Raw genomic sequence first — 288,358 nt, 5'->3', positions numbered from 1 at the left:
CCCACGTCCAGCTCATGAAATTCCGGGGTCTTGGACCGAGTGAATCGTCCGGACGTCCTGTCGACACGTGTACAGAGATCGACATTCACCAGGCTGGCACGTGAGGAGGGAGACATCACGGGCCTCAGACTGATCAGGGACCGTTTTGAAGCCCCTGCTGACCGAGCTGTGCCAGACAGTGAGTTCCAGACCCAGACCCAGACCCTGCGCCAAAGTACGAGGTCGGCTCGGTGTGCCCACTCACATCACGTAGCCCCTTACTGCATGCGGTGGGCCGGCCAGCCACCACGCTTGAGCTTGACGATTAAGCAGCCGTGGGGAGTGGTCTCGGGTTGGCTGATTGGATCTCGGTTCCGAAAAGCAAATCTAATAAAAAAGATCCAAAATTCGACTCTCAGCTTGCCTGTTTTAACGTCCTGCGCAATTGCATTTCACAAACGGAAAAAACACAAAAAAAGATGATGCAGTTCCTGACTGCAATATAAGTGGTTGATAGATCCCACAGTCAGTTTGGGAAACATGTGGGGTCAGGCATAGACCTGACTTTCTTTCTTCTAAACTGAGTCAAAGTAGCCAAGGCCATTTCACCTGGGTTTGGTTTCAATCTATTTACAGTGAGTCAAGTGTCAATGGCCACACTGAAGTAGGGGTGGCAATCGGGTCGGGTTGGCGGGTCAGCATACCTCAACCCGAACCCGACCCTTTTATTAAACGGGTAACCCGACACGACCCGCCAACCCGCTTAATAAACTGGTTGGGTCGGGTAAACGGGTTGGCAGGTTAGCGGGTCAGGTTGGCAGGTTGGTGGATGGGTTGGCAGGTTGGAGGGTTGACCCGCGCGCCTAACCCATTTATTAAACGGGTCAGCCGGGTTGGCATACCCCTAACACGAACCCGACTCGTTTAATAAACGGGTTAGGCGGGTCGACCCATTTATTAAATGGGTTCGTTTTTGCCCAACCCGAACCCGCCTAAGAGGCGGGTTGGCGGGTCGTGTCAGGTTTTGCCACCCCTACACTGAAGTCTTGCTTGTTCATGTCCAAGATGTCTTTCGTAGGAAATCCAGAGAAGAGATCGGTGATACACCATATAGCCAAAAATTGGTGATATTGAGTATGCACCATGCACATTTCTCTTATTGTGGTCCCCACATGAAGAGAAGGGCACAGTTTTGTCAAGGGCTATGGAACAAAATATGCCGTATTGTGTACTTTCCATCATGTGGATATCAACCCTATTAGTATCCGATATCATTATTTTTTTTTTTTGAAAAATGTTCAGATACCCCCAAATGTTTTGGCTTAGTTCATGCACTTACCAAATGTTTCAGAGTTTGCAAATGCCCACCAAAGGTTTTTTCTAGGTTAATCAAATAATCCCAATTTAATTATCCCTAATCGGTTATAAAATTTTTAAAATGACCGTGCTACCCATAGGTTTTTCCATATGAAAATGCTTAGTTTTCAAGAACTTTCTTCTTTTCTTCACTAAGCATTTTTAAAACGACCGTGAGTCATGACATCTCTCTCTCTCTCTCTCTCTTCCTCTTCCTGATTCATGCGCAGATGTAAAGATAACGTGTGTGCCCATCATGGCATCGAAGCCCCATTGTCATCGTCTCCTTCTCTCCTTCATTCTTTTTTGCTGAGGTAACTTTTTTTTTCCTGCAGCATCGCTCTTCCATTCTTCGATTTTGCCCTAGTTTTTCACACGAATGATCTTTCACTACTCGCCCTAATCGCGATCTTTTGCTTGTTTGATCCAAGTGTCATTTCCTAACAAATCGACCATGTTGAATACATATGCAATGTGAGATTTACAAAAAACAACCTGAAATTATCTATTTAGTGGTGATAGGCTCAAAAAGTGGTAGACAACTACCACTTTTCCCAAATCTATATTAGGCTTAAAATTAAGTAGATTAAGTTGTCAGATCTAAATGAAAATATTAAAACTCACAGTCACCATGACAATAGCTAATTGATTTTGATTTTTGAATTAGTAAAACTTTTGTCAACTATAACAATATTGGCTTTTGGGTCAAATGAAAATACATTGAGTCTGAGTTCAAATATTTATCATCTATTGAGAAACTAAATGGACCCCATTGTGCTATTAGTAAGACAAATAATTGTTGGGTTGATTGGCTTATTTCAATTTAAGCTTATATATATATATATATATATATATTAAATAACCAACAACTTTCATGATGTAGTGGTTATAGATTTGTTTCTTGTTAAAAAAGTAAGAGTTCATGTAACATCTCAAAGTTTCAACTCAAAAAATTTGAGATTTTTTTCTTTTAAAAACAATGAAAACAATATTTTTCTTTGGGTTAAACATTCTGGCCGGGTTATAGTATAATCAATCATCTTAATTGAATTAAAATGCGAATAACATTCACTATAAAAATTTAATTCAGTTTCAATAATTTAAAATTTATATCAGAGTATTTTCAAACTAAAATAACAATAATTGACTTTTTGAAACTATCTCTAAAAAAACAAAAGACAGGCGCTCGATGCTGCCCTAGCATCCCGCATTCGCTCTGCAGCTATATATCATATTTCACTTGAAACCCCATAAAACAGGTCAGACTCGTGAAAGCCTGGTAGAGATTATCAATACAGGTAACCAGAACCAGTATACATGACAATAACCTACACAATGATACCGACAATTATTAATTCAAATATGAAAATCATCACAGTGTATCATAACATTAATCATTCATAAACGGCTAAAATTTTATGCATGAACAGATAAGCATGCATGCACTTACCATTACAGAATAGGAGATCATTATGCATGAGTGACTTAATTTATCTTTAATTATTTTTTTTACATGATGCATGTCATGTCTATCTAAATGAATAACAAGTTTAGGTTTCTACTTCTTATTTTTGTGGGTACTACACATACAACACCTTATTCAGAGCTATGGCGTAGGAGGCATATTCATTAATTTATGACTTTATCCAAGCCAAACACCTTTTACCAGTCCGGTGAGAGACGACCTTAATTAAGAGAGAGCTCCTAATACCACCAACCTGATGCATTAGACTTTCACTCATGAGTTTCGTAACCATCTACCTTGCGGCTAATGTGGAGGCTTCTCCTATCTTCGTTGATGGGAATAAGCAACCTTCCGTATTCAAAACAATGTTCACGAAGCCATAAGTACTACTTGCCTTCTCATTGTAAGCCTAATAGATTTAATGTCACTTGATTATCTTTTTAATTTGTTGATTTCATTGTCCATCCATGCACAAAATTAATCTAATATAAGATTCAAGTCTATCATTCGGGCTCATGAATGCAGAATTCAATGTTAGTGAAATTATTATGCCACATATGCAGTTGTAACATGTCCAACTTATTCATGTATTTACCAATCGACATTTATCATAATTAACTAGATGTATCCATGCACAATCACGTAACACATAATGCATAATACATTCATTCCAATAGCAATGTGCAATAAGGCATACAAATGCAGAAAAAACCCTTTTCAGTTCATGCCCCTTTAAGCACTTAACACCTGCATAAATACAACATTAGAAAGTGCATTTATAGGTTCAGTTAATATTTCCAAACATGATTCAAAACATTTATTCATTGCATGCATTGTTGATCCGGTCCATAGTTAGTTCAGGACTCGCTTGGACTCCAAACTGATCTGTTGTATCAACTATTATAGTTATATATACATTTTGAGAATAAAGCTCAAATTTTTACAGAATGTGAGAAATTTTATCAGCTTTCTAATGTCGCAAACCACTCGTAAAAACTTCTCCAGACGAGGGAGATAAGACCAATTTGGGCTCACATGTGATTTTTTATTCTGACTATCATTGTTCTCTACATAGTCTGAGAATAGAACTCAAAATTTTATAAATATGTAAAATTTTATTAGCTTTTCAACACCGTAAACCTTTTCTAAAAACTCCTTCGGATGAGGAAGATATGATCAATTTATCAGACATATGTCGAATCTTTCATATAGAACTCAAAATTCTACAGAATATATGAAATTTTGTTAGCTTTCTAATGTCGTAAACCATTTATAAAAACTCCTTCAAATAAGGGAGATACGATCGATTTACTAGACATATGTTAGATCTTTCACACATAGTCGAGAATACACATTCGGGTGAAATGACTTACATATGTTTCAATATTTTCTTTTCATTGATTCATCAAAACAAAAATCTATAAATTACTTATTTCCATTTCTTTTTATGGGCTGAGTTTAAACAAAACCCCAATTTTGGTTTATTCGAGGTCACCAATGGTTTTGAAATGAAAATCACCCATATGTTCTTTCGAAAACCGGTTTGGTTTTTAGAAACAAACATCATGAAGTATTCTTTCTCGTACACACACACACACACACACACATATATATATATATATATATATATATATATATATATTGATCAGTCATGATGGACTAAATGCATGTGTACTCGTAAGCATATCAATTTCATGATGTCAATGTGGATGACAAGGATGGATCCGATACGCCTAAGGGCGAAGGTTTGCAAAACTATGTTCATGATTTCAAAACATTTTTTAAAGAAATCATTTTTAAAATACTTTTCTAACTTCACATTATTATCATGGTCTGTCTCCATGGTCGACTATACATATCCGCACATATAATAAATCCACACATCATCTGCATGTGATCACGACTATGATAGTCACACATACACATAGCCACATAGACGAACAAGTGATTTGTTAACCCAAAAATGATTTTTCCAGAAATATTTTTGGTAAATCTACAAAACACATAGACTTTAACATATATATGTTTTTAGCAACGAACCGACCCAGTCCCATGAAGGGCTGGTTCAGTTCAAGCCTAAAACCCATTGGGTCTGATCCTCAGATGGATTAGTGCCTAAATACAAAGCAACTCATTTTATTTATTTATTTATTTATATATTTTTGTTGTTAGGACTATAGCTGTGAGGCACCATCAAGGTCTCACCTTGCTGGTTGCGCACTGCACATTAGCACACTGAGGTCAGCTGGTTGCAACTTTCTGCAACCAAAGAAGTGCAGTAGCTGCTGCCCATCAACCAACATAGTTGCATTGATCTATTGTGTTGTCACAACAGCAATGGACTACGGCATCACGAGGTCAGCCAATTCCTATATATATAAACAAGTTAGGCAATCTGGGTTCGTGATGCATGGGGGTCTTGATGCAGATATGTTGGGTATAACATAAAATTTCTAAAAGTAAATTTTGATCGCTATATTAAAACATTGAAAACTAAGTTACGCCTACAACACAAATACCATATGAATGGCAAATTTTTTTTAAGAGAAGAACCTCAAGTCAACCACCCAATAAGTATTCAGAACCATAGGAGGAAGTAAATAACTTTAATGGCATACTATTAATTGTGCTAGGCACTGATTTGATGACCATGTCTCTTAGCGTGTCCAAATAGTGTGTGGGTCATCTTGAGATATGCATGCTCAATGATGAGTTTATGTGACATAAACCGAGGTTATCCATCCATCATTACACTACCATATATACAAAAATCATGAACTTCCTTGGAGAAAATAAACTTAAGACATCCATGGGGAGACACTATATACACACATCACAAAAGGGCAACAATGTAGGACCTGATACCATTTTTTTATAAGCATTACCGATCAGTCCCGGCATAACCAGGGACTGATTCGAAAGTGGTTTCTCTCTCGTATGCATGGCTGATCCAGGTATGGATCAATCCATGGATTTGGGTAGCAATTTTGCAATCATTTAAGCACCTAATGGGTTTGAACCGATACCTAGCCCATCATAAGGTGAGTCCGATAGAAGGGTTCATAATTGAACACACTCCAAGTATGCTCATGCATACGAGCATTAGCCTATGAGTATTGGAATAGAACCCCCTACCTTGTAAATCGTTGTGATTAGGAACACCAAAAAATGTTGGAGCGTTGGATCGAAACACCCTCAAAATCGTTGTCTGTCCCTTGAATGATCACCTCCTCCAACCAATGGCTGCACCAAGGTTCAACAACTCTACCAGTCTTCCTTGGTGTCTCCTTACTAAGGTGTTGAGGAAGGAAGAAGAATAGAGATGAAGGGAGAAAGAGAGAAGAGGTAAAAATGTTGGGAGATAGGGATGGTGTATGGGTGGTCTCATATTTATAATATTTTGACCATGTGTAAGTTAAATAGTAAACTTTATTGATTAGAGTCCTTCCAAAAATGTATGAGAGGATGAAATATATTTTCAACCTCTTCCAAGTTGATTTCTCTCCAAAATGTGTGAGAGGGAGGGAGAGAGTCTCAACCTTATAAAACTTATAACCTCTTATCTAAATAGGTTTCTAATTAAATATGTTATTACTTAAGTAGATTTTTCCCAAACCTTGTGGGAGGGACATTCCTTTCCTTCCTTAGCATTGTCCTAAACTAAGTAAGTTTCTCAACATATATTCTAATTGAACACCACCTTCTTTTAGAAATTCCTATTACTTGTTGCTTTTCATATTTGAAAGTTATACATGTTTATGCTTGCCCCATCATTTTATGAGTGCCTTAGCCAACAAGTAGTATCATAATTATTTAATGATTATTAGCAACTCACACACTTATTGCTTTATCATTGTTTTCTTTATTTATTATTATTATTATTTGTAGAACCCAATTTTTTTCTTTGATAATTAAAATAAATAAATAGTGAATTATTGATGCATTATGACTATAATTATGAATTGTTGATTTTCTTGATTTTAATTAATTATGAACCTTTGTCTCAAGTTATGAATAATATTCTAAGAATAAGTGAAAAAGACTAAAGTATGAAGGCTATGCGAGTTTGTGTGGTTTTGGATCTTAGACTTCGGTTCTGGATCTAAAATCGCCATTTGGATCCAATATGGATCTGAGGTATTGTTCAGATTGGATCTAATTTAAAATATTAATTGAATCCAATGGTTATGGATTGGAACCTCATAGGGGACGTCCTATGTGGACCCCCATTTGGATCCAAGAGTTCATATGAAATAAAATGTCATCCAGTTTTAAATTCAGACCAATAAATTAAATAAAGATAAAAGTGATAATTAAGATTTTTAATATTAAAATTTATTTAAAACAATAATAAAAAGATTTAAGAGGGTGGGGACATCCCACACCTCTATAAAAGCCCATGATTTGTTTAACTTACTAGAGTTAGTTGTTGAATAGTCAAACCTAATAGTCTTACTTAAATAAAATTAGAAAAAAATCAAATAACTAGAAAAATTAGAGTCTAGAAGATAATTAAAATTTTGTAGAAAGGGCTCCTCCCCTCCTCACTATTTTGGAGAAGAGAGTCCCATATGAATAGACTAGTGTTATGTGAAGAGGGCTATATAAACCCCTTATCACACGCCCTCCCACTTTTTCATTAAAATCTCTCTCTCTCTCTCTCTCTTCTATTTTTTTTTTTTTGCTTTTTCTCTTCCCCTAAAACGTCTAGGAGGTTGTGGTGGTGTAGAGATTGGATTGCCCGATTTCTCCTTTTTGTCTTAGAGATTTATCAATTTTCAGGTAAGATTTACGTAATAGATGCTTTTTGGATACATTAAGCATGCATATCTGGGTTATTTTTATTTTCAGAAACATATTTGCATGTCTTGATCTATTATACATGTTTTCTTTTTTGAAGAAATTGTTATTTGGATTCGAAGAAGATGAACCATGAGTTTTTCATAAAAATGATTTTGAGAAACATGTTTAAATAGAGTTTTTTCGTTGGTTCATATTAGATTTAGTTATAACTTGATTATTAATGGTGTTATTCATGACTTAATCCATATTGACTCTGATGAAATCTAAAACAATGAGATTTCAAAGGTTTTATGGTCTAAAGATGAGTTTTTACAAAAATGCTTTTTGAGAAACCTAAATTTGTGATAACTGATATGGTATTCCCGACCAGTTTTGAAAATAAATTGATATATCTTCTAATATCAGTCTGAAAAATCTAAATAAAATCACTAGGATGATCTTGTTTTACTTGATTTGGATTCTTATTGAGGGAGAAACATCCATTTTAACAGAGCACTAGTTTCTGGCTCTGGATTCAGGATTGTTTCGACCTATCTCTGATAAAAGATATAAATGCCCAGGAAAAATGACTCCAAATAATTTATAAAAAATTTGGGTAAAGATTAACATATAATAACAGACTGTGTAAAATTGGTGTTGTAAAAAAATATTTTATATAAATTCCAAGAAATACATTAATTTGATGAAAATCTTACAGTTTGTAGATTATGGATCAAAACTCTATTAGAATAGGGTTTCGTAAAAGATTTTTAATTATTTTTGTATTTATTATTTTTATGATCGATTTATTGGATTGTATTCTTGATAGGTACAAGCAGCCACGATAAAAATATCATGATTTTATATGTGATTTGTTATTCTTGATAGATTTTATAAAAAACAGGTCATCAGGGATCTGAATTTTTTCTGATGACTTGTGCTTGTGATTAATTTATAACTTGTTTGGATCTTGTGATTTTAATATTTTTTCTGATATATACTGCATGTATCAATGTTTATAAACCTTATTAAATCATAAAGGAATGGGCTAAACATTTAGAAAGATCTGAATGATAATTTATGCAAGTTGTAATTGAAAGATATGTTTAAATCTTGATTGTCTTGTAACTTAATTGTTTTGATTGTTTCCAAAAGAGAGAACCGTTATTCATATGGTTATGCTCAACATGTTTAGTTGGTTTAATATTTGAATTTATACTTGGCTTAATAAAGATTTAATAAGTTGTGGTTGAGAGAATAAAAAACCCTAATCTTTCATAAATTGTTTTAGGGTTTTGAGCGCTTTATTGGATTTTGATCCTTCCAAAAACACGTGTTGTTGAAATATGATGTTTCTAAGCTATATGCAGTGTGAACTGAATTAAGTTATGTGTATTTCCATTGTTTTAGCATGGTTACAACTGAACATAATTAAAAATATGTAAGTCTTTCTGATTTGGGCTTATGGGGGCCTGGATCGGAGAAATCGACTTATGTATTTTTGGTTATGGATTGGTTGTAGTGGATTCAGTGATTGATCTGGTATCATGGATATTTTAATTAGGTCGGATATGATTTGAGTACTGAAAAGTCAATATATTAGTTGAGTCATGTTGATTTGTTCGATGAAAGTTTATGGGAGCTCTTATGAGGAAAGCCGGATTTATGGCTTTAATTATGTTTTGATATTTTTCTTAAACTTCTCATAAATTCAGTTTTGAATCATATAAGATCTGATATAAATGTTTATGATAGAGATAAATGTGAGTTTGATTGCTATGGTTGTGGTGTATGGATATCATGTTTCTGAGGAAAAGCCTCTTACACATATTATAATTGAGATGCATGAATAAATTCAATTATGGTGGATTAAGTGTCTTTATTTCGATGAAAATTGAGCATGAGCATGATTGTATTTCAAAGAATGTGAAAGGATGAACATAGACATATTGATTATATTATGAATTGGCAACAAGTTTCAATTGTGCGGGTTTGGGCTACTCTAGCCACGAGACCTAAATAAATTGATAGTGGTGTTAGAACTGTAGTTCTCAGTTTGATTCATAATTATAAAATTGATGCATGCTTATTCTGAATATTGAAATTATGTGATATTACATGAATAAATTGTTAAATAGCATGTTGATATGATTCCTTGTTATGAGAATGCATGTTATGCTTTGAGATACAATATTTGTGAAATACATGCAGGATGATATAAATCCCATAGGATTGCATGGGCACTTGGAGTGCTTGATAAAATAATAAATTATAATTCTGAAGAGGGAACAGTGAGATGGCAATGCACTAGGCTAAATGGTAGTTGCATTTACCTATGACCTAATTAATAAAGATAACTCTGTGATTTATTTTTTAGTATGCCTTTACCAAGGTATGCTAAACCAAAAAGACTGGTTTGGTTTACCTTAGAGAGGGTAGGCGGCATGAACTCTCTGAGCTCTATTCTGTTTATGCTGCGAGGGGTAATGCCTCGACGGTTCCCTAGCCCAGAGACTTTAGGGGAGACTAGGATTGCTTCTTATATCTTAGGCATGCATATCCATAAAGTACTTATGCAGAAGTGAGTGATCATGATCATTGTTGTGGTAGATTATACATCGCCAAATAGATCTTTCCTAGAGCATACCTGTGAACACCCCAAATTTTTCAAAGGTTTTCAAAATGACCCTTTTGCCCCTAATTCCATCTTCTGAGAAAATCAAAGCAATTTTAAAACTGAATTTCAGTCGTTCTTCAGATTTTCCGAATTAAATTCCATATTGATGTATTCAAATTCAATTCCGGATCCGAATCCAGTGTTTTGAATCCATATTTCCTAAAAAACTCGGATCCTAATGCATTTTCTGAAGAAATTTTCTCAAAATAGCTTTTAAATTCTTAGAAAAATTCCCTTTTTATAAATATTTTGCAAAAATACAAAAAAATCAGTTTAATCTTTGTTTTCTCATAAAATTTAGGATTTTATTCCAAAAATACAAAAAATTGAAAAATAACATAAAAAAACCAAAAATTTGAGAAAAAGCTACAAGAAAACGAGTGATTTTCAAACTTTTGAAATCTTTTTAAGACAATTTTTCTGAAAACCTCATTTCATAACCATTTTTCAAAAAATCCCCCCCAAAAAAGGAAACTTCCTTTTGGAAAAAACGGAGAATTCCTAACAAACCCCTCCCGCGTATTTCCTCCTCTGGAAGCTTCGTTCGCAGGAGGGCTGCCCACCTTCCATCCTCAACAGATCCCTTTCATCTCCACCTTCAATCTTCAACAAACTTCCTCTCCCGAACCCTCCATTCCCCTTTAAGAATGAGCCTCCATCGCTTCGGTAAGGAAAGAAACAAAAAGAAAAACCATCATCATCGTTTATCTGAAAGTCGCAAACCAACCTTCCCCTTTCCTTCTTCTTTTACACTATCTTCTTCCATTCTGGGTATAATCAACTGAAGGAAACCGAGATTGCAACCTCTTCCATCTTCGATCCATCCAGCGGATCATCCATTTTCTTCTCCGATCCACCTTTTTCGTCAGTATTCTCCCCTTGAATCGACTGAGAGGAGTAACCACTATCCATCATCAACATCATCCAGTGCCGACTCCACTTTCCATTCAGTTTCTCTCTTAAGAAAGAGACCAACCTCCGTTCCAGTGAAAGGCAGCCAACAGATTCAGATTCGCACAGTATAAAGGAGGAATTCCATTCGGCCCATAATCTCCAAGGAAATCACATCGCGAAGGGGTCTTTTCTCCCTCATCTTCTCTCAGAGTCTTCGCAACTACTGGTAGGTGATCGACTTCTCTCTTTCCTTTTAATAAAATCCCCATCTATAGGCCTCTCGGTTCATTTACCCCCTTTAGATTGTTCATCTTGAGCGTAATTCATAGGGTCGACCTGCATATAGCAAAGTCGCCCTACGTAACGCCATAACAATGGAATGCCCACATTCCGACACTTCTCTCTTTTCTGTTTTATTGGTAATATTCAGTCCATGTTATCCTTCTGATTTTCATTTTTTTTTAGCTGATATCTTTTTTTTCTCTTTTCTTTTTTTTCTCTCTCTCATGTTTGGCTCTAAGCAAATTTTGTATGTGTAATTATGATCATACTCTCAATCTATTTTGATCTTTGTATGTCATTGTTTGTTTTACCCTGTGTAATTCTCGTTCTTATTAAGTTTGAAGTCCATTATTGTGTTTGTTGTTTTATCTCTAATTTCGGTTTCAATCTACGAACATTATCCACATAATTTGACATTGCATCCTAATTTGCAGATCATGACTTCCGGTATGTAATTCCTCCTTCTCGTTTATTGTCATCCTGGGTAGTCATATTGTCAATTTTGTTTCCTGATCAATTTGCAATTATAACAGCATGAGAGTGCATCTTGTTTACTTTTACTGCATTCTACCCCATCAAAACATTTATTATGGTTTCAATTCGCCTATAGTGATGTCAATCCATAGATATGTAATAAAAAAAAAGAGAGAAAACATTTGATTCCAGTATATATTTGATGTTTCGTTTCTTTCCTCCTGTGTCATTAGCATCTCTGAAATTCTATTTCATCCTGTCATCAGTTCTCATTTCCTGGTATCATCAAACGTATCAGTTACTTGGCATAGTAATGATATTGTCATTCTGGAGTATGTTTTGATATTGAGTATAACCATCGAATACCCCAGGCCTAGTCTGGTGATCTCAAACTATATTGAGTCTGATTCATGTTTTGAATCAGGTTCAGCCCATAAAGCCACCAATATCTCCACAGAATTTTGTGCTTCGCAGGGATAGATTCCTCTGTGTTGTCATAAGATGCATTACCCCTCTGGTCTAGAATCAAATATTCTCATTAATTTCCCCTCCTCAGCACTTTGTTTCCCCTTTTTCTTTACTATTCATAGTGCCTTCCTTCATATTATCTCACATTGTCATCTTTGCAGCAAAAAAAAAAAGGGACCCAATTACAGGTGACCTAAATGATTGCTTGATGACAATTAAGGGATGGTCTTTTGGGATAATCGTGTCAGGTCGTTACATCCGAAATTTGAGTTTGGCAAGCTGCAGGGGAGCTGTCCGTTATGAAAGCCAAGTAAATCTTCCAGAAAATGTTTCTTTTTTTTTTTTGACAGATCTCTGTCAATAAGACACATTCAGGAATTTAATTTTAAAGAGGCCTGGGCTCTCTGATATCATTAAGAAAGGCAATATCAAGCAATTTCGGCATTGGCATATTTGTAACCATGGTGATTCATGTACAATATGTTTCTATTCTTCCCCTTAGTGGATAAGTTATCTTTTCCATGTGTCTATTTACACTTATATATTACACTCATTGATCCCACATTACAAATTCCATCACATTCCTGTGCAATACCCTCACTCTGTACCTCACACACATAGTAGCCATCCACAGTACCTGTGTATCTGTTTCGTTTTTCATGCATGCATTCTCGTGTCCCATCACCCATCGTCACTACCACCATCGCACTCCTTCCTTCATCTATAGAAGCATCTCACGTGTGCTGTCTTCACAGCAATATCCAGATCTTCCATCTGTAATACCAGTTTAGCATACTGTGTAAAAAAAAAACAAAATGTTTGATTAGCATTAAATTCGTCTTTATTTCTCATAAAATATAAAAAAATTCCCTTTATTCTTTATAAAAATGTCAAAAATTCATGGGTTTACATCATTCCCTCCTTAAAGAAATTTCATCTTCGAAATTTAATTGGGTAACTTATTGAATAAATTCTCGGATCGATCACGAAACCCGAATCATCATCACCAAATGTTGCCATGTGGGAGCGATGTAACACTATGATGTTATACTGGTTGCTCAATTCCATTCATAAAGAGTGTCATTTAAGCTCAAACCGCAGCTAAGGTCTAGGCAGAGCTCCGTGAAAGGTTTTTCCAATCGAACCCTCCTAGGATATATCAAATCTAATAGGAGATAATCAATCTCAAGTAAGAACAATCTTCAATAACCATCTATTTTACCAAGCTAAAGGGTTTTTGGAATAAAATGTCCACATATATTGGGATTCCACCTTGCTCGTGCGAGGTTATGAAGGTCATTCAAGACCTCCAACAACAAGAAAGGCTCATTCAATTTTTGATGAGCCTTGATGACAATTTTACTACCATTTAGAGTCAGTTGCTCTTCATGACACCTTTACCAAGCATATCCAAGGCATACTCGTTGATTATCCAAGAAGAACGACAACACGACTTTTGCCTCACGCCATCTCATGAACCAACTGCAGCAACAATCAATCGAGGCAATATGCATGTCAAGGCTGACACATCAAAGATAGGACAAACGCGCTTAAGACCAAAATGTAAACATTGTGAGCATCTTGGACACATTAAGTCAAAATGCTATTATCTTCATGGTTTTCCTAACTGACCAAGGGGTTCTTCCAATGATTGATTCACCAGCCAGGCTAATGCACGTGCTTCCATTACTAAACCCAAAAGATCGACTTCCAGTTCTCCTCCTCCAAAACTTACCCAAGAACAATATGATAAGATTATGGACATTGTCGATCTAGGTAACCCAAATAGTTCACCTATGGCCAACCTTTCAGGTAATATACCCAAATCATTATTTTGTCTATTTGCATTCCAAGGATGGATTATAGATTCAAGGGCTACAAACCATATCACAAATTTCATATCCAACCTTTGCTCCCTAGTGCCGATTTCTTTCCCACCCATCGGTCTCCTTAATGGGATATCTGCCCCTATCACTCATACTGGTAGTGTCACATTGACTTCTATCATCACTTTACACATTGTTCTCTATGTTGCTCATTTTAAATTCAATCTTATTTTTGTTAGTAAATTAATTCATGACTTGAAATGTGACATGTATTTAAATAACACCATTGTGCTTTTCAGGACCCATATTCGAAGATGACGATTGGAACAAGTAGGCTGTAAGAAAACCTTTACATTCTTGAGGGTGGTGGTAACCCCGCTTTGACTACTTCATATCTTTCTATTTGGCACCTTCGACTTGAACATTTATCAAATTCCCATCTTCAAGTTTTTATTAATTCTAATAAAGTTAATGATACAATTTTTCATGAACATTAATCTGTTTGTCATAAAGCTAAACAAACCAGGTTGCCGATTTCTCATGGGACCATATCCTCTTCTAAGCTTTTTGAGTTATTGCATTGTGACATATGGGGTGCATATCAAACTCCCTCTATGTCAGGGGCTCATTTTTTCTTGACCATAGTAGATGACTACAACCGATACACGTGGGTCTATCTCATGAGGTATAAGTATGAGACATTCAATGTTATCAAAGATTTTCTTGTGCTAATTTGCAATCAATTTCAAACTAACATTTTAAACATTCGATCTGATAATGGAACCAAATTCTTTTCAAATGACATGCAAACTTTTTTTCAAGAAAATGGAATCAATCATCAGCATAGTTGCGTCACAACACCGCAACAAAATGATGTTGTTGAACACAAACATTGAGATTTGTTGAATATTGCTCGGGCTCTCTGTTTTCAATCCAATTTATCACTCAAGTTTTGGAGAGAATGTGTTTTTACTACCACATACCTTATTAATTGCCTCCCCTCCAAACCCTTGATGGGTAAAACTCCCTATGAGATGTTATACAACAAAACACCCAATTATGCTCATTTACACATATTTGGTTGTTTATGTTATGCTTTCAACATCAACCATACCCACAAATTTGACACACATGCCAAACATGCATATTTGTAGGCTATCCATATGGTAAAGTTGGATATAAAGTTTATGATCTTGAATCTCAAAAGATTTTTGTCAATAGAGATGTTAATTTTTATGAAAATATTTTTTTTCTTTTCAATATCAAAAAGCTCCTACCCTTAATGCCAATAATGTCATACCCATCACCATTTTTCAACCCCAAGAATCTTATCCACAACCTCATGAAGTAGAGCCTTCGTCCACCCTCCCAATTTCCCCCACCTCACCTTCTATTTCACCCGACCCACCCAATCCACTTGACACCCACAACACTCCAAACTTGCCTCCTCTTCACCGATCTGATCATCCTCGCCAACTACCTTCTTACCTCAAAGATTTCAAGTGTTACTCTACAACCCCCGTACTCCAATCAGATGCTTCATGTGATGTGTCTCCAAGTACTCATCATCCTCTCCACCATTATCTTGCATATCTATGTTTTTCTTCTTCTCATCTAACCTTCTTAGCCACCATCACTCAAGCCTTTAAGTCAAAGACTTTTTCTCAAGCCATGAAATATCAGCATTGATGTGACGCTATGGGATATCTAGGTTCGAAGCCCTGTTCCTTTTCAATGGAGCAACATTCCAAGTTCAATGCTACATATGGTTCCCTTTTAGAAGACCTGAGCCTTTTTTTACTGTTGATTGGTCGATTAATTTACCTCACCATCATGCGCCCCAACATCTCATATGGTGTTCACCTTTTAAGTCAATTATCTAGCCAACCACACACTCCTCACATGGACACGGCTCTCCGCGTATTGCGCTATCTTAAAGGCACCTCGGGCCAAGGGATTTTAATGAATGCATCCAACCAATTAACTATTCTCGGCTATTCAGACTCTGATTGGGATTCTTGCCCTATCACTCGCAGGTCCACCTTTGGATATTTCATAATGCTCGGCTTGAGTCCAATTTTCTAAAGATCCAAGAAATAGTTCACTGTATCTTGCTCTTTTGTAAAAGCCGAGTATTGTTCCATGACATTAGCTACTTGTCAGCTTATTTGGATCAAAACTTTGTTGACCGACTTTGGGATTTCTCATCCTCAGCCCATGACTCTATTTTATGACAATTAAGCTGCCATACATATGGCTGATAACCCTATCTACCATGGTGGGGCTTTTCATGGACTTAGGATCATACTGATCATAACCACCTAAATCGACTGCACTCTTTTATGTTGGATTTATTAATCCACCGAAAACTAAAACAGGATTAAATACATGTTCTTGCTAAACCGTTGAAATCAAAACAAAATAAAACTAAAAGCGGAAGCAATACCTGAATCGATAGCGCTTCGGTTGATCGTTGATGGGTATAATCTTCCCAAACATGTATATTTGGCCATTTTCCTTTCTCTAAACTTAATGAGAGGGATTGAATCTCTTTTTGACTTGTGAGGAATCTGAAGAGGAAGGGCCTATATATAAGGTTTAGGGACCATAACTTAATGTATTTAGGAGTTTGTCTCCAACTACACCCATTATAGAGTTGTAGATAGGGCAGGTCTCTCTACATAGTGTACCATACCATATGAGATACCACATGACCCATCCTAATTAGATCACTTGAACCTAGCCTGAACTTAGGACAACCTTACAATGTGTGGTTCAACGTATGTAGGCCCACACAATTTTCTAACAATCTTCCACTTGGGCCACATATGTAACCTTATAATCACACATTGTAACCTTATGAGCTCAAAAATATTATCTTATCAATTGATATATCTACCAATCTGGTCCATTGATTATGTCAACATAGAACCAAAGCAGTCTTCATTACAAATAATGTAATTAGACCCATCAATGATCACGTATATTGACATAACCAAATGACATGGATCTGTAAAGCATGAAAATTACATGCAATGTGATCAAACATGCCTATTTCCAACTGGTCCTTCTTGAAAACTTTAGTGAGATCACAACATAATGAGTACAAAATGAATCTGAAACTTTAATTTTATACTAAAGTGGCAAAAGTAAACTTTATTGTATCATAGAACGCCCAAATACAAACTCCCACTAAACCAACATATTATAAAATGATAAAATACCCATGCGAGCAGTATGCTCGTGAAAGAGCTTGGGTGGTAAACCTTTAGTAAGTGGATCCGCAATCATGAAGTTTGTGCCAATATGTTCTATTGATATCTGATCATTCTACATTCTTTCTTTAATAACAAGAAACTTAATGTCAATATGCTTTGACTTTGATGAGCTCCTGTTATTATTGAAATACAACACTGCTGAATTATTGTCACAAAATAACTTTAGCGGTCTCTCAACATTATCCAAAATCCGTAGCCCTGTGACAAAATTACGTAGCCATATTTCAGGGTTGGATGCCTCATAACAAGCCACGAATTTTGCTGCCATGGTGAAAAAAGCAATGAGTGTCTGCTTAGCACTCTTCCAGAAAATAGCTCCCCTGACCAACAAAAACACATAGCCTGATATGGATTTACGACTGTCTTGGCATCCTGCAAAGTCAAAATCAAAATACCCAATGATCTCTAACTGATCCGACTTCCTGTATGTGAGCATGTAACCTTTTGTTCTTTGTAAATACCGCATAATCTGTTTGGCTGCTTTTCAATGATCCTTACCTAGGTTACTAAGATATCTGCCTAATATCCTAACAATGTACGCTAAATTCGGACGCGTATAAACCTAAGTATACATTAGACTCCCTACAACAGATGCATAGGAAATCTGTTCCATAGCCTTAATTTCTGACTGATGTTTGGGGCACTGAGCAAGACTAAACTTATCTTTTTTAGCAATTGGAGTATCCCCTGGTTTGTAATCCTTTATGCCATACCTTTTCAGAATCCTTTCGATATAGCTCTTTTGTGATAATCCAAGAATACCCTAATAAGAGTCTCGATGTATCTGGATCCCTAATACAAAAGAAGTGTTTCCAAGATCTTTTATTTCAAATTTCTTTATCAGAAATCTCTTGGTTTCGTGCAGTATGCATATCATTACTGGCAAGTAATATGTCATCCACATATAAAACTAGGAAAATAAATTTACTCCCACTGAACTTATGGTATATGCATTCATCAATTACATTCATCTCAAAACCAAATGAGAGGACCACTTAATGAACATTATGATACACTAACGGGAAGTTTGCTTAAGTCCATAGATGGATTTCTTTAGTTTGCAAACCAGCTTCTTGGCATCGCCCAAGGAAAAATATTCTGGTTGGACCATGTATATTATCCCATCGATGTCCCCATTAAGGAATGCAGTCTTAACATCTATCTGATGTAGCTCTAAGTCATAATGAGCCACAAGTGTCATCATAATTTTAAAAGAGTCTTTCATAGAAACCAGAGAGAAAGTCTTTGTATAGTCAATGCCTTCCCTTTGAGTAAACCCTTTTGCAACAAGATAAACCTTATATCTTTCCATATTACCTTTTGAATCCCTTTTGCTTTTAAATATCCATTTGCAACCAATGGATTTCACACCTTCAGGTAATGGGACAAGATCCCGCACATCATTGTCACTCATGCATTGCTTTAATCTACTTTTGAGAGTTAGAACTTTATGTGGCTTGATAAAGGTTGATTAGATCATCTTTTTTAGGTCAGTATCACTCTCATGTTCTTGTGGAAAGACAATATAATCATCTGAAATTGCCCTTCTTTTCTCTCTAGTGGATTTCCTTAATGGCACTGGTTCTTGAGATGTTTCTTGAGGTTGTTGAGTTTGAACTCTAGGAATAAAAGTTTGATTTTGGATAGGGAGATCTAAAGCATTACTTTGATCCGAATTTATGAGAACAATGTCAGGAATGAAAATCTGATTATTGTCATCCACAACTGTAGGAAAAGAAGAAGACTCTTCTTCAAAAGCAATGTTTTTTACTTTATTACTCTCCCCAAACTCAGTACCCTCAAAGAAACAAGCGTTTTCCATTTCGAAAAGGACTTATTCGCAGGGTCATAAAACTTATAGCCCCTGGACCTTTTAGAATACCCAACAAAATAGCATTTAACAGTTCTGGAATCCAAGTTTCTTTTCATATGGCCTGTACGGCCTAGCCTCAGCTGGATATCCCAAAATATGAAAATATTTCAAACTAGGCATTTGGCTTGTCCACAATTCATATGGGTCTTGGTTACTGCTTTAGAGGGTACCCTGTTCAAAACATAGGCTACAGTCTTTAATGCTTCTCCCCAGAGAGACTCTGGTAAGGCAGAATGAGAAATCATACTCCTTACCATATCCTTAAGAGTCATGTTTCGTCTTTCAGCAACACCATTCATGCTAGGAGTGCCCAACATGGTATACTGAGGGATGATGCCACATTTCTCTTGGAATTTAGCAAAAAACCCTAGACGTTCACCTGATTCATCATATCTTTCATAGTACTCACCACCACGGTCAGATCTGACGGCCTTAATTCATTTGCCAAGTTAGTTTTCTACTTTGACCTTATATGATTTGAACATGTCTAGGGACTGTGACTTTTCATAAATTAAATATAGGTACTCATAACGAGAATAGTTATCTATGAACAAAATAAAATATTGTTGATCATTCCAAGAAGTCGTAGGGAAGGGTCCACAAATATCTGTATGAATTAGTTCTAAGACGTATGTTCTTCTTTCGGTACCCAATTTCCTTATGTTTGTTCATTTTCTTTTTATACACTCAACACACACCTGAAAGTCAGTGAAATCAAGAAAACCAAGAATCTCATTTGACACAAGCCTTTCAATTTTTTGTTTAGAAATGTGACCTAAGCGCTTATGTCATAACAAAGCATAATTCTCATTTGTTAATTTTCATTTTGTACCACAAGAACTTATTTGCAAGGATTCATTAAATGATGCAATAATATCAAGCAAATAAAGGTTATCGACTGTAGATAAAGAACCGGTCCTAATAAGATTTGAATCAAGAAACAATTTAAATTCATTATTTCTAAATAAACAAGAATAACCATATTTGTCCAAAATGAAAATAGAAACCAAATTTTGCCTAAAAGATGGCACAATAAATATTTCTTTTAGATCTAAATAATTTCAAGTCTTTAATAACAACCTAAATATCCCTATTGCCTCGACTTCAACTATTTTGCCATCGCTCACATAGTGAATCTTTCGGCATCAATTGGCGGTCAACAACTTAAGCAACCCTGCATAGATATACTTATGTGAGTGGTAGCACCAAAATCCATCCACTAAGTGTGTTCGGGTGCAAAAGTTAAATTAACTTCAGAACAAACCAAAGTAAGGTACATACCTTTCTTTTCAAGCCTGACATGATACTCAGTACAGTTCTTTTTCATGTGGCCCTCCCCTTTACAAAAGAAACTAGACTTTAGATCATGATGTCTTTTCTATTTCTTCTATGATTGAGGGTCAACTGCAGCTTCCTTAGTTCTTTTCTTTTTCTTAAACCTGTCCTTAGAGGTTATTGTCAAATGAGTACTTTCAGTCTTTTCTTGCTTCATCATATCCTCTTCTTGCACACAGTAAGAAATGAGCTCATTTAGAGTCTATTTTCCTTTCTATCAGTTATAAATGACCTTTAACTGACTGTACTGTGCAGAAAGGGATATCAAAACCAAGTGCACGAGTAAGTCCTCAGACAACTCTAACCTTAGTGCCTTGAGTTTTGAAGCAAGATGAGACATATTCATGATGTACTCCCGAATGTTTTCTTTACTCTTATACCTCATTGAGACAATACTCGAAAGAAAAGTACTTGTCTCAGCCTTTTCATTTTTCGCAAAATATTTTTTAATTTCTTCAAAGAAACATTTGGCATTGGCCTCTTCAAACATGGTGTCCCTGAAGGATTCTAGAATTGCACGTTTCATGATCACGAGACTCATGCAATTAGATTGATCCCACCGCTCAAAGTTCTTTTTATCTTCATAAGAACTCTTATATGTAAGAGTAGGTGGTTGATCTTCTCGTAGTGCAAGATCCAGATCCGTGCAACCAAGCACAATCATAACATTTTCTTTCCAGTTCTTGAAATTGGAATCGCTCAAAATAGAGATAGAATTAATGTTTGCAGATATCATAGAAGCAAATGTATTAACTGAATAAAGAAGAAACAAGCTTACGATTAACATTCATATTCACATGCAATAACATAAAACAACATATTTAAACAATGGTGAATCACATTAGAAGATATCCAGCACAACATTGACACTTAGTCTTTGGACAAAAGTATCAACTTGTAAATGATACTCTCAATACAGTGATCAAAACATGGATAATTAGTCTTATCAAACAATGAGCCTTTCTTTGGACCAACTTGTAATTCATATGGAAAACTGAATGATTGTCCCATATTTATTACTGAAAGTATACATTTGGGCTCGGTCAAATAGTAATCTTCATTTGGCCGATCACTATTCACATGAACCGCAATCATATAAACATCATAATATTTTAAAATGAACTAACCTACATATCAAAGGTTACTTTGGCAACATATTGATTTAATTAATTCAATTTAAAATATCGAACCCAAAATCAGAAATAATACCAACGTTCAAATATGTCAATGGATGCACATGAACATAAAGAAAATATAATTATAATATGTATGGGGCCCGAAAGATTACCAAAAATAGCCCACCAAAATGACCCATGAAGCATATCAAATAGCCCTATAAAATCCTTAATTTTTTTATAAGACTTGTGCATGAGTCTGGCTAAAACTCGAGTATGAGCCTGCACCACCGGGTCGAGTCCAACCAGACCCGACCCGAACAATGGTGCAACTGACCCAGCTCAGTCCCCTAAAACCAAATGGGAAGTAAACTGGTCAACAACTCAATCACCGAACGGGACCTGAGCTGGTTCGGCTGGTTACCGAACTCGGTTCAGGTCACCAAAGGGCGGCCTATACCTAGTAATAAATAAGACCAAATTGGCCGTAGACCAACTAAAGAGGATGTTGAATCAACCCTGAATCGACTAAGTTGGTGGAAGAGGGCGTTGAACCAGCCCTAACCTGATTGAGTCGGCTGAAGAGGGCGTTGAATCGGCCCTGACCCGACTGAGCCAGCTAAAGAGAGCGTTGAACCGACACTAATCCGACTGAGCTGGCTGAAGAGGGTGCTGATTCATCCCTGGCCTGGCTGAGCCGACTGAAGAGAGCGTTGAATCGACTTTGACAGTCTGAGTCAGCTAATAGGCATCAAACTGGCCTGAAGGTCGTTATGCCTGGTTTGACCCTCATGCCTCATCCTAGGTGGACAATAACATGACTCATCATAATCCAATGATGCCCTAACGAATGGCCAAAAACTCACTGACGAAGGGCCGTGTCTCACCGACGGGATGCCAAATCTGATCACAATGGTTGCTGACCTGCAAAGATTGTTGGTGTTGGCCAAATTTAGCCCGAATGTCGACAAACCCAAAAGATTGGATGGCATCCAACCTCTATCGTCCGATAAATAAAAGAAAAGAGGGGGGACCTCCATCGCCCGTCGTTCGACGACCAGAAGGTAAGAGGTGACTCTCCCATCCTTAGACGATGGAAACAACAGGGCACTCCATCATCGGACATCCTGATAAGGGTCATCATTTGTCGCTCGATGAATCGAGTAATCGATGATGCTTCCTATGATCTGGCGACCAAAAAAAAAGTAATAGCCCTTAAAACAACCAACAACAATGGCTGGGGTGATCTAAATGCCACATTGTCATCGTTGATTGTAGCCAACCTAGGGTCACCGATCGGCGAGTAGGGCGAACCGAATGCCCTACTTGCTAGGTCCCAAATTTTGGTCACCCACTGGTGACATGGGCAAGCTGAAGGTTTAAGTCACCGTTGTCGAGAGCCGTTGAGCATCCAACGTGGATGAACAGTCGGGGCCTATCAGTAACCCTGCTTTGATCAATAAAATAATAGAAGAGCCAAAAAAGCCCTTCTCCCGATTGGCAGCCAAACAAAGGGCCCAATGGTTTTTTTTGTCCGACAATCCAAATGGGGACAAAACCTCATGCCGCCTAGCGGCAATCCGCAATCATAATGGATCATTGTCGAAAAAAAAAGTGTAAAATATGAAATCATATATTTTTTCAACGATTTAACGAAAACATGATCGCTCTGATACCAATTGTTGGATTTATTACTCCACCAAAAATTAAAACAGGATTGAATACATGTTCTCGCTAAACCATTGAAATCAAAACAGAATAAAACTAAAAACGGAAGCGATACCTGAATCTATAACGCTTTGGTTGATCGTTGACAGGTATGATCTTCCTGAACCTATATTTAGGGAAACCTGTATTTGGCCATTTTTCTTTCTCTAAACCTAATGAGAGGGACTGAATTTTCTTTTTAACTTATGGGGAATCTGAAGAGGGAGGGCCTATATATAAGATTTGGGGACCGTAACCTAATGTATTTAGGAGTCTGTTGCCAACTCAACCCATTAAAGAGTTGTAGACAAGGCAGTTCTCTCCACATAATGTACTATACCATATGAAGTACCACAGGGCCCATCCTGATTGGATCACTTGAATTGGGCCTAAACCTATGACAACCTTATAATGTGTGGTTCAACGTATGTAGGCCCACATGATTTTCTAACATTTTATTCATCTCATTTCTTGTGATTTTGTGTTTGTGTGGAGCATGTTTATGGTATCAGAGCTCAAGCCTAGACAACATGGAGCACTCAATATCTGTATCACAATCTAGCAACTTTTCATAGCTAAGTTCCTCTCTTCTTCCATTATTACCTGCTCCTACCACTCTTCAACACTGCTTGAACACCAAATTGTCATTAGACAACTATTTATTCAATTCTTCTCACTGCTAATATCTTATGATTTATGTGGGTTTATTGATGGTTCATAACTATCTCCAGCTATGTATATAACCCAAGAAGGAAAATAGGTGCTTAATTAGGAATTTTTCACATGGCAATGCCAAGACCAGATTTTACTAAGCTGGTTTATCTCGTCATTAATCGAATCTGTGCACACACAGTATTTCAGTTTAAGAACCTCATATGAAGTTTAGGCATGGTTGACAAATGTTTATGTTGTTCATTCACACTTACGTGTATTGCAATCGAAGGATTTGCACATGATGAAGAAAGGTGAGAAGAGCATCAATGATCTACATAAAAAAGCAAATTCTATTTCAAACCAACTTTCCATGGCCAGTAAATTGATTTCAAATAAGGGTTTTGTTCTATATGTTTTTCATGCATTGCCCCTTGAATTTGTTGCATTTAGAGTCTCTATGTGCACTCATTCAAACCCAATCACCATCAACCAATTAAATTGTCTCCTCCTTACTAAAGAGGATCATCTTGATGAAACTGTTGAAGCCAAACATGACGTAGCCCTTGAAGCCAATTACAATCAATGATTCACTAATAATTCAGGTCTTGGCAAAGGCAGGTTCAATAGAGGCGGTTTTATAGGTCGTGGACATCAATGGCATGGTAACTGGTTCTATAATCAATAAGACAATAACAATAATCAATTGGTGACCTGTCAATATTGTGATAAGATAGGTTACACAACTCGGCAATGTCACCTCTTACAAAAAGAGAACCCTTCGGTCGATCAGGGTCCTCTCACATATCATGCAGCAGCCCAAAATTATTCTGATGTTGGTTTCGCGACTCTGGTGCATCACATGATATGACACCAGATTTGTTCATTCTGATTATCAAGGCAACCACACAACTCTATCCTATGTTGGTGATTCCAATTATTTTATTAGTGATAAAACTAAATTTATTTTGAAATATACTGCATGTGCCACAAATTATAAATCAATTATTTTTGTTCAAAAGTTTACTTAAGGCAATAATGTTATATTGTGTTATGGATCTATTAATAGGGAAAGTGGTTCTATGAGGAACGAGTAAGCATGGCCTCCATCATGTCAACCTTAATAAGAACAGCAATAAGGAGACTCAATCAAACTTATGTATATCCAAAAACTTGACTACCTATTCCTTTAAGTACTATGGTATTCTCGTTATACCTACCTTTGACAATATCGACAACATAAATTGGACTACAAGTCTTCTCATTATGTTTTACTAGGTTATAGTTACAATCACCATGGTTATTTGTGTCTTAATCCTACCTCTCACAATCTATTCCTATACCCATACTTTTGCCAATCGTAAGTAATCTACCAATCTTAAGGAATCTCCTTCTTCGTTATCCTTCCCATCCTTGATCAATGAATCTGAGTCATCCTCACCTTCATCAGATATTAATCTCATTGTTGATTTAGGCTATCCACCGTCCTTAACTCCAATCTCTTCCTCAATCACTCTTCCTCCTCCTCCCCCTTCCCAACCTCAATACACTCACCCTATGATCACCCACACCCAAGATGGTGTAAAACCCACAAAATTTTGATATTTTATGATAAATAACATTGAATTAAGGCTAAAATATTATTTGAGATTAAGATGAGAATTAATTTATAATTCAAACATTTATTAGGATTCAAAATAAAATTTCAGTGGAGAATTTATTCTAAATCAGGGCTTTGATTTTCAATCGGATTTGAATTTAAATTCGGATTTAATAAATGTCTTGAATATTATAATTAGATTTGAATTTGATTCAAATCTAAATTAACACTTAATTGAATATTAATTCAAGTTTGAAATATACAAAAAATTATATTATTATTGAAATTGAATTTAGAATTTTAAAATGAATCAAGGAGTACTCACGGATTCTACAGGGTAATTTTAATTAATAAAAAAATATTAATGATAAATTTTAGGATAAATAATTTTAAAAATATAAATTAGCCTAAGATGAATTATAAGAAATATCTTATAAAAAATTAAAGTTGATTTAAGTGAAATTTGCCTTCAGAATTGAATTTATGAAAAAGATAGAATTTAAATAAAATATCTGATAAATTTCATCGAAATAAAGTCGAAAGGGATTTTAGACGAATTTAGGATAAATTGATATGTATGTAAGGTGAATTTAATAAATTTAAATTTAGTTTGAAATCTACTATACAAAATCAAAATAAAATCAAATATTCAAAATGATAATGGGTCCTGTTGACCTTGATAGAAATCACTTTTGAAGTTTATTTATGAGAAACACAACATTTTTTGAAAATAAATTAAATAGTCTGGATAAATTAAAAATAATAATGTGAACCAAGTGTCATGCTATAAAAAATAGAAAACATAGAAAAATTTGTTTAAGTGTATAAAATACACCCACACGCCCAAGGCTCTCATCGACCCTAGTGAATTTTTTTTCTTCAAAAATTATTTCTGAATTTTTTGAATTATCCTTAGAAAGAATGTATTTAATGAATAATTAAAAACACATGGATATTCGAGTTTCAATAGGTGAAATGCATTTACATTGATCTTAATTTAATTTTATTTAGAGTCATTTCATTAATTTTATATTTTTATTGAATTTGAATTTCAAGACAATTAATTTGGAATTTGTTAAGTGGAATGGGAAATTGGACTTAACTGAATTTAATAAGTGAGTCGGAGTCCATAGGTGGGGTGTCCCATCTCATGTGGCACTCCATTTTAACTTTAAAAAGCTAAAGTAAAAATAAAACTTTAAAAAAATCAAAGACCTGTAAAACTTACTAAAAACCAAGGTATGAAATAAAAAGTCAAAGTTGCCTTATTTCTTAGAGCCTCCCAAGAGACGAGGCGTCCTCTCCTAGATGATTCTATGAGGGAGGATGGATGGAGTAACGTAAGAAAAATAGAAATAGGCTTGGAAATAAAGAAAGAAAGGAAAGAACAAAAAGAAGAAGAAGAAAAAGAAACAAAAGGGGAAAAAAGGAAAGCTTGTCATAGTCAACACAACTTGGAGTATGGAAAGGTAGAGTCCCTATTCACATAAGGTATATTATATAGTATAGATATATATGATTTACTTTAACCAAGGTTTAGAATATATATATATATATATATATATATATATATATATATATATATATATATATATATATATATATATATATATATAACTTGACCTAGTCAAGGTTGTCAAACTTGCCAAGCAAGCAAGTTTGACAACCTTGTAATATGGAAAGGTTGAAACCCCAAGGGGGGTGTCGACCAGCTCATATTGCCTATAATTAGGTATAGTAGGTTATATATAATATAATATATAACATATGTTATAACCTAAGCTAAATAAATTGAACGAAATACCAAAAAAAAGAGACATGGAAAAAAGAAATCAAGAAGGAAGAAACATGTAAATTTTGAATTTGGAAAAGGAGTCAACTCCATGGGGGTCAACCAGCCCATGTGGGCTGATGCAACTTTTCTTGGAAGTATTTTTAAAAGATATTTTTTAATGAAAATCATTTGTGTAACCCGTGCATCAAATCTTAATTTTTTGGCTCATACTAGTGGTGATGTTTGGGTCGAACACAAGGAACACGTTTAAAAATTGTTGTACTCCACACAATAACAAAATTTTATTGCCTTAAAAGAAAATAAAGCATTCTATCCTATTATAAGCGTCAAACATAGATTAAATTATTACAACCCAATTAAATGCCTAGTGGCCCAAAAAATAATAAAATAAAAAAAAATCAAAATCAATAAGGCTTTGTTCCTCGTGATCTAGCTTCCTTCGTGCACATGGGCACGACCCTTGCTATCGTACTTTCTTCAACATATACGAACCCACCTGCAAAATACACTAAACACGCAAAACAAAATGCTCGTACCTACTAGATTTTCAATATAATTAAGGTTAGTTTGCACAATTAAAGACAATCAAATCCATAAAAAAATTTGCAGGAAGAATTTAATTAAGCTTACTGCTTAATGGGATCAAAGCCTGTGATCGTTGCAAAATTTTTTTTTTTTCTTTTTAGGAAGGGAAAACTCTCGCAAGGTCCACTTGACTTTTTGAAAAGATTTTAAAATATTACTCACCTCCATTTTTAGAAAAATGCAAAAAAATGGAGAGGCCGAGCTCGCTCATCGGTATGAGGTTCAATCGTTCCTGGCGCCTTTACCAAGGGTAATCAAACCAAGGATCGAATTTATGCTTTTGCTTTGCCTAAATTTGTCTAAAAAAATATTCTAAGTTCTAGAAATGCACATAGAATCATGCTTGTGAATTTCAAAAAAATATGTATGCTTTTAAAAATGCTTCAGAAATTTGTATTTTTTAAGTGTTTTTTAAATGGATTTGAAGATATATTTGGAAAAATTATTTTGAAATGACTCGAAATGATTTAGAAATCAATCTAAAATCACTTAGAATGATTTTGTAATTACAACTTGAAATTGATTTTAAAATCAAAATTGAAAGTTTTTAAAATTGCAAATGAAGTGGAAAGTTGAACTCGAAATTGAATCTGAACTTTGAACTTGGAACTGAAATAAAGTTTTGTTTGAATAAAAAAGGTTGAAGTTTGAACTTTGAAATTGAAGTTGAATTTGGAATTTGAAAATTAAGTTTGATTCTGAAATGGAATTTGAAATTGACTTTTGAAATGGAAATCAGAGTTTGAAATTGAAATTTTGAACTGACTTTAAAATTGGAATTGATTCTTGAAATCAGAATTGAACTTAGAAATAGATTTTTAAAATTCAATTTGGAATTTTAAATTAAAATTGAAAATTAGGATTTAGAATTGAAATTGGAAATTTAGAATTGAACTTTGAATTTGGAATTGATTCTTGAAATTAGAATTGAAGTTAGAAATCGATTTTTAAAATTGAATTTGGAATTTAAAATTGAAATTGAAAATCAGGATTTAGAATTGAAATTTGAAATTGAACTTCGAATTTAAAATTGAAGATTTGAAATTGAAAATGTATTTGAATTTGAAAGCTTAAAGAAATCGAAATTGAAAATTTGAAATGAAATTGTAATTTAGAATTGGAAATTCAAAATGAAATTTGAAAAAAATTGAGAATCGAAATGCAATTAAGGTTTAAAATTTGAAAATGGAAATTTTGAAATTGACATTTGAATTTGAAATGAAAATGAAATTCGAAATATGAAAGAAATAGAAAATTGAAATTGATATTTGAAATTGAAATGAAATTCAAAGTTGACATTTGAAATTTGAAAATAGAAATAGAAATTGAAATTGAAATAAAAAAACAAAATTTGGAATTTGAAAGAAATAGAAAACTAAATTTGATATTAGAAATTGATATTTGAAATTAAAATAAAATTCAAAGTTGAAATTTGAAATTCAAAAATAGAAAGTTTGAAATTGAAATTGAAATTGAAATTGAAATTGAAATTGAAATTGAAATTGAAATTGAAATTTGGAATTTGAAAGAAATAGAAATTTGAAATTGATATTTGAAATAGAATTTTAAAAAGTTTTAAGAATTGAAAAATGTTTTGAAAATAGTTAGAATTATTTAGAATTTGAAAATGATTTCAAAAATATCTTGAATTTATAAATGGTTTTGAATTTCAAAGTATTCGGAAAAACAACTTTGAATTCAGAATAGAAATCGAAAATGACTTTGAATTTTTAAATGAAAACTGTTTTTGAAAAATCATTTCGAAAAACACTTGAAAATAGGAAAATAACTTGAATAAAAAAATAATGCAATTCTATCTTAAATGATGAATATGCTATTTTAGGCAGAATTTTATACTTTATAGAATCAAAACAAGATTAATTTTCATATATTCATGACTAGGGCCACAAATATACTTTAAATTAATTTTTATTTAAAATTCTAAAAAAGAAAAAGAAATTTTATGCCTTTATAGAATTAAAACAAAAATTATTTTTAATATATTCATGACTAGGGACACAAATATATTTTGAATTAATCTTTATTTTAATTCAAATAAACATACAAAATAAAATTAATTTTGAAAGAAATGATGATTTTTGAAAATGACCAAAAAGTATAGGTTGGATTTTTATATAATAAAGAATAATAACTCTAAGTATTATTTATATTCTGACTAGGATCGTAAATACAAACTTACTTAGTTTTATTTATTCTTTATTAAATGGTGTATGTTCATATTTTCATGGTGTATTTAAGAAAAATAGAAAAAAAAATGCAACAAGTTAAAATGAAATTAAAAATTAAACTAATATGCTCATTCATTCTAAACTAAACATAAAATAAAATTTTTATTAATGAAATTATTACAACCCTTGAATTAATTGCAATAATTGAAAAAAAATAATAAGAAAGAAAATCATGCAAAATGAACAAACATGTTAGAAATGTACGCATTTATGGATTTTCTTCAATTATTGAAAAATTAAAGAAAATCCAAAGTTAGCCTTTTATGCCACAAAAAAATAAGGAAAAATTAGAAATAAATGCATGAGATGCATGATTTTTGCAAAATTATATATAAAATATGTTTTGGAGTTTTAAATTTTTGAAATTGAGGTTTTAAAAATGGAAATTTATTTTAAAACTTGAGTTTAAAATAAATTTAACTTTGAAATTAAGAATGTTGTGAAAATATATTGAAAATGATTGCGATAAAAAGCAAGTAAAGTCCAAACTTTTGTTTGAAATGAAGTTAAGGCATTCTAAGTTGATAAATCATATTTTCAATTCATGAAATACATGAATTATGTTTGAAAATTAAATTTAAAAGTGTTAAAATACCCAATTTAACTTCATTTTAACAAAGAAGGTGTCTTTTATAAAATCAATTTTGAAAAATACAATAAATAAAGGGTCAAATTACCATAGAAATTTATGAAATTTGATATGGATAAAGTAGACTCAAAAGGGAAGAAAAACCTTTTTACATATTTCAAAAATGAGTTTTCATTAGAGAGGACGCATCTAAACAAGTTGAGATAAAGTTTGAGAAATGCCTAATGAGGCTAAATGACAGAGTTTTGATTTTTATTCAGAATCAAATATGTAAAGTCTATAAAAATTGCTAAAAAAATTCATATATAAACTATACATTCAGAGAAGAAATTTACAATTTACAGATCTAGAAAATAATCTTCCATTTGGGATATCTAATCCAATCAAATTGACCAAAAACCTGTAAAAGCCTATGAAAGAAAATTGACATGGTTCTGGTTTCTTATTCAAATGATAGTTAAAAATGAAATAAAATTCTATGAAAATTGACATGCATAAACTAGACATTCTAAGAAAAAAATGCCTTTTTATAGATTTAAAAAATGATCTTTCATTAGGGAGATATGAATGCAACAAGTTGATCTTGAGCCTGAGCAATGCCTGGGATTGTAAACAAGAAGGGTTCTGACTTAAAATATATATAAAAAAAAATCCTCTATAGAAATAAATGAAAATGTGTAGAGATAAAATAAACATTCAGATGAATAAAATACTTTTTACATATTTCAAAAATGATCTCTCATTAGGGAGATATGACTCTGACAAAATAGGCTAAAAATCAGACCATAAAAGTGACACAGTATAATAGGGTTGCAGTTTTTAACTAAAATTGGGTATAAAAACACCATATAAATTAATAAAAAATTACATTAACAAACTAGATTCAATTATGAAGATATCCCATTTTACAAATTTGAAATAATTTCTTTGGTTAGGGAGAAATCATTCAAACAAGTTGGTCCAATTTCATGAAAAATTTGGATGAGGCCAAATGACAGATTCTGAATCTTGATTTTTTGAGGGGCCAATCAACTCAGATTGATCTGATTTTTTGTGGAGATTCTGAAAACATATGCATTAAAATGCCAAAAAAAATTCAGATAAAAATGATGCCTACTTTTATGTGAATTGATGAAATAAAAAATGGACTAGAATGGAAAATATCATCTAATCATGATTGAATGTAATAGAATCTCATAAATGAATTGATCAAATGATCAACAATGAAATCTATTATTTCAAACCATAGAAGATGATAAAAATGATGCAAAAATAGAATTACGACGTCTAAAAATCAAATTGAAAACATTGGGGTATAAATTGAAATTGATTTTGCCCATTGAATATGGATTTGATCTATTAAAGATCAAATCCCAATTCTAAATGGCTAGAATGAAAATGCACAAAGTAAATAGGAAATTGAATGGATCAAAAGCATAAAATAGAAATTAACATGGAACTAAGATAGATCTATATTAAAATTAAAAGAAAAAGATCTACTTTAAAAATAAATAAAAAATGGCAAAAAAAAAGAAAAAAAAAAGAAATAAAAAATCAAAGAAAGGGGGAAGAAGGACTTACCTTTGGATAAAGAGGGGGTATTCTTCTCCTTATTTGGTGCCAATCCCAAGAAGGTAGGAGAGAGAGGAGAAGAGAAAGAGAGAATTCTTTTGACTATCTTAATTTCTCAAAATTTCAACTTATGAAAGAAGAGACCCCAAGGGGTCTATTTATAGCTTGAAAAGAGGGCATTTTAGGCATCAAAATTTAAAATATTTTCTCAAGTTTGGTGCCAACCCATGTGTGTATTTCCTCTTTTTACAAATGGGCAAAAGAGTGATTTTGGCAAAAAATGCACATGTGACACCCCTTTTGCAAGTGGGTGCCCATGTGGGTCTTTTTGAGGTTTTGTAAATGGGTAGAAGGGGGATTTTATTGAAATTTTGACACATGGAATCACCTTGCAAGTGATGCTCATGTGGGTTTTTAAAGGTATAAAAATGATTTTGATTTTCGAAAATACCAAGTGGTGCCCTTCTTTGAAAATGCATTTTTAAGTTTTTTATTTTAAAAATCAGTATAAAAGTGAAATAAAATATGAGAAATTAAAAGAGAAATTTGGAATTAATTGGATTCAAAAAATCCAATTTTGATTTACGAAATCTAAATTGGGTAAAAACTGGATCCAGATTGAATTTTGAGAATTTTTGCAAAATACTGATTTTGGATTTTGAAATTCAAAGATTATTTTTTAAATTTGGGATAAAATTTAAATTTTGATTTTGAATTTGAAATCCCCAAATTAATTTTGAATAAAAATTGGATTTTGAAACTGGATCTGGATCCATTTTGATATTTCAAAATCCAAATTGAATTATGAATTAGATCCAGGGTATTTTTCAAAAGATTTTTGAAAAATGATGGATTTTGAATTTGAAATTCAAAAATTGATTTTGAAATTAGAATAAAACTTGAATTTTGAAAAGGATCTGGATCCGAGGTTTTGAAAAAGATTGGATCTGGATCTTGATTTTGAAGGAAATTGGTTCGAAAAAGGGAATCGAACCCTAATTATGGGTTTTTAAAGAATTGAAAATGGAAAAACCATAAATTTATAATAAAAAATGAGATTTTGGATTTGGATCTTGGATCCAGCTTAGAGAATGGAATTGAATCTTGGATCTGGATCAGAATCGAAGAAGTGAAATTGAATTTGAGTTCAGAAATCGACTCAATTAACATTCTGAATGGATCAGAAGGTGGATCCAGACTAAAATAGACCTGAAATGGTTAATTGAATCTTGGATATCTGATGGAATATTCCAGGTTCAAAGAATAAATTTGGACTCTGGATATAGATTTTTGGATGAATTAGATGAAAAATCCAGGTCTGGGATAAGAATTGGACACCAGATCCAGTGTTGGATCCAATATCTGATTTGAAATGGATTGAATCTTGGATATTGATGAAATATCAGATGAAGGAATTGATCCAAGTCTGAATTGGGACTTGTCCCAGTTTAGAAATTTGTCAGAAACTGTGTCCTGAAGAAATTTGTATTTTTTTTTTGCCCTGCAAGGGTAGAAACACAATACTGGACTGGTCTGAACTAATTTATACTGGACTGGATTGGATTGGAATGAACTGAATCAGAAGTCAGTTATACTCAGGTGAACTAAATTCGGAGCTAAGACAATTTCTCAACCAGCTGGGGTTAGCTCAATTTGGACTGAATTGAGCTTAAATGAGCTGAAACAAAGATCTGAGTGACTTTGAACTGGAACTGAGCTATTCAAACTCCTAATGAGCTTATATTAGATTCACGGGGATGGGATCTAAGGGATTTGACTGACGTAGAGACAGTTTGGTTAAAATTCAAGCTAAAATGAGCTCAATTCGCCTGAAATGAGTTAAATTAGCTCAAATGGCCAGAAATGATCAAGATTCGCTCATCTTAAGCCCAAAGGAGCTAGAAATGACAGGTATTCTAACTGTTCTGAACTTAAAATGAGCTTGGCTAGGTCTAATTGACAAAAAAAAAGGTTGAGGGTGACTTAGGGGTAAAATGGTAATTTTATTATCAAAATGGGGGTATATTGACCTCTAGATTAGGGTAAATCTAGAGGTGAGACTCGATACTACCCTACGGAGATTTGGCATTTGTGAAATGAGGGTGTCCATAATGAACCTAAAAGATTTGGGGTGTTTACATAGCCTAACTAACATATAATGAAGTGTTAAAACAATAAGACTAAAGAAAATGAACTAAAATAGAGGATGCAAAAATAATGCAGCCTACAAGAACATGCAAGCTTGATGCAGAGGCCGAGATCAATAGGTATCAAATACATAGATGTATTTGTGCGTGAATGAGGTATATGATGCCCAAAAAGAATTGATGCAACGCTGGTCACGCTAATCACGATAGAATGCATGATTTGTTGACGGGCATGATCAAGTGTAGCGACATGATCTGCAAATCATGATCGAGCGAACCAATACACCCACGTCTAATCTGCATGGACTGCTGTGAACACCCCAAAATTTTCAAAGGTTTTTAAAATGACCCTTTTTGCCCCTAATTCCATCTTCTGAGAAAACCAAAGCGATTTCAAAGCTAAATTTCAGTCTTTCTTCAGATTTTTGGATTGAATTCCACATTGATATATTTAAATTCAACTTCGGGTCTGAACCCAGTGTTTTAAACCCAAATCTGAGTCCCGTTGTTCGATTTCCAAATTAAAATTATAAAAATACCAAAAATGGTTCTAAATGGCTCGGGCAATTCATCTGGCACTTTGTTGAATCCTCAATCTTATATTTCTCAGTTCGAGGCTGTAAAACCTTGAATATTTCCTAAAGATCCAGACATAAGTCCACTTTTTGAAGAAATTTTCTCAAAAATCACCTTGAGTTCTCAGAAAAATTCCCTTTTATAAATATTTTACAAAAACACCAAAAAATTAGTTTTGATCTTTGGTTTCTCGTAAAACTTTAGGATGTTATTCTAAAAATGCAAAAAAATGCAAAAATAACATAAAAAACCAAAAAATTGGGAAAATATGAGAAAAATGAATGAGTTTAAACCTTTTAAGTCAATTTTGCTAAAAAAATCATTTTAAAAACACTTTTTATGAAAAACTTTTGAAGGATCCTCTTTTTGGAAAATCGAATTGTTTTTATAAACCAAAGCTTCACGCATAAGCTTTGTTTTTCAGAAAACCCTCTCGAAACCCTTTCTCCAACCTTCTCCCCTTCTCGCCCAAACCATCCATGGCAAACCCCATGTGTGATCCTTCCCAACGGCCTCCACCTTCTCTTCATTCTCATCCTTCATCGCCCTCCATCGCGTACCCTACATCCACCGTTGATGCCTAACAACCTCCCCTTCTGGAGGCTTCTCGTTTTCCTTTAAAAAGGCAACCAGGGGTCCCTTCTCAAGCATCCGTTACCACCCCTCCATCTCACGCTCTTTCTTTGATTTCTCCTTCTCTTCCTCCCCTTTCCTCTTTATGAGCCTCTCTTTTCTTAATCCACTGGAGAAAATCGACCCTCCCGGCAACAAAAACCTTCTTCATCCTTCTCTTTCTCTGGTTCTCATGAGCATCAGCGGAAGGATATCTGCAACACCCGATTCTCCATCGAATCACAGTCGGGCTCCCCTTCCATCCAAAACCATTGCAGAGTTACAAGATCTTCAGCTCCGACAATACAAGCTGAACAGGGTAAGGACTCCTTTCCCTTCTGATCCTAAATTTATTTTTTGATTTCTTGTTTTCGTCCCAATAAACGCACGCCCTGTAAATCTGATTTACATATAGTAAATCGGTTTACACAGTGCTATAGCAACGGAACTTGCATGTTCTAATATTTTCTCTCTTTTCCTTATAATTTAACTCTGAATTTTTCTGTTTTAAGCCCTCGTTGTATCATCTCATGCTTTCTCATTTTCTCCTGATTTATAATGTATTTTATCATCTGATGGCCGATGCTAGCAGCCGTTCTTTCTTTGATTTTGTTCATATTTAAAAGCTTTGTAATTCTATATGTTCTTCTCACTGGTTAGTTTCTTTCTCGACAGTTTCCTTTTTAGCAGTATCTCTTAGTTTTCATGATTTTCTTTTATGTCATTTTTCTTGTTCCTTTTTTTTATTTCCTCTATCGTCTACAAAATTTTTTTTACTGACTCGTCTGTGGTTTCCACCAGTTGGTTTGCTGGTTGTTTGGTCCAACCATATAACTCTTCTACTGTTTACCTGATTCAGCCGATTGATATGTTGGTTACTTGCCCAAGTCACCGATCCTCTGTAAGATCACTTGGCGTTTTAATTGAGCCACTGGTTATTATGTGTACCACAGAAATTCACAGCTCAAGTTGTAAAGTTAGCTTCATAGGCCTCTAAGGTATGTTATGTGTCTCATTCATTTCCAGCATTATCTTATTCCTCTTTTTTTTGCATCTACGCCATTTGGCCCAAAGAAAGAAGTGAAGAGACTTTCAATAAGGAAGTGAGCTAGAGGATGACTTTCAAGCCACCCAGAGGATGTGTCTTGATGTTACTACTGTGATCTCTCACCATCCACAGATTTAACTTCATAGTTGAAATTGAGCAACACTGATGCAATAAGTTGTATAGAATTCACAGGAAAAGCTTCCGTGTATGATGAGTTAAATATCAATTGTAATCAAAATGACATTTGCTTATGAAATCTAGAGTTAACTTACAGACATATCTGCTCCTATTCTAAGCATCAGAATGGCCAATTGACCATTGATATGAACATCTGTTTAAGAGGGAAATGATAGAATCTATGTGCTGATTACCCGAGTTCGCTCAGGAACAATGAGGCTCTGCTGTATGTCGTCCCCTCAGGTAAGGAAATTGCTTTGTGCAAAAACCATGTTTGGTCCCTTGAATATCAATACATATTATTCCTTGCTTTAGCACAACGAAGGTTTTTTTCTTTCTTTCAATCAGCTGTAATATAAGTACAGAGATCGGATGGGGATTATGAGGATTATAAAAGGGTTGGCCGAGTCTTAGCCTGACATGGCAATGAAGGTTACCTCGTTGGCAAATGGGATTCATGGCCCGCCTTGTCATTAGCTAACTATTTTATTTGGGCCTAAATTTTAATAGGTCTTATAAAAAGCGAGAAGCAAAAAGCTAAACTCTCAAGGTTGACTGAAATCAGCTTGCTATGACGGCTGGAGGAATCCTGACAAATTGATTGAAGCTATATTACATGCGTGTCATATTGGAGTGGTGTTCCCTATACTGACATCTTCGCATCTAATACCTCTACCATTTGGGGAATCAGTAGCAGGATATCTGGAGCCTCATAATTAGCATTCAAAGTCTTTGAGTTCATCGTAATTTCAATTGTTTCCCCACAGAAATTCACGTTTCACAGGTATTCTTCACATCTCGTTTCCTATGATTTCTGCTGGTATTCATTAATATCCTGTTCATTCACTCCTTTATATCTCACTAGCCATTTATTTTCAGTATTTTATTTGGTATGCTACTACATCTGACATGTTTAGATCATTAACTTAGGCATCATTGACTATACTGTTTACTCCCCATTGTATCTGGTATGTTATTGCACCTTGCATTTTGCAACATAAAATGGTTAGTATGTGATAATCTTAAACCTGTCATTGGCATTAATTAACTCAGAGCATGAAAAGTATTATTTAGAGAATCGCCCATAGGTGACATTGGGTTACTTCATTCTGTAAGAACCGATTGTTAAAACTAACCTAAGGGCTAGAACCACCTTTGCGAAACCCATTAGATTCAGAAAATCGACCTACTGCGAGAGGTGGATTTAGAACATTATGCCAAGAGCATTCAGTTTGCCGAAAGGGACTGCCAAAATCTTGTCACAATTTGTGTTGAGCAAAATTTCGATGGAAATCATTTGACATCAAAACCCTGTTGAACTCCAGCTGCCATTTGAATGATATTGTTATTTGAGAATCTGTGAATGTTCCATCCGGTGAATGTCAGCTATGAATCTGATGCGAAGGTTAAGCGACCTGATTTTTGAATCAGTGATGGGATATTTATATATGATTCTTGCCACTTTTTCTGTTGACAGCGGAGCTCAAACAATTGAGCTATTTACCTTTCGATGAACCGCTGAGTTATGGACCAGACTGAATTTCAAGTTTACTATTGATTAAGTGTTTATCTTTTCAATGTCTGAAATTCATCTGTTAAAATTTCCTTCTGATCCACTAAACAACAAAGTTGGATCTGTTACATTGGACCTTGATCATAAGCATGTTAAGCAAATTATCGTAAGCACTGAGTATTGTCTGGTGCTTTTATTAATACTTGCCCTGTTTAAACCGTTGATGAGTTTCACCAGGGGAGTTTCATTTGTGAGTGCAACAAGGAATGCAGATGTATTAGATTTCCTGTAATATGTATATGGATTTCAAAGAAGACAATGTAAGCAATGGATGTGAATATGTTATTCTCTTACTGGCAAATGTACAACCCCACTGTTATTTCTCTATACTAATCCTCTGCATCTTCTATGCAACCTGCTGATGATTCCTACCCAAACATTCATAGAAATGCTTTGTATGGCTGTACACTATTTCGGCAATATGTTGCAGACACTTGTGGTAAGGCTCGATATTACTGTGTTGTTACTTACAGCCTGACCCTTGTGATTCATAATAATATCACCATAACAGCTTCACTCTACTGTAAAGCAAATGCCCTCCCAGCATGATGTCATTAACACTACCACACAACTTCACTTGTTATTTTTATCACCTCTCACTTGTATATCAATTCAATATATATGACTGCATTACATTAAATAATACATATATGTGTTGTTTAGGTATATACATTCCATCATGTCGTCTTAAGCTTCCATTAGGATATCTCTTGTGATGTATTGTCTCTTGTTTAGGCTAACTCTTGTTTTGCAGGATTTCTTCTTTGATTTAGAAAGCCTTGATATTTTCAGATTCAGTTCAAATAATGTAATAGATAGATATAATTTTTTACATTTCCGGTCTTAGATAGAATGAATGAGCATTGTAAAATATCATGAATTGCTTGTTTTCATGCATTTTTGCCTTTATTTCTCAAATTCTCACAAATGAAAACACGAATGGCACGTGCACCATTTCGTAAGAGGTAATAAATCCTAAGTTGATGATTTATATCAATGGCCATAGTCAGGATGTAAACAAGACTTAGTATTTTTATCTTTTATAAAATAACACTGGATCCACACTAGATCCTTTTTCAAAAAAATATCATATTTTCTTTAACTATTTTCCTCTTTTATCAGAATTTAATCTAAAATTAATTCAATATATATACCAATGACCATAGTCAGGGTATATTGAGAGTTCATTTCATTTTAAATTCTATAAAAGCACCAAAAATGTATTTCATTCTTCACTTGAATTTAAATGTGGTTGTTATATAATATATTCAATGACCATAGTCAGGGATATATTGTGTCTTCAACCTCATTTTTAATTCATTTAAAGAATGAAATAGATTTTCAAAATCCAATTTCAAAATTATTCAAACTCATTCATCATTTAGGATAGAATTGCATCATATTTTCAAAATTCATTTTTCAAAATCCAAGTGATTGTGAATATCTCTTCTTCTATTTCAAATTATCAATTCTATCCCATTTTCAAAGTCCAATTTGACTTTGAAATTCATTTATATATTCAAAGTTTAAATTCTCAAATCAATTTTAAAATTCAAAGATAGATCCTAATCCCAACTTGGATCCAGATTTCCAAATTCAATTTCCACTTTAGATCTTAGACTTCAGATCCAATTCTATTTTAGGATCCAGAATCCAACTTCACTTTGGATCTTAGACTTTAGATCCAATTCTATTTTAGGATCCAGAACCCAATCCTAATTCAGATCTCAGACCTCAAGATCCAATTCTATTTTAGGATCCAGAACCCAATCCTACTTCGGATCTCAGACTTCAGATCCAAAATCCATTCTAGGATCCAGAACCCAATTCTACTTTAGATCTCAGATTCAGATCCGAAATCCATTCTAGGATCCACATTCCAATTCTACTTTGGATCTCAGACTTCAGATTCAAATCCATCTTAGGATCCAGAACCCAATTCTACTTTGGATCTCAGACTTCATATCCAAATCCATCTTAGGATCCAGAACCCAATTCTACTTCGGATCTCAGACTTCAGATCTAAATCCATCTTAGGATCCAAAACCCAATTCTACTTTAGATCTCAGACTTCAGATCAAATTCCATTTTAGGATCCAGAATCCAACTTCATCTTAGATCTCAAATTGCAGATCCGAATTCCATTTAGGATCCAGAATCCAACTTTACTTTGGATCTCAGACTTCAGATCCCAATTTCATCTTGGATTCCAAATCTTGAATCCAATTCCATTCAAAACTTCAGATCCCAATCTCATCTTGGATTCCAAATCTTGAATCCAATTTCATTCAAAATTTCAGATCCAAATTCCATCTTGATTCCAATTCTTAAAACCAATTCCATTTCATTCCAGATTTCAAATCTAGTTCCCATTTCGGATCCTAAATCCAGAATTCAATTTTGATCTCAATTTAAAATCTAGGCTTCGAAATTCAAATTCCATCTTGAATTCCAACTTTCAAATCAATTCTATTTCTCAACTCTATTTTAGATTTCCCACATTTTATTTCAAATTTCAAAAGTTAGAATTAAATTCCAATTCATCTCTGTTCTGATTCAAAGTCCATTTATGACTTTGAAATTTTCTTTCTTCTCCTTTTATTTCAAACTTCAGAATCATTCCTTTCAAAGTCAAGATTTATTCTCAAACTCTGATTATTCCAAAAACTTAGAACTTTAAAATCTCAAGTTCTAAGTTAGAAACCATTTCTTCATTCTATCATCAGATTCAAGAAACACTTGGAAAATTTCAAATCATTTTTCAAAAAGAGCATACATCTCTGCATTGCACAAACATGAGTTTTTGTGCATTTAGACTTAGGATAAATTCTTAGATAATTTCTTAGCAAAGCAAAAGGCATGAATTTGACCCTTGGTTCAATTACCCCTGGTAATGGTGCCAGGAACAGTCGAACCTCGTACCGACGAGCGGATCCCGTCTCCCAGTTTTCCCGCAAATATTTCAAAACGGAGGCGAGTCATTTTCTCAAATATTTTCAAAGTTAAGGTCAAGTGAGACCCCGCAAAAGAGTTCCTCTTTCTCTTCTTTTCTTTTCTTTTCTCTTCTCTCTTTCTTTTCTGTCTTTTATTTTCTCCCTTCAAAAAGGAGGAAATAGAGGTTGGAAAGTGAAAAGAGAAGAAAGAGAGAGAATATTACGAGAGGAAAATTTTTGCGATGATCACAGTTTTGGCGATTGTGATGGGACTCGTCTCCGTTCGATCGAATTATGCCTTTTCTTCTTGCTTTGATATTATATAAGTCTTTATTCTTCAAATGTCAGCTATATTTTCCATGCAAACCTTAGGAGCCTTGATTTTGTCCTAAGCTGACATCATTGCATATAGGATTTAAGTATGGTTTGGTAGGACCTTATTGAGGAGATTATTCCATTCTCACATTAGACTTAGGTCTGAAATATAATTCTCCTCAATTCTAGGGATTGAATGTAGACAATGCATGCAAGTGTATGCTTCTATTCATTTAAATTCTATCTCTTTAGGACTTGCATTAGGGCCTTCTGATTTTATTGCATGTTGATTATATTTTTGAAAACATCCCTACCTATATTGTCCCGGTCTTCACGTTGCTGGGCTGTCTCACTGAACCATAGTTCGGAAGAGAGCCTCACAACTGAACCACTTATTTGGGTTCGCGCTCCCCTACCACGTACCTAAGGGCCATAGTCCGAGGTATATCGGTAGGTGCTCAAGGATGTTGGAAATCCATTACCTTAAAACCGGAGGAATATTTTTATGCCACGTACTTCGAGCTTCGGCTTGGGTATATCGGCATATCTTGATTGAACCATAGATTGATCCCGCGATATACCAATTATTCAAAAGGATTATGGTTGAAATATTGTCTGAACAAGCTGAAGCCAATTGCGGAAAAGCTCCCACAGAAGGAAAGGCACCTGTCACTTTCCCCATGAATGAACACGGCAATATCAGTGTAGGAAATTCCAAAGCCAGCAGGGGCAGCAACCAGGGCAACAACCTGGGAGAATATAAAGGCCAGATTGGGAAATATTGTGAAAACCATGATAAACCTCATCAATACAGTCCTCAGCAAAAAGGCAAGAAGCAAGAAGAACCAAAGCGCAAGGATTGGAGCAAGGATCGAGATTTCACTCCTTTAAATGAGCTGCTCGATAAAGTTCTCAAATACATGTTATCCAGCGGATTAATCAGGCTCCCAAAAGTTGCCAACCCTTCCACAATCATGGGAAAATATATAGACCAATTCTGCAGGTACCATCGAGCAACAGGGCATGACACTGAGCATTGCTTCATCTTCAAGAATATCGTTCAGGATTGCCTTGATAAGAATCTCTTCGTCAAAAACGAAGAAGAAAGGCATCTAGATCTCCTAAACATGCAAGCCCAGTCCAGTTACCAGACAGGGGTCAGTGCTCAACAGAAGCCAAACAAGCCAAAGAAAGCAAAGCATGAGGGTTGGGGTTATGATCGTCAGCTTACCCCTCTAGGTCAGCCGATCAAAGAAGTTCTCCAATATCTGCTCGAGAAAGAAATGATCAAACTCCCAAAGCAGGATGATCCCTCTGTCACCAAAGGGAAATGGAAGAATCGCTTTTGCATGTTTCATCGAGCAAGGGGGCATGACACGGAGCGCTGCTTCGTCCTCGAAAACATTGTGCAGGACTACATTCATAAAGAGCTTCTGGTACCAGAGGGAGGAGAAGAGCAACCTGCAGTTTCAACCGGACCTTTTCCAGACCAATCAGAGAATTGAGAATGCCAAGAGTTTTTCGCTTTCATCCCTTTCTGTCAGTCGCTTTGTAGGGGCAAGTCTTTGTGACTTCTTTTAGTTAAAATACTTGTAAATATTCAGTTTTGTTATCAACTTTTGCTTATCAATGAAATGTCAATTTTCTTTATATCTTTGATATTCAATACTTTCTTATTTTTGCTATATTGGGGCATTAAATTTCTTTTTTGTGGGACAATCCTGACATCATTCATGAGAGAAATGATATTACCTATGAGGGTCTTTTAAAAATCATGAAAATTTTAGTTCAAATATTTTATTACAACCTTTTTCAAAGATCAACCCTTGTGTTGATCATATTTTTCTACAAATTGATTTCAAATCATTGCATTTCAAAGATCAACCCTTGTGTTGATCATATTTTCCAAAAATTGACTTCGAATCATTACATTCAAAGATCAACCCTTGTGTTGATCATATTTTCTAAAAATTAGTTTCGAACCATTACATTCAAAGATCAACCCTTGTGTTGATCTCATTTTTCAAAATTTGATTTCATTACATTCAAAGATCAACCCTTGTGTTGATCATATTTTCTAAAAATTAGTTTTGAACCATTACATTCAAAGATCAACCCTTGTGTTGATCTCATTTTCCAAAATTTGATTTCATTACATTCAAACATCAACCCTTGTGTTGATCATATTTTCTAAAAAATTGATTTCGAATCATCGCATTCAAAGATCAACCCTTGTGTTGATCATATTTTCTAAAAAGTGGGTTTCAAATCATTACATTCAAAGATCAACCCTTGTGTTGATCACATTTTCTAAAAAGATGGTTTTGAATCATTATATTCAAAGATCAACCCTTGTGTTGACCACATTTTCTAAAAAGTTGATTTTGAGTCATTACATTCAAAGATCAACCCTTGTGTTGATCATATTTTCTAAAAATTGATTTTGAATCATTGCATTTAAATATCAACCCTCGTGTTGATCATATTTTCTGAAAAATTGGTTTTCGAATCATTGCTTCAAAAAATTAACCCTCATGATGATCTCTTGTGAATGATCCCTTTTTAAAAGATCAGCTCTCACACTTAATCCTCTTTTCAAAAAAAAATGAATCTTCTCATATTCTTTAAAAGATCCCACATGCAGGCAGGATCAAACTCTTTTTCCTAAAAACTTTTTCATTTATCAAATCTTCTTTCAGTCTTATCAGTTTTATTCATCTTTATCAAATTTTATTAAATTTTATTCATCCATTTTTATTAATTTTTCTTGTCAATTCTTATTTCAAAAATTACCCTTTCAAGTTAAGGGATAAACCTGATGCCTCTTTCCCATGAGGTATTTTCTTTTTCCTTCTTTTCCTTTCTTTCTCCTCCTCTTCAGGTTAAGGGATAAACCTGAAACCTCATCCTACGGGGTCCTTCTTTCTTTAGGATAAGGGATAGTCCTGAATGTCTTTCTCTTTTAAAGCTTCATTAATCTCTGCCAAATCTTTTTCTTCATCCAATTTTATCAAATTTATTTCTTAATTAAATTTTAATTCTTCCAATTCTTTATCAAAGCTTTTCATCAACTTTTGCCTAAATTTTATTCCTTTCCCATTCAGGATAAGGGATAATCCTGAAACCCCTCATAGGAGCAACAATGCTACCTGTGAGAATTCTTTTACAAAAATAAAATTCCATAAAATTTTCTTGATTCTTCTCTTTTGTCAAAACTTCCATCAATTTCTATCTCTTCTCATCAGTTCCTTCTCAGATTTTATTTCCTCCCCAGTCAAGATAAGGGGGCAATCAGATCACATGCAAATAAATTCAGTCCTCTAAATGGTCATTCTCAATCCCAGGTCCGGTCCTCGCACTGGCAAATTTTCAAAAGTCAATCTTTTGATTAAAAACTTTCTGTCAAAAACCCAAATTCTCACTTGGGCTTCTTCCCTTTATTCTTTCATTTGAAGTTCTGAGTTCCGACCAGGACTTCCTTTTGAATCCAATCCTCGCATTGGAAATCAATCATTTCTTTAGAAATCCGAGTTCCAGCTCAAGTTTTTCCTCTATTATTTTTCGTTCAAAGTTCTGAGTTCCGACCAGGACTTCTTTTTTAATCCAATCCTCGCATTATAAATCAGTCATTTCTTTAGAAATTCGAGTTTTCAAAACTCGGGTTTCTCTTTATCTTTTATCGGAGTTCCAGCTCGGGTTTTTCCTCTATTATTTTCGTTCGAAGTTCTGAGTTCCGACCAGGACTTCTTTTTGAATCCAATCCTCGCATTGGAAATCAGTCATTTCTTTAGAAATTCGAGTTTTCAAAACTCGATTTTCTCTTTATCTTTTATCCGAGTTCCAGCTCAGGTTTTTCCTCTATTATTTTCGTTCGAAGTTCTGAGTTTCGACCAGGACTTCCTTTTGAATCCAATCCTCACATTGGAAATCAATCATTTCTTTAGAAATCTGAGTTCCAGCTCGGGTTTTTCCTCTATTATTTTTCGTTCGAAGTTCTGAGTTTCGACCAAGACTTTCTTTTGAATCCAATCCCCGCATTGGAAATCAATCATTTCTTTAGAAATCCGAGTTCCAGCTCGGGTTTTTCCTCTATTATTTTTCGTTTGAAGTTCTGAGTTCCGACCAAGACTTCCTTTTGAATCCAATCCTCGCATTGGAAATCAGTCATTTCTTTAGAAATTCGAGTTTTCAAAACTCGAGTTTCTTTTTATCTTTTATCCGAGTTTCAGCTCAGGTTTTTCCTCTATTATTTTCGTTTGAAGTTCGGAGTTCCGACTCAGACTTCCTTTTGAATCCAATCATCACATTGGAAAACAATCATTTCTTTAAAAATTCAAGTTTTCAAAACTCAGGTTTCTCTTTATCTTTTATTTTCTGAAGATTCGAGTCCCAACATGGACTCCCTTCTTTTTCAAAAAACCCCAATTGTCAGGCGGGACTTTCTTCCAAAATCCAGCCTTCCGGCTAGTCTGTTTCAAAATTCAAAAATTCAAGTTTATTCTCTTTGAAAATTTTTCCTTGCCCTTCAGGTTAAGGGATAAACCTGATGCCTCCTGCTAACGAGGTATTTCTTTCCTTCCTTCCCCTTCAGGTTAAGGGATAAACATGATGCCTCCTGCTAACAAGGTATTTCTTTCCTTCCTTCTCCATTCAGGATAAGGGTTAAATCCTGAAAAACCAGGCCACATACATTTAACTATGATGGTCTATTAAAATTCAGAAATTCCATCAATCTTTCCTTAAATTTTGTCACTCTCTATCAATCTTTCATCGATTTCTATCATTCTTCAATTCTCATCAATTTTCCTATGCCCTTTCAGGATAAGGGATAAAACCTGATGCCTCCTACTAACGAGGTATTTCTTCCCTTTCCCCTTCAGGTTAAGGGATAAACCTGATGCCTCCTGCTAACGAGGTATTTCTTTCCTTCCTTCCCAGTTCAGGATAAGGAGATGAATCCTGAAAACAGACCACACATAGTTAGGATGTGACGGTCCATTGAATTCAGAATTTCTCATCAAATTTTACTTTCCAAATCTAGCTCATGTTCACAACCCAGTCCTCGCACTGGTTATTTCTCAAATTTTTCAATCATATGTTGAGCTCATTTAGAAAATCCGATTCTCGCACCGTTAACCTTCTAAATTCAGTGTTCTGATCAAATTCTTTCCTTTTACAAAATTCAAGATCTGACTTAAATCTGATGTATTTCCAAAAGATCCAGCAGCTCGCTGGTCATGTATTTTCAAAGGATCCAACTTTCATTGGTCATGTATTTCCAAAAGACCCAGCTTTTGCTGATCATGTATTTCAAACGTTCCAGCTTTTTGCTGGTCAGGTATTCCAAACGTTCCAGCTTTCGCTGGTCAGGTATTTCAAAAGATCCAACACTCGTTGGTCATGTATTTCAAACATTCCAGTTTTGCTGGTTAGGTATTTCAAATGTTCCAGCTTTTGTTGGTCAGGTATTTCAAACGTTCCAGCTTTCGCTGGTAAGGTATTTCCAAAAGATCAACACTCGTTGGTCATGTATTTCAAACGTTCCAGTTTTTGCTGGTCAGGTATTTCAAACGTTCCAGCTTTTGTTGGTCAGGTATTTCAAACATTCCAGCTTTCGCTGGTCAGGTATTTCCAAAAGATCAACACTCGTTGGTCATGTATTTCAAACGTTCCAGTTTTTGCTGGTCAGGTATTTCAAACGTTCCAGCTTTTGCTCGTCAGGTATTTCAAACATTCTAGCTTTCGCTGGTCAGGTATTTCAAAAGATCCAACACTCGTTGGTCATGTATTTCCAAATGTTCCAGCATTTTGCTGGTCAAGTATTTCAAACGTTTCAGCTCTTGCTGGTCAGGTATTTCAAACGTTCCAGCTTTCGTTGGTCAGGTATTTCCAAAAGATCAACGCTCGTTGGTCATGTATTTCAAACGTTTCAGCTTTTGCTGGTCATGTATTTCAAATGTTCCAACTTTCGCTGGTCAGGTATTTCAAATGTTCCAGTTTTTGTTGGTCAGGTATTTCAAATGTTCCAGCTTCTGCTGGTCATGTATTTCAAAGGTCCCAGCTTTTACTGGTCATGTATTTCCAGAATAAAAAATTGCAAATAAATGTCTCATCAAAATCTATATCGAGTGATTATTTCACAAAGAATTCATGAAAACTTTGCCAATTTGCTAAAAGCATTTGTTGATTCTAAATATTCTTACTGCACAAAAAGAATTTTCTCAGATTACCTCCAGTATTTCCTTCTAAAAAGGTGAAACTTTTTGCGAAAAAGAGGTAAAATTCAAATCTTCTCCTGTTGGATGTAAGAAATGTCCTCAATATGATTTGTGAAAGAAATATTCAATGATGTTGAAAAGCCAGAAGTGATTTGTTATTGATCATCGCTATAACGCATGTTTTAAAATGACTTTCTAGCAATCAGGCAGTGGAAATATCTCGAGCTATAGAAAGAATCCACTCAACCCATATCTTCTCATTCATTTAAAGTTGCAATCAAATATCCGCAAAAGGGATCTCTCAACTGTCGTCAAGATGAAGACAAATATGCGAGCAGACCCCCGAGGCCAAAGAAGATTTGGATCATCTCCGAGATGAAGGAGTTTGTGAAGGATCCTTCCAGGGAAAGTTCAGATCACCGTCGAGATGAAGGCGAGTGCGATGAACCTACCGACAAACCCTAAAAGATATTTGATTTCCGCTATCACCTAAAGACCTTTTGAGCCAATATCATCAATATAATCCCTGAGAAAAAGAAGGATCAGAGCATCTCCAAGATGAAGGAGTTTGTAATGTACCCTTCCCTGAAAAAGAGAGAAAAGTCAGGACATCTCCAAAATGAAGGACGATGTAAAAAGCCCGGAAAGCCCAATGACTCAAAAAGAGTGTAAAAAGATCATCGTGGAAAAACACCCAGATATCAAACTGCCAAAGTTGCCAGAAGTCATCTTTTCTCATGCAAAATTCTTTTATTAATATATTTTCATTACTTGCTTTTATGAAATTAAGAATACTTCTTCTATTCTCATATCAGGGAAATGGATAGCTTCCTTGAAGAAAATCATCAGCGCTAAAATTTTTTAATTTGACTCTTAGAATCGAGGAGTTAACCCCATTGAAGGAAATACCCTAGGTAAAAAAGAGAATATCTTTTGTACATACGTGCACATTTCCAAGCGTTTGAATCTACTACGATTTTATCTTATTGGCAAAATTTTCTAACTATTCTAAAAATGAAATAAACATTCAATATCAATTTTTGATGCAACCTAGCGTTGTTTATATCTTCCAGAAGAGTTGCCTCATTCAGTTGAAGTATCTCTTCCTGTCTCATCACGGTTTTCTCATTAAAAGAATTCTGTATAGACGACCCACTCAGGATAAGGGTCAAAAACCTGAAATTTCTTGCGAAAGATCATTTGATTTCAAAAGCTATTTCAGTCTCAAGCAATGAGACGCCCAATTTCTTCCCCTTTTCAAAGCTTTAGGAAACCCTATATTTCTCCTTTCGCAAAAACCCCTTACGGATTTGTTCGTCCAAATTTCGAAGGTCCCATTGTGCTTTCTCCATTTAAGAAATCCATATGGTAGATTTCCCACTCAGGTTAGGATCAAACCTGAACCTTCTACGAAAGATCATTTGATTTCAAAAGCTATTTCAATCTCAAGCAATGAGACGCCCAATTTCTTCCCCTTTTCAAAGCTTTAAGGAACCCTATATTTCCCCTTTCGCAAAAACCCCTTTCGGATTTGTTCGTCCAAATTCCGAAGGTCCCATTGTGCTTTCTCCATTTAAAAAATCCGTATGGTAGATTTCCCACTCAGGTTAGGATCAAACCTGAACCTTCTGCAAAAGATCATTTGATTTCAAAAGCTATTTCAGTCTCCAGCAATGAGATGCCCAATTTCTTTCTCTTTTTAAAGCTTTAGGGAACCCTATATTTCTCCTTTCGCAAAAACCCCTTTCGGATTTGTTCGTCCAAGTTCCGAAGGTCCCATTATGGTTTCTCCATTTGAGAAATCCGTATGGTAGATTTCCTATTCAGGCTAAGAGTTAACCCGGAACCTCGCTTTGCGAGGTATCTTCCTTTCAGGTTTGGGTTAAACTTGAGTCTCGTTTCGACGAGATTCCTCATTTTGACAAGATATTTTCCTCCAGTCCCATCATAGCTCTTCCCATCGAGGAATTCATGCTTCATATATCCATCCAGGATAGGATCCTATTTGAGCTTCATTTCATGAGACATTTTTCAAAAATGTCCCATCAAGGTCTTCACATAATTCTTTCCTCATTCAGTTCATTTTGATATATCTTTGTCCCATCCAAGTTAAGGGCTAAACCTGAATCATTCCCAAAAAGAGTATCTGGTCTCACTCATGAGACTTGATCAAAATTTTTATTTCCACCATTTCGGGATTTTCACCCAAAGTCCCATCACGATTTCCTCATTTTCTACTCAATCATATCATTTTCGAGGATTTCGTCTCCCCAAAACCATTCAGGACAAGGTGTTGAGTCTGAGAAGCCATATTTTCAAAATAATTCTTCCACACCAAGTTCAGATCTGCTGACTGAGGCATTTTCAAAATTTGGAGTGTTGTCTTTGCCACTAAGCTCTACTTTCAACCGGCTTAGTAGAAAAGAGGGGCATCTGTGAACACCCGAAATTTTTCAAAGGTTTTCAAAATGACCCTTTTTGCCCCTAATTCCATCTTCTGAGAAAACCAAAGCGATTTCAAAGCTAAATTTCAGTCTTTCTTCAGATTTTTGGATTGAATTCCATATTGATATATTCAAATTCAACTTCGGGTCCGAACCCAGTGTTTTAAACCCAAATCTGAGTCCCGTTGTCCGATTTCCAAATTAAAATTATAAAAATACCAAAAATAGTCCTAAATGGCTCAGGCAATTCACCTGGCACTCTGTTGAATCCTCAATCTTATATTTCTCAGTTCGAGGCTATAAAACCTTGAATATTTCCTAAAGATCCGGACATAAGTCCACTTTTTGAAGAACTTTTCTCAAAAATCACCTTGAGTTCTCAGAAAAATTCCCATTTATAAATATTTTACAAAAACACCAAAAAATTAGTTTTGATCTTTGGTTTCTCGTAAAACTTTAGGATGTTATTCTAAAAATGCAAAAAAATGGAAAAATAACATAAAAAACCAAAAAATTGGGAAAAATATGAGAAAAATGAATGAGTTTAAACCTTTTAAGTCAATTTTGCTAAAAAAATAATTTTAAAATCACTTTTTATGAAAAACTTTTGAAGGATCCTCTTTTTGGAAAATCGAAATTTTTTTATAAACCAAAGCTTCACGCATAAGCTTTGTTTTCCAGAAAACCCTCTTGAAACCCTTTCTCCAACCTTCTCCCCTTCTCGCCCAAACCATCCATGGCAAACCCCATGTGTGATCCTTCCCAACGGCCTCCACCTTCTCTTCATTCTCATCCTCCATCGCCCTCCATCGCGTACCCTACATCCACCGTTGATGCCTAACAACCTCCCCTTCCGGAGGCTTCTCGTTTTCCTTTAAAAAGGCAACCAGGGGTCCCTTCTCAAGCATCCGTTACCACCCCTCCATCTCACGCTCTTTCTTTGATTTCTCCTTCTCTTCCTCCCCTTTCCTCTTTATGAGCCTCTCTTTTCTTAATCCACTGGAGAAAATCGACCCTCTCGGCAACAAAAACCTTCTTCATCCTTCTCTTTCTCTAGTTCTCATGAGCATCAGCGGAAGGATATCTGCAACACACGATTCTCCATCGAATCATAGTCGGGCTCCCCTTCCATCCAAAACCCCTGCAGAGTTACAAGATCTTCAGCTCCGACAATACAAGCTGAACAGGGTAAGGACTCCTTTCCCTTCTGATCCTAAATTTATTTTTTGATTTCTTGTTTTCGTCCCAATAAACGCACACCCTGTAAATCCGATTTACATATAGTAAATCAGTTTACATAGTGCTATAGCAACGAAACTTGCATGTTCTAATATTTTCTCTCTTTTCCTTATAATTTAACTCTGAATTTTTCTGTTTTAAGCCCTCGTTGTATCATCTCATGCTTTCTCATTTTCTCCTGATTTATAATGTATTTTATCATCTGATGGCCGATGCTAGCAGCCGTTCTTTCTTTGATTTTGTTCATATTTAAAAGCTTTGTAATTCTATATGCTCTTCTCACTGGTTAGTTTCTTTCTCGACAGTTTCCTTTTTAGCAGTATCTCTTAGTTTTCATGATTTTCTTTTATGTCATTTTTCTTGTTCCTTTTTTTTATTTCCTTTATCGTTTACAAAATTTTTTTTACTGACTTGTCTGTGGTTTCCACCAGTTGGTTTGCTGATTGTTTGGTCCAACCATATAACCCTTCTACTGTTTACCTGATTCAGCCGATTGATATGTTGGTTACTTGCCCAAGTCACCGATCCTCTGTAGGATCACTTGGCGTTTTAATTGAGCCACTGGTTATTATGTGTACCATAGAAATTCACAGCTCAAGTTGTAAAGTTAGCTTCATAGGCCTCTAAGGTATGTTATGTGTCTCATTCATTTCCAGCATTATCTTATCCCTCTTTTTTTTGCATCTACGCCATTTGGCCCAAAGAAAGAAGTGAAGAGACTTTCAATAAGGAAGTGAGCAAGAGGATGACTTTCAAGCCACCCAGAGGATGTGTCTTGATGTTATTACTGTGATCTCTCACCATCCACAGATTTAACTTCATAGTTGAAATTGAGCAACACTGATGCAATAAGTTGTATAGAATTCGCAGAGAAAGGTTCCCTGTATGATGAGTTAAATATCAATTGTAATCAAAATGACATTTGCTTATGAAATATGGAGTTAACTTACAGACATATCTGCTCCTATTCTAAGCATTAGAATGGCCAATTGACCATTGATATGAACATCTGTTTAAGAGGGAAATGATAGAATCTATGTGCTGATTACCCGAGTTCGCTCAGGAACAATGAGGCAATGCTGTATGTCGTCCCCTCAGGTAAGGAAATTGCTTTGTGCAAAAACCATGTTTGGTCCCTTGAATATCAATACATATTATTCCTTGCTTTAGCACAACGAAGGTTTTTTTCTTTCTTTCAATCAGCTGTAATATAAGTACAGAGATCGGATGGGGATTATGAGGATTATAAAAGGGTTGGCCGAGTCTTAGCCTGACATGGCAATGAAGGTTACCTCGTTGGCAAATGGGATTCATGGCCCGCCTTGTCATTAGCTAACTATTTTATTTGTGCCTAAATTCTAATAGGTCTTGTAACAGGTGAGAAGCAAAAAGCTAAACTCTCAAGTTTGACTGAAATCAGCTTGCTATGACGGCTGGAGGAATCCTGACAAATTGATCAAAGCTATAATAAATGCGTGTCATATTGGAGTGGTGTTCCTTATACTGACATCTTCGCATCTAATACCTCTACCATTTGGGGAATCAGCAGCAGGATATCTGGAGCCTCATAATTAGCATTCAAAGTCTTTGAGTTCATCGTAATTTCAATTGTTTCCCCACAGAAATTCACGTTTCACAGGTATTCTTCACATCTCGTTTCCTATGATCTCTGCTGGTATTCATTAATATCCTGTTCATTCACTCCTTTATATCTCACTAGCCATTTATTTTCAGTATTTTATTTGGTATGCTACTACATCTGACATGTTTAGATCATTAACTTAGGCATCATTGTACTATACTGTTTACTCCCCATTGTATCTGGTATGTTATTGCACCATGCATTTTGCAACATAAAATGGTTAGTATGTGATAATCTTAAACCTGTCATTGGCATCAATTAACTCAGAGCATGAAAAGTATTATTTGGAGAATCGCCCATAGGTGACATTGGGTTACTTCATTCTGTAAGAACCGATTGTTAAAACTAACCTAAGGGCTGGAACCACCTTTGCGAAACCCATTAGATTCAGAAAATCGACCTACTGCGAGAGGTGGATTTAGAACATTATGCCAAGAGCATTCAGTTTGCCAAAAGGGACTGCCAAAATCTTGTCACAATTTGTGTTGAGCAAAATTTCGATGGAAATCATTTGACATCAAAACCCTGTTGAACCCCGGCTGCCATTTGAATGATATTGTTATTTGAGAATCTGTTGAATGTTCCATCCGGTGAATGTCAGCTTTGAATCTGATGCGAAGGTTAAGTGACCTGATTTTTGAATCAGTGATGGGATATCTATATCCGATTCTTGCCACTTTTTCTGTTGACAGCGCAGCTCAAGCAGTTGAGCTATTTACCTTTCGATGAACCGCTGAGTTATGGACCAGACTGAATTTCAAGTTTACTATTGATTAAGTGTTGATCTTTTCAATGTCTGAAATTCATCTGTTAAAATTTCCTTCTGATCCACTAAACAATAGAGTTGGATCTGTTACATTGGACCTTGATCATAAGCATGTTAAGCAAGTTATCGTAAGCACTGAGTATTGTCTAGTGCTTTTATTAATACTTGCTCTGTTTGAACCGTTGCTGAGTTTCACCAAGGGAGTTTCATTTGTGCCTGAAACAAGGAATGCAGATGTATTAGATTTCAAAGAAGACAATGTAAGCAATGGATGTGAATATGTTATTCTCATACTGGCAAATGTACAATCCCACTGTTATTTCTTTGTACTAATCCTCTGCATCTTCTCTGCAACCTGCTGATGATTCCTACCCAAACATTCATAGAAATGCTTTGTATGGCTGTACACTATTTCGGCAATATGCTGCAGCCACTTGTGGTAAGGCTCGATATTACTGTGTTGTTACTTACAGCCTGACCCTTGTGATTCATAATAATATCACCATAACAGCTTCACTCTACTGTAAAGCAAATGCCCTCCCAGCATGATGCCATTAACACTACCACACAGCTTCACTTGTTATTTTTATCCCCTCTCACTTGTATATCAATTCAATATATATGACTGCATTACATTAAATAATACATATATGTGTTGTTTAGGTATATACATTCCATCATGCCGTCTTAAGCTTCCATTAGGATATCTCTTGTGATGTATTGTCTCTTGTTTAGGCTAACTCTTGTTTTGCAGGATTTCTTCTTTGATTTAGAAAGCCTTGATATTTTCAGATTCAGTTCAAATAATGTAATAGATAGATATAATTCTTTACATTTCCGGTCTTAGATAGAATGAATGAGCATTGTAAAATATCATGAATTGCTTGTTTTCATGCATTTTTGCCTTATTTCTCAAATTCTCACAAATGAAAACACGAATGACACGTGCACCATTTCGTAAGAGGTAATAAATCCTAAGTTGATGATTTATATCAATGGCCATAGTGAGGATGTAAACAAGACTTGGTATTTTTATCTTTTATAAAATAACATTGGATCCACACTGGATCCTTTTTCAAAAAAATATCATATTTTCTTTAACTATTTTCCTTTTTTATCAAAATTTAATCTAAAATTAATTCAATATATATACCAATGACCATAGTCAGGGTATATTGAGAGTTCATTTCATTTTAAATTCTATAAAAGCACCAAAAATGTATTTCATTCTTTACTTGAATTTAAATGTGGTTGTTATATAATATATTCAATGACCATAGTCAGGGATATATTGTGTCTTCAACCTCATTTTTAATTCATTTAAAGAATGGAATAGATTTTCAAAATCAAATTTCAAAATTATTCAAACTCATTCATCATTTAGGATAGAATTGCATCATATTTTCAAAATTCCTTTTTCAAAATCCAAGTGATTGTGAATATCTCTTCTTCTATTTCAAATTATCAATTCTATCCCATTTTCAAAGTCCAATTTGACTTTGAAATTCATTTATATATTCAAAGTTTAAATTCTCAAATCAATTTTAAAATTCAAAGTTAGATCATAATCCCAACTTGGATCCAGATTTCCAAATTCAATTTCCACTTTGGATCTTAGACTTCAGATCCAATTCTATTTTAGGATCCAGAATCCAACTTCACTTTGGATCTCAGACTTTAGATCCAATTCTATTTTAGGATCCAGAACCCAATCCTACTTTGGATCTCAGACCTCAAGATCCATTTATATTTTAGGATCCAAAACCCAATCCTACTTCGGATCTCAGACTTCAGATCCAAAATCCATTCTAGGATCCAGAACCCATTTCTACTTTGGATCTCAGATTCAGATCTGAAATCCATTCTAGGATCCACATTCCAATTCTACTTTGGATCTCAGACTTCAGATTCAAATCCATCTTAGGATCCAGAACCCAATTCTACTTTGGATCTCAGACTTCAGATCCAAATCCATCTTAGGATCCAGAACCCAATTCTACTTCGGATCTCAGACTTCATATCCAAATCCATCTTAGGATCCAGAACCCAATTCTACTTTGGATCTCAGACTTCAGTTCCAATTCCATTTTAGGATCCAGAATCCAACTTCATCTTGGATCTCAAATTGCAGATCCGAATTCCATTTAGGATCCAGAATCCAACTTTACTTTGGATCTCAGACTTCATATCCCAATTTCATTTTTTATTCCAAATCTTGAATCCAATTCCATTCAAAACTTCATATCCCAATCTCATCTGGGATTCCAAATCTTGAATCCAATTCCATTCAAAATTTCAGATCCAAATTCCATCTTGATTCCAATTCTTAAAACCAATTCCATTTCATTCCAGATTTCAAATCCAGTTCCCATTTCAGATCCTAAATCCAGAATTCAATTTTGATCTCAAATTAAAATCTAGGCTTCGAAATTCAAATTCCATCTTGAATTCCAACTTTCAAATCAATTCTATTTCTCATCTCTATTTTAGATTTCCCACATTTTATTTCAAATTTCAAAAGTTAGAATTCAATTCCAATTCATCTCTGTTCTGATTCAAAGTCCATTTATGACTTTGAAATTTCCTTTCTTCTCCTTTTATTTCAAACTTCAGAATCATTCCTTTCAAAGTCAAGATTTATTCTCAAACTCTGATTATTCCAAAAACTTAGAACTTTAAAATCTCAAGTTCTAAGTTAGAAACCATTTCTTCATTCTATCATCAGATTCAAGAAACACTTGGAAAATTTCAAATCATTTTTCAAAAAGAGCATACATCTCTGCATTGCACAAACATGATTTTTTGTGCATTTAGACTTAGGATAAATTCTTAGATAATTTCTTAGCAAAGCAAAAGGCATGAATTTGACCCTTGGTTCGATTACCCCTGGTAATGGTGCCAGGAACAGTCGAACCTCGTACCGACGAGCGGATCCCGTCTCCCAGTTTTCCCGCAAATATTTCAAAACGGAGACGAGTCATTTTCTCAAATATTTTCAAAATTAAGGTCAAGTGAGACCCCGCAAAAGAGTTCCTCTTTCTCTTCTTTTCTTTTCTTTTCTTTTCTCTTCTTTCTTTCTTTTCTGTCTTTTATTTTCTCCCTTCAAAAAGGAGGAAATAGAGGTTGGAAAGGGAAAAGAGAAGAAAGAGCGAGAATATTACGAGAGGAAAAATTTTGCGATGATCACAACTGTTGAGCACACAAGTCAGTCTGATTAGTCTGAAACACATGATCTACTAATCACGCAAATATGCATGATTTGTTGATCACATTGATTAGTAGTATCGACGTGATCTGATCTAGTTGGTTTTGATGACAGAACAAATCACTGAATCAATCCATAAAAAAAATATCACGTAGAGCGGTCTGCACCAATTCAACACAGATCAGACTGTTTACTGGCCCTGTTCTGATTTTATCAAGATTCAATCAGGCTGGATCAGGGACTGCCTATAAGAACCTGGTCAGACCTGTCAGTGATGATAGGTCTGGTATGGATTTCACGCGAACCAATCTCCGATTGAAAGTCCTCTTTAAAAAAAATAATAGAATAAACTAATAAACATAAACTAAATATATGATATGCTAAAATAAATTTTATGCTATTCTAAGTGCAAAGAAGCTATAAAAATTATACTATGCTATATGCAATGCTGAAACAACTTTCAATGCATTCGAAGAATAGAAAAAAATATTCTAATCTAGATGCCTAAACGTAAAGAAAAGAGGGAGAAGAAGCGTATCTGGGAGTCGCTTCCAACAAAGGGGTTAGAGAAGAGCGGTCATCCTCTAAGATCATGCACGCACCACGATGCTCTTTGACAAATCAAGAAGAAGAAGCTAGTGACAAATGAAGGAAAGAAGAGAAGAAGTGAGAGGAAGAATGGAGGAAGGACCGGTTGAGAGAGAGAGAGAGAGGCTGACGTAAATCCCAATAAGAGAATTCCCTCTCTTCTTGATTGATGCTATTTAAAGCTAAAACTAGGGTTATAAAAAATATTTTCTAACAACTCCACCTATATTTAATAAATTCAAAGAACCACATTTTCTAAAAAATATTTTTAAAAGAAAGGTTGTTAAAAGAAATTAAATTCTCAAAAACCACTCAGATGGGTTCACTTTGTGTGATTTTTCTATTTTTCTCCAAACTAAGTAATGTCCTGCCAAAAGTTGATAAACACGTATTAATCTCTTTTCGCAATTAATCATGCACATAAAATGTATATAATATGCATAAAATTATGCATGATCAAATTCTCACATGCTTATCGTTTTCTAGTCCTTGAGCAAACTAACCTTTAACAAAAATAGAATAATCATGCAAATAAAAAACCTAACTCACTTTCGTAAGAATCACGGTTACATTTAGCATATGCAATAACCCCTTTAAACCCCTGGGTTACCCTAGTGGATGAGTAAGGTCTCATGAGGGTTTGTAGTGATGCTACCCACAAACATCACTGTCATGTATACATCAGAATTCAAATTCAAAAAGCATTAGGCAGTTAAGGAAATCGTCTAAACAAATATTTCATGCCATTACATTTTCATACATATTTAGAGTTTTCACATGCTACCATAGACGAAAAACTTTTTCCTTTGTTTTTCTAAAAGTTGCAATTATCTATGATTTATTCTTAGAAAATCAAGTACGCTCATGTCATTGCTAATTTATCCTCACTTATATGTTTTCTGCATAATTTTTTATGATTCTTTCTAAGCACTGATTTTTTTGTTTTTAATAAGCTCTTGTGATTATTTTCTTTTTCTTTTTCACACTTTCATTTTTTTTTTCAATTGAGCACTATAACAATTTTCAGGTTTTGGTGACCCATGTAATGAGCTTTGGGTCAGTGACTCTCAAGCCAGACGACCTTACGGCACTAGATACAGAGTATTCCTCAAACTTAATTGCTCGAGTCACTAAACCTTATATTTTTATAATTCTATATATAGTTTTCTTCTTAGCATGTACAATGTCAACATCTCTAAAGCTCTCTATAAAGTCCATGTAATGGGATTTCGGGCTAGTGGCTCCCAAACAAGATGACTTTAAGGCACTAGGAGTAAACACCCTTCAGACTCTACTTGCTTTGAACCAAATAGGTCACATATATCAACTAGACAAAGAAGCGATATCCTTCATTGTCCTTTTCAATGTGGGAATCAAATACTTCAACTTGTGAAGTAGCTTCATTATCGAATCTTCAAGAAGTCCTGAATAAATCTTCGGTAGTATCCCACAAGTCCAAGAAAACTATGAATGTTTGATACGCTCTTCGAATGTTTTCAGTCTAAGATCAATTTCACCTAATTTCAAACACAAGATTCACATAGATTAAAATGGAGATCCAAGATAAGTTTCCTCAAAACATGATCATCGAGGTGCATTACCTTAGTAGGGTCCACTAACACCCCCCATCTTTGAAGATTACATGTCCCAAAAACATGACCTGCTCCAACCAGAATTTGTACTTTGAGAACTTCGCATAGAACTGATGCTATCTAAGTGTCTCAAGGACAATCTTCAAGTGCTCTATGTGGTCTTTCTTGCTCTCTGAGTATATTAATATGTCATCAATGAATACGATCATGAACAGATCTAGATAAGGCTAAAAGATCTGATTCATCAGATCCATGAATGTTATTGGAATGGCCATACCGTATCCTGAAAGTTGTCTTCTACACATCTGAGTCCTTGTTCCTCAATTGGTGATAACCCATCGAAGATCAATCTTAGAGAAGACCTTAGCATCATAAAGTTGATCAAACAAGTCATCGATCCATGGAAGAGGTTACTTATTTTTTATCGTCACCTGATTCAGCATGCGATAGTCAATGCACAAGCACATTGACTTATCTTTCTTCTTGACGAACAATACAGTTGCACCCCATGGTGAAACGCTCGGCCAAATAAAACCCTTATCCATCAATTCTCGTAGTTGCTTCTTCAGTTCCTCCAACTCCGCAGGGGCCATGCGATAAGGAACTCTAGATATTGGGGTTGTATCAGGCACCAACTCTATGGCAAAATCAACCTCTCTTGCAGACAATATGCCTAGCAAGTCATATGGGAAGACATCCACGAACTCATTTACCATGTCCAAGTCCTTCATCGGGATTGTGCTGGGGTCTATCAAAGATACACTAGCCAAGAAGGCCTCACAAACCTTTTTCATGCATCGTTGTGCCTTTAATGCTGAAATCATTCGTCCTTTGCTTTCCTTTTTACTCGCTACTCCAGTACAGGCTGATCAGGGTGAGTAAATCAGATATGCCGCTCATGATATATCATACAAGCATAGTGCTCATACATCCAGTATATGCTGAGAATTACATCATAGCCCACCATGTCCAATAAGATTAGATTGGCAGAGAAGTTTTGCCCTAAGATAATTACTTCTACATCTAGTAAATGGGTACGAGCGATATATCTACTCCTCGATGTGATAATCTCTAGAATATAGCCCAAGGTGATTTGTGTAATATCAAGTAACTTCGCAAATCGTGTAGACACAAAAGAGTATGTAGTGCCCATATCAAACAAAACTTTAGCATCATATTTGGCGATGGGGATAGTACCTTCAATGGCGTTCACATCCTCTTACAACTCCTCTACATAAGTCACATAAACTTGACTGGTCACTCTCCTCTGTCTCTGAGCCTAGGATTACTACTGGGGTCGCTACTACTGCCCTCGAGGTGCGACGTTTGCTCTTGCCTCGGCTAGTCGCTTGGGATAGTTTCAAACAATATGTCCCATCTCCCCACAATGCAGGCACACTCTTGTGAGTTTGTAGCAGACTCCTGTATGTGCCTTCTTGCAGACAAGGAACACCATGGTAGTCTGTTGTGGTCGGCTAGTTCCACCCTATTGCACCTTAGCCTTCTTCGCAGGTGGTGCTCTGCTCGTCTTAGCTGTGGATCTAGGGGCTTTGTTTACATTGCCCTTCAACCTGTCAAATCTCTTAGGTTGTGTCTTCCTAGAATACTGTCAATCATTCTGTGACACAAGAACCGTTGTTACTAATTGTTTGGGAAAATATTAGGGTTATAAAAAAATTTTATTTTATTTTCTCACCTAAAGCACAGTGGCCATATCGATGGCTTGGTTGAGGTTTTGAGGTCGGCTAGTAAGCACTCGGGTCTTCAACCCATCTTGCAGTTTGTGGACATACTTCTTTGCTTGTGCCTCATCAATTGTCTAGGTATGCAGGCAATGCTTCTCCAGGTGTCAGAATCAGGTAGTGTACTCTGCCACCTTTATGTCACCCTGTTGGAGATCCAAGAATTCTTGTATATTGCATTCATGGGCATGCTAAGGAAAGTAGGTGTCGAGAAACACCTCAGAAAACTCCTCCTAAGTAAGTGCTTGTCGCTTCTCTGGTGCGTATTGTAGCTCTTGTATAGTCTCCCTCTAACTCTTGGTGTTGTCTTGAAGCCGATAGGTAGCAAAGGTGACTTACCTCTCAGCGAAAACCTCAAAGATCTCGAAGATCTCATCGATAGCATGGACCTACTCCTCTGCTACGTCTAGGTCCTCCTTCTCAGCGAAGGCTAGGGGACTTAGTTCCATAAAGCGTTTGTAAGATACTCCATGGCTCGTAGAGCTAGTCGCCCCATTGCCATCAGGGTGATGGCTGCTACCATTGTCATTACCTCTGTTATTCATGAAGTTCTATCACCTGGCAGTAAGAGTGACATGGGCTTTCAAGAGGAAGTCCAACCAAAAGGCTATCGTGAAGACATCTATAATAAAATTTAATTTGAATTAACTCCTACGTTTGACATAAATAAAATCTTTATTTTGATGACCCTACTAGGCATCTATGTTCTGATTTTTGCACAATTCATAAAATCTATATAATTTAAGCAATCATTTTCATATCAAAGTATAAAAACACATAAAGTAGAATATACTCATAGTGATGTCGGTTAGTTGGACAAGATTTAAGTCAAACTTTCCCTCTACTTTGATACCAAATTGTAACACCCCAAATTTTGTATCTTGAAAATTATGAAAAAAATTCTTTTTTGAAATGATTTTAGAAAAACTGTAGCGGAAAACTAATTAGGACAAAAAACTTGGAGCGTTACTTCTCAATCACATTCACATCCATACATGCCATAAATTGAAAATTTAAACATTCAGGAATTAAGTAAATGTCCATACATCTCCAAATTAATAATAAAAGTCTATTTAACAAATTAAATCAAATGATCAGAGTCTGGAGCATTTAAAAATGCTCATAATCCAAAACACATAGAGGTTGGGAAAGGCTTGGCTCGGTCCCCGTCGCAATCTCCCACCATCGCACGTGAGATCACTCGCTACTTGAAAAAACTATTAAAATCCATAGGGTCAGACAAACATGTCTCAGTAGAGTAGAACTATTCAGAACACATAAACTAGAACTAATAAGCATGAATTACATTGATTTTTCATTCATCAATACAATTAAATTCAACACAAATATAAACATGAATTTTAATATCTCATACAAGCATATAATTATGTAAATGACATTAATCAATCATCCACTCAAACATGAATAATTAAATATGCATGAACAATTAAAAATACATGCACTTACCCTTGAAAAAGTCGATGTTATGCATGAGCCATTTCTTATCTTTAATTAATTTTTTTTTCTTATATAATGTATGTTATGCCTATCTAATGCACACTTATTTAAGTTACTCATGAGATTCTGTACCTCTACGCTGCAGTCTAAAGTAAAAGGTTTTCCTATCTTCGTGGTTAGAGAGGAGCAACCCTCCGTGTTCAAATTGATACCCATGAAGCCAAACTAGTACCACTTACCTTCTCTTAGTAAGTATCAATCTTTTCATGTTATATGTTTAGCTTTTAATTATTTGTTTTACATGCAACATTCACATAATAGTCTCATTAAGAGAATTCGGCCACTTCAGGGCCTATCAATGCATATTTGAAACATTTAGTTTGATATCATTGTATATGCTTGATTCCTTTCAAAATCATGCGTGATTGCATAAACAAGGCAATGAATTTTCTTAAACAATTGATGCATCCATTCGTTCACATCATCATTATCATGTACATGGCAGTCATATGCAAGAAATTGCAGCATGCTCAGTTCATTAAAAAATTGCATTTAGCATTGGGCTCGGTAACATTACACATGCTTAGTTTATCTCAAAATTGAAGCCCACATGCACTAAGGAAACAATGAGTTCTTTTGCAGCTAAATGCATCCAAACAATCTTGTATTTAACAGCATGTACATGTCAATATTATATCAGAAAAATACAGTATGCAAAATCCCTTAACATTCGCATCAATTTGCACAACAGACACTTCAGTCCATTTATTTGATAGAGGCCACAGGGCATGCTTGTGCCTTAGCACACCAATCCACTCATGTCTCAGTAGTGGACACTTAAATTTCTTACAACAAACTCATTCTTAACAATCCATAAAATCACAACATAAATTCACAAAGGCATGCATACAAACACACAAGGTACACAATCATTCGGTTGTCAGTTCTTAAACCAGTTTTAAACTTGCAAAAATCCAACTCTGTCTGACTGTTATAGAGGTTGTAAAAAAATTTACATTCGTCGGTCATAGCTAAATTTTTCACAATTTGTGGAGAATTTTGTCTGTTTTCCAATTTCATAAATCATTCATAAAAATTCATTTGAATGAGGGAGTTACAAATATTTTGGTGCAGACTTATACTTTTATGTTCTGATTGTCACAAAACAGTGCTCAGTTCATAAACAGAACTCAAAATTTCATAGTAGTTATAAAATTTTATTGCTCATAAAAACTCCTCTGAATGAGAGAGATACAAGTAATTTTTCGGTAAGGTGTCAGGATAAAAATACATATTAACAGGTATATGCATTCGGGTAGGCCAAAACAAGCCACCCAAATTCATAATTCTGAAATATTTTTACATTGACAGATAAAGAAAATTCATAAAAACCACACATCACTATTTTTATTTAATCTACCTTAGACAGATCTTGTTTTTGCATCTGTTAGGCCAGAAAACAGACCTGTCACACCGAAGCCTATTTCCTCATAAATAGTTTCGATAAAATTTGCAATAAGGCATGTGAAAACATAAATTTTACCGTAACAAAAATAAAGAAAATCATGACAGTACACTCACATGAATATTAACCACAATTTCTAACCAAAATTTGCAAGAAAATAATTTGACAACACACATATTTTCCAAAAATTATAGATTTTAGTTTTGAGAAAATCGATAGCATGAAACACGTATTTTTTCTAAGACAAAAATAAGAAAAATCATGCTAACATTTACAATATATCCACATGATCATTAATTACTATTTCTAACTAAAATTTGAAGGAAAACAATTAGGTATTATACATATTTTTTAAAAAAATTATAGAATTTCTTTCTAACAAAATCGATGGCATGAAACAGTCATTTTTCATTTTTTATTTGATATTTTGGCTTCCTTTCGGGGTGAACCAATTCTTTCTGAAAAATTCGAGATCAACCCCTTGTTGCTAAGTCTAATATGATTTTTTACATTAATTCAACCTTTATTAACAACAGTTTGAATCGGGTCCTCAAACCAGATTTTAGAGAAATCAGTTTTTAGAGGGGGTTTTCTTTCGAAAACTCCTAAGCCAAACCCATGTGTGGGAGGCATGGTTTAGGGTCTGTTTTTTCAAAAAATTGAAAGAACTCATGCCTACAAGTTCTGATTTATGTGTAGAGAGTAAAACCCCTACCTTTTTGCGAAATTGACTCCTATGCTTGCGAAATCAGACTTCAAGCACAAACCAGCTAGCCAACAAGTGTGATGGTCATGACAACAAACTTCTTTCGCTCCTCACATGTACGTGGGTATTCTCCTTGATGGGACAAGGGAGGATGCACTAGAATTTTATAGAAGAGAGAGAGAGAGAGAGAGAGAGAAGAAGAAGAAGAAGGAAAATAAAGGAGCATGGGAAGAAGAAAGAGCAAAGAAGGAAAAAGAGCTAAATGGGCAAATTTGGGGGCGTGAGCCCCTCCCATGTTTAAATAGGAGTTAGGGAAGGTCAAGGGTTGGAGGAAATCCCAGCCCTTGATATAAATCAAGATATATTTCCTAATTTTAAAACTCTCTACCTTTCTTTTTCCTTTTATTTACTTTCTCTTTTTTTTTGTATTTTATTTTAGCTAGCTTAGGTTACATTAATTATTTATTTCATATATAAGATATAGTATATACATAACATATAAAACATGATGTGGGGCTACATGGGCTGCTCGACCCCTAGGGTCCAAGCTCTTTCTAAGTTGAAAATGTCAACTTGCTTGCTTGGCAAGAAAGTTGACTAGTCAAGGCTTATTTATATTTTTTTTTCTTTCCTTTTTTCCATTGGTTGCTATTTCTCTTTTTAATCCAGCCATTCCCCCATCCTAGAATCATCTATGAGGGAACACCCCTCTCATAGAAGGCCTAAACTTGCAAAAAGGCAAGTTTTGACTTTAAGGGCCTTGTATTGTAATTTGGTAAGTTTGATTCTAACTTATTTTTAAAGCCTTATTTTGTTTTTTTTTTATTTTAAATGTTTAAAATGAAGTGCCACATAGGATGGGATGGCCCACCTATGGACTCCTACACACTCATTAAATCTAATTAAATTACAAGTTCCATTCCGCTAAATAAATTTCTAATTAATTCACTTGAAATTGAAATTCAATTTTTTTCAAAACTAAAATGTAAAATTAAGTGAAATGACACTAGATGCAATTTTAAATTAGGTTTAATGTAAGGCGTGTCTTCTTATTAAAATTTTGGATATATATATATTATATTTTTTCTTTTTAAAGACAATTCAAATACTTCAAAAATAATTTCTAAAGAAGAAGAATCAAATAGGGTCAATGAGACCCTTGGGCGTGTAGCTGCATTTCATACACTTAAGAATTTTTTTTCTAAGTCCTATATAGCCTATAGCATAGTACCTAACTCCAATTATCAATTTTAATTTATCACATAATAAGAGGATTGCAAAAATTTATGAAAATTTCTCAAAAAATTAAAAGTATTACAATAGTCATATATGAAAATTATCGCATGCACAATCCATTACATTCACATCTTGATTCGCAAGATGGACACTTCGGTCCATTCATTAGCGAGAGGCCATGAAGGCATGCTAGTGCATTAACACATCTTACTCAATTCATGCCCCATAAATGGGCAGTTAATTCCCTGCAACAAACTTACTTTTTGCAGTACATGACCAATCTGATATTCATTTGAAAAGGCATACATAAAAAGGTATAAAATTCACAAGTATTCGACAGTCGGGTCTCAAACCGGTTCCAAACTTGCAAAAACTTAATTTTATCTGACTGTTACAAAGGTTACAAAGCATTTTATAGTCATCGGATAGAGCTAAAATTTTTAAAGTTTGCAAAGAATTTTATCAACTTTCTGATGCCACAAATTGTTTGTAAAAATTCATTTGAATGAGGGAGTTACAAATGATTTAGTAGAGACTTATACTTTTTTGTTTTGATTGTCATATAATAGTGCTCAGTCTATGAATATATCTCAAAACTTTTAAAAAGTTGTGAAATTTTATTATATTTCCAATGAAATAAACTATTTATAAAAACTCCTTTGAACAAGGGAGATACAAATGATTTATCAGTCAGGTGTCAAGCCAAAAATACGTATTAACAGAAAATATGCATTCAAGTGGGCCAAAACAGGCCACCCGAATTCATATTTTTTAAATTTTTTTACTTAAACAAGTTAAGTAAAATCATAAAAACATAACTTCACTACTTTGAACTAATCTACCATGGACAAATCTCATTTTTACAGTTGTTAGACTGAAAAATAGACCTGTCTTCCTGAACCCTATTTTCTCAAAAATAGTTTAAGTAATTTTTGCAATAAGGCATATAAAAACATGTATTTTTCCATGCCAAAAATAAGGAAAATCATGCTAATCATTACAGTACAATCCCATGAATACTAACTATAATTTCTAACTAAAAATTGTAGGAAAAAATAGATATTACATGTATTTTTTAAATAATATAGATTTTATTTCTGACAAAATAGATAGCATGCATACATAGTTTTCTTTTTTATTTTAATTAAAAAGTTCAACTACTTTTAGGGGTGAATCAGTCACTTCTAGGAAAAATCAAAGTCAACCCTTTTTATTAAGTCCAATACGATTTTTTATATAATTCTTTTTTTTTATAATAATTCAATTCAGATTTTTTTAAAACCGATTTTTACAAGAAACGATTTTGAGATGGTTTTCATAGGGGGTTCTATTCTCTACACATAAATCGAAACTGGTAGGCATGAGTTCATCTGATTTTTCATAAGGACAGACCCTATACCACGCCCCCAAACATGGAATTGGCGTGGGGTTTGTCAAAAACTTCAATAGACTCCTATGCTTGCAAAATCAAACTTTAGTCACTAACTGGCCACCCAACACGTACAGTGGTCTTGCCAACGGACTCCTTACGCTCCTCATATGCACGTGAATGTCCTCCTTGTTGGACCAAGAGAGGATCAAGATACATAGGGAAGAAGAGGAGGAAGGAGGGGAACTAAGGGAGCAAAGGAGAGAAAAGACGGCAAAGGAGTGGGAATTCTCAAAAGTGCAAATAGAGGGAGGGGGTGAACCCCTCCCATGCTTTTATAAAGTAAGGTGGAGGTCATGGGCTGGATGAATCTCTGCCCCTGATCTCAATCAAGGTTTTTCTTTCCAATCTTCTTTTCTTTCTACCCTCCTTTTCTATTTTATTTATTTATTTTTTCTTTATATCTCATTTTAGCCAATTTAGGGTATAATATTTATTTCATACATGCATACCATAATATATTATATCTAATGTGGGGCCACAAGGGCTGGTCGACCCCTTTCCAAGTTTGACTAATATTTATCTTTCTTTCTTTTTTTTCTTTCCTTTTTCCATATCCCCTTTCTATTTCCTTTATATTTCAGCCATCCCCCTCATAGAATCATCTAGGAGGGGACGCCCCTCTCTTGGAAGCTACTAATTAAAAAATAGTACCTTTTGACTTCTTGTTTCATGTTTTGCTTTTTGGCAAGTTTTAAAATAACTTAGATTTTAAACTTTGCTTTTCATTTTTTCTTTTTAAAATTGAAAAGGAGTGCCACATAGGATGAGATGGCCCACCTATAGACTGCTATACATTTATAAAATTTAGCTTAGTTAAAATTTGTATTTCACTTAATTATTTTCTAATTAATTAAATTGGTAATTTGGAATTCACTTCTTTCAAAACTAAAATTTAGAATTAAGTGAAATGAAACTCAAATTAGGTTTTCATGTAGGTGAGTGCCTTCTAGAATTTTGGCTAATTCATCATTTTTTATTTACACCTTTATTTATTTCTAACCTAATTTGGATTCTTCAAAAATAATTTTTGAAAAACAAGAGTTTCACTAGGGTCGATAGGACCCTTGGGCGTGTGAGTGTATTTGCTTTTTTTTAAGTCTTTTGCAACACATAGTATAATACTTAGTACATATTAGCATTATTAATTTATCTAGATTATTTAAGTTTTTTTTAATATTATTTTCTCAAAAATGAACTTCAAAAGTGATTTCCACCAGGGTCGGCAGAACTCAATGTCATTTTGAGTATTTTATTTTATTTTATTTAAATTAGATTTCAAACTCATGAAACTAAATTCAAGTTTATTGAATTTACATTACATACATATCAAATTATCATAAATTCATCTAAAATCCTATTCAACTTTATTTCAATGAAATTTACCAGTTATTTCATTAGAATCTATCTTTTTCATAAATTCGATTCTAAATGTGAATTTTGCTAAAATTAACTCAAATCAACATTAATTTTTCATAAGATATTTCTTAAAATTCATCTTACGCTAATTTACATTTTTATACTTCTTTTTCATAAATTCATCATTAATATTATTTTATTCATTAAAAATACCCTGAAAAAATTGTAGGTATTACCTTTAAATTCAATTTAAGATTCCAACTTCAATTTTAACAAAATCCAAATTATTATATAATTCAAACTTGAATTAACATTCAATCAAGTCTTGATTTAGATTCGAATCAAACTCAAATCTAATTACAATATTCGAGACATATTTATTAAATTCGAGTTCAAATCCAAATCCAATCTAAATTCAAATTTCCAAATCGAAATCCAAATTAATAAAACTTCAAAAATTGAAATTGAAATCCAATAAGACTTCAAATTCAAATGCATACTAAATTTGAATCCTAACTAATATTGAAACTCAAATTTTATTTAAGTTTAACTTAAATCCAGATTAAATCTGATTACAAATCAAAAATCTGATTCAAAATAAATTTCTCAGCTTGAAATGTATTTTGAATCCTAATTAATGCTTGAATTACAAATTAATTTTCATCTTAATTTCAAATAATATTTTAGCCATAAATTCACCTTTCTTTCTCGTAAAAATATCAAAAATGTATGGGTTTTACAGAATATCATTATGTGTGTGATATATAACTTGTATTTTGTTATGTTCACTCATGTGCATGATATATGTATTTGCCTTTATAGAAAAAGTGCTCGAAAAGAAGCTAATGATGCCATAGCAATTCTGAATGATGAACAAGGCATGCATACACACACACTTAAAGTGATGTGCCTTTGCAGGCTAAGTGCTCGTAAATGTCAGAGAAATTACTGAATTGGTGGGTACATATCATAAATCATTGGGCTACCCAGAAAAGGGTACATAGGTTATTAAGCCCTAAAATGCCTGAGAGGCACATGCATTAATTAAAGAGAAAACCTGGTTACCCATTCAACTTTTCACTTACCTTGGAGAGGGTAAGTAGTACAACTCTGATCGACATTGTTGTCAATGAAAACATGCTCCTCAAGTGACAATAACTCGACGTCCCTTGTCATCGGAGGTAGGGGACAATATCTACACTTCTGCAGAAGGTTAGGGTGCATCCTTACTAAAACATGCTCTGCGAAAATCTTTCTTGGTCATTATATTATCACATGTGGCTTTTGTGGCAGGTTAGTCATATGGGTTACTAAAATACATAGAATAATGAACCCCCTTATGGTCTCGGTCCTGACCCGAAACTACCCTTATGAGTACCCACAGGGGGTTAAATATCGAAACAAATACTTTCATGCTCACACTAATTATTATTGTGAATACTTGCTTGATGAAATGTAATTCCTGACCTGCATTATATTCATGCTTTAATTGTATTCATGTTTTAATAAACTCATGCTTTAGTTGTACTCATACTTTTTTTGAAATCCTGCTTTATTTGAAATTTTATGTGATTTTACCTAGAATTGGTATAATTACCTACCATGCTTTCACCAGTCTAACCCTTTAATGAGAATTTTTAGGTGATTAGCTCATGGACAGTGGATAGTGAGAGAGAGTGGCAACATCATGAACTAGACTTCCAGAGGATCACAGGCCAACTCAGGTTTCGTTCTTTATATATTATTTTGACCCTACATTTTTGTAAAATAAACTCTTACATAAATATAACGGTTTGGACTCTTTGACTTATCTATTTTTTTTTTCATGAATGATTCTCACATGTGACCCGCCCAAAGTTTGCTTAACCTCAAGGTTAAAATAATCATTTTTTATTGCTTAAAGGTTAAAAAGAAAACTTTTAAAATTTTTTATAAATTTTTTGGGTTAGAAATTTTGGGGTGTCACACAGGTACCTACATGGATAGATCTGGGACTCTTTTGGGGATGCACACCGAACCAAGCCAACTCAGGTTCAACTCAGTCTTGTCTCGGTTAAGGCTCGGCTCAGGCTAGCCCATTTTATAATTGAGCAAAGCTTGAATAGGCATATGAAGCTCGAACAAGCTATCAAGCCCAGCTTGAACAACCTATCAAGCCTGATAAGGCTTGGTTAATTATGGACCTGATATATATAATATGTTTACAAATAAAATCATAAAGGTCATTATTATCAGAATGGATAGGGCAGGGCGGTAGACTTTTTTTCAAAAGGTGATGGGTTTGAATCTTGTCTTTTACCTTTTTTTGTTTTACACTAATCTAGAGAATTTTTAGTATGCATATATATTTTTTAGTCACAATAGTCAAAATACATGCTCTGGCTTAGTGGTAGGTCACTTGGTTAACGTTATAGAAGTTGGGGATCGAATCTTACCTTTGCAAAAAAAATTTACAAAGACTCTTTTATGGAATACCAGTGAAGCTCAACTCTGATCTCGAGCTGAGCTTGGACAAAGATATTTTGAAACAAGTCGAGTTTGAACAGACCAAGCTTGGCTCGTGTGCTATGTAAACTTTTGTCATATTACAAATAAAATGATATTTTGCATATGTGTGCAACTTCTCTATGCCTTGGATTGGGTTTTTGTGACCGAAATAACTTGTTATGGGAGTTTTCTATTTATATGATTTGAAATCCTTCTGTTGTGTTTCAAAGGAAAGTGATATTTAAAAAAAAATCAAGGGTTTACACTTCTTGGTATCAGAGCATCCCATAATTGTTCAGATCTGATCCAGAAATCTATGATATGTGTCTTGCTAAGGTCTGCCATCTGTAAGTTTTGGTATTACGATTAATACTCGAGACTTGTTATCTTCCTTTGTTTGAACATTTCGAGTCATGGCTAGGAAAATTTATATGTTTTGAGTAGTAATTATAAATTTGTTCATTTTAGATATTGCATCAATCAGGAGACTCAGCTAGCTAGAGGGACTTCATCATGGAAGCCCTCCATTCGTTCATGCATCAATTTAGGTGCATTAGGTGTCGCATCAAGGGATCCCATATAATAGATTATTAGATTTGGATCCACCATCATTTTTTGAGACTTTGGATCCAAGAAAGTGAAAGACTGGATTAGAGAAATTGAACGTATATTTGAGATTTTGGAGGTACCAGAGAAGAAAAAGGCATTCTTAGGGGTGTATCATCTGAAGAGTGATGTAGAGAGGTGGTGGGAAACCACCAAGGTGGTGAAATTTGGATCAACTTCCATTATTGGTTGGAAGGACTTTAAAGCAGTCTTCCTACATGCATACTTCTCAATTCATGCGAGAAAAAGAAAAATGCAAGAGTTTCTTAAACTAAAGCAGGGAGGGATGTCTTTGATGGACTATACAAGTTGATTCTACCATCTTGAGCAATATTGCCCAAGTGTGCACTCGATAGAGAGAGCCCGAGCAATGAAGTTTTGTTTTAATATTGAGGCATCATTTTAAAAATGGAAGAGTCATAATTAATATGGTTGGGTGAAATTCACATGCCAAAAGTTTTTGTCGATCGCTATGTATTTGCGGATCTTCTAGAAGGATATTCACATATTTGGGAGGACTTCACATGTTTGTAAGGAACTTTGCATATTTGTGAAGAAATATGCATATTTAGGAGGAACTTCACATATTTAGGAGGATACATATGTGAACTTAGTCTGAGTATTTGAGAAGTTTCGATGTTTGAATTTAACAGAATGTTCATAAATATATTTATGCAAACTTCATGATATTCGAAGAAAAAAAATATGCAAACCTCCTTTGGGATACCCGACGAGCAGAGGAATATATCATGTGAACTTCATGAGTTTCGCACATACGAAGGTTAAAAAAGTGCATTTATAGTTTGCTATTTGTGATTTTAGACATTGGCGGATTTTGAAAAATTATAGCATTTTTTATAAAACACGTGATTTTGTTGTACAATATTGTTATTTTTCGTATATTTTAGCCCTTTCAGAGGACATCATTAATTACTTACACCAACCACACAACATATCATTTATCTTCAGAAACTAGCATGTGAGAAAAGGCTATCCATATACACTTCATGCATTCAAGTAACAAAACTACTTACAACAACCACTCTGAAAACCAACTATCCCTTATTCAATGTTTTTGCGCAGTAAATCCTAGACCCATTACACCAACACAAAAACAACGAATATTAACCAAAAGATAATCAAACAAATATAAATCATTTGCAATACAAACAAATATATATCGATGAAAAAAAACCCTAAACGATAAATCTGATGACAAATATTAAATAAAACACAAGGAAACATACAAAAAACATCTACAATGACAACCAAACCCAAATATGCATGGGGCTATTAAATTATCATATCTACAAAAAAATGGAGTGAAATAAAATAGTATGCATATATATTATTTGTATGGAACTCAGCTTTCGACCTAACTAGGGAAGTTGATGAGAAGGATGATACCACAACCTCGTCAAAATGCAGCACCAAAAAGCACACTAGCTTTATTGCAAGGGGAGAGAAACAATGATGAGGGTTTTACAGGAAAAAATGATTCTTTCTAGACTCATGAAAAAAATGAACAAAAATGGGTTTATGTATATTTGGCAGGCAGGCGAAGTTACACAAGTTTCCATGTCAAATATTTGTGCAGACAACCACATATTTGTAGATCTCCTTGTTACTGAAAGGAGGTTCACATTGTATCTCATGGATTTAGTATCATATATGAGGCTTTAGTCAAATATTTACAAAGTTATGAGGTTCGGTGTAATAGGAGGTTCACAAATATTTTTATGCAAATTTCGTGAGGCAGATGAGGATTAAGTAAGGATATTTGTGAGGTTACCAGGTTCAGTTTAACATGAGGTTCAAACATTTTTTATGCAAATTTTGTATTATATATATACATTTAGTCAAGTATTTATGATGTTTCGATGTTTGAGTTTAATAGGATGTTCACAAGTATATTATGCGAACTTCGTGATGTTCATAAAAAATATGCAGTCCTTTTAAGTGGGTTTGTGATACCCAATGAGTGGAGCGAAATATCTTGCAAACTTCATGAGTTTCGCACATGCAAAGGGTAAAAAGGTTCTAACAAAGTTGGTTATTTGTGATTTTCGATATGGGGCTGATTTCAAAATTTGTGAAGCATTTCGAGAAATGTCAATTTTATCATACAATACAGTCATTTTCTGTTTTCAAATTATTATTGACTATGAAAATATTGCATTTTATTGCAGTATCATCATGATGAGACACTTTTGCAAACTTTTAAATTATCATATCTTTATTAATCTTTTTATATATTTTAAATATTTTGTATTTTATACATATTGATATATATTTTAAATATTTTGCAAACTAAGAAGAACTAGGTTTTCCAAAATATCACTAGATTTTTCCTTGCTGGTATTTTCTCGAGAATGAGATTTGTAACTATGCTTGGAGCCCAACTATGACATTTTTATATCACTGTCCATCTTGTTCTTTTTTTCTCATAATATAGACTATATCTGTTGTTCTCCATGTCTTGTGGCACATTGCGAAAAATAAATAAAAAACAGCATGTGAAGGTCAATAACATCTATATATTATTTTAGATGCAAGAAGGAACAGTGTCAGGATAGAATAAACGTCCATGTTATTGCACATGGAAGTAAAAGGTGCTCCTTTTGCCCCTTCATTTATTTAGTTGGTAGTTGTTATCATGCTTCACCGAAGCTTCATTCGTTATCAAACTGTTCGTGAACAGTTGCACCATAAAAATAATCAAAATGTGAGATCAGTATCACGTTTACATGTAGTGGAAATGAGTGGTCCTCATGATGATGTCTTAACATTAAGGGCAAAGCGGCTGGTTGTTGGCCAGACATGTGCCACCATTCTAATTAGTTGTGTAACTTAAATCACTTAAATTAGCTGGGGTTAATGTAGGGCACGTTCACATGCTTTCACAAAAGCAAGAGGGCATCTTTTTTTTAAGTTAAAAACCTTCACGTAAAATCTTCAAAGAAGAGGAGAAAGAAGAACAAAGAACAGTAAGAAAAAGAAAGGATATAACCACACAAACAAACAAAAAAGAAAAGAAAAGAAGAGTAGACATCCTATTCAGCATTGAATTGGTGTTTTTTTAATATATGCATGGGGAAACCGCCCCCAAGAACACAGACCTAACCATGCTGACTTTGCCTCTCATACTTACGATCATTGTCCTGGCAGCATAAAACTCAGTGGGCTTACCACTTACCCTCAGGAAGTCGCCACACTTTGGCTTGCACAAAGGGTGATGCCCATAAGCAAGGGCATGATTAGGATTCAATTTGGTGTGATAGTCTGGGGTTCGGGGGCAGCGCCCCCGAAAAAAAATTTGAGATCAAATAAAAAAATGGCTACAATTATTAATAAAAATCTATTTCATATGGACAAATCAAACTATTTGCTGCAGTCAGGGCTGGGCTAGGACTGGGCTTTTAAAAAAAAAAAATTAACTGGGCCGAGTTCTGCCTCCTCCCAGCTCCGCGTATGCCCATAAGATTTGAACCTCAACCGCTTGCCTAGTAGCCTAAACCCCATCCCACTTTGCCAAACCCCTTTAGGAACCATTGAATTGGTTGATAAGAGTAAAAAACATTGAACAAAGGTTTCATCTCTCTCTCTCTTTCTCTCTCTTTTACAGTCTTCCTTGATGCTTATACTCTTTGAAAACCTATTGGACGATTTTGTGGCCGTTCTCACTGACTACATTGTCCAAAGCTTACGCTTACCTACATGTGAATGACAAAACGGTCCTGACAACTTATGCCTAACTACTAATAATGTGCCTGTTTGTTTTTTTATTGTTTGTACTATTATAGTATAAAACGACCTAAAATTCTGTAAATTTATGGACGTTTCCGGCAGCAGTAAAACATGCATAAATCATCTTAATCCCGTGAGATTGGAGAACTTCCCAGTTTTCCAGCACACTAGCAGGAACTTAAAATAATACTACTATTCTGTGTTCATCAATGATTGAGCGTTACCACTATGCAGGTTGTAAGTTTTGAGAAATTAATATGATACCCCTCATTTAGCAACACTATTATTGGTCATCACCTGTTAAATTAACGACAGAACGGTTCGTCAATATCACCGTTTCCAAGGCACATTAAATGAAGACGACATATTTTATGTTTCATCCACCTTGCGCTTGTTGACTTTTCTATAAAATAATATGGTAATCAACCAATCAATTGATTTGCTTAGAATAATCCATGATCGCCAATTGGCACAACTTGTGAAGAACATTCACCAAATTTGAGGTCGAAAATCTTTTTTTTTTCTTTTTTATGGGCTAACTGGGGTTAGGCAACCCCATCAATTCTACAACTATACCATTGGGATTTGAACTTGCAACTTCTCAAGACAAGGTAACATGCACTAACTGCTCCTACCAGACAAGCAAAGTCCCTAATGGGTGGTTATATCCATCGTACCGTCCTTCAAACGTAGAAATTGTCTGAAACAAATGGCAACAACAAACGTCAAAATTTTTTGTATCACTTCATCATCGGTAAAACCGGCCTCTAGGGCCCTTCTTGTAATCCTGAAAGTGGGCTGGATTGGGGTGTGCCCAAAAGAGAAATGTCACTTCTTGCATCTTTTGGATTCATAGTTATTTTCTAAGAGTCATATAACCATTTGAGGTGTCCCTTCCCAATGTTTACCTTTGTTCATATATTCTCAACATCTCTCACTTGGTCATAAAAGGTAATTATACCACCAAGCTTACTTTCACTTTTGGGTTTTACTTTGGTACGCTAGTCACGCATTTTGTAAATTTTTCATACATACCTCATAAAAATTTTATTACTTGTATGCTAGTCGTGCATTCTGTTATTTTTCATACTTTCCTTGTAAGACTTTTATTCATAAACATACTAGTCTTCTCCAACTCTCATGCCTTAAAAATCATTTTCTTTCAGTCTTAATCAACTTTCATATCACATGGAGGTAAATAATGCACTTGATATCTTTTTTTCATTTTCATAACATGCACCAAACAAAGGGCTAATTATCTATTTATAAAACATAATTCATATGCCATTAAATTATCTATGATATTAGTTGTTACATTAATCATCATTAATGTACTTATCATGAATATGTAAAATTTTATACTCATCTCAAACTTGTCATATATATTTTTCATAATATCACGAGAATAACTATCTTAAAGATACATGAATTTGCATGTCAATATGTGTATTAAATATTGAAACTTATTCACATGTACTATAGATTTTTTATGACATCATGAGGTCTTTTTGCTAGCATTTGATCATCATGATCTAAGTCATGTCTATCTCACATAGATATATGAAAATTTCAATAAGCTCATATGTGTAAATTAAACAATCGAGGTCTCTTATGACTCATTCATGACCTTAAGACATCTTGTGCCAATATTGCACATAGTTTATCCTAAGTCATATCTTAACTTACAGATAGCAGTTACATGTACATTAATTAGAAACATACATCACTTGCATGGATTTATGATAAATACACAAACCATTTCCCTGATAAACCAATCTCCCACATTTCAAAACAAAAAAGAAAATCAAAGTTGTGTACATTTTCAAACATGTACTTTTATTTATCACATATTTATAAAATATGTTCTAATCAGGGCTATTACTTTCTGATCACTTTAGATCGATATATATCCATATCTAAATCATCATGAATTGGACTCTCTCATCTATGTTGCACATAATGCATTAGCCTTATGATATTCAATTAGTTTTTTATACAACAAACCATTTTGATCAGGTGTTGCGATACACTAAAAGTGTTCAATCACATTGCACATGATCTCTTTTCCTAACAGAAACCTTGTGGTGTCTTGTGTTATGAACCGACCTAGATCTGTTCGAAAGAGGATCTGGTTCGTACAATCTTGATCTGTCCAGAAGAGAACCTCAGATAAAAAGATTTGCTCCATTGATGTGATACTTAACACCCCTGAATTTTTGCAAGCCCAGTAATATTTCAATGTAATTAATGTATATAAAATACTTTCTGGAGTATTGAGGTGGTCATTCAAGAATTTTGGGTTGTTAGATTGATGTTCCAATTGAAATTGGGTTTGGATTCAATTTATTTTATTTTCGAACAAAATTATCATTGTCGCTTCTTCCTCTTGTTCTCTTCCCTTGCAACAAAGCTACCACCCGGTGTGAGGTCTCACCCTACATTGGTTCTTCTTCTTTTTCTTTGAGATTGAGGCTTAGAAGAGGTCATGAGTCGTATGAATCAGCCAACCATGGGAGATTATTTGGGATTTTGTGGGACTGCAACAACGATTTGGGGTTTCTTCATATTTTGGGCAAATCTTTGAGGTAGGTTCTTGAATTCCACCTCCATGGTTAGTAAAAGCATGTGTAGGTTAGTGTTCTTGGTGGGATTTACGATTTCTCTCTATATGTATCTCAAGAAAGGGGTTGCAAAAATTTTGTTGTGGCTATTTAGAGTTCATATTAGTATGCATACCTATGTGTTTTTGGCTCCTCTATTGCGTAGATCATGAAAGCCTATATTAAGATGATTTGGGGTTTTTAGAAAATCGGTTTGGGGTGTTTGATTCTAATTACAACTGAAAATATGTTTTGGGTGTTTAATTCTAATTACAACAAAGAAAATTTATTTTTGGTGTTTGATTCTAATTACAATATAAAATGTGTTTTGGGTGTTTGATTATAATTACAATAGAAAATTTGTTTTGGGTGTTTGATTCTAATTATAGCAACAAATTTTATTTCGGGTGTTTGATTCTAACTATAGTAAAGAAAATTTATTTTGGGTGTTTGATTATAATTACAGTAGAAAATTTGTTTCGCATGTTTAATTTTAATTATAGCAAAAAAATTTGTTTTTGGTGTTTGATTCTCATTACAACAAAGAAAATTTGTTTTGGGTGTTTGTTTCTAATTACAGTAGAAAATTTATTTTGGGAGTTTGATTCTAATTACAACAAAAAATCTGTTTTGGGTGTATGATTCTAATTACAACAAAAAAATATGTTTTGGATGTTTGATTCTAATTACAACAAAGAAAAATTATTCTGGGTGTTTGATTCTTATTACAGCAGAAATTTTGTTTTGGACGTTTGATTCTAATTACAACAAAACATTTGTTTTAGATATTTGATTCTAATTTCAGCAAAGAAAATCTACTTTGAGTGTTTGATTCCAACTACAACAAAGAAAATTTGTTTTGGATGTTTGGTTTTAATTATAGCAAAAAAGAAAAAAATTGTAATGAGTTTTGGAATTTTGATTTCAGTATATATGTTGTTTGGGTTTTTTTATTATAATCAATATGTAAAAATTAGCTTTGGGGTTTGATTTTGAACCCCAACAGATTTTAAGTTCTCAATATAAAATTTGTTTTAGTGTTTGAATAATATAATCACAACGTAAAAATCAAATTTTGGGGTTGGATTTTCAATCCCATCATATTTTAAGTTTTTAACAGAAGATTTGTTTTAGTGTTTAAATGAATTCCAGCATGTCTAGGTTCTGAAATTTTAATCATTACATGATTAGCATGATTGGTTTGAATGAATTCCAGCATGTCTAGTTTCTGAAATTTTAATTAGTATGTGTTAGCATGTGTGGTTTGCATTGAATGGAGTTGCAGTAGGTGCATAGAGAATTTTGGAGTTGAGCTTATTTTTCTTTAAGATACATGCATGGAATTCAACTTTAAGAGAATTTTGGAGTTGACCTTTTATGGGACCTAGCACTGTCATGATTTATGTCAAATAGTATCTTGATTTCATATCTGGTTGCTTTGAAATTGTAATTATAGGAGGAGGGTGTTTTAATGAATCAATGGCCCTGAGGTTTGGCATTTAACTAAGTGAATCTGTGTTGATTTGAAAACAATGTCCTGGAAATAAATCTTTTATAACCCTAAAATGACTTTTAATAGTATTTGCATATGAATGCACAGGTTTGCCTGCATACTATGTAATTGTTGATGCATTAGTCCCTAGGATGTCAGTGTTTCTCTAGTTGTCTATACTGCATGAGTAGCCATAGAGATTGATGTGTATGATTATTGGAACTTTAAATTTGCATTGGTGTGGCTTTATAAAAGTTTGTAGACTATGACTTTTGAACCATTGAGACTGCCCTGTGAATTTGCATAACACATAACACATGATAAATGAAATTTAATAAAAAAGATACACTAAAATTTGTACAATGATGACAAGATCTTTGGGCCTGTCATGTGAGCTAAAGGACTCTGTCTCTCACCATGGGAGCCTAGGAGACAACTGCATGGATATGAGATGATGGTGTGCTGTCAGATAGTCTAAAAGGATCCCATCCCCGCCACGTGGATTAGGGGATTTCATTATTTGTTGTGGTGTGTAACACTACATCCAAACTCAGTTTTTAGTGCTTGCCACTTTGTGGAGAGGGTGGTGTATGTTCCTCCTGGAACACGGGGCCGCGTGTTTAGGGGTCCGAATGAGTGCCATGTGGCACTTATTCGGCTGGTTATGTACGGAGGAAGATCTTGGGTTTTGCAATATTCTTTCCTCCGTACACAACCAGCCGAATGAGTGCCACATGGCACTCATTCAGACCCCTGAACACGCGGCCCGTGTTTAGGGGGTAACATACAACCTGCTCGGCACTTTGTGTCTTCTTGGAGTTTAAAATATATTCAAGTACTTATTTGAATTTACACCCCCTTTTGTGCCCTCGATAACGTAATTAATAGGATCGAAGCAATAACTGTGTGTAGGTATATTATGTAAATGCAAAAAAAAATTAAAATATAAAGAAATAAGATATGTGCATGCATTTAGGAGAATATTTTATTTTTAGTGTGTTGGTCCCATCGACACCTTGGTGAGTGTCCCCCCAGACTTGACCGACTTGGTTGGGCCTTGTTTATGAGCACTCGGTTTAGACCTTGGAAATGAAATAGAAGACAAACCGTGGTCCGGTCATGGAAGCGTTGGATGCGATCTTTTTTACATACAAAAGTAGCCGAGAAGCTTAACAAAAGTACTGCTGACATAGACCTGATTAGTATTACTAATCCGATCTTTATCTGATGGTGACTGCTGAAAATTGATTTGGATCTGGTTCGACCCAAATTTTCTTTTTCAGAACCCATTCCACGTCAATAACCCAGAGTTTCACCCATTTCCAGTCCTACAGTGTGACGAGTATGAGAAAATGCATGATATTTTGTCAGCAGTTTAAAGCATTCAAAATATCATGATATTTTTAAATTATCGCAATTTTTATCATGATATTTGCATTCGTATCAGCTATATCTCGGGAAAACCATGTCTTTTTTTTTGTATTGTTACTTTTTATTCTGAAAATCGTGAAAAAAAATAAATCCTTTTTTCTCACCAGAAATTGACTGTCATTATTTTACTATTTTAACCTTTTGTCACTGTGTTACTAAGTAGGCATCTTCCGAAAGCCACCACCACTTCATGCCTTGCCTTGGTCATCTTTTTTCTCATTAATATTTAAAATTAATGGCAAATTTCACATAAAAGGAGTTTAACTGCTAGAAAAAGCACAAGCTAATAAGTTATGTTTAGGGTGTGGAGTCCACAGTTAGGGCTGGTAAACCAACCTAGCAGCTCGTGACTCAGCTCAGTTTGGCTCATCACTAACTCGTTCGCGATTGGTTTTTATAGCTGGTGAGCTGAACCATATGCAGCTCCTTTAGGTTAAACGAGTCGAGCCTAGCTCGAACTTTTCATGAGCTCAAGCTCGGCTTGGCTCAACATAAGAAACGAGCCGAACTTAAACACCTTATGCTCGGTTTGCTCGGCTCATTTTTACCAGACATACTTAAAATCTAGTTGTTTTTCGACATACCTTGCATCGTCTTCCTTTAAAAAACATTTAAAGAACCATAAAAGCCTTTCAACTTAGTGCATGTTATCCACTAAAAAGACTGAAATTCGTATCTGTGTAACCAAATCTACAAGACATTTTAAGATCAATCTGAAATACGAGACGGTATGGTACTCTCGAGGGTGCCAATCATAAAACCTGTGGAGGAGGGCATGATAATTAAAGGTGGAAATAATTCAACGACCATAGCTTTGCCTGGTTGGCCTGGGTTGGTAGGTGGAATCTCCATCCAAGCATTAGGGCCTTGAAGCCACGTGACGTGAAGCAGGTATGATCCACAAAAAAGTCGTCGTCACCATCTGCCATTACACATCATATGAAAGCCAAAGAATCCCACCGACTTTACCGACGCTTTTACTTTAACGCTGTAACCCGGAGGGAGTTTTCCATAGTGGGTGGGGGTTTAATTCCTGCGAGCTTTACTTCCTTCAGTATACGTCTTTGGGGTAAGGTTCTCTAGCCTTTGAGTTTTACGTCTCTGAGTCGACGACAGTATGACACGATAAGCCAGCGGGATGAGGTCTTCATGTCCAAACGTGGTATTTTAAGTGTAAAATCATGTGTATATATATATATATATAGTAAAAAGGCAAGGTGCCTAACCAAACGGACACGCACTGAGCGTCCATTGCGTGCACGTGATGGACGTTCAGCGCATGTTCAGGTTAAAATTAGCTTTTAGCGCTTTTGAAGTGCCGCTAAAACCTAATTTTCTGCCTAGACTTTTAGCGGTGCTTTCAAGCGCCGCTAAAGGCCTTTTAAAAACATGTGCAAATCAGTTTTTATCGGTGCTTTTGAAGCGCCACTAAAAAACTGATTTTCCGCCAGACTTTTAGTGGTGTTTAAAAGCGCCGTTAAAAGCTCTTTTAAGCATGAACGCTTGCAACGTGATGGATGCTCAATGTGCGTCCATTCTGGTTAAGCATATACATTGTTAGACACCTATCCCTCACTTTATATGTATATATAGGGAAGAGAGAAACACTGGACACTCTTCCCCTCGAACCTTTTTAAAACTTTCTCGAACCCAAAATTTTGAAAAAAAAACTAAAACTTTTTATTCATTACAAAATTTTGCATGATTCTTGAAAGTAATATGTCAACAAGTTCATTTATGACCACATTCTGACTGTTTCAAACACTAAAAAGCCCACCTAAGCACAAGTGTGAGTGTATATTAGACTCCCAATATTAGATTTAGTATGAAATCATCTATAAACACAACTCGATTAAGATTATTACTCTAACGACCTTCACACATAGAAAAATGCATAAGACAATTTATTTAAGGCATAATGCCCCAATTTTTTAAACTGAAATTTTAAAGAAATTTTTTTAAACCTTTTTTACATGATTTTCAAGAACACTGCGGAAACTACTTTTTAAATATGATTTAAATGTTAGGTGGGTTACAAATACAACATACAAACAAGTAAGACTAGAATAACTAAATCAAACCATAGTTTGCATTAAAATAAATTAAGTGTTAGTCTCAACCATTATTAGAGTTTACAGGACTTAACAAATCAAATAACAAAATGTATCAAGTCATCTCAAAAGCCTTAAAGAACTGTGACCCTCTTGGCACCACCTCAATCCTATTGTCATCACCCTTTGGCCTACATATTACTTAAAATATTATAAGTAGAGGCATAAGTCCACAGCCTCAGTAAGTAATCACCAAAACACGTAAACACAATTATTCCAATCACAAAAATAAGCATTAACATTTTTTCAAATAACATTTAAATCATGCAACATAACATATCAAAATTAAACAAAATTCACATTTATACAACTAATCATGCTTGCATTCATATTACACGATAAACATGCTACAATGTATCATGCCAATGAAATAATAATTTATGCACAAACTAAAATATTTCAATAATTTCATTCTGATTTTTTATGTTTCACTTTTCCTCCCTCTTGAAGGTAACTCCTGAGTTCTTAACTTTGATTCAACCAATCCAATAAGGGGTTTATTATGCCATATATTTTATTGACCCCATTGAATTGAAGAATCTACAACCTGACACTGAGGTTTCACTGGAGCGGTCTGTGACCGAGATAAATTCCAAGTGGTCCAATGCAAAATTGATTCATAAACTAGGGTTTTAACACATTCTTTACCACCACTAAAGTCTCGTCAGTTATAATGTGTTATAACTGAGGGGCTTTAGTGGAGGTAAAGAACACCGCTAAAGCCCCCCTTTTTGTAAATTTTTTTTTGCATGGCACAAATGCATTTGCTATTGTCAGACAAGAAGGGAGTTCAACAATATACCCTTCCTTGTATATATATATATATATATATATATATATATATATATATATATATATATATATATATATAAGCTCTCTTGAGAAAAGTTGGTCTGGGCCGAAACCAAATTCTTTTTTTATCTCCTTTCATCAGGGATTGAAGACAACATACCATTCACACTTAAATATAATTAATCTCATGTCTCTACTATATTTAACTTCAATGATGTCATTGACGTATCAATAATAGTTGACATCACCAACTCTCTAGTTTATATCTCTTGCATTTGAATAACTTGAAGTTTGGGGATTGATAACGACACTACTATTTTAAGACTTTTTCTTTCTTCATGTCATTTTGTATGAAACTGAAACTCATTTATAACAAAACCCATGTATCTCTTGCAACCTTTTGAGGATATTGTGCAAGTCATACTAACTCTTGTTGAAGCTCATTGTTGGTACCTCCTTCACGTAGTTGATGATTCTATTATATTACAAAAGTGATTAAACATGTTATTACATGAACGTAATAACAAAAAATGCACTAGAGAACAAGACAATAGTTTCTTACATGGTCCCGAAACCATGTTTGAAAGTTAGCCTTATGAATGAGCTCAATTTCACACTGACCCCAAGAAAGTTGGCTCTGAAGCGATATTTAGTGTTGCCTACACATCCAAAATTTTGTCCAAATGTTAGAAAGCTATTTAAAAAAATTGTTGCCTTGGAATCAAAGGAAAGTGACAACCTCATGTGGGAAGCAGTCTTAATTGACACAAACAACCTCTAGAGCCTTGAAATCAAAAGAAAATATCGTACAGTCTTTGCAGGCACATTGGTAACTTTCTTGCAACAAGTCTCGTCACCTTCACTCTGTTTTCATCTCAAAGTTTCACAATGTACACATTTATCTTTTTATTTGTTTCAATCCCAATTTTCTAATGTTTATCTTTTTATTTGTTTCAATCTCAGTTTCCTAATGTTTATGTTCGTCTCTCAATAATTCTTAGGTAGTTGTATACCAGCAGGAAAATCTTCATATAATAGCTCCAGCAACATATCAAATGACTTATTACTCCATCCGTTTAGGCATTTTAGATAGAACAAACGCACAATAAAAGATAGTTTTGTAAATTTTGAGTATCCAAGGCATAATTCTTAGGTGTTATCATCTAGCAACTTAAAATATGCATCACCTTCTGAACTTTCGCCAGTGGCTATGTCATCTTCATGATCATCAGTTGTCGGATTTGGATATACTTCAAATGCATCTGTTATCAATGTGTCCATATCATCTGATGTTTCAGCTAGCGAATCGCATGCTCATGGTCCCATAGGTTCACCATAAAAACGCGAGTTCACATAGCATTTTAAACATTTATTGCATATTATATGATAAAAAACATTTTGCGTTGACTGCCATAAGAGGTTGACACATGTTTGACATAGGCACTTGATATTTTCTTCCTACACTACATTATTGTGTTTGAGCAACTTCTAAGAATTTTTTAACTTCTTTCAAATAGTGATTAAGGTCGCTCATATGAAATGAAGGTTACCGTTGCATCCAACTTCAATCTTAAATTGTATGTAAGGCAGCTCAAAAAAATTATTTTAAATTACCTTTCAATCTGGATCCAACTTCTGTCATTCATAATGTCTGAACACTTCTTCAAATATGTGCAAGTTCAAAGATTATTACCTAACTGAATATTGTGTATGAAATATTAAACTACTATATACATGTATTCACTATATTTGGATCCAACTTTTGTCATTCATATATGAAGCATTTAGCATGCATTCAATAAAACCACTAAAATCTAAATTATATAAAAAAACATATTTAGCATGCATTCAATAAATAAAGCATAAAATAGTCAATTAAAATGTAAAACCCTATAATCTAAATTATATATGAAAAAATATATTTAGTATGCATTCAATAAATAAATCATAAAATAGGTAATTAAAATGTAAAATCCTTAAAATCTAAATCATATATGACAAAAAAATACATTTAACATGCATTCAATAAATAAATCATAAAATAGACAATTAAAATATAAAACCCCTAAATTCTAAATCATATATGAAGACAAATATATTTAGCATGCATTCAATAAATAAATCATAAAATAGGTAATTAAAATATAAAACTCTTAAAATCAATATCATATATGAGAAAAAATACATTTAGCATGTGTTCAATAAATAAATTATAAAATAGGCATTTAAAATGTAAAACTCCTCATATATGAGAACAAAAATATATTTAGCATGCATTCAATAAATAAATTATAAAATAAGCAATTAAAATATAAACCCCCTAAAATCTAAATCATATATAAAAAATGTATTTAGCATATATTTAATAAATAAATCATAAAATAAAAAATTAAAATATAAAACTCTTAAAATCTAAATCATATATGAGAAAAAAAATACATTTAGCATGTATTCAATAAATAAATCACAAAATAGATAATTAAAATATAAAACCCTAAAATATAAATCATATATGAGAAAAATATATTTAGCATGAATTCAATGAATAAATCATGAAATAGATAATTAAAATATAAAACCTCTAAAATCTAAATCATTTATAAAAAAATACATTTAGCACTAATCATAAAATAGGCAATTAAAATGTAAAGCCTCTAAAATCTAAATCATATATGAGAAAATAAATACATTCAACATGCATTCAGTAAATAAATCACATGTGCAAGTTCACATACCTTGCCGATAAATGCAATATGAGGGAGACCGAGGGCAAGAGAGGAGGTGAGAAAGAGGGGGTGGGGGCGAGAGCGATGACGCGATAGAGAGTGGGGTGGGGCGACAGAGAGAGGGGGGCAGGGGAGATGGGTCAAGGCCGATAGATAGGGAGAAGGGGTGGGGCCGACAGAGAGGGAGAGGGTCGTGGGTGTAATGCCCTAAAATTTATAACATGAAAATAGGTAATTTTTTTTTAAACATAACGCTTAACTTAATTTGGGTGAAAACTTTGAGCAGGTTATAAGTATTCAAACACATCACCATTCATCTATAAATTAATTTAAAATATTCATCAAAAAAATGAATTATTCATACAATCAGTCTTAAATTTGATAATCAATTAATCAAAATAAAGTTTCTGAGATTCAAATAGTTGGTTCACATAGCACCACCGCAGTATCCTGCAATTGCTCTATCTCCTTCACTCCTTATCTGTATGTTTATAAAATATAAGGGTCAGACTTCAACGAGTCTCAGTAACATTAACAGAGCATGTGTTATATTATTAAGCATACATGTATTTAACATTAATTCAGAACAGTTACATGAATGATTACAATAGTTAAACTCAAGTAACAAATTGTCTGAACATATTAATTAAACATCAACATCATCAAGAGCATACTTTCAACACAGATATAACATGAAAGCAACTACATAATAGAAAAGTGTACTTACTCAACTAATGCATTGTTTCTCTTGCTTACCAATTATATCAAATACTCAAATGTATCTTACAAACACAAATGAAACCACTCAAGTGTTTATGATGTCATGTATCTTAGTTTTCCTTGAGTGGCTGACTGAGTTAGAACCCACTGGGAGTGGTCCACAATCGAGAGAAACTCCCTCAATAGCAGTAAAAAGGATCGATCCTAACACTTATACAGAATACATGGGCATACCACCTAGGACAAAATTGGTAGTTTGACCCCTAACTCTAAGGACTAGAAACCAACTGAGTCATTTTCACTCAAAGTATAATAATATCTCAACGATCTATGAGAATTTTGTACCATCTATACTTTCCAAGATAGGCCTAAGATTTTTTATAATATATACCCTTTCGAAGTATACCCAGAAATTCTAGTTAAGGTTATGTTTATTTGGAGCATAGGTCAATGTGGCTATTTCAAATGGATAACTCATTACATTCAGTATGTCCTGGTTCTCTTTTCAAGCAATACTCAACATGCACTCATGAGCATAAATGTACATAGATATGGTTTTCACAGTCTCATGCACAACCACAACACATGTAACACTTTTATTTGATATTAAAATTACATGCCACACATACATTCATTTGTGCACACATGACACATTGTTTCCTTGAACCTTAAATTTATTTATCAATGTGTGCATGCATGTATTTTCATGTCTTACAACACATCAATCATAAGCATATGCAGCATATCAATTTTGTATTTTTATGTCTTCAAACTATAGGCTAATTCATGAGCATCTACATGTGAAAGCATGCATATCATGTCTCATAGTACATAACAACAGTATATATATCATCATGATATCATATTGCATATCATAAGCTCATGTTACATGTCATATCATCATGTTTCATATCATGTTATTACACAAGCATATTAATTATGCAAGCAATTCATTTTAACATTGTACAAAAAAATTATAACATATGAATTAATACATGATCCTAAGTAAAGGTACAATTGTATAGCCTTATTAGGCCCACACATTATACTCTAATAATGTATGTTTCATTTGATCTAACTTTGAGATCCATACCTGTCTAACTGGTTCACTTTCTAAACCATGACATGTATGCAAATATGAGTTCCAAACTTGAAACTGTATGAACAGAATTAGGGAGTCGATTTAAATTCTTTCATGGCCTGTGTACAATGAATTTAAATCTAGGATTTTTACTATAAATGTATAGGTGTATTAGTTGTTTACAGGCAAAAACCTATATCCAATCATTTTAAATTAGTGAAAAATAAATTTTATACTGAAACATGTTTTCTTCTTATAGAAGAGACCTATCTAGTTTGGTTTTTCCAAAGAACCATTAGCCAACAAATTACAGAATAAAATAAATACTGTAATTTTTATTATTATCTTATACAAGTTCAAAAAAATCAGATATAAACTCCATCTTAATTGATAATTAAAATTCACGTACTACAGTCTATTTATACTCTTGGACAAATTGTGTTTCCAAAAATTTTAGGTTTTAGAACAAACTTTCATGATTTTTAATTCTCAAACCTTAATAAATTTGTGCACAAGATTTTTATTGTATGTTTATCAATATATAAAATAACATACGTAAAAATATTGACCAAAAAAAATAAATAATTTGAGAGAAATAAAATAAAAAAAATCAAGCAGCCATTACAAAATTTATGTCAAGATAAAAAATTTGTTCTAAATTGCAGAGGTCGTGTCTCCCAATCCAAACCTCAAACAAACCCAATTTTTTTTTTTGACTGATCCTACATGTTTGAAACATTCCTCTAAAATTTGAGAAGTTTTTAGTTTACCGATTTTAAAAACAATGAATTTATTTTAGACTGGTTAGAATAGAAATAACATGACAAAATATATTTTTCAATAAACACAAATAATTTCATGTTTTTTATAAAAAAAATATCATAATCATGCATTTCATAATTTTGATTTAATATAAACGCATCATATATATATATATATATATATATATATATATATATATATCCAAGCATGCTGAAATCACAAAGATCAAGTTTACAATATGAATGAAATGCAAGATCCAATATATTTATATAAGACAACACAATTTTCTAAAAATTAATCGGTTTCACATAGATGGATCTTATTCTTGTTTTTTAAATCAGTTATAAATAACCAATATTAGATCTAACATAAACATAATCTAATACATGTCATACATGAATAAATCTAACACAAAACTTAGATCAAGATTCATGTAAAATAAATTTTCGGTGCTAAAGGCCTTTTAAAAACATGTGCAAATCAGTTTTTATCGGTGCTTTTGAAGCGCCACTAAAAAACTGATTTTCCGCCAGACTTTTAGTGGTGTTTAAAAGTGCCGTTAAAAGCTCTTTTAAGCATGAACGCTTGCAACGTGATGGATGCTCAATGTGCGTCCATTCTGGTTAAGCATATACATTGTTAGACACCTATCCCTCACTTTATATGTATATATAGGGAAGAGAGAAACACTGGACACTCTTCTCCTCGAACCTTTTTAAAACTTTCTCGAACCCAAAATTTTGAAAAAAAAACTAAAACTTTTTATTCATTACAAAATTTTGCATGATTCTTGAAAGTAATATGTCAACAAGTTCATTTATGACCACATTCTGACTGTTTCAAACACTAAAAAGCCCACCTAAGCACAAGTGTGAGTGTATATTAGACTCCCAATATTAGATTTAGTATGAAATCATCTATAAACACAACTCAATTAAGATTATTACTCTAACGACCTTCACACATAGAAAAATGCATAAGACAATTTATTTAAGGCATAATGCCCCAATTTTTTAAACTGAAATTTTAAAGAAATTTTTTTAAACCTTTTTTACATGATTTTCAAGAACACAGCGGAAACTACTTTTTAAATATGATTTAAATGTTAGGTGGGTTACAAATACAACATACAAACAAGTAAGACTAGAATAACTAAATCAAACCATAGTTTGCATTAAAATAAATTAAGTGTTAGTCTCAACCATTATTAGAGTTTACAGGACTTAACAAATCAAATAACAAAATGTATCAAGTCATCTCAAAAGCCTTAAAGAACTGTGACCCTCTTGGCACCACCTCAATCCTATTGTCATCACCCTTTGGCCTACATATTACTTAAAATATTATAAGTAGAGGCATAAGTCCACAGCCTCAGTAAGTAATCACCAAAACACGTAAACACAATTATTCCAATCACAAAAATAAGCATTAACATTTTTTCAAATAACATTTAAATCATGCAACATAACATATCAAAATTAAGCAAAATTCACATTTATACAACTAATCATGCTTGCATTCATATTACATGATAAACATGCTACAATGTATCATGCCAATGAAATAATAATTTATGCACAAACTAAAATATTTCAATAATTTCATTCTGATTTTTTATGTTTCACTTTTCCTCCCTCTTGAAGGTAACTTCTGAGTTCTTAACTTTGATTCAACCAATCCAATAAGGGGTTTATTATGCCATATATTTTATTGACCCCATTGAATTGAAGAATCTACAACCTGACACTAAGGTTTCACTGGAGCGGTTTGTGATCGAGATAAATTCCAAGTGGTCCAATGCAAAATTGATTCATAAACTAGGGTTTTAACACATTCTTTACCACCACTAAAGTCTCGTTAGTTATAATGTGTTATAACTGAGGGGCTTTAGTGGAGGTAAAGAACACCGCTAAAGCCCCCCTTTTTGTAAATTTTTTTTTGCATGGCACAAATGCATTTGCTATTGTCAGACAAGAAGGGAGTTCAACAATATACCCTTCCTTGTATATATATATATATATATATATATATATATATATATATATATAAGCTCTCTTGAGAAAAGTTGGTCTGGGCCGAAACCAAATTCTTTTTTTATCTCCTTTCATCAGGGATTGAAGACAACATACCATTCACACTTAAATATAATTAATCTCATGTCTCTACTATATTTAACTTCAATGATGTCATTGACGTATCAATAATAGTTGACATCACCAACTCTCTAGTTTATATCTCTTGCATTTGAATAACTTGAAGTTTGGGGATTGATAACGACACTACTATTTTAAGACTTTTTCTTTCTTCATGTCATTTTGTATGAAACTGAAACTCATTTATAACAAAACCCATGTATCTCTTGCAACCTTTTGAGGATATTGTGCAAGTCATACTAACTCTTGTTGAAGCTCATTGTTGGTACCTCCTTCACGTAGTTGATGATTCTATTATATTACAAAAGTGATTAAACATGTTATTACATGAACGTAATAACAAAAAATGCACTAGAGAACAAGACAATAGTTTCTTACATGGTCCCGAAACCATGTTTGAAAGTTAGCCTTATGAATGAGCTCAATTTCACACTGACCCCAAGAAAGTTGGCTCTGAAGCGATATTTAGTGTTGCCTACACATCCAAAATTTTGTCCAAATGTTAGAAAGCTATTTAAAAAAATTGTTGCCTTGGAATCAAAGGAAAGTGACAACCTCATGTGGGAAGCAGTCTTAATTGACACAAACAACCTCTAGAGCCTTGAAATCAAAAGAAAATATCGTACAGTCTTTGCAGGCACATTGGTAACTTTCTTGCAACAAGTCTCGTCACCTTCACTCTGTTTTCATCTCAAAGTTTCACAATGTACACATTTATCTTTTTATTTGTTTCAATCCCAATTTTCTAATGTTTATCTTTTTATTTGTTTCAATCTCAGTTTCCTAATGTTTATGTTCGTCTCTCAATAATTCTTAGGTAGTTGTATACCAGCAGGAAAATCTTCATATAATAGCTCCAGCAACATATCAAATGACTTATTACTCCATCCGTTTAGGCATTTTAGATAGAACAAACGCACAATAAAAGATAGTTTTGTAAATTTTGAGTATCCAAGGCATAATTCTTAGGTGTTATCATCTAGCAACTTAAAATATGCATCACCTTCTGAACTTTCGCCAGTGGCTATGTCATCTTCATGATCATCAGTTGTCGGATTTGGATATACTTCAAATGCATCTGTTATCAATGTGTCCATATCATCTGATGTTTCAGCTAGCGAATCGCATGCTCATGGTCCCATAGGTTCACCATAAAAACGCGAGTTCACATAGCATTTTAAACATTTATTGCATATTATATGATAAAAAACATTTTGTGTTGACTGCCATAAGAGGTTGACACATGTTTGACATAGGCACTTGATATTTTCTTCCTACACTACATTATTGTGTTTGAGCAACTTCTAAGAATTTTTTAACTTCTTTCAAATAGTGATTAAGGTCGCTCATATGAAATGAAGGTTACCGTTGCATCCAACTTCAATCTTAAATTGTATGTAAGGCAGCTCAAAAAAATTATTTTAAATTACCTTTCAATCTGGATCCAACTTCTGTCATTCATAATGTCTGAACACTTCTTCAAATATGTGCAAGTTCAAAGATTATTACCTAACTGAATATTGTGTATGAAATATTAAACTACTATATACATGTATTCACTATATTTGGATCCAACTTTTGTCATTCATATATGAAGCATTTAGCATGCATTCAATAAAACCACTAAAATCTAAATTATATAAAAAAACATATTTAGCATGCATTCAATAAATAAAGCATAAAATAGTCAATTAAAATGTAAAACCCTATAATCTAAATTATATATGAAAAAATATATTTAGTATGCATTCAATAAATAAATCATAAAATAGGTAATTAAAATGTAAAATCCTTAAAATCTAAATCATATATGACAAAAAAATACATTTAACATGCATTCAATAAATAAATCATAAAATAGACAATTAAAATATAAAACCCCTAAATTCTAAATCATATATGAAGACAAATATATTTAGCATGCATTCAATAAATAAATCATAAAATAGGTAATTAAAATATAAAACTCTTAAAATCAATATCATATATGAGAAAAAAATACATTTAGCATGTGTTCAATAAATAAATTATAAAATAGGCATTTAAAATGTAAAACTCCTCATATATGAGAACAAAAATATATTTAGCATGCATTCAATAAATAAATTATAAAATAAGCAATTAAAATATAAACCCCCTAAAATCTAAATCATATATAAAAAATGTATTTAGCATATATTTAATAAATAAATCATAAAATAAAAAGTTAAAATATAAAACTCTTAAAATCTAAATCATATATGAGAAAAAAAATACATTTAGCATGTATTCAATAAATAAATCACAAAATAGATAATTAAAATATAAAACCCTAAAATATAAATCATATATGAGAAAAATATATTTAGCATGCATTCAATGAATAAATCATGAAATAGATAATTAAAATATAAAACCTCTAAAATCTAAATCATTTATAAAAAAATACATTTAGCACTAATCATAAAATAGGCAATTAAAATGTAAAGCCTCTAAAATCTAAATCATATATGAGAAAATAAATACATTCAACATGCATTCAGTAAATAAATCACATGTGCAAGTTCACATACCTTGCCGATAAATGCAATATGAGGGAGACCGAGGGCAAGAGAGGAGGTGAGAAAGAGGGGGTGGGGGCGAGAGCGATGACGCGATAGAGAGTGGGGTGGGGCGACAGAGAGAGGGGGGCAGGGGAGATGGGTCAAGGCCGATAGATAGGGAGAAGGGGTGGGGCCGACAGAGAGGGAGAGGGTCGTGGGTGTAATGCCCTAAAATTTATAACATGAAAATAGGTAATTTTTTTTTAAACATAACGCTTAACTTAATTTGGGTGAAAACTTTGAGCAGGTTATAAGTATTCAAACACATCACCATTCATCTATAAATTAATTTAAAATATTCATCAAAAAAATGAATTATTCATACAATCAGTCTTAAATTTGATAATCAATTAATCAAAATAAAGTTTCTGAGATTCAAATAGTTGGTTCACATAGCACCACCGCAGTATCCTGCAATTGCTCTATCTCCTTCACTCCTTATCTGTATGTTTATAAAATATAAGGGTCAGACTTCAACGAGTCTCAGTAACATTAACAGAGCATGTGTTATATTATTAAGCATACATGTATTTAACATTAATTCAGAACAGTTACATGAATGATTACAATAGTTAAACTCAAGTAACAAATTGTCTGAACATATTAATTAAACTTCAACATCATCAAGAGCATACTTTCAACACAGATATAACATGAAAGCAACTACATAATAGAAAAGTGTACTTACTCAACTAATGCATTGTTTCTCTTGCTTACCAATTATATCAAATACTCAAATGTATCTTACAAACACAAATGAAACCACTCAAGTGTTTATGATGTCATGTATCTTAGTTTTCCTTGAGTGGCTGACTGAGTTAGAACCCACTGGGAGTGGTCCACAATCGAGAGAAACTCCCTCAATAGCAGTAAAAAGGATCGATCCTAACACTTATACAGAATACATGGGCATACCACCTAGGACAAAATTGGTAGTTTGACCCCTAACTCTAAGGACTAGAAACCAACTGAGTCATTTTCACTCAAAGTATAATAATATCTCAACGATCTATGAGAATTTTGTACCATCTATACTTTCCAAGATAGGCCTAAGATTTTTTATAATATATACTCTTTCGAAGTATACCCAGAAATTCTAGTTAAGGTTATGTTTATTTGGAGCCTAGGTCAATGTGGCTATTTCAAATGGATAACTCATTACATTCAGTATGTCCTGGTTCTCTTTTCAAGCAATACTCAACATGCACTCATGAGCATAAATGTACATAGATATGGTTTTCACAGTCTCATGCACAACCACAACACATGTAACACTTTTATTTGATATTAAAATTACATGCCACACATACATTCATTTGTGCACACATGACACATTGTTTCCTTGAACCTTAAATTTATTTATCAATGTGTGCATGCATGTATTTTCATGTCTTACAACACATCAATCATAAGCATATGCAGCATATCAATTTTGTATTTTTATGTCTTCAAACTATAGGCTAATTCATGAGCATCTACATGTGAAAGCATGCATATCATGTCTCATAGTACATAACAACAGTATATATATCATCATGATATCATATTGCATATCATAAGCTCATGTTACATGTCATATCATCATGTTTCATATCATGTTATTACACAAGCATATTAATTATGCAAGCAATTCATTTTAACATTGTACAAAAAAATTATAACATATGAATTAATACATGATCCTAAGTAAAGGTACAATTGTATAGCCTTATTAGGCCCACACATTATACTCTAATAATGTATGTTTCATTTGATCTAACTTTGAGATCCATACCTGTCTAACTGGTTCACTTTCTAAACCATGACATGTATGCAAATATGAGTTCCAAACTTGAAACTGTATGAACAGAATTAGGGAGTCGATTTAAATTCTTTCATGGCCTGTGTACAATGAATTTAAATCTAGGATTTTTACTATAAATGTATAGGTGTATTAGTTGTTTACAGGCAAAAACCTATATCCAATCATTTTAAATTAGTGAAAAATAAATTTTATACTGAAACATGTTTTCTTCTTATAGAAGAGACCTATCTAGTTTGGTTTTTCCAAAGAACCATTAGCCAACAAATTACAGAATAAAATAAATACTGTAATTTTTATTATTATCTTATACAAGTTCAAAAAAATCAGATATAAACTCCATCTTAATTGATAATTAAAATTCACGTACTACAGTCTATTTATACTCTTGGACAAATTGTGTTTCCAAAAATTTTAGGTTTTAGAACAAACTTTCATGATTTTTAATTCTCAAACCTTAATAAATTTGTGCACAAGATTTTTATTGTATGTTTATCAATATATAAAATAACATACGTAAAAATATTGACCAAAAAAAATAAATAATTTGAGAGAAATAAAATAAAAAAAATCAAGCAGCCATTACAAAATTTATGTCAAGATAAAAAATTTGTTCTAAATTGCAGAGGTCGTGTCTCCCAATCCAAACCTCAAACAAACCCAATTTTTTTTTTTGACTGATCCTACATGTTTGAAACATTCCTCTAAAATTTGAGAAGTTTTTAGTTTACCGATTTTAAAAACAATGAATTTATTTTAGACTGGTTAGAATAGAAATAACATGACAAAATATATTTTTCAATAAACACAAATAATTTCATGTTTTTTATAAAAAAAATATCATAATCATGCATTTCATAATTTTGATTTAATATAAACGCATCATATATATATATATATATATATATATATATATATATATATATATATATATCCAAGCATGCTGAAATCACAAAGATCAAGTTTACAATATGAATGAAATGCAAGATCCAATATATTTATATAAGACAACACAATTTTCTAAAAATTAATCGGTTTCACATAGATGGATCTTATTCTTGTTTTTTAAATCAGTTATAAATAACCAATATTAGATCTAACATAAACATAATCTAATACATGTCATACATGAATAAATCTAACACAAAACTTAGATCAAGATTCATGTAAAATAAATTTTTAAAAGAACACATGATTTATGCTACAACTTTCCAAAATGATTTTCATAAAAACCGAAAGAGTTTTTACATCTTTAGTATAATATTAGCTCATGCATGAACCATGACTGATATTCATATTGATATGCATTTGGGAATCATATCACAACATGTTCATGCTCTTTAACATCATACATATACCCATAGTTAGAGTGCACCTACCTCGAATTCAAAAAATAGCCAGAAAAAAGGTTTTACGAAACTGGGATCACCAATCGAGCTTCCTCAAACATATGTACACCTCCTATGTGCCCTCAGCCCAACAACAACCAACTTTCAAACCTCTAAGGGAAGAAGAAGAGAGAGAGAGAGAGAGAGAGAGAGAGAGAGAGAGAGAGAGAGAGAGAGAGAGAGAGACTCCAATAAGGGGAGGTGTGTGTGGGTCGCCCCTTTTATGGGTTCTATATGGGATTTTCCAATCCCAATAAGAAGGTCTCCTAAGCCTAAAATTAATCAGTTTCACATAGATGAATCTTATTATTGTTTTTTAAATCAGCTATGAATAACCAATATTAGATCTAACATAAACCTAATCTAATACATGTTGTACATGAATAAATCTAACACAAAACATATATCAAGATTCAAGTAAAACGAATTTTCAAAAGAACAATTGATTTATGCTACAACTTCCAAAAATGATTTTCATAAAAACCGAGATAGAGTTTTTAAAACCTACATCTTTAATATAATATCAGTTCATGGATAAACCATGGTTGATATTCATATTGATATGCGTCTGAGAATCATATCGCAACATGCTCATGCTCTTTAACATCATGCATATACCCATAGTTAGAGTGCACCTACCTCGAATTCGAAAAATAGCCGGAAAAAAGGTTCTACGAAACCGGGAGCACCAATCGAGCTTCCTCAAATGTATGTGCACCTCCTATGTGTACTCAGCCCAGCAACAACCAACTTACAAACCTCTAAGGAAAGAAGAAGAGAGAAAAGGGAAAGTAAATGAGAGAGAGAGACTCTAATAAGGGGAGGCGTGTGGGGGTCCCCCTTTTTATGGGTTCGACATGGGATTTTTCAATCCCAATAAAAAGGTCTCCCAAGCCTTCTTTCCTAATTATTAATTCCATTTAGGTTTTAATTCAATATAGAAATTCTAGCTATTTACGATTTAAAAAATAAGAAAGTTGTTAAACCCTTAGCTAACCTAGGCTTACATATAAAATAGGCAACTTAGTGACTACTTTGACTCCAACCAAAGTAGAGACCTTGGCCTATGGACTTCATTTCTTAATTAAATCCACTACTTCCTAATTCATTTTAAGTTCTAAATTAAATCAACTAATTCTAATTAAATTCACATCCAAATTCAAATTCAATTAAAGCTCAAATCCAAATTCACATTCAATTCAAATACAAATTAAATTAAATTCAAAATTCAAATTCACATTCACATTAAAGCGTAAATTCAAATTCATATTTAATTTAAATCCAAATTCAATTGAAATTGAAATTGAAATTGAAATTGAAATTGAAATTCAAATCTAAATTCAATTCAAAATTCAATCTAAATTCGAATCCAAATTCAATTGCAAATTGAAATTCTAATTGGAATTCAAATCAACTGGAGATTCAAACTCAAATGAAAATTCATTCTAAATGAAATTCAATTCTGATATAAAATTCAATCATATTTGAGACACGAAATTTTATTTTTATTAATTAAATAATTAGAAAAAATTTACAAGTATTATGATAGGGGCGACAAAAAAGGGGGGGAGCAAGGGGGAGAGAGAGAGACCATGGTTTTTTTAACTTTCATATTTAATGGCACAAGCTTTTTTCATGTCAGTAAAGCATGCTATACTGACACGAACTAATGTTGTGCCGGTATAACATTGATCTTTATCGGCGCAATGATATTTCACATCAGAAAAGATCTTTACTTCACTGTCGCGAAGTATAACCACGTCGGTAAAGATGTATATCTTAACATTTTTTGTCAATCCGATCCTATAAATATGATATCCATGGTCTTTTTTAGAAGGAAACAAGTGTGATCGACTTGCAAGGGTTTAAAAATTCAGCAATCCATAATGTGAAGCACATAATTCAAGGTTGCCCACGAGGGTTCCGTTCATTTATTAGAGGCCATTTGTGAATGTCACAATGGTGACGGGACGTCACAAGTTCAAAACCCATGATTGGTGTTCCTTGTCGTAAGGTTGAACATGGATGTACTCTATGATTTAGCCCTGTTGCTGTAATTTTACAAGTAGTCTGAATATTGGGTAGAATCGGACGGTCTGTGAAACCAGACCCGGAACAATGCAATAAAATGATAAAGTAAGCGGATTGAATGTTGATCTGCAAAGCCACGAGTAAGCTTGAACTCAACCTTGTGTCACATTTTTCCACCTAATAAGTAATGACATTAAATTAGTAGCCTTAGCCTCAAAAGATTGGAGTTGATCAAGTACAAAGTTCGCCGAGCCAATAATTCTAAAAGATTATATTGTTTTTCGAATCACTTTATTTTAAAAATTAAATTAATTAGTTTTTTATTTCTTATATATATATATATATATATATATATATATATATATATATATATATATATATATATATGAAATGTGGTAGCTGCCTACCACCAACCTACAGAGAGCAAGAGCAAACGGTATTTTGAGTTGTTTTTCGCAAATATGACCCTACAAATATGTTTTGCACGATTGACTTTCGAAGAAACAGTGTTTGAATCATATTTTTTTAATAAAAATATATATATATATATATATAATTTTTAAAGTCTTAGATATTTATGAAAATCTTAGAACATTGATTTTTAAACCTTATAAAAACCTGACTGTATATTGGAATCTGATTTCTATAAAATCAAGCAAGTAAAACACATTTGTACAGACAGATCTAAGAAAAAGATGAAAATTTGAAATTAGTTAATTTATAAAGTTACTATGCAATTAGTTAATCTTTAAAAAATTTATATTATTAAAAAAATGAAAGATAGCTCAGGCCCATCGGGCGTGCTTGATAGCTCGTGGGCCAACCCGAGCCTGACCCACGTATATAACGAGCTGGGTTTCGTCCTGGTAGCTAACGGGTTCAGGCCTAAAACCTGGACTGAAACCCGACCCATGGCAGGCGAAGTTGGCTTGGCACATGGGGCCGCCAAGTCTGTTGCCCACCCCTAGCTACCAACTACTCTCTATGGCTTTTGTAGTTTTTTTTTATGTTTGTTTAGATTTGATTATACAGATGTGTTCTAGATCCTTGATTTTATAGGAATTGACTCTTAGATAGAGTGATTCTAACACACAAATTAGGTTTTTATAAGGTTTAAAAATTAATAGTTTATAATTTTCATAAATATTCAAGCTAAAAACTCATATTTTTTTCTAAAACATGATCCAAGTGTTGTTTTTTGGTAAATTCATCTTGCCGAACATATCAGTATGGTCAAATTCAGATTTGTGAAGAACAATTTGAAAACGCTTGTACATTTGTGGCAGGTAGTTACCACTTTTCTTTTATATACAAAAAATTTTCAAGAGATTTTTTTTTCTTGTAGAGAAAGGGAAATTAAAACCTACAAAATGGGCACCATGCTAAATGAAACATGTGATATTTTTAGTTTTTTTTTTTTTGAAATTCTGACAATATAGGTGTGATATATATGCTTGTTTTTATGAGAATCACTTCTTGAAGCACTTGATTTCCGTGCATGAATAGGCTTTTATAAATTAAGTTTCAAAAATCAACAGCTTATAATTTACATAAATTTTTAATTTTTTTTTCATCCAAAATGCATGAATCCAAGTGTTAATTTCTAGTAAATCATACTGAGTACATTTATAAAGTTGAAATTTCAAAAATAATACATAAAATCCAATATCATATTTCATTTAGTACTATGCCCATTTTGTAGCTTTTCATTCTCTGACTAGATGATAACGAGATTGGTGGGCATGGTTTGGAGGCTTGGAGCAATCATGATCCAATGGAGTAAAATGGACCATATTGACAAATATCTCTAGATTTATGAAAATATCGTGAGAAATTGCCTGAAAGTTTAAAATGGTAATTTATCGTGACATTTTCAAAATATCACGAGATTTATGAAAAAACATAAATACCATGATATTTATGTTTTAAACGGCTATTTATTGTAAAAAAAATCATGTATTTTTATTTTTAAATAAATTTTATTAATATTTTCTTATAAAAAATATTTTTTATATTTTTAAATTTATTTTTTTATTGCCAAGATTTTGCTAAAAAAATGCGAGATTTATGAACAAATTTCAATTTCTCGCGAGTTTGTGAAAAACGACATTTTGACGATAAAAACGTTTGTCACTGTGAAATGGATCATTCGAACGAAACGGAGGATCGCGCTCCTCCTGCGACGTGGATGTCATATTGCAAAAGACAGAGCACTAAACGGTCATTTCCCCTACATCTCCAACACCCACCCAACGCACGTCCTGGGGATAGCAACGGAAACATCGTGACGTACGGCGTAACGGCGACCTGCTTCGGAAAACACCGTTATGACGTCCGTTTCTTGAGAGTTTGAGACCCCACGTCTCCCCGTTAACGGCAAGGTGCCTGTTACTTTTTCACCCGTGTGGTGTCCACCTCAGCACCGGCCCCACCGTTCCTGTAAATAACGCCTGCGGGACCTCCAAAGTTTTAATCCGAATCTCACACAGCAGAGCTCAGAGAGAGAGAGAGAGAGAGAGAGAGAGAGAGAGAGTCAAACGGAGTCTTCCACATTCCTGACCCTGTAGAGAGAGAATAGTTGTAGGGTTTCTGAAATCGAGAAAGCAAAAAAGAGCGTGAGAAATCGGATCTCGTCGTTTGGGTTTTATCCTTTTCTTTTTTCACCGAAAGTTGGGGTTTAGTTTCCGTAAGATCACGGTCTTTGGAGGAAGCTTCGGTTTTCCGAGAATTCGAAGAGGACGAGAGCTCGTGATAGGGGATCGGTGTTCCGTTTCGAATCTTAAACAAGAATTTTGCTAATTATCAGAACCGATTGTTTGATCATAGACCTAAAATTTGCACTTTTTTTGTAGTTTTGGCCATAAATTGCAAGTTATATAATACGGTAGTTTAGTGTAGCCATTTTGGTGGATTTATTTCTCGGAAGATCATTTTTTTTTCTTTTGTGGCTTTGGGGGTATCGGTAGTAGGATTAACGTTTTTGAGGTGTTGATTTATTTTTGTGATGGAATATGCGTTATTTTGTGGCTGTGGTGTGTTTTGGATATTGGGATAAGATTTGTCGAAAATCTTGATTTTTTGACGTCAAACTGTTTATCTTAATGATTGGGAAAGATCGTGAAGTCGGTCGCGGAGTTTGGATTTCTGTAAATTGTTTGTGATCCTATTGCTGCTCTTGTCGGATTAAAAGTTGGGAGATCTCCAATTCGCAACAGAAAACATTTAGATCGTGGTTGTCAATGTATGTTTGGCTTGATTGGAAGTGTACAAAGTTCTTGAATTTGGAAGCTGGGCGATGAAGAAATTAAAGCATTCGAGAGGTGTCCCTGGAAGGCAGTGATTTTCTGGCGTTTCTTCTTGGGTTGGAACTTGCTCGAATTTGGTACTCCTGAGCAACGTTTCCGAAAAGTGGAAGTATTCTGGGAACGGTCTTGATTTATCATCCTCAATGGCTGAAATACCAGGGTCCAGATCCTGGGGGGATGAATTGGTGAGCCTTGTGGATGATCCGGGCGTTCGGTACGTGGGAGATGGGTTTGAGAATGGTGAAAAGAAGAGGATGGATTTCAGGAGTATCAACGATGGGTTCGACCGTGAAAGGTTCGAAGAGAGCCTGTCGGATCAGGTGAAGGGCTTCTTGCAGGCTACGGCAGAAATGCTGCACGAATTCGGCGTTGGCTGTAAAGATATTCTGCAACAAACGCTTGGTGACAAGGACTCTTTCGTAGTGAGGAAGTTTGGAGGTCCTTGGGCTGTAGTCTCTAGCAGATTAAAGTTTCTGAATGACTACTTGCCGGAAGATAAGGACCCTGTGCACGCATGGCCTGTCGTGCTCTTTGTTCTCTTTCTTGCTCTTGCAGGTACAGATGAATTTGGTCTTTTGCTGATTTCAAGTTGCAATTTTGGGTACATCTGCCTCCGTATTTAATTTTTTTCATCACTCTTCTAGGTTTCCTTGAACTGCAATTATTCAGAATTTTACTATCAGTATATATGCAACATTTGATAATGCCTGTGATATCAAGAACAAGACTTTTTTGGAATAACAACGAAGCTCACGAATAAGTTGCAGAAATGATTTTGACATTTTCATTTTTCATAAACCCTAAAAACTTGAGTATGTAGCGCCTCTTTTACCGAATTCAACGAGGTTTTTTTAACAGAGAGGATTTTGAAATCCTGCCACTGCTTATTATTACGAGAGTGCTTGGAGATTTTTTTTTTCTTTGAAAATTCTGGACCCGCTTCCTCTTCCCCCTCACCTTATGAAAGAAAATATCAAGAGCTTCAGCGTAAGTCTATCCTTTCTGATGAGTTTGTTAGTTGACTGACACAAGATTTATCCATGAAAATTCCTTTCTAATATTGCTCACATTTTGTGATCTTAGATAACTCATTCAAAAATTGGCCATAGTCTGGCTATTGTCTTCAACCCGATTAAAATGCAAATTCAAATTATCATGTTTACTGTCATACAGCTCCAAAAGCTGAAGAAGTTGGTTTACTCACAAGATTGATGTCAGTCACAATTGTAAACTAATTCTAAATGTGTAACATGTAGAAGTTGATTCAGTAGCTGAGGTGCTTTTCGAAATAAATTGTGTAAAGTTTCTGGTATCTTAATGAGGATGCATTGTTGGTGAATAGTCCTTAAGTTGCAGTAAAGAGGTAGGTTTACTAGGCAATTCCAAATTTCTATTCAAAATGCTCTAAATAAAATAATCTTGTTGCTTCCTAGATCTCTAGATTGAAGTACCTTGCCTTTGTGATGGATTGGAGGTTTTCATGCTTGCTGTATGTATGTCATCAGAGGAAATTTCAAATGTGGATGGATGAAAAAGATGACAGTGGATATTAGATCTGTTGGTTGCACGGTTATGACAAATAGTAAATCTTTGGAAAAATAAATTTCTCATGACGATTTGTATTTTGAGATATTCATGTAATTTACATTTATATCTTATGTATATACTACTTCCCACTGTTAAATGTATCTTCTCACTTTATTTTCTACAGTGAGACATTATAATAATATAATGAAGGGGCATGAACGTTTCCTACATTCCTTTTTCTATTAACAGTCTGTTTGAGTGTCTCCGGAAATGATCATTGGTGGACTTCAGTTTCTTTCTAAAATGAACTACTTACGATTTTGTTCTTTGGAACAGGTTTGAAATTTTTATACGCATATTTTCTTGGCAATCTCCTCTCTCTCTCTCTCTCTCATGTTGAATGGTACCCCTGGCAAATGTTGACATGTGATGGTAGTGCCTTTTTTTTGGATACCATTAGTGAGGCAAAATAGATGTTGCATTTATTGGGCTACTTCTGAAACTAAGTGATTAAAAAAGGGGTTTGTGCATTAAAAAGTTCACCTAACTACTTGGCAGTGCTATTCAAGGATCAAATCAGAATAGCTTTGTATATTTTCAAGCATGTATCTACATATGTGGATACATAGCTTTTTTAATGTTAAATATCAGATTTTGATCCCATGCGCTTGTTAGAACTTTCAATTCTCAAATCCATGAGAAAATGATGGTTGAGTTTTGACTCCTTTTGTCACTGAATCTTTTGAAGATTTCCTGCATGCTGATAAACTATTGTCCCATACTGATCACTTTCATTTAGTAAATTTGTTCTTGTAAATCAAAATACATTTTTGAAAGATCTAAGTATGATGTCTTTCATTTTAAGGAAGCATGACTTATTTGAATCACAATCTGCAGTTCTGATGGCTGGCAGTGAACAACAATTGCCACTGTCACAGCCTAGCAAACTTCCTGTAAAGGTTCTCAGACTTCCTCCAACTGCAAGTCGTATTCAGCTTCCTGATGGAAGATATGTGGCATATCATGAGCAAGGTGTTTCTGCAGATCAGGCCAGATACTCCTTAATTTCATCCCATTCATTTCTTTCATCCCGTCTTGCAGGTAAATGAATCTGATGGGTGGCACATGTGTGAGCTCTTTGAATGGAGTGAAATTGGGTGCTAGTTTTGTTACTGATTATAAAGCTCGATGTTTTTCTTTTTGTTTGTAACAGGATTACCTGGAATTAGTTCATCATTGTTAGAGGAGTTTGGTGTGCGGTTGGTGACATATGATCTTCCTGGTTTTGGGGAGAGCGATCCCCATCCTTACAGGAACTTGAACTCTTCAGCACTTGACTTGTTGCATATTGCTGATGCTGTGGGTGTAAAAGTCAAGTTCTGGGTGCTGGGTTACTCAGGTGGAGGGATCCATGCATGGGCTGCACTCAGATACATACCAGAAAGACTTGCAGGTGTGATGTCTTTGGCCTATAGTGACCATAAACTTTTCTCACTAACCTAAACTATCTTATATAGGAAGTACTTAAAATACCAACTTATCGAACTTGAGTCATGGACTTTTCTTACTCTTCTTAAGTGCCCCTTTATCCGCTCCCTTAGTGTTAAAATCAGTTCAGTGGGTGAATCGGTTTCTCACAAATCCCTCTGAATCAAATTGAGTTGAATCATTTGTGAATCTGTACCTTTTCACCACAGGATGACTGTCATTAAAAAAATTTATTTAAAAATGTTAAAAAAATTCTAACCCTCTTAAAAAATAGTAAATAAATACTGGTTGAGTCGGCCCTGAATCATCCCCTTTTGAATCACCTTTGGGACGATTCAGGTCGATTCTGACAACATTGATCAGAATACTCCAGGTTCGTAATGTGATTTTTTGGTTTTTGCCTTCAGTAACAACTAACAAGTTCGTTAGTAACTAGTAAGTTTTAATTATCAGGTTCTCTTAGACCTTTCTTATGCTTTATGTGTTGCATGTGAATCTTCATTGTTGGCTTCAGTTACAATTCAAAATTGGGTCTGACTAAACCCATCCTGAACCAACCCACTTGCACCCTTAGCTCTAGTTTCCACCAGGTGGTCTTGGATATGGGGCATGGAAATAAATGGAAGTTGCATATGGTGAACTTTTTGCATCAAGAACAACAATCATATTTGGGAGATGAGTGATTGTTAATAAAGTTGTGTTTATATTTGTCAATTATGAATGTTAAGAATGACTTAAATAGTCCACTTTTCATTTTAGAAAATATGTTTTGATCTTCCTAATGATTGGTAAATATCAAAAGGCTCTAAAAGAAATGGTTACTTATTTTACGTAAACCAAAGGAAGGACAATAGGCACTCCAATATGATAGCTTTTACCTATTTTCAAATAAAAAACAGCTTTTCATACTTATATACGCTTATTATCTGCATTTTTCTGCACTTATCATTGATTACATGCTTTTGTTTGCCTTACAAGGTAAGTGGATGCTGTACTAGCGTAGTTTCTGGTGGGGCTGCTAAATTAGTCAAGCTGATTGTGGTAGTATAGGCATAGCTCAGCATGTTAATATATAAATTCAAGTCTTCTCATAAATTGAGCTATTGGATGAAGCATTCTCTACTCTTTCTATATATTGGAGAGTCAGAACCCGACATAATCACACATAGATGAATAAATCAAAAGGAATAGTTGAGTTCATTTGAGTGTTTACTCCAGCCGACATCACATGCCTTGATTAGATGTAAAAAATAAAACACTGTCTCAGTGTCGGCTAAAAGTTCCACCAGCTAGGCTTTGACTATAAATGTTTCAAGTTCAAGCTCAATCTTGGTGATCTTCTTTGTTTGAACTAATGATGCTTGAGGGCCATTGTTTGGTGTGCAATGGGAAAGTGCTTGCTTGGGCTGTCAGCATGGCAATGCTGGATTGAATCTTGAGGGCCGCCAATTTTTCAAAAAAAAAAAAGTGTCAGGACTGACCTAAAACAGCCTTCTGCAGAACCTCAGAATACAAGACAGTACTGTGTATAGCCTTTTTTCTTCCTCCCTTTTGGGCCTTTTTTGTGTAAGTTGCTTGCTTGGTTTGCCTCATTGTTCCAGCCCTAATTATTGATCTCATCATTCTAGTTGGTTCTTTCTAGTTTCAGTTCTTCTTTTTAAAGAGTTATTTTTTATGGTTTTTGCAATTATTATCACAATTTTCAAGGGCATGATGTCTTATGAAAAGTGTAGGACCCTGCACTTTTGTTAGGAGCATGGAGAGGATTTGGCCTTCCCCATTGCACTAGCATCCTCTTGACTCCAAGTTATCTTTTATTTTTGTTTTATTTATGAAGCTCAACTTTCAGGTGTGGCTTTGTTTGCTCCGATGGGGAATCCATATGAATCAAAGATGACAAAAGAGGAAAGGTACAAAACTTGGGATAAATGGACCTTGAGAAGGAAACTGATGTTCTTTCTTGCTCGGAGGTTGCCATCCTTTCTGCCCTACTTTTACCAGAGAGGCTTCCTTTCTGGAGGTCCTATTCGGCCTATGAAGTGGTTATCATTATCATTAGGAAAGAAGGTGATTCATTTCTGGGTATACCTCGTGTGATTTGATTTGTTGCAATTATTGCTGAAGTGTGAATTTTTTCTTTTTTAGTAGAGGAATATGGTTACACATTGTTACACCCAATTATATAGATGATTATTGATAAGTGCTTTATGTGGCTTATGTGAACCATGTTAATATTAAGTTTTGGTAGAGAAAGTAACAAATTTGAGTATAGGGACTTTGTTAGATTGTGCTTATGAGCTTGTTTGCTAGATTTCTTATTCTGCCAATATTTTCTGAAATCCTCAGGAAAATTTTGTTATTTGACTGAAATGGTTCAAGTCTTTCTGCATTGAAATTCCAATGTGTATTGTCTGTTGTTATTGTTATAATTATTTACTTTTGTTGTTAGCTTGTTAGGCTATAAGCAATGCACAAGACAAAATGTGAACTAAAAGCTGAATATAAGAAGCTGTTGAATTTTGGAATCCAAGTTTGTGATGCCTTAAAATCTCATTGAAAGATAAGAGATGGCATCTCCAGACTGCATGTTACTTGAATATTTAGCAGAGAGGAATTTGAACGGGTTGATTTTCCTATAGTGTAACTTACTGGATTAGGGACAGAGAAGAGCAGCCTTTGAGCAGTTGATGATGTAAAGTTGGTGATGAAATAGTGCATGAAGAGCAGTGAGAATCACATTGATTAGTCTTGAAATCATAAAATGGATATTCTTGTCCAATTTCTATCAAGATTAATTTCAGTAGTTTCAATTTTGTTCGCCAAATCTTCATGCATGCAATAGCTTGATGGTCAGGTTGCACTATCACAATTGAGGTGTCTTGGGTTCAAATGCCGTCGGAGCTAATTCCCAGCTTCACTACAAACAGAAAAGAACCAAACAAAATAGATAATGCCCGAGTACCTAGATGGATCGTAGCCAATCGGGAGTTCTCCAATGGGGAATAGAGGAAGCCATCTTGGGCTACTACTGATGATAGAAGATGTTGATCAAGTTAGCATCAACATCATTCAAAATAAGCTATGTCACATAGGTGCGGGTACCGATGCGGGTGCGGTGATGTGGCACTTTAAAAAAACTTGGTGCGTATGCCCAACCCATCCTGCCTCTTCTCGAGCCCCGGGCCACTTCTCAAGCCCCGTCCTCTCTCTCTCTCTCTCTCTCTCTCTCTCTCTCTCTCTCTCTCTCTCTCTCTCTCTCTCTTCCTGGTTGAGGGGAGAGAGGGGAAGACCCTCTCTCTCTCTTTCTCGTTCTTCCCGATTGGGGAGAGAGGGAAAGACTCTCTCTCTCTTCCCCTCTCTCGTTCTTCCCAGTTGAAGGGGGAGAGAGGGGAAAACTCTCTCTCTCTCTCTCTCTCTCTCTCTGTGTGTGTGTGTGTGTGTGTGTGTGTGTGTGTGTGTGTGTGTGTGCCTGCTGAGTCCGGGCTTAGCTCGGTTTGTTGTGGGGATCCCTTACAAGCTAACGAGCCAGGCCGGGTCAGGCTCGGTACCCGACACGAGTCGGGTTCGAGCAAGGTCCTGCTCAGGTCGAGCTCGAAACCTACTTGTGATCGAGTCCATTTTGGACAAAGATAACCCACCGGGTGCCACTCTCGCATTGCGTTGCGTCGATGCGAGTGCAGCGGCCTATTTGGCTAGTCCATGTGACATAAAAAAAATAAACAAATAGTATTCAGAATCATGAATTAGTTTTTTTTTATGACCAGAAACCCTCACCAAAGCATGGAAAACCTCAGGTGGGGCCCTGTCTTATGTGGCCCACCTCTAAAAGCTATGGATACACCCGTAGGGTTTGATTTGGTGCCTTCATCTCAGCACCCTCATAACTACCCTGCTGGCCATGCGGGCGACCCCCACAGTGGTATGAAATGAACTGGTTGTTTTTTCAAACGGTGGATTTTGTAGCAAAATACAACCAAATGTTTTAAACTGCCTTATCTATAAAGTTAGAGATGCTATGTAAGTTCAAATTGTTTGGTTTGCAGTGAAGCACAGTTTCTCTTTGCAGATCTATTGTATAGACTGGCCCTACTGCTCAAATACCTCCCCCTCCCCCTCTCTCTCTCTCTCTCTGTATATATATATATATTGGTTCATGTAGATTGGGATGTGAGTGTGTCCACATGCATGTGTGCAAGAGTGAGACTGGCAACCTTGCTCATGAAGGTCTTGGGAATAAGGATAACCCATCCCTATGACCATCAAAGGGGTTTTGCTGGTTCGGTTGAAGGAAAGAGAAGAAATCCCCTAAAGCTGAACAGGTATTGTTTGATGCAAATTGAGAACCAGGGAAAGGTAACCCAAGCACATTAAATGGCATATCTAGACATTCCTCCATCTGTTTGGTTTTGTGCTTTGTCTTTTACATCGTTCTTGCCTTCATGTATGTGTATGTTTTTTCTTTTTCGCTTTATATTTTACAAGATTCATGTGTTCTTGTATCTGGGTGGTGAATGTTAGTTCTCATGTATATACAACATGATTTAACTAAGGCTGCTGTGTTAACAGGACAAATCTTTGGTTGAAGATCCAGTATTTTCTGAATTTTGGTTAAGGGATGTGGAGGAGTCAATCAGGCAGGGCGACCCCACACCATTTGTGGAAGAAGCTGTCTTGCAGGTCTCAAACTGGGGCTTTAGCCTTGCTGACCTGCAGGTGCAGAAGAAAGGAAAAGAGTGGGGGCTCCTCCCATGGATCAAATCCATGTACTCTAGCGATGAGCAGGAGTGGACAGGCTTTCTTGGCCCCGTTCATATATGGCAGGTCTGCAAACTTTATTGTCATCTGCTTTTTCAGTTTCTTTGTTGTTTCTGCGGTTTTCCTTTGGGAGTGTGATTCTGCAAATAAACCTGCATGGGGTGTCCCACTTTTTAGTTAATTTGTCAATCCATTTTTGTCCAGTCTGAACGAGGAAATCATCCATTATCCTTCTCTTCTTTTCTTTCATGTGTCTAATAATTGATTTTACATATCTTTTTCCTGAAATGGTGGTGTTGGTTCAGGGGACTGATGATCGAGTGGTTCCACCGGCGATGAATGAGTATGCAAGACGTGTAGTGCCTGGGGCAACCGTCCACCGGCTGATGGGTGAGGGACATTTCTCATATTTTTGCTTCTGTGACGAGTGCCATAGGAACATATTCTCTATCTTGTTTGGCAACCCACAAGGCCCTCTTAACAACACTCGAGAAGAAGAAACATCTCAAAATGACCCTACAGAGGAGCCTCTCATTAACACCACCGAAGAGCAAATTGGCTAATTTTTTTGTTTTTCTTCCATATTTAAAAGTAAAATGTGTACATATCAACGCAATTGATAAAGAGCTTTTTGTCATTGCTGCTTATTGTCTGATTAGAATAAAAAATAACAAATGTTATGGCGATGCTGCCTTGTGAAGGAAATGTGTTATATACGTGCAGCTTATACTCATCTGTTTTTTGCAGTAGAGAGGCATTATTCCAGTTTATATTTTTTGCATCTGTCCTTTTGCTCTGCATGCTTTCTTTTACGAATGTGACCATTACCTCTAATTATGTACCAGCCAGCTGCCGTGAAACAATATTCTTGACCTTACCCTGATTGAACTTCGATGTGTTGTGTGTTGCCATGGAAGGTGGATCAGGGGATTAGCGTTTGTCACCATCCGCTGGTGAATAGGGCATCATCAGCGTCCATCACTGCCCATCCCCACAATCAGTGGGCCATGATATCGGCAAGTGCCATTTACATACGGTAGGCCTGACTTGTTGCTGCAGTGGACGGTGGAGAGAGACAGTTATCGGTGGTGTCCATACCTTATCTCACTGATCACCTGATCTGCTCTTCGGGGTCTATATAAATAGAAAAGAAATAAAAAAGGTCGATAGATCTCGCATGCTACAAATTTCATCAATTGCAAATGCATGATATATATACATAGGAAAAGTGGTAGCTGCGCTTAACTCGTACTTAATCAAAGTGTTATAAGATAGTGACGCTTCAAAGAAGGCCCTAAGGATGCACCTGGCATTTTTAAAAAGGGCTTTTAGCCGTGCTTTTGAAGCGCCACTAAAGGTCTCAGCAGTCGTTGGGAACCCCAAAATGCGTTTTTCAGCATTTTTTCCCCGAAAAAATGCTGAGCATCCCATCACACCATAATCAAGTTCCTGTCAATTATGTATGGATCAAGAACCTACCGCTTTTATATATATATATATATATATATATATATATATATATATATATATATATAGAGAGAGAGAGAGAGAGAGAGTAAAGGGTCTATGCTAAATGAAACGTGCTAAATGAGTTTTTTTTGTTTTATTTTTAAATCCTAACCTTGCAGATGTGATCTATGTACTTGATTTTATAGGGATCAGTTCTTGAATTGTTCAATTCCGATACATATGTGGGTTTTTATAATGTTCGAAAAATCAATGGTTCAAAATCTTTGTAAATTGTTTAGGCTCTAAATATCATTTTTTTTATCGAAAACACATGATCCAGGCGTGGATTCCTTGTAAATCGACCATGCCCAACACATTTATGAGGTCAAAACTTCTAAAAAAATAACGGAAGAGCAGAAAAACCCATTTAACATTTTGCATTTAGCATGGACATCTCTCTCTCTCTCTCTCTCTCTCTCTCTCTCTCTCTCTCTCTCTCTCTCTCTCTCTCTCTCTCTCTCTCTTATAGGGCCAATACTTTGTTACAGTGTTGAGGAGGGACAATATATGTATGGCCAATACTTTGTTACAGTGTTGAGGAGGGCCAATATATGTATGGCCAATACTTTGTTACGGATCCTCATAGTCTTTCTATTTGTGTGTACCAGCATAAACATCTTGACAGCCTCAGTGTTCTGCCATTGGTCTGAGCTGTGGCTCTCATAACATCTGGAGTGAGCCCCAAGCCCTTAATGTTTGAGGATCCGAGTATGTAGTTCTGGATGTGGGATAGAATTGAAGTGTAAGGACGGACGGGTCTAGATCAGCCCAAATCTGTATGGGTCCAAGTGTACTTTCTCCAACCTTCGAATGACTAACGTGGTAGCTCTAGACTAGAGGTCCATAGTTGACGAATATCACTTACCCAGGCATAGAGAAGGAGGATTGGGATCTGAGATCAGGGGATTCTCATCAATCCCACCAGTGCGCTCCATTGATGCCTACTGTTGCCCTCCGGGACACTCAACGGACCTGTGCAAAACATCCTCAGGCCTATTGTTATCGTTCAGGAGGCCTACCAGGCACTAAATCAGCTTCCTCAGTTGTTTACTACTCGTGCACAGGCCTTGATGCCACCCATCTCTTTTTCACGTAGTAGGTGTGTTTAACCATGCCCTAAATGGGTAGGGCATAGTGGAATGTTGTATCCTTTTTTTTCATTTTTCAGGCTCGAGTTGGACGAATCGGGAATAGGCTTGGCTGGGAGATCCGAATTTGCAATTGATGGGCACAACCGTACAACAAATTGAGTTCCACGGATTAGAATGGATCGAACCTATTAAAATTAGGCCTTGGGCCTGTGGGTTACGTATGTGTCTTAGGGTTAGCACCCTTGTTGACGCCGTGGGGGTAGAGGTTAGGTTTCTTTTAGTTGGGCGACAGGAGGTACGAGAAAACTAGGTCTAATGGCTAGCCAGATAGGTACAGTTTGAGATTCAAGAGAGGGTTGTGTATGTTCGCCCCCGATGATTCACTGAATCCCACGTCTGTGTTCGGGGCTTTGAATGAGCACCACGTATACAAGCACATGGGGCTCGTATTCCCGTGTATGTTGACATAACTTTGCATCGGACTCTAGTGTTGTTGCAAAGACTTAAGTACCCTTTCTTGCTATTCTTCTCATAAAGTGATGGTTTGAGAAAATGACAAAAATGCCCTTCATTCAAAAAAGAAAAAACAAACAGTTCAAAAAAAGGACAAACATGTCCTTCATCCAGAAAGTCGATGATGATGTTGACTCTTCAAAGTCTTCTTCTTTTTCTGTTCAAAAAAAGGACAAACATGTCTTCTTCTTTCTCCGTAAAACACTGTAAAACCCTCTCTCTCTCTAGAGAAGAAATCAAGGGAAACAAAGAGTTCTTCCTGGAGAAGGCCATGAACATCAACCCTCTCACTCTCTCTCCCTTCTCTCTCTACTTCTGTGCACATCCAACAGACGATCCTACATTGCTCCATTGTCATCTTCTTCTTCTTCCTTCTTCGTAAAACACTGTAAAACCCTCTCTTTCTCTAGAGAAGAAATCAAGGGAGGTAAAGGGTTCCTCCTGGAGAAAGCCAAGAACACCAACCCTCTCACTCTCTCTCCCTTTCTTGCTATTTTTTTTGGGCCTTCCAACAATGATTTGTAGTATTATCGGGCTTTCCTACAGCAATTTGTAGTATTTTCGGGTCTCCAACGAAACGCTATAGTGATTTGCAGAAGACACTATAAATCGCTATAGCGATTTGCGGAAGACACTACAAATCGCAAATCGCTATAGCGATTTGTAGTGTCTTCCGTGAATCGCTATAGCGATTTGTAGATTCTTTCGCAAATCGCTATAGCGATTTGTAGTGTTTCCGCAAATCGCAGCGATTTGCGGAAGACACTACAAATCGCAAATCGCTATAGCGATTTGTAGTGTCTTCCGTGAATCGCTATAGTAATTTGTAGATTCTTTCGCAAATCGCTATAGCGATTTGTAGTGTTTCCGCAAATCGCTATAGCGATTTGTAATGTTATTCAGTAAGCAAATCGTTGTAAATCGCTACCCGAATTAGGACCAACTTGTCAGGGCCATATCTCCCTAACCAGAGGTCATGTTCCAAATCCGTAAAAAGTGGGGTCTTCGTTATTAAGTCTAGTTTATTTCTGTAAATTTTCAGCAAATTTTATTGTCATTTCATTCCTCATTTTAACTTCAACGATACATTACAACCACAATCATCAAAAGAAAGATTGCCCAAGCTAAGAGTCACCGTTCTCGCCCTCCTCCTCGACAGCAACCCAGTCGGTGCAGTCGCGCTGAGGATGGCCAGCAGAAGCTCCACCGCGTCGTCTTCCTCTCCCTAGCGAGGAGGTCTCAGCGGAGCCGTCGTTCCGGTGACGGGTGTTCATCTCGTTCCGGTGACGGGTGTTCTACGAAATGTAAATCCCCCCTTCTGTAAGGGCAAAAGGCCATGAACACGCTGGGAGGAGCCCTCAGACCCCCCTTCTGTAAGGGTAAAAGCTCTGAATCAGACTCCATAACTCTTCAAGTTGAATGATGCTACCCACACTGGTGATGCTACCCACGCTGGGAGGAGCCCCCAGACCCTCTTCCTGTGCAGGTCAGTCGGTGCTTGATGAAACAATGTATGATCTTCTAATGGATGTGCACAGAAGCAGAAATAGAAGGGAGAGAGAGAGAGAGTAAGAGGGTTGATGTTCATGGCCTCCTCCAAGAGAGATTTCTTTCTCGGATAATCCTGCAGTGCAGAGACTGGGTCTTAAATAATCATCTTCGGGGCACTTAAGTCTTTACAACCACTCCTTTTCAAGAACCGTCATTTTTTTTTGCACCAATGGAGGAGAGGGTACTTAAGTCTTTGCAATCGCATCAAACTCCAACGCTAATTAATGCTGACAAACATGGGGATACGAGACGCACATGCTTACATACGTGGTGCTCTTTGGGACCCCCGATCATGAGATGTAGCTAACTGCCCTGTTCGGGGGGGGAACATATAACCTGCTTCGGAGATTCAATGAGAGGTTTGGATAGGGTATAGGTCTACAACTTGTAGGGCCAGGTCTAGAAGGTCTAGAAAAGTGTGAGGAGGTCTGGGGTACATATTGGTCTCCTGGGGAGGCCAAAACTAATAAAATAACAAAACTACTTACCTCGTAAAGTTTATTTTTCAAAAACTCAGATCTTGGAGTTAAACTAACGGTCCCATTGTGATCGTCATTTTGTAGATTCTTGAATTTTTAAAAAGCTTAAAAACACAACTTTTTCACCAAAAATATATTTTTTCTTTAAAATGGACCTGAAACAGATTCAGACTTTAAGAGAGTATGGGAACCGTTATTCAAGGTAAAAAGTCGTTCTTTCTCTCATGAGCAGGGATCAGCCAAATCAGGAATCTCTTATCGTTATTTTTGTAGTGGTGACATTTCATACCTTGTGTATGAGACCTAAAAGAAAAGGTGAATTCGATGTAGAAACCACCAAAACTCAAAAAATACACGAAACAAGCAATATATGAACATTATAACTATCATAAACTTAAAAAAAATATACAAATGAATGAAATACAGAAGAAATTAAAACCAAATCGCACGTCGAGCTTGAGTAGTCTTTTCTATGGTTGACGAGCATGAGAGAGCAACGGTGACACTTCGATTAGGCATGGGCTCTAAAAAAGGGTGACAAGGGATCTAGGTCCTAGGCGAGGCTAGGTAGGCTTGATCGACTAGGCAAGGTCAGCTGGGCTAAGACTTATAGAGATTTTGGTAAAGTGATAGTGCTAAGAGAGATAGATGTCATATCTGAAATAGGAGGAAGCACCCTTATTTATAGTTTTTTAGGCAGATCCGAGAACATTCCTTGTGTATCCAGGATTCATCTAGATGGGCGACTCTTAAAAGAAGGTTTTTTAATCAAACACTAGGATTTGATCAAGGTTTATTGTCTTCAAATGAGAGTTTTATCAAAGGAAAGGGGGTTTCAAAATGAGTGGGCTTCAATTTTTTAGTTTATAAGGCTTAGAAGACAAATTTTATCCCAAAGGCACACAAAAAGGCGGCTGACGATATATTGATGTCAGCAAAGTGCTGACGATAAGTTGCACTGACGACAAGTGGCACTAATGACAACTTTTGCTCTAATGACAACTTATTTGTCATTAGAGAAAAACTCTAACGATAATTCTTGATCTCTCACAAAAATTCTTTATCTTTGACAAAAAAATTTGATTTTTTGGACTTCGAACAACAACTTAGTTGTTGCCAGCATTTTTGGGCAAAAGCTATAACGACATGTCATCATTTTTTAATTGTCATCAATGTTTTGGGGCAAAACAGGCCCCACGGGCTAAATTGTTTTGACCATAACTTCATATCTAGATATATGTTTAAGGTGATTTTTGACGAATTGAAAAGCTAATATCCTCAACTTTAATTCACTTTTTAAGTAAAATACCAAATTCGATAGTTTGGTGGTCAAAAGTGTGCTCAAAGTATGTTCTACCTAAAAACCAAGTTTTTTACTAAATAAGTCATTATGCTTTGGTTATAACTTTATACTCTGATATTGGATTGACATAATTTTTAGTTCATTGAAAAGCTAAGATCCTCTAGTTTAATTTTTAAAAATAAATTTAAAACCAGTAAAAACTTAAAATAGATTAAAAACACTGAAATTTTAGTAAGTGTATCACGACATGAAATGACTTGGTCAAAATTTGTGTATGTGCTACATAGAAAAAGAGAATTTTAGGTTTTCTTAAAATTCTAGGGTTTATGACTATCTTTCACAGTTTTTCTAAACTAAGATACGTGAAATAACCTAAGATTTTGGAAATTTTTGCCTTAGAACCTCAAAAAATATTTTTCCCATTGGCATCACAAAAAATTGGGTATCTACAACAATGGAAACTTACTTCTCTTTCTTTTGGACAAGTGTAGGCTTTTGGTACTTGTGCTCTAACTATTATTCCCACATGAGGACTTTTAATTGTAGGATGACAAGTGTCCTAATCCCTTTAGCTAGATAATCTGATGGTTCACTCACCCAATCTCTTCTTTTGTATAGAAACTAACTACCTACTGTTGGCGAATCTTGTAAAACAAACACTGACAGGAAGCGTACCTGAATTTGCCATGGACGCGTGTAGAGAATTTGGCGTTCTCCTCAGCCGGTCGACGCCCACAATGAGCCCATGCCTCAGGTCGATGGTGAGCAGAACCTTGTTCTGTTGAATCCAAATGCAGAACTGTTTTGGCAGGATAAATGCTATGAACGTCTCATCATCCTCATAGCCCCTAACCCCTTATATAATGGGAGATTAGGCAGTTACGTGAATGTGGTTTTTCCACATTCACATAACTCCTACCCACTACCCCCATTACGTGGCCACCAATGTGACCCATTAATGGGTGTCAAATCGGGTCACACTGTGGGTTTGGACCCATAACCCATGATGTCCAACATTCTTTCACTTGACCTATTGACACCAAAAGTGTACTAAATCGAGGTGTATATCGTTATCTCGATTTAATTCTTCATTGGATTCACATGCCACCATTTATCACAAGGATGAATCGTATGAGTCATGTATATGAACACTTCTTTATGAAATGTCATATTCTCATATACTACGCTACAATTCACCTTCAGTGCTTAGGCATGTAGAAAATTACCTTTATGAATAGGTTGGTCTCTCACCTATTCTATTGGTCATTTTAATATTGTTATTTTCCTATTCTCTCTAACTCATATGAGAAATTCTTTATGCAAAATCAACAATAACACAAAACCTTAGAGAATCAAAACATAAACACAAATGTGATCATATAATGTATTATCATACATCAGAAGGAATCAAAAAGACCCATCCTCTTTACATGTTGGGAATACAATCACGGTGCTAGCCCTTTAGTAAGGGGATCCGCAGTCATTTCCTTCATCCCAATTGTATCAATACATACCAGATGATTCTCAGTCCTTTCTTTAACAACAAATATTTTAACTCCATGTGTTGAGACGATGTTGAGCTCTTGTTGTTATTTAAAAAGGACACAGCTGCTTCATTATCACAAAAGATCTTTAGTGGTCTCTCAATAGAGTCTATTATACCAAGACCCATAATAAAGTTTCTAATCCAAATGGCCTGTGACGAAGTCTCGTATAGAGCAATAAATTCTACCTCCATGGTATGAGCAACAGTGGTAGATAACTTTCCACTTCTCTATGAGACAGCACCACCCGCTAGAAGGAAAATATATCCAGTAGTGGATTTTCTACTATCAATACACCCTCCTAAGTCCGCATCAGAGTATCCAATGACCTCTAGGTGGTCACCTTTCCTGTAGGTCAACATATAATCTTTTGTTTCTTGTAAATAGCGCATAACCTTCTTCGCTGCCTTCTAGTGCGCAATGCCTGGATTTGACTGATATCTACCAAGCATTTTCACAACAAATGCTATATCAGGTCGAGTGCAGGTCTGTGCGTACTACAAACTCCCAACTGCCGAAGCATATGAGACAACATCCATCTGAGCTTTCGTAATGTCATCTTGAGGGCAGTCCTTTAAACTCAATTTATCCCCTTTCACTATAGGTGCCGAACAAGGAGAACAATTCTCCATCTCATATCTTTTAAGAACCTTAAGGATATAGGATTTCTAAGAGAGACCAAGGGCACCCTTAGTTTTGTTATGATAGATCTCGATTCCAAGGACATAAGTGGCCTCACCCATGTCTTTCATATCGAAATGAGAGGGAAAAAAATCTTTTGTTTCATATAATAGGCGCAAATCATTAGTTGCAAGAAGAATATCGTCAACATATAAAACCAAAATTAAGAACTTACTCCCACTAGTCTTAATGTAAATACACTGATCAACAATGTTTTCAGTGAATCCAAAGTTCATTATTACCTAATTGAACTTCTTATACCACTGGCGGGAGGCCTGTTTAAGTCCATAAATTGACTTATTCAAATTACAAACTAAGTTATTTGAGTCATCTATACTGAAACCAGGAGGTTGTTGCATGTATATCTTCTGACCATGACCCGGGTTAGACCCGGTCCAAAATGGACCTGGGTTAGACCCAGTCTTAAACGGACCCGGGTCAGACCCAGTCCAAAACAGACCGAGATTGAACCTGACTCATAATGGATCCGGATCAGAACCGATCCTAATTGGACCTGGGTCTAACCCGATCCGAGAGAGACCTGATTCATTCCAGATTAGATCCAGATCTGGAATCATTATGGGTATGGGTCAGATCCAAGAATAAACAACAGACTCGATCCACCCAAAATGGGTTTGGATCGGGTCTGTCATCGGGTCACCACCCCGGACCCGATCCGGTCTCATGTTAAAATAAAACAGAAACCCAATTATGGGTTTCTGTTTGCATTTTTAGGGAAACCGAAAGAGTTTCCACCCTTTTTGGTTCCACGGTGACCCACGTTACCAAACAGCGACCGACGCTGGTTGCCAGCGACCTGCGTCACCCCACGGTGACGTCTATTTGATGACAGCCCCCCGGCTCTGATAGATCCATACGGCGACAACTGCCATTTTTGGATGCCCTAATATCCCACATGGCGACCCACGTCCCCCGCTCATTGGCGACCGATGCCGGTGTCCAGTCGGTGACGCTCATCACCTCAAGCAATGCATCTTCACCGACGGCCATCGGCAACCGACGTCGTCCCACGATGACATCCGATGCTCTGCAATTCGAAGGGTGAAGGGGCATAGGAAGAAGGGCATGACACCAACAACAGTGTTGGCAAGGTCGTCGGTGACTGACGGTCGATCCATTCATCATATCGCCCCACGACGATCGTCCGATCCGGCGACAGCCCCGACACCGACTGATCCTGATGGACGTCGAACAGAGAGAAAAGGGTTTTTTTCAAACCCCAGACGCCAGCCATCCGGCGTTCTTAACCTTGGCAACACCTCCGGTGACCTCGGCATAGGCCGACCACCCTGCAACCCGACGGTGCAGGGGATCTCAGGCGATGACTCCAGTGGCGATCCCGACGCTGGCAGAACCTCCCTGCAGCCCGACGGCCACAGGTATACAACAATCTGTTTTTTTTTTATGAGGGTCGGCTGAGTCGACCGCTGCCGGGAAATTGTTGTCGCCCCTACGACGACAGTTGCCGATGAAGGTTGTCGTCCCACAACGACAGTCTGTCAGAAAAAATTAGCATCGCCATGCATCCTTTGTCGCAAACATCACTGTTTGCGACAGTCTACCAGAATGTCACCCCACGGTGACATGTTATCACAAAAACCAAAATTCAGACAACGTTGGGGCGAAACGCCGAAAGGGCCTACACGACACGCGCAACGGAAGCGTGGTGGGCCCATAACCCAATGTTGGTGAATCCTGTAAAAAAAACACTGACAGGAAGCGTACCTGAATTCGCCATGGACGCGTGTAGAGAATTCGGCGTTCTCCTCAGTCGGTCGACGCCCACAATGAGCCCATGCCTCAGGTCGACGGTGAGCAGGACCCTGTTCCGCTGTATCCGAATGCGGAACTATTTTGGCAGGATAAATGCTATGAACGTCTCATCATCCTCATAGCCCCTAACCCCTTATATAATCGGTGATTAGGCAGTTACGTGAATGTGGCACGTAACTCCCACCCACTACCCCCATTACGTGGCCACCAATGTGACCCACTAATGGGTGTCAAACCGGGTCACACTGTGGGTTGGACCCATAACTCATGATGTCCAACACCTACAAGTTTAATGCCAGTAGAAGTAAGGCGTCCCACCTAGATATGACAATCTAAATCCAATTGAAAACTGGGATACATATCTAATTTTGGTTATTGGTTTTCTAAAGATTTATCTCACGTTTAAATTTCCTATTTTAAGTTTATTATATTTAGTTTAAGGTTTTTGTTTTTATCATTTTTTTAGCTGTTTATCAATAAATATGAGCTTTTTTATGTGGGGTCAAATGAGATAGTTGAATGGTTAAGTCATATGGTCGTAACTTAGGGGTCTCGGGTTTGAATCCTACAAGGGTTTTCCCTTGACCTGCCTTTAACAAAAAAAAACAAAAAAATATGTTGTTTTATGTGCCTTAGAAAGTTGGATGAAATATGTATTGAAGTAGATACATTTTGTTGCTTTATTTACTTCTCTAAAAGAACTTAATTTGGACTTTGTTCTTGCATTATCGAAGTTTTTGTATAATAAAGCAGTCTTAGCATATTTTTTCTATTGAAATTTAAGTTGGCGCTTGATCTACATGAAGCATATTCAACTCAATTCTATATATCCAGATTTTGCATCAGCTTCACTCAGCACTTGCAGTACCCGAATTGTCACACTACAACAAAAAGATGGAAACAGTGGCAGTTTGTACAACGGCTAATTTAAAAAATTGCCACTGTTGAAGGCTTTCGCGGCAATTTGCCAAAAGCTGCTATAGGTAACCTGCAGCAGTTCAAAGCTGCGCTAAATATATGATTTTCTCATTTTTTTTATAGGTAACCTACAGCGGCAGTTCAAACTGCGCTAAATCTATGATTTTCCTCGTTTTTATAGTAAACCTACAGACCAGTCTAAATCTATTGCTTTTTTTTTGTAGGCAACCTACGACAATATTTATAGGTAACCTATAAATATATGGTTTTCTCGGGGGGGTTTTCGCGCCTGATCCCTTCCCATTTTCGCGCCTGAACCCTACTGATTTTCAATAGAAAAATAGAACAAAAAGTAGGTGAAAGCCCGCGATATGGTTATCACTCTTTTTCCTTCTCCCGCTCTTCAATTTGCCCTTTGCCTTGACAGTTCGTGAGCAGCGCCCTCTTGAGCATCGTTGCATAGCCGTGAAGACCCACACCTCTGTGATCGATGTTGCCTTGAGAACCTGTGAAGATGATTTTTCCCTTTGCCAGTTCCCTGTGAAAGCTCTTTCTTGCGCCCTGTGCAAGCCCTTCCCTATTCCCTGTCTGAGCGCCGGTGAGATGGCAACCATATCTTCCCTGCGCTTTGTGAAAAAAGCACTCCCAACCTATTTTTACATCCTTTTTATTATCATTTTCAGGGTTCGCTTGTAATAGAATCGTTTTGGTTGGAGAGGGCATAGCTGCATTACTTCGTGGACTCATTATTGCAAATCATTTCGGATGAGGACAGCATGTCTGAACCATTGTGGATTCATTTTAGGACTTGGTTCAAGCTCTCTCTCTCTCTCTCTCTCTCTCTCTCTCTCTCTCTCTCTCTCTCTCTCTCTCTCTCCGTGGATGGACAGTGCTTAGCCTGAGTATCGTTGATGATTTAATTTCACACAGAGCACATGGATTGCGCACATCGGGATTGGCTTGAATATGTCATTGTTTCTATGTTATAAAATATGTATGTTATTATATCTGTTTCTTTTGTATGATGTTTGTAGAGCATGTAGTTAAAGAAGCTGATTGGTGTCTCAAGGAGGATTCAGAATCAATGTGGAATAAGATAGCGGGTGGCATGAGAAAGGTGACTAAGGAGGTATTGGGTGAGTCTAAAGGCGGTGCACCGCTAGGTAAGGATACATCGTGGTGGAACGAGGATGTCAAATTAGCTATTAAAGTTAAAAGAGAGTGTTATAGAAATCTAAGTAAGAGTCGTGATAATGAGAATTTGGAAAAGTATATGATAATAAAGAAGGAAGCTAAAAAAGTAGTTCAGAACGTGAGGGATAAGATATATAAGGAGGTTTATGACAAGTTGGATACCAAAGAGGGCGAGAAGGATATTTATAGGCTTGCAAAGATGAGAGATAAAAAATCGAGGGATCTAAGTATGGTTAGATGTATCAAAGATGAAACACAAAGGGTTTTAGTCAAAGATGAGGCGATTAAGGAAAGATGAAAATATTATTTTGATAATCTATTTAATGAAAGTCATGCTCAAGATCTTGGAGACTTCTCCATTTCTTTTCATGAGATGAATCGTGACTTCATACGCAAGATTCAAAAGAAAAAAATTGCAGAGGCTTTGAAGAAAATGAAATCAAGAAGGGCAGTTGGCCCAGATGGTATACCTATCGAGGCTTGGAAATGCTTGGGAGAGAAAGGTTTAGAATGATTGACAAATCTTTTTAACAAGATTTGGCAGACAAATAAGATGCCTAATGAGTGGAGGAAGAGTACTTTGGTGCCTCTATATAAGAAAAAGGGTGATATACAAGATTGCACAAACTATCATGGTATAAAACTCATGAGTCATACTATGAAACTTTGGGAGAGGGTGATTGAGTCTAGGTTGAGGAAGGTTGTCATGATATCGGAGAATCAGTTTGGTTTTATGCCTGAAAGATCAACTATGGAAGTTATACATCTTCTTAGACAACTTATTGAGAGAAATAAAGAGAGGAACAAAGATTTGCATATGGTTTTTATTGATTTGGAGAAGGCATACGATAGAGTACTTAGGGATGTTCTCTGGTGGACAATGATAAAGAAAGGTGTTTCTCTCAAGTACATTAGTATAATTAAAGATATGTATGAAGGAGTAGTAACCAATGTTTGCACTTGTGGAGGGGTGACAACCAATTTTCCTATAACGGTTGGGTTACATTAAGGATCTGCTTTAAGCCCTTTCCTATTTGCTATAGTGATGGATGAGCTTACGAGATCAATTCAAGAAAATGTGTCGTGGTGTATGTTGTTTGCTGATGATATTGTTTTGATTGATGAGTCTAGAGCTGGGGTTAATGCTAAGTTAGAATTATGGAGACAGACATTGAAAGCAAGAGGTTTTAAGTTGAGTAAGAGTAAGACAGAATACATGGAATGTCGGTTTAGTAAGCAACGAAGTAGTGATGGGAGTGTAGTGAAGTTTGGTCAGCAAGAAATACCGGTGGATGATTGTTTCAAATATTTGGGATCTATCATTCAAAAGTATGGAGAAATTGATGGAGATGTAAATCATAGGATAAAGGTTGGGTGGATGAAATGGAAAAGTGCAACTGAAGTGTTGTGTGATCGTAGAATGCCATTGCGGTTGAAGGAAAAGTTTTATAGTACGACTATTAGGCCTGCTTTACTATATGGTACGGAATGTTGGGCTGCCAAGAGACATCATATTCAAAAAATGAGTGTAGCTGAGATGCGTATGCTGAGATGGATGTGTGGAAATACAATAAAAGATAAGATTCAGAACGAGGAGATAAGTAAGAAGGTAGGCATTGCACCCATTGAAAATAAGATGAGAGAGAATCGTTTACGGTGGTTTGGACATATTCGGCGAAGGCCTAATGATGCTCCAGTTAGAAGGATGAAGAAATGGGAAAATATATTAGTTAAAAGAGGTCGGGGTAGGCCTAGGAAGATATGGATGGAGGTGATAAGAAAGGATATGAATGCTTTGAACCTCACCGAGGACATGGCATTGGATAGAAATGATTGGAGGAGAAGGATTCATGTGGAAGACCCATAATGATTTTCTTTTTTGGTTCATATCGCCGACCTCAATTGTTTTGGGATAAAGGCGTAGTTGTAGTTGTTGTTGTTGTTGTAACATGACCTGAAACATGTCATCTCTAAAAAGAAAAACTTGTATGCATCTGCATAATACAACTGTATCATTTGGTTATCCAGGAAAAAAAAAACATTTGTATTATCCATTATTAGAATAATGATAATAGAAACCAACAAATGCTAATTTAAAAGAGAAGTTTGGCAAACCAAATCTTGTGGCTAGAGGTAATGGCTCGTCATTTAAACCAAGGTTAGATTAGGTACAATTGTATATGCACATGGGAAATCTCAAAATTGTGAGAAAACTATTCCATATTAGACCAATTTTGTAACATGTCCTAGGTTGAAAATAAGCTGCTGCTAACGCAAAAGCCTGAAACTCCTACGAAATCCTTCAGCATAGCCCATAGAAATCACGCATAAGCCGAACTAGTCTATTGTATTAAGAATTGTGCTAGATTCACACATTGATTCTTACCAATTCAAATGTGAAGGTACACCAATGTCAAAGGAATAAAGTCAAAATATTGTTGTCAAACCATTGCAGTGATCATAATATTTTATGTCCATAAGTACAAAAAAATTTAAAAAGACACAAGAAACTTCATTTATAAGAAAAAAGGGTGATAGAAAATTCTTGGTGTATGGAAGATAAACGGAGCCATTAAGCCAATATTACTGCAGTTAGTAGATCTATTGTATACTTGCAATAATTATTCTTTTCGTAAGGAAGGTAATTTCTAGTAACAACGAATATAGGCAATCCCTGCCAAGATTTAGAAATATGTGTTTGAATAGATATTTTACTTCAAGATCAATAGAGCATAGATGATTGCTATTACTTGCTGCAATGGTTAACTGTGGGTGTCATTATATTCAGGTTTAAGTCTTGAGAGCATCCACCTTGTACAAAAGACACGAGATTAGGGAATTCTAGAGCTGATCCTTCTTCAACACCATGAAACAGAATGCCATACTGTGTTATTTTAATTTTTAGCAATAAGAGTAGGTATTAGCTTAAGGACATATTGGAAAGCCTTGGATCTCATCCGTTGAGGTCCGATTTGTCATGGAGTCACATCAAATTTGACAACCAAGCAAATGGAGGTCAACACATTAAAGAATACTAGTAGAACAACCACAGGCACTGACAAGGATATGTGTGTCTCTCTCTCTCAGCGTGCGCCAGGAATCGTTCGCCAACGATTTGTTGTGGGGTCCTCAGCCAATTCGTCATTGCAACAAATGGTGAATTATTTGGCGAACTTGGCTTTTCTCGTCTTGGCGGGCCGTATGAATGACTCGCAACAACACTATTTTTCGGCATATTCCGGTAGTGTTCAACAAAATGGTGAACCTTATTTTGGCGGACATATACGCCGTTCTCCGTATCAGCAGCATCCCTGATCTGCATCACCATATGCCTCCAGGGACCATTCATGATCCAGGGTGATGCTCGTCGCCTAACTGTATTTGTTTCTTGTTTCTTTTTTTTTCTTTTCCCCTTTCATCTCTTCTTTTCTCTTTTTTCCTTCTTTTTGGGGTTCCTTGGCATGTCTTGGGCCTGTGTTTGGTTATCCGGTAGGTTCAATGTTGGTTGAAACTGTTTTTGTATCGTAATGTTGATGGTTATAGTTCGTCTCTCTCTCTCTCTATATATATATATATAGTGATGTGTAGCTGCTTAATCAATGGGTGCTTGAACACCTAGCGTTCATCGCGTTCACGATCTACGCTCAGCCTTTTTTTACAATGGACGCTCAGCTAAATCTCGAGAAATAATATGTCCATCACACTGATAACACAATAAAAGCCACCTCATTATTAATAACATATGATATAAACAAACGCACCCTAGAAGCATGAAGTTCAAATTCATTAAAAAGAAAATGTAAGGAAAAGAAAGAGCAGAGATATTGGTTCATTATATACAAAATTTTCTTAATTCTAGACCGCATACCCTGACTTAGGACGATCTCTTTGAAGGGATGACAACATTAGAGAAGTTCCTCTAAGCCGTCAGCTTGTAGTCCTAGGGAAGACTTCACTTACTATCTCAACCGGTTAGGTTCTAGGGGTTCGAAAGGTAATGAATTTAGGTTGCATCATACAAATATGAATTGTGAATAGTAGATCTGGATAGAGATCCAGACCTGAAACAGATCCGATGAGGTAAGGTTGAATCCAGATCTTGCATATATGCGGTAATACAAGATTTGAGCAGCAACAAAAATTCTTCGAATCTGAGATATACCAATTCAGGACAATTTTTCATAAAATTATTCAAATCACTAAATTCATAAAGCAACGATAAATATTTCATATTATGTATTAAACTTCATATTATTGGATACATAGTTACATTCGAACCATATATTGGCACAAATGAATAAACAAAAAATTAGCAACAATATGAAAAAGAAAAAATATATGAAAAATGCAATAACCTACTTTCTTCATCGAATCACTAATATAAGCTCATAAAATGACCATAAATTTACAATTACTAAGATGTAACTCCACAAAAGTCACAATGGCAATGCAACTCAAATAATCCACAATCCACTTCAAAAAACTATCAAAGAAATCAAAGAATATATATATATATATATATATATATATATATATATATATATATATATATATTAGGAGGGGATGAGACAGATAGAGACATAGATGGAGGTGAGAAAAAAAAACATAGAGAGGAGTTAATTAAGTCACTTAAGATTTACCTATTAAGAGGAGAATGATAAATCAAAATGTATAGAAGAGTTCGGGTTCGAAGATAAAGAGTTACTTAAGTTACCTCCTAATTACTTGTTTAAAGAGAGAAAGAATTTTCTAAGTTACCTACTTAATTACTTATTTAGAAGGAGAGACGGTTACCTAGCTAAATACATTTTTAGACAAAGATGTAGAGAGGGTTAGGATGTAATGCCTCAAAATTTTAACTCAAAAATACATGATCATATATATATATAGAGAGAGAGAGAAAGAGAGAGAGAGAAAACAAAAATAGGAGTTACAGTAGGGAGATAGCGAGTTACCTACCTAATCACTTAAGATATAATTATCTAAGTTACCTACTTAATTGCCTGTTTAGAACAAGTGAAAGTTAACCATGTTATTAAGCTAAATACCTTTTCAGAGAGAGAGGGGTTGGGATGGGCAAAAGTAGTTACCTAAGCTACCTATTAGGAGGAGGAGAGAGAGAGAGAGAGAGAGAGAGGTAACTTTTTACCTACTTACTTAAATGGCTTTTATTATTTAAGAAAATTACACAAGTGCCATGTAAGTAACACTTGTTATTTTAGGAAAAAAATATACATGTCTTGACAAATTTATTACTACATAACGAAAGTACATAAGTGTCATTTAAAAAAATATTATAACGAGTCACAATTTTGACGTCGAATACCCCCCTGCTTTTGCTTTTATATATTGTGTGATGAGATCCCTAACCAACCCACCCCCCAAATGCATAGATCTCTAGCCTGATCGATTTAGAGATGCAGTCATTAGATCTTGAAATTTCAAAATCTTAAGATCTGAAAGATCCTCGGATCACTCTCAAAGTCACACTAAATGTTTTCAAAACTAATCTAGTAAATTAACAAGTTTTCTTTCAAGTGTTTCTTAGTTGCTCTATTCTATTTTTGAAGTTGCTAATTACACCTTTTGATTTTATTTTTGGAGTTTTTTCTTTTTCGAGAGTGGCAACAGTGGGTTAAGACCCCTTACCTTTCATTGACATAAGAATGCCAAAATTACAAAATGTTGGGACCAAAAAAATAAGCCATGGGCTCTGTATCTGGGGGTTTGTCTTTCCACAAGACATACTCCCCATCTTTTTTTCTCTGAATATCAAAAAAACTATGTAGTTACAAGGGAGGAGAAGAAACAATATGTTACACTACTTTTGTGCACAAAAATTGAGAAAAACAAGAAAATATTAAAAGAAATTATATAAAATCAATGAAAATAATAATAATCAATTATCCAATTACGATCTCTCAAAAATTCCTATAACGAGTATTTATAGAAAAACATGATAAACCATATGTCTACTTTGGATCTAGGATAGATCATAAAATAAAAAGATCTATTTCTAAATAAGAATTTCAAATAAAAAACCTAAATTAAATTAGATTCAAATGTATCCCTATGGATCTGCTCTATTTCTACATCATTATTCTCGAGTTCGAGAATACTTGCCCTCAAGTCTAAATACATGGATCTTCTGTTTCGCTCTTACATTATTCTTTTCGGGTTGGAGAAGACTTGCACTCAAGATGCTTTTTTCAGTTGTGCTCTAATCGCAAGAAATAAAGAACGGTCAAAACTTCTGGAAGGTATAGATCTGCTAGCACTGGTGTGATCAAATCCTAAGAATGTTCAAGCAAGTGCAGAATAAAGAACCAATCATCTAATAGATAGTGCAACATGTAATCAAATGAGTCTTCACGTAGAACATCAGTCAAACCCTAAAGCTCTATCTTAAGATGCACTTGGGTTCAAATAGAATCAATCAGATCCAAGTTAGTCTTAATAGGACCTCCGGCTTCAAAAAGGAGTCTACATTGGATTGGTCCAAATGAAATTAGGAAGGGTTTTGGGTATAAAATGGATTTTAGGGGGTTCATTTGGGGTTAAATGAGTTAATTCTAGATGATGGGCTTGGTGATGATCGAGTTGGTTTGCTACCGGATCTAAAGCATAATGATTCGTCGGACTCAAAATAGGTTGAGTCAGATATTTGATTGAGCTTTTAAGGGTAAAAAGGTCTGGCTAAGTCCCGATTCATATCCAAATTATTTTGGATTTGGTTTTGACTCGGTTTAGACTAGAATTGGAGCTCTGTTCGGGTCCGATTATGTCTGTTTTGGGTTTGGGTATTCATATCATGACCAAAATGAAGTGGTGGAGCCCAACCAGGTGGACTTGGATATTAAACAGAGTCCACCCAGCATGAAGTCGGTGGCCCAAGGTCTGAAACCAATGGGTTTTGGGTCGAACTCGAGCCCAGAACACATGGAACCTGGTTCTGGCCTGAGAATTAGCCTGAATCTCAGTTCTAGGGTCAAACCGGCTGGGGGAACATCGGGTGGAGTTTCCCATCCGCGTGAGGAACCCACTAGCCCCTCACCATCGCCGGCATAGGGGGACGTCGTGCCACCAACCGATGGAGGGCTTATCTCCCATCATCGTCTGGCAGTGGGGCAGGTGTGACTCCACTCACGTTGGGAAATGTTGGGTGGAGTTCCCCCACTTGCATGGGGAACCCACTGGACCCCTCGCCATCATCTCTGGTGGATGGTCGTCAGACAACAGTCAGGCAGTGGAGGAGCCCCTCCCCCACCTGGTTATGGTAAGGAGGGGGGAGCAATCGGCCCCTCCCGACGGGTTACCCATCAACAGCCAGAACCCCGACTGGTCGGACTTTCCCACTTGAAGGCTGTCAGACGGTGTCAGATCCCGCAAAAGCCTCTCCCCTCACTAGTTCTCTTGGAAAGAGAGAGGAGGGTGGTGGTCGTCGGATCCTGCTTGACCCTTCGATGGAACCATACCTCGTGGCGGCAGATCCTTCGCCTGACTGCATTCTGACAATGGAAGGTGATTAACAAACACCAGTTAGGCGATCCCATAGGCCAACCCGGTCGTCTCACCCTCGTGGATGAACATCTTTTCATGGGCCTCTCGAGTACCATGCATATGCCAAAAAAAAATTCATTCGATCGTAGGAATGCTTCAAGCATGAGCTTCATCTTAGAGAACCGTTGAGTGGGAAGATCCATCACCATGTCCTTAGCAGCTTCTTGACATCATCTCTTACTTTGATACTACATTGATGTAAATCAAAAGGCTATGCTACATTAGTCTTATGCACAAAAATCAAGAAAAGCATAAAAATATTGAAAGAAATTACATAAATTTAATAAAAATTATTAATAATAATAATCAATCATCCAACTCTGATCTTACGAAAACACGATAAACCCTAGGTTTACTTTTAGATATGAGATGGATTCATTACATGAAAAAGTCAAATTGGAAATAAGAAATCCAAATGAAAAACTTAAACTAAATTGGATCCATATAGATCTATATGGACCCGGGTCTTTTTCTCCCTTCCTACATCATCTTTATAGGCGGTCTGCTGTTCCAGCCTTGAGAGTGTCATGGTTTGGAGGCTTAGTCGAATCAAATGCACCTGATTTGTATCGACCATGATTCCTACGGCGAACCAAGGCAGTAGGTTTGAACGCAGAATCCTCGGTTCTCGGAGGCTGAAAATCTGTCTGCCAGCGGGTCTGCAGAAAACACGAAACCAGGAGAGGACTCTGAGTGGGGGCAGAGTTGCACTTCTGGCTTGCGTTTTTTAGGCTCATGAGTTCCTATTGGACCATGAATTCCATTGTCCTCCCCACAATTGATGGCGCTCTTCTCCTTCCTTCAGCAACTGCTCTCAACCATGCCATCCAATACCTGTTAGATGAGCAGGTGAGATCGCTCACAGACCTGCCCACTACCACATCGTCTCTACAATCCAATCTATAATTCTCTTTTCAAGAAAGATAGCATCTGAACTAATCTGCAAGACCCCGGTTCTTACAAACGCTCCGCCATCTCGTGTCAGTTGAAACGCAATCTGAGTGCTAGCCCTGTCCCTTCCCGTAGCAACTTGCAGAGTATTGTCTGGTACTATGCCATATCTGGTCAAGCACTGAACACTGATGATAACGAACATAGACAACACATTTTCAGTGCATCATGGTTCCCGCATGATGGCGATGAGGTAGATCTAAGGGTAGAATGTGTCACGTCGTGCCCTCTCCATCAGGTGGGAATTGCCGGTGTAGATAGATGTGTGGTTCATGCTCAATATCAACAATGAATGATAGATATTTGACATGATTTGATCTTATTTCATATTTTAGTCCCCCCTGCATATAAAAATGCAGCAAAAGACAACCCATGATTGAGAAGATTACTTTCTAACATAAGGTATTAATTATCATGAACGTTTTCCATAAGTTGTTTTACAATTTTCTTATATTGAACTTTTGCATTAGTACCGACAAGTAGGGATACACACGAGCCCAGCCTGGGCTGTTTAAACTCGGCTTGGCTTAAAATGCCTCTGCCCAAGCTTGGCTTGAGCTTGAATGCCATTGTCCAGACTGGGCTCAGTTCAGAGCTTCAATTGCATTCCAAAAAAACTGATCTTGTAAAAAATTTTGAGAAGGTGAGATTGGATCCCATCTTACGATCTTTTGTTCCTGAACCTCTTGTCTGACTCCTCTTCCCATCGGGACCAGAAAGCCATAGATTTGGGAGGACTCAGGGATCTCTCCATTTTACTTAATGGTCTCATCTGGAGCGGGTCTCAGTCCACATCTTGTACTGGGCAATCATTTTCCTTCAATAGAATATGCGTTGGTTGCAATTTAACCCACCCATTGGCTTTTGTTAAATCTGCACTCCCTTGGGGCGATAGTAAGTACGTCTGACCGAGCCAACATGGTTAGGTCTCTGACCCTGAGGGCAGTTTCTCCTTGTAAATATAAAAAGAAAAAAATGTTTTTGTTGGGGCACAACAGATAGACCTAGCTCGTTCTGAGCAGAACCTATGCTTTTTTTCCTTCATTTTTTCTCAAATCTAAAGTCAAAAACATGTTTCCAGCCTCTTATTATTGCACTTAGATTCATAAAACATGACCCTTCCTAATCAAGATTCAACTTCTAAGCAAAATGGATATAAAAAAGAAAAAAGAAAATAATATATCTGGTTGCATGAAATCCATGATCCAACATTTATCAGATCATTCTCACCCTTATCTTAAAGCGGGCATTTGTTACACCTCCACCCCGAGATGGTGGCTTCTCATGAAAGGGAGGCATACAGGAGAAACCAAGTTTTTTGGCATTTAACAAGCAGAAATGATTGTGTTTTGTAAGACAAAAATGATGTGTTTTTCAAAAAACCTATAATTTTTGAAAATTTGCCCGATATCCAAAACCACAAATGTTTGGTGTTAAAATGATCATTTTAACCTTTGTATAACGAATTTTGTATATATATGCAATTTTTCTTTTAAATATGTGAAGTATTGCATCCAAAATCCATGACAAACTTTGTCCTAGATTTTTTACCCAAAAAATAAAAGATTCTAAAAAAGTATAGAAAAGAACAAAAAAGCAAGACAAAAATATCTGTCTACAAAAAATATAGGTTTTTGATGTCAAATAAGAGAGATACAAATTTGAGAATAAAGATTGTTCTACAGAAAATATGCGAATATATGAATTTTCTCTTAAACATATATGAATTTTCTGTTAAACATGCAAAATTTCTCTTATATATATATATGATTTTTTCTCAAATATAAAAATTTCCTCCAAAATATATGAATTTTTCCTAAATATATGTAATTTTTTTCTTAACATGTGAATTTTCTTCTAAATATATGTGAATTTTCTCTAAACATATGAATCTCCTCATAAATATGTATTTTTCTTCTTAAATATGTGATTTTCTACCTAAATATGCGAATATACAAATTTTCTTTCAAATATACAATTTTCATCATAAATATGTAAATTTCTTCCTAAATATACGATTTTTCTATCAAATATGTGATTTTTTTCCTAAATATGTAATTTCTCTCTCAAAATTTTCTCAAAAATATATAAATTTTCTCTTAAATATGAGATTTTTCTCTCAAATATTTAGAAAAATATTTGTATATTTGAGAGACAGTTTTTAGAGAAAAATTTAGCAGAAAAATCTCATATTTAAGAGAAAATTTGTATATTTTAAAAAAAAATCATATATTTAGGAGAAAAATCTCATGTTTAGGAAGAAATTCATATATTTGAGTAAAAAATTGCATATTTACGAATAAATTTACATGTTTATGTGAAAATTCATATATAATTAGAAGGAAATTTGCATATTTAGGAGGAAATTCACATATATTTAGTAGAAAATTTCTATATTTAAGAAGAAATTTTTATATTTTGGAGAAAAATTGCATATATACATAGAGAATTTCAGGAAGAAATTCATATATATTTAAGAGAAAATTTGCATATTCGCATATTTTCTACAGAATAGTCTCTATTCTTAGATCTGTATCTCTCTTATCCGATATCGAAAACCTATATTTTTATAATCATTGGAAAGCTGAGACATAAACCTTTAACTTTCTTATTTTGAGTTAGAACAAAAAAAACTTCTATGATTCTAATTTTTGAGTTTTAAAACTAAAATTAAAACATTCTCTAAACATTGGAATATTCAAACAATTTATTTTTAGAGGACATTTATTTCCAACCGTTTGTCAAATCAAGGTGATTTTGGTGGTATTGGAAAGCTAATTACACCTCTATTTGTCTTTAGCTTTTTCTTTAGATTTTTAACATTGGTGGCCATAAAATAGCATAGAATAATCGAGATTGGCGTGGCCGCGCCTGTTGATCTCAAATCTTATGAACATTGTCGGTGTTGTATCACATTGCTCGTTCAACATTTTTTAGTGAATCATGTGTCATTACTATGATATTTCTATTTAGTTTCTTTGTTATTTTATATATTTTTTCATAATCCTTCATTTTTAAGTAAAAAATCAGTGACAAATTCTATCGCAGATCTTGAATGCAATATTTGAGCATATATATATATATATATATATGAGAGGAAATTCATAAATCTAGAGGAATTTCACTATACAAAGGTTAAAATGCAGTTTTGTCACTCACGAGCTTTAAAAAAATAGATGATTAGTGCTTTCATGTCAGGTTGGGAGCAACAAATGCAGTTGGAAGCATGATGAATGCCCAATCGTTGTATATTGGCATCAAAAAGTTTGTTATTTTTGCCACCTCTTTCTCGAGATATGTTTGATTCACCTCATGTGAGAAAACACTTTCTTTCTTAAGAGAAAAAATACTTTTTCATAAGAAAGAAGCTGAAATAAATGCACCAAGAAAAGTTTTGTCTCATTTAACAATTGGACAATGACTTAGAGCAGCCCAATTTTTTTTTTTTTTTGGGAGGAGGGGCCAGGATCGACTGACCTGCCATTGCCAACAAGCCGCAACATGGTCAAACCTAGCCTCCCAAATAGATAGGCCAAGCCAAAATCCTGGAATGCATTATTTGTTTATATATATATATATATATATATATATATATATATATATATATATATATATATATATATATATATATATATATATATATATATATATATATATATACGAGCAGTCTCGAGCCCAAATGAGTTGTTCAGGCTCGACTCGTTTAAGCTAAACAAGTTGCTCGTAGCTCGGCTTGCCAACTATACGAACCTATCATAAACTAATTCATGACGAGCCGAACCGAGCTGAGTCACGAGCTGCTCGTTTCGTTTACCAGCCCTGGTAGTAATACAAATAGCCATGCACACTTTTAGCATATTGGGTATAGGAAATCCATGCCTCTCATAATACCGGTTTAGATCCACCAATAATTCGGACGCATTTGCGTTCGCATCCTTATTTCCCAAGTTATGTCATTTACCTAGGATTGGATGTTCCTGTTGACTCTTCACTTAAAGCTTCCAAATATGCCCATAGTGAATCGGGTCCTGACCTTCTTATAACGTAAACAAGCTAGATTCGGGTTTGGATATGTTCGATTGGTTCTAGCTTTACTGGGTGCGAGCATGGAGTTGCGGTTTCGGGTTCAATCAGGAAACTGGAATTAAATCCAATTAAATTGGACCATATTATCTCCGCACAATTAGGAAAAACCCACGAGCCCATTTAACACATCCCAATCATGATCGATGTATAGACCATAGTGACAAACGTTTTAAACGGCAATTTCTTGTTTCTCAAAAAACTCACGAGAAATTGAATTCTTTTTATAAAATCACGCATTTTTTGGCAAAATCTTGGCAATAAAAAAATAAATTAAAAAATATAAAATTTAATTTTTATAAGAAAATATTAATAAAAAATATTTAAAAATAAAAATACACATTTTTTTGATAAATAGCCTTTTAAAACATAAATACCACATTTAAATTGTGATATTTATGTTTTTTCACAAATCTAACAAGTTTTTGAAAATCTCGCAAGAAATTGCCGTTTTAAACTTTCAAGCAATTTCTCGCGATATTATTGCAAGATTTTCATAAATCTCGTGATATTTGTCACTATGCTATAGACAAGGAAAACATAAAACAAGTTGGATCTTATGAGGTCCCGACTTGGAACTCAACTCAAGAACACTGGCCAAGATTCAAATGCAGGTCTGATGAAGATCCAGAGCTGCACCCAGAGCCGATAAAACCTAACCTTGCTTTCATCCATAGTTGAAACATGGTTCGGACCCCGATGAAAGCTGACCCACTTTCACCCTTGGCGTTGTACATAAGGGCCAATGTGGGGACGCTTTTGGTAAATCTCCTGGACGCGTTGTACATAACGGCCAAGGTGGGGACGCTTTTGGTAAATCTCCTGGTCGTGTTGTCATCAGTTGGCTACCTGGCTTTGCTCTCTGTGTGAGAGAGAGAGATCCTCAGGAAGATTTCTGATTTCCTGTTGTGTGGTTTCCTAACATGGTTCCGACGGTTTCCAATCCTCTTCACACCGCCTCTCTGGGAGCGTGGTTTTAAGCCAATTCCAGCAGAAAGCGGTACAATAGATCATCGGAGAAGAATTGAGGGGGTCGATTGATAAAGATGGATTTTGAGCTTCTGCGCAGGGAAATTGGGTTCTCGCATCCCAGACACTTCTCTCACGCCGTGGCTGGTTTGGAGGTCAGCAGGTCCCTTAATTTGTCTCTGTCTCCCCTTCCAATGGCTTTTTTCTCTTGTATTTATGTGAATTTTGATGTTCCGAGTTTTTTTTGCATTTTTGGTGATTATTTTGCTTCTAGCTTCCCTTTTTAATGGTATTACAGTGTCCGACTCTTGTTTCGAATTGTGTGCTTGCTGTTTATATCTTTTGCTTTGATTTTTCGTTTCCTTTTCTTATTTGAGATTGTAGTTTTGTTGATTTAGGGGTCGTTGGTTCTGCATGATTTTTTGTTTGGAACTTTGCTCAATCATTTGGATGCTTTTTTTTTTTTGCTGTAACCATACGGATAGATAATTTTTGTTGGTAATTTGATTCGAGAGGTTTTTGGTTTCTAGTGGTATGCTATCCTAGGAAATAAAAAATTTACAATAGGAAGCATATCAGGAAAATGTCAAATGAGTTTGATTTTCAGTGATCCGTATTTTTTTTCCTTGGGGCAATTTGTTGTATGTAGCTCAGCAGCTCAACCTAGGCGTAACGATTGGTGGATGTTTAAGTGCGTGAATCGGGGAGGCCTGATTCTATAGTTTCTTTGGCTACTTCCATTTGTAGGGTACCATGGTCAACAGTAGCTTATGCATTCACGTTTGAGGGTTATATCTTTTTTCATTAGAACATAGAAAATGCATGAGCTCAGAATCATGCGCCTTTACATGCCATCATCATGAGAATGCAATGATGAGTATACTTACTGCTGAGCTTTCTGCATGTGTGAACCATGATCTAGATTCCCCTCATCAGCATACACTTGGTTTCTTTCTTCATTCATTGCCACTTATCGAATGTAGCACGTGAGGCACGGATCAGTGTTGTTTGCCTATTCAGAAAAGAGTACTGGAAAGAAAATAAAGAAAAAACGGAAATAATAAGAAAAGTCTGGCGAAAAAAATAGTGTTCTTTCTTGCGAGATTGTTGGAGTGTTTTTTTTTGTTGGTGGGACTTGATTCCTGTGGAACACTTTTGCTGCCATGAAATTTTTGTACAAATTGTAAAGGCCAAGATAGTTTTATAGTTAGGAAATGACATGGTCCAGTCTTGGCACATGTGTATTATTGAGTGCAGTATTAGAGGCACTGATAAGCATTGCTTTCCTATTGAAAAAGAACCGAGCCGGGGGAACCCATGGACCCCCCTCTCTCTCTCTCTATATATATATATATATATTACATTTTTGCCCCTGCCACACCCCCACACCCTGGTTTTTTGGAAGTGCCGAATCCCTGCACCCGCACCCATGTGACATAGGCCACCGCCTAGGCTTATGGGTCTAGGCTATAGGACCATGTTTTTTTATCTAAGCTGCCTAGGTTGTCCCCTCCTAAGCCGCAGAGACATAGTTGTCATGTTTTTTTAATTTTTTTGTCTTTTTTTTTTCTTTTTTCATTTTCTTCTTCATCTCGCCCCAAAAGCTTTCTTTTTTGTTCTCTCCTTTTCTTCTTCCTCCTTTCACCCCTCCGGCTTCTCTTTTTCTTCCTGTTCTTCTTCTTCCTTTTTCCTTCTTTTTCCTTTTTTTTTCCTTCTTTTTTCTTTTTTCTTCTTCATCCTCTTGCCCCTCCACTCTCTTATTTTTCTTTCTTCTTTTTTCTTATTTTTTATCTTTTTTTTATCTTTTATCTTTTTTCTTTTTTTTGTTTACATGTATGCATGTATTTTTAACACACACATATATATATATATATATAATCTATTTTTTAAGTTATCTCTCTCTCTCTTTCTTTCTTTATATATATATATATATATATATATATATATATATATATATATATATATATATATATATATATATATATATATATATATATATATATATGAGAACAGGGTTCATCCTATCCCCTTTTTTTATGTCACCATTAAGATCCTCCAATTATCATAGTTTCAAGTGTTTTATGCTCAATTTGAACCATTAGATGTATTTATCAATACTTATTTATTGAGAAATGAGCTTTGTTTTAAATTGATTTGGTGTAAAAAATGTGAACATTTTATTATAAAATTTTAGTAAGATATCAATCGATGATTTTTTTACTTCTTTAAAATGCATATATGAGCATAAAGATGCTTAATCAATTACATGTTCTCCATTTAACAACAATCATAAACACATCTAATGGTTCAGATAGAGTATAAATTCTCTAAAAACTATGATTTTTGGAGGGTCCTAACAGTGATCTAACGAAACAAGGGCATGATATTCACATTCTCTCTCTATGTATATAGAGTAATCGGATGGTGTGCCTCAACTTTTGGTGTATGTTCAATATTATGCAATTTCATGAATTTTGTGACATGTTACGCTGAATTATATACTTCATCTATAGTTACAATTATATGTTTGTTACTAAATTTAACCATTTATTGTAATAATTTTGTTTTTCTTGATGTTTTATTTTTTTGGTCCCGCCTAGGCCGACTAGTCCCACCGACTGGTCCTTTTAGGTGTGTTCTGCCTAGGCTCCAACTAGCGTTTTAGACAACTAAGTTCTTGACATCATCTGTTTTAATATTCCGAAAATGGAACTAAAATAGAATAATAAACAAAACGTTGCAGCATGTAAGAAAGGGATAGATCCATTTTTTCTCAAAAGAGATTTTGCTGAATATGAAAAAACTGGAGGAAATATAAGGGCCCCTTTGTCCTGACCTCAAGCAGTAGGAACTAGGAAATGTAGGTGATCGTGAGATTTTTGCCTCAAGCCAGAAAGAGGAAGCTCGTTCGTAGCAGGAAGCTCACTGTTGGCTTATGGCGATCTTGAGTAGTTGTGAAGAAGAGAGGGATGGAGAACCTAGTTGCAGGATGGAGATCTCAATGTGGATGAGAGAACTAAGGTCTCAAATGAATAATTTGTATGTTTTTTATGGGTGTTGGGAAGTTAGAGAAAGCTTGTAACGACTCCAACTGACCGTCAGAAAACAGTGGATTTTTTTTTAAAGCATTTGCAGAAAACCTCCCAAGGACCCGAGGCACATCACAAATTCATTATAACCAAATCACAACCATTCCATGCATTGAATCAACTTGAAGTAATAAAATGAACTTCATTAATTAAATTCAAAAGTCGAAATATCCAAGAACATAAAATCAACTCTATCATAGTCATGCCCTCTGGTCAGAACCCAGACACCAAGTCACTATCTTTCGTCCTCGAGCCAGAGCATCTGTGCCTATAAAACAACTTTGAGAAAACGGGTAAGATCCGAAGTCCTCGTATGAATTCTTCTAAAAATTCAACAGTAAAAGAAATAACATAAATTAATTCATGCATAAATTTTAGAAAAAAAAATCATAAGCAATAACTTACCACAATCATCTTACCATTAATAAATATCATGCCAAATCAAATATACAGAAATGCATGAACTAATGTTGAACAGTAAAATATGTATGATTCAATGCACATGCATGAATAACTTATTAAGTTATTTATCAGAGTTGCTTTTGCATGCATGTCGCTATTTAAATGCATAAAAAATTATTTTTCACTTTTTCTTAAATCCGCGGATACTCAAAACAAGTACAATTCCCGAGGTTCAAGTTAGGTTCTCAGTCATAGCTTAACACACAATTTGTATTTTATTTAATAGGTTACACACTTGTTCCTTGACCGATATCAAGAATTCCCATCTTCCATTGAAACATTAAGAATCATCACCTAATGATGAGATATCAATAAAAATCTTTAACCATTGACTCCACTTTCTTGGTATACCAATAACTACAGCTGAGTCAACAACAACACCCCTAGGCAAAGTGACTGAAAACTCTCTAAAACTGTAGCTGGAAAGTGAACCACATATCGAGTTCTGAAGACACAATTGCACACAAAGTTTTAGTATCTTCACGGTCTCCCATGACCGCCATCCAAGATTCTCACACTGTGGAAGGGACACTAAGGAAGATATTAATTACACAGTTTTGGACCTTTGGTCTCCTTTATCATTTCAAATCAGTTTCAAGTTATTTACGCAAGAAGTATTGTAATGCCCCAAAATCCAGGACTTGTAACTTTTTATGAAAAGTTTGAAGGCTTTGAAATTATTTGTTTATCAGAGTTTTCAAATAGTACTTCAGCGAAAAATGATGTTTTAAAATAACAAGTCAATGGACCTTGGGCGCATTACAGCACAAATTTTCCTTCACAAACATATTTGAAACTCCATACATTTAAGAAAATCAATTGATTATGAAAATATAATTTTTAATAATTTAAGACTTTTACAAAGGAGAGATTTTTAAGAAAACCTTTATGCAAATTTACCGAAATGTCCTCGGGAGCGAAACGTCAAGGAAAGAGTCTTATCTTAATCTTATCACGCCATCGTGCCATTGCAATCGTATAGATCCAATCATCACCTGCGCCTATAAAATGGGCCAGTTTCATGAAAAACTGGTAGGTACGCAAGTAAGACAATGTAGAACCAAATTAAAGCAAGACATATTATACTAGTGGGATAAGCACTGTAAAGCAGTAATTAAACACCCCTAGCATGAGCCATAGATTATGCAAATGAATAATTTAGTATAACCCTGTAAGTGAGAGCATGTAATTATGAAATCAAGTGAGCTATTAACTATTACAAGGTAAGAGTTCATCCATCATAAGGCATACACAATTTCACCGCAAGTAAATACGTAAATCATAAGATACAAACAATTACACAACAAGCAGTTCTATTAATTGCTAGATGTAAGCAGCTTGCAAGACAAGCAGTTACATTAATCCTAGTTGTAAACAGTTTGTAGATTATGAGCTGTAAGCAACTATACTAGTCATAAGAGACTCGAGCCAATAAGTGTTGTGAACAGCGGAGACTAATTCAGGGTTTATTATGTCATGTATTTTAGATACCCTGGGTAGCTAGCTGAGTCCGTTCCAAAGGGGACGTCCAGTGACCGAGAGAGAATTCTCTAAAGGCCACTCGTTCAAAGGATGCATCCAATTTCTGTAGAAGTGCCTAAAGCTACTTTTTGTAGCCCATTTCTCCTAACATCGACGACTGGAGAAGCTGAGTCTTTTGCTCGAAATAGTCATTAATGGCCTATCCATCAAAGTTTTTGTACCATCCATCCTCTCTCTTGATGAAGTCAGCGGGTCAAATGGGTAGGTCAGGTGTTACTTAACTGAAGACCCATTCTATATATTCTGGTCTTTCGACCCACTCGAGCATCTTGCCTGTGAAGGCAAAACCATCACCATTAGGTGTTTTAAACACGCCATTGCACGTTTGAGGGAAATACACACCTCTCATCCTACTCACCGCAGTACGTAACGTACCTGTTCAAAAGTACAACCACGATGAGAGGGGTCAACTTATTATGAGGGTGAAAACATCACCATTTTGTGGTCTCAAACATGTGTCATTGCACGTTCGAGGTAAACATTGACTTCTCGTCCTACTCATCGTAGTACGCAACATACCTGTTCAAAAGTACAACCACGATGAGAGGGGTATGTATTTTTCTAAAGGAAATCCCCAAAACCTTGTTTTGCAAAAGTACATGGTGTAATCATTCAAGTTCAAATTTGTCATACTCATGTCCTTTAGACGGACATGAGTCTCGCCTATTAGGCGAACATCAACATTACATGATTACAATAATGTGCCAAAACACGTTTCAAGGTTATCACAGACCTCTCATCCTATTCCTCGTAATCCAAACATATCGTACATGTCTAAAAGTACGGCTATGAAGAGAGGGACATGGATTCCTCAAAAGAAACCTAATAATATAATCTCACAAAGGAAGCGATGCAACAAATGTCTAATTTAGCAAGAAAACCCAACAACAAGGTCTCGCAAAAGAAGTGACAGGACAACCCAAAAAAGTCTCGCAACAGAAATGATGCAACAAATGTGCAGGTTCCTCAGTAAAACCCTTGCGATACTTGTCTCGATAAACTGGGTAAGGGTTTTCCAAAGGACCAAACCAAAACACAAGTTCATGTCCCTTAATCGGGATCATCCGAGTTATATCGGTTACACAAACCAAAGTTGTAAAACACTTCTTCCAAACACATTGATTTGGGAGATCTAGCCGTTATTTCACAAAAGACTTTCGAAATTTGCTTTGCAAAACTCTGCATTTGGAAAAATGGGTTTGCGCCTAAAAACCATCTTTTTAGAGAATCGAAGAGCATAAATGTGAGTTGTGTCTTTTAAAACAAATGACCGAAATAGAATACGCTCAAAGCTGCACTTAAGTGCAAGTCAGCAAAAAGTGGGCTCGTGCACTACATAGCGCAATGGTAAGGTGTAATCGATTTCCAAAGTGCAAATTTGTGTGTCGAGCGCAAAACCTCGTAAGCAGTGCACAAGGTACAAAACCATGCCTCCGCTAAATAACCATGCAAGTAAGTGAATATGCAAGATAGTACACAAGGTACGAAACCGCACATCGACCAAACAACCATGCAAGCAAGTGAATACGCAAGGCAGTGCACGAGGTACCAAACCACACCTCGGCTAAACAAACATTCAAGTAAGTAAATGCATAAGGCAGTGCACTAAAGAGTGTCGACAAAGTAAAAATAAGAAATGACAGAAAGAAAAGCCTAGGCACATTAAGCGTGATGGCAAAGTAAAGACAGACAAGACAAAAAGTAAATGCGAAAATAAAAGCCTGGACACATAAAGCGCATCGGCAAAGTAAAGCCAAGAAAGTAAAAACAAAAAGTAAATGCAAAAATAAAAGCTTGGGCACATAAAACGATACGGCAAAGTAAAGACAAAAAAGTAAAGACAGAAAGTAAATGCAAAAATAAAAGTCTGGGCACATAAAGCGCGGCGACAACAGAAAACAATAAAAAAAGAAAGTAAAAAGGACAAGGATCGCGAAACTGTGTCCTTGAGTTAAATGTGTACATATATAGATATATGTATACATATTGTCCTTAGTCCTTTATTTTCTCATTTTAAGTTTTAATTGTTTAATTTAAGTTCGTTCATTGTCTTTTGTGCAACTTTTTCCTACCTTGGGGGGTTGCGGTTCTACGTACGCTTGCGAGCGTAAGTACATATGTGCTTGGGCCACGAGGCATGAGCGTCATTTATGACACTCAATCGTGAAGGCGAAGTTGAAAATTTCCATCACAATCTTCAAATATCTTCAAATCGCCAATTTACTTTTTCAAAATCCAGTGTTCGTGCTAGTACCTTTTCAAAATCCAGTGTTTGTGCTGGTGCTTCATCGAAATTTGGTATTCGTACTGGTCGCTCTTTCAAAATTCAATCCTCAATAGTGGTCTCACATCAGTATTCAAGCTCAATGCCAATTTTCAGACCTGCGAGCCAATCAATCTTTATTTATCAGACCCCCGGATCACTCAAGTTTATCAAACTAACCTTCGGGTCATCAATTTTATCAATTAAACCTCGAGGTCAATCAATTTTGTCAGGTAGACCTCCGGGTTGACCAATTTTATCAAGCAAGCCTTCGGGTTGCCAATTCCATCAAAGTCACTCATTTTCTGACCTACGGGTCACTTTTGCCAATCATGTTTTTTCAAGATTCGACCTTTGTGTCAGACTCATTTGTCAATTGGCTCAATACAACAACAACAACTACTACACCTTCAACCCAAAACAATTGGGGTCGACGATATGAACCAAAAAAGAAAATCATTCTGGGTCTTCCACATGAATCCTTCTCCTCCAATTATTTCTATCCAATGCCATGTCCTCGGTGAGGTTCAAAGCATTCATATCCTTTCCTATCACCTCCATCCATGTCTTCCTAGGCCTACCCCGACCTCTTTTAACTAATATATTTTCCCATTTTTCCATCCTTCTAACTGGAGCATCATTAGGCCTTCGCCGAATATGTCCAAACCAGGGTTACCGGAAGCGCCTAGCTAAAAGGGGAAGCGCGCTTCGGAAGCGCGGAACGTCGCGCTTCCAAAGCGTGGGGGGAAGCGTCCCCCTTTTTTGGGAAGCGCGCTTCCCTTTAATGGGGGACGCGTTTCCCTTTAATGGGGGACGCACTTCCCTTTAATGGGAAGCGCGCTTCCCCCACGCTTCCCCCTCGCTTCCCCTTGCTTCCCCTGTTTTTTTCATTTTTTTGTACTTTTTATTTTTATTTTTTTCGCTTCCCCCTCGCTTCCGAGACGCTTCCTAGGTCGCTTCCGAGACGCTTCCTAGGTCGCTTCCGAGACACTTCCCGAATCGCTCCTAAGTGGTCCCACGCTTCCTAAAATTTTGAAAGTGCCTCGCTTCCCCCTCCCGCTTCCCGTATCGCTTCCCGCTCCCGCTTCCTCAACTGGCAACCATGGTCCAAACCACCGTAAACGATTCTCTCTCATCTTATTTTCAATGGGTGCAACGCCTACCTTCTTACGTATCTCCTCGTTTCGAATCTTATCTTTTATTGTATTTCCACACATCCATCTCAGCATACGCATCTCAGTTACACTCATTTTTTGAATATGATGTCTCTTGGCAGCCCAACATTCCGTACCATATAGTAAAGCGAGCCTAATAGTCGTCCTATAAAACTTTCCCTTCAACCGCAATGGCATTCTACGATCGCACAACACTCCAGTTGCACTTTTCCATTTCATCCACCCAACCTTTATCCTATGATTTACATCTTCATCAATTTTTCCATACTTTTGAATGATAGATCCCAAATATTTGAAACAATCATCCACCAGTATTTCTTGCTCACCAAGCTTCACTACACTCCATCACTATTTCGTTGCTTACTAAACCGACATTCCATGTATTCTGTCTTACTCTTATTCAACTTAAAACCTCGTGCTTCCAATGTCTGTCTCCATAATTCTAACTTAGCATTAACCCCAGCTCTAGACTCATCAATCAAAACAATATCATCAGCAAACAACATACACCACGACATTTTCTTGAATTGATTTCGTAAGCTCATCCATCACTATATCAAATAGGAAAGGGCTTAAAGCAGATCCTTGATGTAACCCAACCGTTATAGGAAAATTGGTTGTCACCCCTCCACAAGTGCGAACATTGGTTACTACTCCTTCATACATATCTTTAATTATACTAATGTACTTGAGAGAAACACCTTTCTTCATCATTGTCCACCAGAGAACGTCCCTAGGTACTCTATCGTATGCCTTCTCCAAATCAATAAAAACCATATGCAAATCTTTGTTTCTCTCTCTATTTCTCTCAATAAGTTGTCTAAGAAGATGTATAGCTTCCATAGTTGATCTTCCAGGCATAAAACCAAATTGATTCTCCGATATCATGACAACCTTTCTCAACCTAGACTCAATCACCCTCTCCCAAAGTTTCATAGTATGACTCATGAGTTTTATACCACGATAGTTTGTGCAATCTTGTATATCACCCTTATTCTTATATACAGGCACCAAAGTACTCTTCCTCCACTCATTAGGCATCTTATTTGTCCGCCAAATCTTGTTAAAAAGATTTGTCAACCATTCTAAACCTTTCTCTCCCAAGCATTTCCAAGCCTCGATAGATATACCATCTGGGCCAACTGCCCTTCTTGATTTCATTTTCTTCAAAGCCTCTGCAATTTCTTTCTTTTGAATCTTGCGCATGAAGTCACAATTCATCTCATGAAAAGGAATGGAGAAGTCTTCAAGATCCTGAGCATGACTTTCATTAAATAGCCAATTGGCTAAATATCGATTATTAATCATTTTTCTTGCGAGGGACCCTTTTTCCATGGAGAGTTTGAGAGAGCTCGTTTCTTTCACATACAATTATTTTTCATTCGCTGAACCCTTTTTTGGGAGAGTTTGAAGGGACTCGTGTCTTCGCGAACAGTTTGCAAAATAATTTTTATTGTCCCACAAGGAACCCTTCTTCTAGGGAGAGCTTCGACGGAAGCTCGTTCTCCTTGTGACCCCCCAATATTTTTTGTTAGGCCATCCTATCATCGAGAACCCTTTTTCAGGGAGGGTATAATGGACTCGCTCCTCTATGACAATTCATCGACCTTATCCAATCAGCCACCTTTCCATAAGAGAAGCCTAAAGTTAGAGAGTTTTGACGAAAACTTAATTTCTCTTCGAAAGTTCATTTTGCAAACACCTCATCTTCAGGGAAGAGAGGAGTATTTTTATTACCCCTTCAGGTAAGGGTCAAGCCTGAGTCTCTCATTCGGGGAAAGGAGAGGAGAATTTAGTCACTAATGTGTCAATTGGATGTCAAGCAATTTCTTTCATCAAGGATTTCAAGAACATTTTGCTAAAAAAAAACAGTTGTTGATCTCAAAATTTTATTGCACAAAAAATTACCTCAAATTACCTTCAGTATTCTTTTGAAAAGGGTAAAGCTCTTGCGGAGAAAGAAAAAATTCAAGTTTTTCTGTTGGTCATCCAAAAGGATAAAGAAAAAATCCTTGATATGACCAGCAAAGGAAAATTCAATGATGTTGAAAAGACATAAGTGAATTGATATTGATCATAGCTATGGCACATTTTAAAGACCATTCTTCTGGTAATAAGGCAACAAAAATATCCTGAGTGATAAAAAAGAATTCACTCAATCTCAATATCTCTTCAATCAATAAAGTTGTAATTAACTATCTGCAAAAGGGATCTCTCAACTATCGTCAAGTTGAAGATTGATGGATGAGTTAGACCCCCGGGGCCAAAGAAGACTCAGATCATCTCAAAGTTAAAGGAGTATGTGACGTGTCCTTCTAAGAAAATTTTAAATCATCGTCAAGTTGAAGGCTGATGCGATGAACCTCCCGACAATCCCTAAAAGATATTTGATCACTGTTATCGTCAAGAGATTTTCCAACCAAAGAGACAATACAATCAATATAATTCTTTGGACCAAAGAAGATTCGAATTATCTCCGAGTTGAAGGAGCATGTGACGTGTCCTTACAGGGAAAATCAGAACATCACCAAGTTGAAGACTGATGCGATGAAATTCTCGTCAAATCCCAAAAGAGCTCACTTTTCATGTCTCAAAAGAGTGTAAAAGATCATCAAGAGATTTTAATCAAAGAGACAACATCATTATTATAATTTCTAGGACCCAAGGAAGACTCAGAATATCTCCAAGTTGAAGGAGTATGTGACAAACCCTTTCAGGGAAAATCAGACCATAGCTGAGTTGAAGACTGATGTGATGAAATTTTCGCCAAACCCCAAGAAAGCTCATCTCAAAGTGCGCAAAAAGAACATCAGAGATAATTTTAGATATCAAACTGCCAAAACTGACAAGAATTATCTTTATTCATGTGATTCTTTTATCAATATCCTTTCCTAAGTCGCTTTTATGATACTGAGAGCAAATTTATTTCTTTTCATATCAAGGAAATGAATAGCTTCCTTAAAGAAACTCAACCACAATAATTTGACTTTGATTCTGGATTCTACGGAGTTAACCTAGTTGGAGGTAATACTCTAGGTAGAAGAGGGAATATATTTTTGCACAGATGTGCTTATTTTCAATCATTTTTTAGTCAACTACAATTTTTATCTTACTAGCAATCTTTTCAAGTTATTCTGACATGAAGCAAAGAGCTCGATGTCCATTTTGATATATTCTGACATTGTTGTTATCCCTCTTTAAGACCTGATGACATGAGTTTTGAAGATCCTTCCCTTTTTTTTCATCTGAGCACCTGGGCTCTCAAATTCACACACTTCCCTGTGTTCCCCACTGTCCCACCATAGACAATTCATTTTTTTGTTTTCGGTTCGAGGTCGAGCCATCATTTATAATTTTCCAGCAAAAGGTCATTTCAAAATCTATTTAGTCTCAGAAATGAGGCATCCAAGATCAATCTCTTTTCAAAGCTTTAGGGAACACCATTTTCTTCATTTTGCAAGCCCCTCTCAGATTTAATGTGTGAAATTCGAAGGCTCCATCATGGTTTCTTCTTTCGAGGATTCCATTTTTTTTTCGTTCAGGTTATGGGTCAAGCCTGAACCTCGTTCTTCCATGAGGTATTTTTTCCTTTCAGGGTAAGGGTTAAACCTGAATCATCTTTCGCAAAAAGGCCATCTTTCAAAAGTTATTTAGTTTTAGTCATGAGATGCCCAAGATCAACTCCCTTTTCCAAAGCTTTTAGGGAACTCTATTTTCATCGCCTTCTTTGCAACCCCTCATTCTATGAGGTCTTTTTCGTGGTTTTCTCAATCTTTTCTCTCGATGATTCCACTCTAGCATCCTCCGCGAGGTATCTTCTTCCTGTTCAGGTTAAGGGTCAAGCCTGAGCCTCATTCCGATGAGGTGAATCTTCTTCTCCATTCCATATCTACCATTATCACCAGAGCTAATTCTTTCATACCCTGTCAGATTCTTCTAATTCGAGCATTTTTATAGCCCAAATTTGGTGTATTTTTCTTTACCACTAAGCTTGGCTCTCAACCCACTTAGTAGCAAAGAGGGGCATCTATAAACACCCCAAATTTTTCTCATACATTTTCAGACACCCCTTTAGCAGATGCCAGTTCCCGTAGGAGTCTAGCTCTAAGTTGATCCCAGTTTAGGTGTCATTTCACCCAATTTTGTCAGAAAATTTACAATTTTACTCCTAAGTAATCTTAGGCACCCTGCCAGTCAGAGTCGACGAAGTTCATTTTTAAGTTCAGAATAGTTAAAATGTCAGTCATTTCTAGCTCACCTGAGCTCACGATGAGCAAATCCTATTTATTTCTGACCATTTTAGCTAAAATTGGTTCATTTTATGAGAAATGAGCTCATTTCTAGCTCGAATTGTAGTCAATTGTTTTCGAGTCTGTCAATTCTAGTCAACCTTATTCCCCTTAGTCTAATTTGAGCTCACCAGAAGTTCAATTGGCTCAATTTCATTTCAAATCCAATTTTCATAGTATCAGAGTCCATTTTAGCCCATTTCAGCTCATTTCAGCTAAACTTGAGCTAAGTCCAATCAGTTGATCTAGTGTTTGAGCTTCAGAATTAGTTCATCTCAGTATTACTGATCTTCATTCCAGCTCAAACCCAGTGCGGTCTCGTTACCCATTTTATTCCAATGGCCATTTCTCATCATTTCTCTAAGAATTGTACCATTTCTCAATCATTCAATCTAGGAGTTCAGTTGGGTCGGTGTCATTTTAGTTCACCTGAGTTTAGAAACCCTAGGATTCAGTTTAAACCAGTCAAATCTAGTCCAAACTTCAGTCTTCAGTGTCACTCCATGCGCTGCATGGGCAAAATCATTTCTCGTAGCATTTTGTCTGAAACAACATTTTATCATTCTCCCAGCTGGTACAATCAATAATCGGAGCTCGGATCAGTCCTTTTCCTAAAAATTTTAGCCATATCCGAGACTCAATTCATATTTGGATCGTATCCAACAGCGGGTCTGATATCCAATTATCAATTTTTGCCTTCGAACAAGAATGTTTAGTTCTTTGTCCTTGCCAGGGGTCCGGGACTTCAAATCCCTCGCTCAGGGTTTATATTTCGTAATCATTTCATATCATTTTATATCATTTCACATTATTTCATATCATTTCTTGTCATTTCGTGACATTTCATTGCATTTCATAGCATTGCATGTCACCTTTGAGATCCAACACTCTAGTTTTTCAAAATTTTCCAATCCAGATTCAATGTTAAAACCTTTCTTTCGAAATCAATCTCAAATACCTGGGTTTTAGATCGATATTTTGCCATTTGTCAACCCCCGGGATCTTATATTTCAAAATATTTTCTTTAGAAAGCGATCTGGATTCATTTTAAAATCAAATTTTAATCGATCTGGAATCAATTTAGGTTTAATCAGTGTCTTACTCAGGTTAGAACTTTGAAAAAAGTTAAAATCGATTTTAAATCCGATTTTCACCTTAGTATTTTAAACCTTGATTTTAACTTGTAAATAAAGCTTTAAAAACCAAATATGGGCCCGCATAGGTGGCGCCACATTTGAGATTTTTCTTAAACCATTTGGAGTCTTAGTTAGGCTTAATTAAGGTTAATTAGGTAGAGCCTTTTAGGGTTAGGATTTCAAGAAAAATCGCCCCCCCCATTAGAATTATCCTAATCAATTAAAAGGAGTTCTAATTCAGCACTGTCTCTAATTAATGCTCTTTTCAAAATTTCTATAAAAGGGGGGCATTGTTAAATTATGTAAATCAAACTTGTAATTTCGTATATATATTTTATATATATAAGGTAATACATATACATATATTATATATATATATATGTATCTACCTATTATATATATAAAATCTATATATTTTTCTATCTTTAGTCTTAGGGGTAGTTTAGGCATTTTCCACATATTCTTTTTCGTGAATATGTTTTGTATTTTCCTTTTTTTTTTCTTTTTTCTTTTCCTTATTTCTTTTTCTTTTAATAAAGCCCTTGTACTCACCTTGGGAGGGGCCCAACATACTAGTCGTTGGACCCCTCCAACGGTCACATTTGTGACCGTTGGAGGGGCTCCAACGACTATGTGGAGCCCCTTCCAAGGTCTCCTAATGCCCTATAAATATGGGCACTTTCTCTTGTATTCTCTTAAGGTTTTCGGGATTATTGCCCAACCTTTTATTGTTTATGAATCTTATGAGTGCATTTGTGATTTCGTGCTTTTGTGCACAAGTGTTCCAAGTGTTCTTGATGCGCGTATGTTCACGCATTTATTCTCAAGAATATCGTATATCGATTATAGTATCTTGTTGAAGATACTTTTACATGGTAACAGAGCCTCGTTGAAGAAGAAGAATTGTGATTCTCCTCCGTTTAAGTACCTCGAAAAGCGTGCCTTCATGCTTTTTGAGATTGAAGTGGATCATCTTCTTTGGGCAATATTTTGAAAGCCTCTTTTATCAAGAGAGACGCGAAAAATACTAGAGGTACGTATTATTTCTTGTCTTCTTTCCTCTTTAATGGGCGAAAAAGACTCCCATTTCTCTCTTGGGTTTAAGCTTAATGACTCAAACTATCATGTTTGGGCCGGTAATATGGAAACCCATATTAAAGGAAAAGGGCTTTGGGGTTACATTCATGGATCAATACCGGAACCGGAACCCAAAATCACCATCATTGAAGAAGGGGATATTAAGATCCTCGAAGGGGATGAAAGACAAAAGGCTCTTGAAGAATATTCTAAAAAGCATGACGATTGGGAGATGAAGAATTTCAATATCTTATCTTGGATTTTTTTGTCCGTTGAGACCAAGATAAACGCCAATATCATCAAGTTCAAAAAAGCTTCCGAAGCTTGGTTGTATCTAGAGAAAATGTACACTTTAAGAGACTTATCTCATAAGTATTTTCTCCAAAAGAGGGCTTTGACCCTCCAACAAAATGAAATGACCATTCGGGAGTACTTTGCCGAATTATCCTCTATTTGGGACGAGCTTGTCATCCTTGAACCAAAATAGAGTGGAGAACTAATCGAATTAAGGCACAAACAACTTGAGGAAGACCAGTTCTTCAATTTTCTAAATGGTCTTAGACCCGAATTTGAACAAGTTTGGTCCTCTCTACTATCCGCCTTCACATCTCCTTCACTTGAAGATGTTATCACCAAGCTAAGTGGTGAAGAAACTCGTATGGGGATTAGGAAGAATAATCCTAGCATTCTTGTTACCTCTTCTACTCAAGAAGATGTCGAAATGGTTAATGCTGTGTCAAGACCGGGGAATAACGTGAAGACCTATAGACCTCCTCATTTCAAGAACCAAGGTCAAGGAGGAAATGATCGGTATGGCAAAAGAGACTATAGCAAATTGAATTGCCACTTTTGTAAAGAACCAGGACATATCAAACCTATATGTCCTAAATGGAAGAAATTAATTGCAACAACTATGGCATCCCAAGCAGAAGAACGACCTTCATCATCAAGCGAGTCTCTTTCTCTTCAACAAATCGTAGAGGCATTGCAACCTCTTCTCAAGGGAAGCATTTCCGGAGCCGCTATGTCATCTTCTTCCCCCGGGAAGACATCTTGGCTTTTAGATTCCGGGGCATCCTTTCACATGACCCCAAGTACTTGCTCTCTTTCAAATTTTTCTAAAAATTCTCTTCCATCCTTTGTTTCAACTGCGGATGGAACACCTCTTGAGATTAAAGGAATAGGCAATTTTAAAAAACAAGATTTTTTTGTTCCAAAAATTCGTCTTATCCCAAAACTTAACTTAAATCTTCTTTCAGTCTCCCAACTCTTGGACCATGGTTGCGATGTAAAATTCTCTTCTAATAAATGTTGGATACAGGATCGCCAGTCCGGGAGATTGATTTGGGAAGGCTCTAGAAGAGGAGACCTCTACTACGTTGATTTTCTTCAAGTTCCCAAGAGTCAATTTTGTAATGTTGTTCAAAACAAAGATATTCATGCATGGCATAAGAGATTGGGTCATCCCAATATTGTTAAAATCTCCTATTTGCCTTTTATTAAACATCTTTGTAAAAATGATTTTTTATGTAATGAATGTATTCTTGGGAAAATGAAATGTTTGCCTTTTCCTCAAAGATCCATGTTTACGACAAAACCATTTGAAATTGTCCATTCCGATGTATGGGGTCCGGCTCCTGTGATGTCAAAAGGAGGATTTTCATATTATGTGATTTTTGTGGATGACTACACTAGGTTTTATTGGATTTATTTCCTTAAACATAAACATGAAGTTTTTTCAACTTTTAAAAGTTTTCATATGCTGATTTTAAATCAATTCAATGGATGCCTAAAAATCCTTAGGTCCGACTCTGGAGGAAAATACCTCTCAAATGAATTCAAAAGTTATCTTGAAAATTTTGGTATTCTTCACCAAAAATCTTGCCCGAACCCCCCCCAACAAAATGGGTTAGCCGAACGAAAGCATAGGCACATCATTGAAACAACTAGGACTTTACTCATTTCACAAAACATTCTAAAGAATCTCTACGCTGAGGCAGCCCTTACTTCTGTCTATCTCATAAACAGACTTTCATCGAAGAATTTAAGCAAAATTTCTCCCTTTGAAAAATTATACGAAAAGGAACCTCATTATAGCAGGTTAAGGGTCTTTGGGTGTAAATGTTTTGTTCTAACTGATAAGAATGACAAACTTTCTCCTAAGGCCATTCCTTGTGCCTTTCTTGGCTATTCTGAAACCCAAAAGGGTTTTCGTTGTTATGATGTCAAAAGTGATAAACTGTATATTTCCAGAAATGTGAGTTTTTTGGAAAATCTTAGTGGATTCGAACGTTGTGAATCTCATAATGAGAATATGGATTATTCCTTTTTATTTGATTTATTGAATAAAGACGATGATACAAGTGATGATGAGTCAGATCAAAGCAACTCAAATGAATTTGAAACTGAGGAAAACATCCCCTTGCCCTCTTCATCACATCAACATATTGATGAAGGATTACCTAGAGACCCTATCACCTATACTCATAGAGATCGAAACAACTTTAGAAGTGCTCTTGAAAGATATGATAATGCTAGTTCAAGAGCTCCTCAGAGCGAAGTGATCCCTCGTAGAACCGAAAGAAGTAGAAAGACTGCTTCTAGGTTCATTTCCTATGACTCCTTTTCACCTAAATATAGGACCTGTCTTAGTGCCATTCACTCTTATATAGAACCTAGAAATTTTGAAGCACAAAAGTGCACTGAATGGATTAGTGCAATGACCAATGAACTTGAAGCTCTGAGAAAAGCCAAAACTTGGGAGTTTCAAAATCTTCCTAAAGGTAAGAAAACAATAGGGTGCAGATGGGTTTTTAAAGTAAAAACTAAAAGTGATGGATCCCTTGAAAGATATAAAGCTCGATTGGTTGCAAAAGGATATAGTCAAGAGTATGGTATTGACTATGAAGAAACTTTTGCTTCTGTAGCTTGTATGGTCACTGTCCGATGTCTTATAACTGTTGCTTCTATCAACAAGTGGAACATCTATCAAATGGATGTTAAAAATGCTTTTTTAAATGACGATTTAAACGAAGAAGTTTATATGGATGCTCCACCTGGAATGAAGACTCTCAAGGGAAAAGTGCTTCGTCTTCAAAAAACATTTTATGGTCTAAAACAAGCCCCCAAGGCTTGGTATGATAGGTTTAACTCTGTAATAATTGAAAATGGATTTTCCTCTTGCTTTACTAACACTGCTCTATTTGTTAGAAAATACAATGCAGGGATTGTGATTTTATTATTATGTGTTGATGACATGCTCATCACTGAGAGTGATTTTAACGGGGTTAAGAATATAAAATCTATCTTGAAAGATAAATTTGAAATGTCTGATTTGGGTTTTCTAACTTATTTTTTGGGGATTGAAGTAGCATACTCTCTTAGAGGATACTTTTTATCTCAAACTAAGTTTGCTTCTGAGATCATTGAAAGGTCAGGTATTACAGATGAGAAGCTTTATGAAACTCCTGCAGTAGTAGGGGCAAAAATGAAAATTGATGATGGGGTTTCTCTTTCGGATCCTACACCCTACAGACAGCTTGTAGGATCATTGATGTATCTGAGTATTACCAGACCAGATATATCCCATGCAGTCCATAATGCAAATCAATTTCAGCATGCGCCTACATCAGTTCACATGAGTGCCATCTTGCGAGTCGTAAGATACATAAAGGGTACTCTAAATAAGGGAGTTTTTCTGTCATCTTCTTCCGATTTGAAATTAATTGCTTATACTGACTCTGATTAGGGAGGTGACCCAAATAACCGTCACTCCACCACTGGTTTTTGTGTATTCTTAGGAGACTCACTAATTTCGTGCAGATGCAAGAAGCAACAAAAGGTGTTGCTCTCCTCAACTGAAGCTAAATATCGTGCTATGGCAACTACTACCATGGAGATTATTTGGATTCATCAATTGCTAGAAGACATGGGGATCACAATAGAAGGGCCCACCAAGCTGTGTTGCGACAACAAGAGTGCAATCTACATTGCGAAAAACCACACCTTTCATCAGCGGACTAAACACATCGAAATGGACTGTCACTATGTTCGTGAAGCATATCTCCGTGGAGTCATTGATCTTCCTTATGTCACGTCTGAATATTAGTTGGCAGATTTCTTTATTAAAGCCTTGTGCGCTCCGCGACGGTTCAACTTCCTTCTTGGCAAACTGTACTAACCTCAATTTTTGACAACTAATCATTTAAGTTTATTGGAAAATAACGGGTGTTTTTCTAACTTTGGGCCTCGGATCCGTTATCGGATCCATAAAAGAATCCATAAATAACCCACAAAGGGGCGTCAAATTATACTTATAATAGTAATTTTTAATAAAATAAATAATTAATAGTATTTATAAGAAGAAAAATAAATGAATTTTAGTATATAGGGGTCGGACCCATAGTTGGATACACTTGGATCCAACTGAGGATCCGCTGTGCAGGGGCGTTAAAATAGGAATCGTGCCTAGGGCACGATTCTTGTTTTCAAGAATCTGAAACAGAAGGTTACGCAGGGCGTAACCAACCCTGCAACTTGCGAAAAGGGTTCGGTGGGCCGATAAAAGGAGTGGAGAGGGGTTTTTCTCTCTTCACTCAGTCGATCTCTCTCTTCCCCCATCTCTCCCCGTCCCTCTCTCTGTCTGTGCGTGCGCCGGAGGAAAGGAGGTCGTCGGCAAGCTGCGACAACCAGCAAGGGGCTTTGTCTGTCACAGCCGTGAGTGGAGCTTTGGCCACCAGCCACCACCGAAGGCCGCGGCTAACAACAGCTCGGTACTCCCGCCACGGCAGCCTCCGATCGCCGGAAAGATCGCCGAAAAAACTTCAAAAAGGTACGGTGCTTCTTGGATTTCGGGTGAGGGATCGAACATAGGTTCGATTCCATCTGGGGGTTTGAGGGTAGGATTTGGGGTTTACATCAGCCCTAAAGCTAAAACCCCAAATCGGTGAATTGGGGGTTTCAGATCTTCCATGTGAGGGGTTATAGGGGAAGCCCTAACTCGGACAGCAATAAGGGTTTAACTTGTCAATGTAAATCCTTGATTTTACATGCGTGCTCTACACCGATTTTGGTTTGGCGTGTATTAATTTAGGGAATCAGTATGGAAGCACCTGATTAGCCTAATCTAGGGTTTGATCTGTCGATTTTGGGGTAAACACGATTCTCGTAAAGCAAATTTGATTCTCCTGTACATGGATGTTGATAGAATTAAAACCATGAACGTTAAGTTATTTTATGTGTAGTATCTTTTTACAATTTTCATTTTATTACAGTAGTCTTGATCATGGGTTTTATACTAAGTTGCAACAGTTGGCTTAAATTTTGTGTATGTATGATGAAGTCTCATATCAGCAGCTCGGTTCACCATAACTTCAGGGCTGTGAAGTGTCATTTTTATCATGGGTCTGCTAAAGTCTGATTTTTCTGAGTTGTGTTAAGGTATTGAGGGTTGGACTCAACCAGCTATGAGTTGTATCAAAATAACTCTTAATTTCATTTGCAGTTCATGAGAGCAATGGTGATAGTTGGGGATATAGAGTGACACTTTTAATGTTATGAGGATTAGCAGGGGACCCCCCTCTCAACAGATGTCTGGGTACTGTTCTGAATCATGGACCTTACTAGCTGAATAAAAACTATAGTGTAAGCTCAAACCGGGTATGACATTGCTGATCTTACATTCTGAAATTTTAGATTTTCAGACTGGTAGCCGGTTCGGAAAGTGTCCTGCCCAAGCATTGGGTGGGTGCTTCCACAACTTGAGAGTCTTATATTTTGAAATTGTTATCATGACAGGCTTTATCTAAAATTTCTGGTCTTATATAATAATTTCATTTGTGTCTTGAGATGGTATATTCATGATGATAAGAGTCAGATTCTTGAGATGAACTTGAACTACGAATCAGGTTGTTGGGAACTGCATTGTGTACCCTCTAAATTAAACAACCTGTTTAAGATAATAAGATGCTAGATCGATGTTGAGTTAAATGTATCACAGGTTCCATTCTGTTTTAAATTCAGAATTTGGGTATAAATCATCCTGTGAAATCTTCGTAGTTGTATATCACGGATTAAAGCATGAACACTTTAAGAATAAATTCCTGTGAATCACATGAATGATCAAGGTTTGAAACCTTAGGGTGTTCGGTAGACACTGGATTTGGGTTTCCCACGAGTAGTCGGTTTTGGAAAAACATTCTTGAGGAAAAAAAAAAAAAGAGATCTAACATTATTAGGGATCTTCATTATTGCTTTAGCTGAATGTATTCATTTTGTGGCATCGGCCCCTGGTATTATACAAACTGTATTTTTCTTTCCTAAAAATCTATGGCATTTCAGTGTGATTGGTGGATATGTAGTCGGCTGGACTGAATTTACTATATATTTTGTTTAGCTAGAAGGATGTGATTTCGGGATTGGTAAGCCCGACCAACTTCTCTAGCATATGCAGAAACTTACACTTCTGCCCAGTGAATATGTGGAGTGTTATCTTAGTATATCACTCTACGGGTTGTCAAATCATGAATGTGATCATGGATCAGTTATTGATAGTGTTGTAAGCATGTACGCTTGACTTATTAGGTGAAGTAGTGCATGAACACTCGCACACTCAAAGGAAGACATGGATTTGGTTAATGCCCATATGTGATGTAGGTAACACACACATGTTGAAAATGCATATGAATGAATTATGACATGCATATGTTTGGGTTTATATTTGCATGAATATATATGCTTTTGACATTTTGGCTTATTGTTATAAATGAAACACTATTTTGGTTTTGTGATGTGATGCATCGATGGCCTAATTGGACCATCATCGGCCTGGAGAGCCGTGGGTTTGGTTTTCTTTCACATATGTTTTTAACTGCATCACTTAAACCACATAAGATGGTTTGGCACATTACTACACTGTTCTAGTGGTTTATACGGGCTGGAGTCCCGAATGGGTCCCTGCAAAGGAGGATGCGGGTTTTCACTTTACTTTTGCATATGTGTTGCAAACTTAAAGAAATGGACTTAATTAAAAATATAATGAACAAGAACAGTGTAATATACATTCTGGGATATCTCATCTGGAGTATGAGAATCTTGGATATCCGGTCTTGGGGAGACTGTGAGGATACAAAAACTCCGTGTGCGTAAATTTGGTCCCCAGAACCCGATATTGAGGTTCTTTCTCCTGGCCACGGTTTTAGGGAGAGTCCGCCACTTTACCCGAGAGTGGTGTGTTAGTCACAGCTGTGAGTTTATGGTATCAAGGAAGTGGCACTTGTGGCGTGGGGTGTCCCTTGTGTCCCCGACATTAGATGTGGAGGTCTAATGTTCCGATAGATGGTGCTGTTTCCTGATATCGGTCGAGGGCTAAGTTGGAACCCAATAATAAAATACAAATTGTGTGTTAAGCTACCCTGGGAACCTACTTGACCTCGGGGTTTGTACCCGTTTGGTGTATCCGCGGGCAACTGTAATTAAAAAGATGAACTTAAGGATGTGTACATCTAATAGGGCATGCATATGGAAAGATGGAACTTAAATGAAAGATAACAGAAGAAATCATGCATTGCACAGTCATGCATTTTTCTGTTATGCATTAGATCATGCATGTTTGAATCATTCTTGATATCATGACATCATTTGGTGGTAGCATATGATTTACTTTGTGAATTCATGCTGAAATGTTTGATTACTTAGTTATTGATATATGACACTGCTTTACTGTTCTTGACTGGTGAGTATATGTAATTATTGGTAGTTATGAATATTTGAATGTTGTAAATTTTATATCTGCACCCAATCAAATCACTGCATGAAATCTTATCCATGTTCTTTATCTCATCTGATTTCTTTAGAAGTAGGCTCAGAATTTCGGTTCTGACACCCTACTTTGTTGGTTTTTCACAGGAAATGGTGAACAGTGAAGTTGGACATGCATCTGGGGATGGATGAGTTATACTTGGGCTTGGCAGCTTCAGTAGAGGATATAATGGCTCTTTCTTTTATCTTTTAGTTCTTTTAATTTCTGCAATTGTTACTTTACTTTCAGTTGAAGAAAACCTTGTCTTTGAAATTTTCTTACTCATTAATAAAAGAGTTTTAGTTGGTTGATATGGATGATAATTGCAACTTCGTTTGTGGTGGTTGGGCTATCCAATGGAAAGTGGAACTGTGAGGACCCAGATCTCTGGGAAGGTTTCCGCAACTCTTAGAAAGAAAAAAAATATTCTGCATTTTTAAAGGGTATGGATTGGGGTCGTTACACAAACTATCGGTCATCTTGCCCTAAGTTTGAGGGGGGGTGTTAAATTATGTAAATCAAACTTGTAATTTCGTATATATATTTTATATATATAAGGTAATACATATACATATATTATATATATGTATATGTATCTACCTATTATATATATAAAAAATATATATTTTTCTATCTTTAGTCTTAGGGGTAGTTTAGGCATTTTCCACATATTCTTTTTCGTGAATATGTTTTGTATTTTCCTTTTTTTTTCTTTTTTCTTTTCCTTATTTCTTTTCCTTTTAATAAAGCCCTTGTACTCACCATGGGAGGGGCCCAACACACTAGTCGTTGGACCCCTCCAACGGTCACATTTGTGACCGTTGGAGGGGCTCCAACGACTATGTAGAGCCCCTTCCAAGGTCTCCTAATGCCCTATAAATATGGGCACTCCCTCTTGTATTCTCTTAAGGTTTTCGGGATTATTGCCCAACCATTTATTGTTTATGAATCTTATGAGTGCATTTGTGATTTCGTGCTTTTGTGCACAAGTGTTCCAAGTGTTCTTGATGCGCGTATGTTCACACATTTATTCTCAAGAATATCGTATGTCGATTATATAGTATCTTGTTGAAGATACTTTTACAGGCATAAGGGGTTGACCCCCTCATTATTTTCTCTTCTTCTTCTTGCTTCCTCTCTCTCTCCTCCAGCAACCTCTCTCTCCTCCCAAGGCTCCTTCATTGTTGCAGTCCCAAGGTAAGTTTTCTTTCATTATTTTATTAGTTTTTAATGCTTTATTTGATATTTTAGCCATTGCCGCCCCTTGCATGATTGATTTTTGCTTTATTTTTGTTCAAGAACCATGAAATAAATTTAAGAAAGTGATCTAAAGCGGTATTAGAGTGATCTATACGTTTTTTATCCATTGAAATAGCTTAGATCATTGCTCTTTATGTTTATGCCAACGAAAAAATGAGATTCGATCCCTCTATGGATTGAATCCCTCTTTTAAAGGCCAAATCAAATTTCCAACCATGTTTTCTCTGATTTTTTTTTATTATTTCATCATAGCATGTTTGTTTTACTTATTCAAGCATCAAATCAAAATTCATTATGTTCTTTCCGAGTTTTTTTTATGGTTTTTCATGCAAAATTAGGGTATTCATGTGTTTTATCGATAATATGTGTTCCTTGATTCTGGCTACATGGGAACAACGTTATTTCATGTGCGTTTTTCTGTCAATAAAATCTATTTTTTTTAGGGTTGAATCATATATGTATCAGTGACTTTCAATAAAAAAAATCAGATTATTTTGGGTTCTTTAACTCTGTTTAAAAAATCACAAACCAAAACCTGGTTCCTGTACCGTGAAAGCGTTATACAGAATCAGGGATGGATTGTTGAGGTGATATCTCTCTCGTCTGAGATCTGATCGACGATTCGTAAAAAGCAGTATGTTCGTCGGGATGTCTAGTATATTCTGTTAAAATTTGATATTTTTCTATGGTCGTTTGCTATTTTTATTTTATCAGAAATCAGAATCTATTTCTCAGAGATCGTTATACATCGTTTAAGCCTTGGGTCAACTTACACGGATCGTATCTCCCTAATCGGAGATCGTTTTCCCGATCTGTAAAAAGCCATGGATTCAGCAGCAAATCTAGTTTTATCAGTGTGATTTTTGTAATTTTTGAACTTTGTTTGCTATTTTTATTTAAACCAAAATCAGAACTACCTTTTCTTGAATCGTTATACGTTCGCCGGAATCCAGCGTATATTGCCGGAACGATATCTCTCTAACCGAAGTTGTTTTTTTCGATCTGTAAAAAGGATTATTTTTGTTCAGTTGTCTAGTTTCTCCATGTAAAATTTTACAATTTTTCATTACTGTTTGATACCTGATTCAGGTCTGACACTGTGACAGGTACGTGCCCGCGGGCAAAATCGCATATTTTGTTTCTTTATTTAATATCAAAATAATGCAAAAAAAATTTATTTTTCGATTTATTTTAATTTTACGGTTATTAGAAGTGTTCATGTTGATTTTTACAGATTTTGGAATTTATTGGATGCATTATTTAGTTAAATCATGAAAACAGGATGCCTGCAGAGTCCTGATTTATGCAAAATATGGGCAAAAGTTGATATTTTTATAATATTTTGAATTTTTCATGAAAATTTTTATATTTTTAGGGTTTGATCATGTTCATAATCATATTAGGGTACCCTCCACCCGATTTTGCATTGTTTTGAATTCGTTTGATCCCCGGATTAAACAAATTACCAAAATATTTTCTGAGAAACCCTGATTTTAACATTGTTTTGCAATAAAGGTTAATTTTCAAGGGTATTTTGGTTATTTTTCTAAAAAATCTGAATTTAAAGTTGTTTATTTTTATTATTTATTCGATTCTGCATCATCTTTTATTATGTTTATCTCAAGGAAACATGGAAAAAAGCTTATATCCAGATAAATCCCTCAATTTCATATATTGTTGGATAGATCCTAAAAAGTCGACATTTGTCCACTAATAAGTTTGTTAATTTTGCAGGGACACTCAAGATTATATTTTCCTTTATTCTCCTTTTCTTTTTTCTTTATTTCAATTCAATTATTGATGTAAACATTGGAATAAGAATTTAATTTTTTGCTTAGAATAAGGTTACATTGCATATAGGTTATTTTTTAATAATGTTAATATGTGATGGATGATGATTCATGCATATTCAAATTCACAATGGTCTACACGAATGGCACGTGCACTCGCTTCTAAGAAGTTAATAAACTCTATTGAGTTCGTATTTGTGGCCATAGTCAGGATACAAACAATATCCAGATTTATCATCTTCTTTTAAGCTACAAACAACCTACACTCTTATGCTATTTTAAAAAACTATTGCATATTTTTAGAGTTTTTTAAGTATTTTTTCCTTTTAGAATCAAATGAACTATATTCAATACACATTCGTGGCCATAGTCAGGGATATCTGGCGAATATATTTCATCTAAATTCTATAAGGCACAAAAAATTCTTTTTATCAATGATTTTTCATAAATTCTTCAGAAAATATTTTCTCAAAATTGCATTCATACATCATTTAGGTTTAGATTGCATCATGAAAAGATTTCACAGGGCCACACGCCCATTCTTTTGATCAATTCAAAATCCTATCTCAGAAAAATCGATTTTCTCAAAGTTATTTGAAGTTTTTCAGAAATCGATTTTCTCAAAAATCAAAATTTCTTAGAAATCGATTTTCCTTTTCTTCATAAATGTTTTCCAAATGCAATTCACGATTTTCAAGGTATCCTTTCTCCAAGTATTTTTCAATATTTGAAGCATACATTATGTTTTGAGTCAAATTTTTTCTAAGTCATGCCTGATTCTTTATGCATTTAGGATATAAAACATTGATTTAGACAGTTGAGTAAAGCAAAGCACATGATTGATCCTTGGTTCGATTACCCTTGGTTATGGCGTCAGGAACGGTTGAGCCTCATACCGACAAGCGAGTATCATTCTTCGGAATTTTCCCGCGTTTTAAAACGGAGGCGAGTTATTTTCAAAATCTTTTTCAAAGGTCAGTTTGACTTGCAAAAGTAAAATTTTGCAATGATAACAGATGACCAAGTCTCTTATGCCATAGATCCAAATCCAATTTCTGAACATTGCAACAAAATGTATTCTTGGGTATTTCCGAAAAATACATGTTGTACAAGCCTCATTCTCTATGGTCTTCTTCAATCGGCTTCTCTAACTGGCGATCCTGTGTTAAAATATATGTATTATCTAAAATACCCGATAGGGGTATTTTAGTCATTTCACAAGTACCCGATAGGGGTACTTGTTTCTTTTCTTTATTTTTTGTAAATTCTTTTTTTCCTTTTTTTTCTTTTTATTTTTTATATTTTTGCCCACCTAAAAGGGGCCCCACCATGGAGTCGATGGGGCCCCCAACGGTCACAAATCGTTGGGGGCTCCCAACGACTCCATGGGAGCCCCTAGGTGGCTCTTCTTTTAAGGCCATAAGGCCACTCCTCCTCTCCTTCTTTTTGTGTATAAATAGGGGTGAACCCCTCTTGTATTTTTCACTCTTGAGAGTTCTCTCTCTTTTCAATAAGAGACATTTATATTTTTATGTTGTGTTGTCTCTTGTGGGTTTGGGTGTTAGCCCTTTTGTTTGTTCATTAGTGGATGTTGTAAGTGCTTAATACACTCTTTGCTTTTCCGCATATTTCATTACATGGTATCAGAGCCTTGTGTATGCTCTTCTTCTTAATATAGCTAGTTGTGTAGCTATATTTTTTTCTTGTTGTATCTCTCTTCATTTATCCTCTTGTGAGTGATTAAAATGGAAGGAGAACAAAAGATTGAGCTCTCCTTCAAGCTCAATGGCTCCAACTACATGATGTGGGCTGCCGCCATGGAGAACAACCTCAAAGGTAAAAAACTTTGGGGATATGTTATGGGCACCATTCCGGAACCACAACTCCAACTAACTAAGATGGATGGTGATCAAGAAAAAACTCTTGAAGGAAATGCCCGCATGAAGGCCATTGAAGATCACCAATCTAAAGTGGAAGATTGGGAAAATAAGCATGCCAAGATTCTTGCTTGGTTCATGAACAATGTGGAGCTCAAGATTTGCGCCAACATTGCCAAGTTTCGGATGGCTAATGAAGCATAGTTCTTTATGAAAGGTATGTTTACTCAAAAAGACCTTGCTCGTCAATTCTTTCTTCAAGAAAAAATCCGGACTATCAAGTAAGGAGAAATGAGTGTAAGGGATTACTTTACCACTCTTGGTCCTCTATGGGATGCACTATCTTTACTAGAACCAAAATGGGTTTCTAGTGTGGATGTGGAATTAAGGAGAGAACAAATGGAAAAAGAGCACTTTTTCCAAATTTTACATGGGCTTAGGCCCGAATATGAACAAGTTAGATCTTCCCTCCTACATAGATCTAAGCCTCTTCCCTTGGAAGATGCCATAGCCGAAATATGTCAAGAAGAAACTCGTCTTGGCATGATTAAAGGAGGAGATGATGTCTTGGCCGTATCAAAACCCGGCAACCATATGAAAGCTTACAAACCTCCACATTTTGGAAGGCAAAATAATTATAATGGCAACTATAGAAAAGACATTTGCCATCATTGTCAAGAGTCGGGTCATATAAGACCTAATTGCCCTAAGTTAAATGAAGCACCTAAAAATAAGGTTGCTTCCGTTGAAGAAGCTACTCAAAAGAAAGAGGAAACCATCAAAGGGAAGGAATCTTTTTCTCTTGCTCAACTATCGGAAGCACTACAAACTCTACTCAAGATACCATCAACCTCGGGTGCCGCCATAGCTTCTTCCTCTCCTCCAGGTATGTCTTCTTGGATCCTTGACTCTGGAGCTTCCTTTCATATGACCCCACTTGAAAATGAGCTTTCTGATTTGTGTAATAATTATAAAAACTCTTATGTTTCAACTGCCGATGGTACATCTTTACAAGTAAAAAGTTTTGGAACTTTAAACTTTTCAAAAGATTTCTTTGTGCCAAACGTGAGAGTTGTACCTCAACTTAATTTAAATCTCCTCTCTGTTGCTCAAATATGTGATCATGGATGTGAAATCTCCTTCTCAACTAAGGATTGCTCTATACAGGATCTTCGGTCCGGGAAGCAGATTCGGCAAGGCCATAGGAGAGGAGATCTCTATTACATGAGCAACTTGAAACTCCCCACTAACTCTTTTTGTAACCATGTCCAAGATAAAAATATTGAAATTTGGCATCAAAGACTTGGACATCCAAGTTTCTCAAAAATGTACTCCTTTCCATTTGGAAAGAAATTTTGTAAAGAGAAACATTTTGTTTGCAAGAATTGTATTTTTGGCAAAATGAAATCTACTCCTTTTCCAAACCGAACTTTTGTGTCCAAAAGACCTTTTGAGTTAGTCCATTCGGACGTTTGGGGTCCTTCCCCGGTCATGTCTAAAGGAGGGTACTCCTATTACGTTACTTTCATTGATGACTACACTAGGTATGTATGGATCTACTTTCTCAATTTAAAATCCGAAGTCTTTGACTTCTTCAAAAAATTTCATATGATAGTTAAAAATCAATTTTCAAGTAATATCTCTACTCTTAGATCCGATTCAGGTGGAGAATATTTATCAAATGAATTTTAAAATTATTTAGAAGTAAATGGAATTTGTCATCAAAGATCATGTCCTAGGACTCCCCAACAAAACGGCTTGGCCGAAAGAAAGCATAGACACATCATGGAAACCACTAGGACACTCATTATTTCCAAAGAAATTCCAAAGAGTTTTTGGGCCGAAGCGGCCTTAACCTCAATTTACTTAATAAATAGAATGATAGCTTCATCCTTACAAAATACATCTCCATATGAAAAACTATTTGAAAGAACACCCGATTTCAATAGATTAAGAATTTTTGGATGTAAATGTTTTGTCCTTACACATAAACGGGACAAATTATCTCTTAAAGCTATTGAATGTGTTTTCTTGGGATACGGAGAAAATCAAAAGGGTTTTAGATGTTTTGACTTGAAAAATAACAAACTCTATGTATCCAAAAATGTAACATTTTTGGAAAATGAAAATGGTTTTGTGAAAACTAAAGATATTGACGAAAGTGAATATGCTTTTTTATTTGATCTTCTATCTCAAGAAGATGAGACTCCTCAAGAAGAGGAAATCTCTAATGAGTCTTTGAATGACCTAGAGGATATTCCTCTTGACAATGTTACAGATGAAAGTGATAGACCAATCCAAACCTATGTTAGGCGTGGTCAACAAACTCAAATGAGCGCCTTAGAAAAATACTCTCAAGGATCCAACATAGAAGAAACCTCTTTAAGGAGATCCAGTCGGATCTCCAATCCTCCTAATAGGTTTGTTTCCTGTGAGTCCCTAACTTCAAGATATAGAGCGTGTCTAATTGCGTTACACTCATTTCATGAACCTTCACACTATAATGAGGCCAAAAACATTCCCCAATGGGTTGAAGCCATGAACTTAGAACTTAGTGCCCTTGAAAAAGCAAAAACTTGGGAAATAACTTCGTTACCCACTGGAAAGAAATCAATTGGATGTAGATGGGTCTTCAAAATTAAAACTAAGAGTGATGGTTCATTAGAACGTTATAAAGCACGATTAGTAGCTAAAGGATATGCTCAAGCATATGGTATAGATTATGAAGAAACCTTCGCACCTGTTGCTAGAATGACTAGTGTTAGGACTCTTATTGCCATTGCGTCAGTGAAAAAATGGCCTATCTATCAACTAGATGTAAAGAATGCATTTCTAAATGGCGAATTAAATGAAGAAGTTTACATGGATCCCCCACCAGGAGTATCTATTGGTAAAAATAAAATTCTCAAACTTAAAAAGGCATTATATGGTTTAAAACAAACCCCAAAGGCTTGGCATGATAGATTTAGTAATGTAATAACAAGTTTGAATTTTCGTTCATGTTATACTGACACTACTTTGTTTGTGAAAAGTGCAGGGTCTTCAGTAGTTATTTTACTACTTTATGTTGATGATATGATCATCACTGGAAGTGATGAGCAAGGAATTTATGATATTAAGAAAGTTTTAAAAGAACATTTTGACATGTCTGGTCTTGGTTTCTTAAGATACTTTTTAGGGATTGAAGTGGCGTACTCTCCTCGAGGGTACATTCTCTCTCAGGTGAAACTGGCTGCTGATATTTGTTCTAAATCTGGTATCTCCGATGATAAGAAGACAGAAACCTCTGAAGTCATCAATGCAAAGTTAAGGTTGGAAGATGGAACACCTCTCGAGGATCCTACTCCCTACCGGCAACTTGTTGGGTCTCTAACCTACTTATCCATTACTCGGCCAACATAGCTCATGCTGTCCACTCTGTCAGTCAGTTTCAACATGCACCTACAACCGTGCACATGAGTGCAGTCTTAAGGATCGTCAGATATATCAAAAACACCATAACTAAGGGAGCTTTTCTTTTCTCCTCATCATCACTTGATTTAATTGCTTATACTGATGCTGATTGGGGAGGAAATCCCAATGACCGAGTCTCAACTACGGGATTTTGTGTTTTCTTAGGTGACTCTATGATTTCTTGGAGATGCAAGAAGCAACACAAAGTATCCTTGTCCTCAACGAAAGCGGAATATCGTGCTATGGCCACTACAACCATGGAACTTGTATGGCTAAGAAGTCTCCTCAGTGATATAGGCATTGTCATCTCTACTCCTTCGAAGATGTGTTGTGACAACAAAAGTGCAATTTATATTGCAAGCAATCACACCTTCCATGAGCGTACTAAGCATATTGAGATGGACTGCCATTACGTACGTGATGAATACCTGTGAGGAACCATAGCACTACCTTACGTCACATCTGAGTACCAGTTGGCAGACTTCTTCACTAAGGCCCTTGTTGCTCCTCGCTTTTTGTTTCTCCTTAACAAGCTTTCGGTTATATCCCCGTAAAGCTTGAGGGAGGGTGTTAAAATATATGTATTATCTAAAATACCCGATAGGGGTATTTTAGTCATTTCACAAGTACCCGATAGGGGTACTTGTTTCTTTTCTTTATTTTTTGTAAATTCTTTTTTTTCTTTTTTTACTTTTTATTTTTTATATTTTTGCCCACCTAAAAGGGGCCCCACCATGGAGTCGATGGGCCCCCAACGGTCACATTTGTGACCGTTGGGGGCTCCCAACGACTCCATGGGAGCCCCTAGGTAGCTCTTCTTTTAAGGCCATAAAGCCACTCTTCCTCTCCTTCTTTTTGTGTATAAATAGGGGTGAACCCCTCTTGTATTTTTCACTCTTGAGAGTTCTCTCTCTTTTCAATAAGAGACATTTATATTTTTATGTTGTGTTGTCTCTTGTGGGTTTGGGTGTTAGCCCTTTTGTTTGTTCATTAGTGGATGTTGTAAGTGCTTAATGCACTCTTTGCTTTTCCGCATATTTCATTACATCCTGCACTCGACAACCATGAGTGAAGAAGAAAATATTACATTCATGGTCAGATAATTGAGAAACAGATAAAAGATTTAAGTTTAGTTTAGAAATATATCTAATTTTTGGAATACAAAATCTTTTTGAGTTTTGAGAAATGTTTTAAAAAATTTCTATTCCTTTTATCTCAAGAGATGTTCCATCAACGGTGAAAACATTTGATCCGCTTCAATTATGACATTTGGACAATATATCACTATTGTTAAATAATGTAACATAATTTAATATGTAATCTCATAGTTTTAGTTTACTTTTAAGTTTAGTTAGGATTAGGTTAGTTTATTTAACTAGGTTAGGTTTCTTTTTTAGTTTATTTTTGGACTTATTTGGCTTTATGCTTTTTTGACCAAAGTCAAAAAGCATAAAGTAGAGAGAGTTGTTGGACTCCCAGCAACTCTATTTAGAGCCGTTGGGAGCCAAACACTCCCTCATTCCCTCTCTCCCTTGTATTATAAATATAAGGTGTTACCCCCTTGTAACTTACACTTTTGTAAAGCCCCCTTTTGGGACCCTAGATATTGAACTTGCTATTTTTTTTTTTACGTTTGTGCACTTGTGAGAGTTCTCCTTTTATGCCTTTGTGCACACTTTGTGTTTCTAGTATTGTGTTTATACATAAAATCTCTTTTTATAGAGATTTTCACATGGTATCAGAGCAAGGTTGCTTGGGAAGGAATGTAACGCCCCAAAATTTCGACTTGTGATTTCGAAAACTTTATCGAAAAACCTTTCAAAGATTTAAAGTTTTAACTTTTAAAAATGACAGCGGAAGACATTTAGAAAGGAACACAAGTCAACAATTCTGGGTACGTTAGCTGAAAAACCATCATTCACATGTACAACAACTTAAAGGAATTTAAGAAATAAGACAATAGATTAAAATCTGCAGTTTATTACAAAATGAGCATTTTATTCCAAAGTTCAATAAATCTAAGAAAACTCCAAAAAGTCTCAGAGCCAAGCCGCCAACAGAAAGAAGATAATCTTGATCCACATTGCACCACGCCATCGGCCGCCAGTGAAGTCCTACTCCTCACCTGCCCATGAAATGGGTCAGTTTCATAACAAACCAGTAGGTGCACGAACAGATAGGTAGAATGAAAATAAAACAAGACATTCATGAGATAAGCAGTTATGATGTTTAAGCAATTAAAGTAGTTGTAGTCTATTCTAACGAATGTAATAAGTGCAAAGAGTGGTTAGTTGAAGCAGTGTAAGTCTCAGTCATCTACAACTATTCATGAAGATATTCTTTAAGTTCTGATATTAGCTGGCCTGTGGGTACGCACAAACGCGAAACGTAGAAACAGCCGAGACCGATCCGGGGGTTTATTATGTCAGGTGTTTTCATTAACCCGGATTGCTGACTGAGTCCGCTCCTAAGGGGACGGTCAGTGACCAAGAGAGTAAATCCCCAAAGGCATTCGTGGCCCATGGATGCATCCAACTTCTGCAGAAGTGCCTGGGAGTTACCACCTAGGATAATTTATGGTAATCCCAATTCCCCTAACTCCGATGACTGGGGAAAACCGAGTCTTTTGCCCGTGGGGTGGTTGTTAACAACCTGTCCATCGGAGTCTTTGTACCATCCATCCTCTCCCTTGATGAACCGTGAAGATCGGATGGGTACGACGGGGGTTTCTTAACCGCCGCCCCATCCTACATGCTCTGGTCCATTAGACCCACTCGAGCATCTTGCCTGTGAAGGCGAATGGTCACCTTTTTATGTGATCTCAGCATTTTGCTAATTGCACTCATCAAGGTTGCCACAACCTCATCATCCCACCATCGTAACCCACATGGGACGTACTTGTCCAAAAGTATGATCGTACCTTCCTAGAGGTACAACTACGATGAGAGGGCAACATAATGGTTTATGATTCTTTTGGTTCCTACATGACATGTTTTGCTTTTCTGAGCAATTGGCCTGTGGAGGCCGATATTACCACATCAAATCAGTAAAGTATAGATTTCACACTTCAATCCCCTCCATGATCTTACATAAAATTCATACCGTACCTGCCTTAAGGTTCGGTTATAATAGCAATTGCAGTGGTTTTGAGTCTCTTCACAAAATCTATCTTAAGTATGCAGTTTCAAAGGAATAAGCATGCATAATAGACAATTATGAGTTAAGTAATCTTACACGCAAACAGGCATGCCAAGTAAACTACTTGATTCTTTCTAGAATGAGTCTACCCAAAGAATTTACATTATGCAATTTCAAAAGAATCACAAAGAGTAAAACATTGATCAACCAATACTTCTTCAGATACGCAAATATGCAAAATAATTATTCTATCTCAGAAGTCTTATTTTATTTTATTCATACGCACTATTCGTGCGACTTTCCCCTACCTCGGGATGTCGTGCAGCTGCGTGCGTCTACGCGTGTAGATGATACGAGGCTCGGGCCGCGGAGCCAGAGCGGGGGTCCGATGCGAGGTCTGCAACAGTGCTATTTTAATTATTATGCGGAGAAGTAGAAAAACAAGCCTGCCTATAGGAGAAAAAGAGAGGCAACAGGGGTGTGCCCCTGCTGGCCGAAAACCGAAAAACGACAAGGGGCGAGCCCTTGCCTGCAGACAGCTACAGGGAGACAGGGCTGAGCCCTCTGTCAAAAACAAATAGCGTGGCGGCAGGGGAACAACCCCTGCCAACAGCACACAGTGGCAGGGGCTGAGCCCCTGCCGAAAGCAATGGATGGCAGGGGGCCAGCCCCTGCCGGAAGCACATGGATGGCAGGGGGCCAGCCCTTGCCGAAAGCACCAGACGGCAGGGGCCAACCCCTGCCGACAGCAAGAAGTGGCAGGGGCTGAGCCCCTGTCGACAGCGAGAAGTGTCAGGGGCTGAGCCCCTGCCGACAGCACTGGACGGCAGGGGCCAACCCCTGCCGACAGCACGAAGTGGCAGGGGCTGAGCCCCTGCCGACAACACAGGTCGGCAAAGGGCCAACCCCTGCCGACAACACTAGACGGCAAGGGGGCCCAGCCCCTGCCGAAAGCACAGGTCGGCAAGGGGCCAACCCCTTCCGACAGCACTGGACGGCAGGGGGGGCCAGCCCCTGCCGAAAGCACAGGTCGGCAGGGGGCCAACCCCTGCCGAAAGCACAGGTCGGCAGGGGCCAACCCCTGCCGACAGCACGAAGTGGCAGGGACTAAGCCCCTGCCGACAGCACTGGACGGCAGGGGGGGGGGGCAGCCCCTGCCGAAGGCCACAAGGTGGCAGCAAAAAGGGGTGCCGCAGGGGCCACCGGTCCCCTGCCGGCACTCCGGCGAATCACAGAGGGAGAAGGGGACGCGTAGGCCACCTGTCGGGGGCCCGGTGACACAGGGAGGCGGTGGGAGGCCGCGGCAGTGGCTGTGAGCCGCCTGCCGACCTCCCGGCGAGGTGACAGGGAGGGGGTGAGGAAGAAAAGAGGGAGGAGAAAATGGAAGAACGGCGTACCTGGGAGTGGTGGCCGGCGGCGGCGGCGGGCGTAGCAGGGAAGGAGGCCGGCGCGGGGGAGGAAGCTCGAGAGGGGAGGCGTGCCTCCCCTCGCCCTCCAGCAATGCTCATAAAGAGCTCGGGGGGGGGGGGGGGTGATGAAAGGGGAAACCTCGGTGGGTTTCCCCAATCAACCCGAAAACGAAGGGGGAGAAGAGGGGGGGGGTTGCGGCGCCCGAATGCTCGGGTTTTTGAAAACCCTAAAATAAAAAGGGGCTCGGGTCGGGTCCGGACCCGACCTGGCCCGGGTCCAAACAGATTTTTTTTTTTAACTGGGGTTTTACAAGGAAAATCTTATGATTCTTCACATATGAAGTGTCTTGAAAAATGTGCCCTCAATTTTTTCGAGATTGACGTGAAGACTTCTCTTCATCAAATATTTTAGAAGATTACTACAAGAGTTAAAATTTCTTTGTAGTACGTATTTTTCTCCTTCATCTTATCTCTCTAATGGGTGAAAAAGACTCCCATTTCTCTCTTGGCTTTAAGCTTAATGGTTCCAATTATCATGTATGGGCCGAAAATATGGAAGCTCATATTAAAGGAAAGGGGCTTTGGAGATATGTTCAAGGTTCCATAACAGAACCCGAACAAAAAATTATGATGGTTGAAAGACGAGAAATCAAAATTCTTGGAGAATAAAGACAAAAGGCTCTTGAAGAATATTCAAAGAAACATGACGAATGAGAAATGAGAAACTTCAAGATCCTATCTTGGATCTTCTCATCCGTTGAAACCAAGATCAATGCCAACATCATCAAATTCAAGAAAGCCTCCGAAGCTTGGCATTATCTTGAGAAGATGTATACTTCACGAGACTTATCTCACAAGTACTATCTTCAAAAGAGAGTCTTGACTCTACAACAAAATGAGATGTCTATTCGTGAGTACTTTGCCGAATTATCCTCTATTTGGGATGAGTTTGCCATGCTTGAGTCCAAGTGGAGTGGCGAAGCTATTGAACTTAGATACAAGCAATTAGAGGAAGATTACTTCTTTAACTTTCTAAATGGTCTTCGACCCGAATTTGAACAAATTCAGTCCTCTCTTCTATCTTCTTTCACATCTTCTTCCATTGCAAATGTTATTACCAATTTTAGTGGAGTGGAAACTCGTATGGGCATTAGCAAGCAAAATCCAAGTGTTCTTTCAATGCCCACAAATCAAGATGAATGTAATGGAGTTAATGTTGTGTCTAGGTCCGGCAACAACTTGAGAACATATAAACCTCCTCACTTTAAAAACCAAAATCAAGGATACAATGGTGGTCAAGGTGGAAGAAGGGATAATAGCAAAATTGTGTGCCACTTTTGTAAGGAACCCGGTCACATCAAACCGGTTTGTCCTAAATGAAAGAAACTATTTGCAATGGCAACCACATCTCAACCACAAAAAGAAGAATCTACAAGTGGAGTTTGTAATGAGATATTGCGGAAATATAAAGAGTGCATACAAGCACTTACAACAATGAATAAAAGAGACAATATCACAAGTCCACAAAGGGACAATACAAGCACAAGCTCTTATTGAGAAGAGAGAAAGCTCTCAAGAATAATGAATATACAAGGGGTTCACCCCCATTTATACAAGAGGGAGAGGAGCAAAGGGATGGCCAAAAGGTCTCAAAAGGAGAGCCAAAAGGGGGCTCCCATAGAGTCGTTGGGGGCTCCAACGACTCTAAGGTTGGAGCCCCTTTTAACCCTCAAAAGAAATAAAAAAAGAAATAAAAAATAAGAAAATAAAATTACATTTTATCAAAAAACGAAAATAGTTGTTTTCTAAAACAACTATGTGAAATTACAAAAATACCCATATCGGGTATTGATGTAATATACAGTGTATATATATATATATTAGATACATTTTAACACCCCCCCTCAAACTTTACGGGGAAATGACGGAAAGTTTGCCAAGAAGAAACATGAAGCGAGGAGCCGGAAGAGTTTTAGTGAAGAAGTCCGCCAACTGATATTCTGAAGTGACATATGGAAGAGCAATGGTTCCTCGTAAGAATTCGTCACGAACATAGTGGCAATCCATTTCGATATGTTTTGTACGCTCATGAAAAGTATGATTGCTCGCAATATAGATGGCACTCTTGTTATCGCAACATAGTTTTGAGGCTTCGGTAATATCAACTCCCATGTCTTTAAGCAGACTGCGAAGCCATACAAGCTCCATTGTCGTGGTTGTCATAGCCCGATACTCAGCTTCAGTGGATGATAGTGAAACTTTCTGCTGCTTCTTGCATCGCCAGGCAATCAAAGAGTCCCCTAAAAAGACACAAAAACCAGTAGTTGAGACTCGATCATTGGGATTACCTCCCCAATCGGCATCAGTATAAGCAAAAAGATTCAAGGAAGAAGAGGAGGATGAAAATAGCCCTTTATTGATGGTATTCCGAATGTAGCGGATGATTCGGAGAACAACACTCGTATGCACATTTGTAGGAGCATGCTGAAATTGGCTAATTGAGTGAACCGCATGAGTGATATCTAGTCTGGTGATGGTTAAATAGATAAGAGACCCAATGAGTTGTCTGTAAGGTGTGGGATCTTCCAGAAGAACCCCATCCTCCAACCGTAATTTGGCATTAATAACCTCGGGAGTCTCTACTTTCTTGTCATCAGAAATCCCAGACTAAGAACATATATCTGCAACAAGCTTCATCTGTGACAAAATATATCCTCTAGGAGAATATGCAACTTCAATTCCAAGAAAATATCTGAGAAAACCTAAATCAGACATATCAAAATTATTTTTTAACATATTTTTAACAACAATAATACTATTTTGATCATTCCCAGTGATAATCATATCATCAACATAAAGCAACAAAATTACGATACTAGAACCTGCATGTTTAACAAAAAGAGCAGTGTCAGTATAACAAGAGTGAAATCCTAACTTTATCATGATATCACTGAAACAATCATACCAAGCCTTAGGAGCTTGTTTAAAGACCATACAATGCTTTCAAAAGCCGAAGTGTTTGACCTTACTTAATATTAATTCCGGGTGGCGGATCCATGTAAACTTCTTCACTTAAACTTCCATTTAAAAAGGCATTTTTTACGTCAAGTTGATAAATAGGCCATTTTTTGGTTGATGCGACAACTATTAAGGTCCTGACACTGGTCATTCGAGCTACGGGAGCGAATGTTTCTTCATAATCAATGTCATATTCTTGGGAATATCCCTTAGCAACTAATCTAGCTTTATATCGTTCTAAGGAGCCATCGCTTTTAGTTTTAACTTTGAAGACCCAGCGACAACCAATAGGTTTTTTGTGTGAGGGTAGATTAACTATTTCCCAAGTATTGGCCTTTTTTAAAGCATTTAGTTCAACTTGCATTGCTTCAACCCAATGTGGTATAGATTTAGCTTGATTATAGTGAGCCGGTTCAAAATAAGAATGTAGGGTTATTAAACATGCCCGATAGTTGGGGGTTAAGGAATCATAGGATACAAACCTATTTGGGGGTATTGATATTCTAGAAGAATGCCTAATTTGTGGTTCCTCAGTGGATTCAGAAATTTGAGAGTATTTTTCGAGGGCACTAATAGGATTTTCTTGATTTCTTCTTGAGTAAACATTTATATCACTATCATGAACATTTATATTTGGATCACTATCATTTGAGGGTGTTATGTCAAGAGGGGATACCTCACGTGTATCGTCTATGTTTTCAAGAAAATCTTCTTGTATGTCATCAATAAGATCATATAAGAATATATAATCAATTTCATTTGTTTCTTCTATTTTATCAAAACCGTTTTCTTCTTCTAGAAATGTTACATCTTTTGAAACATATAGTTTATCATTCTTAAAATCATAACATCTATACCCTTTTTTATTTTCACCATATCCTAGAAAAACACATTCAATTGCTTTTGGAGATAACTTATCTCTTTTATGTAATAAGACAAAACATTTGCAACCAAAAATACGAAGACGATTGAAATCGGGTGAAAATTTAAAGAGTTTTTCATAGGGAGAAGCATTTTTTAACTTAGAAGAGGGCATTCTATTGATTAGATAGGTTGAGGTTAGAACGGCTTCGGCCCAAAACTTCTTTGGAATATTCCTAGAAACAAGTAATGTTCTAGCGGTTTCTATAATGTGCCTATGTTTCCTTTCCGCTAGGCCATTTTGTTGGGGAGTCCTAGGACATGACTTTTGATGGCAAATGCCATTTTGGGTCAAATAGTTTTGGAATTCGTGAGATAAGTATTCGCCACCGGAATCGGATCTTAAAATAGATATGTTATTTTGAAATTGATTTTGAACCTTTTTATGAAAATCTTTAAAGAAAGTAAATACTTCTGATTTATGACTAAGAAAATAAATCCAAACATACCGAGTAAAGTCATCAATAAACGTAACATAATATGAATAGCCCCCTTTAGACATAACCGGAGAAGGCCCCCAAACATCCGAATGCACCAATTCAAAAGGTCTTGATGAAAGAAAAGTTCTAGTGGGAAATGGAATAGACTTCATTTTTCCAAAAATGCAATCTTTGCAATTAATTTCTTTTTCCTCACAAAATTTGTTTCCAAAAGAAAAGAGATACATTTTGGAATAACTTGGATGACCAAGTCTTTTATGCCAAGTTTCCATGTTTTTTTCTTGGACATAAGAACAAAAATAATTTGTAGGGAGATCGAGATGGTCCATATAATAGAGGTCTCCCTTTCTATGGCCTTGCCCAATCTGCTTCCCGGACCGGAGATCTTGCACAAAGCAACCATTAGATGAGAAAGATATTTCACATCCATGGTCGGCAATTTGAGAAACCGAAAATAGGTTTAAATTTTGTTTGGGAACAACTCTTACTTTTGGAACACAAAAATTTTGAGAATCTTTAAAAGAGCCAATACTTGAAATTTTTAAAAAGGTTCCATCGGCCGTAGAGACACAAGAGTCCTTTGAATTGGTGCAAACATCAATAAGTGCATTTTCATGGGGGGTCATATGAAAAGAAGCTCCAGAGTCAAGGATCCAAGAATACGTACCGGGTGATGATGTCGAAGCAATAGTCGCACCTGATGTGGAGGAAGAAACTTTTAGTATTTATTGGAGAGCCATAGATATTTGTCCAAGAGTTTCTTTGATGTCATTGTTCTTGCCTTCATCTTCTTTGGTGGTGGTTTCTTCAAGAGAGGCCACCTTAGGCTTGAAGGTTCCAATAATCTTTGGACAAGCGGGTTTAATGTGACCCGACTCATTGCAATAATGACAAACAATCATTTTTCTTCCTCCATTGTAGTTTCCTTGTTTCCCAAAATGAGGAGGCTTATAGGTTCTAACATTGTTACCCGGTTTTGATACGGCAAGGACTTCATCAACATGCTTATTCATGCCAAGCCTTGTCTCCTCTTGAGTGATTTCGGCAATAGCATCCTCAATAGGAGGAAAAATAGATCTATGGAGAAGTGAGGATCTCACTTGCTCAAATTTGGGTCGTAGCCCAAAAAGGAATTAAAACAATCACTATTGTTCCATTTGTTTTTGCCTTAAATCAATATCTTCCATAGAAACCCATTTTGGCTCCAAAAGAGCCAATTCATCCCATAGTGGGTTTAGGGCACTATAATAGTCTTGAATGCTAGAATCACCTTGCTTGGTGGTTTTAATCTTTTCTTGCAAGAAGTATGCTCTCGCAAGATCCTTTTGGGTATACATACCCTTCATAAAGGACCAAGCCTCATTGGCTCTACGAAATTTAGCTATATTAGCACATACTTTAAGCTCAACATTGTTCATAAACCACGCAAGGATTTTTGCGTGATTGCTTTCCCAATCTTCCACTTCTTTTTTATGATTTTCAATGGCTTTGAGGCGAGCATCTCCTTCAAGAGCCATTTCTTGACCTTCTTCGTCCTTTGTAAGAATAAGCTTAGGTTCCGGAACGGTACCCATGACAAAACCCCAAAGTTTTTTTCCTTTGAGATTATTTTTCATTGCCGATGCCCACATCATATAATTCTTTCCATTGAGCTTGAAAGATAGGTCAATCTTTGCCTCCATGATGTTGCCAAGAAGTGAGAAAATATCCACTAAATATGAGATACACGAACTACACCTTTTCTTCAAGAATCGAGTGGCTCTGATACCATGTAATGAGATATTGCGGAAATATAAAGAGTGCATACAAGCACTTACAACAATGAATAAAAGAGACAATATCACAAGTCCACAAAGGGACAATACAAGCACAAGCCTTTAAGAATGCAACAATATAAAAAGCCTCTTATTGAGAAGAGAGAAAGCTCTCAAGAATAATGAATATACAAGGGGTTCACCCCTATTTATACAAGAGGGAGAGGAGCAAAGGGATGGCCAAAAGGCCTCAAAAGGAGAGCCAAAAGGGGGCTCCCATAGAGTCGTTGGGAGCCCCCAACGGTCACATTTGTGACCGTTGGGGGCTCCAACGACTCTAAGGTTGGATCCCCTTTTAACCCTCAAAAGAAATAAAAAAATAAGAAAATAAAATTACATTTTATCAAAAAACGAAAATAGTTGTTTTCTAAAACAGCTATGTGAAATTACAAAAATACCCCTATCGGGTATTGATGTAATATACAGTATATATATATATATATATATTAGATACATTTTAACAGAGCTTTCTCTCTAAATCAAATTATGGAAGCTCTTCAACCTCTTCTTAAGGGAGCTATTTCCGGTGCTGCCGTATCCACTCCTTCTCCAGGTAAAACTTCTTGGCTTTTAGATTCAGGTGCATCTTTTCATATGTCTCCAATTATCTCTTTTCTTTCCGAATATTTTAAAAGTTTGTCACCATCTTTTGTTTCTGTGGAGAGATGCACCGAACCCTAGGTAGAGAGAGAGAGACGGCTGCACAGGAAGAAAAACACGTTAATTCATATTAGGGCTGCTCTCTATGTTAAATAGAGAGAGGCCAAAAGAATAACTTACATTTAAGTCCATTATTAAGTAAAAATATCAAATAACCTCCAAACTAAGAAGATTTAAACTTAAGCCACCTATTCTCAACACTCCCCCTCAAGCTGGAGCATAGATATCAATCATGCTCAGCTTGTCACATTTTGAGAAATTTGGTCTAGCAAGGGGTTTTGTAAACATATCTGCAACTTGATCTTCCGACTTTTATTATTTGGTAGTGATATGTCCAGCTTGAATCATATCCCTTACATAGTGGCAATCAACTTCAATGTGCTTTGTTCTTTCATGAAAGACAGGATTGTTCGCTATATATGTTGCAGCCTTGTTATCGCACATCATGGTCATAGGAGAGAAAACCTTTACCTGAAGATCATGAAGAACAGTACGAACCCACATCAATTCAGCAGTTGTTTGGGCCATAGCCCGATATTCTGATTCTGCACTCGACCTGGAAACCACATTTTGTTTCTTACTTCTCCAAGAAATCAAGTTGTCTCCCAAAAATACACAGAATCCTGTGGTAGATTTTCTATCTACTACAGATCCAGCATAGTCAGCATCAGAATAGGCCACTATCTCTAGAGTTCCACCTTTCCTGAACAATAACCCCTTTCCAGGAGAAGATTTTAGATATCTGAGAATCATTATGGCTGCATTCTAGTGTACCTCAGTTGGTTTGTCCATAAACTGGCTAACTTTGCTTACTGCTAAAGCAATATCCGGCCTGGTCAGAGTTACATATAATAGCTTCCCTACTAGGGAGCGATAGCTTTTGCTATCAACTGGTTTTGACCCTTCTTCAATCAACTGAACTTTATGGTCCATGGGAATATTTGCTGGTTTAGCTCCCAACATTCTTGTTTCCTTTAATAAGTCAAGAACATAATTCCGTTGAGACAAAACCATCCCTTCACGGCTCCTAGCAACTTCTATACCCAGGAAACATCTAAGTGAACCAAGGTCTTTTATAACAAAGTGCTTTTGAAGATGAGCCTTTGTGTTTTCAATATCTTTCACATTGTCTCCTGTAAGAATGATGTCATCCACATATACCACCATAACAACTATGCCTTTGTTAGTTTTCTTGATAAATAGAGTATGATCTGCCGCTGACCTATTAAAGCCAAAGCATGACATCACTTCAAACAACTTTTGATACCATGCGCGAGGACTCTGTTTCAAGCCATAAATCGACTTTCCCAACCTACACACCTTCTGACACTCCCCCTCAACCTCGAAACCTGGAGTTTGTTGCATGTAAACGGTCTCAGATAGATCCCCATATAGAAATGCATTTTTCACATCTAATTGGCACAAGCTCCAACCATTCTGAAAAGCTACTAAGAGAACAAGACGAATGGTACCCATCCGTGCAACAGGAGAAAAGGTTTCAAAGAAATCAATACCATATGTCTGAGTATACTCTTTCGCTACTAATATGGCCTTGTACCTTTCAATAGAACCATCAGATTTGTACTTTATTGTATATACCCATTTACATCCAACAATGTCAGCATCTTCTGGGGAATCAACTAGATCCCATGTATGCTGAGAGACTAAAGCATCAATTTCTTCTTGCATAGCCAGCTTCCAGCGATTATCAAGCTCTGCCTGTTGATAGTTCAGAGGAATAGTTTCAATATATAATGCTGAAATAAAAGACTTCATCTGATTTCCAATTCTGGCATCGGAGACAAAATGAGATATGGGATATAAGGTACATTGTCGTGTCCCCTTTCGTAGAGCAATAGGCCTGTTATCATCATCATGAAGATCACTATTATCAGTAGAACTTACCTCAGGAAAAGAAGAAGATGAAGGCACTTGCGGAGGTGGAGCTCTATGCACATATACCAATGGAGGATTATGAAATCTGGAAGAGGATAAAGTTTGGTTCGGTAATGAGGGCACGAATTCCAAAGGAAAAAGAGGTATAGGTAATGGAAAAGACTCAACTGGATCAACCTGCAGCGGGGAACCGGTACTAGAGTGATATGGAGTGGATTCCAAGAAAGATACATCTGCACTGACATACTCTCGGCGAGAAATATGATCATAGCATCGATATCCCTTTTGATTTTTGGGATAACCTATAAGTATGCATTTTGTAGCTTGAGCAGCTAATTTATCACGGTTAGGACCAAGTTTGTGGACAAAACAAACACATCCAAATATTTTGGGCGAGAAAGAGAAGAGTGAGGCATTAGGTTTTAGGATATGTAATGGAATTTGATCACCCACGGAAGATGAAGGCATGCGGTTGATCAGATAACAAGCAGTGGTAATCGCATCACCCCAGTATAACGCAGGAACATTAGATTGAATCATAATGGTCTGGGCAACATCAAGCAGGTGCCTATGTTTTCGCTCAGCCACCCCATTTTGTTGAGACGAATAGGCACAGGAAGTTTGAGGTTGGATGCCATGATCTTGGTAAAATTGTAACAAAACTTTTGATTTAAACTCAAAAGCATTATCAGTGCGAACAATCGACAATAGATTCAAATTGAGTTTTTATTTCAAGAATTAAGGATTTTATAATACTTGAAACTTCAAATCGTTCTTTTATTAAAAACACCCATGACAACTTAGAGAAGTCATCAACAATAACTAGATAATATCGACACTGAGTCCTAGTAGGAATCTTACTAGCACCCCATACATCTGCATGAAGAAGTTAAAAAACTTTATTACTAGACTCACTCTGACTCAAAGGGAACGAACTTCGATGATGCTTGCCCAGCTGACATGCTTCACACTGAAATGATGTGGTGGAAGGAATTTGAGGAAAGACTGAGCGAAGCTTTGACAATGAAGGATGACCAAGACGACGATGCCACTGAACAAGACTGAATGAGTGTTCCACTGCAGCATGAACATTAACCATTGGATGATGTAGGTAGTAAACTCCATTTTCTTCATAGCCTCCACCATTCTTCTTCCCCGTCAGCAAATCCTGAAAATGACAACCCATCAAATCAAATATTACTCGACAGTTTTGTTCTCTTATAAGGCAACTAAAAGAGAGTAAACTTTGAGGAAAGTTTGGAGCATGAAGAACATTTTGCAACTGTAATGAGGAGGATATAGAAATATTTCTCTGACCAACAACCGGGGAGGAACTCCCATCGGCTAATGAGACTCTTCGATGAGCATTAATATCCTTTAGGTCTGAAAAAACAAGTGAATTTCCACACAAATGTCTGGATGCACCAGAGTCAATAATCCACTTATTGTCAGTCGGATGAAGATGATTTCCGGTTGAATAGGCAACACCAGCTACAGGAGGAGTGGAACTCAAAGGACGAAGAGCTATCAGCTCATCATATTCAGCACGACTGAGGGTGATACTACTGTCACTTGCATAGATATTTTCCTGTACCTTTGTTGCCTCGAGAGTAGTAACATTTGCTTTAGGAGCATATGACTTTGATGAAGAAGAGGTTGGCCGACCATGCTTATCCCAGCAACGATCTTCTAAATGTCCAGATTTTCCACAGAATGTACATTGAAGCTTTCCTCTGCCTCCCATACCTCGTCCAAGACCTCGTCCTCTGATATTCAAAAGATTTTCACGCCCATAACCAGATGAGACAACTAGAGCAGATGACTGAGTCACAGGCTGAGATTGTGGAAGAGAGAGCGCAAGTCTACTCAGATGATTATATGCCTCAGCAAGAGTAGGTACATTTGAACCAATCAACATTTGGACTTTTGCAACAGAGAATTCTGAGGATAAACCTGTAAGAAACCGAGCAACCATAGTTTGTTCTTGATGATCCTTTTGTTTCGAACAACAGAGGGGTCTGTGAGCATTAAGTCTTTCAAAGGCAGCTTTGACAGAGGCATAGTACTGGGCCAAGGTCTGATCTCCCTGCTGTAAGTTATATATCTCCTGTTCAACTTGCAGGATACGACTCACATTAGTCTCTTGTGAATACGTATCGCGAAGATTGTCCCACATCTTTTTGGTTGTATTATAGTAAATTAAACCATCTGCAATAGGAGGTTCAACACTATTCATAATCCACGACATAACTATGTCATTATCTTCATCCCAGGTAACATATTTTCCCACTTTTTCAGTGGGTTCGTCTTCCAACAAGATATGTTTTCTACGATGTCCAGATACCGACATCATGAACGTTCTGGACCACCTGACATAGTTAGTTTCATTCAACCTTACAGAAGAGCCGTACGAAAAGGGATTGGTAAATGCCTTATACTCTCCAATATGTTCCAATTTGGAATCACATTTCGAAGTTTCAGCCATACTGAAGATATACTTCTGTTTCAGCAGAGATAAAAATCTGGACAGACTTCAATCAACACAGGGAATAGCGTGTGTTACACTCACACATCAAACGATACGACAACCAGCAACTGTTCACACAAAAAAAAACCCACGACAGTAAGGAACAACAACCCACAACAAGAATATTTTTCCCAGCACAACAGGGAATCAAGCCTGCAATTTCCACGACAGTAGTGAACAGCAGACCACAATCATGAATAATAGTTCTAAATTTTTTTTTAGCACAGCAGGGAATCACGACCAACATAACTATGCATACGCAGAAACTGAATCATAACAGAGGCTGCTCCCAGACATATATAGCTCGACAGTCAGTCATATCTCAATCACTAGCAACAACACAACAAGTGCGATTGTTGTTTCTCCCCCAAAAAAAAGGAAGTCACGACAGGAAATCACGAAAGCAAGAAACCACGACAAGGAGATTGTTGTTGGCCCAAACATCAGGATATCACGGCAATAAAACTTGGCAACAAAACATCACGACAGAAAATCCAGGAAATCACGGCAGAGATAAAACTCGGCAACAGGGAATTAAAGCCACAAACTCGGCAACAGAGAATCACGGCAGGAACTCGTAGCAGGGATAAAACTCGGCAACAGGGAATCACGACAATAAAAAAAACACAAACGAGGAGCTACCAGACCAACAACACGCATCCTGTTCCCTTAGATGTGATGACAGATCTGGGCCATGACCTTGGTCAAATCCTAGATCTGTTATCAGATCTTACACAAAAAAATAAACAACTGACCTGATTGAAAAAAAAAATCGTTGGTGTAGATTAATCGTAGTTTGATCACGATCGATCACGCTCCCACGATCGATCACGCTCCCACGATCGATGGCTCTGATACCATGTGGAGAGATGCACCGAACCCTAGGTATATATATATATATATATATATATATATATATATATAGAGAGAGAGAGAGAGAGAGAGAGAGACACAACTGCACAGGAAGAAAAACACGTTAATTCATATTAGGGCTGCTCTCTATGTTAAATAGAGAGAGGCCAAAAGAATAACTTACATCTAAGTCCATTATTAAATAAAAATATCAAATAACCTCCAAACTAAGAAGATTTAAACTTAAACCACCTATTCTCAACAGTTTCAACCACAGATGGCACTTCTCTTGAAATTAAGGGGATTGAAAACTTTGAAACTCAAAATGTATTTATTCCCAAAATTAGATTTATACCTAAATTGAATTTGAACTTACTTTCCGTCTCTCAACTCTCGAACTTTGGATGTGACATTTAATTTTCATCTAATAAGTGTTTAATATAGGATCACCGGTCCGGGAAGTTGATTGGGGAAGGCTCTAGGAAGGGAGACTTGTACTATGTGGATTCTCTCTAAATCAAGGTTTTAAAACCCGTGACTCGGGACTCGACTCGTTCTTTATTGACTCGTGACTCGGCGGGTCAACTCGGTGACTCGGATCGGGTTTTGTTAACTTTTGATTTTAAAAGAAAAATAATATATAAATTATCATTTAAACATATAAAGGTTTGTAGAACGACTTAATTACTAGTTAAATTGATTAATAAGTAAAATAACATCAAGTAAAACTATATCTAACTTATAATTACTCATCTAATAGCAAGAAATCGAACAACCAAGCAAAACAATAATTCAATATTTCAATAGAAATAAGCCCTAAAGTAAAGTTAAGTTGAAAACTTACAAGAGAAGAGTAAAAACTAAAGATAACCTTACTTGAGCAATATGCAATGCATCTCAGCAATCAACTTTCGCATCTCAGCAATAATCATACTAAACCCATGGCCATATAACAAAATTACAAAGTTCATAAGTATAAAGTTAATAATCATAACACAATGACAAAATCAAATTTCAAACATCCAAAATTCATCCACTTTTACAAAATATGATATATCAACTCTCAAGTCAAGAGTCAAATCTCAAATAGAGGCGAAGTGCTATTATTTGGAATTTCATTTGAATCAATTCTTGAGTTGGAAGTAGAAATTAATGGCTGAATTGGAGTACTAGTGGTTGCATTTTCCCTTGCATCTTCATCTTCAACTCCATCACCACCTTCATCATCAATAAGATTAGCTTCTTCAATGTTTTTAACTTCCATCTCCAAGTCCCTTAAGAAATCCTTCATTAAATAAAATGACACATTTGAGTTAGCATGCAATAGAGAAAGACAAAAAACTAAATTAAAAGAATTTTAATCAAGTTAAAATATCAAACAAACTTTTATGGTTTTACCTTATCTCCATCTAAAACTCCTTCTTGCATGACCCATTCATCCATTGGTGTTTGCAAATATATATTGTCTGAAGAAATTGGGTCAAGACGTGTTTTCTTTAATTGCTTTTCTCTCAGACGTAAATTATAGTGGACAAACACTAAGTCATTAAGTTTCTTTTGAGCTAATCTATTTCTTCTCTTAGTGTGAATTTGATCAAAGGTACTCCAATTTCGTTCACATCCAGATGAAGAACATGTTTGACTAAGTATGCGAATAGCAATTTTTTGGAGATCGGGGACACATATTACATGCATTTTCCACCATATTGCTGCATAAAGCCAAAACACACAAAAATGTAAAGTTGATTAAAGAAATATTCTTTTGCACAACACAACAATAATGTTAAAGATAGATCACCTGGCTTGTGCTCATTTCTAGTCATAATAGCTATAGAAGTACCAAAATCTGCACTTGCATCTTCAAATAACTCAAGTTGCTTGCATGCTCTTACTCTAGCTGAAATATTTGGCTCCAACTTCTCAATATATTTAATTAAACCACGCCTTACTTCAGGATGCTTTGTGAATTACATGAAATAGTGCAAATAGTAAAATACATTAAAATGATAATTGATAAAAGAAAGTTCATATTCAAAATTTAAAATAATTAATAAAAAGATATAAACAAATACATAGTACATACCTTAGAAAATTGTGGACTATAGTGGTATTTGGGATTGAGATAGTATGTTGTTGCATGATGAGGGTGATGAAGTTGATTTTCCCAACGATTGTCAATTATTTTCCAATAAGGTTTATACTTTTTTTCCTCATTGTCATGAATTTCTTTTATAGCCTCTTTGGCTCTATCCATAGCTTCATAAAGATAACCCATTGTAGGATTTTCTTCTCCATCGACCATTCTCAAAACTTTGACTAGAGGTTCTATAGTTTTAACAGTTGATTCTATGACTCTCCAAAAATTACTATTCAATATAATATCCTCCATCTCTTTCCCCTCAGCAAATGATGAATATTTTGAATTGTTCCATTCATCTGATGCCATCATTTTTCTAAGACCACTTCGATGTTCTAGCAAAGATTGAAGCATGATAAAATTAGTGGCAAATCTTGTAGTAACCGGTCTTAAAATTTCTTTCTTATTAGAAAATTGAGTCCTCATTAGGTTCAAAACAAAAGTATGATTGTAAATGAACTTCGTGATCCTTTTTCCACACATCCAACTATGCTTTTTATCTTAGACAAATCTTCAAGCATGAGATCTATGCAATGAGATGCACAAGGAGTCCAAAATATAGTCTTCCTCTTATCCTCTAACATCTTTCCAGCTGCTTGATAGTTGGTTGCATTATCTGTGATTATCCGCGATTTTTCAATTTCAAAACATTATTAACATACTAGACAAATTATAAATATCAATGTTCAATAGAAAATTTCAAAAGAACAAAATGATATACCTGAACAACATTCTCTGCACCTACTGTTTCTACCACTTCATCAAATAATTTTAATAAATTTTCTCGATTCTTCACGATACTTGTTGCATCAACTGATTTCAAGAAGTAAATGCCCCTTGGACAATGAACCAAAAAATTTATCAATGTCCTTTGTGTTGCATATTTCCAACCATCAGCCATAATAGAACAACCCATTTCAGCCCAAGACTCCTTGTATTCTTTGAAATAATCATCAATTTTTTTAATTTCTTCTTGTAATAATCTTCCAGAAATCTCAGCTGAAGAAGGCGGCTTCAATCCCATTCCTACTGAGGAACAAACTTCAATCATCTTCGTAAAGTAAGGAGAATTGGCTGCATTGAAAGGAATGGCTGAATGATAAAAAATCTTGCAATATCTGAACATAACCTATCTCTAGTTTTTCTATCCAAAGTTGTTTTTATTCCAAGTTGTTTCATTGATGGAGACCCTGCCTTCACTTGAACAAAAGCATCAAGATTATGCTTTTGGGCATCATTCATCAATTTTTTTCCCTTTATACATCTTTTCTTAGAAGACTCATCACTTTCATCTGACAAGTCCATATCATTTACTTCAACAAAGGAACCAATCTCATTTACAATATTTTTCTTATATAATTTGTGTTCCTAAAATGACTCCAAATTCTTACGAAATTTTTTGCTTACAGATTATTAGACTTTGTCGCATGGTTTCACCTCTCCTTTAATACCAGCAAGATGATAGTTAAGTCTATTAATGCCACCACTCATCTGTTTTGTACACCAAGTACATTGTATCATCTTTTTTTTATCAAGAGGTAACCCAAAATCCCACACAGAGTCCTTTCCCTTAGTGAATGTTGTACTTGGAGTCCTTGAAGATCCTTCTTCTGACATTTCTTTGATGATTTGATAAATCTAGAACTGTTAAATTTGAAAAGTTAAAAACATAGATACAGTTAGTAGATTATGCACAAACTCAGCAAGGAAAGTTAAAAACATAGATATGATTAGTCCAACCACTCTCGATTTTCATTGTAGAGCAGTCCAAACCCACCAAGGAAAGTTGGTCAACCCAATTTTTATTATGGATCAGTCCAAAGACTCCAAACCTATCAAAGAAAATCAGTGAACTGTAACCTGAAATCGATTGAGGTTCGGTCCACATGAATCCTCAAATCGATTGCAAAACAGATTTACAAGTGGGTCAAAACTGCACATGATCCCAAAAATCGATGCACACATAAAACTATACATGGTACACTACATAATGATAATGCACACAAACTGAACATTGTATATGCTCATCAGCATAAGCAAGTTATCATTTTTTTTTACTATTAACACTAGCATGATCAAGTTATCAACAACAAAAAAACCATTAGTGCATGCTTCTTTGCCAAAAAAAATAAATTATACAGGGAGAACACAAAATCGAAACCAAATCAGAATCCTAAAAACTTGTACTCGTTACCCAAAACCGACAGATTTGGACTTTTCAGAAATCATGCCCCTTGGTCTCTAATATTCTTCGTTAATTGTTTTTGTGTTCCTTAGTCTCTGAGAGTCTGAAGAGAAAATTTTGTTACATGACAGACAATCATTTGTTTATAGCCTACATTTTGGAACTCTTAGAGCCTTCCTGCCATGGAATTGGACCACCTTGATATGGACTGATCAAGTAGATGACGAAGGCTCAAGCAATAGTCAACTGAATCAAAATAAAATTTAAGGTTGAACTCACTCTCTGGCTGACCGAACCAGATAAAAAGGCCAAAGTCATAACCTTACAAGGCTCTCTGTGGTCCATTTGCAATTCCAAGTTTGTGGCCTTGTAAAACATTCATTTGTCCCACGCTTTAGTGTAACGAGTGCATACATCATACATACCTTCACAAAACTCGCCGGAAAATCTTGCCGGAAATTCTCGCAGCGGCAAAAAGAAACACAAAAGGGAAAAAATTGAAAAAACATACTTGGTGGCATCGGAAAATCTCGCCGATGCACTATTTTTGCTGGAGAAGATGCGTCGGAGCTGCGACGATGCCTTACTATTCAGTATTCACCGTCGATGTGCCTTCGTCGGCGTTACTGTTCACGCCGGAGTTACTGTTCGCGATGCAAATACAAAATGCAAAAAAATAAACACGATGGCAAACCACGCCTGAGTTACTGTTCACACCGGAAACTCCTTTCCGGCGTCACTGTTCACGCCGGAGTTCTCGTCGGATGGCTGGAGCTACAGCTGCACCGCACCTTCTCGGCTTCTCCTCTCTTCCGTCGAGGGTTGAACAGTGAAGACCTTAAGGGTTTTCGTTAACAACTTAAAAGGTAAAAGAAACAAATATTGCAAAATTGCCATTAACACGAACCGTTCGATTCTATTTGACTCGTGACTCGGCCCGAGTCGCGTGAGTCCAACCGATCCCTCCAGCGAGTTTTGTAAATCCGAAAATGACAACACTCGCCCGAGTTTAGCATGACTCATGACTCGGCCGAGTCAAGCCCGAGTCTTGGCAACCCGAGTTTGCCTTGCCGGGTTGACTCGCTGGAGGGCCGATCCGAGCCGAGTCAATGAGTTGACTCGGCGAGTTTTAAAACCTTGCTCCAAATCCCTAAAACCTTTTTTTGTAATCTGGCCCAACATAAAGACATAAATGTTTGACACGAAAGACTTGGTCATCCCAACATCACCAAGTTATCCTATTTGCATTTTATTAAAAATCTTTGTAAAAGTACTTTCTCTTGTAATGATTGTATTCTTGGAAAAATGAGAAGTATGCCTTTTGAACAAAGATCTATGTTTACTATAAAACCTTTTGAAGTTGTTCATTCGGATGTTTGGGGTGTTAGTTTGGATCATGGATCCGATCCGATCCACCTTGAGAGATCTAACGGTGGCATGTTTGTAATTAGTTCTTATTACCTGTGTAAAGTGTATTGTATCACTTATAAATATTAAGTAAAAAGGGAAAACCCTATTGCGCCGACTATTCCTCTCTCTCTTCTCGTTCTTTATCTCATCTCTAACATCTGCAGGCTGATATTTCTGATATTTCTGACATGGTATCAGAGCACAGGCGCGGAAATCGATCCTCTAGAAGGCCTATAAGGACCAGTGCGTGAAAGGACGTAGGCTTTCTCTATTCCTTTTTCCTTAAATCTATTTCTGATCTTCTGATCTTTTCTCTGTTTTTTTTTCTTTTCCCTTTAATCTGATTTCACGCATCATCCCAGTTTCACGTATCCCTATTTCTTTGTCTCTTTTTCTTAATCAGTTTTCTCCAGTTTCTCCTTTTTTTTTCTAATTTGATTTCACGCATCCCAGTTTTGCGCATCCTTATTTCTATTTCGATTCCTTCTCTTTTCAAATTCTTTTTCTGGCTCACACGTTACACAGCATTGTTGTTTTTCTGTGCACACAGCATTGCTATTTCTCTGTGTACACAGCATTGCTATTCCTGGTTCACACGTTACACAACATTGAAATTTTTTTTTTTAATAACGTGTGTGTGTGAAGATTATTTTCTGGATTACACGTCATTATATTTCTGTGCAATGTGTTGCTGATATCATTTTCAGCACACACAGTATTGTTGTTCTTCTTCTCTTAATATACTGTTAAATACAGTTTGTTCTCTCATTCTTCATAAAATCTATGGATTCCAAATTGAACCCTAGTTTTCTTACTCATCTCATGACCCACAAGTTATCACATGATAACTATTTGCTTTGGAAACGCCAAATTGTGCCTTTTATTCGCAGTCATGGTCTTTATGGGCATCTAGATGGACGATCGCCCGCCCCACCTACACATATCATGCAGGAAATAACAGGTGAAGACGGGAAGGTGAGTCAACTTCGAAGCACCAATCCAGCTTATGACATATGGGTACAACGAGATCAGACATTAGTTGCTTACATAACCTCCACACTTTCTGATCGTGTTTTACAAACTATCTCTGATGACCAATCCGCTGCCGAGTTGTGGAATGGACTAGCTCATTCTTTTTCTCAGGTTTCCGAATCTCGGGCTTTGCAACTCAAGTGGAAATTCCAATCCATGCGAAAAGAAAACAAATCCATTACAGAGTTCATGGGGGATGTCAGAGTGATTACAGATTAGTTAGCTGCCATTGGTATCAGATAAGGATATGGTACAACAGGTATTAGGTAGTCTTGGACCTGAATATCGCATGTTCTGCACGGCACTCCAGGTTGTCTCAGTCCTTCCATGTTTTGATGATCTTCAATCTAAGCTTTTGCAATATGAGGTCAGTTTAAATCAGGAACACGCGTCAGAGGATGCTTATCCTGTGATGATGACACATACGCCTATTCAAACAGGAGTTTCATTTACTCCCCCTCGCCCCAATGGAACATCTATGAACAGAGGAGGATTACTGCCTACACCAGGTGGAGGAGGTATTGGTTCAAGCAGTGTACCACGAGGAGAACGTGTTCCTACTTGTTTTCTATGCAACAAACGGGGACATGTTAAAGCAAACTGCTGGTACAATCCTCAGAACCGGAACAAATCAGGGAGGCCAGATAGTAGGCCAGGGCAGAAGGCCACTCATCAGTTTACCCGTACTCCTCAGGGACAGGTTCTTCCACAGGACATACAAAATATCCTTATGACTACTTTTAATCAGATGAACTTGCGCCAAAATGAGGAAGGTATATGGTATATTGATTCAGGGGCAGCAGCACACGTTACTTTTGATGCAGGTAAATTTACTCACTTGACTCCTTACACTAGAAATGGCACTATAGTCATAGGAGATGGATCTCACCACCCCATCTCTTACATTGGAAATGTCTCCCTTTCTTTACCTGAATCTCAATTACCCTTGTCAAATGTCTTACTCACACCTGCTATTCAAAAGAATATTCTATCTGTGTCTAAATTAGTTGATGAAACAAATTCTTCCGTTGAATTTACTCCTGTTTATCTTAAGGATCTTCACACCAAGAAGACGCTCGCTAAAGGTGAACGGCGCGGGAACATGTACGTCTTTGAAGAATCTCATGTGCCTTTGAAGACGTCGTCTTCCGTAGCCGTGGCTTCTTCAGCTCTTTCCTTTCCAACATTTTTGAGTCGATCCACAGATCATAGTTCTCCATCTAGAGTCTTGAAACTTAATAAGCCAAACTTATGGCATCTTCGTTTGGGTCATTGTAGTCAAGTCTTTCTTGACAAGTTGTCTGCTAAAGGTCTAATACCCGCAGTCAGTTTAGAGTCAAAATGTCTAAGTTGTCATTTATGCAAAAGTCATGTACTTCCTTTTCATAGTATCAATAAAAGAGCAACAAAGCCTTTTGAAATTATATGCTCAGATGTTTGGGGTCCTGCGCCCACTGCTTCTCTTTCTGGATCTCGATACTATGTACTCTTTCTTGATTCTTACACTCGTTTTAGTTGGATTTACTTCATGAAAAACAAACATGAAGTTTTCAAGTTGTTCAAACAGTTTCATGCACTAGTCCAAAACCAATTCAATACCAATGTTGTATATTTCCAGTGTGATGGGGGGGGGAGAATACATATCCCATGATTTTAGTGAATATTTGAAGGAGCATGGCATTACACGTAACATTTCTTGCCCTCATACCCCTCAACAAAATGGAGTTGCTGAGAGAAAGCACAGGCATATTGTTGAAACAGCCTTGAGCATGATGCATACTATGGGCATTCCTTTTTCCCTTTGGACCGAGGCTTTCCACACAGCTGTTTACGTTATCAACAGGTTGCCCATGACCATCCTTGAAGATAATTCTCCGTATTTTGTTCTTTATAATTGTCATCCATCATATGAAGAACTACATCCTTTTGGTTGTGTATGTTATGTTCATATTGATCATTCATTGAGAAATAAGTTTCAAGACAGAGCTATACAGTGCAAGTTCCTTGGGTATGCAGATGACTATAAGGGATACAGGTGTTATGATCCTCATACAGGCAAAATTCGGGTATCCAGAAATGTTGTTTTTGATGATGAAAATTTTGACACTCTGGGTTCATCTTCCACAGATAAACAGGACAGTTATGATCATTGTCTCAATGACTCACTTTTATATGATTCGTTGCCTCATGAGGATTCATCTTTATTGACAGACAATGAACCCTATACTTTTGATGTGGAACCACATATGGAAGACATTCCTCCTTCACGTTTTTCTGGTCTTGTTTATTCTCGTAGAACTCACCCAGTCAATGCTGAGACTCCTCTACGACATTCCACTCGGGTTAGACATCCTATAGATTGCTGGGTAAGTTTTAACAATTTCTCTTTGGATTTTCAAACATTTCTAACCAGAGTGTCCAAAGAAACAGAACCTTCCTCCTTTCATGATGTTGTAAATTCTCGTGCCTGGGTAGAGGCGATGAATGAGGAAATGGAAGCATTGCATGAATGCAACACATGGGAAATTGTGCCAAGGCCAGATAACAAGAATGTTGTAGGATCCAAATGGGTGTACAAGATCAAGCACAAACCGGATGGCAGTGTTGAGCGCTATAAGGCTCGTCTGGTTGCACGAGGCTTCACACAGCAATATGGGCAAGACTACGATGAAACATTCAGCCCAGTAGTAAAACTGGGCACAGTCAGGATTGTCATTGCGTTGGCATTACAACATGGATGGTCACTCTGTCAACTTGATGTTAAAAATGCTTTTCTGCATGGTGAACTAAAGGAAGAAGTTTACATGGAGCAGCCACCTGGATATAGCATGCATGATTCATCAAATTGGGTATGTAAACTTCGACGCTCTCTTTATGGATTAAAACAAGCTTCTCGATCTTGGTTTGAAAGTTTTTCCACAGAGATCCAGCGTCATGGGTTCAATAAAAGTGTTCTAGACCATTCATTGTTCATCTTCAAAAGTGGTTCAGCTATTGTTTGGGTGCTTATATATGTTGATGATATCATTATTACTGGGAGTGATGAGGATCACATATCTTGGGTTAAGTCTATGCTGATGGCTAAATTCAAGATGAAAGACCTGGGTTCCTTGCGATATTTTTTGGGTGTGGAAGTTGATAGTCGACATGAGACTATTGCATTGAGCCAACATAAGTACACTATTGATATTCTCCTCGCTATAGGGATGGAGAATTGTAAACCAATTAGCACACCTTGTCTTCTAAATCATAAGTGCTAAAGAAGGCACTACTTATCATGATCCTACTTTATATCGTCGAGTTGTAGGGATGTTACAATACTTAACATTCACTAGGCCTGACATAGCATACTCTGTCAATCAGGCCTCTCAGTTTATGCATGCTCCTACAGATGCACATATGGAAGCGGTAAAAAGAATCCTTCGGTATTTAAAGGGTACGATTGGAGATGGTTTGATGTATAACAAAGACACAACTTATACGTCAGGACATCGACTATTCACCTACACAGATGCGGACTAGGCTGGTGATCCTGATGAGCGCAGATCAGTTTCAGGGTATTGCATCCTTATCGATAATAATGTTGTAACATGGAGTAGCAAGAAGCAAAAGGCAGTGGCGCGATCTAGTACTGAAGCCGAGTATCGTGCAATGGCAGCAGGAACAGCTGATGTTACGTGGGTGAGACACCTACTGCAAGAATTACAAGAACCAATCTCGTCCTCTATGCTTCTTTGTGATAATCAGAGTGCTATTAATATTGCCTTAAATCTCATTCTTCATTGTCGCACGAAGCATATCGAAATCGATCAACACTTTGTTAGACAAAAGGTGGAAGAAAAAGAAATTGAACCCGCATATGTTAGGTCAGATATGCAAGTTGCTGACATTTTTACCAAAGGATTATCTACTCATCAGTTTTGGGCACTCAAAGACAAGTTGAGCATGATCAAAGACCATACTCAACTTGAGGGAGGCTGTTAGTTTGGATCATGGATCCGATCCGATCCACCTCGAGAGATCCAACGGTGGCATGTTTGTAATTAGTTCTTATTACCTGTGTAAAGTGTATTGTATCACTTATAAATATTAAGTAAAAAGGGAAAACCCTATTGCGCCGACTATTCCTCTCTCTCTCTTCTCGTTCTTTATCTCATCTCTAACATCTGCAGGCTGATATTTCTGATATTTCTGACATTTCTGACATGGGGACCGGCACCCGCCATATCCAATGGAGGCTTTGCCTATTATGTGATTTTTGTGGATGATTTTTCTCGATATTATTAGATATATTTTCTTAAACATAAGCACGAAGTGTTTTCATGTTTTAAATCATATCATATGATAATTAAGAATCAATTTAATAGTAATTTAAAGATTTTTAGAACTGATTCCGGAGGCGAATATCCTTCCAATGAATTTAAGAAATATCTTGAAGACTATGGTATTGTCCATCAAAGATCGTGTCCTAAAATCTCACAACAAAATGGGTTAGCTGAAAGGAAGCATAGGCATATCATTGAAACCACCAGAACCTTTCTTGTTTCCCAAAGTATTCCAAAACAAAATTGGGCCGAAGCGGCTCTTGCTTCAGTTTATCTTATTAATTGTCTTTCATCCAAAAATTTAGATAAAATTTCTCATTTTGAAACTCTATATGAAAAAGAACTTGATTATAATAGATTGAGAGTTTTTGGTTGTAAGTGCTTTGTCCTTACAGATAAGAATGATAAACTCCCACCTAAAGTCATTCATTGTGCTTTTCTTGGCTACTTCGAAACTGAAAAAGGGTTTTGATGTTATGATACTAAAAATGATAAGTTATATGTCTCAAGGAATGTAACATTTTTGGAAAATGATAGTGGTTTCAAAAAGAATAAATCTTATTTAGAAAATGTCGACTATTCCTTTCTCTTTGATCTTTTATCTAAAGATGATGATATCTCTAGTGATGATGAATCAACATATAACAGTGACAATGAAGTGGTTGAAATCAACAATAACTCTAACCCTACTACCTCTCAAGAAGAAAATATAACTAGCAACCCTATCACCTATACTCATAGAGATAGATGCACATTTAGAAGTGCTATTGAGCAATATAGTGAACCTAGCGAATCTATCCTCCCACATGATTCAAACCCTAAAAGAACCAAGAGAACTAGAAGAACTCCCTCTAGATTCGTATATTTTGATTATTTTTCTCTTAAATATCAGGCTTGCTTAAGTGCCATTCACTCATATTTTGAACCGAAAAATTTAAAGATGCCAAACGATGTATTGAATGGAGAGAAGCCATGGAGAATGAACTCAAAGCGCTTAGGAAAGCCAATACTTGAGAATTTCAAACGCTTCCTAGTGGAAAGAAAACCATAGGATGCCGATGAGTGTTCAAAGTCAAAACCAAGAGTGATGGATCTCTTGAGAGGTATAAAGTTCGTCTTGTAGCTAAAGGGTATAGTCAAGAATACGGGATTGACTATGAAGAGACATTTGCTCCAATAGCTCGTATGGTTACAGTCAGATGTCTCATCACTTCCATTAGAAAATGGAATATTTACCAAATGAATGTCAAAAATGCATTTCTAAATGATGATCTTAATGAAGAAGTCTACATGGATACTCCACCTAGTATGAAAATTCTTAAAAATAAAGTTATTCGTCTTCGTAAAGCTCTTTATGGCTTAAAATAAGCTCCCAAGGCTTGACACGATAGATTTAACAATGTAATGACTGAAAATGGTTTTACTTCATGCTATACTGACACTGCATTGTTTGTTAAGAAATCTGATGTAGGGATTGTTATATTACTGTTATATGTTGATGATATGTTAATAACAAGTAATGATATGTCAAAAGAATCAAGAGCATTAAATTTATCCTGACTTCAAGATTTAAAATGTCAGACTTAGGATTTCTGACATATTTTTGGGGAATTGAGGTTGCCTATTCTCACATAGGCTATTTTTTGTCTCAAACTAAACTTGTTTGTGAGATTCTTGACAGATCAGGAATCACAAATGACAAGGTCTGTGAAACTCCTGAAATAGTAGGTTCAAAGATAAAGATTGATGATGGGATTCTCCTAAAGGATCCCATACCTTACCGGCAACTAGTTGGATCTTTAACGTATCTCAGCATTACGAGACCTAATATTTCTTATGCAGTACATGTTGCTAGTCAGTTTCAACATGCACCTACTACAGTTCATATGAGCGCCATTCTTCGCATCATCAGATACATAAAGGGTACAATAAACAATGGGGTATTTCTATCTTCTTCTTCTGACTCTGATTGGGGAGGTGACTTAAATAATCGTCACTCCACCACTGGTTTTTGTATTTTTTTAGGAGAATCTTTAATTTCTTGGAGATGCAAGAAACAACATAAGGTCTCACTTTCATCCACAGAAGCCGAATATAGAGCTATGACATCTACTACCATGGAGATTGTTTGGATTCGCAACTTGCTGTAAGATATGAATATTCAAGTTCAAGGGCCCACAAAACTATGTGTGATAATAAAAGTGCAATTTACATTGTTAAAAATCACATATTTCATGAGCGCACGAAGCACATCGAGATGGACTGCCACTATGTTCGTGAAGAATACTTAAAAAGAACCATAGACCTTCCATATGTTACATCAGAATACCAACTAGCAGACTTCTTCAGCAAAACGCTGTGCTCTCCAAGATTTAACTTCCTTCTTGGCAAACTTTTGGTTATGTCACCCTAAGTTTGAGGGGGTGCTAAATAATGTAACATAATTTAATATGTAATCTCATAGTTTTAGTTTACTTTTAAGTTTAGTTAGGATTAAGTTAGTTTATTTAACTAGGTTAGGTTTTTTTTTCTTTTTTAGTTTATTTTTGGACTTATTTGGCTTTATGCTTTTTTTATCAAAGTCAAAAAGCATAAAGTAGAGAGAGTTGTTGGACTCCCAACAGTTCTATTTAGAGCCATTGGGAGCCCAACACTCCCTCATTCCCTCTCTCCCTTGTATTATAAATATGGGGTGTTACCCCCTTTTAACTTACACTTTTGTAAAGCCCTCTTTTGGGACCCAAGATATTGAAGTTGATATTTTTTTTACGTGTGTGCATTTGTATCCGTGCCTTTGTGCACTTGTGAGAGTTCTCCTTTTATGGCTTTGTGCACACTTTGTGTTTCTTTTCACAACTATTTGGTCTCATATGAAAAGAGGAACCTGAGTTAAGAATCCAAAGAGATTTACCAGGATCGGAGAAGCCAAAGGAAGAGACCGCAACTTCAGTGGATGAAGATGCTCCTTTGAGTAGAGGTTGAAGTGCCTCCACTAATTGTATTAAGGATATGTTTCCAATAGATGGTTCACTCGATTGCTGTGAAGGTCCAATAGAGACAATCTTTTTCTCATAAGGTTTCTTCAATTTATGACAATATGTTTTTACATGTATCGGTTCACGGCAATAGTAGCAAGTAACTTTCTTTCTTTCATGCTCATTATTTTGCTTCTCATCATTTGGTCTTCTATAGTGTGGGGGTTTGTAGGTACGAATATAGTTTTTCAGTCTAGATACGGCTAAAATCGAGTCATCATCACTCTTAGAAATTATCTTTTTAAGCATAATTTTTCCCATACTTAATTCTTCTATTGTGTCTTCTATCGAAGGGACTTTTTCTCGATGAATAGGAGCAGATTTGATGGATTCAAACTCCGATCTCAATCCATTAATAAATTGGAAAAAGTGTTTCATATCTATTTGATTTTGACAGAGTTCTATGTCTTTTAGACAATGTCACTTTGGTTTAAGAGGATCTAACTCTTCTTATAATTCAGACAAACTATATAGTATTCTCTAATGCTTTTGTCTCCTTGAATCATATTATGTAAGTTGCATACATGTGCAATATTTTTAAGAGAGTACATTCTCTTAAGATAATCCCATGCAATTCGAATTTAGCAAGACTTGAACACTTGTTTATGTCGACGCTACTAATGAGCCAAGACATAATCTTGGCATGGCCGATTTTTCATTCCTTCTACTTTTTCTCATAAGTAGTTATAGCCTTATTTTTCTCAACCTCCGTAAGAGGTACTTCTTTCTCACTTTCTACTTTGGTAAGGATTAGTTTGGGTTCTGGATTGGTCTCATCCACTAATCCTCACAACCCTTTTCCCCATATAAGGTGCTTTATAATTGAAACCTATGTTACATAGTTTGAATCATTGAGTTTGATGGGTTTTATGGTGACATTATCATTGTCATCTATTTTTACAAGGGTAAAAAGAAGAGAATAGAGAAAAATGAGAGAAAAGAACGGGAGTAACGGTGGTAGTCACGAGCACTCTACCATCGAACAAATGCCACCAATCACGAGCACTTCGAATAGAAATTGCAAGAGAGCTTCAACACTTTCAAATTTGGAGTGACACACTTCCCAATGTTCCGAAAACAATTTCGGCTTGATCACCACACTCTGATACCATGTAAGAAAATGAGTTCCTTCAAAGATGTTCACTAAGTCACCAACAATGGACACTCAAAGAGTTCCACCAAAATACTGAAATGAACACAGAAAGAACCACAAAAGGGTTCACTCACAAATACTCACTAAATAGGTTCAAGAACAAAAGATAAAAAATAGTGATTTTATTGATTGTAATCCACACTTAAGTTGTACGTAGAGTGGGGCTATGCCCCATATTTATACACAAAGGAGAAGGCACAAGGAGAGTCATTGGGGTCCCAACGACTCTATTGTATTGAGTCTATTGACTAGTCAACATGTTGACTAGTTCAATACAAACTAAAAATAAAAAATCTAAAACTAGACTAACCCTAGTTACTAACTTAGTTACACACACACTTATATATATATATATATATATACATTTTTAACAAGATTGCACTTTATTTTGTCCACTTCTCTTCAGGCAGAAGTTTGACTTTTCCTTTCCGGTTATTATATATGTAGAACAACAATTTTGTATTTAGGGGCCTTTTCAATTCTTGTTTCAAATTTCATTCTACGAGGTCAGGATTTTTTTCCTCTTTTTCATCATATTGGTAGTTTCTGATTTTTCTCTTATCATTTATTTCAGGCCCTTGTTAAGCGGATTGATCGATATGGAAAGCTTTCTGCTCATGAGGGTTGTGTAAATACTGTACATTTCAATCCTACTGGAGATCTTCTTGTTTCAGGTTCTGATGACAAACAGATTATATTTTGGAACTGGGCACAAAAGATTAAAAAGTTTTCATACGATGCTGGCCATGAAGATAATGTCCTTCAGGCCCGAGTCATGCCTTTCACCAATGATAGTAGCATAATAACTTCTGCTGCTGACGGGCAGGTCATTAAAGGGCTGAGTTCTCATTCTTCTGTTCTTTGTTTCTTTTTCTTTTCTCCCTTTTTCCTGGTTTGAGAATATTGTATCTTTCATTATGCATATGAAAAATATTTTGTTTATTAAATACTTCTGATTGCATGCTATGCATATAAGCTCTTTCAGTTAATGTTTCATTGCATTTGCCATTTGTTGTACTGATGTTTGAGTGTTCAGCTAAGGTTATTGGTCAAATCTCACTGGGAGTCTTTGCAATCTTAAGACACACCATTCTGTTATTTCTCTTGTTTTTAATTTGTTCCTTTAAAGAAAAGAATCCTCTGACTTTGATGGATTGTGTTCCTCTTTAGAAATAATAAAAGACGAGTTAGGAAAGTGAGATAGCTCCAAAAGTACGAAGTAGGTGCACCAGGAGCATCCTGTCATGGTTATAATATATATATATATATAATATTTATATTTATATATGTAGTATGTAAGTTAAAATCAAGAGAAATATATATATCATGACTATGCATCCTATCATGGATGTAAAGAAGATGAAGAAGAACAAAGCACTTGGGCCAGACGATATACCTATTTAATTCTGGATGTCAATGGGTAATATTGGAATAACATGGTTAACTAAATTGTTTAGGAAAAATGCCAAAAGAGTGGAGATTGAGTATGTTGATTCCTATATATAAGAATAAATGTGATATTCAAAATTGTTCTCACTATAGGGGTATTAAATTTATGAGCTACATTATGAAACTGTGGGAGAGGATAATGGAGCAATGTTTGAGAAGAAAATCAAGTTGGCTTTACGCCAGGTAAGTCAACGATAGAAGTTATTTTCTTATTAACACAATTGATAGAAAGATTCAGACAGAATGAAAGAAATTTGCATATGGTTGTCATAGATTTAGATAAAGCTTATGATAGTCCCAAGGAATTTAATCTGGTGAGTGTTAAGGAAGTGATGCAACTTTTCGTGAAAGTATTTTAAAAGGGATTTTTCATTAAAACTCATTTGTGCAAATCGTGCATCAAATCTTAAATTTCTGGTTCACACTAGTGTTGAAGTCCGTGAACAGAGGAACGTGTTTTAAAAGGTTTTTTTACCCCACACAAATGCAATTTTTATTGCCCTTAAATGAAAAGTAAATAAAATGTGCTACCCTCTGCAGAGGGCTTAAAAAGGAATTATTACAACCCAACGTAAACTAAATGTCCCTGTGGCCCTAAAAATAAAAATAAGAAAAAAATAAAAATTTGTAGGGTCTTCTTCTCTTGTGATCTAGCCACTCTTTTTCGCTTGGGTGCTATTGTGGAATCAAGGGCCAAGGGTCCCTTTTTCAATGGGCAGGTCCCTGAGGGAATTACTGGAGATCCCTTTGCACAAGAAGCCTTACCTGCAGAACACAAAAACAAAATACAAAACAAAGGCAGGGAACTATTTTTAAAAACAAATGTTAGTTATAACAAGAAACAAACTCAACTAAATCTAACAAACTAACTACAATGTAACAAACTAGAAGATTCTAATTAACTACAAAACAAATTAAAACAAACTCTAACTAACTGAATATCAAACAAATCAAAACAAGTCTAGACTAACTAGTTATGAAATACTGATTTAACAGCTAACTAAGAAAAATATTAAAACAAATTACTAACCAATAATGTAAAGCAATAAAATAAGGTAAAGTTTGATCTACACTAGACCAAAATTAATTAAAAGTAACACATGTTTAACTAACTATCAATATAATATTGAATTACTCGGCTAACTAGTTACCTCTGAAAACAATACGATCTAATTTACTTACAATGTATGCCTAACTAATTAATGAAATCTAAAAAAAAATTGAGACTAGCATCAATCACGCTGAACTGCGTGACTGACGTTAGTACCCAAAAAACAATGTCACAACGCAAAATGTTGTACCAGCCCGTGCCTAATATGCGGGATTAACGTGAATAATCAGAAATCTGCACGATCAAGAGATCACTACAGTCTGCATTATCAATCTGCTTAGATTGGTGGCAGGCTGTAGCTTGTGACACACAAGTCACGCACGCACGGTTTGATGTTCACGTTAAGATGCAGAAAGAAAAAAAGGTAGACTGCGTGATCAGAAAATCATGCAGGTCATTTTCTAGCTGCAACCCAATAAAAACCTTGTGAACAGGCAAGTTCACGCACGCTGCTACACGCTCACGTCCACACAGGTCTGCGTGATAAAAGAAATCACGCCGATCGATTTTGCTGTTGACGTTTTCACGCTATGCGTGATCTAATAAAAACAAAAAATCTCAAAGACAATGAAACACCCGACAAATAACGATCTACTCCTTTGCTATTGCAGAAAATTAAATTTTAATCTACACTAAATAAAGCAATCAAGCAGAAAACGATTTACACTAGATGCTATATTAAACTAAAAACTCTTTTATATATCTAATGAATCTGAAATAAATCTAACCTAAATGCTAGTCAAATAACGAGATGGGGAAGAAGAAGCAAACCTTGCATCCGCTTCCGATGGAGGGGTTGAGAAGAAGAAGTGGTTGTTCCCATGGTTGAACGCACACTCCGACAACGTGGTAAAAAGCACCGGCGATAGCAACGATCAGAAGTAGGATGAAAATCGATGAGGAAGAAAGGAAGAGACAGGGAAGAACCGATGACGTGTTTAGAGTCTTTACATGCCATCACAGAAGAACGACTTTTTCCTTTACTTTTCTAAAAATTGCAACCATTTATGCTTTATTCTCTGAAAATCAAGTACACACGCCATTGCTTATTTATCTTTATATGTTTTCTACACAGTTTTCCAAAATTATTTCTAAGCAGTGAACTTTGTCATTATGCTCTTGCTTTTCTTTCTTTTTTTTTCAATGTTCAATTTTCAACAATTTTTCTTTTTTCAGTTGAGCACTATATCAAATTTTCAGGCTTTCATGACCCATGTAACGAGCTTTGGGTCAGTGACTCCCAGGTCAGACGACCTTAGGGCACCAGATACAAAGTATCCCTCAGACTTAATTACTTGAGTCACTAGACCTGCTATTTTTATAGTTTTACGTATAGCTCTCTTCTTGTCATGTGCAATACTAAAAAATGTGCAGACCACTCTTTTCTCAACCAAGACCGCCGGAGTCATCGGATCGCCGATCCGGTGAATCCTCCTCTCTTTCTCCATTTCATGCAATTGTGTGTTCTCAATTTTTTTTCTTTTGTTTCTTTTATTTTTCTGAATTTCTTTCTGTAATTTGCTGCAGTTAATTGTTTTTGCTCAGTTCTTTTTAATTGAAAATAAAAAATTTAAAAAAAAGAATTCGATTGGCGCTTTTGGGAATTGACGCAAGTTCAATTGGAGCCGCCGATCAGTTTTTCTCAAGTAGATCTAGTTTGATTTCTTAATTTTAGCATTGCTTTTGTTCTTTTTCTATTAGATCAGATCAAATCAATTGATCTGTATTTAATCTGAATTTTATTTTATGTTTTGGCGAATTTAAAAAAAATAAAGAAAGAAGAGGATCGATCCATGCTCAATTGACACTTGTCCAATTGGAGTCGTCGGTCGATCTATTCTAAAGAATAGTTTTAATTTCTGTAATTTCTTTCTTGTTTTGTTAAATTGCATTCTCTAATTAGTTGGCATAGTAATTAGTCTTTCTTGTTGGAATTCCGATTCATTCGCATCTTTGATTCGCAAAATCGGATCAAAGTGTGAAAATCGGCATTACCGATTTTCTGTTTAGCATAATTTCTGTCTGATTTTGTTTTGTGCATAAGTAGAGTTTTCGGATACATTTTTCTGAATCCGTAAACTGTATCGGATTCTTGAACGAATCTATTTCCAATCTGGAAAATTTCATCAAGATCTAATTCAGTTTGACAGACTGTTGCAGCATTTTTCGGCGATCTGTCCAGAAAACTCGTTTAGCATAGTTTAGTTTAAGTTCTGTTTGCTTTCGTATTTTTGCTGCCTTTTGTTTTTAGTATATCTGGAGCTTCCGAGTTTCAAATTTGAATCCGTAAAGTGGTTTGGAATCCTGGATGAGTCTAGTTGCTTCTGGCACATTTTCGTTCAGTTTCGATTCATTTTGACAGACTGACGCAATCAGATACGAGAAGTTGTCAGAAAATTTCTGCGTAGTTTTCTGTTTCTGCAATTTCTTATTCATTTAATTGTTTCGGGAGTTTCGCACAGAATTTTTCAGTTTCGTAAATTGGATTCGGTTTCTAATCGTGTTGGGATTTTTCCTGCAAATTTTCAGCAGGAACCGAATTCAAATGCTATACTGTTCTGCTATTTTTCCGAAACTTGTTCTGACAGGTATTTCTGAAATTGCGCAGGACAAATTTACATTTTCGTGTGCTAACCCCATTTAGCGTAGTACTTTGCATTTTGTGTTTTTGTGTTCGCCTTTTGCAGGTGGTCGCCATAGACGGATTGCATAGCACTTAAGTGGATTTGGATTCCCGTGCAAGAGCAAAAGCGGATTCTCCAATTTTTATTTTCTTTTTCATTTTTTTATTAATTAAGGCTTTAGGCCACATTTAAAGGTTGTATTTAATTTCCTTTCAGCTCGCTTGGGTTGTAATAGGTTTTTATGCGTTTACTTGTTAAATTTTTAGTTACGTTTAATTTTCTTTTAAGGCAATAAAGTTCTATTGCGTGGAATACAAAGTTCTTCAAACTGTTCCCTGAGTTTGACCCGGATCTCACCCTAGTGTGAGTCGGTTTTTATTATTTGGTGTTCGGCTTTCACAAACTATTTATAAAAAAAATATCTTTAAAATACATTTCATAAAATAGTACACCACTAACCACGGTTCAATGTCATGGCGGGAGACGGAAGCCACCTCAAATGCTCGTATGTTTGCCCGAAAGATGAGTTAGATCTCCAAGGATTCAAGTTCATGATGGATCCCTATGTGCTGCCCATGAAGGGGGGGGGAATATGGTCCTTTGAATGAGTTGGTTGTGGACCGCAAAAAAGTTATTTATGTAGTCGTTGATAGGCTCATTAAATTCTCCCATTTTATGGCCTTACCCGGAAGAACTCCACACAAACTGTAGTTAAGACTTTCAACCAAAATATCAGCAAACTCTATGGAATGCCAAAATCCGTAGTGTCACCATGAATCGCTTTTTACCAGCCATTTTTGGAAGGAGTATTTCAATCTCTTAGGGACCAAAATGAAATTTAGTACAACCTACCACCCCCAAATCGATGGTCATTCTGAGGTTGTAAACCGAACTGTAGAAACCTACCTATGGTGCTTTACCCAAGAAAGACCAAAAACTTGGACCGACTACCTCCCATGGGTCGAATGGTCCTACAACACCCCACACCATTCCTCCGTTAGGATGACCCTTTATGAAGCCTTCAAACCCCACCCAAAACCGTAGCCTATGAAGGAGGGTCAGTCAAGTCCATTGAGGTTGATCGGCAATTGAAGCAAAGGGATGAAATCTTGCGAGACTTTAAAGAAAATTTGGCTATGACACAAAATCGGATGAAACAAATTTATGACAAGAATAGTATAGACCAGGAGTTCTAACTAGGAGATTGGATATGGCTCGAGCAAAGATCCAAAGGAAAAGCACATATTGAGGGGAGCAACCACAAGCTTTCTCGGGTTGTACAAAGTGATGGAACATATCTGACTGGCTGCATACAAACTCCGGCTACCTCCCACCGCCCAAGTTCACCTCGTGTTCCATGTGTCAAAGTTGAAGACACATCAGGGAGACCTCAAGATACCAATCGAAGGGTTAAGAAGCACTTTGTGCAACCACACCAAAAGTCATTGACCCCAAGATACCAATACAGGTTAACCCGAAAGGTGCATGTCAACAATCGAAGGGTTAAGAAGCACTTTGTGCAATGGAGTGATGATGGAAAACTAACATGGGAGTTCGACTACACCCTCTTGAAGTAGGCTATGACACAGGCTCCTGTTTTGACACTGTCGGATTTTACGAAGACCTTCGTAGTTGAGACCAATGCCTTCAGAGTAGGCGTAGGGTTGTTCTCACGTAGGAGGAACATCCTTTAACCTTTTTCAGTAAGGTCATCGCAGAGGGTAAGCGGGGTTTGTCCACGTATGTGAAGTTCATGGTCGTCCTCCTAGCCGTGGACAAGTGGCACCCCCCTACTTGATTAATAGACACTTTGTAGTGAGGACAGACCACTAGAGTCTGAAGTACATACTTGAGCTGCAAGTGAGTACCCCTACGTAGCAGAAGTGGATCTCGAAGCTTCTCGATTCAGTACTGCAAGGGCACCAACAACCAGGTGGCCGATGCCCTCTCTCGGCGAGGCAATGAGGACGAGTTGATGTGCTTCAATATGACCCAGGTGACATTTTCATTCTTGGATGACCTACAATAGGCCTATGCGGTACACGATTTCCTCTCAGTTGTCAGATCATAGAATTCGAGAGGAGAGGCTCCCTAGCTAAAGATCAGGGGAATTTGGTGATGCACCATAGGCAGATTATGGTTCCTCTCGAATCCAATCTCACGAGGCTCCTCATCGACCAGTACCATGCCACTTCATTTGCTGGTCATAAGGGAGTCCAGCGAATTTATCAATGTTTGAGTAGTGAGTTTGCTTGGAGAAGCATGAAGAAGCAGATGCGACAGATCGTGACCCAGTGTGATGTTTGACATCGGGTCAAGTATGAGGCTGCATCTCCATTGGACTTTTGTAGCCCCTACTAGTTTCAAACCATGTATGGGAGGATATTGTTAAAATGTATCTCTCTTTATGTAAATATTTACATATATATATAAAGAGAGATACATATACATATATACATGATGTATATATGTATATGTATCTATCTTTATATATATGTAAATATATATGTTTCCTTTTTTTCTTGTAAAACCCGCAAGGGTATTTTAGTCATTTCTCTTTCTTTTGCGCATATTCATAATTATGAATATGTTGTAATTCTTTTTGTATTTTTACTTTTCTTCCTTTTCTTCCTTTTCTTTTTTCTTTTCACTTTTTATGTCTTTATTTTTTGTTGACTCAAAGTCAACTTGGAGGGGGCTCAACACTAGCTGTTGAGCCTCTCCAACGGTTAGAATTCTAACCGTTGGAGGGGCTCCAACAGCTAGTGGAGCCCCTCCAAGGCTCCTTTTCCTCTTATAAATAGGGGAGTTCCCCCTTTGTAAAATGCACTTCTTGGAGCTTTTGTTCTCCATTCTTCTCAATAAAATTCTTTATATTTTGTATGCCTTTGTGCATTTGAGTTTCTTTATTGTACCTTCATGTACATTTGTTCTAAGTGTTCTTGTGCATTTGTGCACATTGGTGGTGTGCTTATCGCACACTTTATCTCTTTTTTGAGATATTTTCACATGGTATAAAAGAAGATCATGCTTTTTTCTCTCTTCGTTGGAGTACCTCGTAAAGCATGCCATTAAGTTGTGGTGGTTGGAGTGAAGACTCGGCTCTTCATTCTATATTTTAGAAGCTTCCTACATCAAGAAGGGACTCATTTCGCATTGTGGTACGCATTTATTTCTCTTTGTATCCTCTCTAATGAGCGAAAAGGATTCTCACTTCTCTCTTGGCTTCAAATTAAATGGAACGAATTATCATGTATGGGCCGGGAATATGGAGGCCCATATAAAAGGAAAGGGTCTTTGGGGATATGTTTAAGGAACTATTCCCGAACCCGAACCAAAAATTACTATCCTTGAGAGAGGGGAGATCAAGGTTCTTGAGGGAGAAGAAAGAGAAAAGGCTTTTGAAGATTACAATAAGAAGCATGAAGAGTGGGAAATGAAAAATTACAAAATACTCTCATGGTTCTTCTCTTCGGTTGAGACCAAAATTAATGCCAACATTCTAAAGTTCAAAAAGGCATATCAAGTATGGGAATATCTTGAAAGAATGTATACTTCAAGAGATTTGTCCCATAAATACTATCTCCAAAAGAAGGCTTTAACCCTTCAACAAGGAGAAATGTCCGTTAGAGAGTATTTCGCCGAGTTATCCACTATTTGGGATGAGCTTGCCCTCCAAGAACCTAAATGGAGTGGTGAGGCTATTGAATTGAGGGCCAAACAATTAGAAGATGATCATTTCTTTAACTTTTTAAATGGGCTTAGACCCGAGTTTGAACAAACTAGATCCTCTCTCTTATTTTCTTTCTCTTCTCCTCCATTGGAAGATGTGCTTACCAAATTAAGTGGAGAAGAAACTAGATTGGGAATGAATAAAACCAATCTAAGTGTGTTGGCCGTTCCCTCTAAAGATGAGGATGAGGGTGCTTATGTCGTCTCAAGACCGGGGAATAATGTTAAAACCTATAAACCCCCTCATTTTAACAAAAATCAAGGAGGAAGAGAAAATGGTGGGCATTATGGAAGAAGAGATTATAGTAAGATCATATGCCATTTTTGCAAAGAATCGGGTCACATCAAACCGGTATGCCCTAAATGGAAGAAGATGGTGGCTATGTCTACTACTTTCCAATCAACCAAGGAGGAAGGTCCTTCAACTTCCAACCATGCTACTTTGTCTCTCAATCAAATCATGGAAGCTCTTCAACCACTCCTCAAGGGATCCGTTTCCGGAGCCGCCATGACCACCTTCTCTCCTCCCGGTAAGACTCTTTGGCTCTTAGACTCGGGTGCATCCTTTCATATGACTCCAAATGTTTTTTGTCACTTTCTAAATACTCAAAAAATTTGTCACCCTCTTTTGTCTCCACCGCGGATGGGGCTTCTCTTGAAATAAAAGGAATTGGTGATTTTGAAAGACAAGGTTTTTCTATTCTTAAAGTTAGATTTATACCAAAATTAAATTTAAATTTGTTTTCCGTCTCTCAACTATCGGATCATGGGTGTGATATCAAATTCTCATCAAATAAATGTTGGATACAGGATCGCCGGTCGGGGAAGTTGATTGGGGAAGGCTCTAGGAAGGGAGATCTTTATCTTATGAAATTTCTTCAAATTCCAAAAACCTCTTTTTGTAATATTGCCCAACATAAAGATGTAAATGTTTGGCATAAACGCCTTGGGCATCCAAATATTGTCAAGCTTTCTTATTTACATTTTGCTAAAACTTTATGTAAAGACAATTTCAATTGTAATGATTGTATTCTTGGTAAAATGAGAAGCTTACCTTTTGGACAAAGAACTATGTTTTCAACTAAACCTTTCGAAATTGTGCATTCGGATGTTTGGGGACCGGCACCCGTTGTGTCTAAGGGAGGTTTTTCGTATTATGTTATTTATGTGGATGATTTCTCAAGGTATAGTTGGATATACTTCCTCAAACATAAACATTAAGGTTTTTTACATGATAATACAAAATCAATTCAATAGTAAATTACAAATTCTTAGAACCGATTCCGGGGGAGAATATCTCTCAAATGATTTCAAAAGTTATATTGAAAATAATGGGATTGTTCATCAAAGGTCTTGCCCCAAAACTCCTCAACAAAATGGGTTGGCCGTACGAAAACATAGACACATAATTGAAACTACAAGAACTTTGCTCATTTCTCAAAAAATTCCAAAAAGATTTTGGGCCGAAGCGGCTCTTGCATCGGTTTATCTCATAAACCGATTTCCATCCAAAAACTTGAATCAAATATCTCCATATGAAATCTTGTATAAAAAAGAACCCGATTACAATAGGTTAAGAATTTTTTGTTGTAAATGTTTTGTTCTCACCGATAAGAATGATAAATTATCTCCCAAAGCTATTCCTTGTGCGTTTTTGGGATATTCGGAAACCCAAAAAGGTTTTAGGTGTTATGATGTCAAAAATGATAAACTATATGTTTCAAGAAATGTAACCTTTTTAGAAAACATAAGTGGTTTTGAAGAACACAAAACTCATGAAGATAATGCTGATTACTCTTTTTTGTTTGAACTATTATCTAGAAATGAAGCTTTTTTAGCGATGATGAATTAAATGAGAATGAGGATATAAGTGAAAGTATTCCTCAAACCATTCATGATGAAGAAGAAATGATAAATGAACCAATTACCTATACACATAGAGATAAAAGCACTTTTAGAAGTGCAATAGAGAAATATAGTGACCATAGTAAATCTTCCAACAACTCTCGAAGAACTGAAAGATCTAGGAAAAATCCTTCTAGATTTATATCCTATGAGTCTTTTTCTCCAAAGCATAGGGCATGTCTTAGTGCCATTCACTCATATCAAGAACCTAGAAATTTTAAAGAAGCTAAGGAAATGATAGAGTGGAGGGATGCCATGGACAACGAACTTAGAGCCCTCAACAAAGCCAAAACGTGGGTTTTTCAATGTCTTCCAGAAGGAAAGAAGCTAAGGAAATGATAGAGTGGAGGGATGCCATGGACAACGAACTTAGAGCCCTCAACAAAGCCAAAACGTGGGTTTTTCAATGTCTTCCAGAAGGAAAGAAAACAATAGGATGTATTTACCAAATGTATGTTAAAAATGTCTTTCTAAATGGGGACCTTAATGAAGAAGTCTACATGGATGCTTCTTCTGGTATGAACGTACCAAAGGGGAAAGTCCTTCGTTTGCAAAAAGCGCTTTATGGTTTAAAACAAGCCCCTAAGGCTTGGTATGATCGATTTAATGATGTGATGGTTCAAAATGGTTTTACCTCATGTTACACCGACACTGCTCTGTTTGTTAAAAAGTCTGATGCAGGAATTGTGATTTTACTGTTGTATGTTGATGATATGTTGATAACAGGTAGTGACATAAAGGGCATCAGAAACATTAAAACACTTTAAAAGAAAGGTTTGAAATGTCAGACCTGGGGTATCTGACTTACTTTCTTGGTATCGAGGTAGCCTACTCTCATAGAGGCTATTTTTTGTCTCAAACTAAACTTGCTTGTGAGATTCTTGACAGATCAGGTATTACTGATGATAAAATTTGTGAGACCCCTGAAATTGTGGGATCAAAAATGAAGATCGATGATGGGAAACCTTTGGAGGATCCTACCCCCTACCGGCAACTTGTGGGATCTCTAATGTATCTTAGCATCACAAGGCCGGACATCTCTCATGCCGTGCATACTGCAAGCCAATTTCAGCATGCTCTTACATCCGTTCATATGAGTGTCATTCTTCGAGTTGTCAGATACATAAAAGGAACTTTAAACAAGGGAGTTTTCCTTTCCTCATCTTCTGAGTTAAATTTAATTGCATATACTGACTCTGATTGGGGAGGTGACCCAAATAATCGTCACTCCACTACAGGCTTTTGCATTTTTTTAGGTGAATTCCTGATCTCATGGAGATGTAAGAAACAACAGAAGGTGTCTCTATCATCCACCAAAGCAGAATATCGAGTCATGGCTTCTACAACTATAGAGATTGTCTGGATTCATCAGTTGCTGCAAGACATGGGAATTCCAATTCAAGAACCCACAAAGTTGTGTTGTGATAATAAGAGTGCAATCTATATTGCTAAGAATCACACGTTTCATGAGCGGACAAAGCATATTGAGATGGACTGTGATTATGTCCGAGAGGCATATCTACAAAAAGTCATTGATCTTCCTTATGTGACTTCAGAATATCAGTTGGCAGATTTCTTCACTAAGGCGCTTTACTCTCCAAGATTCAACTTTCTCCTTAGCAAACTTTCAGTCATTGTGCCCTAAGTTTGAGGGAGGGTATTAAAATGTATCTCTCTTTATGTAAATATTTACATATATATATAAAGAGAGATACATATACATATATACATGATGTATATATGTATATATATATGTTTCCTTTTTTTCTTGTAAAACCCGCAAGGGTATTTTAGTCATTTCTCTTCCTTTTGCGCATATTCATAATTATGAATATGTTGTAATTCTTTTTGTATTTTTACTTTTCTTCCTTTTCTTTTTTCTTTTCACTTTTTATGTCTTTATTTTTTGTTGACTCAAAGTCAACTTAGAGGGGCTCAACACTAGCTGTTGAGCCTCTCCAACGATTAGAATTCTAACCGTTGGAGGGGCTCCAACAGCTAGTGGAGCCCCTCCAAGGCTCCTTTTCCTCTTATAAATAGGGGAGTTCCCCCTTTGTAAAATGCACTTCTTGGAGCTTTTGTTCTCCATTCTTCTCAATAAAATTCTTTATATTTTGTATGCCTTTGTGCATTTGAGTTTCTTTATTGTACCTTCGTGTACATTTGCTCTAAGTGTTCTTGTGCATTTGTGCACATTGGTGGTGTGCTTATCGCACACTTTATCTCTTTTTTAAGATATTTTCACAGATATCTCGATGGACTTCATAGACGGATTGACCTCTGTGCAGGAAAAATCGATTGTAATGGTGGTAGTGGATCGATGGTCCAAATACAACCACTTCATAGTCGTGACTCACCCCTACACTGCCAAGTTCGTCGTTGAGATGTTCGTACTAGAGGTGTTCAGCTTGCACGGGATTTCCCGTACCATTGTCAGTGACAGAGATTTGGTGTTCATCAGCACCTTTTGGGTAGAGTTCTTCCATGTGCAAGGGATGAAGCTAACCATGAGTACTGTGTACCATACCTAGATAGACAGAACAAATGCTTAGAGGATTGTCTCTGTGCCTTCGTTGGGAATAGACCCAAGGCGTCGGTGAGATTCCTTCCTTGGGCCAAGTGGTCGTATAACATAGCTTATCACTCCACCACATAGACAACTTCATTCTAGGCAGGGTCAGCCTCCCCCAACCATAGTTGAGTATGTTGGTGGAGCCGCATGGCCAAATGCGATGGAGTCTGCCTTGCTTGTGAGAGACCACCTTCTGCGGTTGTTGCAACTGAACATGGCAACTGCACAAGAGAAAATAAAGCGCGCCTATGATAAGAAGCATAAGCTACGACAGTTTTAGGTGGGCGACCTTGTGCTTCTCAGATTGTTGCCTCATTGTCAGGGCACGGTTCGCCGAGTGTCCCTGCACAAGTTGCCCCCCCGCTTCTATGGGTCATTCCCCATTCTGAATTAGCATTGTGGCTTATCGCCTAGATTTGTCGACATGAACCCAAGTGCACCTCGTGTTCCACATCTCTCGCCTTAAGCCGTATAAGGGTGAGCCACACCCTTCAGGCATCCGATCTTGCCCGATCTCTCAATTACCTCGCCTGGGAAAGAGGAGGTGGAGGCAGTTGCTTGGATCGAAAGTGGAGTGGATGAGGAGACTTGGGAAGATGAAGACCAGTCGGCGGCCCAATACCCGGACTACCCACTTTGAGGACAAGGCGTGTTTGAGAGGGGTGGATTGTCACAAACCCTTCCTTGATCCTGGTTCGACCCAGCTAGATCCACCCCAGTGTTGGATCTGCTTCAGATAGGATCTAACCCGCGTAGGCTGCTCAACTCCAAATCCACTCTGGTGGGTTGCCCTCCTTAGACTCCCACTTGGCTTTGGACTCTCCCATATGGGGTGCCCTCCGGTCCCTCGTTTTCTCACATAGATTAGGAGTGTGATTTTTTCTCATTTACCCCTAGTGTAGCTTATAAATATGTAGCTTAGCTTATTGTTTCCTTAATGAATTTTTAAGAGTTTTTCTCTTAAGAGTTCGTTCTTGGTTCTGGATTGTGCTTGCTCTTGAGGGACGAATTGCTTTCCCTCCCCCATTTGTTTGCCATCCACCATCGCCGGTTTGTCGGGACAAATTGCTCTCCCTTTTAGTCGTGCCTCCGCCACTGCCTCCCACCTTGTTTCCCGTATCCACACAGTGAGACTCTCTCTCTCCTTGCTATTTTTCCCCTTGGCCGAATCACTCCTGGGACTTGCCCAAAGCCCGCACCGCCTCCCTGCCCTTCTTGGCTTCCCTAGTTGTGTCCCCTACCCGACACGCCATTTCCTCCCTTCATCACCGTGGTCGTGTCCCCTCCTTTGGGACATGCCCTGCTGTATGCCGCCCCAGGCACCTTCTCTGACTGTGTCCCTGCCTTGAGACTGTAAAAATATCTTCAACAAGATACTTTAGTCGATAACGCAATAACCTTGAGAATAAATGTGTGAACATACACACCCAAGAACACTTGTGCACAACAAGCACTACACACCGAATCACAAATGTGCAAATGCACTCATAAGATTCATAAACAACTAAAGAGGTTGGGCTACAATCCCAAATCCCTTCAAGAAATACAAGAGGAGCTGCCCATATTTATAGGGCTTGAGAAGACCTTGGAGGGGGGCTCCACATAGTCGTTGGAGCCCTCCAACGGTCACATTTGTGACCGTTGGAGGGGCTCCAACGACTAGTGTGTTGGGCCCCTCCCAAGGAAGTACAAAGCATTTAAAAAAGAAAAAGAAGTAAAGAAAAAGAAAAAAAAGGAAAATACAAAAACATATTCTCGAAAAAGAATGTGTAAAATTCCTAAACTACCCTTAATAGGAATATATATATTTTATATATATAATTGGTAAATACATATACATATATTATATATATATATGTATATGTATTACCTTATATATATAAAATATATATACGAAATTACAAGTTTGATTACATAATTTAACACCCCCCCTCAAACTTAAGGCAAGATGACCGATAGTTTGCCAAGAAGGAAGTTGAACCGCGGAGCGCACAAGGCTTTAGTGAAGAAATCTGCCAACTGATATTCGGACGTGACATAAGGGAGATCAATAACTCCTCGGAGATATGCTTCACGAACATAGTGACAGTCTATTTCGATGTGTTTAGTCCGCTCATGAAAGGTGTGATTCTTTGCAATGTAGATTGCACTCTTGTTGTCGCAGCACAGCTTGGTGTGTCCTTCAATTGTGATCCCCATGTCTTCTAGCAGTTGGTGAATCCAAACAATCTCCATGGTAGTAGTTGCCATGGCACGATATTCAGCTTCAGTTGAGGAGAGCGACACCTTTTGTTGCTTCTTGCATCTCCACGAAATTAGTGAGTCTCCTAAGAACACACAAAAACCAGTGGTGGAGTGACGGTTATTTGGGTCACCTCCCCAATCTGAGTCAGTATAAGCAATCAATTTTAAGTCAGAAGAAAAGGACAAAAAAACTCCCTTATTTAGAGTACCCTTTATGTATCTTACGACTCGTAAGATGGCACTCATGTGAACGGATGTAGGCGCATGCTGAAACTGACTTGCAATATGGACTGCATGGGATATATATGGTCTGGTAATACTCAGATACATCAGAGATCCTACAAGCTGTCTGTAGGGTGGAGGATCCAAAAGGGGAACCCCATCATCAATTTTCATCTTTGCTCCTACTACCGCAGGAGTTTCACAAAGCTTCTCATCTGTAATACCTGACCTGTCAATGATCTCAGAAGCAAGCTTAGTTTGAGATAAAAAATATCCTCTAAAAGAGTATGCTACTTCAATTTCCAAAAAATAAGTTAGAAAACCCAAGTCAGACATTTCAAATTTATCTTTTAAGATAGATTTTATACTCTTAACCCCGTTAGAGTCACTCCCAGTGATGAGCATGTCATCAACATACAGAAGTAAAATTACAATCCCTGCATTGGATTTTCTAACAAATAGAGCAGTGACAGTAAAACAAGAGGAAAAACCATTCTCAATCATAACAGAGTTAAATCTATCATACCAAGCCTTGGGGGCTTGTTTTAGGCCATAGAGTTTTTTCTGAAGATGAAACACCTTTCCCTTAGGAGTCTCCATTCCAGGAGGAGCATCCATGTAAACTTCTTTGCTTAAATCGCCATTTAAAAAGGCATTTTTCACATCCATTTGATAGATGTTTCATTTGTTGATAGAGGCAACGGTTATAAGACATCGAACAGTGACCATACGAGCTACAGGAGCAAAAGTTTTTTCATAGTCAATACCATATTCTTGACTATATTCTTTTGCAACCAAGCGAGCTTTATACCTTTCAAGGGATCCATCACTTTTAGTTTTTACTTTGAAAACCCATCTACACCCTATTGTTTTCTTGCCTTTAGGAAGATTTTGAAATTCCCAAGTTTTGGCTCTTCTCAGAGCCTCAAGTTCATTGTCCATGGCATTAATCCATTCAGGGCACTTTCGTGCTTCTTCAAAATTTCTAGGTTCTATATAGGAGTGAATGGCACTAAGACAGACTCTATATCTTGGTGAAAAGGAGTCATAGGAAATGAACCTAGAAGGAGGCCTTCTACTTCTTTCGGTTCTACGTGGGATCACTTCATTTTGAGGGGCACTGGGACTGGCATCATTATATCTGTCAAGAGCACTCCTAAAGTTGTTTTGATCTCTATGAGTATAGGTGATAGGGTTTCTAGGCAATTCTTCATGTTGATGTGACGAAGGAGGCACGGAGATGTTTTTCTCGGTTTCAAATTCATTTGAGTTACTTTGATCTGACTCATTATCACTAGTATCATCGTCTTTATTCAGTAAATCAAATAAAAAGGAGTAATCCATATTTTCATTATGCGGGTCACAACGTTCGAATCCACTAATATTTTCCAAAAAACTCACAATTCTGGAAACATATAATTTATCACTTTTGATATCATAACAACGAAACCCCTTTGGGGTTTTAGAATAGCCAAGAAAGGCACAAGGAATGGCTTTAGGAGAAAGTTTGTCATTCTTATCAGTAAGAACAAAACATTTACACCCAAAGACCCTGAACCTGCTATAATCAGGTTCCTTATCGTACAGTTTTTCAAAGGGAGAAACTTTGTTTAAATTTTTTGATGGGAGTCTGTTTATGAGATAGACAGAAGTAAGGGCTGCCTCAGCCCAGAGATTTTTTGGAATGTTTTGAGAAATGAGTAAAGTCCTAGTTGTTTCAATGATGTGCCTGTGCTTTCGTTCGGCTAACCCATTTTGTTGAGGGGTTTTTGGACAGGATTTTTGGTGAAGAATACCAAAGTTTTCAAGATAACTTTTAAATTCATTTGAAAGGTATTCTCCTCCAGAGTCAGACCTAAAGATTTTCAAACATCCATCGAATTGATTTGAAATCATCATGTGAAATTTTTTAAAAGTTGAGAAAACTTCATGTTTATGTTTAAGAAAATAAATCCAACAAAACCTAGTGTAGTCATCCACAAAGATCACATAATATGAAAATCCTCCTTTTGACATTACCGGAGCTGGTCCCCATACATCGGAATGGACAATTTCAAATGGTTTTGTCGTAAACATGGATCTTTGGGGAAAAGGCAAACATTTCATTTTCCCAAGAATGCATTCATTACACAAAAAGTCACTTTTACAAAGATGTTTAACAAAAGGCAAATAGGAGATTTTAACAATATTGGGATGACCCAATCTCTTATGCCATACATGAATATCTTTGTTTTGGACGACGTTGCAAAATTGACTCTTGGGAACTTGAAGAAAATCTACGTAGTAGAGGTCTCCTCTTCTAGAGCCTTCCCCAATCAATCTCCCGGACTGGCGATCCTGTATCCAACATTTATTAGAAGAAAATTTTATATCGCAACCATGGTCCGAGAGTTGGGAAACGGAAATAAGATTTAGGTTAAGGTTTGGGATAAAACGAATTTTTGGAACAAAGAAGTCTTGTTTTTCAAAATTACCTATTCCTTTAATCTTCCGTTCGCGGTTGATACAAAGGATGGAAAAGAATTTTTAGAAAAATTTGAAAGAGAGCAATAGCTAGGGGTCATGTGAAAGGATGCCCCGGAATCTAAAAGCCAAGATGTCTTACCGGGGGAAGAGGATGACATAGCAGCTCCGGAAGTACCTCCCTTGAGAAGAGGTTGTAGTGCTTCTACGATTTATTGAAGAGAAAAAGACTCACTTGATGAAGAGGGTTGTTCTTCAACTTGGGATGCCATAGCCGTTGCAATCAATTTCTTCCATTTAGGACACATAGGTTTGATATGTCCGGGTTCTTTACAATAGTAGCAATTTACTTTGCTATAGTCTCTTTTGCCATACCGATCATTTCCTCCTTGACCTTGATTCTTGAAATAAGGAGGTCTATAGGTCTTCATGTTATTTCCCGGTCTTGACACCGCATTAACCATTTCACCATCTTCTTGAGTAGAGGAAGTAACAAGAATGCTAGGATTATTTTTGCAAATCCCCATGCGGGTTTCTTCACCACTTAGCTTGGTGATAACATCTTCAAGTGAGGGGGATGTGAAAGCGGAGAGAAGAGAGGACCGAACTTGTTCAAATTCGGGTCTAAGGCCATTTAAAAAATTGAAGAACCGGTCTTCCTCAAGTTGTTTGTGCCTTAATTCGATTGCCTTTCCACTCCATTTAGGTTCAAGAATTGCGAGCTCGTCCCAAATGGAGGATAATTCGGCAAAGTATTCCCGAATGGTCATGTCATTTTGTTGGAGTGTCAACGCCCTCTTTTGGAGAAAGTACTTGTGGGATAGATCTCTTGAGGTGTACATTTTCTCAAGATATACCCAAGCTTCGGAAGCCTTTTTAAATTTGATGATATTGGCGTTTATCTTGGTTTCAACGGAAGAGAAAATCCAAGATAAGATCTTGAAGTTCTTCATTTCCCAATCATCATGTTTTTTAGAATACTCTTCAAGGGCCTTTTGTCTTTCATCCCCTTCAAGGATTTTAATATCCTTTCCTTCAATAACGGTAATTTTGGATTCCGGTTCCGGTATGGATCCATGAATGTAACCCCAAAGCCCCTTTCCTTTAATATGGGCTTCCATATTACCGGCCCAAACATGATAGTTTGAGCCATTAAGCTTAAACCCAAGAGAGAAATGGGAGTCTTTTTCGCCCATTAGAGAGAAAAGAAGACAAGGAATAATACGTACCTCAATTATTTTTCGCGTCTTCCTTGACAAGAGAAGCTCCTAAAATATTGCTCGAAGAAGGTGATCTTCTTTGTTTTCAAAAAACTTGAAGGCACGCTTTTCGAGGAATGCAAGAGAAGGCGAATCGCAATTCTTCTTCTTCAACGAGGCTCTGATACCATGTAAAAATATCTTCAACAAGATACTTTAGTCGATAACGCAATAACCTTGAGAATAAATGTGTGAACATACACACCCAAGAACACTTGTGCACAACAAGCACAACACACCGAATCACAAATGTGCAAATGCACTCATAAGATTCATAAAAAACTAAAGAGGTTGGGCTACAATCCCAAATCCCTTCAAGAAATACAAGAGGAGCAGCCCATATTTATAGGGCTTGAGAAGACCTTGGAGGGGAGGCTCCACATAGTCGTTGGAGCCCTCCAACGGTCACATTTGTGACCGTTGGAGGGGCTCCAACGACTAGTGTGTTGGGCCCCTCCCAAGGAAGTACAAAGCATTTAAAAAAGAAAAAGAAGTAAAGAAAAAGAAAAAAAAGGAAAATACAAAAACATTCTCGAAAAAGAATATGTGTAAAATTCCTAAACTACTCTTAATAGGAATATATATATTTTATATATATAATTGGTAAATACATATACATATATTATATATATGTATATGTATTACCTTATATATATAAAATATATATACGAAATTACAAGTTTGATTACATAATTTAACAGAGACATGACCCTGTTAAAATGTAAATTGTAATATATATATATATAATATTATTATATTTTCTTTTTCTAATTTTCTTTATTTTCTTTTTTAGCATCTAGTTCAATAGAAACTAGATATTTGATCTAGTCAAGTTCCTGTTGGAACTTGACTCTGCAAATAGCTGTTGGACTGTAGTCCAACAACTATAATAAATGTTGTTGGACTGGAGTCCAACAGCTATAATAAGAGACATTGGACTAGAGTCCAACGTCTCTTTTGGAGAGCTCAAAATGATCTCTCCTCTCTCTTCCACTTTTTTGTATATATAGGGGTGAACCCCTTCAATGTAAATGACTATGCTTCTTAAGCATTTTGTTCATGAATAAAGTATTATTTACTTTTCAAGTGTTCTTTCTTTTATACCCTTTCAAGGGTCATGCTTGTAGTGTCTCCAATAGACACTTGTTTGTGAGTTATTCGTGCATTTGTTGAAGACCACCATTTCATTACATGGTATCAGAGCTGCGAAATCCTTAGATCTTGAAGTGCTTCCACCTTGATTTCCATGCCACATTTATAAAAGGTGTTTCATCACCTTGTTCTTGGCTCAAGAAGATTTGTTTGAAGAAAGGCGAACTTGTGCTACAAAAAATTTTGGTTTTGTATCATCTCTTATTCCCTTGTCTACTCTTTTTCTTTTCTTTTTATTTTTCTCTCTTACCCTTGTAAAAGATGGATGACAATGATAAGATCACCATCATTCCTATGAAGCTAAATGATACTAACTATGTAATGTGGGCTTCGATTATGAAGCACCACATTTGGGGAAAAGGTTTATGGGGTAGAGTGGATGGTTTCGATTTGGAACCTAAACTATCTCTTACCAAGAAAGAGGGTGATAAAGAGGTTCCTCTAATGGAAGAAGAGAAGAGTAAGGCGTTAGCCACTTATGAAAAGAAATGGAAAGAGTGGAGGATAGGGCATGCAAAAATTATGTCATGGCTCATCAATAGCATAGACATTAAAAAATGCTCTAGTCTAGCTAAGTTTGAGCATGCCGATAAGGCTTGGGAATACCTCAAAAACATATATTCCCTTAAAGATATTGCACATGTATGCAATTTACAAGACAAAGTTTGGACAATGACTCAAAAAGATAAAACTATTCGAGAATATTATAATGAGTTGTCCGAACTTTGGGAAGAGTTGGCTCTTCTTGAGCCCAAATGACATTGTGCCAAAGATATTGAGCTTCACCAAAAGCAACTCGATATGGAACATTTCTATCAATTTGTGAATGGTCTAAGGCCGGAGTTTGAATACACCAAATCAGCCCTTTTACATCATGGGAAAATTCCTTCTATTGTTGATACTATAGAAGAGCTCACTATGGAGGAAAATAGACTTAGAAAAAGTACTCCAAAAGTTGATGATGACTTAGTTTTAGCTCTATCTAGACCGGGGAATCATACTCATACTTACAAGACGCCTCATTTTGGAAGGCAAAACGACGACTTTGATAAAAGAAAAGTTATTTGTCATCATTGTCATGAATCAGAGCACTATAGGCCTCAATGTCCAAAGTTAAAAAGAAGTGAAGAAAAAAGAGTTGCATCTGTTGAATCCGAGTCAAAAGATCAAGATGCACCTGTGTCTATGGCTCAACTAATGGAAATCCTTCAACCTCTTCTCAAAGGGGTATCCTCCTCAACCGAAGTCTCAACTGAAGCGGCAGTTGCATCTTTCTCTGGTCCAGGTAACTTTCCTTGGCTTTTAGATTCTGGTGCTTCTTTTCACATGACCCCAAATGTTAATAGTCTATCCGAATGTCTTAAAAATAACTCAAGTGTGTCAAAGGTTTTTACAGTCGATGGCACATCTCTTGAAGTAAAAGGAATAGGATGTTTTGAAAATCTTCAAAAATCCAATTTTTTTTTATCTCAGAAGTTAGATATATCCCTAAACTTAATTTGAATATATTATCTGCTTCGCAAATATCTGATTATGGATGTAATATCTCCTTCTCTTCTCATGGTTGTTGGGTACATGATCGCCAATCAGGGAAGCTGATTGGGGAAGGTCATAGAGAAGGAGGACTCTATTACATGGACTTTTTGGAATTACCCAAGAATGCATTTTGTTATAATATTCAGAAATTAGAATTGGATTTATGGCACAAAAGACTTGGCCATCCTCATATGTCTAAAATTCAATATTTTCCAAGTTTGGAAAAATTTTGTAATTCTGAAATTTTTTCTTGTAAAGACTGCATTCTTGGCAAAATGAAAATGTTACCATTTCTTAGTAGAACTTTTGTTTCCTCACGACCACTTGAGTTAATACATTCGGATGTTTGGGGCCCTGCACTAGTTATTTCCAAAGGTGATTATACATATTATGTCGTTTTTGTTGATGACTTTTCTAGACATACTTGGATTTATTTTCTTAAACATAAATCTGATGTCTTTGCTAACTTCCAAATATTTCATAAAATGGTTAAAAATAAGTTTCAAAATGATATTTTTGTTTTTCGCACTGATTCAGGGGGAGAGTTTATGTCCAACGAATTCAAAGACTATCTCAATTTACATAGTATTACACATCAAAGATCATGTTCACACACTCCACAGCAGAATGGCCTAGCCGAACGCAAACATCAGCACATTATGGAAACTACTAGGACATTGCTAATTGCAAATCAAGTTCCAAAAAGTTTTTGGGCTGAAGCGGTCCTAACTGTCACCTACCTCATTAATAGGATGTCATCTTCCTCATTAAAGAATACAACTCCAATAGAAAAGCTTGTTAATTTAACTCCAGATTATTCTAGATTAAGTCTTTGGATGCAAATGTTTTGTTTTCACCAACAGAAATGACAAACTCTCTTCTCGTGCAATCCCATGTGCCTTTTTAGGATATACTGATAATCAAAAAGGCTACAGGTGTTCCGATTTTCAAAATGACAAATTATATGTGTCAAGAAATGTATCTTTTTTGGAAAAAGAAAGCTTCTTTGAATTTGAAAAATCCAAGGATGTCACTGAATACTCGTTTTTAATTGATCCAACTTCAAAATCCAATGAATGTGATGTTGGATGTGACCTTGACAATGATCAAAGTCCTATTGTTGTTGAAAATGATGACAATGAAGAGCAAATCCATAGGGATGTTAGTCTACAATATTCAAGACGTAGAGAGCAAAATCTTCCATGTGCATTACAAAAATACTCTGAAGTCTCACCTAGAAGAACGTCTAGAATCTCTAGACCTCCAGAAAATTTTGTGTCTTATGAATCTTTTTCACCCACGTATAGGGCCGCCATTACATTAATACAATCATATGTTGAACCATCATCCTATTCTCAAGCCAAAAATCATATAGAATGGATAGAAGCCATGAAAATAGAATTGGATGCACTAGAAAAACCCATTACTTGGACGATCCAAGATATGCCTTCAGGTAAGAAACCTATAGGCTGTAGGTGGGTATACAAAGTCAAAACCAAAAGTAATGGGACCCTGGAAGGATATAAGGCCCGTTTAGTAGCAAAAGGATATGCTCAAGAGTATGACATCAATTATGAAGAAACATTTGCTCCTGTGGCCCGTATGACCACTGTTAGAACTTTAATAGCCTTGGCCTCCATTATAACATGACCTATCTTTTAATTAGATGTCAAAAATGCTTTCCTGAATGAGAATCTCGTTGAAGAAGTATACATGGAAGCCCCACCTGGTATTAGTATCCCTAAGGGTAAAACTCTTCGTCTAGAAAAAGTTCTTTATGGTCTTAAACAGGCTCCAAAAGCCTGGTATGATCGATTTAGTCATGTTATGCTTGATATTGGTTTTCAACCTTGTTTAACTGACACTGCTTTGTTTGTTAAGAAATCTGATGCAGGTATCATTATTCTTCTTCTCTATGTGGACGATATGATCATCACCGAAGGCGACAAACAGGGAGTTGCAAATATCAAATCTCTTCTTAAAACTCACTTTGAAATGACTGACTTAGGTTTATTAAGATATTTTTTAGGCATTGAAGTTGCTTATTCCCCTCGGGGGTATTTGATATCTTAATCTAAATTTGCTCTTGATATCGTTTCCAGGTCTAGAATTACAGATGATAAGAAAGTAGACACTCCAGAAGTTGTCAATGTTAAAATGAAAATTGATGTTAGAGAACTTCTTGATGATCCTACTCCTTATAGACAGCTTGTTGGAGCTCTTTCTTATCTTTTCATTACTAGGCCAGATATAACTCATGTGGTTCATACAGTCAGTCAGTTTCAGCATGCTCCCACCTCCGTGCACATGGGAGCAATTTTGCGTATTATTAGATACTTAAAATCCTCTCTTTCACGAGGACTCTTCTTGTCTGCTTCATCTTCACTAAATTTAATTGCATATACTGATGTTGACTGGGGAGGTGATCCCAATAATAGACACTCAACTACTGGTTTTTGTGTGTTCCTAGGTGAAGCCTTAATTTCGTGGAGGTGCAAGAAGCAGCAAAAAGTCTTTCTTTTCTCCACCGAAGCTGAATACAGAGACATGACAACCACCACTATGGATGTTGTTTGGCTCAGACGATTGCTAGCGGATATGAGAGCTAAAGCAACGCAAGCTTCAAAGATGTGCTGTGACAACAAAAGTGTGATCTACATTGCAAGCAACCGGACATTCCATGAGCGCACTAAACACATTGAGATGGACTGTCACTATGTCAGAGAGGAATACTTACATGGAACCATTGATCTGCCATATGTTACATCAGAATATCAATTAGCAGACTTCTTCACCAAGCCTCTCGCTGCTCCCAAATTTCACTTCCTCTTAGACAAACTTTCACTTATTGTACCGTAAGTTTGAGGGGGAGTGTTAAAATGTAATCTGTAATATATATATATATATATATATATATATATATATATATATATATATTATTTAATATTATTATATTTTCTTTTATTATTTTCTTTTTCTATTTTTCTTTATTTTCTTTTTTAGCATCTAGTTCAATAGAAACTAGATATTTGATCCAGTCAAGTTCCTGTTGGAACTTGACTCTGCAAATAGCTGTTGGATTGTAGTCCAACAGCTATAATAAATGTTGTTGGACTGTAATCCAACAACTAACGTCTCTTTTGGAGAGCTCAAAATGAGCTCTCCTCTTTCTTCTACTTTTTTGTATATATAGGGGTGAACCCCTTCAATGTAAATGACTATGTTTCTTAAGCATTTTGTTCATGAATAAAGTATTATTTATTTTTCAAGTGTTCTTCCTTTTATACCCTTTCAAGGGTCATGCTTGTAGTGTCTCCAATAGACACTTGTTTGTGAGTTATTTGTGCATTTGTTGAAGACCACCATTTCATTACAGGCCCAGGGCCCTTGCCTAGCCGCACACCCCTGCCGGTCTATGGTGCCTCCACTCCACGAGTGCCCCACTTTCGTGCCTTGCCCCTCTCTCTGCGCCTGAATCCGTAGAGCCGACTCTTATGGGGAATTGGACTCTGACAGATTTGTTAAATTATGTATATATAAATATATATTTATACATATATATATATATACATATTTCTTTTTTGTTTTCTTGTACCCCAAAAACCCAATAAGGGTATTTTGGTAAATCCCCATGTAATCTTTTTCTTTTTGTATTTTTCCTTTTCACTTTTTTTTACCTTTTTCTTTTTCTTTTTTTTCTTTTTTTCTTTTTTGTTTTTCATATTGTAAGACCACAAGGGGCCCCACTCATCTAGTCGTTGGGGCCCAACGGTCATATTTATGATCGTTGGGGCTCCCAACGACTAGATGGGAGCCCTCTTGTGGTCCCTCTTCATTAGTTTCCTCCTCTATAAATAGAGGAGGCTCTCTCTTGTATTGTTATGGGTTTTTCACCCTCTTCTTTCTTTCTTCAATAATATCCAACTTATGACTTTTAGGCACTTTTCCCTTTAGTGGGTTTTGTATACACTTTTAGTGTTTGTGTTCTTGGTTCTTGGCATCACTCTTCTAAAAGAGTGGTTTGCTTTATTGGTGCTTCCGCCTTTTTCATTACATTGTATCAGAGCAAAGTTGGTGATCGTGCCTCTCTTCTTGTTGGTGCCTTGGGACGCGTGCCTCTCAATTTTGTTTGAAGAAAGAAAGGTTATTTTTGCATTCATAGAGCACGAATCTAAAGTGGAGCTCTCTTTTAAGCTCAATGGATCCAATTACCTCATGTGGGCCTCCGCTATGGAAAATCATCTAAGAGGTAAAAAGCTTTGGAATTTTGTTATGGGAACTACTCCCGAACCCTCTCTTGTTCTCACCAAAAATAAAAGTGGAGTTGAAAAAGCTTTAGATGGTGATGAACGCATCAAAGCTATTAATGATCACCAATCCAAAGTAGAGGATTGGGAAAGTAACCATGCCAAAATCTTGGCATGGTTCATGAACAATGTTGACCTCAAAAATTGTGCCAACATTGCTAAATTTAAAAGAGCCAATAAAGCATGGTTCTTTCTTAAGGGTATGTATACCTAAAAGGATCTAGCTCGACAATTTTTTTGTCAAGAAAAAATTAGATCCACTAGACAAGCGGATATGAGTGTTCGTGACTATTTTAGTACCTTAACCCCTCTTTGGGATGAGCTTGCTCTTCTTGAGCCTAAGTGGGTGGCTCCGAAAGATGTTGAGTTAAGAAGAGAACAAATTGAAAAAGAACATTTCTTTCAATTTTTCCATGGGCTTAGGCCAAAATTTGAACAAGTTAGGGCATCCCTTCTTCGTAGAAGTAAAGCCTTACCTATTGAAGATGTTCTTGTCGAAGTATGCCAAGAGGAAACTCGTCTTGGCATAAGTATTAAGAGTGATGAAATTTTGGCCGTTACTAGGCCCGGATCAAATATAAAAGCTTATAGACCTCCTTATTTTTAACAAAAATAATGGATATAGAAAGGGAGTGATTTGTCACTATTGTAATGAACCGGGTCATATTAAGTCGGTGTGTCCTAAGCTTAAAGGAAAAGTGTCCACGGTTGGAGAAAATTCTCCAAAGAAGGAAGAAGAAAATATCAGAGGAGATATCAAAGAAACTCTTAGCCATATTTTCGAAGTTCTCCAACATCTTCTCAAAACTACATCTTCAACAACGGGAGTTGTCGTAGCCTATTCTTCGTCACCTCAAGGTATGTGGATTCTAGACTCCGGTGCTTCTTTTCATATGACATCTCATAAAAACTCTCTTTCTAATGTCTTTGCCGAACCCATATCCTCTTATGTTTCAACGGCCGATGGGACATCTTTAAAAATCGAAAGTATTGGAACTCTTGATTTAAAAACCTCTCAAAAATTTTATGTTCCTAAAGTAAGAGTTGTTCCAAAAGTTAATCTAAATATTTTTTTCGTATCTCAAATTACCGATCATGGATGACAAGTCTCTTTCTCACCTAAAGATTGCACCGTGCAGGATCTCCAGTCAGGGAAGCTGATTAGGCAAGGCCATAGGAGGGGCGATCTTTATTTTATGGATGTTTTGACTCTTCCGTCCAAGTCATTTTGTAACTTTGTAAATGACAAAAATATTGAAGTTTGGCATGAGAGACTTGGTTATCCAAATTTTGTTAAAATGTCTCTTTTTCTTTTTTTGGATAATACTTGTAAAGTCAAACACATGACTTGTAAAGATTGCATTTTTGGGAAATCTAAAGCTATTCTATTTCCTCAAAGAAATTATGTCACCACTCGGCTATTTGAAATTGCTCATTCCGATGTATGGGGCCTTCCCCTATTTTATCCAAAGGAGGTTTTTCATATTATGTGATCTTTATTGATGATTTCACTCGATTTACTTCCTAAATCGCAAATCCGAAGTTTTTTTCTTTTTCAAAGAATTTCATGCAATGGTTAAAAACCAATTTCTAGGAAACTTATCCACCCTTAGATCCGATTCGGGAGGCGAATATATGTCCAATGAATTTCAAATGTACTTAAAAGAAAATAGAATTTGTCATCAACGTTCTTGTCCTAACACTTCGCAACAAAATGGTCTTGCGGAAAGAAAACATAGACACATAATAGAAACCACAAAAACTTTACTTATGTCCAAGAATATTCCCAAATCCTTTTGGGCCGAAGCGGTTCTAACCTTAACATATTTAATCAATAGAACACCATCTTCCGCTTTGAAAAATCTTTCTCCATTTGAAAAACTTTATAATATGTCTCCCGACTATAAAAGACTAAGAATTTTTTGATGTAAATGTTATGTTCTAACTCAGAAAAATGATAAACTTTCCTCAAAGGCAATAGAATGTGTTTTCTTAGGTTATGGCGAAAAACAAAAAGGCTATCGATGTTTTTATCTATTAAATAACAAACTCTACGTCTCAAAAGATGTTACTTTCTTAGAAAAAGAAAATGGTTTTTCGCATAAACCAAATGAACATGTTGATTATTCTTTTTTGTTTGACTTATTGCCTCAAGAAACAAACATAGATGATCATGTCGAAAATATTGAACCTTGTGAAGAACATATTGAACCCCCGGTAAATGAGCAACATGACCTTCATGAAAACTTAAATGAAAATATACCAAATCACACACAAGTTTATTCTAGGAGAAATGAAAGTAATCCTCCTTGCGCTCTTGAAAAATTTTCTCAAAATGAGTCAATTGAAGAATCCTCTCAAAGAAGATCAAATCGTATTTCTAAAATACCTAATAGATTTGTATCTTATGATTCTTTTTGTCCAAATTTTCAAGCTTGTTTGCTTGCTATTCACTCTTTCTATGAACTCCTCCAAATGGCAAGAAACCCATAGGATATATATGATTTTTCAAAGAAAAAACTAAAAGTGATGGTTCTTTGGAAAGATTTAAGGCTCGATTAGTAGCCAAAGGATATGCCCAGGAATATGGGGTGGATTATGATGAGACATTTGCCCTTGTTGTTCGCATGACTAGTGTGCGAACTCTTATTGCAATAGCATCCATTAAAAAATGGCCTATCTTTCAACTTGACGTTAAGAATGCCTTTTTAAATGAAAATTTGAGTGAAGAAGTTTATATGGAACCACCTCCGGGTATGAATTTAAATGGTAAAAATTTTTAAATTAAAAAAGGCTTTATATGGACTTAAGCAAGCTCCTAAAGCTTGGTATGACAAGTTTAGTAATGTATTAATCAATTTGGGATTTATTTCTTGTTATACTGACACTGCTCTTTTTGTTAAGAAAACAGGTGACTTCATTGTTATTCTACTTTTGTATGTTGATGATATGATCATCACTGGGAGTGACAAAAATAGGGTAAATGATGTTAAGTTCATGTTAAAGAAAACTTTTGATATGTCTGACCTTGGATTTTTGAGATATTTTTTAGGTATTGAAGTGGCTTACTCCTCCCAAGGATACATTCTATCTCAAATGAAATTAGCAGCAGACATTTGTACCAAGTCAGGAGTATCTGATGAAAAGAAAGTTAAAACTTCTGAAGTTATCAATGCAAAACTGAGACTTGAGGATGGTGTTCTACTTGAGGATTCAACCCCCTATCGTCAATTAATTGGATCTCTTACTTATTTATTCATCACCCGTCCAGATATAGCTTATGCAGTTCATGCTGCAAGCCAGTTTCAGCATGCGCCTACTTCAGTTCACATGGCGGCCGTGAGGCGAATTGTGCGATACATCAAAAATACCATCTCCAAAGAGCTTTTCTTATCATCTTCCTCATCTCTTGAATTAACTGCTTTTACTGATGCTGACTGGGGAGGAAATCCCAATTATCGTATCTCAACTACTGGTTTTTGCATTTTTTTAGGTGAATCTTTCATTTCGTGGAGATGCAAGAAACAACAAAAGGTCTCACTATCATCCACTGAAGCTGAATATCAGGTCATGGCAATGACAACTATGGAAATCGTATGGCTTAGAAGTCTCCTTGGTGACATAGGCGTCCTCATTTTCTCCTCTACCAAGTTGTGCTGTGATAACAAAAGTGCGATCTACATTGCAAGCAATCATACTTTTCACGAGCGGACAATGCATATCGAAATGGATTGTCATTATGTTCTAGACGAATATCTCAGAGGAACTGTCACATTACTATATGTTACTTCAGAATATCAACTGGCTGACTTCTTCACCAAAGCGCTTCCAACTCCATGATTTATGTTTCTTCTTAGCAAACTTTCGGTCTTCTCCTTGTAAAGTTTGAGGAGGCGTGTTAAATTATGTATATATAAATATATATTTATACATATACTTATATATATACATACGTATATATATAAGTATATATATACATATTTCTTTTTTGTTTTCTTGTACCCCAAAAACCCGATAGGGGTATTTTGGTAAAACCCCATGTAATCTTTTTCTTTTTGTATTTTTCCTTTTCTCTCTTTTTTTACCTTTTCTTTTTCTTTTTTTCTTTTTTGTTTTTCATATTGTAAGACCACAAGGGGCCCCACTCATCTAGTCGTTGGGGCTCCCAACGACTAGATGGGAGCCCCCTTGTGGTCCTTCCTCTTTAGTTTCCTCCTCTATAAATAGAGGAGGCTCTCTCTTGTATTGTTATGGGTTTTTCACCATCTTCTTTCTTTTTTCAATAATATCCAACTTATGACTTTTAGGCACTTTTCCCTTTAGTGGGTTTTGTATACACTTTTAGTGTTTGTGTTCTTAGTTCTTGGCATCACTCTTCTAAAAGAGTGGTTTGCTTTATTGGTGCTTCCGCCTTTTTCATTACAAGATTGTGATTCAAAACCCCAAAAAACTGTGAAAGTTTCAAAACGGCAGGGTGTTGTAAACACGGCAGTAAAATATAAAGGCATAAGCAGTTTGGAGAAGTGTTAAAATCCTGGAAAATTGTGATATTATATAAATATTACTTGTATAGAAAATGTCAGATTTTATCATGATATTGTCAGATGTTAAAAGTATTACACAATAAAATCATGTTATTTTCAAATTATCACCAATGTTTGTTTCATGCCAGGTTGCAAGCTTAAGTAAACTTTACCAACTACAAGCATTATTTAAAAAATTAACACCTCAAAAAGCGTCATTTTTATCCTAGAAACGTGACTTTCATCCTCAAAATTTGAGGATATTTTATCTTTCAGTTAAAGTTTCCAGCTTTAACTGAAAGGGAATCTAATTGAGACAAAGCCTAGCTAGATATGGATCGGTAAGTTCTCTCTCACTCTCTCATATATATATATATATATATATATATATATATATATATATATATATATATATATATATATATATATATATATATATATATATATATATATATATATATATATATATATATATATTAGTGATGGGAACCTACAAAGTGAAATATGTCAATGAAACATGTAAAATGTTTTTTTTTAATTATAACCATGCATATGTGATATTTGTGCTTGATTTCATAGGGATTGTCTCTTGAATCCCAATATGTGGGTAAGCTTTTATAGGGTTTGTGAAATTAACGGACCAAAATCTTCATAAATTTTGAGGCTCAAGGAATCATTTTTTCCATCAAAACACAATGCAGGTTACACTATGTTACACTATGTTACACTATGACTACATGTTAAGCAAATTATACTATGTGATTGATTGGGTAAATTGGATATGGAGCTTATCTTACAATATAATCTGTTGCAGCTCTAAGTTTCTACTCTTAATTTCTCCTCTTCAGCTACTTGTCTTAGTATATAATTGTAAATTTGAGGGCGTGTTTGCAGTGCCTGTATTCTTGGATTTTCTCAGCTTCCTGTGATTGCAAATCAAAATCTCAATTCTTTCTCAAGTTTAGGGAAACATGACAAAGTGCAAGCTGTGATTGTGATTCTCACTTGAGAATGCTCCTCTCTTGAACCCTGTAAAATTTGGTCATAAGACTGACCTTGTTACCAACAATCAACTTTTGAATTCTCAGCTGTGATATCTCATCCACCTTTGAGCATAGCAAACGTTCCCTGAACTTCACCTTATTTGAAGTCCTTGTCCTGCCATGAGTAACTTTTTAATTAATTTATAACCATTAGCTCATGGTTTACCTTCAATCTGGTTTGCTATACTTCTTTTACCAGTATCTCAGTATCTATTCCTCTCATGCAGGTGAAGAAAATTGCATCTGAAAATGGTACAGTACAACTAAGGAGGTTTCCCTTCTATTTTCAGGTTAGGCTTGGGAAGATAATTCAGAATGGGAAAGTTGAGACAAAAAGGCTAGGTGAGCACGATGGCCGTGTACACAAGCTTGCTATAGAACCGGGAAGCCCTTACATATTTTACAGCTGTGGAGAAGATGGTGTAGTACAACATGTAAGTTTCATGCTTCTGTGTGTTGATTTTGGTCCTTGTTTATGGACATTTTAACTTATTTTTTAGTTTTGAAAACCAATGTTTGGCAGTTTGACCTGCGATGTCCTCCTGCTACCAAGCTTTTTACTTGCTCTTCATTAACAGAGAAGAGGTTATCTGATAGGAGCACACAGTTAAATGCAATTGTTATAGACCCACATAATCCAACTTATTTTGCAGTTGGTGGTTTTGATGAATATGTCCGTGTTTATGATATACGGAATTATCAGTGTGATGCATCAAGCAATATAGATCGGCGCTTAGACACGTTCTCGCCAAATCACCTGATTGGTACTGATAATGTCCATATCACAGGGCTAGCATATTCTAACATGAGTGAGTTGCTCGTCTCCTATAATGACGAGCTTGTGTACCTATTCCAGAAGGGCATGGGAATGGGGCCAAACCCAATGTCAATCTCAGCTGAGAAGTTGCAGAAATTGGATCAGCCACAGGTTTACACAGGTCATCGAAATTCACAAACTGTTAAAGGTGTGAGCTTTTTTGGGCTTAATGATGAGTATGTTGTCAGCGGTTCAGATTGTGGTCATATATTCATCTGGAAGAAGAAAGGAGGTGAACTACTTCGTGTAATGCTTGGTGACAAACATATTGTAAACTGCCTTGAACCTCATCCTTATGTGACTGTTCTTGCTACCAGTGGAATAGAAAAAACTGTGAAGCTCTGGGCTCCAATTGCTGGAAGTGTGATTTCATTGCCTGATAATGTGAAAGAGGTATTCTAACTTGATTTTGCATACAGTACAATCTATAGCTATTCTTTCTTTGCAGTATTGACTTTCATCTGGTTTCTGCAGATTATGGAATCAAACAAACAAGGCAGAGAAGAGCGCTCACGCATAACACTTACTCCTGATGTGATTATGCGTGTCTTAAGGCTTCAAAGAAGGCAGACATTTGCATATATAGAAAGGAGATATTCAAGAGCGGAGTTTGACTTTGAGGAAGACGATGAAGGTGAGGCTTACATTTTTGGAATTTCTGATAGTGATGCATCATCTGATGAAGGTTTTTCTACAAATCCTAGAGAGTGCAACATTACCTAGAGTTATGAAGAAACAGGTATTTTGCTATTGAAGTTTAGTTTATTTCCAGCTCTTACTAAAATAATGCAGGACGGTTTGATGCTCGACATATTAGTCTTCAAAGATGACAAGTATAGCTTCATCATATTGAATCTCTCTGTTCTTAAATGTAAATATTTTTTTTCCACTTCTATGCACGATCAGTTCAGGCAAAACCCATCAAATGTTTAATTCTAAACTACTCCTAATGCCTTATTTCCTGTCATGTTTTTATTCTGCTTGTGTTACATTTTAAGGTACACTCATCGTTTTCTATGTCATATTTTCATTAAAAATCTCTTGGAAACAAATATATTTGTACTTTAGGCATAAGTTCCGAGCATAGTTTTGGTTGTGCTTTCTTTATTGCTGCCTTTTGTGACATAGAAAGCCTGTAGCTGTTGCTTTAAGGATTTGAAACTATCCATCAATGATGTAATCACAGTGAAGGCACACATCCTGATGCCAGTTTAAATTCTTGATGATTAGTGTGATGTATACTTGGTGGTTACATTGATTCACAAATTCTGGTGCAAGGGTTTGTTTCAAGCATTTCATATTTTTGCATGTGTTACCACCACGGGGGTTGCCCACGTGGCCAGCAGGGTGGTTGTGAGGGTGCTGAGATGAAGGCACTGGATCAAACCCTTTGGTGCACGGGTGTGTCCGTAGCTTTAAGAGGTGGGCCACGTAAGGCAGGGTAGTCATGAGGTTCCACCCGGGGTTTTCCTCGCTTTGGCAAGGGTTCCTCATCATCAAATTTTTTTTTGCATATGGTTATACACGTTTTTCTTTGTTTTGTTTTTTTAATTTATGCTCTTAAATAGAGCCAAGACATTTGTGTGGCTGGTATCATTTAGACAAGGTACGTACCTAACTTAATTTAAAGAAGAGAGTCTTTCACATGGTGAATCGATTTATTATACTTGTAAGAGCGGAAGAGGCTACAACACATCTTCTATGTTTTTGCCCATTTTTTCAGTGTTTATTTCCTCTTGCCTGACAAGATTTGAGTCTTAGCCTCCGGTTAATCTAGTATCAGCACCTGCTTTTGGGGACCTTGTAATATCTGGAAAAGTAGGAAATGACACCTTGTTTAAAAATAGTGGTTCATCTGGCTAGAGAGGAACAATCGCAATTTCAAGGATACATGGTGTAAGCCAGTATTTATAGTTTTATACATGTTCAGATGCAGCTAGATATTGCTGCCTGTGCTTGTTTCAAATGGCCTAAGTCAGACCTACCATGGATTGGACAGACCCAGATTGGCAACCTTCCTAATTCTTCTCTCATACTTCCAGTCACAGCTCATTACTTCCTGTCTTTTATAAGCTTTTAATGAAATTTACATTTCTCTCGCAAAAAAAAAATCACAAGGTGTTAGAAGAAAGCTCATTGAACATTTCAAACTTTGAGGGAGAAAAAAAAGAAAAAGAAAAAGGGTATCCAGGCTTACGAAGAAATGCTAATGCAAGAAAAGTCTAACCCCTAATTGGAACTAGCAATGTAACGCCCCAAAATTTCAAAATTTCTAAATTCCTTTGAAATAGTTGAAAAATTCATTTTCTTTACAGAGTTAATTTTTAAAATCAGCGAAAACGATTTTTTAAAAAGAAAAGGACAAGTTTGACAACTTTAGGCATGATAGCGAGAGAACAAAGATTTACTATGGACGATCTGCAATAATACTTAGGAAACCATTTCTTCTATTAAAAGAGAGTGTCTGGTTTGTACAAAAATTTGGATTCCCTCCAGGGAAACTGTACCAAAACCAAAATGTCCAGGAGAAGAACTACGAGCAGAAACAGTGGATCCTGAAGTCATCTCGCAGTCGCGCCATCGCCTGTGATGCACCTATTCGTCACATGTACCCATGAAATGGGTTAGTTTTGCAAAAAACTAGCAGGTGAGCACAAAAACAGAAAGAATTAAATTAGTCATAAATAATTTATGCAGCAGGTAGTAACGAGCAAACTAAGCAGATAAACTAGAGAAACAAGCTAAGTACAACAAACTAAGAGGTGAGCATGCTTAATTTAGTTATTACTTGTTAACCGGCCATGCGGGTACATACATGACACGTGAGTCGAAACAGCTGAGACCAAGTCGAGTGTTCATTATGTTACGTATTTTAAAATACCTCGGTTGTCTGACTGAATCCTATTTATATGGAGACGACCGATGGTCGAGAGAGTAAGTCTCCAAGGCCTGATAGGGATGCATCCAACTTCTGCAGAAGTGTTAGGCTAACTATTGTAGCCCCAATCCCCCCCTAATCTCCGATGACTGGAGAAGACGGGTCTTTTGCCCGTCAAAAGCCATAAATGGTCTGTCCATCGGAGTTGGTACCCTTCGTCCTCTCTCTTGACGAAGCCAGGATGAATTGAGCGCGACGGGGTTTCTTAGCCGTTGTCTCATTCTTCATGCTCTGGTCCATTAGACCAAAACGAGCATCTTGCCTATGAAGGCGATCCCATTTTTTTTATATGTGTTTTCCAACAACGTGCACAAAGCACAAATCGAGGTCATAAGACCATCTCATTCAATCATCGTAGTACTAGCATGCCTCGCATGTTCAAGAGTACACTACGAGAAAAGGGATATAGGTCCTCAATAGGAGCCTCAGGAGTGTGTTTCGCAAAGATATGTTTTTAAAAGTTATTTTTAACATTCTAAATCTTTCGAAATGATCAACAACTTGCCTACATATGGCATGTGATTTTCTCGAATCTCGCATCCGATGATGCAGTGTCTGAGTGCTATGCACGTTTCGACACTGATCTTGGTAAATGGGTTTCGCAAAAGAACCCATCACCCAACAACTTGATCTTGTCTCAGATCAAGTATTTTCACAAAATATATCGGGAAAAATAGTGGAAAAGGTATTCCTCCCGAAATACGCTGAGTCGGTGTCAAGGCAAAAACAAAAGACAATAATGCGAAAAGCAAGAGCCTGGGCGCGAAGCGCGATGGCAAACAGAAACAGGAAATGCGAAAGCAAAGGACAAGGATCGCGAAACCGCGTCCTTGAATTAAAAGACAGTAAGTAGTAAATACGAAAGCAAAAGCCTGGGCGCAAAGCGCGACGGCAAACAGAAACAGGAAATATGAAAGCAAAGGACAAGGCAAAAACAAAAGACAATAATGTGAAAAGCAAGAGCCTGGGCGAGAAGCGCGATGGCAAACAGAAACAGGAAATGCGAAAGCAAAGGACAAGGATCGCGAAACTGCGTCCTTGAATTAAAAGACAGTAAGTAGTAAATACGAAAGCAAAAGCCTGGGCGCAAAGCGCGATGGCAAACAGAAACAGGAAATACGAAAGCAAAGGACAAGGATCGTGAAACTGCGTCCTTGAATTAAAAGACAGTAAGTAGTAAATACGAAAGCAAAAGCCTGGGCGCAAAGCGCGACGACAAACAGAAACAGGAAATGTGAAAGCAAAGGACAAGGATCGCGAAACCGCGTCCTTGAATTAAAAGTGTACTTATATATGTATATACATATAAATATGTAATTAAGTCCTTTCAATCTTTAATTATTTAAGCTCGATTTAATTATTTAAGTCCTTGTGCAACTTCTCCTACCTTGGGGTATTGCGAGGAAGAAGTCGTCTACGAGCGTAGGTGATCGTTGGTTTAGTTCGCGGGGCGCGAACGGGCTCCGTTGCGTAACACTGCAAAAGTACGTTCTTTAGCATGCATAAGACGAATAAGGATAGGGAGAAGACTTGATTTCTCCGCAACTCAATGCAGGGGTCATTGGCCCCTACAGTTATGAAAAAGAACGGGGTAGGGTCCAATGACCCATGCCACCAAAGGAGACAGGTGCAGGGGCCCTCGGCCCCTGCCGGATTTCTAAAGAAGGGCAGGGGCCATCAGCCCCTGCCGGGATAAAAGTAAGAGGGACAGGGGCCTTCGGCCCCTGCTGGGTCTTCAAAAAGAGGGGCAAGGGCCTTAGGAGGCCCTTGCTGGGTTTTAAAGAAGGGAGGGGCAGGAGCCTTCGGCTCCTGCCAGATTTTTTAAAAAAAAGGGGCAGGGGCCGATGGCCCCTGCCAAGGTAATGAGTAGAGAGGGGGGGGAGCGCAGGGGCCCAAGGCCCCCTGCGACTTTCCAAAAGGCCCCTGTCGAGCTTTGCTCGACAGAACACGGGACAGGGGCCCCTGTCGGTCTAGAGAGGGGCAGGGGCCATCGGCCCCTACCTGAAAGAGAAGGGCAAGGGCCGATGGCCCTTGCCGGAACAGTAAAAAGGGAAGGGGGCTCCGCCCCCTGCCTACTAAAAGAGACCAAGGCAAAGGGGCGGAGCCCCTTGCCTGACGGAAAAGAGGAAGAAGAAGGCACGGCAGGGGCCGTCGGCCACCTGCCGATCTTCCGGCGAACCCAGAGGAAGAAAAGAGGGGGGAAAACAAGAGGAGGGGGGGGGGGGGGGGGTTACCTGGGCTGCCGGAGGGAGTGGGAGGTCGTCGCCGTGAAGGGGGGGCTCGTCGACGAGTGGTTGCCGTAAAGAGAGTTCGCCGGAGAGGGAGAGGGAGGGAACGACGGGGAGAGGGAGTCGGGGAGGGAGAGAACAGAGACAGAGGGGAGAGATGAGAGAGAGTCGGGGGATCGGGAGAGGCTCGTAAAACCTCCCCTCTCGCCTTTATAAAAGGAGGGGCGCACACAGGGCCTGCCCCCTGTGTCGCCGGTGACCCCCCCCCCCCCCCCCCTTGAGGGCTGCCAGCCCCTCGAAAAACCCTTTTTCGGGGGTCTGGGCACGGGTTGGATCCGGGTCCGATCTTCTTTTTTTTTTAAACTGGGTTTTACAAGCAAGATGCTTGAAGCATAATAGATTTTGATGATAATTGACAGCACATAAAATTATATTGAGAACGGAAAAAAAAATTGAAGTACATGATTATGAATGGGAAGAATATCTTATACTGTCATTTACATGCACACTTACTGAAGCCCCACCAAACATTTAAGCAATCATTCCCTGCCCTTATTTTTATTATAAGATTTTCCTATGGGCTTTCTTTCTTTCCTTTTCTGGATTAGTCTATATTTTGGTCAACTGCAGCGCTCAACCAACAATTAAACATCCTCTCACTAAACCGTGCATTGAGACTGAAATGAATCCATGGTCTATGCCAATGGCCTGATCCACTGTTTGCGGTCTAATTCCATTAAAAAATTTATCTACTTTCATATTTGGTTTGATTGGATTTAGCCTATTGGATTTTATTAAATCTGGACTTGAATTTGTTTTAATAATATTCAAACTGGATGACTAAACCTATAATAGACTTTTTTCTCTCTCCAAAACTCAAAAATAAGGAAAGGAAAAGAACTATGGCTATGTTAAGATATATGGATTGTCGGGTATGTATATCTACATATACTTAGGTGTACTTGGTATACCTTTTGTGCTTCTTTTTACAACAACAAACAACAACTATGCCTTCATCCCAAAACAATTGGGGTCGGCGATATGAACCAACAAAGAAATTCATTTTGGGTCTTCCACATGAATCCTTTTCCTCCAATCATTTCTATCCAATGCCATGTCCTCGGTGAGGTTCAAAGCATTTATATCCTTTCTTATCATCTCCATCCAAGTCTTCCTAGGCCTACCCCGACCTCTTTTAAGTAATATATTTTCCCATTTCTCCATCCTTTTGACTGGAGCATCATTAGGCCTTCGCCGAATATGTCCAAACCACCGTAAACGATTCTCTCTCATCTTATGTTCAATGGGTGCAACGCCTACCTTCTTACGTATCTCCTCGTTTCGAATTTTATCTTTTATTGTATTTCCACACATCCATCTAAGCATACGCATCTCAGCTACACTCATTTTTTGAATATGATGTCTCTTGGCAGCCCAACATTCCGTACCATATAGTAAAGCGGGCCTAATAGTCGTCCTATAAAACTTTCCCTTCAACCGCAATGGCATTCTACGATCGCACAACACTCCAGTTGCATTTTTCCATTTCATCCACCCAGCCTTTATCCTATGATTTACATCTCCATCGATTTCTCCATATTTTTGAATGATAGATCCCAAATATTTGAAACAATCATCGATCTGTATTTCTTGCTCACCAAGCTTCACTACACTCCCATCATTACTTTGTATATCCTTTTTTCTTTTATTTCATTTGTATTTCTTTTTGTATTCAAAGTATATCTTTGGTATACCAATTGGATATTTAATCTTTAGTTTAGGTAGACGAAGTATACTTAGTGTATACTTTTAGGGGTAGAATCGGTATCTTTATTTCTTATATTTTTAGTCATTTAAATGACTACTTTTGTATTTGTATTTGTATTTGTTTTTTATTGCTTTTGGTCAAACTTGGTTGACCAAGCTATCTGTGGGGATTTGCTTTAACAACTAGTTTGAATAGTCAAACTAGCTACCGGGATTTGCTATAACAACCATTATGTCTTCCTCTATATATTGCTAATTCTTTTGATGTATAGTTGAGAAAGGATTTGTAGATATGAGTGTGTGCTTGAGTGTTCTGTAGTGAAAATGTGTTGTAAATTTTGTATATTTTTTTGTTATTAATAAAATTATTTATTTTATTTTATTTTATTTTTGTTCTTATGAACAAATATGTTCACTATTTTTGACTAAATGAATTATGCATCTAGTCCCTTTTGTTTTCTTATTTAGTTGTGTCTTGGGTTTCGTGCTACTTTATGACAGCATCAGAGTAAGGGAAGATCACTTTGGTGTTTGTGGTGATGAACTTGGAACCCTCTCGGTTGAGTACGTGCTTCGTGAGGTGTCATTGATCGAGGTATGTATCTTATAGTTATTTTTGGATTTTTTTCGAAATCTTTTTCTTGGTTGTACTCTCATACATTGTGTGAGAGTTCTTTTGTTGATTTTTTTTTTATAAATATCTTTTTGTTTTCCCTTCTTATGGTGAGTTCATGTGTATGAGCTCATTAGTATTGTCTTTTATAAATGTCCACTTGGTGTTATTTTGATTTCATAACTTGGAGGTTGTTCCCTTTTTTCGTGGATTTCAAATTTGTTATACTCACACTATTTTTGCCTTGGTCGATTGCTCATTTATTTTGGGTTGTGATGTTTTTCCCTTTGGAGAAAAATCTTGTTTGACTTAGAGTCTTGGTTTATGGTTTCATGATTCACACTTTTTAGGACTTGTATTTCTTGTGAATTCACATGTGCATCTTATTAGCCTGTATGTGCTCTTGTGTGTTATGCACTTGGATCTTTTATTTTCTTTGAATATTTAATGGTATATGTACATTTAATGTAATTTTCTTGTATGTCATATGGACCTTATTTATTTGATAGATTTGTGATGGCATTATGTGATTAACCTTTTGAGAAGTTTATCTCCACTTTGAAGAAGTTTATAATCATGTCTCTTGAAATTTAAAATGTATGATGCATGTATCCTCTTTGTGTCATTTTTCTTTGTTTAGGCCAAGGTTGTACACATCGTATCATAACCCAATATCGGTCGGGCCCAAAATAAGATATGTATCGTATCGTATTGTTAAAAAATTATAAATTTTGAAAAAAAAAATCAAAAAATCTAAAAAATCAGAAAAAAAATAGCAAAAATTTTAAAAAATCATAACACACAAAACAATGATGTAATGCACAAAATGCAACATAAAATCACATGTGAAGCATTTATGTCTATAAGCTATGTAACACATCATTAATCATTAAATCTCACAAGAACAATGCAAAATAGTAATATCTTCAATTAAGAACATGCCCCAAGATTCATCAAAAAACAAAAAAACCAAGTTTATGAATACTTAACAGTTACAAATTATAATACATAACCAAGTTTTGAAGAAATATACTATCAGTGTTCATCATCATTATCTTCTTGTTCATCTTTTTATTTTTTTTCCTCCTTTGACATTCAAATCATCTATAATATATGTGGGGTCTTCGACATCTATATATTGAGCTCCATCCATGTTTATCCATTGAATGTCCTCTTCATTCAATGACATGCATGGGGCAACATTCTGTATCTCTCGACTAAATGATACTTCAGCTGAGAGATACCGCCTAAAAAAATTATATATCAATAGTTGCACTCGGTTTTTAATTGGTTTTCACTCATTACACAAGTGTTGTGGCCTTGTTGAAATGCCCACAACACTACCCAAGGATCACAATGCCGGTCACTCCACACGCCACACACTCGGTGTTTTGAAGGATCAGGCACACGACGCTCACAGGTGCACAACACCACAATGCTATCAGGCACACACAGGTGCTACTTTGCACATAGGCAGACACCCCAACGCTCACACACACTTCCTCTGTGCACAAGCAGGCCTCTCACACATACCAGCGCACAGGCTGAGTCCACACGCTCAGGTACAGCTCCAAGGCGCAGTTCACTGCACAACTCAAATGCACAGTAATGCTATGCACAAGGTAATTAGGCTAAAGGACTGAATGCCCTATCGACTGAGCTGGGTTTGATATGATGACAAACATGTGCAATGTGCACAATGAGCTGTCGGATGCTACAGAGCATGCACAACGTCGGCTTCCATCCCTATGACACATGTTCAAGCTCGAGGATGGTGTGACAGTAGTGAGGCGACTTCGCACACATCCGATCCACCGTGCAAATAGCCTAATTCAATCATGAGTGCATTAATATGATGAATTAAGCATAATTGACCATGTGAAAGTAATGCACTTATCTTCTTAAGTGTTTAAGGACGGATGAGAGTTTTTGAAATGTGTGATTTTTGGCTAAAATGGTGCTTTTATTGTCACAACATAACTTTGAGTGTGATTGTATTTTCAGCCCCATGTCCTCCAATAATCTTCTCAACCACACGATTTCATATGTCGTGGTAGCCATGGCATGCTACACAATTTTTGTTGATGATAAAAACACTTTTTGTTGCTTTTTATATTTTCAATATATCATCGAATGATCTATAAGCACACAAAAACTAATTGTAAAAAACTTTTCATTTTTTTCGTAAGAACAAAACATTTTCGTCCAAAAGACCTTAGTCTATATCAATCCGAGAGAGATTTTAAAAAGTCTTTTATAAGAAGAGATAATTCGAAGTTTGATGGATGAAAGCCTTTTGATAAGGTATACGACAATTAGATAAGCTTCGGCCTAAAACTCTTTTGGGATATGTTTTGAAATTAAAAGGGTCCTAGTAGTTTTAATTATGTGCCTATGCTTTTTTTTTGTCAAACCATTTTTTTGCGGAGCGTAGGTGTTGGAGAATGACTCAACGCACTATTGATAGATTGAAGAAATAACACATGAAGAAGAAAAAGAAATCAATTACACAAAGAACAAAGATTTTACGTGGTTCGACAAGAGTTTCCTATGTCTATAATTGCTCTAAGATCCTCTATTAGATTACATATGTTCACAATTACAAAATACGGATTGCCCTTTTTAGATACAAGGAGTCTAGGGCAACCTATATAAGGGTAAAATTATAAAATTACCTTCCAAATATTTTCGCATTGAGAGCTTACACACCTAACCCACACCTTATGGACAGGGGGTGCTTCCCTCTGCAACCCCCCCCCCCCCCCGGCCAACTTACTGCAAAGTTGGATTTGCTTAAATTAAGGATTTATGTCAAGGTATGAATCAAGCTCCACACTCCTCCAATATTGTAGGCACAAGATATTTGATGTAAAATCCTTTTTTGATTCAAGATATTCTTTGAAATTATTTGCCATAAATTATTTCCTTGAATTGGAGCGAAGATGAATATATTAGTTTTAAATTGATTTTTGACAAGGTTATGAAAAACTCTAAAAATTCTAAAAACTTCATGTTTGTGCTTAAGAAAATAAATCCAACTAAATCTAGAATAATCATCCACAAATATTATATAGTAAGTATAATCACCTTTTGAAGGAATGGAAGTGAGACCCCATATATATGAGTGCATTAATTCAAATGATTGAGATGAGAAAAAAGTTCTAGTAGGAAAAGGAAGAACTTTTATTTTGCCAAGAATACAATCGGTATAATGAAATTCATCATTTTTTTCAATGTGATACATAAGACAATTTAGATAGGTTAGGATGTCCTAGCCTTTGATGCTACAAAACAATGTCCACATTTTGTACATTATAACAAAAATGTTTTTTTGAAATAATAAGTCGATCCTATAAAAAAATGAACTTGCAACAAAATATTAAACCTATTAAACCTACTGAGTATGAGAAAGCAATCTTATTATTGCTAACTAGGTAACAAAGACTACATAAATACAAGTAAACATTAAAGAAAAAACTAGTAAACACTAAACATTTCTAAAGCCCAACAATATACTAATGTTTGGGCTTCTAAGAGGTCATTTGTGCATCATTGCTGGGATGTAGATTACTAGAACTAGGGTGCCCAAGTGGTTTCACTTCCTCTCTAGTGACCATCTGTTAATGTACACCCTCAATTGTTCGTAGAAGTCCTTTGTTGTCTGTAGGTCCAACATCTATATTCCTAATCAGTTCGGACAACTGCATGTTCTCTACTTGTACAACATTACTATCATTTATTATTTGGGATAGTTGCATGTTTGGTTCATCAACATCATTTACTGCTTGGGACAGTTTGATGTTCGACAACATACTGACCTCGATAGATTGTTCTACATCCCTTTCAGTTGCTTCTTGTTGCACTATGTGAACCACTAAGTAAATGTCACCACTAAATAACATCCCTTCTACATCATCGTCGTCAAAAATATCTACCCAGCCTAGTTCATCACCTATGGACAATGAATATGAATATCGGAGGTTGATTAATTCTTCACTTAGTCTTGTTTTTTGAGACAACCTAGCCACTAATTCATTAAAGCTAATATTTTTGGGGACCACTAAAGATCTTCAACTACGATCATCAGCGACACGGTAGTGCACTTTAGCAGATACTAAAGTCATCTTAACTACCTACATCAACCATATGAAATATACATCTATTGAGAATAGAAATACAACAACCACTCTACAAAACCAACTACTCGCATTAACAACTTATGCACGGTCAATCCAAGCCCCATTACACATACACAGAAAAATCAAAACTTATATAATAATAGACAAGCATTTTCATAGAAGCAAAAATATTATTTTTTATGCGATAAAATATCTTCAAAGCAAACACAGATCTTCAAAACAAACATTATATTCTTTCAGAAAAAGCCCTAAACTATACGTGTGGAGGGGATTTTGGGGTCTAAAGGTTGAAGACCACAAAAAACTCACATTTTGATCTACCAAGAGAAGTTGTTGAAAATAATGTCACAGCCTCGTCGAAATCACCGAAAAAGTTGTGGGAGATAAGAAAAACCAAAAAATTATGTGGAGGGGATTTCGGGGACCACAAAGAACCTTAGATTTTGTTCTTAAAAAGAAGCAAAAATTTTGAGATGTTGATAGCGGGTCGAAAATAAGCCTACGAAAAAATAACCCCTAATCTAGACCCGGTATCAGCATCACAGAAAAAAGGCGTGTGTTTTAAATTTTAAAAGACATTCACAGATTTTTTATGTGATGTTATTTCATTTTTTATGTGAAGTAACTCAGGTATTTGTGTAGTTTCTTTATTCAAGTTTGAAAGAAAGTTCACAGATTTTTTATGTGAATTTAAAATTTTTTTATGCAAAGTAACTCAGATATTTGCGATGTTTAGAGGTTCAAGTTTAAAAGAAAGTTTACTTTCACATATTTTATGTGATGTTATTATATTTTTATGCAAGGTAACTCAAGTATCTACGAGGTTTGTTAGTTCGGGTTAAAAAAAATTATAATTTTTTTATGTGATGTTATTACATTTTTTATGTAAGGTAATTCAATTATTTACGATGTTTGTCAGTTAGAGCTAAAAAAAATTATAGATTTTTTATGCGACATTATTATATTTTTTATGAGAGGTAACTCAAGTATTTGCAATGTTTGTTGGTTCGAGTTAAAAAAAATCACAGATTTTTTATGCGACGTTATATTTTTTATACAAGGTAACTCAAGTATTTGCAATGTTTGTCGGTTCAAGTGAAAAAAAAATCATAGATTTTTTTATGCAATGTTATTATATTTTTTATGTAAGGTAACTCAAGTATTTGCGATGTTTGTTGGTTCGAGTTAAAAAAAAATTACAGATTTTTTGTGTGACATTGTTACATTTTTTATGTGAGGTAACTCAAGTATTTTTTATGTTTGTCACTTCAAGGATATCATGAAGCATTTCTAAAACTTAAATTTTTTTTCATAGTGATTATTATTTTATAGTTTGTTTATCAAGAAACTAGAAGATCGTTAGGTAAGTCGTTACTAAGAAAAGCATTGTCCTCTTATTGAGATTTACGTCTCAAGTCCAAGGCAAGCTTCGATAGAAGAATAAGTCTTTAAATCAAATTTTTATATTTCATTAATCTTGGATTTTAACTAACCATATTTATGAATTTAATTACTTGGTTCAGTCAAGACTATTCATGTAAAATTCTTACATGTCAACGTCGGAACCTCACTTTCCATATAATAATTATTGAAGATGCATACGGTTATAAGGAGTGATACATCATCAAGCTATGCAGTACTCGATTAAGATGGATAATGCATATGAAGAAGCATGTATTTAAGTTTGGCATGCAATGAAAAAATTTAAGATAAGGTTTTTGTGAACAAAGGACTAATAAATTTAATGAAAATTTATCGTATTGTATGACAAAAAATGACACGTTTCTCAAAATGTCCAATTTGTGAAATCCACATCATATCCAAATTCACAAATGTCTAACTTCTTTAGAATCATTTTACCCTTCACACGAGCGAACCTCCTGAAGTTCGTGCGATATATAGATACACTCTTTCGGTATGGCAAAATCTCAATAAAAGGTAGATTTGCATGTTTATTTGACGGACCTCACGATGTTTGCATGACCAAATCTATAAACTTTCTGTAACTGAAACCTTTCAAAACTTCGCAAATATTCACTAAATTTGCATATATAGTATAAAGTTTGCTCGACCAAATTTGTAAACTTTCTACAACTGAAACATGTCAAAACTTTGCAAATATTCTATTAAATTCGCATATATAGTACGAAGTTCAAATAACCAAATCTGTGAATTTCATGTAACTAAAATATATCGTAACTTCAGAAATATTCAACTAAATTTGCATATATAGTACAAAATTCATGAGATACCATGCAAAACTCTTGCTACTAAAACCTTGTAACTTCGCAAATATCACACTAAATTTCTTATATATAATACAAAATTCATGAGATACAGTGCAAACCTTTTATAATTGTAACTTGTTGAAGCTTCGCAAATATTCTACTAAATTCGTATATATAGTACAAAGTTTGCATAGAACTGTGCGAATCTGCTTTAAGTAATGGATCCTTAAGGAGATCCATAAATATATGGTGATCTGCACATATAACATGTGAAGTTTTTTGAAGTTTGCACTCCAAAGCAACTATCGCAAATAAGGTACTAACTTTGCAAATAAAATCATTGTGAATATGCTTTTTATATGCAAATTTTTTAACAAATTTGGAGATTTTCAGAAATATCACAAATATTGGCAATGAATAACATGTGAATTTCTTTCTTTTTGTAGAGTTTTTTATGATCATTTAATGCGACCCTTCGATTGTTTAAAAACCGATTGTCTTCAACCCATGTCTATTTTCACATAAACTAGGGTTTTTTTGTCCTCAACATGCTTCCCCTCATAAGCAATTTTTGTCTACTATTATCAGCGAATAATTTTGGTGACTTCGGCAAGTCATTAGTGGCAGTTCATCGTCGAGCTTTTTAGAATCATCGACGAGTTTTTTTGATAAGCACATGTTTAACGACTGAAGTAGATATTTTTTAGAAACAATGGCTTGAATCAGTTATTTTTTTGAAACATTGACATGAGTTAATTATTGTGTGAAAGAATTGCATGTTTTTCAAGTTATCTTTGCATGTTCAATAGCCAATTACATTTTTTTTGTTGATGAAATCATTTGCGTGTGAATGTTTGTTTGTCTAACTAGTTCTTTAATGATTTGTATGCCACTATTCTCTATTTTGATTGCTTATATTTAATGTATCTTGTATTATGAACATGATTACAAAACGTTGTTTTTTTTTCCTTAATGATTCGAGTTTATGCATTGTCAATAGACTATTTTGCTTGTTTTTTGCAATACTTTCTCAATCGCCTAGGGCATGTCTCTATTGCCCGCATGTTTACCTATATTCTCCATTTTGTTATTATAATTTTTTTTGAATTTGTTTGTTACAATATGGCGATTTAGAAGTGTTCTGGAGGGGTCCACACTCACATCATTTACTTGTGTTGGAACACAACAAAAAATGTCAAAGAAGCAAAAATATAACATGGGTTATACTTTTTACTATGATGTATGAAGTAGCGTTGACACATGGTTTGAGAGAGAGGGAGCATGTGTAGTGGCAAAAAGTTTGGGTGTCTAATATTTTTCACAAAAATGCACTAATTTGAAACCCAAAAATATGCACTCAAACAATAAAAGCAACAACTAACAATTTCACCATGACCCAAATTTAAGGAAGAATATAAAAAAAAGGTAGATTTGTTTATGGCTACAATCATCTCTCATCCCAGAAGCATCTAAGGAGGAGGGGGACTAAGTGGTAAAAAAGTTTGACACATTGGCTCACTTTGAGGTTGTTGCTAACCTTAATGCCTAGATAGAGGAAGCTTGAGATGTGGTCACTTGCAGTGGTGAGGGTCTTTTGTCTAGATCAGATACTCAGTCAAAGGTTGAGGTTGTTGTGGAGAGTGCACAGTAGGATGCTCAAGGGGATATGGAGGCATCAGAGAAGCATCCTCATAAGTCTGAGGTTGATGTTCAGGTAGTTGAGCTCTTGGATATGAGGAGTTCGAAGAATAGGTCATAGCGGAAAACAAAGTCGGGTGCTCGTGGACTGGTACTTTACATATGAGTGTTATTTTGTATATACATGTTTGTAAGATATTTGCAATCATTGTCAATTTGATATTCAATTATTGAGTAAATTATCATATATATATATATATATATATATATATATATATATATATATATATATATATATATGTGTGTGTGTGTGTGTGTGTGTGTGTGTGTGTGTGTGTGTGTGTGCGTGAAACATGTTTTTACGATAACTAGTTTGATTCTTGTAATTAAATGTGTAAAATATTATATATATGTGTGTCAAAAACATGTTAGTGAGATAACTATGTTGAATATTGCAATTCATTTATTAATTTGAGGTATATGTTAATATGTTTATAGGATAATTAATTTGAATATATAACATATTCTCAAATTAAGCAATGAATTGTAATACTCAACATAGTTATCTTACAAACATTATTTACACACACATATTACTAATGATGATATATGTGGTGACTAAACAATATAAAACGTTGCGGGAAAAGGTACCATGCTTGGAGTTTGAAGAGATGACTATCAGTTTTTAAAGTTCCAAAAAGAAGATAAAACTGGTAATTTGATGTATTTCATGAAACTGATTAAAGGCCTTAATTAGTTTTCAAGACTTTACCGTCTGGAACACTGGAGGAACTTAGGATCTCTGGAAGGGCTCACCGATCAACCTTTCGGGGTTCGGTCCTCATGTGAACCATGGTGGTTCAGATGGAGATCAGAAGTAGAGAGGAGAAATAGAAGAGGATGAAGAGAGAGAGAGAGAGATGGATAGAGAGAGAAATCAATTTCTTAAACTTGCATAAGCCTCCAAATGGAGACTCTAGTCCACTTTATATAGTGTGTAACTTGGGTTTGGGTCCAGCTCCAATTCAAAAATAAAATACTACCCATAAACTCCATACACCGTCTAACTGCTAAAGCTATGTCCTAACTAGCAATCGAAAATAAACCTAGAAAGGAGGTTAGTTAGCCTGATTGGGGTCCCTCCCTAACAAATCCTAATTATATCAGTTTAATTACTAAAAAATAATGTAGAAATAAAAAATTAACCTTTATTAGATCCAATTTACAAAATATAGAAAGTAGGAGTGAAGAGGGGGACATCCCCCTATTTTGGAAAGTAGGGTGCACCGCCTACTTTCCTTTTCTTTTCTTTTCTTCTCCTTTCAATTTGGAGCCCCATTTTGTTGACTTTTATAGCTTCTCTAATTAGGCCATTTTTCTTCCTTTGTCTCCTTCTCCTTCCATATGACAAGTGTCCTCATAAGTTAGGAAAGTTTTTTTCCTTGTAGGGAGCCCTCTTTGTGTTCCATGTGTCCTCACTAACAAAGAAAGTTTTTCCCCTTATAGAGAGCTCTCCTTGGATGTCATATGTCCTTCTTGTGGAACCTATATCCTTCTCCCTTGCTTCGATAAGAAGATGACATGTGTCATTTGACTTTTTCACCATACACTGTCACATATGCTTTCACATTATCATATTGGACTTTACACAACATGGAATTGCACACATGAGGTGTGAGGTGATGTCTTGGAATTGGAGCATAAATCTTATGGTGCCTTTCACAGTTTGAGTCATATAACAAGTGTTGATGATGACTCTTGGGTCTTGACTCATATAGACTAGACTCACTACTCTATAAATAAATAGACCACAAAGTAATATTAAAACCCAGTGTCTCACTACACCTGCTTCATTGAAGCAAAAAATTGAGACATCAAATCCTACTAAAATCAAAAGAGCACAAAAATAAGTTGGAGTTGATTTTATATCGTAACAAACCACCATGCTCTGCACTACTTTGCCCCCAAAGTGGAAGAGTCCACAACTCAAGTGATTGGTTGTTCCACTCAGATTAAATATGAGTTTTTGGTCAACCCCATGCATTGTGATGACTCTACGGTTGTTCTCTTATCGTATTGTGCCATGTCTAGGTGTAGGAGTTTGGGACATGGATGCTCTACCACAATGTCAACATGAGTGCAACTCCATGAACTTGCAAAAAATGCATCTTGCCGCTCCTGCACTAGGGTGCCTTCCTGCACATGTGTGTCCCTTGTATTGGGATGGAACATGTTGCATACAAGCTTGCACTGGATGGGCTACCTCTGCACATGGGAAAGTTCCCCTGTTTGCAACCCAAGTAGGACTGGGAAGGTGCTCACTGCAAATACGTTGGTGTGCTGAAACAAGAGAGGGTACAGGGTTGCTGGAAAGCCAATGTCCCCAAGGGATTGCTATGTCAGCTCATTGGGACAACAGCAAATAGGGTGAGGTTGTTGATCAGCTTTCTGCAGAACTGTCTTCTTTGATTACCCTGTGACCTCCTTGCTACTGTCCCATTGTTGGGATCCCAAGACAACGGTCTCACACTCATTTTATACTATGCTCGACTCACCTCCTAGGTCACCTCCTACTACTGCGGTTAGGCGTTGATCCTTCACCATAGGTGTGTGTTCCTTGTGCAAGGTAGTATTGCCACCATGGTTGCAGTCACCGCAGTTGTTGTAAGCTGTTGTGAGCTATAGGTTGGTTGAGCTACCAACCCAACTAGATGTGCTCTCGACCTGTGGCCTTGGTGATGGCCACACTGGGGAAGGAACCATTGCCAGTGGCAAATCTGATGTCTACGTATCGATGGCAAATCTGGTTTTTTCACCCAATTTGTTTCATATTTTTGTGATCACTTGCTTTATAGTTTTTCCATGGCTTCCTCAGATGAATTATGTCTTCGCTGGATGGCTCACGCCTCTAAGGTAGTGTGTCGAACACACTCCTACATACATTCAAGTCACCTCGTCGATACGTCTTAAGAGGTCAACAACTTGTGGGTTTGACTATTCGGCAAGACGCTCCCTGATCGTGACATCAACTCGAAGATCCGCCTCAATGAGATTTTTCATCATCATCACTAATGGTTTCCATTTAATCACTCTCATATCTAACTCTAGGTATGTCAGATCAAGGTTCTACCCAGTATAAAGATGACCAAGGTCACCACTCATCATGACTAGGGATGTGTTCTCTAAGAGTAACAGGTCGATCATAGTTAAGAGAAACCAGGTTGAGATGAAAAATTTGTATCTAAAGGTATAAGCCACTAAAAATCTTAGTTAACATCCACACATGATCATGGACGAAATTTCATACTTAAATTCTTTGGGGATGGGGAGATAAATTTTTTGAAAAAGGGACTGATTTCTTGGCCTGAGCACGTTCAGAAAAGTGCGGAGGTAATGAATAGGTTATATTTTCACATTCAGTTCTCTCAACATAGGTATCCAAAAAATCTAAAATTTGGCCTACAGCTATACAAGCTTTCACCCCAAATTTCTGGCTGAGACTCCCAAGGGTTGGGGGCTTAGTGAATTTTTAAAGTTGGGGTCACTGTCAGGACTCGGTCTAGGCACTGGATCTGACCGGGTCTAGTGTTGGAATTACGTAGGGAAAACGGGGACAGATCTGGCAGGTTCCCAACATGAGGAGATACAAAATTATTTTTTGTTGTAGACCCACCTAATTAAAAAAATTTGGATGCTAAGCAGGCGTATGGATTGACTTTCGAGGGGCATAGTGGGGTCGATACCACTCCAATTTGCACGAAATAAAATTTAAAATTTATGCTCAGGATGAGTAGAATCTATACCCAAAAAACTCTGATTCAATGGACTCCTCTATCGGTCAAAGCAGCTATACAAATTGAGGTGTTGGGAACACCCTACTTGAACAAGTTATGTCGGCAATGGAACCGATCTTTGTGGCCGAAGCTTGCTTCTTGAGCCTAGATCTGGGTCTTGACCGTTTTGATACTCTTGAAATCCTTCAAGCTTTTCTCCGACACACTTATTATGACCCAAATTTTATGTACGCAAAATTGATCCCTGGACTTGTGGGGTATGGGTGGCATCTAGGTAGATTGGTGGGCTAAAATAGGATTCTTTTGGAATCAAGTGAGTAAATTTTTTATTGATGTAGATTCTTAAGCATGAGGGATTAGTTCTAGAGGATTTATGGGACTACTAGGGACATGTATAGGGACAGAACACAGTTGGAGAAAAGATCTAAGGTTCCTTATTGTATCGAACGAAGCAGTACAGGCAAGACAAAGCTAAATAGGTGATCAGGTAAGACTATTTGGGCTTAGTTGGCTAATCTGATATGGTTCGAGGTTTAGAACTCATAGGACCTGGTCTAGGGACTAAAAGATGATCTAGGGACATGACAAAAAGTCGGGGACATGTGTTGGACAAAAGGTATGGTTGTTGGACGTTTGAGGCCACTGAAACGACTCTATGGTTAAGTCGAGGTTCCCAACAGGATGTAGTTTCAGGTTCCTAAACTTAGGTAGAGACTTAGGCAAGGCTAAGGTTAGGGTCTAGGCTCCACTTATAGCTCTGTAGTAGGTTGGGAAGATGCTTCTCACGATTTAGAATACAAACAAATAATCTATAATACAACACTGGATTGCCCGATGGGAAGCAGGATCGCACGGCCTTGAACATCAGGCTCTCTGGAATGGGTGACTAACCAAACCTTGGGGGTTTGGTCCTCACGTGAACCAGGGTGGTTCAGATGGAGATGAGAGATAGAGAGAAGAGGAAGAAGAGAGAGAGAGAGAGAGAGAGAGAGAGAGAGAGAGAGAGAGAAACAACTAGAGAGAGATGGAATCAATTTCTTAAACTTGCATAACCCCCAAATGAAGACCCTAAGCCACTTTATATATTGTGTGACCTGGGTTTTGGTCGAGCCCTAATCCAAAAATGAAATACCAACCCATAAACCCCATACACCCTCTAACAACCAATGCTATATGCTAATTGTCTGTCAGAATTAGACTAGAAAGGGAGTCAGTTATCCTAACTAGGGTCTCTCCCTAACCAAATCCTAATTATGTTAGTTTAATTACTAAAAAGAATAATGTAGAAATAGGAAATTAACATTTGTTGGACCCAATTTATAAAATATGGAAAGTAGGAGAGAAGGGGGGACATCCCCCCTATTTTGGAAAGTAAGGGGCACCTTCTACTTTCCTTTTCTTTTATTTTTTTCTCCTTCTAATTTAGAGCCCCATTTTGTTGACTTTTGTAGCTCTTCTAATTTTGTCATTTTTTATCCTTTGCCTCATTCTCCCTCTATATGCCAAGTGTCCTCATAAGTTAGAGAAGTTTTTTCTCTTATAGGGAGCTCTCCTTATGTGTGCAGTGTCCGCTCTCCTTGGGTATCATTTGTCTTTCCTATTGAACTCATATCCTTCTCCCTTGCTTGAATAAGAAGAAGATGTGTCATTTTATTTTTTCACTCCCTACTCAGTCACATAGGCTTCTACTTCATCATACTAGACTCCACACAAGCTGAAATTGCCCTCCATAGAGTGTTTGATAGAGTCTTGGATTTGGAGCACGGATCCTGGAGCGTCGTTCACGATATGGGTCATATAACAAGTGTTGATGACGATTCTTAGGGCTTGACCTGTATAGACTCGACTCACTACTCTATAAATAAATGAATCACAAACTAATATCAAAACCCAGTGTCCCGCTATACCTACTTCATTACAACAAAAAATCGGGACATCAAATCCTACTAAAATCAAATGAACAAAATAAATTGGGGTCAATTTTGAAATGTAATAATAAGCGAATTTAGTACGATATTTGCGAAGTTACAAGGTTTCAGTTATAGAAGGTTCACACTGTATCTTGTGAATTTCATATTATATATATGAATTTAGTTTGGTATTTGTGAAGTTATGAGGTTTCAATAATAGGAGGTTTTTCGTGGTATTTTGCAAAATTTATATTATATGAAAATTTAGTTAGTTTAATGTTTGTGAAGTTACAACATGTTTCTATTACAGGAAGTTCGCATATTTAGTTATGCGAATTTCATATTATATATGTGAATTTAGTAAAATATTTGTGAAGTTTCGAAAGCTTTTAGTTATAAAAAGTTTGCATATTTGATTATGCTAACTTTCGTACTATATATATGAATTTAGTGCAATATTTGCAAAGTTTCAATAGGTTTCAGTTATAGAAAATTCACAAATTTGGTGATGCGAACATCATGAGGTCTGCAAAAGAAAAATGTGAATCTCCTTTTTAGTGAGAGTTTGTGATGCCCAGATAGCGTATAGATATATTGCGCGAACTTCAGGAGACTTACTAATGTAAAGGGTAAAATGATCTTAAAGAAGTCAGATATTTGAGAATTTGGACATAGAGAAAATTTAAAAAATTGTGAGGCATTTTCGAAAATCATGTCATTTTAAAAAATCGTGTCGTTTTTGCTGTAGAGTACAGTCATCTTTAGTAAATTTAATGGGCTGCACCAAAAGAAGGAATGTAGTTACAGAGAAACTCTGCAACAAAGTAAACTATATATGCTAAAGTGTTTTGTGGGCAGTTATTTAGAGCCGTTAATATTCTTTTGGAATCATGTAAGGCGTATGGTAATTTTATGCACCGGAAAGACAAACAAACACTTAACTGATATGCAAATGGCTCAAGATTATATGTGAAAGTAGTAGCAAATTGCTCACAAATTTGTGGAACCTCCCAGATTGACTACCCAAAGGAAAAAAATCTAAATCTTTAAAGAAACTAACAAAAACTCCAACTTGCAAAAAATTATAAGCTTGATTAACCTGCACTTACAATATCAGAGTTTCACCCTTAATAGAATAAAAGAAAAAAAACGTAACTTTGAATCCAAAAAAGGGGAATGCAATATCAAACGCCCTAAGCATAGTTTGGTATGTTAGAATGCTCTCAATAAGCCTCCTAACAAGGTAATAATAGCAATGACAATCATGATAAGTTGTTAATCAAGATATCTTGGGAGGGCATTATCAAAGAAATCTGGAGGGCTCTTCATTTTAAATGTCTAAATTCAGCTGTTCAAATATCTATCTTCATTTTTTTTTAATACTTATGAGAGCAATCCTTCTTCCTTCACAAGAAAGAAATATAACTAACAGCATTATTCGATACTTTTATTTTTATTATTATTCTCCGCGCCACACCCCCACAAACCCCACACCCACCACACACTTTCTCATTTGATTCTCTTCATTGGGTTTTGAATATGATTATTGTGGTTAAGATTGCTTTCATTGTAAAACAAGCTAACTAAATAAATTCTTTGAAGCAAACTCCATTCAAATGTCTGACACGTGTGCACAATGACACTTCTGTTCCGCTGTGCATCCCATCACTTGTGGTACCGTGCTTGAGGTGGGGGTGTTGGCTGGCTGGGATACCTTGCGTTAGTTTCTTATTGGAAGCTGACTAACAAAGCTTCATGCCACCAAGAAATCTTAGAGGACGCCAGGATGAATGGTCTCTCTCTCTCTCTCATGGTCTCTCTCTCTCTCTCTCTCTCTCTCTCTCTCTCTCTCTCTCTCTCTCTCTCCGGGTTAAGGACATGACCACCAAGAAATATATATATAATTGGGTCACTTAATGAGCCCACCTTCCCTACAAGGTAAAACTCCGGGTTAAGGACATGACCACCTAGTCTTATGTGCTCCACCACTGTTGGATCATCAATAAAAAAATATGATTTTTTGAGGCTTGAATATTTATGAAAATTTTGAGCCACTGATTTTTCAAGCCTTAACAGATCCTTATGCATTGTAATCGGATGATCTTAGAATCTGTTTCTAGAAAACCAAGCATCTAAGTCACATCCATACTGTGGAAATTAAGAAAAACAATAAAATATATATATATATATATATATATATAGAAAAAATATTTGGCACTAATGAAAGTAAAAAACTAATGAGGTAGAAATAATAGGTGCAAGTGGTGTCTACTCAATCTAACCATGTAGATATGTTCAACATAGTTTGTTTTCTAAGGATCATGCTTTTCTGATATAAAAATGTGATATTTTGAGTTATGAATTTTTGGCACATTATGGGCAGTTGAATTTTTGACTCCTTTAAAACCTAATTACTTGTCATAATCACAAAATTCAAAGCAAGTTTCCTACTAAACAAACCATGTAGATCACAAAATTCAAAACAAGTGATTTCTACTCATTAGTTTCTTACCTTCATTATTTGTTAATCGTCGTGCTAACCGGGCTTGATTTTATAGGAACCGGGCTTGATTTTATAGGAATCTGATCATAAAGATGTATTCCAAATCTTGATTTTATAGGAATCAACTATTGGATCATCTAATTCCGATATGTAGGTAGTTTTTTATAAGGTTTAAAAAATTGATGGTCTAAGATTTTTATAAATATTTAAGGCTTAAAAATTAAATTTTTCATAAAAAAACATGATTCAAGTGTGATTTTCTAGTAAATAGGTTATGCTAAACACATTTGTACAGTTAGATTTAAGTATTAGATTTAAGTATTACATTGGGAAAACCCTTCGAAAGTGCGATTAGTATGGCAATTAGCTAGAATCACTCTTTTTCTTAAAAAAATCTATTTTTTTGTGAATCAAATGTTACAAATGTGATACATGGTTTGTTTAGGATAAAACTTGTTTTGAATCATGTGATTATGACAAGTAATTAGGTTTTTAAAGAGGTTCAAAAATCAGTATCCCACAATGTGCCAAAATTTCATAACTCACATTTTTACATCAGAAAAGCACGATCCAAGGCTTGAGCCTTAGCAAACAAACCATGTTGAACACATCTATGAACCTATGGTTTTTTAGTCATTAGTTCCTTACCTTCATTAATAGCAAATAATTTTTCAAATATATATATATAGAGTGGAATGGAAACCCTCCCAAACATCTCCAATAGAAATTTTTTGGTTTTTCATTTTTAATTCTGACAGTACAGATGTGTTCAACATGGTTTTTTAGTCATTAGTTCCTTACCTTCATTAATTCTGATTTACTATAAATTGACACTTGGATCATGAAATTTGGATAGAAAAAATGATATTTGGAGCCTTAAAAAATTATGAAAATTGTACACCGTTGATTTTGAAACTTATAAAAATCTATTCAGACATCATCAAATGCTCCAAGAACCGATTCCTATAAAAACAAGCATATAGATCACATTTGTATGGTTAAAATTTTTTGAAAAGCACCAAAAATCCAATAAAACGTCCATTAGAAAGGTTTGGGAGGGTTTTCCATTAGGAAGGTTTACATTTCCACACACACACACACACATATATATGGGTAACTGAAATATATTTACTAACTAAACATGTTTACTGGTATAAACCAAGATTTTCATAGATTTTTTTATTTTTTTAGAAAATTTCACCGTATGGATGTGATGTAGACGCTTGGTTTATAAAAACAAACTCTTGGATCATCCACTTAAGATGTATAAAAATGATCTTTTAAGGTTTGAAAATCAATGGCTTAGAATTTTTAAACATAAAAAATCACATTTCTTGACCCGATTTCCTAGCAAATGGACCACGCAGAATGCATATGCAGGGTTAGATTTGCAAAAAACATCTTTGAAAATCTCGATTCATACCATCTAACATATATAGGAAAACTGAAATAATTTTACCAACCAAATATGTTTGCTGATATGAATCAATATTTTCATAGGTTTTTTTTGCAAATCTAACCCTGCAGATGCATAGTCCATTTACTAGGAATCGACTGTTGGATCAAGAAATGTGATTTGTTATGCTTTAATATTTATGAAAATTCTAAGTCATTGATTTTCAACCCTTAAAAGATCTTTCTTATACATCGCAATTGGAAGATCCAAGTGCCTGATTCTATAAAATCAAACATCTATGGTAAAAATTTTGAAAAAAAAGTAAAAAAAAAAACTAAGAAAATATTTTCATTTAACATATTTGGTTGGTAAATATATTTTCAGTTACCCCTCTCCTATATTCTCCTCAGAATTTGAACACTATTTGATACTTTGGGCATTAGTTGTCTACCACTGAGCAATTTTTTTATTTTCAAATATTAAATGCCCCTCCTCTAGTAGGGTGGATTAAGATGTGGGTGTTTGGTAGATTCAAGCATGGGTGGCAAGTGGGCTACGCCTTAAGAGATGAGAAAGGGTCCTTTTTTAAGATGGGCTGGGTAGTTCGCCAAGTTGGTTTTCTATCCGTGAATAATATTGGTGGCGAGATATATTAGAGGATGTTCCCTGACAACTAGTGGTGGCAATTAGGTCGGGTTGGTGGGTCAACCCGGCAGGTTGGCGGGTCAGCATACCTCAACCTGAACCCGACCCGTTTATTAAACGGGTAACACGACATGACCCGCCAACCCGTTTAATAAACGGGTTGGGTCGGGTAAACGGGTTGGTGGGTTAGCGGGCGGGTTGGCGGGTTAGCGGGTCGGGTTGGCGGGTTGACCCACCCGCCTAACCCGTTTATTAAACGGGTTGGAGGGTTGGCATACCCCTAACACGAACCTGACCGGTTTAATAAACAGGTTAGGCGGGTCGACCCGTTTATGACACAAACCCGTTTATAGCCAAACCCGGACCCGCCTAAGAGGCGAGTTGGCGGGTCGTGTCAGAAATTGCCACCCCTACTGACAACAGGTCATAGTGGAGAGCACCAGGAAAGACGTGACTAGGGTAGTGAACGATATTCAGGAAGGTGGGTGCGCTCAATAGAGTTTTGATTGATAAGGAGATTGTGGAGTTTTTCTGAAGGCCGAGTCCGGCAGGAACTGCGTTCGCCAAGTGGAAGTTTCTTATGTTTTTAGTTTTTTGTTATTATCTAAAGATGCTAGAAAGTGATAGTTGAGTGGGTTAAATTAATTTTCTTTTTCATTCTTAATTCCATTTGGCAGTTTTTTGAGCAATTTATTTTTTATTAAAGGTGAATATACCAGTTTTGAGTTAAACCATGTAGATTTTGAATTGGATCTGAATTTCTATGAATTAGAGCATATCCAACCCTGCTCCAAGGTCATGGAGCTCATGCTGCACCAAATTGTTCCCCAAACATGATAAGCATTAAAGAGGAGTTGAATGCCTGAATCCTTGAGGGATTTGATGGTGCTTACAAACAATGGAGGAAGTCCAGAACTCTCTTGAAAACCACTTCCTTTGAAATCCAGTAATTAAACATTCCCCAACTCCTTTGAAATACCATCAAATGGCCCCTCCCAAACAGAGCCTAAAATTTGACAGGTTTAGATGTGTTTGGTCTCCGAGAAAATGCACCAATACTGTGGTGGCTGTTGGAAGGATAAACCACCAGATTGGTTTTCCTTTGCTTTGTAACTTTTTTATTGTCAAGTTGATATGTTCGTAGGGGTTTGCCTAACCCCAACTTGCTTATCTATAAAAAAAAATACGTGCTCTGATATACTGAAATTGCATTATTTCCTTTAATTTGTTATAAAAATTGCAAAAAATGTATGATTGGTGATAACAATGTGTAAAAAACTACCATGTTATTTTAAAATTCACTAGTGTTATAAATTTGTGATGAATGTGATAATATCCACAAATGGTCGTGCATGACAACTGCTCATATCACACACACACACTTCATGATTTAGAAATCTTGTTCCTTCATTGGTAGGGATGGCAGTGGACCGGGGGAAAATGGGGCCCCGCCTCGCCCCGTTTGGACCGGGGATGAAGGGTATGAAACGGGGATGGAGGCGGGGACGAAGGTTAAAATCCATCCCCGTCCGGGGGTGGAGGCGGGGATGGACGTGCACTTTTCCCCGCCCCAACCCCGTCCCGACCACTTTTCCCCGCAATATCCCCGCCCCGCCCCACCCCGCCTCGCCTCATCCCCGTTTGAACCGGGGATGGAGTTCATGAAACGGGGATGGAGGATAAAATCCATTCCCCGCCCGGGATGGAGGCGGGGGTGGAGGATAAAATCTTGAGGCGGGGTGGGGGTGGAGACCTTGTCCCCCGCCCCACTGCCATCCCTATTCATTGGTTTTCTGCTCAGTGCTAAAAAAAGACAGATGGGCATCTTTAAACGTGTGCAATTAGTGAGCCTATGGTCATTCACTTGAGAGCAATGTTGTCATTATCGGTGTGTAGGAATAGAAAATCGATACGCTTTACTCCTGAATCGGTTATTTTTTAATAAATATAAAAAACTTTTAAATTATTTTTTATTATTATTTTTCATGGTTTTAACACATATCATGTTCTGATTGACATGTAATATTTTTTAATTATTTTTTGTCCGATCGGTATTGGACAGATACACCTGAATCGTTGGCTAAACGATACAGGGCCGATACTGACAACATTGCTTGAGAGGTAGAAGACATGGATAACATACTACTTTTAAGGTTAACAAATGGAAAAATGCACGTGCGAATTTGTTCCATCATCAGTCTCAAAATTCAAATGCACCTTAATTAGTCATATAATATTAGTATAATTGCATTATATTAATCATATAATATTATTATAATTACATTAACTTTCATAGCGCATTTTGATTCAAAATGATATTATTTAATGTTAATACCATGCTCATAGCAACGTGATAGGTCTTTCCAAAAAGGGCAAAAAAAAAAGAGTGAAAGTTTACTAAAAGACATCCAAGCACATGAAAATGGAATCATGTGAGCACACAATTGTGATAATTCGTAAAACAGTAAATGAAAGTTTTTCCATATGATTACCACATCGTCCAACTAGTTGTTAATGCTGCCCCAATCAGGGGTGTCAAGGGGTTGGGTTTGGTTCTGACCCAGGTGGAACCAGACTTGGATCGGGATTTTTGGGTATGGTATCGGGTTAGGACTTGGGTCTAATTGGGTCCACTATAAGAGAAACCATACCCGAACCCCCGATAAGAACTACATGAACCAGACCCGGTAAATTAATATTTTTTTATCATTTTTACATTGAAAATTTGTGGGTCTTAATGGGAACTCGGGTCGGGCTCAGATCTTGTATAAAATTTTACAATCTCGACCCGGATCCATGTATTAATCGAACCTTCAGGTCCGGACCCAGGTTTTAATTGGGTCTTCTTATTTATCACCAAACCCGAACCCTAAAGGGTTTGGTCCATTTCGGGTTTGGGTAAACCTGACCCGTTGATACCCTTAGCCCCATTATTCAGGACGGTGGTGCATGGCTGCATACCAAGTTTTAATCTTTTAGGGGATTGTTTGGATGATGACACTGAAAACCTGGTTTGAAGTATCCACGTCCGTAACTCGGTTAAAATAGGATTGTCCCTACAATATCGTCATATGGCATTGATTCATTGAATCCTTAAGACAGAAAATTTGCAAGGGTCCATTTGGAAAATGGTACCCGCATTGAGTACAGTCAATGTGACCCACTTGAGCCTGTGAGTCCAATTTAAATCACCTCATTGGAGCCCCCACCTAACAAGACCAGGACCCCAAGATGACTTTTTGGAATCTTGAATCATTTTGAAAATATTGCACTTTTGGGAATAAAATCACAATATTTTAGAAATACTGCCAATATTTGTTACACCGATCTAACCCACTTTTGGTTTGTGAAATTTGAAAGGAAGATAAAAAAAATTTACCAATTGAGGTCGAATTCACCTTTAGCATCTATCCCTCAGAAGTTGGATCCGGAGCTGGACCTACCTTAGTCATACCCATTTATGGTCCTAGTAATCATTCTAGAGTCTAGGCCATCATATGTACCAATTACTGATGCAGCATCATGATCCAAAACTAAAATATTCTACCTCCACGTCGACCCAGATCCATTATGGTCCCAAAAAAGGTAAAGATCTCACCTGAATTGCAGAAAGAAATAGGCGAATCAAGAAAAGCATGGAAAAATAAAGAGTTTCAAAAGACACCTTTTTTTCGCAAAATCGTTACTTTGTCTCCCCGCAAACACACACCTACAACTGCTGAAATCACAAAAGGCGTTGTAGTCAATGCCTAAAGGTGTCTTTTTGTAACTCTCGAGGCCTCCTTTGCGTTTGATAAAGGAAAAGAAATGCCGGATGATCTTTCCCAACATCCTTGAGCTTATAAAAGGCTGTCAACGGGTCCGGTTTGTATTGGGTATCTGATTGGACCCAAACCTGATTTCTCAGGTATGGGTATGAAAAGTGCCAACCAGAATTAGGGGTGGCAAAACCTGACACGACCTGCCAACCCGCCTCTTAGGCGGGTTCGGGTTGGGCAAAAATGAACCCGTCTAATAAATGGGTCGACCCACCTAACCTGTTTATTAAACCGGTCAGGTTCGTGTTAAGGGTATGCCAACCCGGCTGACCCGTTTAATAAACGGGTTAGGCGGGTGGGTCAACCCGCCAACCCGTCCGCCGACCCGCCAACCCGTCCGCCGACCCGCCAACCCGCCAACCTGACCCACCAACCCGTTTACCCGACCCAAGCAGTTTATTAAGCGGGTTGGTGGGTCGTGTCGGGTTACCCATTTAATAAACGGGTCGGGTTCGTGTTTGCCACAGACGACCCGTTTAATAAACGGGTCGGGTTCGGGGGTTGAGGTATGCTGACCTGCCAACCTGACCCGATTGCCACCCTTAACCAGAATAATATTCAGGTCAACCTGAAACCTGAACCTGACCAAAGCAATATACCGGCTGGGTTTGGGTCATGATTTTTGCTTGGTACTCGACTGGAGTACTTTATATATATATATATATATATATATATATATATATATATATATATATATATAAAGAGAGAGAGAGAGAGAGAAAATATATTTCTAAAATTGTAGGGGTTTGGGTTTAAAATTCTATTGTTGTAAGCTTATAAACAAAATTTGAAAGCAAATTTCAAGTTTTCAACTATCAACAATGGGGTTCTCTCTTTAAAAAAACAATGGGCATCATAACTAATTTTTTTTTTTTGACAATTATATTTATGGCCCTCATTTTTTATTAAAAACACCATTTTTAACCACAAGCTAGAAAATATAACAGATGACCAATTCACTTTTTTATTTTTATAACTAAGAAATCGCACCTGACACGAAGACCTGGTTGTACTAGGTCAACCTGCTAGGAAACACCCATGGGACTCAAACCTTGACCACCCGTCTATTAGCCAAGTCTCCACCCCCACTATGCCAACCCCCCTTGGGGCGCCAATGTACTATTTACTTGACACTTTTGCTCTTTGTCGCCTGAAAATTCAAAAGTCTAATTTTTCAAGAGACAGTTTGTTCATAGACAACTTACATGGTGCCTGATTTTTTTTCAGGCAAGACTTACATGGTGCCTGATTTTTTTTCAGGCAAGACTTACATGGCATCTGATTTTTTAAGTGACAACCTAGACAAGTGGTTCAAACAAGGCTTCTATTTTTTTTTAGGTGACAAAAGAGTAAAACCGTCCAGTAAAAAATTAAGTGGCCATGTTTGACATAACTTGTGTAGTAAATTAGCCATGCTTTACAAGGAATGGTGTCTAATGTAAGTGTCATTTACATCATTTTCAGTTTTATTTATTTTTTGTCTTCGCTTTTACCTTGCAAGAAATAAAGCATACCTTTCCAAGGTTTTTTCTTTTATGGAATTTTTCATTTAAAGACCAATTTTTTTTTGCTTTGATCGATGTTTTCAAAAAGAAACTCATGTTTCTTCAAAATGACATTTCACACCCAACTTTTCATTCATATTGTTAAACAGAGACCTATAGTCAATTTGGTAAATATATTTTTGACCTTTGGCTTGGCACATAATGTGCCAAAATTTCACGTTTCTACAGTAGAAAAACACTTTCCAATGGTTGATCTTTTCTGAGAAATCACTCCAAGATCAAAGACCTATCAATGCTGGCTCTGCCTACCGTACCTAAGGCCGTTGTCTTAGTAGCACAAAACTCCAAGAGCTTACTTACCCCTTGCCCCCCTAACGCTTCATCTTGATCCTTAGCAAATAAACCATGTTAAACACACATTATTTATATGGTTAGATTGAGTCGATACAACCTAATGGCTAACTTGAGTTACCAGGGGTCTCTCTGACAACCCCACTAAAAAAGTTGGGTCAAGAAATGAAAATTTCCCCTTAATTTTCTTTAAAAAATCCAAGAATATCATCAAGTAGAAAAACAAAACTTCTCAACGAGGGCTAGGAGAAGAAGTGAGAGATGGCTTTCTCCCAAGTGTGTGTGTGGTAGGGGGGGGGGGGACTGTTGATTTTTTATCCCAACTTGTTTGGTTTGTGTCATGGATAGGGATGGCAGTGGGGCGGGGCGGGGGACAAGGTCTCCACCACCGCCCCGCCTCAAGATTTTATCCTCCACCCCTGCCTTCATCCCCGGCGGGGATGGATTTTATCCTCCACCCCCACCTTCATCCCTGTTTCATGTCCTCCATCCCCGGTTCAAACAGGGATGAGGCGGGGCGGGGCGGGGAAAAGTGGTCGTGGCGGGGATGAGGTGGGGATCGTGGCGGGAACGGGGCGGGGTGGCGAAAAGTGCACGTCCATTCCCGCCTCCACCCCCGCCTCCACCCCCGGACGGGGATGGATTTTAACCTTCGTCCCCGCCTCCATCCCCGTTTCATACCCTTCATCCCCGGTCCAAACAGGGCGAGGCGGGGCGGGGCGGGGCTCCGCTTTCCCCCGGTCCACTGCCATCCCTAGTCATGGACAAGGATATCCTTGTGCAACAATTGTTTGTTAATATTAATGGGAATGTTATCAACTACAGGTTAAATTTGTGTCCCTCAACTCTGTTTTTGTCCTGCACTCAAGGACATCAGCTTCTTATCAAAATGGAGTGTCGTTTGTGACCCTGGACAGTATTTTTTTTTTTTTTGTTTGTTTTTTTTTTTGTTGAGGGGGGGGGGGGGGACTTTTGTTAAGCTTAGCTTGGACGTTCATTCCAAGGAGGAGTTTTGTCTTCGACGTTAAGGCCCAGAGCATTAATGTTCTTAAAAATATCCTCGTCTTGGCATCAATTCTAAGACTCCCAGCCAAGATCCATTAAGTGGGTCAGTTAAGCTACAACTTTGAGTGTTAAATGGTAATGCACTTTCTTTGTACTAATCAAGCAGTGGGAAAGCGATTCTAGTGGAACAAGAATGAAGAAATTGTAGAGCCTAGTGCTCCATATCCACATTCACATTTAGACCTGGGCTGACCAGAGGTAAATGTAAATTTTCCATGGAAATAAACAAGATAGAAAAAGGAGTTAATGGGTCACCTCCGTAAATAGTAAACTGGATTACAATAATAGAAGCCAACTTTTGACCTTGGGTTTAAGAATTCGTGGGTTTCTTGAACAACGAGTCCCAATCAGAATAATTATGAGGCCCCAATGTTCGGATTTTTTATCTACAGTAATTGAATGCACCAGGGGTGTTTGTTCAGGGAGCCGGTGAATGGCACCCAAGGGTGCGATTCACAGGTCTTATCGTACCATGTTAAATTTTAGAGGAGCCGAAACAGAGTGGTCCCCTCCGGGACCACTATATCTCTGCATATCAAACGCGAGACAGGACTCGAGCAGGGATCGGGCTATTCCGGCTCAGGTGCACCCCACAAAAAATGACCATACTGTATGATAAAAAAAAATGACACATTTTTTGAAATGCTCTACAAATTTTCAAAATCTGCGGGATGTTTAAATTTGTAAATTTTTTTACTTTAAAAAAACATTTTACTTTATGCATAAGTCAATTTTCTCTAGATAGGTATAAACTTTCTCTCAAAATATGAGAATATGTGAATTTTCTCTCAAAAATTGTGATTATCGCCAAAATGTGTATACATTTTTTAACTAAAGTTCTCATGCATTTACAAACGTCTTCCTTCATGTAACCCTTATGTCATTTTAGTAAAAGGAGGTTCCCATGTGTTGGAGACCTTTGTGACTCATGGTTGTAAATGTTGTAATATATTTTCAAATATCAAAACATGTCATACAAAAGGCCTCCTGTCTTTTGCAAAAATATCACTAAAGGTCCTTTGCCTTTTAGCACGTGTGAGTCTAGTGGCATAAATGGTAGGTGCTCTCTCTCTCTCTCTCTCTCTCTCTCTCTCTCTCTCTCTATATATATATATATATATATATATATATAATGGCCGTACTTTTTAGTTTCTATATCCCCAAAATGTGTAAAGCTCTTTTTACTAAATATTATCACAGTTGCGAATATCCTCACACAAGTGCGAACCTTCTTAAAGAAAAATGGCACAGGCATAGGACATTTGCAAATACAGTATGAACTTCACAATCATGAATTGCAAATTTCAATCTTTCAAAGAAAAGTTATATATTTAGGAGAAAATTTACATATTTTCATATTTAAAAGAAAATCCATATATTCTCATATTTGGGATAAAATTTACATATTTATGAGAAAATATACATATTTGGAAAGAAATTTGCATATCTAGAGGAAATTCACTTGTGCAAAAGCTAAAAAAGTCATTTTATAAGTGGAAATTTACGAATTTAGGCACGAGGAGATTTCAAAAATTATGAGGTATTTCAGAAAACACATCTTTTTTGTCATACAGTATGGTACTTTTTCATTTTTAGAATGGGTACCTAAAAGAACCAGTTGGTTTGCATGGACGTTGTATAATATTATAGGACATGTTCCAACCTTTTATGGGAATACTGGTTAGAGATTAACTTAAATGATGGTTGACCCAATTCTTTGCTATGCTTTAGACTCAAAATAAACGACAAACAAATTTGGTTTTAAAAAATGAAACAAAAAAATGGGTCGTTTTGGTTTAGAAAAAAGAGGGCCCAAAGTATTTCAAATATCAAGGCTTTATTTGGAAGCCGGTTGTGAATTCAACCAGTATTTTCATCTTCTCTGTTGTTTGGGAGCAGTGGTGTTGCCAAATACTGCATTGAGAATGGAGTTTGCAGCCCCAATACCACATTTCAACACCATTGGCAAGAGGATGTTTTTGACAACTTTATCCTCAACACCACATTTTTGCGACACATGGAGTTGGTGTTTCCATCTCAATGCAAGGGTCTAAAGCAAAACCTAAATGTTAAATCTTGGTCCATCTCAATGAAAGGCTCTTAAGCAGAACCTAAATGTTAAATCCCAGTGGGCATTTCAAATTTTGGATCCAAGGAAACCAACGGTATACACCAACATGACTTTCCATGGAAACCATCGGGTTTTCACATGAAATTTGTTGTGTCCCCAAATTTCAAGCACACAAATTTGGTCCTAGAACTTGTCGATTATGGGTTGCATCTAGCCTCGATATAATGGTGAAGATTTTTTCAATGTCTTTTAGAACCTTGTGCAGACTACTTCTCTGGCCGCAATTAGGCTAAGAGGATGCTCCTCACCAATAGTTTTCAATGTACCAAGAATTGCTTAAATTGAATGAGTGGTTGAGGAGATATGACCTTCCAAAGTTGGTTTGCATGAGCTAGACACAAGCTGTAGGTAGGACTCGATAGATTGGATCTTCATGATTCATATTCCGATTGAGTTTCGGTCTCAACCAGAGGCTCCAAGATCTTTCTAGGGACGTGTCTAGAGGCCTAAGATGGTTAGATATGGTGTGAAACACGTGGATAGACTAAAAAAGGCAAGGAACGGTCACATAATCTAAACAGATTCAAATGGGCTAAACCTCAGAGCGGGGGAGATATCCCCTTGTGGACCCCGTTGGCTTTCCCTCTTTCGTTGTAACACCCCAAAAATTTTAACCTCTAAAATTTAGAAAAAAAATTTAAATTTTATAATTAATCTTTTTTTAGAGTTAAAACAATATTACAGCAAAATATTTATTTGAAAAGATCAAGTTAGCGAACCTTGGATAAGTTATAGGTGAAATCCAACAAATAAATTGGGTCCCAAAATGTTTCGAATTTAGTCCCACATTTGCACACAACAGTTCAAAACCATAAAGATTTAAACCAAGGATTTAGATATGAATAGTTTTATACAAAAGTCCATATACAAAATGTCAAAACGTGTTGAGAAGCGAACAACAGAAAGAATGGATTATTGACATTGATGTGCCATCGCCTGTAGCCATTGTCTACTCATCACCTGGATCCCATAAAAATGATCAGACTCATAAAAGCCTAGTAGGTACAACGATGTCACAAAGTTGTACATAGCTAATACATGTATTAAGCATACTTTGATAACATTGTAGCACATGCAACTAAATGATCCGTGAGTTTGTAAATGTAGGATATCATTTATGTTTGATAAGTAGTGCTCGTTTCAATATTAACCTACATGTAGGTACTCACAGAATGAAATCGTGGATACAAACTGAGACCATTTACGGCTTTGCTATTTTATGTAAATTAGTACTCTGATCCAAAGGAAGCACTATAGCTACTTAGAGAGAATTCTCCAGAGGCTGAGAAAAATGAGAATGCATTCTAACTTCTATAGAAGTTGTAAGATCTACCACTTAGGACAATAATTGATAGCTCTATCTTCTAACTCCCATGACTAGGGACACTGAGTCATTGGTACTTGTGGAGTGTAGTTGTTAACAACTTGTCTATCAAAGCTTGTACCTCATATCCTTTCTAGATAGGCATTAAGTGTGAATGGGTTATTGGGTCTTCTATTATTAAGGAGTTTTACAACATTGGTATATGTCTCACTCGGGTAAGCATCATCTACTAGTTTTGGGTAGGTTTTAAGTATGTTATTTATTGTAACTTGTTCACTATACTATGGTCTTGAAATTGATCAAGCATCTTTCATATGAAGGCGATCTCCAAATTTGCATGTGATTTTTTCATAGGATGGTGCATTGTAGCACTGCAAGGTTTGTAATAAACATTAATTCATTCATCAGTGTACGAGCATGTCTCTCATGTTTTATAGTACATAGTGATGATAGTTAACTCGATTTTCAGAAAAGATTAATGCTTTTGCATTTGAAAACCCATAGGAGTATTCAAGAAAATTATTATTGTCAAAACGATATCTCGATCCTCAAATCAAGATAGATCTAGGTTATTTTGAGATGCATATTAGGAAACTTAATGTACGTATGATCGAGGTCCATGTAATGGAAGTTTTGCATTTTGCCCATTCAAAAAAATAAATTCAGTTACGTATTTTTGAAATGCATCGAACTTATTTATTTTTAACAATCTTTTAATGTTTGAACCATGCAAGGTTAATTGTTTCGTAAAGTTCAATCGTTGAAAATGTTTTATGCATGCGAATGCAAAATTTCACACGCATGTTTTTTGAAAAGAGAATTAAAGCACGTGTGCGCATATTAAAGTGTGTGTATGTAAGTAAATCATGCATAATTTAACAAAATAAGCATACATAAAACTGCGTAAGTAAATAGATGCATGCATATTTTAAATAAACCAGTGCCAATATAAATATCATCATAAATAAATATACATGTAATTCTAAATAAAGCATGCATACGCAAAACTATGTACATAAATAGATGCATGTGTAATCTAAATAAAGCATGCATACGTAAATATATGCATGCATAATCTAAATAAAACAGTATCATGTATCCTTATAAATGTTATCGTAAATAAATGCAAGCATAATTTAAATAAATTATGCGTATGCAAAACTACATATATAAATAAATTATACATGTATATGTATATAAGTATATATATTTATATGCATAATACATATATCAAGACCATATAAACGTGGTTATCACATGTATTTTCCTTACCTTGAAAAATGTGCAATCTTTGGTGAAGTTTGAGCATAGGTGAAAGTTTGCTTGTGCTACGTGTTGGAGGTACAAGAATGCATTGATGCATGTATTTAAAGCACTCAAGTATTCTTGTGAAACTACGGCAAGAGCGCCAGTCAAAAAAATATTTTTGAAAGGGGTGGCTATTACGGTGGCACCGGGGTCAAACTAGAACCGTATTCAAGTTGACATGACCGAACTGGGCTCAGTTAGGCAAAATTGAGTCGGGCTCAATTAGGTTGAGCCGAGCTAGGCTCAACTTTGGTTAAACCGAGTTGGCTTGGTTAAGAATAAACTGAGTTGGCTAGATTGAGATCGAACCAAGCTTGGCTCGGTTAGTTTTTGAACCGAGCTAGGCTTGGCTTGGTTGAACCGAGCCGACTTGATGGGGGCTCGAACTTAGTCAGGCTCAGTTTGAGCTCACTAACAGGTTTTGGATAAGGGGGGAGGCGGGGGGTGGAGGCTAATTGAGCTTGAATCGGTTTCAGTCGATAATGCTCGATTGAGCTCGAGCCAGGCTCCAAATAAAACAACATTGGTGGTCGACTGGCCTCCGGCCAGCCCCCGAGTCTGCGCAGAGGCTTGGCCCTGTTAGAGCTTAACCCATCCAGGCTCGGTTGAGCTCAAGTCGAGCCATAAACATAAGTGTGTCGGGGTTATGGCTGGCCTCTGACCAACTCCATCACTAAGGGAGGTTGGTGGGGGCTCAAGTCGCACCACATGTGGTGTAATAGGGGACTCAAGCCCTACTTGGGGTAGTAGAGGACGGCAACAACCATGGTTGCTGCTATCATGGGCTGCTGGAAAAACAAAAGACGATGACAATGTTGTTGCACTGTCGTAAACCGAAAAAGGAGGGAGCTCTGATCCTTTGAAAAATAGGCTCAAGGGCATCAAAGAAAAGGTGGTAGAAGAAGAAAAATTGAAGCAGAATAAGTAAGGGGGGTCTTACCTACTGCGACTGGGGGCTTAACCGGGACACCGGAGAGAGGGAGAGCATAGGTTGAGGGGGAGGAGGCCACCTCCAGCAGGGGCACCACTGGCGGTGGTGGTCTTGCCATAAATGGAGGAGAGTGGGGAGACATGGTGAGAGAGAGAGTGAAAAAAGAAGAGAGAGGGAGGGTGTGTCAGGTTTTTGAAAACCCACAGAGAGAGAATTGGGTTTTATAACCCTCTTCGTGTGGCAATGGCCCAATCTAGGTTTGGGTTGGATCCTCATGGATCCAACCCAAATCGAGTAAAAGGTAGGTGTATTGGGTTGTTAGATTGAGTTGGGTCCATTTGAACCCAACTCAATCCACTACTCATTCAATATATATATTGCATGGTTTGGATTTAGATTTTAAATCCAAATTCAATCCAAACCTTAGTCTTAAATCTAAATCCAAGGCATATGGATTTGGATTGAGATTGGATTGGGTCTTTCAAAATACGGTTAGCCAACATGTTAACTAATTGATTACGATAAATTGGATAAGATTTTGTAGTTTTTTCTTTTGCTGCAGCTGAGGCATCCTAACAGATCAAGAGATTTGAACATTGTTCCTACATGACTCGATCAATTCGATCAGGCACTCACCATCTATTTTTCATTGTTCCATTTTTTATAACATGAAAAAACCAAAAGCTCTGCCCTAGATCTCTATCTATCCTAGGGATGGAGGGGTAGAGGGAGGTTCCCTTTGGTGTCCCCTTTTTGGATCCAATTTCAATTCAATGTATTCAAGCATTAAATAATATGATATTTTTAGTTGGGTTGGGTCTCACACTGTATATTATTTAAAATAAGACCCTCCTTGGGTCTTGTTTGGATCTTAGATCCAAATAGCCATTCATACCTATATATATTCTTTTAAATATATATATCACATGTATATTTCTATCGATGTTTACTTTAGAGTTGATTGGGTCCATCTAGTGGATCCAATCCAAATAACAAGATCCTTCGCAAGGATCTATTGACAGTTATATATATGTTTGAGAATTGGTCCATATTTTTAAATTCCATTCTAGACCCAAAGTATTCATTAATTTGGATCTCTTTTTGTTCAATCTTGTTTTGAGATTGGATGCATCTAATGGATCCAAGTCCTAAATCTGAAGGTTTTGAGTACTCCGGATCTTTTCCAAGATCCAACTCAAAACTAATCTAAACTCGGACTCGCTCCGCTGAATCGATCCGAGTCTTTATGGTGTTCTACAAATTCGGATCATTCTCTGGTTCCAAACTCATTTAACTAGAAGATCTAGTGGATCTGAGGCATCTCAAATACATATTTTGAATAGGGTTTCACGGGGGTCTATCTTCGTGGATCCCTCATTGAAATCCAAATCCAAAGATGTTTAAAAAACTAAAACTATTAAATAACTTGATAAAAATTCAAAAATCTCATTGATAATTAAGTATCGATGAATTACTCATAAAAGTACCTGGATAACCCCTCATTATTTATAAAAAATCCAAAAAAAATTGCATAATTTACATTTGTTGTGTTGTCATGTGTAATGTGCTGGAGATGTCATCTCAATTTTAGAAACTTCATAGAAAATTGACACTTGTCTTGAGTAGGTCCCACTCCTGATCTGTCACATAAGTTGCCACATCAATATATATGGGTCCCATGTTGACTGAGTCATCCACCTTAGCACTGGTTCTTGGATTCCATTTGGATCTAGATAATTGGTTGAATCTGGATATCCTATGGGGTCTAGAGCTCTAGCTGGATTTGGGTCAAGGAAGATTATTGGATCTTGATTCGTATATACCTATCTCACTTTTTAAAAATTAAATGGATTAAATACCAACATTCAAATGCAAAGACATGTGACACCTGCTCCCTTGGAGCAAGAAATTGAAACATCAAATCTAACTAAAATTAATAAAACAAACACTATAATAAATTGAGGCTAATTCTAGACTATAACAAAAACCTTTTTTTTAGCTCCTCATTATGTCAGAGAAGGGTATCGACATGTTGGGTTTGGTTTAGACCCAGATAACACCAAACCAAGATCTAATTTGAGATGCGAGTATCAAATTCAGATCCAGATTCAATCGGATCTACCTCAGGAGAAACCATATTCGGAAGCTATAAGGATTACATGAATCATACCAGATAAATAATATTTATTTTTCTTTATTATATTAAAATATTACAGATTTGTTACGGTCCTAGATCTATTGTTTCAAGATCTAGATGCCACCCCAGCAAGTCAAAGGGGTTTTCCAAGTCAAAGTGATTCTCAAGGAGGTGACATGACTATTGATATGACTCATCTCTCAAAATAAAATTAAAGAGACATGTGTCTATACTATAATGAAGAACAACAACTCAGTTGGGCCCATAAAAGATGCCATTTTTGAAGAAGAAGAAGGTGAGGACTTGTCTTCCTTTCTAGAACATCTTCCATGTATATGGAGCCAAGATAAGTTATTATTATTATTATTTTTTTTGTAGGAAACTAGGTTTGTGAAGAGTTTATTTAAGATAAGATTTTAAACTCTTTTTTCTAGTTTAGTTCTTATTGTCAAGTAGGACTCCTTTGACCACTAGATAGTGTTTTGGTTTATTGGGTTAGCTTTTATTTGTTAAATTAAATTAGACTTTATTACAGGCCCAAAGCTATAAATAGAGGCCTCAAAATCTCTTTAGAATTATTAAATAATTGAATTAAAAATTGATTCTTAGTTTTTGGTATCTGTCTAGTGGTTCTCTCTCTCTCTCTCTCTATATATATATATATATATATATATATATATATATATATATATATATATATATATGTGTGTGTGTGTATTCTCTTTCCAGTATCCTCTTGCTGATACATGTGAAGACCAGGCCTCCTTAGTTTGGTCGATCATCCTTCTTGAAAAGCCTAAGCTCTTATTGTGTTTTGAACCCAAGAAGTTGTGCTTTCCCAGTGAATCGATTGAAGTTCTTTGTTGTGGATCGTGTGTCTTCACTCTAGAATGTGTGAGACACCTCATCAACCTGCTATAGACCTTCAAGTACAACTCAAACCTTGATCCCAACCTTCACCTAGCCCCTTTCTACTTTTCAAGATAGAAAACCTAAAACTGTATCTGGTTGATTAGGTAAAACACATAGTTTGGATCGTTTGACCTTAACATTCTCTTTCATGACCCAACCTAATATCTATGACAACCATAACGGACATGTCCCTAGGTATTTGTAGAACCCTAAATTAGGTTCTATCGATTTTGAACTTAAAACCCTAGCTGAACTGCTTAATGAGTAATACCGAAATTCTGTATGTAGTGGTTCCAATACAGACGTAGAAGTAGGTGATACCGAAAAGGGGAAGCGGTCGAGTAGTCATAGAAACAAAGATGCCTTTCTCCCACCCGAGCCTAGGCAAACTCTGTCCAAGTGATAGAGTGGAAGCCCGGTTCGGATCGGACAAACCGTGAGATCTGGAAGACTTCCCAAATCCGATCCATTTTGCAAGCGTTCTGGTTACACCCTGCGCTAAAACAAAGGGCTATTTCCGGTATCATAAAAGTCAAAGGCCCCAAAATTTGTTGTTTGTGAAAAAAAAAAACAGGTTCCCGTTAAAGTGTTTCGCTTATGGATAATTTTAGCCTTACAGGTTGTTTGACCCGAACCGAGACTGCATGTCTCTCTCGCCTTTGTCTCAGCGAATGATTCAGGGGTGATTTCGACATTTCATATGGAAGGCTAGTCTCGACCATTTCTCAACACGAGAGTGACCTTCCTTGCCTTTCACGTAGGTCCGCGCCATCGCTTTGAATTTCAAAACGGAGAGATTTACAAAAAAAAAAAAAAAGGTATAAAAGTAGTACCAATTGTCCATCAAATCCCTCATCTTGTCTTTTCACAAGATAACAAGGAAAGGACGGTCAGTTTGATGAGATGCCAAACACGCTTCCGCAATAACTGATGTTTCACGCTCCGCGAGAGACAGCGGAAGCCGGGGAGAAATGTTTCAATTAAAACTTATTTGTCCTTAAATCGGTAAAAGTAGTACCAATTGTCCCTCGTCGGACATGGGCAGTCGGGGGAACGGATCCGCCTTCAAAATTCAAAATCCAAAGTCCAATAGGTTGAGTATTCAGGGATCAGGAACATGCTTTGCAGTTGTCTTGTAACCTAAATAATTCCGTTACGGGGGGTGTCTTGGTCTCATATAACACGCTTTGCATCGGTTCTAGTGATAATTACCCATGTTCGGAAACAATCTTTAACTTGACAATTACCCCAACGTTTGTGTCTTGGGACACTGCAGTTACATGTCCAAATATCTAAAGCTGAAATGATAAACGTATCCATAACGGAGAACGAAATGCCAGCCGAGGCTTCCACCATCAGGTGAAATTTTGTTGTCATGCCAGAAGAATTTGGTAATTATCTTTTGGCCTAGCCGTTTAGGATTCGTTGCTAGAGAGAGAGAGAGTATAAAAGAGGAAGAAGGGGAGGCAAGTCGCGGAGAAAGAGGAAGGCGTGCAGTCTATGCATCTATCTATCAAGTCTGATTCTGACCATCGCCGCCTCTGAAGCTCATTTTGCTCCTCGGGAATACAGAAACTCTCTCTCTCTCTCTCTCTCTCTCTCTCTCTCTCTCTCATAGCGTGAAAGAGAGAGGAACTCCGAAGTGTGAAGAACGAGAACGTAGCTCATTTTTAGGAATCACTGGTAGGACTCTCTCCCTCTCTCTTTCTGTGGACAATGGAGCTTGTTCAGTAATCTTGGATGTTTTTTTTTTATTTTTTGGTTAAAATGTGAAAAAGCGATACTGTGGTTCATTCTGTTTTCTGATCATGCATATCTTTTTATTCGTCTCTGCATAAAGACGAAACCGTTTTCTTTGATTTTTTTTTTCCTTCTTCAAATAAGAAGAGCTTTCTTTTCGTTTCGTATTGAAGGCTTCCTTTACTCGCAAATGGTGGCGGGTGAAAGGAAGGAGATGATTGTTTTTTTTTTTTTACCTCTTTTCCATTTTTGTTTCCTCTTTTTCTTTTTTTAAATCTTCTGTTTATGTCTTTTTGAGAGAAATCTTGTGTTTTGTCTCTCCCTCCTTCTCGTTTTGCTGATACCGATTCCTTTGTAGGATCGACATTTGCTAAATTTTTAGAGGTCCTTGAGGAAATACGTGGGCCTTTAAATGCACCCGTGTTTTTGAAAGGATGAGGGTGGTCGACGACTGTCGGAAGGAAGAGGGAAGCCTCTCTCTCTCTCTCTCTCTCTCTCTCTCTCTCGCGCGCGCGCAGGGAGTGAGCAGTAACCACCCTAGCGGCGTTCAACTTCAACCATTTTGATGTGCATATGGATTTTTACTTATTATATAATCATCACTCCGCAGATTAGGAAAAGGGGGAGAAAGGGCGCTAATTATGAAAAAGAAATGGTTGTTTCAAGCAGAGCAGCTGAAATGGCGCAAGACGCACCGCACGCTGCTTCAGTCCCAATTTACCCGAATTGCCCTCTTGTTTTATCGATAATCCCACTCTCTCTCTCTCTCTTGTTATATTGGAAAAAATACCTCTTCCCGCTCAAGGATTCTTTTTTTTAAAGCTCACTGTTTATCGATCTACAATTTTGAAAATGACCAACCTCTCCTTGGATGTGCGTGTCCTGTGGCCTTATTTATTATATGCACAGTCCCCATTTATTTCCTTCATGTGCCCTACCACTCTCTCTCTCTCTCTCTCTCACACACACACACACACACACACACCTGACTCCCGTGTTCGCCTTCTAAGCTCTCTGACCTTTTGTTTCTTCTTCTTCTTCTTCTCTGTGCTTCCTCTCTGTTCAGTGTGAGCTCGTACCTCTTGAGGAGAGAGCTTGCTCGCCGGGAAGCTCAAGGGGTAACGCGCAACGACCGCCGGAGATATGCAGGCTCCGAAAACAAGGTGAAGTCGCCTACAGCTGCTCCTTTTTGGTAGCTAGAGGATTCTGTTGCTTCTAGAGAAAATTTGGTCTTCGTGGTTTTGTTTTTTTAGCTCAACGTGAAATGACAGTGTTACCCCCCTTGAAATGGTGAAGCTGCTGCATTCTGCATTTGTGGTTTTACTGAGGGGAGAAAAGAAAAGAAAAAGTTGGAGAGTGTTTTTGTTTTTTGCTTGAAGGGGGGACTCTTGAAGGTCTGGGGGTTCTCCTGTTTGTGCGGTGAAGTTCACTATTATCGTTTGCACTACCACCAACTTTTCTAGGGTGATGTAGGAAAAGATGGTGTTTAATGCTTTCTTTTTCTTGCTGTATTTGATTTAAGTTTTACACTCTTTTTTTTTTTGTTCTTTTTCATCTTTTTCTCTTGGCCACCCTCTTGGCATTTGTGAGGCATCATGTTAACAAAAGGTTGGAGTTTTCTTTTTTGCTGCCCGTTTATGTTTCCTACTCCTTTTTGGCGGGTTACTGTTTCTCTCTGCGTACATGTAGGCCCCTTCATAATTTTGTCATCCGTGTTCTTGGTAAATTTCATGTCGAGAAATGTAACTCTTGTTATTACCATTACGATTGAATCGCTCATTTCTTCTTTGGCTTCTTGCCATTTCTCTCTCTTCGGCGCGTGACGATTTCCTCAATATGGAATCTTAGTTTGTATATCAGTTGCTATATGATGTCGCCCTGTCCTTGAGTAAATTAATTACTGTGCAAACGCCAAGGGGCGTAGAATACTGCAGAAATTCCCTTTGAGTTAGTTATCAGGAAGGCATTACCATTAACTAGCATGACATTGGGACCATCCTGCACCAATTTCTCAGTTCTGCCAATCGCATTCACCAACCTTCTTGCTTTTGGTGAGGCCGCTCTCATAGCATCGTTAATTCATACTAGTTTTTTTTAACCAAAAACGTATCTACCTTCTCTTCTCCATGGCTACTGTTTCACTATCAACCTTCTTTTCAAAGGTGGTTAGGTCTGGCGTTTGAAACTGCCTTTCTTTTCAAGTTGGTGTAGGCTTGTTCCTCTGGTCATATTTCCCCGGGACTGCCTCTAAGGGTAGATTGTGAAAACTATAGTGCATTGATGATTCACCCTACTGACACATACTCTGCTAATGGTGTAACCGTACCTGCAGAGCTCTAGAGATGTGTAGGGACACTGTCTAATACATATGAGCAATGTCAATTTTTGAACTGCCTAAAGCGTATAGCGTGGGCATCCTCTTGACAGATAGATAGCTTTCCCCTTTGTGCACTTCGTAAGTGCTCACTTGCTATAAGTCACCAACTTCAGGCCCCCTCTGTGGTTCTATGTACGTTTGTCTGCAGCACCAATATGGGGGGGGGATGCTACTCTCAGCTAATTGCGCCAACCATGTATTGGACCATTTTTGTGCTGCATATTTTACTAAAGCCACATGGTTAATGTCGTTCAGCTTATGTATATTTATCTAATCTATATTTTACTGGCAGCACATGGTCCATCATGCGTATATGAATAATTTATAGTGCAGGTTTTGGAACTGTAGGTTTTGGAAGTCCAACACTGTAGTCAGCTATTTTTAACTTATTCGAAAGGTCCATTGCATTGGATACTTTGTGTCTTAGCATATCATAATGTTCTGTTTACATCTTGACCTATCGCTGCTGAAATTCATGAATTTGAAAGATATGTTATACTGGTGCGTGGTTGTTTAATGCTTATGGGTTTTCTGTTTGGAAAGGTTTACTGCAGCTCACTAATTTATTTTCACGTTGTGCCATTTTTTTATTATGTGTTTGTTATCCAACCAAATTGTCATCTCTCTCTCTCCTGCTCTAGATACTAGAAACTTCATCACCATCACCATCATCACTGAGATTTTTTCCCGTGTATGTGAAGAGCCGAGCTGCTTTGGATACTTTGTCTTCATTGTGTAGATGAAGTAATCACAAATAAAAGTTTTAACTTAACACTGTTGCTTGCTGATGGTATTTCGTGTGCTTATTCTCCGTGTTCTTTATAGCTCTTCATAATCAAGTAACTATATATTCTCGAACAATTTCAAGAGGACCACTCGTTTGTGTTTGATTTTACCATGTTTGCTGGATTGTTGTGATTGTAATTACAGAAAGTGCAGACTTTTTGTATATCTAGATTATCTAAGCTATCACTGTGTGGTAATGCTTATCAAGGAAAAGAAACCAAGAATTTTGTTCTCAGAATGTATGTTCAGTGACTCCTCCATTTCCCCTCTTTTGTTTACTATCTTTATTATCATCTTGTTGGTTTTGTTGCTAGATTATGACACTCTTCCAACTGTGAAAGCAGGAATAGTCCTTCAGAAATGGCTCAAAAGTCATCAACAGCCACTCCTCGAATTGCTCGTCAACTTAAAGTTGCTGGTGATGCAGAGTCAGCCTGTTCTTCAAATTCAACAACCAGGACGCCTACAGATAGGAGTCCAAAAGTCACTGAACGGAGGTCTCCCAGAAGTCCCATGTCCGAGGTATCAAGCCTTTTTTTTCAGTTATGAACTGCATTACTGGCATGTTTTCCAGAAGAAACATGAACCCACGTAGCTTTCATGACATTGGGGTTCATGATAGTTCTTACTTTGTGCTCTTATTGCAAACTTCTAAATCTATTGCTGAATAAAAATGTACACACATTTTCTGCATAACCTACACTAGGTCTTGTAAACATGCTGAATGAGCTGAACAGAGGGTGTCCAAGCTTGACTCATTCTTGTGACGGTCCTAGCCAAACCGAGCTTTAGCTCATGTTGAGCCCAAGATCAACAAGCTGAGCTCAACTTGGCCCATTTACAACAGAAAAACTGTTTTTGAAATTGGAAATAATAGAATTTGGACTCTAAACCTTCCGAGTCAAGCTCAAACTGGCGCATTTACATAATAATTACATTGTTTCAAAGTTGTAAGCAATAGGATTTGAACTCTAGGTTTCTTGCTTGCAAGCCAAAGCTGCGAAACACTGCAACCATATGGCACTCTATGACTTTATATATATATATATATATATATATATATATATATATATATATATATATATATATTACTAGTTGATCCTACATGAGCCAAGCCAAGCTTCCTTTGTTCGCATTCAGCTTGCTGAGCCTATTTCACGGGTCCGAACGAGCTCTTTACCAGCCGAAAACAACCCAAGCCGCAAGTGGCTTTTCTTGTTTTTCAGCCTTACGTACACACTGAACAAATTCTCTGTATTCACATGCTGAGGCAGAAATTAAAGATCTGTCATGTACTTTAATGGCCAAATCCTTGAGAACCTGGATAACCTTGTTGTTCAAGTTAGCGGCTCAAGTCAAGTTCCACTCCTTCTGAGTCTTGCATCCTTGATGTCAGATATTACTGATCGGAGTATCGCGTGGGGTCTTTTCTTTGTTTGGATTTGATATCTTATTTTTCAGCTTGGTTTGAACTGCAGAAGAAGCGCCCATCTAGAGCTGCAGAACTAGAATCCCAGATTTCCCAGCTACAAGAGGACTTGAAGAAAGCAAAGGATCAACTGTCCTCTTCAGAGTCCTCAAAGAAAAAGGTGCTGCAAGAAGCAGAAGAAACTAAGAAGCAGCTTGCTGCCATGGCAGCCAAACTTGACGATTCCCAGCATCAGCTGATTGAGCTCTCTGCCTCTGAAGAAGCACGTGTACTTGAACTCTGCAAAATTTCAAAAGAAAAGGACCGTGCTTGGCAGTCTGAACTCAAGGCCGTCCAGAATCAGCACTCTGTGGACTCGGCCGCCCTTGCTGCGGCAAATGTCGAAATCCAGCAGCTCAAGCATGAGCTTGCTCTTGCTGCTGAGCGCAGTAGACATGCTGAAGATGCACAAGCTGAGCTTCACACTTTGAAGCATGACTTGTCTCAAACACTTGCCCTTGTTAATGATTTGAACGATCAGTTGAAACAATGTCGAGACTCTGAAGCCCAGGCCCATGCACTGGCTAATGAAACCTTGCTGAACTTGAAAACTACAAATTCAACCATTGAAACTCTGAAATCAGAAGGACTTAAATACAGGGAGTCGTTTAATTCTGTCAGTCTGCAGCTTCAGGAGGCCCAAGCTAAGGTGATCTCACTTGAGGAACATGCCTCCAATCTTCAATCTGATCTGATTCAAGTTGGCAACAAGCCTCTCTTCGACCTTGAGTGCCAGCTACATGTGGAGCTTGATGCTGCTAAGCAAGAAGTGGAACAATTGAGATGTGCGGTTGAGGAAACAGAGGCCAGGCTCCACGAAGCAGAGATTGAGAGCATGATGAAGATTCAAACCGCCCATGAAGCAGTGGAAACAATGAAAGTAGAATGCAAGAGGTGTATGGCTCAGGAGGCAGAAATGATATCAACATTGAAAACAGTGGAATTGGAGAAGTTACTGTTAGAAGTATCTGATCTGAAAGCAAATTTGATGGACAAGGAAACAGAACTGCAGAGCATCATGGAGGAAAATGAAGGATTGAAAGCAGATGACAAAAAGAGAGAGCAAGAAGAAGAAGAAAGTGAAGTGAATGTTGCAAATGCTCTGGCTGATGCTGAAGCAGCAAAAGCTAGGGAACATGAAGCACTGGTGCAGTTGGATGTTGCAACAGGTGAGACAGAGAAGAGCAACCGGAAGGCAGCAAGGTTGGCAGAGCAGCTTGAGGTGGCACAGGCATCTAATGCAGCAATGGAAGCAGAATTGAAAAGGCTAAGGGTGCAGACAGAGCAGTGGAAAAAGGCAGCTGATGCAGCGGCTGCAGTTCTAGCAACCGCACATAATGGGAAGACCGTGGAGAGGACAGGGTCAATGGATTCATCTGTCTATTCAAATATAAGGGTGGGATCACCATTTTATGATGACATGGACGAGAACTCACCGAGGAAGAAGAATGTAATGCTGAAGAGATTTGGAGAGTTATGGAAGAAGAAGAGCCAGCATAAGTGATCATGTGTGTTACAGAGTTACCGGAAGCTTCTTAGGTAGGTGGGATGCACGCTTCCCAGAAACTCACTTCGGAAGCGTGATACTCTTTGTTTCCGAAACTTCATGAGAATCTCATTCCTCCATTATTCTTCTATGCTTCCCACATGCATGATCCATGCTTATATGCTTTTCTCGCGTTTATTTTCTTGATTACTCTCTCTTTCACTCACTTTACATGTGCTTTCTCTAAATTGGTAACCATCATTGTTAGATTTTAACACAAATTTAATATTTTTATTGAAAATTCATAAAATATAAGAATAATCAATTTTATTTTAGTTTTTATTTGCTTCTTGTTCAATTCCTATTCAGTTCTCATATTGCTCTCATTTTATTCCTATTTCGCTTTCAAATTGATACTTTGCTTTTCTCTCTTCATATAAATTTTAAAATGCCTCGCTTCCTCTTCCTAGTCTGGCAATCTTAATGTGTTATCAGTTTCCTTGAAACTTTTATTTTTGTCTTCTTTAGAGCAGAAAATTTTGTCTGAACAAGGTTCAAGTCAGCCACGAGTGTAGGGTAGATTCTCACTTTAGCTGGAACATGAATCGCCTATATGGCTTTGTTATATTCCGAGCCCTCGGTGGATCCTGCATTTTTTTTTTGAAAGGCAAGCTGGGGTTAGGCAGACCCCCACCAGTTATTATTCAACGTATCACTGAGACCCTGGTGTTTTGAACCTGCAAGGTCCCACCACAGGGAGACGTGCAGTGATGGCTCCTACCAACCACGCAGAGCCCCCCGTTGGTGGATCCTGCATTTTACTGTAGCCTGATTGTCTCCTTAAAGTGTTCAAACCTGGGCCTAGTCCCTGTCAAATTGTGAAGCGATCTTCTTCTTGCTCATAACATACGTTTTGGCTGATTTTGCTCTTTGATGCAGGCACTTTATGCTCTTCTTGAAGGGGTGGTGTATGTATTCATGGAGGTAATGTATCTGTCACGTTAATATCCTTGTTTCACTTTACAGTATGCTGTTTGTCGATAGGAATCCATGTTCTGAGAGGGATAGAACACTTGTTTGTATCTTCAGATATATGTGGATGAGGGCATATTGGATGAATACTAATCAATCGTGTTCCCTTTGTTTTTGGTTTTTAAATTGTTCTGGACACTGCTTGTTCGGGTGCATGTGCTTGATGAAAATGTATTTCACTCTGTACAGAAATCCCCAACTCTTCCTAAACTCTTGCAACTAGACTGTGATACAATTTATATATATATACCGCTTCCCTTGAGTTGTATTCCTCACAATCTTCAACCTTTCTGTGGAGGGGCCATTCGCCTGCCTGCGTTTCGTGCAAGCTTTATACATGTGTTTAACTTGTTCTCTAATTCTGCAACAAGACGGATTCAATGGTTTTAGACTGAATCATCGATACATGTTTGCCTGAGGTTGCTTTGCTTATAAGGACGGATACATTCTATTTCAGAGTCACTATATCGATTGCAATAACCCTATGAATCTAGTCCATCAATTTGGGAGGTCAGATGATTGGCTCTACCAACCATCTTATTTTCCGGTCAACATCGACCAGTATTGTCAGTATCGGTGTGTATCGGCCTGAATCGACACAATACTGACCTGAATCTGCTATCTTTTAATAAATGTAAAAATAGCTTAAAATTAAAATTTAATGTTATTTTAATAGCTTTAACATGCTGTCACATTCTGATTAACACATAATATTTTTTGGCCGATTCATAAGATTCACTTGAGAATCTGTATTGGCAGATTCACCTGAGGTCGATTCCAATACTGTCGACAATGCACTTCATCCAATGAAAATATAAAAGTAAAAAATAAGTCTGATCAATCCAATATTTACAACCTGTAGTTGCATTGAAACTCGATACACTCTAGCGTACAGCGTATCAGGCATACCGATACCGGTAAGAAACTCATTTTTGAAACCATAACCCGAAGTATCAAATGTTTAAGAAATTCATCTTAATTATGTAAGAAACGCATATCATCTTACATAAAAACATGTTTTTATTACATTATAATTGAGTGTCAATTTCATTTTTATTAGCATTTTTGCATACAAACATCAATTTCATTTTATAAGAGTACTTTTAGTGGATCCGATTAGAACTGGGTCTGAGCCCAATATCTTACCCAAAAACTAGATCCAATTCTTTGGTGAACAAGACCTGGTGACACCCCTACTCTTTTGGTTAGGGAACAAGAGCAAACTATGAAGGATCTGAGTCTGATTTTTGGATTCAGTGTTCTTCATTGTGTCTAGAACTAAACCCTTGAATTTCATGATTTATTGAGTTCCCTTCTATGAAAACTTGATTTTACAATTTGAGTATGTCATATCCAAACCCAATCAGTCCCTGCATAATCTTGAATTTCTTACTATGCCATCTACCCCTGAAATTTTAACAGAACCTAGTTTAGGGTGTCTAGAATCGTCCCTCAAAATTTAAGATTTTTCTGTTGCATCATGAGCCTATCAGAACCCAATACCCTGTCTAACCAAGTTAGCTCACTTTTATTTTGAATTGACCAAACCAAGTCAACCTCAACCCCTTTCCCATTTCCGAACCTTAAGCCCAAGCACGCATCAAGTACTTTGTTAAGTACTTGGCTCAAGTACCACATCTGCTCTCCTAATGCTGTGTGTTTGGATTGGCTTCAAACATTGCAATGGGAGTGTCAATAATCACATCCAGTTGGAATGAACTGAGTGGCCTGTTACCACGGAGATCAGGTTGGAATTGTGTCAATATACAAAAACAAGCCTCAAACAAGTAGTGAGGCATCGAATTCCTTGAAGCGTCCATATGATAAAAGCACAATCCAAGAAAGTGACAAAGAAAAGATTAATAATTTCACTTTTCTGATCTTGGTAAAAGAATGGTACATCAAAATATAAAAATACTAAAACGTATCCTAAACATATCCCATGGGAATAACCATCTTGATCCTGCTAACCATATCCTATCAACTCTTTCCTAACTTAGAGTGGTCTTATCTTTTATCTCTAAGAAAAGATACATAGTTACAAGGAAAAATTGTTCAATGAAAATGTACAACAGTAACTATCGAAAATACACCACACGGTTTACCATACTTTGCATATTGGATTCGTAATAAGTGACCCAGTTATCGGCAAGGGTTCCTCGTCAGAGAGAGAGACTAAAAGCGATCAACATTACTTAAAAGTGAAACTCAACAAAGCGTTGAGTCCCACAAGCACAAACACAACAGCACAACATGAAAACACCATTTACACAAAAACAGAAAAACCCGAAGAGAGAGAGCTGCCAATTCTACTAAACTGCCGTTAGAGTAGAATGGTGTGACGGAGGAATTCTCACGGTGGTACTTATAAAAGGGGTGGATGATGAGAATAAATCCAGATGCACGATTTAAGCAGTGGGTACCAGCAAAACCAAACTCGGATCCTACATTGGCTTCACAGTTTTGACAAGAATCAACTCAATGTGCAGATCATAGTGACAAATATCGCAAAATTTATGAAAATCTCGTTTTTTTTTTTTTGCAAAAATTATTCTAAAAATTTAGAAAAGCAAATTTTCATGAGATTTACATACAAAATATCATTGATTTTTTTGTTTGTGACAATATCTCGTGAAAATATTGCGAGATTTTGTAAATCTCACAAAATATTGGCACAGTGTTTGCCACAAGTAAATAGCATTTTTTTTTTAAGTTGCAAATCATGTTTTTTTTTGCAAATAGGTTTGAGAGCAAAAGGCTATATCAGCCGAGCCCCTCTTCTTCCTCCCGGGGTTTTCAGGGTGAAGGGGTTCCGGTGTCAAGAATCTAACGGTGAGTGATCTCTCTCTCTCTCTCTGAAGTGAAAAACACTAGTATGGATGGTAGGCTCACAACTTCACTGGCCTTTGCCAGATCATTCATAGGAGGATCTTGATTTAGGATGCCAATTTAATAAGGCATTATATCTGGGCAACTCAATAGATCATGCTGTTTGAGATTGAGCAACTCAATTTGAGGTCTCAACTCTCAAGTGCTTAACATTCAAGCGGCATCTAATAAGAAGTGTTGCTGCATCTAATAACTAGTTGATCATTAATAAGTTCTTTTTTATTTGATCATTAATTGTACATGCTAAAATCCTCAAACAGCATCTAATAACTATTAAGGTTCAAATGAGCACAATGTCTTATTTGTAGGATTTTTTTGTTGGACATGCTAAAATCATAAATATTACATGCTAAAAGAACATCTTCCATTTTTTTGTTTGAGAAAATAGATTTTATATTTTTTTGCATGTAAAATTAATTATGTAATTAGTTTATTTTTATTTGATTTTTTTCTAAATGTTTTTAGATTTTTTGAGAAATTATTTGATTTTTTTATATTTTCCTGAGATTTTGCTGAAAAAACTCAAAAAATATTCAAAAAGTTGAAAATCTCCCACAAAATTCACAATGAAAAAATTATCGTTTTAAACTTTTGTCACTATGGTGCAGATACCCAGAATAGGCAACATGCCACATTGGCTTCTCCTTGTTTTTTGTTTCACTTTGGTCTGATTAACACATCATGCTGTTGTGATACATCCTAGATAGAGATAGAGAATGAGCCAGGTGGGATTAAACCCACCTAGTTTGGTTACATAAGTGGAGATGGCAGGACCTGTAACACCTCAAATTTTTTAGTCTTGAAAATCATAAATTTTTTTTGAAATACTTTTATAAAATTGCAGGGGAAAATTAAACAGGACAAAAACTTGGCACGTTACATTCTCAGTTTACATTCAAACCATATATGCACTTAAATTCAGAAATTGAACATTTAAAAATTGAATAAAAGTTCATACATGTCCAAATTAAATATAAATATTTATTTAATAAATTAAATTAAATTATTAGATTCTTTGAGCAACTAAAATTGCTCTTAATCCAAAATATTTGAAGATTGGGAAAGGCATGGCTCGGCCCCCGTCGCAACCTCCCGCCACTGCATATGAGCTCACTCACTTCCTGAAAATATTAAAATTCATAAGGTCAGACAAAACTTGTCTCAGTAGGATGAAACTATACAGAACATATAAATTATAATAAGTAGAAATTACTTCAAATTTTCATGCGCTTAACAAAAGTAAATACATCAAATTTAAGCATGCATTTCTAATATCTCATACAAGCATACATTTGTGAAACTGATCTTAATTCATCATTCATTCAAACATAAATAATTAAAATTGCATGAACATAATTAAAAATGCATGAACTTAACATTGCAAAAGTCAATCATATGCATGAGCCAATTCTTATCTTTAATTAACTTTTCTTTCTTAGATGATGCATGTTATGCCTATCTAATGCATATTAATTTAGGTTTTACTTATTAACCCTGTGAGTGCAAACACATGCTTATACATGGATCAGGGTCGTGACACAGGCAGTGTTTTCAAACATTGGTGGCTTTGGCTTGGCCGGACACCATTCATCGATACCAGGTGAAGGACGACAAGAGCGAGAGAAGCTTTCAACACCACCATCCTGATGCATCGAACTTTCACTCATGAGTTTTTTCCCTTTACGCTGCAGTCTATTGCAAAGGGTTCTCCCTATCTTCGTAGTTCAGGAGAAGTAACCTTTCATGCTCAAAAGTTATTCTCATGAAGTTGTAAGTACCACTTGCTCTCTCCTTGTAAGCCTATGCTTTAATGTTACATGTTTTACTTCTTAAATTAAGTTATTTATATGCAACATTGTATATAAATCCATACAAGGAGATTCGATCGTTGTGGGGCCAATGGATGCATATTTAAAACATTACATTTGAATTCATGTTCATGCTTCATTCTTGTCAATCATATGCGCATAAGAATAAATGAAATGATAGAATTCTTAAACATTGTATGCATTAATTATATTCACATCATCATCATTATCAACATAATCATCATGGTAGTCACATAAGAGAGAATGCAATATAAACAGTCCATTCACATATGTTATTAATTCACAATACGAATACCTTGGTCCCTTAAGTAGCGAAAGGCCATATAGGCGAGCACATTCATTCACGTAGCATTCATTTCAAGCCCTAAGTATGGGCATAGAATTCTCTGTAGAAAAATTACTTTTGATAGCACATATACATGCTGACATACATTTGTAAAAGCATACATATCGACACATAATTTATGCAAGCATTAGAGGGTCGGTTCTTAAACTAGTTCCAAACTTGTGAAAACCCAACTCTGTCCGACTGTTATAGAAGTTATAAAAAAAAATTCAATCGATGGTCAAAGCTATTTTTCACAGTTTGTAAGAAATTTTG

General features: G+C 36.5%; 3 protein-coding genes across 6 annotated transcripts; all 3 read left to right on the top strand.

Annotated features, from left to right (window-relative positions):
- The first annotated feature begins 102,008 nt into the window (after positions 1 to 102,008).
- On the top strand, positions 102,009 to 111,323 carry LOC149821235 (uncharacterized). Its single transcript, XM_089981996.1, has 6 exons — positions 102,009 to 103,392; positions 105,262 to 105,465; positions 105,578 to 105,817; positions 107,702 to 107,919; positions 110,419 to 110,673; positions 110,913 to 111,323. The coding sequence occupies exons 1-6, from the start codon at positions 102,981 to 102,983 to the stop codon at positions 111,168 to 111,170; spliced, it is 1,587 nt and encodes a 528-aa protein (XP_089838122.1). The 5' UTR covers positions 102,009 to 102,980; the 3' UTR covers positions 111,171 to 111,323.
- A 25,314-nt stretch (positions 111,324 to 136,637) lies between these two features.
- On the top strand, positions 136,638 to 233,906 carry LOC149821234 (uncharacterized). Of its 4 annotated transcripts, none has more exons than XM_089983632.1 (5): positions 136,638 to 136,902; positions 200,485 to 200,736; positions 232,343 to 232,486; positions 232,576 to 233,262; positions 233,344 to 233,906. In XM_089983632.1, exons 1-5 carry the CDS (start codon positions 136,825 to 136,827, stop codon positions 233,590 to 233,592), a joined length of 1,410 nt encoding a protein of 469 aa, XP_089839758.1. In that variant the 5' UTR covers positions 136,638 to 136,824; the 3' UTR covers positions 233,593 to 233,906. The 4 variants fall into 4 exon arrangements, with proteins under 4 accessions (XP_089839758.1, XP_089839760.1, XP_089839756.1 ...); XM_089983634.1 differs by having other exon boundaries at positions 232,280 to 232,486; positions 232,909 to 233,262; XM_089983630.1 differs by having other exon boundaries at positions 232,280 to 232,486.
- A 45,507-nt stretch (positions 233,907 to 279,413) lies between these two features.
- Positions 279,414 to 283,307, top strand: LOC149821233 (interactor of constitutive active ROPs 2, chloroplastic-like). The gene is made up of 3 exons (XM_089981918.1): positions 279,414 to 279,575; positions 280,532 to 282,060; positions 282,947 to 283,307. Exons 1-2 carry the CDS (start codon positions 279,414 to 279,416, stop codon positions 282,023 to 282,025), a joined length of 1,656 nt encoding a protein of 551 aa, XP_089838044.1. The 3' UTR covers positions 282,026 to 282,060; positions 282,947 to 283,307.
- Positions 283,308 to 288,358: the final 5,051 nt, after the last annotated feature.

This window comes from Nuphar pumila, chromosome 12 (assembly GCF_984573655.1).
Source record: "Nuphar pumila chromosome 12, dmNupPumi1.hap1.1, whole genome shotgun sequence".
NCBI classification, from domain to species: Eukaryota; Viridiplantae; Streptophyta; class Magnoliopsida; order Nymphaeales; family Nymphaeaceae; genus Nuphar; species Nuphar pumila.
This window is presented reverse-complemented; position numbering and strand designations above follow the sequence as displayed.

What these genes read in the sequence shown, in the direction of transcription:
- LOC149821235 (XM_089981996.1), top strand. Translation starts at nt 102,981, where the DNA reads ATGGCTGAAATACCAGGGTCCAGATCCTGGGGGGATGAATTGGTGAGC. An exon ending in TCTCTTTCTTGCTCTTGCAG is followed by an intron (nt 103,393 to 105,261) that starts GTACAGATGAAT and finishes CACAATCTGCAG; the next exon opens with TTCTGATGGCTGGCAGTGAA. An exon ending in CATACCAGAAAGACTTGCAG is followed by an intron (nt 105,818 to 107,701) that starts GTGTGATGTCTT and finishes CTCAACTTTCAG; the next exon opens with GTGTGGCTTTGTTTGCTCCG.
- LOC149821234 (XM_089983630.1), top strand. Translation starts at nt 136,825, where the DNA reads ATGGATTTTGAGCTTCTGCGCAGGGAAATTGGGTTCTCGCATCCCAGA. An exon ending in ACGCCGTGGCTGGTTTGGAG is followed by an intron (nt 136,903 to 200,484) that starts GTCAGCAGGTCC and finishes CATTTATTTCAG; the next exon opens with GCCCTTGTTAAGCGGATTGA. An exon ending in AAGATGGTGTAGTACAACAT is followed by an intron (nt 232,487 to 232,575) that starts GTAAGTTTCATG and finishes AATGTTTGGCAG; the next exon opens with TTTGACCTGCGATGTCCTCC.
- LOC149821233 (XM_089981918.1), top strand. Translation starts at nt 279,414, where the DNA reads ATGGCTCAAAAGTCATCAACAGCCACTCCTCGAATTGCTCGTCAACTT. An exon ending in CCAGAAGTCCCATGTCCGAG is followed by an intron (nt 279,576 to 280,531) that starts GTATCAAGCCTT and finishes TTTGAACTGCAG; the next exon opens with AAGAAGCGCCCATCTAGAGC.